This window comes from Aptenodytes patagonicus, chromosome 4, assembly GCF_965638725.1.
Source record: "Aptenodytes patagonicus chromosome 4, bAptPat1.pri.cur, whole genome shotgun sequence".
Lineage (NCBI taxonomy): Eukaryota > Metazoa > Chordata > Aves > Sphenisciformes > Spheniscidae > Aptenodytes > Aptenodytes patagonicus.
This window is the reverse complement of record NC_134952.1, coordinates 45,096,368-45,384,725: the sequence shown is the minus strand read 5'-3', so window position 1 is coordinate 45,384,725 and position 288,358 is coordinate 45,096,368. Positions and strand designations below refer to the sequence as shown.

General features: G+C 38.3%; 1 protein-coding gene across 2 annotated transcripts; it reads left to right on the top strand.

Moving 5' to 3' along the window:
* The first annotated feature begins 48,874 nt into the window (after window positions 1–48,874).
* Window positions 48,875–192,599, top strand: TLL1 (tolloid like 1). Of its 2 annotated transcripts, XM_076336561.1 has the most exons (21): window positions 48,875–49,148; window positions 110,274–110,384; window positions 114,456–114,536; window positions 116,822–116,974; window positions 119,038–119,155; window positions 131,093–131,271; window positions 133,069–133,174; window positions 136,084–136,208; window positions 143,357–143,472; window positions 153,409–153,511; window positions 154,909–155,025; window positions 156,065–156,210; window positions 162,211–162,406; window positions 163,840–163,965; window positions 166,946–167,106; window positions 170,072–170,252; window positions 176,869–176,994; window positions 178,404–178,531; window positions 183,024–183,237; window positions 188,585–188,835; window positions 190,585–192,599. In XM_076336561.1, exons 1-21 carry the CDS (start codon window positions 48,992–48,994, stop codon window positions 190,717–190,719), a joined length of 3,030 nt encoding a protein of 1,009 aa, XP_076192676.1. In that variant the 5' UTR covers window positions 48,875–48,991; the 3' UTR covers window positions 190,720–192,599. The 2 variants fall into 2 exon arrangements, with proteins under 2 accessions (XP_076192676.1, XP_076192678.1); XM_076336563.1 differs by lacking the exons at window positions 48,875–49,148; window positions 110,274–110,384; window positions 114,456–114,536; window positions 119,038–119,155 and having other exon boundaries at window positions 116,858–116,974.
* The last annotated feature ends 95,759 nt before the right edge of the window (window positions 192,600–288,358 follow it).

The window sequence follows — 288,358 nt, the reverse complement described above, 5'->3', positions numbered from 1 at the left end:
CAGTAAAGGATGCAGCTGTCTCATGTTATCCACATAATCTTCTATCTCCAGGAGCAAAAGATCTTTAATGAATGGTGCCAAACTTGTTCTCCTTGTCTTGCCTGTGTTGAACAACACTCATAATATGGAATCTGTCCAGTATTTCTCTTTCTAAATATCATAAGTCAGTCTTCCTCAGACTTCCTGTGGTCTTCCTCTGGGGGGAAGCTGTCCATTCGCCAACCTCATCTTCACTGGGGAAGCTACACACAGGTTAGGTCCACCAGTATCCCTTATTGTTCTTACATTGTAATTAAAAATTCAAACTACTGATAATGCATATTCTGTTCTTCTTAATTGCTTCAAGATCTTCTATTTCTACAATACCAATACCAGCTAAACCTGAACTTCGGATGAATCACTAACAGGACTACAGTTGGGCCACATTTTTTTGATAGAGTGATTAAGGGGTGTAATTCAAGATCAGGGTTTTCATGGAGCTGAGGGTACTCTTCACAATATTGGTCCAACTATCTTACATGCTGGTAGCTCTGGATTCCTGCTGTTGTCAAGACAGAACATTTGCAATAATAGATATGGTATTCTGATAACTAACAGGTTATTAATCAGAGATAGAGGACTGTCTTAAGCCACAGAAGAGAAATACACAATGTGGTTTTTTGTTCTTGTTAGTAAATACTAGTCTGGATTCTGTCTATACTCTTGGTCAGTGCTTGGCTCAATGCTTGGCTCAAAATGGAGGGAGGATGATGTCAAATGCAAATGCAGTTCCCTACAGCAAGTGGTTCTCCCTGAGCTTTGAAAACTTATCCCTTTCTTTTCTAAAAATTTAAATCGAAAATAAAAAAGTCTCTTGACTGGGTTTGGGTTTATCTAATTCAGTGATGACATAGCATATATTATTAATACAGTTTTTAAGTTTATGCATATAATTTATTGGTGCCCAGTCTCCTCTCTCTTGACCATGCACACACACACAGTCTAGATATATTGAGGGTACAAAAATAAAAATGTTGTTTATCACAGGTGGTGATCTCCGTTTGGCCAGCATATTAAAGCTTCTTGCCTGGATAGGTAGGTAGCAAATTTGAGTGAGTAAATAGCACATTTATTTATCATCTTTGGTACTTGAAGAACCCCAGATAACACATATAGCATTAGTATCATTTTTCGTGAAGACCCCCAGGGTTAGGAAAGGCTATTGCAACTCTGAACACTCATGACAGAACATTTAAATGACTAGCAGAAAGTAAAAGTCTATGTGCTTTCAATTCTTTTTACAAGTCTGCTTGTTTTGAGAAAAGGGTTGGCCAGAAAACAAGAATTCTATTTGCAAAACTATTTGAGGTTTAAAATATACATCAATTTTGCAATGGAACATTCACATGACCTTTAAGAATTTCTTACAAGTACTGATTCATTCTGGCATAACTAATCACTTGGGTAGAAAACTTTTCTTGGAGTATGGGGGATTCCATACCCAAAGTCTATTTCCTCTAGTATATGTTTTTCTTTTCTATCTTTCTTAATAGTGGTATTTTCATATATATGTATAAAATGGACAAAATGGTACAGCTCTTACGGAAAAGCTCTTACAGAACAGAAAAATTTGAGCTAGGCAGTAGATAGAGTCTGAAGCCTGAGTGACCCACAACCCCTTCAAGCAGTCAGGCTATTAACTATTTTGGATAAGGCGCTCTGATTTTGACCAGCAAGTCCATTCTGGACTGAAAATATCTGGCCAATAGTGCTGACATTGAAACTTGCTTGTTGATTCGGTAAATTGTCAATGCCTACAGAATTTTAAAGCTCTTGATCAACCTGGCAGTGATTGTCTTCTGAAATCATAGTTCACCTAGATTTAAGAAATTGTTAGGTTTTTAAGGATTTTTAAAAAAAGTCAGTCCATTTTCCTTCTAGTTTAACATGCCTTGAAAAATATAGAGGACATAGTTCTTGTCCAAGCACAAGACTTGTAATTACTGCAATCCAAGACCAGAAATTGATTAAACTATGCTTATAAAGTCAGTATGAAAGTACACCATCCAACACTTATAATATCTTTTCCTTCCTTGCTACGCTCAATAAAGATTTCTTTCTCATTGTTGACTGGTATAAGTTTATTGCTGAGAGTGTGAGGAAAGAACTACTTAGAAATTATAAACTGCATTCACTTTATAGTTTATAAATCCTTTTAAACACACTGTAAGCATTCAGAATCTAAAATGCTTATGTCTTCTGAAAAATCATCTCCTAAAAAAAAATAAATATTGGTCCTTAATTCTGGGTGTGGAATAGTTTGCAGTTCTGGCTCTGACCTGAACTCCATTACACCTAGCGATACTCAAGTACTGACATATGAATACACCCTCACATCAGCATCCTATTTCTATTTGGCCCAGTTAACTCTTAGAAAAACAAATATTCCTAAACCAGCAAAATTTTCCTTGATTCTGGCATGAAATAACTGAGCCACAGCATCTGATGGTGTGAAAGCACTCTGCTTTCTCTGCCTTGCCCATGTCAAGCGTCAGTCTTCCACATGTTTTCGTGACAGTCTTGTAGGAGTCAGCAGAGTGCTGTATAGACTTTGGCCCGAACAGCTGGATGACTGACTGAATCTGCTCACTGACTTCAAATCACATGTTATCAGTGAAACCTTTGCTGCTGTGTTTCCTTTCATTGTGTCCTTAAGCTGACCATTTCCTGCTCATGTCCTTTAAGCAGAGAATATACAGAAGATCAGGGTCAGCCCCGACGCTGCAAATGCTTCACTTATGGTTTGGGAAGATAAAGCTGTTGTTTTAATAAGGTTTGAACAAACATAAAAGTTGCCTACACTTCTTTTTTTCTAATACAGTTGCAAAGAACTGATCATAAAAATTTCCTTCATCATCAATTTTTAGCCAATATTGAACTGATTTTTTTAAATGTGGTGTGTGGTTCCAGCTGTGATAAATGCAAGCTATTGCAGTCTGGTGGAGGAACCAGAATGTTTTTTAATGACCCTACACTGTAATCGAAGCCAAGCAAATATAATGATTCACCCAGGGAAGATAAATTATTGCCTGGAAAAATGCCAAAGCATTTTAATTTGTAACTCCAACATGCCTCTCTTGGAACCCATTGTAAAGTGTCTGGTATATGAGGTATTTTCCAAATTGTTATATAACTTCATAATTCACAGTGGGTTTTTTCCCCTTCCTCATCCAGCACACACATACATATGCTTAATTTAGACAAAAAAATTGCTTAAATAGCCACCTGAAAAGCCCTTTGCTATAACCCCATGGGAAAAAAATTACCTTAGTTGTGATTGTCAATAGCATTCAAGATTTGAAGTTGAAGCTGCAGCAGGTGTCAGGGGGCCACTTGTCACGACAGCTTGGAAATGTGACAAATTGTCAGAACTAGTTGGATGTCCTAGGCTGTTATTAGCCATCTGTTCACAGCTCTGGGCGGGTCAGCTGCCTGGACTTGACCAAAGCCACCCCTTAATTAGAGAATTTACAATTCCAGCCAATTTAGAGCTGATTTTGGTTATTGTTTATAAAAGGAAGATGCGTCACACAGTGCGGGGCAGACTTGTTTCTGGGATTTTGTGGAAATTGTGGTATACATTTTAGGATTCGACTGCCAGAGTCTCCCCTGCGCGCCAAATGGGCGTGAGTCTGTGCACTGCCTGACTACCTTCACTTTCTGCAACTGCTTTTCTAACATGTCAGGACTTTCAGCTGTGTAGGAGAAGCTACTGTTTGCCTGTTTACATTCAGTGTATGTTGTCCTTACAGTAACCAGACATGGGATTACTCTTGCAAAGCCCCTCCTCAGCTCCTGGTTCTTGCAAGTACTCATCTTTGTTCCCATCACAGTTCCCAGAGAAGTCACTCAGTCCTCAGAAATTTGCAAGGTCAGTGACTAAGAAAGGATAGGATACTATTGTGTCCCATTCCTCTAGCAGAATAGTGAAGTTTCATCATGTTCCTAACATTTCCAAGGCCAAACAAGTACTTGAAAATAGGATAGAAAGAACTGTATTTTGATAGCTCTAGCAGGCTTTCCCTTTTTTCTCTGAAACACATTTGAAAATGCTCTGTAGCTAATTGGAGTTACTCTGCATGCCAAGGGAAGTTGTGATGAGGTAAGGATAAGGTTAAACAAAAATAAACTGTTTGATTGTATTGTATACTTTGTTAGCTATCTAAAATATTTTCTGATATTCATTAGTATAGAAGGATATTAATAATTCCACTTATTTTTTTAAGTTTCATAGTGTACTAGTAAGTCTTTTAAGAAATTAATGGCACACTTAAAAATGCTGAAAAACCTTGTAAATAATATTTTATTGTACTAGAACAGAAAAAAGTAAAATTCAATTAATTTGAACAGAAACATGTACTGTGCCTTGGAATGTGATTCAAGATCGCTCTCACACCTCTTTCTCATAACTGACCAGCACTACAGTTGAAAATAGCTATCGTGAACTCAAATGACTCTTTACTATCACCTCCTCCTTCTGTGATTATAGTTCAGAGTTCTGTTATGGTATACTAATGCAATACGAATTGACATGTTCACTGTAATTTTGGTTGGAAGATCAGGCAAGAGAAAGCTTTTCTATTCAGGAATGTTGTATAGGGCACATTTCTAGAATGAGCCTGGATCACTCATTCTACTCCTGCTTGTACTATAATGCACGTCTGGAGATCAGAGTCATAAAAGTTTTAAAAATCAATAAAATAACAGTTTATATATTTTATATATGATGTGTATCAAAATATAACATGGGCAATTCTGACTTCAGAGAGTATAGCTCCATTGAGAGTTTCTGCTAAGATCATGATACAAATCTTGAGCGCATTGCACAGTTTAAAAAATGTTTAGATAGGATTCAAGACCCTTAGCTAAAGGTAACCAGGTTTTACTTTTACAGTGAATGGATTAGACCTATATTCAGTGTACATGTATGGCTCTGCGCACGTTCTACCTACCTCTCAGTGCAATTCTTGGTTTTGTGAAACTATATGCAAGATTTAGTGATCTTGTCTTTAGGGGTTGAAATGCACAGATTTGTTTGAAGTGGCATTTTTTTCCTCACTGAAGTTGCTCTTGTTTCCCACCTCTTTCTGTGCAACTCATTTTCAGCTTCTTTAGCATTCACAGAAAACAGGTGTTGGGAAATTTCCATTTGCCTGCACTATTAATGCTGTGGTAGCAGAGCGTGACCACTATGCTATCACATATCAAGCCAACCAGGTTTTCCTTGGAAGGTAAGGTGAACGGTGGTTTGAGGAGCAAACGCTGCCCCAACAGCTGACCACCTGCTCTCAGCTCAGTACCCGAACCTATTGCTTTATGCTGGGATGGAGAGTGGAGGGCCAGAAGCCCAAGGGGAGGAGAGATGGGTCTGCACTTTGGTCAGTGGTGAATGAGGATAAATTTGGCAGCCAGTGGAGGAAGGAGGAAAAAGGCCAAGCTGGATTGCCCTTGCAACTGCACTATATTGTAGACATACCATGCAAGTCTGAGCTAAGCTGTCATATAACAGTGGCTGTCATGATGGCGGTTCTTGTCAGAGTGATGGTATCACACAGAACTGTATGCAATGGCTAAATAATGATATGTTAAGTTGGTGTCCTAAAGTACAGGTTTCATGATGACATGTTCAGCTCTGGGTTGAGTGTGTAGGTGCTCTTAATTTATGCTTTCCCTGTGGCTTTTCCTGTTTTCCATTCCTATAAGGAAATTCATTTCAGAAACCTTTATATCCACATTAGCAAATCTCTTTTTGTGGAAAAGGAAAAGATGAAAAAGGTAGTTTAGAAAAGTGCAAATTGAACTATATTTTGCTACTGAAGTTTTTCTTTATTTTCATATTCTCCCTTATTGTTGTGTTACTTACATTTATTGTGTGTTGCGCCATATGGTACTAGAAAGGAGTACGTTCAATGAAACTTTCTTTAGGAAAAATTAGTTGCAAACGAAGGTTAGTGATAGGACGAGTTTTAAATTGAAAGCGGGTAGGTTTAGATTAGATATTAGGAAGAAATTCTTTACTGTGAGGGTGGTGAGACACTGGAGCAGATTGCCCAGAGAAGTTGTGGATGCCCCATCCCTGGAAGTGTTCAAGACCAGGTTAGATAGGGCTTTGAGCAATCTGACCTAGCGGAAGGTATCCCTGCCCATGGCAGGGAGGGTGGAACTAGATGATCTTTAAGGTCCCTTCCAACCCAAACCATTCTGTGATTCTATGGTAAGGTTCTCCACAAAATTCTGTAGTTTTGTACTAATATATTCTACAGCTTTTTACTAATATATGAGGTGAATGACAGCTTCCATCTCTAATCTTTTTTCCTATATAGGTACTCTCAGCCTGTTCTAAACAGTAATGGAGAAAATCAGAGATGTATATAAAGTACATATTATTCAGATACCTATGCAACAATATTTGAATATCTTGGACCTTCCTGGGGAAACCAAGGAGGGAAGAAGTTTATAATAAATATGTATCAGATAAGAAATAGTAAATGAATTCTCACTTGTTTGACACTTGCTGAGAAGCTGAGATTGAATGAGTCTACATAACCTGACTCGAAAATGTTTACAAAATTTTCTTAAATTTTAGAAAAGCTTATTTCAATGGAAACCAGAGAAAAAGGAGTACGTCACGTATAACAAGTAACTGTCTTCTTGCTTCAGTGGGTATAATGGTATATGTATGTGTTAATTCAAAGGAATCCACAGAACTGCGCTCTCTTAAAATCAGTATGACTGATCAGAACTGTAATTGGATGTTTTTGTTCTTGATTTCTAAATTAATAATACAAAGTCATTTTTTCTGCTCTTCTATTAGTGCCATTCATATACTAATGAACCTATTATACTGCAAAGTATCCCAAGGGGTTGGAAAACAGTCCAGGGTAAAGAGAAAATTAATAAATACAGATGGAGGTGGGAAACGTAAGTTCATCTTATGTGTGTTTATGTATGTTAAACTCAGCGTCTTTTATTTAAAAATGAAAGTTAAAGAACTCTTTTTTGTTATGTAGTAAGTAGACGTTTATCTGGTTTTAAAGATCTGTTTAGTAAAATATTTTGACTTAATTGGAGCAAGGAGTGTCCAAAGTCGTCTTTTGTCTGTTGAAAGATAAGTAATTTGTAATACACTCTCCCCTCAAAGGGAGGAGATGTGTATTTCCTAGTAATAGTGGAATGTCTGGACCACAGAATGAGTCTTACAAGCCCTATTTTGAAGAAACCTCTGCCAGTACCGGATTGTCACAGTACTGTTTCCTTTTTCTTCTGTTTTTCATGCATTATTTGGAAGGGAGGATCACACAGCATAGGGAACAGTGGTGTACCATAACCACCACTGAAATAACTACCATCTGAGAAACTGTGAGCACAAGGAAATGGAAGGTATTCAGGTTGGAATTACTGAGGATTTACCCTCCAAAGGCCGCATAAATGTTCATGTTGGTTTTCATTTTAGTCATAGTGGGTTTCCAGTTTCTGCTGTGATCCAGTATCGCAATTAGATGGATACTCGTTGGATGCTACTGGTCACTGGTCATGCTTGAATGTTATCCAAACATAGCCAGTTAAGTACCTGTTACTACTTGTTCTTTTCATGTGCCAAAACCATAGCTTGATCTGCTTGGAGTCCATAAATGTAAATATCAAATTTTAAGGCTTTTACTCAGAAGTTCAGTGTTTTTAGAGTGTAAAACATATTTTCTTTTGAATCTTGGTCATCCAGTTTCAAATCTAAGTGTGCGGCACTTCTCTGGGGAAGAGCTAAGTTTCATTATTAAAAGCAATAAAGACTTCCTCTCTCAATCAAATTCAGCATGCTAGAAATCAATGAAAAACAAAAAATAAAACAGCATCAAACTATGCCACCAGCGTTAAGCGCTAATGGGCCTAATTTCTAAGTTACGACTTTTATTGTAACTTGGCTATGTCTGTAAGGTTGGGCTGAACAAATACTAAACATGGCATGAATATGAAATCTCTGCTGGGAACTTATTTGGTTTTTTATTATTTTTAACTGTTAAATTTACAGTAGTGAAAAAGTAAAGAGTAGAAGTTCTTATTTCATAATTGCGTTCTCTCTTTCAAATAAGATCCATATTGAAGGTTTCGAAGTTTATTAGCATCTGCCAATAATTTGGATTCTAAATATGGATTGACCATAGTGTAATAAAATAAATCAATGAAAAAAGAAAGTATTATAAACGTCTCCATGTGGTGACTATGCTTACAAGGATATTTACATACGAATAAGTCTATCTGTATGCAAAATCATAGCTTGAGCTGCCCAAATTATTCACAAGTGCATTTTATGAATTGAACGTCATTACCCAAAATGATACTGATCCAAAGACATCTTATACCGTATTTTGCTCTTATAACTTTGTACTTTGAATTCTTATATTTAGCAATCATTGCATATAGCAATTAAGTGCTTCAGCATTGGTAGCACCTCAGATCAGTATATATATTTCAGAGCGATGTGTGTTGTGCTACTTTTACATGATGGGGAAGGAGTTTCAGTCCTGGTTGTCTTTCTTTTCATGAATTTGAGCTGGAGCATTCTCCATATTCAAACACAGGGTCTTTTATTCTCCTTTTGTAGTTTAATTACATACTTCAGTCTTCTCCCCAAATATCTAATTTCATTGAAATTGCTAGTAATTCTATCTTGACATATGCAGATATATTGGGGAAAATACACTGAATGTCTGGACTTGTTAGTGAATTGGAAAACTGATGTCAAATTTACCTTTTGAAAAGTGTGAATTGTGAGTTTAAAGTGTAAAAAGGATGATTTAAATTGCCTGGTTAATTCAAGTCCCTTGAACCAGTTCCAGTCATCTTGTAATTTTTAAAATCTTTGCTAAGATTAAAAGGTTTTCATTAAGAAATGCACTAGGCAAATTTTGCTGAAACTGTCAGTAATAGTAGCTACTTTTCCTTTATGAATTATCTGTAAAGTAAGACACATTTGGGAGCTTTCAACAGAGAAGAAAGCATATTACTTGCTATAGTGGCAAGTTTTCCATTTCACTGTGTAGTGCCACCTAAGGGTCATCCTGTTCCCTCCCAGAAACATGTTTGCACAACAGTTGTTTAAATGCAAAATAATAGGACAGGGACTTCTGTATTCCTACTTTGTGTCAGTGCGGTGTAGCAGATGAAATAAGAGAGTACTGGGTAACTAGCTGACTCTCTGTGGAGACAAAAAGTAGTTTCCAGACCAGTTATGGATGAACTACCAGTTATGGCCATGAACTACTGAGCAAAGGATGTGTTTGAGCTGTTCATTTCAGCTAAGATTTAAGATTTCTATCACATTGTTTCAGCTAACTGTCCACTGCCTAATATTTGTGGTCAGTGACCAGATGACTGAAGAAGGGAAATCAGAGGTTTGAGAAAGCCCTAATGAACATTCCTAGGCGTGAGCCTTTGTACAAGTACTCATGAGACTTCTTGTTTTCCGCGAGCAATTTGGCTAAAAAAATACTCACATGTTTTCTGAAAATACAGAAGGTCATAAATACCACTGAGGTGAATTCATGGTTTTTAGCGTAATACATAACTCTGAGTACTTACTTTGCAGTATTCACCCATGTCTGAAGAGTAACAAGGGAGCTCTTGGAACGCAAATGTTCTTTACCAGCAGGAAAACTAGCAACAAAATATAACTGTTGTAGAACGGTTCATGCCTCTAGTTCTGAATCTGCCACGTATGCAAAAACACAGAAAACAGTAAAACCGTTGAAGTAAAATTTTACTGTGCCTGGGAAAGGCTGAAGTAAGACAACATTAAAAGTAAATCACATTTAAACCGTGCAAAAAACACTGTATAAACTGCTAAAAGCTACTGAGGGACTGGATGTGTTACAGCTGCAGCTGTTGATTTGTGATACTAGGCCATGCAAATGTTCTTCTAGGGACAAATACACTACAGAACTAAAATATAACTAATCTTTAAAAAGTGTGATATAGTACAGCTATCATTTGTGTAAGGTAGAAGCCTCGACTCTGCAAGGAAAATCATTAGAGAGGGATTCTTCACCTGACATTGCTGATGTATGTGATCTTAGAAAATTATCTTCAGAACTGTTAATTGTAATAGAATTGTTGCTGTTGACGAGTTCCTACGTATATTTTAAATGATTCATCACAGTGCTGCAAGCAGAGCTGGCAAATAGGGACTCTGGGGACTTCCTGGACCTCATTGACTGAACACTGAACACCCACTTTTTCTTCAATCTGCCAGATGCTTTGTACAGGCTGCTGAGCTGCTTCTAGAAATTAAATTAAATGGGAATTTTAGAAACCCTTTAGTTTTCATAATCAACTTACATTTCATAAGAGGCTGTTAATAGATTTATGTATCTTCATTTAAGCACTTCTGCCTATAAATGAGTCTTCTTTTTTCTCCTTTTCAAAAAGAAATAAAAACATAGCAATTATTCAAAAGAAATGGCTTGGTTTACAGAGGTGCAGAATGCCTGTAGCTCTTGTATCCTTAATAAATGAAAAGTTCATAAGATTTTAAACCCCTTTTATGAGAGCAGGGCAGGTTAAAATTTGTAGAAAATATTTGACGGGATGTACAACATTCGAAATTCCATAGCATTATGGGAGAGTAAGGATGTTATGCACAGAAATTATTATTCTTAGAAAAAGTCAGTTGTTGAATTTTTCAGAAGCTGACATAATATGGCATTCTTTTGGCTTCAGTAATAAACTGGCCATGGATGAATTTTCTTAATCTCTCCTTAAAACTTACACTGAGTTGGAAAAAGTGAAAATTAAAAGCATCAGGGTGACATGGAGAAAATTATTTACACCTTGTATTCAGATAAGAGCAAAATAACCATTTCCCTTTGACGTTCTTACCATTTTTTGTTACTCTACTTATGGCCTGGAAATTCTTATTTGAACACCCTTTTAACACTAATTACTATGTTCTTCAACACATGCACTATTGGTATAAAAAGTTCATTTTTTTAGAAACATTTTATTAAGATTCATAGCCTTTGAACTTTGTATTGTTATCTGCCAAAACAAAGTGACAATCAAATAATTCTTCCCCCCCTTTTTTTTTTCTGTCCTTCCACTTTTTTTCAACTTCCTTGCTTTTCATTATTACTGTTACTCTGAAATGACTTTATCACCCTGGAACATAAACAAGAGATTAGGTATCTCATCTGGATTAGCTTCACAGCCTCTCCTTTTCACCCCCAAAAGCTCAATGACCTGCTAAAATATGGTATCAGCTGAGTTTTCTTTGGCCAGCTTGGTTCACTTGACTTGACACTAGCAAGATCAAACTACAGCAGACTGTCAGCATAAGGGATATCCTTTGAAAAACAGAAGTTTTTCTTCTTTAGAGTCAGACTTTTTTCCTAACTTTTTTCTCCTTTGTATTTTGGATTCCCTTTCCCATCTTCACAGAAGGAAAAAAAGCCTTTGTATATCTACAGTTGCCCCCACACTGTTGCTCTATAATACAGCAATTATATATTGAACACTTCAGCAGAAGTTACAAATCTGTTTCAAAGATAAAAGCAAGTAACAGTTTTTTCTGTATTTTAAAATTCAGATCTCAAAATTAAGAAAATTTTGCTTTTCAGTCTGCAGCATGTTTAAGTAACTAAAAGATAACTCCTGAAAATTATGCTAGTTTCAAATTCTGATAGTAACATCGCTTTTTTCTTAACTTTATTATAGAAATTAGTAACTAATTAATTTTGAAATATTACCCTCCTAATAAAACTAGATAAAAATGTGTGCATGGAAAAGCTTTTCTCAGTGGAAGACAAGACTGCTCTTGACTGGGGGAAAGCCTGTAGTTACATGACATGTGTCTGTCTTTACAGGTACATTCAGAAAAAAATGTTTGCATGGTTAATGATTACATTTGCTGTGATAATGAGAAGCACAGCAAAGTTCTATCCATCCATCGAGGATATCATCTTTCCCCCTTATAAACATGTGTCTAAATACACTGTTTGGTCCTGAGGGCATAATGAATTCTGAACAGGGTATGGATTTCTAGCTGATTCATTCGTTCTGCTGGTGCAACTGCACTGATATCAAAGAATTTTAGGGAAGAGCTTAGCTTATGGAACCTGACTGTGATGAAGGTTTGCAAACCCCTTCCACAAATCTTGAGAGGAATTCTATTATGACCCAGTAATTTTTTTTTTTTTTTAATTAATCTGGAAATGGAACTGTGTTGTTACGGGCCATACGGCTTGGGACTGTATGGTGGTAAGATATGAGACTTGTTGAAATGGAGATAGCACTACAGTTGACAAATTCAGGGTTAGAAGAATCAAAATTAGAAATGGAAGTTGAATGGCTTTTGCTGCTTTAGGCAATTCACATAGATTTCATGCAGCTGCATAGATTGAGTAGAAATCCAATGGAATTACTAAAAATGGAATATTTTGGTTTGAGCTTTCCTGGATGAACACAGAAGACCATTTCTATTTAGTGCTATTTTCATTATTATTCTGCAAGATATACTAGCTTTTTCTGTATGCTTTGCAACTCTACAGGAGAATGAGTTGGATACAAAAGGAAGACCTATAAATAAACATGTAGCCTGACAAGCTCAGCAAGGTGTCAAAGAATATGTTGACCCACTAATAAGTGAGGGGTATGAATTTTATAGCTGTGATGTCTACGAAATCTCTTCAGTGAACTGCGTATGACACTATCATGTAACGGTTATAAAATATTCAAGTTCTAGCCTTTGGAAATGTTATCGTTTACTGAAAATTAGCTTAAAAATAGCAGCTATTTTAGATTAGTAGATAGCAAGATAGCTGGAAACAATATTGCTATAAAAGAAATTTTAATCATAGAAACATAATACAAAGAGCTGTAATATATAAATATAGGAAAATACGTCTATACTAGCTGAATTTCTATGACGTCCTGTGTCTATGCAATTCCAAAGGCAATGTTATATGATCCCATTTTTTGCTTTTAGGAGACTCTTTTTTTGTTTATAATGACATTTCCAGCAGATATTGTCAGCTCTTAAGTATGAGGCTTGGTGATTGTGCGTATAAGCATTATATATTATGGCATATAAAATTTCAGTGAGTCGCAACCAGTGAACAAGCTCCTACTTCTGAATGCTTTCTGCAACACTGTTGTAAACAGTGTCACTTCGTGACAAGTCTATATGCAGGTGAGGAAGAAAAAAAACTGGGCAAAAGCTAATAGTTACTGAGCCTGCCAACAAACCAATTACCAAAGGCTCCTGCCTCAAGCCACAGCATCAACAGGCAGACATCAGTGGCTGTCTTGCAAATGCCTTGGGCTCAGCCCCTTGTTCTAGCTCCTGATCCTTCATCCGTAGCCCCACCCTTAGGGTGCATTGTTTCTATCCAGCCTCTGCTGCGGACCACCTAGGCCGGCTTTGCTTCAGGCCCATGTACGCTTTCTCAGCAACTCCTGGTGCTGTGCTGATTTTCCCCCTTGCCTGCCTTCGGGTTGTGCTCTTGACTTGCTCTCCTGGGGCACATGGGCTTCCTCCCTTAACCTCTGACAGTACCTTTGTTTTGCCTTGTCACTCCAGTTTTTCACCTTAGTTATCTGTGAGTATAGTACCTAACTCTTCAGTTACCTGGAATCCAGTCCATGCTTAGCTGCTAAGTCTACCTGCCTATGTGCCACTGTAAAAAGCTCTGTCCTCAGTAAATGCCAAAACCAGTCCTGAACTCACTCCTCCGTGGCTCACTCTCACAATAGAAGAAGCTTTTACACAGGAAATTAATGCATGATGGGAGCCACACAGACCAACTTTGCATTTATTTTTCTTAAATAAAACAAAAAAATAAAATTGCTCTGTTCTTTTTTTCATCAAAGTTGGTGCACAGCCTGACCACAGAAAGGAGCTGGAACCAGACGTTCCACTTTACTCAGCGTAAAGGGTCCCCACATTGCCCAGGCAGATGGAATATGTGTTTCTCTGCACAATATGTGTCTTTGTCAGCAGGAATTTCCATAATTTTGAAAGCAATTTAAAATGCATTTTCATATTAAATTTGTTGCCAAAACTTGTATTAGAGTTGTTTGTTTTCCTTCATGCAGACTTTCCAGACACATCCTTCTCTTTTTGAGATAACTAATACTGGGTGTGAACTGCTAATGTATAATGATAAGTTGCATTTTGCTAGTTATATCATTATAGCTAACCCAATAAATACTGAAGTGGCTTGATTTGATTACAGTATGATGCATACACAGAAAACAACACTTTAAGGGAATAACAAATTTTGAAGGGATTCTGACTATTCAGTGTATCCTCTGAAGAGGCAGCTTACTGAACCAACGGCTGTTAACATAACATACCTCTCAGTTTTAATTTATTTTTTATTTTTAATCTCTATAAAGTTATTGCAAAGTGCAGAGAAGCACGCACACATGTGTGTGCAACATTCATAGGTTTGCACACTGAGTGACTGGTAATAGGGATAGAAAATCTCCCTCTCGTAGGCTACTGCTTCTTAATCTGATCCTGGAAATGAAGCTATTGCTTTAAGGCTGTTAAACTGTCTTTCTTCAAGAGGAGAAGAAAAACCCTGCTATGAGTCATCAGCTACGGTGTGATAGTCACATGTACCTTTCAGCTGGACAAGAGCTGAAAACGCGAATACATTAATTTTTAACATGTTCAGCTTGGAAACTTCATAAGTAAGCCAAAAAGAGTCACACATTCATTCCTTTGCCCATACTACAGAATGAAGCTCTGACATAAGATGGTCGGCAGTTGCGTCCTAGACCAACCCAATTAAAGTAAGATTTTTGAGTCTTTATGAAGACAATTGTAGAGTAGTTCACAAAATTTTTCACTAAATTGCTTTTGGCTAGTAAAAGCTAAAGCTTACACCGTAAACTATCACAAAAACATAGGTAAATTTCACTTACATTTTTTATAAACTCTTAAAGTTGGCCTAAGATCTGAGAGTTTCAAGAAATTTTTGATTACAGAAAATGCAGACAGGTGATCAAACACTCATCATGTTTTTCAAAGTGACAATGCAGCCCATAAGCTGCATAAGTTTTGAGATGGCAACATCTGTGGAAGAGTGATCCTCCTTTACAGAAATAAAAAGAATAAAATGTTATTCACTTCTGGGGAGAAATGCGAGAGAAATTGACAGAGGCATACACTTGCTTAGGGGAGCTGATCTATGAGGAGTTCTCTAATACCCGGACCAGGGGCTATTCATGAGAATATCTGGGCAAAATACGATTTTTGTTGTGGATACATGATATTCTGTTCTCTATTAAAACTCGATTGGAGCTGAGATTTCACCCTCACTTGACAGTAAAAGTTACTAGGATGAGAAAAAAAAAAAAGACAGACTATACCTTAAACCCCCCAGGCATTCTCAGATACTCAGAGAATAAGCACAGTGTTTCACATGAAAACAAAATAAGGCAGAGAAAGGAAATCAAGTATTTGCTTCATCTTTGATTTCTGTGGAGCTGAGTCTTTAAAATAAGCTTCCTCACTGCCATTCTTAGAAGAGGAGGAGGAGGAGGAGGAAAGGTATTAACCATGTCACATGGTTACCAATGTCCTTCTGATTGAAAAATACAGCCAGGGCACCACGTGGTTTGTTGGCTAGGCTGTCTGCTGGTGGTGCCTACAGGTGAACAACTTACATCCTTCTCCCTTTTTCAGCCAAGTCTGTTATGGTTACAGAAGACAATGCTGGAGACACAATTTCTAAAAACATAATTTGATCACAAAGGCAGACAGTTTCATTTGTTCCATTCAGCCACTGCTAGCTTGATATTTATTCCCTATTAAATGAATGGAACTAAACCAGACACACAAAAGGAGTAGCTTCCTGGATGACAGTTATCCCAGGCTCTGATGAAGCTTCTTATTTTCCAAAAATACCTCACAGATGAGCAGATTCTGAGGCTCTTAGATTAATAATATGTATCTAATAAAGGCTGATTTTATTGAATTCATGGCACTTTGGTAGTGTAAGTTGGTAAAGGGAAGGGAGAGAATCCCATTTGAAGCAAAAGTACTTTTAATAAACACTGTAAAGTCTGGAAATATTGTACTTATTGAACTTGAAATAATCAAAATGACGTAGGGATGTTTGATACGTTACTGATTTAATGCAGTTTTCTCTTATTTTCAAGTTCTCAAATTGAACATGCAAGTAGCGATAGACCTATAGAATCTGTGGATTAGAAAGAGAAATGTTTCTGATACAGAGTGCCTTTTAAAATGACTATAAGCCTTTTACTCATACAGTCATACATACACAATTTGTACATCAATTTAACACTAGTTTTAATTATATTCTGGATGCTTTTGCACACAGGGCACTAGTATCCTCCAGTTCTGTGGACTTGTATAATGACTTTTTAAAACTATAAAATAAAAATAAGCCTTATTTTAATTTGTTGCTGTTCTTTACCATGCCCGTATGTAAAAGAGAAGATGTATTTCCTGTTATAATAGTTTTAATTCCTTATAGCCATGTTGATGCTCCAAAGCCTCTATTGCAGGTAGAGTCGGCCAGTCACTGGGTGCTGGAGAGCCTTCCATCTAACCCATTTTTCCCTTGAGCGTAGCGTGGTGTCAGCCATGCAACTGTTTAAAACTAGTTGCTTGAGCTGAATGCACTTCCTTTTTCTTCCTTGTAATTCTTGAACATGTTTCCGAGAAAAACTTTTCAGAAAAACAGTTCAGTAACTTTTCAGTTACCAGTGAAACAATTTTACTTACACTGTACTACCAGATCTAATCCTGAAGTAGTTAATTTGCTTATTCTGCCTTTAAGAAGCCGGTGGGGATAACAATGGGTTGTAAAAAGCCAATTTCCTGCCCTTCGTGCTGTCGACTGTCTGACTCTGGTCTCTAATGTTAGGCTGTACCACCGCAGGCCCTAGTGCACCCCCTCGCTAGGCAAGGCTCTATGTTACAGAGCTGTAAGAATGTTTATAGTTGTATTTATTGAATAGGTTTTCTGGTAAAATCTTTGCTGCACTTAGAAAACAAGGAAAGGGTAGGCAAGTTTCATTTACCTACAATGAGTATACATTATCTGCGGATGTTTTCCTGTGCTGGGTGCATTTCTGATCATAAGGAAAAAGCCAGTGAGGATCAATATGTGGTTGTGAGAGAGCTGAAGAGTCATTCTTGCCTTCAGTTCTGCACCGCTTTCTAATGTGACCTTTTCCTCTGTATTACAGAATCTGTATAATTAGAGACAATTTCTTAATGTTTAAGACAAGTGGGAAAATAATATTCAGAGGAAGAAACAAGTATGTCTTAATGCTCTCCTCTGCTGGAAGTAGGAAAAGACAGCATTGGGATTTGGAAATGTCAAACAAGATCTGTGCATACAGGGCTAAAAATGAAGAAATATTACAAAATATTGGTTCGGCATTTTAAAGAACTGCCTGGCTGTTCTCAGACTGAACATGTATGCATGCTTTGAAAGTAAGGGTTTGCTACTTGTGAAATATTTTCTTTTTTGCTCAATATCACTCCACCTAATAGGTCTACAAGATATACCTCCATGCATTGCCGTTTTGAAATTACACAAGGGGAAATAATCTTGCCAATATGTTTTCCATCCCTCAGCGTTAGCGCCCCAGCTGAAAGCATGGCCAGTCTCATTGTGGTCAGCCTTGTGGCCAGCTTTCTTTCTCTTTCTTCCCCCGTTTCCTTTCTATTGTGGAAGAACACAATAGAAGCTTCACAAAGAGGAAAGTACTTGTAGTATTTAGGGTGGACCAAACACTAATTCAAGACCAAAGAGGACGTTCATACAAATAGCAAGATATAAAAATTACGCTCTTAACTAAAAATATCTATGCTTGCCCTAGATGTACCATGTAGCAATAATGCTGATTCTTTTGCCCAAGTTAATTATTCATTATAAATAATCACAGATATTCTAAAAAATATTTGAAAAAGTAATGGTGTGGCAGGTTGGTGTTTATGATACCATCTCATGCTCTACCTTTCTCTCCCTTTTTTCACTTTAATCACAGGTTGCACCCAGACACCAAACAGCAGAAAAGATTCACCCAGAAGCAATAATGGAAGACATGGGCTGAAAGCCTCATTTTCTCAGCAGCTTTGCTAACCATTTTTCAATGGTTTCAATCTGATCATGGTGTTTGGGTTATGTGGAAACACTACAGTTGTCTAGAGGTAGATGACTGCAACAGCTGGCTAAGATATTTTGCTAAACTACTTACTATTTTCAAGGTATTTAATTTAAAATTATTTTGGGCGTCTCTGTGCTGCACTGCAGAAAACACCAGGGACAAAACCATATTAATCAACTCTAGAATTATTTTTCTGATTCCAAAGCATGCATGAGCATTGAACACTGATAAAGGGGTCTTCCACAAACCTCTTCTGAGACAAGCATTGGATTTTGGTACTAAGATGACTTGCTGAGACTTTTTTGCCTTATGTAAGTGTGTGTGTTAGCCTCTAATGAAGTGTGAAATCTCACTGACTGTATAAGAAAGTCATGAGGAATCCATCACATGTAATGAAGACAGGGCTCCTGGCTGCAAGAATATATCAGTACAGCAGCAATATAGGAAGAAGACGCAGATATGATTTGGTACAGAGTCAGGGTAGCTGCAGGGGACTCAGAGATATTTAGGTCATGAGAAGAACAAGAATATTGCTGTAGGTAAACAGGACCTTAATCTCTTCCCAGCTAATGACAGAGTTACTTTGATGCACAAGCAATGCTTATATGGGGAAATTATACATTACAATCCTTCTTACCTGCTCGTGTACACTCCTACAAGTTTTGTTCGTTCATTTGTAAACAGCTGAATGGTCCCATTGTAGTCGCCACTATGGGAAAGAACATGTGTGAGTTAATTAGAACAAGCTTTGTAAGCCTCAGCTCCTATTGCTGTTGCTGCTGTGATACCAACAGCAAAAATACTGTTTTTAGAAGTATTAGTGAGTCAATATTTCAAGTGAATTTGATGAGATCCTCTTTTTTTTTATAATTTATTTTGTCTTTCTCTTTCTTTTTTTCTGTAAAGAAAGTGTATGTCTTTGTGGTTCCCTGTGAGTTCTAACAAGGATCCTAGGAAAAACTAAGACTGTGTTAAATAAATATCCATTTAGAGAAACCATAGGGAGCCCAGCAACACATATCATCCAGCACCCCAACGGACATCAGATCGCTACTACCATCAGTTAGTGATTCTCACTCCCCAATACCTCAAAACATTTTCATTGATTTTTTTTCCTTTTGTTTAAAAATCACCCTAAACTTCATTTTGTTGCCTTTAAAAACCTCTAAAAATTAAAAAGCAATTTTAATAGGACCTTAAATACAATACAATAATATTGAATATAATACAATACACACAACAATATCCAAAACCGTGTCAATTTTTAAGACTGTTGCATTCAAATAAAAGCTGAAACATTCAGGAACCAAAATATTAACCGGTTTAAGATCACTTAGTTGAAAAGGAAAAGGACTCCATTTCAGGGTAACAGCTGCTTTTGTTCTGATGTCTACATATTTTTCATAGTTTGGGGGAAAGATTTTATTGGTTTTTACTGTAAGAATTTTGTAGGTGGGCAGTTGAGAATTTAATAGAGCAAAAGGAGCTGTTGGATTGGTGCAGTGTCAGAACTGAGCTGTACTCATCTGCTAATCCACAATGAGCTCATTTTATAGCACAGGCCAAAGCAATGCCAAAGCTATAGCATAATCTAAGATCAAATGTGGAAAGAAAACATTAAATAGATAGAAAATGAACACTGAAATAATATAAAATAAATGCTGAAAATTAACTGTCTTTTAATTAAAGACAGAGAATAAAATGTGCCTGGATTTGACAAAATGTACAGCTGGAAGAGCACTAAAATGAAAACAGTTTCTTTAGCATCTGAGGTTTAATATATGGCATAGGTTATTCTGTAAATTAGTTTGTAAAAGTCAAAGTTAAACTTGTAGATTAAATTTAAAAAGCATTTGTTTGGTGGATCTAGATATACTGAGAGGGGTCGAGAAACCTTTTCCTCAATGTGAGTGCATTATCAGGCAAACCTATATTGCCCCATGCTGTGATAGGAAACCAGATAAGGTCTTTGCCATCTGTTCTGAAGGTCCTGAGTTTAATTCTCCATGGGAGTTAGTACATGGTGCTGGTAGGAGGGGAGGAATTCATTTGGGAAACTGTTTATCTCTCCTTTGGAGAAAAAAACATTTTTTACATAATATATTTTAACCAGAAGAGATTCCAACTAATTTCTCTGCTTTCCTGAGGTTTCCCAGTGAATTGTAAACTAATGATTCTTGTAAGAAATAAATGACTATAGGAGACAATGATATTTATCGGAAGTGCACTTTTATTTTGGGGGGGCTTAAAAGCAATGTATAAATATCCTGTTTATATTCTATTCATGTTCACAAATTTTACATATGCACTACTTTCTAGAACTTAATGATGTCAGGATGATTAGGCTCCATTCAGACAAAAATAATAATATTCTGATGTCTGAAAGAGAAAGAGCAAATTGGTGATATACAGCAACTGGGATATTCTTTAAAATCTGTGTCAGTCATTTAGGGCTACCACCTGCTGAGTTCTTCGAGTGGGTCATGTGAGGGTTCAGTTAAAGCTATGCCAAAGACCCTGTTTTCTTATTATATTTCTACCTTTATCATTGTGTGCACAGACATATCTTTATGAAATACATGTATGTGACAAAGGTTTTGCACACAGGTGCAAGGGCTTGGCACCGGCTGGATGTTTTAGAGGCTTTTTTATAACAACATTCTTCTTTCTCAGCCAAAGGTGACATAGCCAGAAAGCCTCATTAATATAAAGTGAAGCTGAATTTGTAAGAACTGGTTCTCCCTGAAGTCTCAGAGTTTCATGACTTTTGCCTACGGGATTGATTATGGGGGGAAGTGATAATGGTATACGAGGTGGTAAGTGATTCTATCTTGTGTATTGGTCTTCTCTGACGAGACACCTTCAGAAAAGAGGCGGGAAAGCAATGTGGATAAGTTCTTGGAGGAATGGGAGATGCAGTTGCCAAGCCCTCCAAGTCCAGAGCTACACAACTGTTTCATTCAAGCTGGGAATACTGATCTCAAAGGAGCTCTGCACTGTTAAATGGGCTCTCTGGAGAGATGGAAGGAGACAGTGAGGGTAGAGGGCCCATAACAGGAATTATGAGTCCGTTGCTCTTGCTGACAGGGGTGGATGTGAGACATGGACATAGGTCCCAGGGGGTGCAATATGAAGCAATTGGAGTGTTTCCCCAGCTTCTGGAGAATAGTAAACCACAGGGAATGATAGACAATGAATAGGTTTTGGGCTGTTTTAAAGTTCTCTTTTCTTGTAGATACTTCTAATTGGGTAATGCTTTGATCCAAGGAGGCCGCCAGGTGCCAGCGGCATAGCTCCTACAGGGACCAGGAACTAACCTTAAGCCACCGCCACTGGGATAGTTGTCACTGGTAGCAGCGGTCTGCAGGTACAGCTTCACTTTTGGGTGGATTGACTGTGCAATTGCACCCCGAGAGAAGTGACAACTCCAGTTATGAGGTAGGTTGTAGAGAAAGTGAAGTTATTTGGCATTGTTTCCCAACGGCACTGTAAAGCTTTCTTTCAGGAGTCAGTGACGAAACTTCCCAGAAGAAAGAGAGACCTAAAATGGGAGATCTAAAATCTCGCATTGTATATATATAGGTATTAATCTGGTTTCCTTATACTACATTTTCAATTAAGAAAATCTGTCTATTTTCTAGGGTTCACGTGTGCAAAGTGGCTGAAAATTCATTACTTTAACAAGATATTAAAGAGGTCTTGGAATGACTTTTTAAGGTGTGTTTTCAATTAAGTAACTTTTTAATATTATTTCTGTTGGTTTTGATCTTAAACAAAGAATAATAGTTTGGTGATTTTAATAGTATTCAGCTTTACAAATTTATGCAAAGTTTTTGTTTACATTGAAAAAAAAAGTCCAGATCCTTACTGTTAAAAGGCATAAATTGAAATAAAAGACAAATGACCTTGTAGTCCAACAGCAAGATCTGTTCTTGTAATCAGGAATGACTTTGGATAGAAAGAGCTTCCAGAAGCCAAGAAAACTTAAATGTTTTTGTTCCCATCTGGGTTTAAAGTCATGGGATTTATGATTCTAACTTATTTAAGGGCTTATAAAACTTTTGCCCTTGTGTATTGAAAAATGTGATCAAGGGCCAAACACATTCAAAGTTTAGATATGTCCCTAAGTCTCTTTGATTTCAAGGCAAATTGAAGGCCTAGAGGCTTTTAAAAATTCATTTAAACACCTAGTTCAGCTCAACAGCTGAAACCCAAGTCTGAAACTTGTGACAGAGTTGTATATAGAGAATTAATGCAAACATTATGGACCTAGACCTTTGGATAGTTTCACGTCGATAACATTAACTACTTGCCAATGCTGAATATAGTTTGTTTTGAGATGACACAGATATTAGTGCTACTGGGACTTTTTTTTTCTGAAAATGTGCCTTTTACTGTATTTCAGGAAAATTAATTGATTCATTTAAGTTAGCAGGATAAATTACATGAAGGACTTAAATATTAATTTTCAATAATTAGGTTTTCAGACTGTATCATATCTGTTATGTGCTCTGCAAGTACAGAACTTTATACATTAAATAAATAGTAATAATTTAATTTGCAATATATTTCAGTATAGTATTACTGTAACATGAGGTTGAAAAGCTGTGATGTAATTTGTGTAACTCAAGAAAAAAACCCAATGACTTAAATTAGATTGCCAAGCACCTCTACTTACATTGCTTTAATTTGTAGTTAAGGCAGGCAAAGGATGAGGTAGCAGAGGGAAGCTCTGGTGGTGTGAGTAATGTACCTGTGTGTGCAGCATGTTTGCAGCTACACTCATAGATGGATTTATTTATACTTTCTTTCATGGCTGATGAGTGTGGAAGCAGAACATGCTGTAACTAAACAATACTACAGCTGCCTGAAGATGAGATGGGCGCACTGACTGCACGGTTTGGATGTGGAAGGACTTGAAAATTTTCATATTAAAATTTTCTTATAAATTACTTTAAATAAGAAAGCAGGTAGTGATGGCAAGAATCTTTGGTGATTAGTTTTGGGACTGGGTTTTCTGAAATAGCCACTGTCAGTTATTATTCATAAATCCAAACAAACTCATAAACTGGATCCAATATGGCAAATATTTTCAGTTATAATGAACATTTCTGAAACATCCAAATTGTTTTGTGTGCACACATAAGAAGGCTAGCTGGAGATGCTCAAGAAAGAGGTGGTCTTCCATGTAAGTCTGGGTGCTAGCACGCTTAACTGGGGTGTGTGAGGAGGGTCCACATCCCCCCCTCAGCCTGGTAAGAAGAAAGTTTTCCCATCTTCCAGGCAAGTGCCTTAAACTTGGGGCTGTCAGGCATTTCGAAATGGAGATCTCCTGGGAAGAGGCTCATCAGGCCGAGGGAAGGAATGATTCTATATCTGTGTTATAGTATGAATAATACCTTATAAAAATGAAACATCTTATCTGTTTCAGTTCTGTGTCTCTGGACTGACGTCAGACCATTTGTCCTTCTGTTCCCCAACTCATCTTGCATGACCTTTTGAATATTGGCAAAAGAATATTGGTACTGCTCCAGTTTTCTGACGTTGACTCGTTATTAAAAAGTTGCAGTCAGAAAATAAAAACAATCAGTTGAAATCCTCTCAGAAACTCTTCTGGGAGTCCTGTGTGGAATTTAAAAATATTTAACTCTAGTTAGCATATGTTTTTTTGACATACTCTGTAGTTACTGGTCCACTCTGAAGAAGTTCATTCTCCCTATATGATGGAGTATCTCATCCTTCTTCCCAGATAGAAAACAGCAGTGCACTGAATAAGCCTTTTCATCCATCTGTACTATTAAACATTCTATTTTTGCTTTAGTCACTGCCAAATATGCATACTTTCTTGATCTTCTCAGTTTTCTTTATCAATTTTTTCTAGGTTATCAATTTTAATTTATGTAGACCTTCTGTTTATTTCTCTTTCTCCTGTTGTAAATGTAGTACTTTCCTAAATCACAGTGGAGCAGCTTTGCACAGAGGTACGGGAACTGTCTGATAACTCGATGGTTGCAATATCCTCCTGGAAGAGTGGGGCCCTTTTCCAAATCAGACTGACCGAGCATGTGAGCCGCAAGCAGCCTTCGGCTAGCAGATATAGCCACAGCAGTTTTCCGGATGCACTGGTTAGCCGTCTCCCTGACTAACCTCTGCGTAAGTCCCAGCAGGTACAGCAGAAGGACAAACAGAAGGGCTTTGGCTAGCAAATGACTGTGATGTTTGGACTGGAAACCTACCTAGAATCTGAACCTTCCTTCCTGCTGACGGTCACTTGCAAGATGTTGCCCGACACCAACACTTGCCTGTTTCATTTTGCAGAGTTGGGCCTTTGCTTTCCCGAATTCTCCCCCTCAGCCTGCTCTCCCCCTCAATCCACGTGCCCTTTCATGTGATGGCACCAATATATTTATAGTTAACTTCCTTTGTGCTATTCTGTTTTATACAATGGGTCAATGAGGAGTTTTGAATTTACTGGAAATAGCGCACACATTTCAGCATGCCATTTGCAGGGAAGGATGGTCAGCACATTTAGGTCTTCACCCATGCTCAAACCAACGGGAGGAAACAATCTGCGATCCATGCTTTCCGTGTGAGCTCTGGCTACTATTGATTACTGTGCAGATAAAATACGTCCTGGTGTCAGCCTTTTTATCCAAACCACTTTATTGTTCTCTGGTTTATGGCAACAAAATAAAAACAAGGCGGGAAATACCCAAAATAATAGTGGTATGAGTGCATATCATACTAGACCAAAAAAAAGTCTTTGTTGCACATGCAGAACTAACAGTGATTTTGATGGTTTTCTAGAAATAGGCATCAATAGTATAGGATAAAGCTAGCAATAGTGTTTCATTTGGTGGGATCAGGAAGTGCTTTGAAAGTGGAAATATTTAGCATGGAAGAGAGGAGACATTGAATGAATGTATTTTTATTGTACAGCTGGCTTTATAAAATGGCTTTGTAGCTTATTGGTTTGTGCCATGTGGCCCATTTCTGGCACTTTCTCTAGATGCTCCAGGGAGCCGTGTTCTCAAGTATCCTCATGTATTAATGACAGTTTGTATTGTTTTAGGGGGGAGCAGATCGAGGAGAGGACCACAACCAGGGCTCATGACAGCCTGTGTTATATAGTGTCGTGGTTTAACCTCAGTCGGCAACTGAGCACCACGCAGCCGCTCGCTCACTCCCCCCCACCCAGTGGGATGGGGGAGAGAATTGGAAGAGCACAAGTGAGAAAAACTCGTGGGTTGAGATAAAAACAGTTTAATAATTGAAATAAAATAATAATAATAATAATATGATAATAATAATAATACACAAAGCAAGTGATGCACAGTGCAATTGCTCACCACCTGCTGACCGATGCCCAGCCAGTCCCCGAGCAGCGGCCCCCCCGGCCAGCTTTCCCCAGTTTATGTACTGAGCATGACGTCACATGGTATGGAATGTCCCTTGGGCCGGTTTGGGTCAGCTGTCCTGGCTGTGCCCCCTCCCAGCTTCTTGGGCACCTCCAGCCTTCTCAGTCGGTAGAGCATGGGAAACTAAAAAGTCCTTGACTAGTGTAAGCACTGCTCAGCAACAACTAAAACATGGGTGCGTTATCAACTTTGTTCTCATCCTAAATCCAAAACACAGCACTGTACCAGCTACTAGGAAGAAAATTAACTCTATCCCTGCCGAAACCAGGACATATAGAAAGAAAGAGTCCAGAAAAAGGTATTTGTTGGATATGAAATAAACGTCATCAGAAGAAACCTGATACAGTAAGGTTTTACATATTCACAGTTAGAGACCTAAATGGACAAGAGCACAAAGCACACTATCTTACCCTTTCAATCACAGAGCTGTATTAGGGAAGTTGTCTGAACATATATTTCTGCCAGGAAAAAAATGAGCTCAAATCTACTATGTATCATTGAGTTGTTGTATTTTCAGGTTTTATGTTAGGATTTGGTTGCAAGTTTGTAATTTTATTATTCTCTTTTTATTACTTGAGACAGTGAAGGCGGTGAGGTGTTTGCACTGAAAACTTCTGATGTTTTGTTGCTAGGATACCACTTTTTTTTTTAAAGTCTTCTATCAAGGAAAATGGAATATAATACTGTTTATTTTTGATTATATCATGGATTTTGCATCAGAATACTTACAGTCATGAAAACTGGTGAAGATTTCTTTAAATTCTGCTTTTTTATTGACTTGCTGAAGCTCTCTGAGCAGTTCAAACTCAGTACCTGAACATAAAACAATAGCTATATTTTAGCCAAAAGTCAATTGTTTGTTGCTATTTATATTTGGCAGACTACATTTTGATAAATGAATAATAATTTGATCTATTCCCTTTGTACTTTCTAGGACCTTCTATAACTCAAATATGCCCTGTATAAATCCCAGACATGCGTTTCAAAATTCATACAACCATTTTCTAAGTATTGAATGACTTCAGGGGGAGGGGAGGAGCTCAAAATTTGTGCGCATTTAGCAAATATTTATAATATTACAATAATTATATTTGTAAAGAAAATTGTTTCATTAATTTAAATGCATAAGATGAGTTGAAGTGGTGAATTCAATGTTTTTATAATTGTCAAAATATATATATAAGCAAGCATGACCATAATATGAAATCTGTTATGTTTCAAGATAGGTCAAGAGAGTAGAATCATAGAATCACAGAACGGTGTGGTTTGGAAGGGACCTCTAAAGGTCGTCTAGTCCAACCCCCCCTGCAATGAGCAGGGACATCTTCAACTAGATCAGGTTGCTCAAAGCCCCGTCCAATCTGACTTTGAACACTTCCAGGGATGGGGCATCCACAACTTCCCTGGGCAACCTGTTCCAGTGTCTCACCACCCTCATTGTAAAAAATTTCTTCCTCATATCCAATCTAATCTATCCTCTTTCAGTTTAAAACTGTCACCCCTTGTCTTGTCTCTACAGACCCTGGTAAAAAGTCTGACCCTATCTTTCTTATAAGCTCCCTTTGTATATTGAAAGGCTGCAATAAGGTCTCCCCGGAGCCTTCTCTTCTCCAGGCTAAACAACTCCAGCTCTCTCAGCCTTTCTTCACAGGAGAGGTGCTCCAGCCCTCTGATCATTTTCATGGCCCTCCTCTGGACCTGCTGCTAATAAGGAAACTCTACTTTTTTCCAAAATAACCCCCATATTTTGTTCCGATTCATTCATCATTAAAATATCTTCTGTGCTTTATGCATAACTATATTTTTGAACTGTTACAGTATTGTATTTCATTTGAGTTTGTGTGAGTGCTTTCTAATTAGAATTACAGTTCAATTACTTGAAATTCTCCCAAGAGCAGCCTCTGCACCAGAAAGAGGATCAGGAAAACATCTGTTCTTTAGAGATTTTAGTCCTATCTTGTAACATCAGAAAAATCTTTTAGCAAAACCAGCGGTGATGAAGCTGATCATTCTTCTTGCTCTAGGCCAAATCTTTGCATGAAAAGAGATATTGCTCCCAATCTGCTAAACCACATTAATGAATTCACCTCACAGGCTGAATGTTTTTGAAAAGTCTATATAAAGGGTTCCATTTAGCACTGGCTGAATGATTTACTAAATGCATGTTCATGAATTTTGGTTGTCTTCTCACTTAGAAAAGCCCAGAGTGCTTTGCTATGTATCATGTTTTTTAGTGAAAATATATAAAAATATGTTACTATTTTGGAAACAGTCCACTGGAGTAATGAAGAGATGTAAAAATGCTATGATAAGCATACTTATCCCACCAGCATAATTTATTTTATGTAAGCAGTCAAATCTTGCATCTTTAACAGCTTGTTTTAGCAACTTAATTAAGGTTGGATTTTCTAGTATTTGGATAGCTGTCCAAGTACAGTCACATAAGTCATGACACCACTTTGTTCACTCTGTGGTCTGAAAAGCATTTAGACCATGTTAGCAGGGGACCATGTCTAAGCTTGTAAATCCTGCTTGGATGTGCTTCACAGAGAGGTTGAGAGGGTCAGCTTCTGAATCTCTGAACAACTTTGGGACAATAAATTCTTGTGCAATGCTAGGTCAGAGCGTGAGTGGGGCTGTCCGCATCTGACTGTGCGCGCCTAGGAGAGTACAGCAAGTAACATTGGGGGTGCAGTCAGCAGAGTACCCTGATGCTGTACCACCATTGCCCCAAGATGATGTGTATCAGCTGTGTTGCTGGATGCAATTTCTTGTTATAACAGGGAAACATAGAAGATTTTTGGCGTAACTGTATTTGTTTGATTCTCACAATATATCTGTACTGCTCTGAACACTCAGTGCATCTGAAGTCCAGTGTCGCATGGCATCCATAAGCCCAGTGATATTCTTTCACACTGAGAGTTTTCTGACTGCTTTACAGACATTTTTGGTTCTTAAGTATGGAAAAGGAGCCAAAACACAGTTGAGAATATGACCTGCTACCTTTTGTATTACACGTAATCCAAGACACAGTCACGCTTTCTGATGTGAAAGCTTGTATGGCACTCTCTAAGAAAAGGTGTCCTGGCAAAACTCATGAAACAGCACCCTAGTATGCCCCAAGGTTCAACTGATTATGGCACCTTTTTTCACCATCTGTGCCACATTGCTTTGTGTGTTGCTGTGCTAGTCACCACCTGTGCTTCACCCTAGATATAACCATGTAGAAGCTGATGAAAGTTGTCCTACTTTGCTTCACAAGAATGTGATGAGCTTTGGCTAGATAATGTTTGCAACGTATTCTGTGGCTCTGGATAAAAAAAGATCCTCTATAAATTCAAAACAGTAACATACATTTCTTCACTGAAACCTTCAGTTACAAGTGCCTCAAGTTACAGTAGCTGCTTGCATTTATATGATTTCTATGTGGACATTTAAACAAGGCATTATTTTCAGTATTGCTGGGCATTATTCTTAATGTAATAAAGCACCACAACTGTGTACGATCTTCACACTGACAGCCTCAGAGACATTTAAAGTAGGACCAGCTGTTGAACCCCTGTGACGTGTCTGTTAGGTGCAACGCAGAGCTCACCACCTAAGGAAAAGAGGGATCTTGAGTTCTCTCTGGGTCCTTCCAGCTCAGAGGCTCTCAAAGGACTGAAGGATGTGACTTAGAAATAGTTCTTGGAAGCGGAGTTCCAAGCACATATGATGGAAAAACCTCCAGGAGTGAGGAACAAAAGTTTTTACATCCTTTATGCTCTGTTGACTCTTGTTCCCAACATTAATGAGTTCAACTAGAGTTGAGGAACTTGTTCAATATTGCAGTCCCCAGAAGTTTACATTTCAACAAACATAAAATATGAACAAAGGAGACAAACAAAAAGAACAGAGAAAGGAAGGATATGGCTTCAAACAAATGAAGCCAATATAAGTCAGAATACAGCTGAAGAAAGAAAGGAAAAGTAAATCCTTTAAATAAGCAATATTAGCCACAAAGCCCCAAATGAATATGGGAAAAAAAGAACAAACAGGAATTATTCATAGAAGCTCACACCCTCCTCTGGAGGCTGCAAACTCTTGAATATGCTGAGGCTCTGCAGCCCCTGCTTTTCTTAACTGTAACCCCAACACTAACCGTAACACTTGTCATGCCCTGTGTGCACTAATAGCCATTAACGGCCCTGAGTAGCCTCACCTGGGACCTGCACCCACACACCCTCTGCCCACGGGTCCTGGGGCTCCATTTAAGCTCAGACCTGAGCCTTCAATCCTTTCCTGAGCTACTCTGGGTCCATCTGTCTGTCCATCCCTACCTCCCTTGCTGGACCTTGGACTTGCATTACAGGTAGTCTGTTGCTAGCCCTATCTCTTGGGTGGACCCTTCTGATTCATGCTGTAGCCTTATTGCTGGTCTTGTTTCCTGCTGCTCTCCCCTGGAGTGCCTGGATGGACCGTTTCCTGTACCATGTTCTGCCCATGGTGTTCATGTGTTGTGGGACTGTACCCTAGCCAGTGCGGGCATGGCCTTTGCTGGGGTGGCTCCTGGCTCATCTCCACCTTGCAGAGCAGCCCTGCCTATGCTGCTCCCTGATAGCACTAAGAGGCCTGGCACGCTGAGACAGAAAACATGAGGTATGATAGTCTCAAATCTGTTTCTCAAAAGCTTCAAAACAAAGTGCTTTTAGGGTCTAGAATTTCAGGGAGGAGAGTGTTTTTCTCAAAACAATATCTCTTTTACTGTGGGATGGCTGTCAGGACTTGTGGAAGATCCAGCTCTTGGGAAGAGTCAAAGAATTATGAACACCCATTGCACGGTTCAGGCTTTCAGCTTGAAAACAAATTGTACTCATACCAGAGACTTGCACTGGGGGAGGGGGGAATGGCATCCATTTTATGAGAGATTTAGAAGCTTAACATATCTAAATTAGAATTCTTGCAAAAAGCTAAATTTCTTTCAGAATGAAATTACCATTCTGTGTCCAACTTGACAGAACACTCAGCAGAGAAATGGCAAGGCTGGGAGCAGGGACTGTAGGATCTCTCTGTTTGTCAGGTAGGCTGTTGGCCTGGGGAGTATGGATAGATTCATCGGCATCCTTCTGGAGTGAGCAATTATGTGAGCTGTGGGAATCACAAGACAGGATTTGAAAATAGTTTAATCTGGCAGAATTTCATTAAAATTGAAACATCTCTGGGAAACATTTAAACGTTAATGGATAGGCAAATTGAGAATAGAAAAATGTTCAATAAAAATAGCATTGTTGTTGTTTTCCCCTCTAGTTGGCTCTACTGGTAATTCTCCTTGCATACCATATAGTAGTAGTTGGTATGGTTCCATGTGGCTGTTTTCTTGGCTTGGGGTTTTTGGTTATTTTTAAATGTCTTTACTCAGAACTGCTGATGGTTATATTCAGAAAACAATATTAAAATAGCTTGCAGTTTTAATCACTCAAGAGTTAAGAAATAAAATTAAGACTGTTGAGGCCATTATAGTTCAATCCCCGTGTACGTTATGAGATAGTCTTTAATTACATGATCTCATTCTTTGTTTTCCCACAGGACCCTGCCTCATTCAGTGCGCAGGATGAACAGTGCTTGGAATGAATCAGCACAACACAGTGAAAGAGTCTGTTGTTTGCAAGACTCATCTCAGTTGTTGAGGAAGTTGGGATATGTGTTTTGAATGAGTTGGGATGTCAAGAAAAGAAAGGATGGTTTTGTAGCTGAGGAAACTGTATGTTGCCCTGGAGAATGAGTTTCTGTCACTGTCTTTGCCAAAAAGATCCTGTGAGGTACTGTTTTGGGGAAGAAAAAAAAAACCAACCAACTTTTCTCAGATATCCATTAGCTGTGAACACCTAATTTTCCTAGAAATCTGAGAGCATGGGTCCACATTCTGGACTACCAATGTCAAACAAAATGTTGAATTCAGTGAGCACCGTTCATTCTTGCACTTTGGGGAAAATGTAGCGTGCAATCATAATTAAGAGCTGTTTTGCAAGGGAGTTGTATAAAGGTGTCTTGTGCTTTCAATGCTTCATATTCTGCACTCATTATAGCTATTTGATGTATTAATAACAGTTATCTGTATACAGTGTATACACATATCTAACATTTAGTTAACTGTTAAATAGAAAACTAGAAAAAGTGACTAATAGTAAGTTAGTCTTTTGTATATATGGATGTGAAATACTAGTGCAAACTACCTAACATCTTAATTACAGGTTTCCTAATTTATGATGACAGTTTGTGTTTATCTTTGACACTCAGCTGTATATCCTACTACAGTAGCTGCAAACTGTCTGTGAAGGACTTGTTTTCTTTTGCAATCTTTTGAAATAATCTAGTTTATTTTCAGTTGTAAGGGATTCTTTTAAAATCGGGGCCCAAACGAAACTGGTGTATCAGCTTTCACATATTCAACTTGCATCGAGTCTGTTCTCCATGTAACTTGCTGTGGTTGTCCTTTCCGTTCCCATTTTAACACTCATTTTTAGGCATCAATTTAGCCAATGCTACAGTGATGTGGCCACAGTTAATTTTTCCTTATTCTAGAACAAAGTAGAAGTAATCCAGTTGGCCTCTGTTCTTGCGTAACTAGGTCTTACTTCAGAAGGGCCTAATCAATGAAAAGTAAGATCTACACTGTACTTGGAAGTTGGACTGCAAGTGTCAGTCTGCTCAGATGAATTATTGCTAAAATGTGAGTATTTTTTCTCTAAATCATAGTATCATAAGACCAAAAAAGAAATTTTTTTCTTATCTCTGACATCTTCAAACTCTGTCACCTTCAGTAATACGAACAGGGTCCCTATGCCATAGCTCACAAGGGGATTCTCAGTTTTCCAAGATATTACTGGTTTCTAGTCCTCGTGCTTTGAAGTAACTGAACTAAAAATCACTGTGCTGTTTTACAGTGGAGAAAACAACCTGAGAGTCCCAAAATCTTACTCTTATTTTCTACGTGGTTGATCACTTAGCAAATACTCCTATACTCTTCACCTATTACGTGATGAAGTGTAATGGCAATACATTAGTAGTCTAAAAATATTTCTCTGCATGTGAGCACTTATCCAATCTGCCATTATTCTGCATTTTAGCAGTTTGTTTAAAGGATTTGAACATTAAAATCTTTTTTTTTCAGTGAGACTTTGGATTTTGGATTTGGTGTTTCTAATGGCAAATAATAAAGGGAGAGGTAACAAAAAGGGAGATCACTCTGATAGTTCTGTTGGATTCTAATGTATTTTTTTAGTCATAAAAGGTTATCTTGCTTTTTAAGTAGTTATTCATCATAGAAGCTAGTTAAAATCATAAACTCATAGTGGATATTTTTACTTGAGTTTTTATTCACAGCAATCAACCCTAGTCCAGGATAATAAAAACTGAGCTTTATGAGAATATTCTAGGGTTGATGAGGGTCCGGATGTGGCTGTGATTGTGAGCATGGAAGCGTGTGTACCCAGCACAGATGGGAAGGGGAATATTGCTGCCACTGCAGCACAAGTACCCTGAGCCACAGAGGAGCAAATCCAGTTGAGTAAGTGAGGCTTCCAGCCAGGGGTGCTCACGCAAAAGCACAGCCGTGCTGTGTGCCACGTTGTAAGATGCAGCTTAAATCAGACTCCTCCAAAGCAAGGATATTGGGTCTAGAGAATAGAGAATGACTTTGAGAAGACCAGTTAAGTCATAGAGCTTATTCTGTTGGGCTTATGCCTTATAGTACAAGCAACTTCTAACCTTCCAATAATCTACTGAATCTTACGTTAGAATCAAATTACAGTCTGAAAAAAAAGCATAATTTAGGGCTTGTCTACCTCATCTCCAGCTTCTCTTATTTAGTAAGAGTTATAACTACAGGTCATTTCAAATGGCCAGAGCTGTCTGTTTCCTTAAATCTTTCTTTGGATAGACTCTGAGAAGTGCTACTTTGAATTTTTTTTTTTTTTCCTATTTCCTGTATCAGCTATAGCAATCTGACGTAATTCAGGTGGAGGACAGTATTTCTAAGTCTGTCATGACAACAGAACTGTGTTCAAATAAATGAATGCAAAAATAATACTTAACCTTTTTGGCCCCATGTTACCCAGAGATGTACAAGAGCAGAGACTGTGACAGATGAGGTGACATCAGCTTTTCCTTAACACTAATATTAGTAGCAAGCCGGGGGATATAGAAAGTACTGTGCAATTCATTGCCTTCTTTTTGAATGATCAAATCTCTTTGTATGAGAAGGGCTATAAATACTCTCTTTGTTTATTCTGCAGCCCAAGGGCAAATCTATGACAGAGACAAGATTCTGCAGCCGCAGAGTTATAGAAAACTCAGCATTCTACTGTGCCATTAATAGGAGCTTCTAAGTACTTTTGAGATGACCTAAAAGTAAATCAGTGCAGCCTTTCTGTTTTATAGGCAAATTTGTACGAGACATGCTGGGAGGGGGCGAGGGAAGAGAAAAATGTTTATGTAAACAAATCTTCAGAAGCAACATTTTCTAAAGAGTATGAGTTGTGCAAATATACAGGTAGAACTTGCACTTAAGTAAATGGCCAATGTGAAATCCATATCTAAATTAAAATGCAGTAACTTGAAAATGCTGGTTGTGAGCCAGCCAACACTGCGAAGTCCCTGTAGTCAACGTGTTTGTTACTTGTAGAGAAGGATAATTCTAGTCTAAATAGATTCTGAGGCTACTACTGCAAAAAAAAAAATCTCTCATCTGTTCCATTTCACTTACAAATAGACCAACTAAAACTGCCCACAATCAATGGCTGTAAGTAGCACTTGACTTTATCAATAGGTAATGTATAGCGCCAATGACAAACCTTGGTTCAAACCTATAATGCAAATGAAAGATTGAGCTACTGGACCTCTCTGGGACGTGGGCTCCAGTACACTCTTAGACCAAGCAGGCACATCATATGTTCTCTTTTGAATACCCTTTGAAAATTAGATGGGATTTCTTCCTTCATTATTCATCCTGGGTGGCTGTGTCAGAATCTCTCTCCCAATTTTAATGTCGTTCTTGAGCTGTTTGTAGCCATTTTTTCTTTGTGCTGACGCTATTTTTGTTACGTAGTTAATTTGTTTCCCACTACTTTATAGAAAGCTAATATATCCCTTCATGTGATTTTGAAGTACTCTCTTAATAGCCTCCTGGAAGAGAGGCTCTCCATTCCTTTGATCAGAGGAATGATCAGGATTATATGCACCATTTCAAATAATGTTCATATATACTTGAGCTTGTAATAATGTCATCAATGTTGCTCTTTTTTTACTGGAAATACCTTGCCTCAGATGCTTGGATTGTATTTCTCTTTCATGGGTATAGGAGGTTGATAATCATTTTGTTTGACTCTTTAATCTATATCTCTCTTTGATCAGTCTTTATGCCTCAGATCCCAGAAAGAATTCTTGTTGTTACTCTTTATTTATGACCTTGCACTCTGTACAATTGATTTTCATCCAATTGCTATTACTTTGGCTCCCAAGGTCGTTCACTTCTAGTATGATAGTACAGTTCCCTTCTGCATGGATAGTTCATCTCAAGAACATATCAACAGATCTCAGTGGCATACTTTTATTTTGTATAGTAAGTTTATGAATTAAAGTATTAAATAATATTTGCCCTACAGTGGCTCTTTGAAGACTCCACCCAGAAACTTATAAGAACTTCTGGTTCGGTATTCCTCTACAGTCTGTGTAAAGAAGGTAGATTCACAGTTTACTTAGCATCACTGAATTGTTGCTTCTTGCAACATTTGAGAAATATTTGCAAATGTTACATGAACCTTGTGTTTACATAAATAAGGATGATATTTATACAGAAAATAACTGGCATGGAATAAAAAGGTTTTAAAACTGAAAACAGGTGCATAGGAAAACAATGCGGGCTTTTTCTGTACATTTACTTTAGTTACACCTATGCGATATATTATTAAATCTTAGTCTGAAATGGGTAGTAAAACACAAACTGACAGCAGAAAAATTCTTTCATTTGGAAAATGACAAGTCTGTGTTTTTTCTTTCTTTGAGAAGAAAAAAATATAGTTCTCTACAACAATATAAAGCAATGCTGACACCTACAGAGAATGTATGTAAATATCAACTTAGAATTTGCATTTTCTGTGAGAATTTCCAGAATTATTTGGTAAAAGAACAAATGTTTTAAAGCAAGCTCTTATAACGGTTAAGAAAAATAAATCTTTACCTTCTGCTTAGGTCAATCTTTGGTAAATCAGATAAAACTTTGAACATAAACCATATGCTTTAAAAATTATATAATTTACTTTCAGTAATGTACACTTCCAATTGCATAAAAATATTTTTTTTACAAATTGCTTCATGAAGCTGTGGAGGACTCAATAGCCATGATGTACATTGCTGCACACAACCAGATTTACTGCCTCTGATGGTCTGTTTCTCCTTCCCTCCCTCACTGTGACACAACAGAATTATATTAGTATTACTGGGGTTTGCAGCTTCTGTGCTCAGCCGAACAGGCCTATAAAAACTTCTGTGTAATAGATTGTCCATATGTGGACCAAAGTTAAAGAAAAATTGGCCTAACATATTGAGGAGAGATTACATAGAAGAGTTATAGCTCTTTTATTGAGTATTTGTTCACCAATGTACTATTATAGGTTATGCAAGCTGTGATATTCACCACACTGGTGCAGAAAGGTGGACTCCTTTCCTTCAATGAATATGATAGATAGGGGTTTTAAATACATAGAAAAAGTATAACTAACAATGAATTCTCCGCACTAGTCATTTTCTCAGAGGCAATTTATAGGCTTGACAGTATCTTGCTTAAAGTGGTGACAGCAAAGTGACCAAGGGATAAGAGGCACTAAGCCATTTAAAAGAAGCTTTGGAAAAATGGGAGATGGCAATTGCAGGCTTGTCCAACAGTCATGTTATCCATGCTCCCATTATGCAAACATCTGGGAGAATTTCAGACATCTGGGAGAATTTCAACTCCCAAAGAAAGTTGTTTGAGAAAGTACAAAGTAGGTTTCCAGATCTGAACTGCTGAAGATCTTTGAAATTTTTAGTTTTGGTTCTAAGTATGGCTTGGACGCAACTCGCCTTGTAAGCAAATGAAACTGGGAAGATTGAATGACTAGAAAGCTTGCCTTGGAGTTTAGGGGGGGTTTAGCCATAGAGAGCTACAATCAGAAGGCAATACATTAAAGGCAAGTCATAATTATTTTGATGTAAAAGGCTGAATAAATAGCCCTTGTTCTAGGCCTCTACTGCTTCTTTGGAAATGAATATATCACAAGATGTTAATAAGCGTCTTTGAAAACCAGGTACATTTCATATCCTGGAATCTTTTCATCTGACAGATAACAGTGCTTCACCGGTCAGATTGTCCAGAACTTTCCATTGAAAAAGTGAACTATTTGGACTAGTTAATGTGTATTCTCATTTCTATTGGACAACCATAATATTAAACTTCTGGCATGTTTATTTTTAGCATTAGGTAGAGTTATTTGCATGTTTTATTAATAAATTGTAGGAATGAAAACAGCAGACTCGCCCCTTTCATACTATAACTGTGTCCCTAAAAGTGTGTGTATGCTATGCCTAAGTGCATAAAACAGTTTGATATATAATATTATGTGTACATACAAACACAGATTCTGATGCATGTATATGAATACCAAGTTAAGAAATACCCTTTCCTCTTCAATAATTGCATGTTTACGTTTTCAGCTTTTAATTCGTGTATGTGTTTAGGACAGAATCATTGTTTTAAACTCCATTGTTCTGGTGGATCTGAGCATGATGACCACAGCAAAAAGCTTAGCTTGCAACTTCGAATGCTGCGAGATAAACTGCTCGCCAACGTTTTCCTAACACCGTCAGGCAAACAAATATTGTTTCCATACTGATCATGGTTATTTGCAAAGGCTTAGGCCTTACATGTACATAGCTACGTAGAAAAGCTCACCGAAGTGTAGCCGGCAATTTTCTTTCTTTCTTTTTTTGGTAGCATGTAGAAGATGGATGCTGCCTCTTACCTCTCCCTCCCTTGCCATGAGAGTTTACACACAGAGCAGCGTTTTGTGAAGTTGCAATACAATCGGTGCGTTGTCTCAATGCAACTAAAGGCGAGGCTTTATTATGTTTTTATAGTAACGTTTCGGTGGGTTAATGGGGGAAACGGAAACCCCCAGAGGTATGTTTTGCCTGCGACCTGGAAACAGTCCGTGCCTTGCGAGAGCCTGCCGGCGCTGGCAGCTCCGGGGCGCCCAGACCCCGCGGCAGTCCCGGCCGGGGGGAAGCGGCGGCGGCTGCCCGGCCGCCCTTGGCTCTCACTAGGGGTCGCAGGATGCCAAAAAATCACAACCTGCTCGCGAGGGCGGGGTGCCCGACCTCTCTGCGAGCTACCTGCGATGCCGTCGCTTGCAGGCTGAGGGTGATCCTCGGGAAAACACGCAAACGCCACCATGGTGGGGCCGCGTACTGCCCTCGCTCCCGGGGGCCCTGGTTGCTTGCTAAAAACGAGGTTTGTTCAGGACAGGAGGCTTAAGTCTGGGAAGAAGATGGCATCTAATTGTTATTAAATACTTGTGTCAGGTTAATCCGTAAGAAAGGCCTAATGCTGGTACACGTGAGATTATTTTTATTGCAGAGCTTAATCTGGATATTAACTGGAGACTTGGCCAGGCAGAGTGTTTTCTATATTATGCTCATTAAATGCTCACTGTTGAGAATGAATAATAAACTTTAAGTACCAGACTCTTCTTCCGTGGTGAAGTCCTTGAGCCGCTACTGGTGTTTCAGCACTTCTCTGGCAAACTACCTGATGAACTTAATTATGTCTACACTATCTGAAGGACTACGTTAAAAATGTAGTCTACACCAACAATATGCCTTGTGAAAGTTCTGATACTAAAATATAATCACAGGTTGAGTTTCAGAAGAGAGCTTTCTCATCTAGTTTGCCACTGCTTTTTAAACCAAACCTCAGGCATGTTCCTATGTCTTTATTTTCCCAAACAAACAAATATTCTGTTACTGTGGTGACAGTGCGGGTGGAAGTTAGAGAAAGAAATGTAACAAACGATAACAACAAAAGATCCAAATTTACTGATGGAGACAATTGGCAAACTGATCTGCTGTTCATTAAAGTAAATGGAATTTGGACAGGAGTAGGGAACTCGTTACAAATATATCAAGCAGCCTTATTTTGAGTCAACTGAAATATGCAAATATAAAAAATCTTATTCAATAAATAGTTTGACATTTGACACCAATTGAAATTACTTCTTATAAATATAAAAATAAAAATGAACAGACCGTATCGATCTCTAAAGAGAGTTGAGTGAAAAAGTAATGGCTTTCAGCATATTTACATACGCATACAGAGAGAAGAAATCAGGCTTCGGAAGGAGAAGCAGTAGTAGAAGAGCTTTTCACAAATTGAAGACTATTCGAATCATTTAGAAGTCATGAGCTATCACTTTAGTACAGTTAACTCTTAAACCATGAAGAATTGTGACTGTTTTCACTGTTAGCATTTAGTGCAAAATGTGAAGGTTTATGTTACAGATTTTTCTAGTACAAGGATTTTGATAGTATGTCTCATATTTATCTGCAATGTCTGTCCTGCAAACTGCTACTGGTGATTCATGGCACTTGCTGAAAAAGAGGATCCACACAGATACAAGTTGGCTTATGGTAGGCTGAGTAAGGATTTTTTTTAGTTGTTGGGAATTAAGTGCAGTTTTTATATGGTAAGTGCAATTTTTTAACAAATAAAATGCACATGCACACACATACTTAAAAAAAAAAAATCTTACCTGTTGTGGCAGTTCTACACAATAATAAACACAAGTACAAATATACAACTTGATTCTTATGCTCTATACTTGGAGATTCTGAGTTGTTCATATGTGCAACGTTTTAAGCCTGTACTCATAAAGTAAAGGCTTCAGTGACTAATCTGAAAAGGGCACTCCTGCCAGCACATGGGAAACAAAAACCTAGATGCCTGGAGCATGTTTAGTACATCTGCCTCTTGAGATCTGCAGCACATGCAGAAAGTCAATCTATACTGCTTTTGCAGTGAGACTGGACTCTGTATTATACGCAACACAGAACTGTGCATGTATCTGGGACCTCTTTCACCCTTTTCTTGGAAGAACAAAAATTTTATGTAAATTCTGGTTTAATTTTGGAAGCGTTTTGATCTCAGACTTCAGTTTGAGTCCTTTATATTGTGAGTGTGTGTGTGTACACGTATATGTGCACACAATTGCCAATAACGATCTCTAGTCAGTCATCTGTGACATCTCTAGTATTGCAAATTGTATAGCTTTGAGGGGAGGGGGCAAAAAATGAATTGCAAGGGCTTAGTGCTCTAACTGTGCTGAAGGAAAACTCTACTGAAATGGCTGCAAGTTGAGCTCAAATTGTAATGCATATGTATATTCTGTTGATATGTGTAATTACTGTAAAATATGCATTATTTACAGCAAATATTGATTGGTCTTTGCACAAAACTATCACCTTGTTGAGTGAAAGAGCATCCATCTTTAAAATACAATATAATCCCTGAATCCTCCAGACAGGTTGTTAATTATTGCTGCATGGTGCCTCAGTGTCTTCTTTTAAAAGAAGCAGCTTATGCTGCATGGGAAAATGTTCTACTATAGCAAAGAAGAATTGATAATAACCACAGTACAAATAATTTTGGAGAGCTGGATAATGTGAATGCAATTAAATTAGTTTTGCCATAGGCACTCATGGTCTTATGCCACTGAAGATTAGAAAAAGGTGCTAGCTAAGCCACCTTAGGTATCTGAAGGTTTTTTTGGGTAGCTGCACTGTAAAATTCAGTGGGTATGATACTACCTGTATTAATGAAATATGTTAGACAATGTTGAAAGGGGTAAAAGTTCTCTCCTGTGTAGAGAACTTATGTAAATATTACAGCAAATAAAACAAGGCTAATAACTACAGGACAACATTGCTGTCATTGATAGTGCGTGTATTTAGTTTCTTGCTGCTTTCTGCAAGACAATTGCCATTCTTCCTCCTGGGAGTTGGTGATATGCCTTATTTATTTGCCGTGATCTGGAGTTAGAAGAATACATTGTGTCTATGTAGAAAACCCAATTACAGCAGGGTTCCTCTAGTTGCTTTGATTCCTCACCTCCAGTCTGTGTTACATGTTTTCTGCGGTAAGTGCCAGAGAGTTTATCATAAGTGATAAATTACAATGTAAACTAAAACAGGGGGTTTCATCTGAGCAATGTATGGCTCAAAACAGTGAATCCTGTTCTGCAAGGTGCTGAGCTGCTTCATCTTCTAGGAATGAATGGAAGATCAAAATGCTCATCAGTCACTCAAGATCAGGCTCATTAGAGGCTTTCTTTTGTCAAAAATCAGACGCTGACTCCCAGCTATGTGGGTATGATGAATACTGGAGGGTAAGATTAACCCTGTACACCTAGTCAGTCTAATAACAAATGTCACTTTTCAGTCTAACAGCAACATTTGTTCATAGATGAAGGGTGAACAGGTCTAGGAGTAGCAGTAGCATTGTTATAGTTTATTATACTTACATTATCATATAATTGCCAAAGAAACTATGTTTACCAGCTACCAATGTCTAGAATGATGACTGATAAGTGATCCTGTTCAGCTCCTATGCAAGTCAAACGCAAGTTTGCTTTTGACTTTGACTAGGAGCAGCCTCTTACAAAGTTGAGACTCAAATCCTGAATGCTTTACCAGCTTGTAAAAATAAACTACAAACTTCAAAACAAACAGCTTTTACCTGTTTTTTGCATGCTAGACAATAAAGTAAATCAAACAAAATCAAGTTGGCAAACATTTAGATGTCAGTTTTTTCATCTGGCAGTCTCTGTCTATCTTCTGAAGAACTGCAAGCTAAGCTCTGCTAAGCCCAGAGCTCATAGACTTTGTTTTTTAATTAAGCGGAGGGCAGTATGCCTCCTCATACTTGGAATGCAGCTGTTTTCAGACAAGTGAATATTTAATATGACCTCCTATACTAACCTCCTATACCTTCTAACTTTGAACATTGCTTTAACAATTAATCTCTTCTGGCCCTGTGTTTAAATAGCTGTCCACAGCTACTGCAAATTGATTTATTGCTTGATGAGGATCAGGGATGCTGAGCAAACACAGAACAGTTTCTAATTTAAGTAGTGCACCACTGGTTTTGTTGTTGTTGCTTGATTACTTGTTTTAACATCAGTGTGTGTTCTCGAGGTAGTTTTATGCTCTTCTGCACTTTTTAGAGCATTAAAAATGGAGACAGCGTAACACACATGATGTTATAAACAGAGTATGGTTGGGTATCTAATATTAAAATTCCCTGACACTGTCTGCTGATAGATATTGTTTAAGTTGCTTATATACTTTTGCTTAATTGTAAGGATTTGGTACAACATTTTCCATGCTAGATATCTGCTGCAAGCTGATTTTTAGTTTTAACTTCTTGTTCTTTAACCTTTCTTTTAGAATATTAGCTTAAATTATCCAGGTATTTGAAAAATGAAACTTGCAAATATATGGGTTTGCTCCTAATTAAAAATCGTAGCAATATTTTTGGAAGGGCTTCAGTATGCTTAGCCTGTAGGAAATGTAGTTAAATCTTGAGCGGAACAGAAAGGAGGAGAGTGTTAGCCCTTATGTCAAGGGATGTATCCTTTTTTTCCTTTAACATTACTATGGACTTAAGCATCACCACAGTCAGCCTTGAATACGTGCAGTTTTAGCAGCTCTCTTACCTGAGTGTCTCACCTGCAATGACATTTTACATGATCATTTTGAGCTGTGCCTTGCTTGGATCTGGAACTTCATTGAGAAGAAGTGATGATTTCACGTGCTCAATGCACCTCAGTTGTACCTATGGGATGAGGAGGGGGTGGCTGTCTGACTTGAATAGACGGGGAAGAAGAACTGATCTTGCAGCATGGTAAAGCTGGCACAAAGCTCCTGAGAAATTGAATGTGGGATGTGATTAGAAGAAATCAGCAATGGGAATGGTGGATGTATTTTGGGACAATGAAATTGTTTGCATAAGGAAACTGGGCCTGAGGGGTAACAGAGTGAAAGGAAAGAGGTAGATGGAGGGTTGCAGACAAGCAAAACCGCCTGAACAGCAAGGTAAGGGCTGGAGCTGGGATAACTCTGTAACTGTGAAATAAGGTCAAGGAGCAAGACCAAGTTTGTGGTGCATGCCTGGAGTAAAGAACAGACAAGGAAGGTGAATGTTGACATAACTGAAAGTTAAATCAGGTGAGAAGGCATAAGAAAAGGATCAGCTAGATAATGGGAGTGAAAACAAAACAACAGCACAAAAACCCTGCACAGCTGAAAGTGAATATGAGAGTGAGGAGTCCCAGAATAAGATTAAAGAAAAGTGCAGCTAGGACAGCTGGAACTGGGATGAGAATCAAACCCTAACATTAACTAGATAAGAAAAACAAAATGGGGATGAACAGCCAAGACTGAAGAGAGAATGAAGACAGGTTAGAAATAACAAGCCAAGATAAGGCAAACATGGACATGGGAAGCAAGCAGATGTTGTGGTTTTTGACTGAGTGTGCTATTAAAAAAACACCCTCTCCCAGAGCTTGGAAGGGATCCCAAGATTCGCTGTCCCTCTTCTGCCAGTAATAACTGTGATATCCAGTGGTGAAGAGAGACACATCTTTTCAAATGCTGGGCCAAACACGGGACTACCTACTCATGCTAACAGGTACTGCGTGGAGAAGCAGAAGATTCAAAGCAGTGGATGAATTATGTGGGTGTCATTAATAACGGGGCTGTTGCTGGCAGGAGTCTGGTCACATTTATTCTAGAAACTGAAGGAAGTATTGAAGAAAAGGAATTATGGGAATAGAAATGTTGTCTAAAGTCTTCAGAGAGCTGAACGGCTTGAAACTTGAGTCAGCCCTTGCCTCTGCCACAGAGTTCCTTGGTAAAGCTGGTTCAAGGCTTTTAAATTACACTTCTTGCTAATTATTTGCTTCTCACTTTCAGATGCCTGAAAACTCCAGGGTTTGATTAGAAGTAGTTCTGGATACTTGGTGAGTAAAATTACTGCAGCTGAAACCAGTGGGAACCAGGCCTTGTGGAAATAAGGTTTTCTAGAGTGCCAAGTCCTGACAGGTCTACAAGATAGCAAACCAGGCAATCTATAACTGTTTCCCATGCATAATATTCATATCCCGTCACAGTATCCCCTCATCTGAGGGGTATATTATGAAACTAAACTAATTAATATTTTTGAAGCACATGAATACTGTAGCAACAAGCTCCATAAAAAGCCCATGAGGAAATTAACAAGTCTGTATGCAGAGTAGGATCTGAATAAGTGTGTAATGAATAAAGCATGGGGCATGCTTTCAAAAATAAAACAGAAAACATAACATTGAAAGGCTTCTTGTTAATTAAGCACAGAGATCTGTAGAAAAAAATTATATGTGAACATGCAATAAACAACTTTCATAATACATGAGTAGATGTGGGAGAGAATGGAGAAAGAAGGTTTCACAGGTGAGCTCACTGCTGTTAAGATCATGAGGGCTTGATTTTTAACTTCAAAAGTTTAATTTTAGTTTATATAGTTTACTCAGTATATATTTATGATTGTGTATATGCCTGCTTGTCTGTTACTGTAGACAGTCTGTTTGCCATAACGCACTTTCAGCTTCAGTATTTCCTTATGGAATAACAATTTGGGGAATTGGGAACTACTTAAACATAGTTTCAGCTGTTTCAGAAGTGCTCTAGGGTACCTCAGAGACAAGAAATGGCGTTATCGGGAGATAAAAGTAGGAAGGTAACCAGCTCCTGCTGAACCTCACTGTGATCCTGAAAGATCCCACGAGTCCCAGTCCCAAGGAGCTGACCAGCCGTGGTCTTCAGCCTTCAAAGCCTTAGGCATGTGTTGAGCTTCAAGTTTGTGAATAAGCCCATTGTGTCCACCCACCTAAAACTCCACACGAGATGGAGGCCTAAGCAGGAGACAGATAGCCAAAGAATGAGGAGGAGGTGTGAACAACGATGTTTCAGATGTAGTTTTTTAGTTCTGTGATTGTGTCTGTCTTTCTTACATACTTGTCCTTTTTTTAAAGTTCTTTTTTTGTGTGGGAAGAGCAGAAAAGCCTCCAGCTTCCTGGATTAAAAAAAATATAAAAATACCACCGCCACTTTTAACATAACTGCATTTACCATTATCTGTGTCCCTGTAATATACCCCCAAACCAGGAAATTTAAAGGAAAAGGGAAAATGCTTGGAGTTTTTGTTGTTGCTGTTGTGTTCCTTTGGTTGGTTTCATTCCAGCTTAAGCATTCTGTCTTCCTGGCTATGTGTTCGTTTCTTTGGAAACGGCTCTAGGATGGCTTTTTGATTGACTGTGTTGTCAGATGGATTATCAGAGTTGTGAGCTTTTTTGGAATGGTAGACATGAATGTGTGATAAGAAAAAAATATTTTGTACTTAAAATGTTTCAAAATTTTGCATCATGAAAGAAGCTAGATTGAATATTTAGCAGGTTACTTAGGGGAAAAGGTTTTTTTTTTTTTAAAAAAAAAGTCAACTGGTTTGGTTCCTAGCAAAAAATTTCTCTTAATATGAGGAAAGGTTTTTACTAATGTGACTGGTGGGAATATCAATACCTAAGCAACGTAGAATAGTTTCTGCAGAGCTGCAACGCTTATTTTAAACAGTAATTCTGATGTGTAGCTGCTCTGGATTACAAGCAGAAAACAGCTTTCACCCTGACCTATACACACATTTATTTGTTACAGCACTTATGTGCCCAGATTTCTGCATGATTCCCATTTAGCGTTTCTGCGTTTGTTTCCTGCCTTAGTCAGGCCTCTGCAAGGCCAGCTGTCTTCAAGGCTGCGAGCGGTTGGTGCTGCTCTGCTAGTGCTGGTGATGCTGAGGTCGGGGGCAGATTGCCGGCTGGAGGCTGAGGGTGACGTCAGTGCCTACCTTGCTGGGAGAGTTAATCTCCCGCTGGAGAGAGACTCTAATAATCTCCTCACTGGGGAGACTGGCATGTTAAGGATCGCACGTTGTACGTTCCTCTTCTGGGGCTGTAAAGCAATCAGTAAGGTCAGTGTTTCTAAAGCTCCGTTGACAAACGTGTGCTTGTTAGAGGTAATTTATTTGGGGGGTTGAGGTGCACAGGCGCTGGAAAGAAAATTAACTTTTTAAAGGTGTGCAGGTATGAAACAAGACCGAGCAGAATAACAAAACCAGGTTAGGGAGGTCCAATATGTGAAACGAGCAGGTAATTAGTGACGCTGTAAGATAAACTATCTCCTTTGTGGACATAAGAAATAACAGAAACTAGATTTCTGATTGGATCAAACTGGTTTCTTTAGCAAAACACAGCCCACCAAACCCTGACACTGTGCAAGTGAAGGTAGTCATCAGCCTTGACACCGTTCTGATGGGGTGACAGGGAAGGGTCTCTGATCGCTTCCTTGGAACTCAGTCAGTTCCAAGTGTCTGGGGTGGCTGGTCACAGAAACTACATTGAGGAAGAGGGGAAAGGAAAAGGCCACAAGTTTCTCAGGCTTTTCTGTGATCTGGTGTGTGGTGCTTTTTGCGGGCCTTGTGACACACAGCAAACTGAACCGCTGGAACAGAGAACAGTTATTCCTTACTGAAGGCTGCAGCCTTTCAGTGGCAGCTACTCATTCCTTGGCTTTCAACTTCGGAGCGACAAGATTGAGTTGGGAGTAATGTGGATGCAACCTGGATGCCAAAAACGTAGGGAAGCACAACACATGGATGCTTCAAAGACACTGACATTACTCGGTGCTAGACTCATCAACATGCTCTGTTATTAAGGTGTTATTAGAGCTCTGTCTTAACTGACCTTTCCAGTTTTAACGGTATGAACTGCTGAGAGTACCTATCTATAGCAACGTTAACCCTTCGTTCGCAGAAGGGCCGGGGCAGACGGAGCGACTTCGGGCGGGCGGTACGGTTTTTGTCTCGCCTTTCCCCCCGGTTTTGGGAGCAGCTCAGCCTCGGTAGCGGCGGTAGCAAACTGTGCCTACCCGGAGTTTGCGTAACTGCCTTTCACCGCGCCCCCGCCGGCGCTGCCCCAGCCCCCCCCGCCCCCCCGCCGCCGCGGCGGCACCTGGGGCGGCGCGGGCGGCCCGCGCCCGCGGAGGGAAGGGGCGCGCAGGGCGGCTGCCCGGCAGGCGCTGCGCCCCGAGGCAGCGGTGAGGGGCGCGCCGCGCCGCCGGCTCTGCCTGCCCTCCTGGCACAGCCGGGGGAAGGGACTATCTCCGGATTTCCACCCCTGCGACAGGAGGAAGGCGGCCGGGAAGTGCTGCGGGAAGAGCGAGCCTGTGCGGGCTCGGACGTGAGAGGAAGACGCAGCCGCTTCTTCGCGGCAGCCCTTTCAAAAGTTCGTGTTAAATGTGACACCCCGGCGAAACGGGAGCAGGAGAAACTCCCCGCTACCCACCCCTCGTCCGTCCCCGTCCCCGTCCCCCCCCCCCCCCCCCTTTCCATGGAAACTCGTAAAAGGAGGAGGAGTAGAGTTTGCTACGGAAAAGTCTCACCTTGGTCTGAAACAGTTTCGGGCGTTTCTGCAGGATTGGAGCTGCCCCTCCCGGGGGAGGGGAGGAGGCAGGGAGGGAGGGAGGGAGATATTTAGCTACCTATATTTTTTTTTTTCCGCTTGATCTTATTTTATTCCAGCAGCACGTATCTCCACCCCTCCTCCCCCCTCCCTCTCCAGGTTGATCGGCTGAAATGAGGCTTTGCGCGCTGATCCCTTCTCGGGCTTTAAAACAAAACCCGGCCCGGCGCAGCCGGCAGCGGCTCGGGGCGCCTCGGCGCTGAAGCGCGGCGGGGCGAAGCAGGATACCGCGGAGCGGGGCGGCGGCTCCCGCGGAAACTTCGCTTGGAAAATAAACCTCCACCACTTTCCTGGAGATCCACGTGAGAACAGGAAAGCCCGACTGCAAGATCTCAGCGCTGCTGCTGCCTGCTGCAATTTTACTTTTTGTTTGCCTTGATTATTTTTGTTTGGTTGGGTTTTTTTGTTCTTACTTTCATTTTGGAACCGGTTCCCAGCTGCTTGGCTGAACTTCTGGAGACCAATGGACCTTTTATATTGCCTTCCTCTGTTTTAAAGAAACTACGGACGCTTAAACTTTTCTCTTTCCCCCTCCCCCTCGCTCCTTAACCCCCACCCGTCAGCTCATGGGGCTAACACTGCAAAGCAGCCGCAGCAGAGGGAGAAATACACAGCCACTGATTTATTTTCCCGTCTCCTAAATTGCAGTTAATTCTCAGCGTCCTCCTCATCACCTATTCTCTCGAGCTTTTTTGGCTGCCGGGTGTCGGTCTGTGCATTGTTTTATCTGATCTCGATTCTTTTGTTGTTGTTGTTGTTTAAATGCCATGCACTGCTTATCTAGAGAGAAAGCTATATGGAGATAGAGGCATATAGTGAATGCGCGTGTGTTTCCATAAGATTATCAAGGGAGCAGATCAGAAGCAGCCCGGATCCTGACCCTGACTGTATGAATAAGTAAGCAGGATGCTGACGACTGTGTGTTAGTTGCCTGTAAGGTTTTCGTAAGTTAAAGGGGGACGGAGGAGGGGGGGGGGGGGGGACACACACAGACCAGAGACAGAGCTTAGAGTAAGTGTCTGTGCGGAGGGGGGGAAGCTCTGACACTTTGCTCCCTCCAGCGTAGCTGCTGCCTCCCATCACTAGGGCTCCGCAGTTTGCTGTAGTGCACCCCCCCACCCCCCGCTCCCTTTTCTTTCCTTCCTTCTTTCTTTCTCTTTCCCCCTCTCCCCGTGGTAGTTTGCCGATGTGCAGCCTGGATACATCTTCTGGCAGCAGCAGCGGGACCGGGGTCGGCGGCGCGGCGGGCGCGCAGCGGGGCGCGGAGCGGGACGCGGGCAGCGGCCGCCGCCGCCTCCTCCTCCGCGGGAAGTTTGGCTGGGGTTTGACAGAGGCGAGGGGACGCCCTGACAGACAGGATCTCCCGGCCTGAGTCCACCCCTTGCGCCCACCCACACACCCAGCGACTTCTCCCCGGCGAGGTGGCGGGCTGGGGGCAGGAGGGACAGCGGCGCTCATGCTCCTCACTCTGTGTTGCACCCGTCTGACTGGGGCTACCTAGGGAGCACCGTCTTTCGGAAGAGCCTCCAGGTGGAGAAGAAAAAAAACAAACCCAACAACCCCCCCCCCCCCAAAAAAAAAAAAAACAAACCAACAACCCCCAAACCTGTGGTTCCTCCATCCCTTACCCTCCTTTCCCAAGCCGGCGTGGACAGCTGAACCGGCCGCCTAATTCATCTGCACCCTGCCCACCACCTCTCCGCCCGAGGGAGGATGAAAATGCTTTGCTGGAGGATGGCACTGTGGCTGGCCGGGTGGACTGTCTGTGGGAAGCCTTCCTCCTGCTCTGGCCTCGATTATGACTACACTTACGATTTCACTGAAGAGGATAAAGCTGAGGCGATAGATTATAAGGATCCTTGCAAAGCCGGTAAGTGACTTCCAAGTCTAATACGGCTCCCCACCCCCTCCCCAGATGGTGACTTTGTCTCGGCTTTATTTACGGCGCTGTGGGTGAGGGGGGAGTCCCGTGCTCACCTGCTCCCTCCCGGGGCAGCAGCGACAAGCGGAGCCGGAGCCCTGCGCCCGGCTCCCTCACCTGGGGAAGGTACCCGGGACCTGCTTTTCTGGGACTTCCCACCTCCCTAGCGCCTCCGGCTTAGGTGGGAGAGGGGCGCGGCGGGCAGGGCTGGACCGGCCGCCTCCGCTCCGCGTCCCCGGCACGGGGGGAGCCGGAGGGCTCCGCGGCCGGCACGACGCCGCCGGTGAAGCGGAAGTTGCAGAGGGCATTTCGGCCGGGCTCAAAGGTTTCGAGGCGGGACCGTGCCCCGCAGCACAAGCCGGGAGCGCGGAGCGGCCGGGCTGGGCCCCGCAGGCGGCGCCGGAGGGTGGCGGCTCCTCCCGGGGCCCTGCCCGCCCCCGCGGCGGGAGCGGGTGCCGCCTCTCGCGGGCTCCCTCTCGCCTTCCTCCATCTCAACCTGTCGCCCCCGGTCAGGCACCCCCGCTCCTGGGGCGGGCCCGGGGCGGGCCCTCGGCGCCGGCCGCCCTGTGAAGATATATCTGACGAGTGCAGAGCCCGAGCGGGAGAGGAGGGTGGAGGGGAGCGCGTGGTGGGGCGAGGCGCGGGAGGCTAGCTGGCTGCTAGCTGGCTGCTAGCTGGCTGCTGGCTCCTCAGCCGTGCGAGTCCACGCCTGCCTGTCTTGTAACCCAAGCAGCGTGTGGTGCGGTGTGGTCTTGCACGGCGTGTACCGTGGGGCCGCTGCGGTGCCCCCTGCTCGCTCTGTGCCCGACCGACCTCTTTCTTAACTCTGTAGGAAGAGTTGAGTTATAGCCTCTTCTCACCTTGCAGAGCAAATGAGTACTTTTCTAGAACGTTTATCTTCCTGATTTAGGACTTCAGCCTCCTTAACACCAGGTACAGCTCTTCATCCATTAATCAGCAGCCTTCTCACTGACCTCGGGAACCGGGTTCACTGGTATTTCTGTAGGCAAGTGTATCTCCGTGATGCTTTTTTCCGCAAAATGTCTTACGAACAACAGTGGTGGCCCATTCCCAACAGCTCTATTGTTAAATAAGTGCTCAAATTTTCCAGCAGCCTCCTTTGCTTTAATTAGTTATTTTATATTCTGAAAACTAGTTCAGCCAAAGGTTGTGTTCACTATGTCTGTGTAGTTTTGTTTAATTTATTGAGGAGAATGTGGTGAACATATATGCCAAATATGCAGACATTGTGTTTTTCTAATCACAAAAATATTTTGTTCCTAAGTGTGAATTGTTGGGTCTTACTTGCTTACAACTGAGGAATGCTCAAGTTCAAAAAAAGCAGAAGCAACTGCAAACAAAATATTATTTTTTCCCAATTAGCACTCTCAAATAAATATATGCAAGTGAGTGGTCATAGTTAACTTGAGTTCTTTTCTTCTGGTTCGTTATTGTTTAGGAAGATTCATAATACACATAATAAGAAATACATGTATTTACTCTCAGTTTGCTGTGAGATTTTTTTTTTAGTACTTCTTGTTTCATAGTGGGAGTAATTAAAAATTATAATTCACGACAGTGTTTTAAGGTTATGCACGAGAGAGAGACAACAGTAAGAGACAGTGCAATCTGATCAGCGTTGACAATTCTCTGCCATCATTTTGTTTTGTTTTGTTTAGAGAAAGAAACATTTGCTTGGGAAGTTTGGCCCATTTAAATATTTTATGGCAGTTTTTGCTGCTGCTTCTTCACAAGGTGCTTAGATACTTCTGTGACGAGAGACAAGTAGATGCACGAAGAGTTAGTTGTGTGTAGTACCCATTAGTCTTAAAGGCAATCACTCTGAGGTTTTCTATTTAGTAAATAGCCCAGTCATAATTTTTTTTTTTTAGTGTATAGTAATTCTTCAGAAACGAAAACGTATGTCATCGCTGCACACCAGGTTTGAACTACGTGCCAATTGTTTTTAACAAAAATTAGAAAGTTCTATATGTATCAATGAAACTGATCCTCCAACAGTATTTCCAAAATACTTTTCCTGCTAAACCTTCCTTAAAGACTACATTAGACTTAGCCTGTGAAGTACTGATACCTGATCAAAGGTGATGGGGATAGTGGGTGCTCAGCCTCTTCTAGCAGCATAACCCAAATGTGTGTTTTTGCTAGGTCAGTCTTACCATCTGGTTTTGGTCTCCCATGAGTAATTTGACTGATACCCGCCATTAGGATGGCTTCTTCCACAGTGAGGCCCTAAAGAAGGACAAAGCCAGGCTTCACACTCAGGGGTGTGAGTTGTTCACACTCAAATTTGTGTGGTCACTCTATGCGTGAGATACAAGATAAAACAAGATAATCCTTGCTGAGATTGTGTTCAGTGTATGCAAACTTTACATCTTAGATATAATTAACACCTGCTTTTACTGCATCTCAAGGGCTTACAACTGAGACTGTAAAAGTGCTCTTTTTTTTAACTGTTCAGGCTGGTAACAGTGAGGTCCCAGATATTGCGAATTTCTGTAACTTGACCAAATGGGGGAATACCCAAAGTTAGTTTAGGGTTTTACCTAATGACATGCTTCAAAAACTCCAGTGAGTTCCATGCAGATTTTACAGACTTGCTGGAATAATTTGACCAACCATAATTTCTAAGCAAATAAAATGCTTTGAAACCAGCCACAACTAAGATCCCCCAAAGATGCTGATGCAGGACGGATTCACCTGTATTTTAAGTTATTTGTATTCTGCTTTTCTCCAGTGAGTAGTGCTTGCTGCTTAGTTTTTATTCTGTAGACCACATGAGAAAACATTTGTGATCTTGTGACAGAAAGCGCAGTACATGAGGCCTCAGATCTATAGTTAGATATAGTTATAATTCTGTATAGATAACTCTTTATAGATGTAGTCCTAATTCAGATAAATCAATCTTCTTTTGGTAGGTCCCTTTTTCCCTTTTGTGGAAGAGCTGGAGAAATTTACGAGAAACAGAATGAAACAGCCTCTGAGACATTATTTATAGGTATTCTGTGGGATTATTTATGGGTATTCTTTGTGTAATTTAACATTTTCATAAGGAAGGGATCGTTTTAGTGAGTGTGCTTAGAATCACACTGTTCCTTGAACTTGAAACTCCCGGAAGTATTGTAGTGCAGGATGCTATAGAGGCTGAAAAGTACATTTTCTTACAAAGTTTCCAGCTTTGTGAAAAATCTACAGATAACAGGAGTCTGAACAGATGCACAGTAGGGTTAGGAGCTGTTTCTGGAATTGATGTTTCCAATTGCATCTAAAACAGCAGCTGTTTTATGCAACAGCCCCAAAGTTCAGTCTCAGCAGTGAAGCCAGCACCTTGGGAGCCCTGGAGCAAGGGCTCCAGGGAAGAGAAGAGCCTTGGGAAATGTGATGGTGTTGAGGAGACGAGTGGTGGTAAGGAAGCTATTGACGTTGCGCAGATGAACTTGATGAGCTGTGTGGTTTCCTGTGTCTTTGTCTGCAGACCTTTAACCTATGTATGAATTTTGGGTCATGCTGCTACCTCTTATAACAAGTATCCTGGCATGCTATAACAGCGGGATGTGATGTAACACAGTTTCTGTGCTTCTCATGTCGCAGATATTTCCTTGTGTCTCTCTGCAGGATATTGGCCTCAGTGTTTACCATTGTGAAGTTCAAGTGTAAGGCATTCTCAGTTCATCTTCAAGATCTAATTTGCCAGAAGATGTGAAACTGGGAATGCCATACTCATCGCAATGTCAGGCTTTAAAGAATCTAAGAACATAGATCAGCATTTCTATAAATCAGGTATTACTCCAAAAAATAAAATGCCTAGTTAGATTTAAATGGACACTGTCAAGCTTTTCAGATGGCAGCATGCATCTACATTTATCTGTGGATTCCCAAAGGTCTGGGTTTTTTTTTTTTTCCATTCTTGCTACAGCTTATAATGTATTAAGGATATCTGTTGAGAAACACGCAGAGTGAGATGGGTAGGAAAAGAATTTCCCATTCTGTAATACTTGTTCATAGTCTGCACTTAGTTGATATTAAAGGTTTTTTGAAGGCTTTTGTTTTGTTTCCTAAACAAAACAAAACCAAAAAGAGAGAGACAGACTCTGGTGTGACCTTCCAATTCAAATACTGTGAACCATGGAAGATTAGGCAACAAGTCTTGGTTTTGTTGCATATCCACATCACGGAGGACTGTTCCAGCCTCCAGACAGCTGGCTGTCCTCAGATAAGTCTCTTCTAGCATTTCTTCTGTGAGGTATTTCACTTCCTAAAAAAATGTTAAAGGTTTGGGGAATAGGTTCGAAGTTGAATTCCTTGATCTATTGTTTTTCCCTGTTGTGGGCCTTGGTCTTCTTTGCACCAGAAATTCTGTCTTGCACTGGGGAAACTTTTCCCAAGGAAAACTTCATTGAAACTTTTACATTCTCACAGTAGTTAGTTTGGATGACTTTTTTTTTTTTAACACAAAACACTTAATTGGGATTTTTTTTTCTTTCAAATTATGCATGAGTTGCTTGCCTTGGAACAGAAGATTTTCATTTTTTTCCCCAGTAAAGCTAGATACAAATGTTAAAAGGATAATAATAAAGATGAACAATTAGATTTACAGCTTCATAACTTGGAGGTTGGTTAGCTTGCTGTTGTTTGACTAAGAACAAATTCTGTATGTAGGTGTGCCTGCTTGAGAATAAGAGAAAAGTAAGAAAGACCCTCCTCATTGTGTCCGTTTCTCACTCCCGTGAGAATCTAAGGAACTCATTTGGTTTCTTTGCGCCTTTATGAATAACAATAAAAAAAGTTTGGATTGTCCGTATCAGGGATATTAGTATTTCCCACCTCACTCAGGTGTGAAACCTAGTTACGTATTTTATTTGTAAAGTATCTGTTGCATGATTTAGATAATTGAGATCTTTCATCTTTATATTTCAGTCACGCAGTAAATTCTGAAAGATATATTGTGCAGTTTGTACTAATATTGATTGTACTAAGGTTGTACTGCTAATATCACTTGCCAGATTGACAGAACTGCGACTATTCATGTAGTAAACGCATAGTGTAGGCAGCTGAAACAGAAACAAGCTTTTCTGAATAGCTGGTCCCAAATGGCCTCCATCCTGCTGTGGATAAATCATAGAATCATAGAATCATTGAGGTTGGAAAAGACCTCTAAGATCATCGAGTCCAACCGTCAACCCAACACCACCATGTCCACTAAACCATGTCCCTAAGTGCCTCATCTACTCATCTTTTAAATACCTCCAGGGATGGGGACTCCACCACTTCCCTGGGCAGCCTGTTCCAATGTTTCACCACTCTTTCAGTAAAGACATTTTTCCTCACATCCAATCTAAACCTCCCCTGGTGCAACTTGAGGCCATTTCCTCTCGTCCTATCGCTAGCTACTTGGGAGAAGAGACCGACACCCACCTCGCTACAACCTCCTGTCAGGGAGTTGTGAGAGCGATGAGGTCTCCCCTCAGCCTCTTTTTCTCCAGGCTAAACAACCCCAGTTCCCTCAGCTGCTCCTCATAAGACTTGTTCTCCAGACCCCTCACCAGCCTCGTTGCCCTTCTCTGGACACGCTCCAGCACCTCAATGTCCTTCTTGTAGTGAGGGGCCCAAAACTGAACACAGTATTCGAGGTGCAGCCTCACCAGGGCTGAGTACAGGGGCACGATAGGGTAAAACTTAGGGATAACCTTATAGGGTAAATCAGACTACTGAAAAATTTAGTTTTTAAGTCATATTTCTTTTGCAGAATTCTCCACCATTACTTTATCTGTGATGCCCTTTAATGTGGTATCTCAACAACTTTGAAAGAAATTTGTGCAAACGTAAAGTTCTTTTTCTCCTCAGCTTCATTGAAAAGATTAATTCAATAGTGAAACTCTGGGATGAATGAATATATTTGACATTTTAACTTTGAATATCCTTCCATACCAAAGGATCAGTTTCGTGTCCAGACCACTTTCCATAGGGATCTGTTTCTGAATAGATTTCTGGTGTGTCGAATGAGTGACCTGCAAGGAGCAGTATTACATCACTGCAAAACAAACCTAATTGACAAATCTAATTGAGCTTGGAATCAGGTCCCCCAGGCAAGCTCGGAAACATTCACCACACCTGGATGTCTGCCTTATGTCATTCTTATTGCCCCTCTGGAAAACAGGGTTGATAGGCTTATGACATAATTCCATTCACTTCTTTTTGGAGAGAAATGGTCACGTCTGTGGTGCATGGTATTGACAGAAGGGCTGTAAAATGGGAGAGTCAACTTCTGGTTTTCACAGGCGCAGGGGACCTTGTGGAGGAAAACAGACTTTTTTTTTTTCCTTTTCCTTTCTGGATGCATTACAGTACTCTAAATTTTATAACAGTGAATAAACTAAACAAGGGGAGAAAACTCTATTCTTTGTCTAGACAATGTGTGTTTATCCTTAAACTGAAATAGGTTTTTATGGTCTAGCTTTAGACTCATGAAAAATGTTATGGTTATACAACATTCCCTTTTTTTTTTTTTTAAAAAAAAAAGTATCTGAAGGAAAGATGATTCTAAAAGTATTCCAGAACAAAACTAAGCTTTGGGCTTTCAAAGCTTTCAGTAAGATGGACAGTCTTTCGTAGTGTTTTTTAGACTTTTCTCAGCCTCCTTAGGGTCCACCTAATCTACTTTGTTCCAGTCATTATTGAATGCAGTTCATTCCTCCCATTCTTGACCACAAACAACCTCTGTCCACCTCCCTACTCCATCCCTTCAGAGAGCTATAGCAACTGAAAGTGTGACTAGAGAAGTCTTTGGGTATTTTTAGTTCTCTCTTCTCAGGATATTTTTCTTGGCTAAGAAAGAGCTAATGGCTAATCCGATAATGTGTTTTAATGCATGTTCGTTCTTTGTGTCTGCTGCTCATCCTCTACTTCTTTCCCTGTCACCTGTTTCATTGTTCCTATGACAAGTTTCCTTGCTTCTGGATTCCCCTTCCCCACTGAATGCATTTTCTACTTGCTTTTCAGCTTTTCCCTGTGCTGCCTGGGCAGTCACCTAGTCCTCTGTTTTTTCCCTTGACATCTTCTTCTCTTGCTCGCAATTAGCAGTTATTTCCTCCAAATATAACTTCTAGCTCGTCATCAGACTTTCTGTAAGATTGTCCCCTACTACTTTGATAGTTCTGTAGCAAAGAAACTGGGCATCTATGCCCACAGCTGGAAATGAGGAGGAGGAGAAGGACGGGTGGGCTGTGCATGACCAGCATGTTCTCGGAGGCCTTGCACTGGAGTGCTTAGTAGGCTGCCGGTGGTTTGTTAAACGCTGCATGTCAAACTCTGAAATATCCAGCTATAAATATTTATACAGAACACATACGTGAACCTTCTGTCTCTGTTGGGCTCACGTACCAAAATATCAAGATCTGATGTGAAGACTGTCCTTGCTGAACAATAGAAATAAGAGTACTAGAAGTACTTGAAGTGTAAAACTCATATAAATAGTAATGCACCATAACAGGTTGAGCTGGGGAGTGTGAAGGTGGAGGCTGTGCCATGGACATATGTGGAGTGTCGGTGTGCAACCCATGTGAGTGGTTGCTCTTGCAGACTGCTTCGGAGGCAGTTCCTACTCGTACGGATACTCTTAGATGACTTTTATTGGGATTTTTGCCTGAGTAATGGTCTGCAAGTGCAAATTTTGAGTGACTATAAATCTGTGAGCATCAAGTGTTTGAGAATATTTGAGCACAATCAGGTAGCTCTTACAGAGCAATAATGCTCCAAAATGTAGGTTTGTGGGTTTTCCCTTCAACATTTAAAACCAGAGATTGTCAAGACCAAAATGCCAAAAAATCAATTTTGTTCTAAAATAACTCCTTATTTTTTTCTTGAGGTGTGTGAAGTATGATGCCTGATAGGATATGCAGTGTGTGTTTAGCCAGCTTCTTTGCTATATATACTTTATTGAGATAAAGTCTATCAATAATTGACTAGGAATTGATTTTGAATTTTTTTTATTTATTTTGATGGTTATAAATTATATCACAGAACAATATGCCTGGCCTGAGGTATCCTCTTAGTAATTTAAAACATATGAACATTCTTAGCAACAATTTCTGTTACATGAAACACTTAAAATTATAATTTTGCTTAACTTATGTGGGAGTTTTAATTCTGAAATAGCCATAAATCATGGCTAAAGTTGGTGCTACTCAGCAAAATAAGTTCAGCTGTGCCAGGACTGTCACTGTCAGTATAATGGCACATCTTATCAGGATTCAAACTTTCAGAGATTTCTAGGTTGGTATTCTCATATGTCATTGACAAAATAACATATTTTTAATATTACATTAAAGAATAGTAAGTATTGGAACTCTGATCAGGGAATAATCAACAAAATCAGGACACAAAAATGCAAAGGAAAAATGTTTATTTTAAAACTTATTTTCAGTGCATTTAAATCTGAATTTAGAAATTATCTTTCTTGCTGTCCTGATGAATTTCATCTCTTCTCTTACAAAAAATTGAATGACAGAGATACATTGCTGCATTTGAAAGGTGCCAGTACCTCTCCAGCCACATTGTGCTCCTTGGATATTGAAAACTGTATGATGGAGTTTAAATATCAGCTCTTGGAAGAAGTGAGGGGGCATGGACATCAGCTGAGAAGGATGTATCTAAAGAGCTGTGCAGATGGGTTACATTATTCTTATGCTGGTGGCAGCAGTTAAACACGTTCCTAGTAATAACTCTAATTGTTAAACAAAAATGAATCCATTTTATTGGTGTCTGACATTTTAATAGGTGCTAGTTAGGTACATTCTTGCTGTCGTGGGTATTGTATCACTAAAGACCTTCAACATTTTTCCACTTCCCCAATAAAGTAGAAAGAATTTTGAATAGGGCATGGTGATTCTAGAAAGAGTGGCCAAGAGGCAGAGCTTCTCTGTGTTTCCAGATGATGTACTCAGATAAGTAAAGAAAATAATTTCAGATGGTTCTTACATAATACCAAGATTTATTTAAACAGTTTACTTGCACAGCCAATTATATTTGCTTTCATGAAGAGTAGTTTTAGAACAACTCTGCGGGTGTGAGAACATGACGATGAACTGCCCAATTTCTCCATCTGGTAAAATGTCCTTATGTTTATAACAAATTTGCATACATCTTCATTTTTACTTGTTCTCGCTTTTTTCCCCTTACTCAACATTACTCTTACAATTGTGCTCTTACTTCAGTTTTATTTGCAGGTGGGTTAAGCTCCACTACTTGACAACTGCTTCCATACTTGTAATTGTCTATTTCATCCCTTGTAAAGGTGCATATACATACAGGCAAATTGATAAATTAGGTATTTTGTGTTCAGGCAATCTGCTTAGCCCTTTTCTGACGAAGAGCGTAGTGTGTTTCTGTGCAAAACTGCCAGCATCATGACGAAGGCATGTTACCCATCTTTTTGTGATCTTTATTTAGTAGCAGGATCTCTCATCGGTCCATCAGCCCATCCTTTTGTCATCATATAAACTGCTCAGTCTTTCTGTAACTATGCAGCTGTTCAAGACGATTGATCAGGACTAAGTTCTGGAATCCTTATTCTGTTGTTACTGATATGCCGTAATGGCATTATGTTCTAAAAACTAATATAGATTAATCTTTCTTGCCTGGAAAAGAAATTATTAAAAAAAACCCCACAAATTCACAGCAAACCCTCAGACAAAAAAATAATAATCAAGCCTATAAATAGCTAAGGAACCAGATTCATGTGGATAAGTGTTTTATTCCACAGAGGTTAGATTATTGGAAAACCTGTTTAATGAAAACAGGGTAAAAAGATGTTCAAATTAGAAAAGAGAAAATGAAAGAGAAGGGGTGTGATAGACATGTACAATTTAAGAAATTATACAAGAAGATAAAAAAGAAGATTTTTGTTTCTACTCCCATTAGTCTGTTAAATTCTGCAGTGGCAAATTCAGAACTGAGACAAGGAGATACGTGGGGTTTTTATACAACTTTTTCTAGATTGAAATCTGCTGAAGGATTCCACTGAGGCAGTATTCGGATATATGATATGACATTTACATAGATAGCAGGGGTATCTGGAGCTCTGATAATTAATAATGATAACATTTTCAAGTGGATATTATACCTCAGGCTTCAGAGTTCAAGCCAGTCTTCAGTAGCTGGAAACCAGGATGAACCCTAACGTGTGGCAAGATTATCCTCGTCTACCTACTGCAGATTCTTGTTTCTTTCTCTGAAGCAGCTGGTGGTGACTGCTGTCAGAGACAGGACCTTGGATATGATCCAGTGGTGCAGTTCCTTTGTTCCTCAGCCCTCCCTAAATGCTATTTCACAAACTCATGTCTTGTAGCATGCCCGAAAGATAAATGCAATTTGGCTATTTTGGGAAGTGAATAAATTTCAAAGCTCAATATGACTATAAATGTATTGACCAACTGTATTTGATGAAAATGAATGTATGCGAGCACACAAGAAGAAAACTGCATTTACCTAACATATATAGATTCTCATTATGGGTCCAGTGGAGCACTTGTATGCATGCTTATCTTTAAACACATGTATGCACATGCTCACCTGATTAGCTATTGAAGTATCATTGAAACATAGATGCCTGTAGAAGTATCTATATAGACCTTTAAAGTTGCATGTACAGATTGTATGGGTGCCTTTTTTCTTTCTTTTTTTTTTTTCCTTTCTTTCCCCTATACTGGGGAACACCACGTTAATCTGTGTGTTAAACCTGATCTAGAGACTATTGAACTCAGTGGGAATGTTTCCACTTACTTTAGAGATAATATTTATAGGTGAATAAGTAATAAAGTGCAGAGCTGACTAATTTACTCCTGTGTACTTGGGCTATGGCTTGCTTGTATTCATGTGATCACATGCTTTGCAGGCGCATTAATGAAGGCAGTTGGATTTTTGCCCCAGTTTCTGTAGTTGTCATCACTAACACAAGAGTATCATGAAATCTTACATTCAGTGACCTTGTGATTGCAGGTTCTTTCTTGATGGACTGGGGTGTGAAAAAAATCCAGCAGCTTGCAAGAGCATCTGATATTCCGCCCCCCCTCCCCCCCCCCGAAGCCTCAGGATAAGACTGGGTTTAGATTACTGCAGTAATTTCTCAGCCCTTAGAGATAGGTTTCTTCTTGTCATAGCTGAATACTTTATTAATTGTTCAATCTGATGAATGGCTAAAGATGCTGGCGAACGTGATGGTTGCAGTTGCATATACAGTTCCTTATCTGTGTAATTTCAAGAAATGTAAAGTCAAAGATAATAAGCCATTTTTACAAAATGCAGCAGGCATGTGAAACTGGTGTCAATGTAGTTTGTAATAATATCAGCAAAATCATGTACCATTAGCTAAAGTGTGACAACCACTGAAAGTCTCTTCAGTAATTGACAATATCCCAAAATTAAAACATTTCCTATCCCAGAGGCTGCTAGAAGATAGAGATCTTGGAAAACTAGGAGGAACAGGTGTACCAATATCCCCATTTATTTAATAAGTTGAAGAATTAGTTAAATAGTAAAATAAAAACAGAGCAGAAAGTGTATTTTTTTTTCCAAAGCTATGTATAGTTTTGATGGATTGCAAAAACTCTAGATTGCAGTATATCCTTATGACATAGCCTAATTCAGTGCAAATCTTGCATTTAACCACATAGTTTGTTACTTTTGTGTTTCACAAACTTCTGTTTTCTTTCTGATGTTGTTTCTTCAATGTGTTGGACTTTAATCATGGCCTGAGTGAGAGCTGCAGGTGGTAAGTCTAGATTTGATTGAGGATTCTTGTTTGAAGAAAGTCCTTTACTTGATTTTAGTTATGGAGTTTTCTGGAGTTATTTGGCAGGGGAAGGAAGGAGAAAAATCTTTGCCCATCATGAAAAGATTATCTTTTTACAGTTTGTAGATCCTTTGATCCCTGAATTGAAGGAGCGGTGGAGAGTAGAGAGTGTAGGGGAGGGCATTCCTTTTTTTTCAGTCCTCTGTCTGCATTCTTGAGGATGAAACCCTTTCATATATGAAGTACAGGTGAAAATACAGAAACCAAGTTCAGGTCTTTTGGATGTTTTCATTCATAATACGTTTACATTGGAAGAAGCTGAATTAAATATGAATTGTAGCACTGATGGATCACAGTCAGTGTGTCTACAGAAGTGAAAATTGGGTAAAGAGAATTTATAACATAGGCTCCCTTTTGCGTTATGGAAGAGAGCCAAATACAGAGATGCCTCTTTGATCAGTAACTGCGTTTATGGAGATACGCAGATCTTGAGGGGGCTAAAACTAAAATTTTATAGAGAAATGCAAGCTATTCTGTGGTGATTTAAGTCAACAATGTGTAGAGCCAGCTAAAGTCATGACAATTTTTTCAACTTGGACAAAATTATTTGTCTTGGCTACTTTTTGCTATTTTAAAAAAGTGTCTGTTAGATTTATTTGGAGCATGGTACAGCATTCCATCACATATAAAATGTATTTTTGCTGATTCATTGATCTAGTCATTCTAGGCCCAAGGTTGTGTAGGAAGTCAAAGGTTTCCTGAATTATTTAGAAAGACTTTATAAATGTAAACCTTTTGTTTGTCTTTCCTAATTATGAACAAGCTCAGACTAAAGAACGGCCCTAAGGAAAAAATCAACAAAAAATTAACATAAATAGTAATGCTCAGTTCTAACTACATAATTTTATAGAAGAAGAAAAATTATTTGACCCTTGGTTTCTGCTCACATACTCTGGCTCGGCTTCATTGACCTAAAAAGTCCTAGGTCTTATCAGTGGAGAAATTCTCCTCTCCTCTCCTTCCAACAAGCAGATGATGTGTCATGGAAATCAGCAAAGATCTAGATAAGATTTTGAATCCACTTGCATGTGCTAAAGAAACAAGTTAACATCCCCATTCTTATGTGTTAATCAATTCTGATTCCTTTTAGTTCTTTATGGCTGTTCTGGTATCAAGATAAACCCTTTCTACAGCTGGCTGCCCACTGGAAAGGAGCACGCACGAGACTCGCTCCTGCACTGACAGAGCTGCAGGGACTTCTTGCCGCCCAGGGCACTGCCTAACACACTGCACCTTTCCTTCCTCCCCGCTTCATAATCAGTTTTGGATTTAGTTTTCCTTCCTGTTTGTTGCCTGAAGAGTCACAGGTATCTGTGTTTAAGGTTGGATAGGTGCTTAGAGAAGTCATAGGGAATAATAAACTGACATCACAAAGTGCTGCGTGGGTTATCTGCCAGGGGAAGCCAGTTAACCAGGTAAAAACTGAGATGCAAACGAGAGGTGAATTATCCTGTGCTGAGCCCTCTGCAGCTGTAGATAGGTGACTTCCAGCAGATACTTCTGTGAGTGCATTTTGACCGCAGATCAAACCGCTCTCTGTATTTAGCTACTGCTAAGGTAGTAAATTTTAATTAAAACAATGATACACATATCAAAATTCCTAGTGGTATTTTGTTCCAACGTGTCATTCAGTTAAATATGGATGAATTGTTCTCGCGCAGATCTTTCGGTTTTGCTTTCGCACACTGTTGTGGATTGTTCAGTGGCTCTTCCACCTTGTAAAATGCCATGGCTTATAAAGACTGCATGTCTGAAAGTTTGTTAGACTTTTTCTTTCTGTAAGGTTGGTCTAAGAAAAGATAAGTTACTTGCCTTGCAGACTTTCAGTTTCATCTCTTTGGACCATCTCAGTCGGTAGAGCATGGAAAAACTAAAAAGTCCTTGGCTAGTGTAAGCATTACCCAGCAACAACTAAAACATCGGTGCCTTATCAACTTTGTTCTCATCCTAAATCCAAAACACTGTACCAGCTACTAGAAAGGAAATTAACTCTATCCCTGCCGAAACCAGGGCACATAGCTACAGTAGCACTGCCTCGTATCCTGCCATGGGATGCAGCAGATCCTGTAGGTGGGATGTGGAAGAGCCTGCATTAATGATGTGTTATGGGCCCTGGATTGTGTTAGGTGGGTCATGGCGTGGATTGCACAGTAGGGAACTATGCCCAGGGCAGGGACCCACAGCAGCCAATGAAGGTTTGTTTTTTTTTTTTTCTTTTATCATAAATAGTGTCTTCATTTTATATCTGATTTGTGTTTCCTGGCACGCTTATGCAGGACTACTAAACGCATTATGTTTATGTGCTGCAACTTATAAGGCTTAATTCTTCACCCAGACTGCAGTCCCTCTCAGGATCTCATTACTTCTAACGAGATGAATGGCATGGTGACATTCACCTTAATGAAGTCAGAATTTGAACCTGAAGAAAAATTATATTTAGGGCCACTTTACTGAGACTTACTGGAGGTATGTTTTTTCAACAGTCCATTACAACGAAGGCAAGAGGTAACCAGGTAATTGGAGTGTAATTAGCTTTTTGGTGTTTTGTGAAGTTTAAAAATATATATATGTAGACATTGCAATGGAGGATTCTTTCTGAAGTGGCATTACGCTAGACTAATTTCCAAGCGTAAATAGCTGTTTTTAAGAAACAATTAGTTGCTGTTTGTACACCATACAGAAGCAGATAATCCATGCAGTTTAACTGGGCCCTTTGAATTGGATGCAAAGGAAAACTCATTTAGAATGCTTTTGTTGTTCCCCCTACAGTGGGAAATTATATATTGAGAAGATGTTGTAGCAAGGGAGAGCATAGAGGAACTGTTCTGCGCTGCGAGCCAAAGGACATTATTAGGAACACTCCTATTATCTGGAAGCCTGACTTCCTGTCTCAGTTTCCTCGTGGGTCTCAATGAATGGCAGAAGAAATGGAACACTTTCCTGCTTGGCCAAAAACTCTGCTAAATGACTCCTTTGGCTGCATGCCGCACCGTGCTCAGGAATAAATCCTGCAGCTCCCCCCTGAGCCTGGAGGGTACTTGCTGCAGTTCCTAGGGGCCAGCGGAGCGAATTTGAGAAAGCCTGTAGTAGCAAGGCAGACCCAACCTTTCCATTAATACTGCAATGCTTTAGGTGTCCTTTTGTACATTTTGAGAATTTTTTTTGTGATAGAGAGCGGTAGACGTGTTGACATTTGTTAATGTAAACTTCCATGAGAATTAAGGGATGTTAAAGAACTGAAGTATGTTAGGGTTTTCATATTAGGTAAATGATTCTACTACAATGAAAATAGTATAGTGTACCTTACAAAAAGTGCCAAAGACGTTTAAAATAAAAATACTTATGCATTCAGTTCAATAACTAATTTTCTGTTTTTTTCCAAAAGTTTTACCACATGAATTAGTATACGTACTGAAGTACTAAATATAGTTTTATTGTAAAGTATAAAAATAGTGGAACAAAGCTTTTTGTATGCCTCTTAATAAGATGTCTGCAACTTACGTTTCATTCTTTAAGTGTTGTTTCCGTATATGATGCATCTGTCCTCTTCTATGTACAGAAGAGGATTTTTTAAAATAATTTGTCTTTTTTCTTGTCTTTTGTTCTCTAACATACATATTAAACCCCAAAACATTCAGAATCCTATCTTAGCTCTGATGTAAATTAAAGCTGCAGCACCAAACTTTTGGTTCAGTTGTTACTGTCAACTTCTGTACTTTCTATTTTAACTTCATTTGGCGTGTAAGAAACTCACAGCTGACTCAAAGGAAACTTGGTGAAATGTACACCATTTCCCAATAGCCTTTCTCTATAATAGAAGAGATACTGGGACAGCGTTTAATAACTTTTGGCTTGTTTTGTCATATGCATCCAGGAGGAAAAATGTTCTTGACTCACTGGAGACGGGAAATGCTCACCATAGTTAGCACTCTGTATGTGTCATCCTTCAAAGGACTCATTCTCAAGCAGCTGGCCAGCTGGAAATTTTGGGGATACATGGAAAAGCGTACAGAAAAGACTTCAGAGCTTGTGGTTTTTGGTTTTGTTTTGTTTTTTTTTTTCCCCTGCTAGTTTGTCTCATAGTTTTTACTGTGTATCCCTCGTTCAGACTTTCCAGAATTTTAATGTAAACTTAATTGATGTGATTTTCATGGAGTACCATCATGTGAAACATGATGTGAAACAGCATTTCTCCCACTGAAAGAGTTGTCAGCTTTTTAGCCTGCGTGGATGCAATCGTGCTGTGCAGGCCTGATGTCGAGGTCACCGTTGCTTTCAGGGAAGCAGGACTGCTGGGTTATGCCCATCTTGTCAACTGGTCCTTTGGTCTGTCTTCAGTCTCCTTTGTAAAGGCAGCTAAGTGCTTTCTGACAGGAGCTCCCCTTGGCTGACAAGCGGTGCCCCCCATGTTGATACCTGTGCGTTTTGAGACTTGGCACTGGGGCGGGCAGAGTGGATGGCATTTTCTGAGAGTTGGCTACAGGAGGAAGGGGGAAGCTGCCATTTTTTAAGTTGGGAGATCTCACTTATTCCCATTGCTTCCCCCGCACCCAGCAATGCCAGTTTGCCCTTTCTGTTGCCCCTAAGGGTCAGTTCTCTCCCAGCCATCCTTTTTCATGTTTCCTTCTGATTCAGAGGAAGAGGGAGAAGAGACTCCTGTGCCTCCCTGCTGTCCCGAGGGGACACTGGTGAGATGCCAATGACTGTTCCTCATCCTTTGTGCACATGGCACAAAATGCAAGATTTTTAGCTAACATATTGGAGAAATGTTGATGTGTACTGTTAATGTGCCTGTATTGTCAGTGTCTGCAGTTAAGAATTTCTGGTTATTTTAAAAATGTGTCATACAGTTCCACATAATAAATGAAAAAAAATGCACCTCCTTTATAAGTCTTTTTTTGAGCTCCAAGGAGAGGGAACACTAAATGGTGCAGAGGGCAGTGTGAATATATGTTTGCATATAACACACCTGTATGTATATGGTTTTAAAAGTGTGTGTGAGAATGAGGTACGTGGTAACTGAATTTTAAGGATGCTTGTATCATTGGACAGTAAATTTGATCAGTAAACATAACATTCGAATATTCAAGTTCAGTTCAATTTTCATATATCTTATAATTAATTACAGCAAAATAATATTAAAAGCTAGTATATGATTTAGTTAAAACTACTGCTCAGAGAAGAATAATAAAATTACGCTTTTGGTAATAGACATGGAAAAGTATTTATGCCAAATATAAAACAACTGATTAGATAGCACACAAAATGTTGCCCTGAAGTATATACAGTACAAGTACACAAAGTCAAAGTACCTATGTTATTCATGCTTTGCTTCTTGTGAAGGCAAAACTAGTCATTACAGGAAGAGTCAAAATCAGCTTCATTATAAGGCCTGGCAATTTCTGTTGTCTTCAATCGAAATCTGCCCCTGGTTTTACCCAAAGGGCTAGGTTTGGTTAACAAGTGTAACATATTGTCAGTGGTTCTAATAATTTATTGTGTAGTCAATTTCTATCTTAAATGGTAACTGATAGAGAAATGTAAGCTTGATAAAATGGTAACTGATAGAGAAATGTAAGCTTGATAATGTTTTCTTGTAACAAGGACTATTTTGCTTCCATGCTGTAGGGGTGTCGTGTCGTCCTCCCCACCCCGTAGTTTTATGTAAGAGAGGCTATTCCCACCACTTGTGATCTAAATGGTTTCCTGCAGTTAAATGTAGAAGTTCTTTCTGGAAGAAAAATACAAGCTGACAAATTCTGCTATTGCATGAACAAGCAGGGCAAAATTGTCTCAACTATTTACATTATTTTCATCCTGACTTTCGAAGCAAGGATTTGGGTCCATTATTGGATGTTTAGCTTTCAGCCAGGTAAGCAATCTCTGGCCTATTGTGTTTTACGAATATTGCACACCATCATATTTTTTAGCTGTTTAATATCTGTATTCAATATGTCATATTTATCTTATGATATTATATCACATCTATAGTTTACTTTAGAAGGTTTTGCTTTCCTGAGTTTGTGTTTTTTTTCAGAGAAGTTGCTAATTCTCTGTGAAATAAAGCCTGCATGGAGTATTTTCATGTCGGTTTTCTTACATTCGTGTAGGAGGAAGTAGGTCTTTAGTAGACACACAGTACTGCAAGTTTGTGAGAGGGAGTAGTGCATCTGTATGTAGAGTGGCCTATGAATTTATTTGGTTTGGGTTTTTTTTTTTTTAATACAACTAGTAATAAAGTGTGATATTTATTGGTGCACCCAGTGATGTGTCTGTGAGGAAAGCTCATCAGTGCATCACAGGCTGGTAGAAGTGTAATTGAGATAAAAATATTCCTAAGGAGGACTGCCTGAGGGAGATTGTTGAAGTTTGCCTTGACTGGAGCTGTCAAGTTTCTGTTCAACAGCAAAGTTAACAGAATAGTAAGAAACTGGGTAATTCTAAAATTATTATTCCGGTTGTTGCTTATATAAATGACATTGCATTTTAATTCTTATGTATATGGGTAGCTGTGGCAGTTTGAATTTTTTTAGATCATCAGCTTAGACTTGACACTTATTGTACTAAAATATCTGCAAGTTTTGGTTATAAAATGTCTGCTTCATTTATGCTATTGAAATGAACATACGTGGTTACAAAGTGAGACTTCACTCTCAGTGAGCTCCATAAGGTCAATTAAAACTGGGGGTGCTGGGACATACAGCTGTAGTATATGTTGAGACAGAAACAGTTTGATAGATAAACCGTAACCTGAAGAAGTGTGTGAACTTGAATTTTAATTGTGAAGATTTTATAGAATTTGGTAATATACATGAAAAATGGGAAATTGCTGTCACTATTTGTTCTAGATAAAATCTTGCAGAAGCGTTTGCCAGCCACTTCACTGGTTTACAAAACAGGCTAATATTAAAATAAGAGTAGTAAAATCTGCCTGGGGGACACTTTCATGTTTGAAGATGACTTGCTTTAAAAGCTTACTGTTCTATATAGTACACATATTTTTCCTGGGAAAAAAGCATGTCTTTATTTCGATCCAGTTACTGTACTTGTTTGTGGTATAGGAGCTCATTTTATAACAAAACAAGCCATACCGAAGTGAACTGCAAGTACATAGTGAAAATGTTGATAAACGTAACAAGGACATTACATAAATTGCTTGGTCTCCTGAATATATTGCTTCATGCCTATTTCTCATAGAGAGAAAATAACCTCTCTGTATTCAGTAGCCATACCAGTTAACATTTCTTCTGTTGCTTAAGGGCTGAGTTTTGCCCTCAGTTAAGTCAGTGGGAATTGACTAAACATCCACTGGCAAATCTGTCTTGGAACTCTGTTACATTAATAGTTTGGATGAGATCAAGCTGACTGCAAGGGAAAAATGAGCTGTCAGCTGTATCTCATCCAAACATAAAACATGTTCATCTAGTAATAAAAAAAAAAGGTTAGTATTGAGCTAATGCATTGATGGACTATTTTGTGGGAGAATGAAAGCAAATTCTCCAGTGAAGTGCAATATACAGCTGCCTTCAAAACCACATTTTTATTTATCAGTAGGAATGTGTCTGTGCCAAATTATCTGCCCAAAATTGTAATCACCAGTTCAGATTTTGCAGGTGCTTGATGTGTATTCATTTTTAGTTTGATTTTTCCAAAGCACACTGCTTATGTTATGCACACATTACAAAGGACAGCCTCTCTAACTATATATGCAGTATTGCCCTCACTATATACATTTTTTGCTTCCGCTTTAAAGCGGCAGACAACTACATTATCAAGGTCACTTTCAGCAAACCCTTGTGTGCGCTCAAGTGTTGACTATTCACTCTGGGCTGCCCAAAAATCATCCTAACCAGTTGGGCCTTCTGTTTATGGCTAAAAACCATTTCCAGTTGCTTTGTGGTGCAATGTAAAACAATGAAACAGCTGGTTGTTTCTGTGTCGTATCTGTCATCTAGGGTCTTACTCTCAGATCTGGCTGCACGGTTCTTAGCTTTCATCGGCAGCAAGCAAAATGCCTGTGCTGCCTGTTGCCAGTGCCCAGTGCAAATACTCGCTCTCTGGGGACTCCCGGTTCCCTGATAAACAGTGGTTAAGATGGACTAAGAAGAAAGCACCGTAAAGCTGGGCCTCGTGGGGGACTCCGAACGCTTGGCACCGTGGGAAGACAATTCCTGTTGTTCAGCCTCTCAGTGCTTGGGCAGGGAGAGCGTGGTGAGGACTGAGCAACATGTTGGGACCAGCTGTAGGAGGGCGAGGAGCTGGATGGAAGGGGGGGGGGGGGGAAGAAACGATGCCTTTGCTGTGCAGTTGTTGGGTAATTCCTAGAGAAGCTAAAATTCATTATAGCCCAATTAAATGGTCCCCTACAGAGCTGGTCATTCTTTTTGTGTGTCAGGGACAAGTTTTGGTACAAATGCCATATTCTAAAACATACAGGTCCCTTCTGATGGTTTGATCACTTTTCCAGATAGTTTTAGGTTCAAAAGGGAGTGTTACAGTTCTTCACTTCCAAAGATGCATATCTTGTCTTCCACACTGGTCCTCCTTGTTCCCACTCAGGACAATATATAGGTTTGTTTTTTGGGGTTTTTTTGGGGGTTTTTTTGGTTTGTTTTTTTAAATGAAAAAACCCCTTTGTGTACAGAGCCTTTTTAGATCTGCCTGTTAAAATACTCAGCAGAGGTCTTTAATGAATCCCAGGATTTCTGTCCCCTCCTCTCTTAGGGGGAAATTGCCAGAACTCAATCTCTTATTTTTGCATTTGGTGAATGGAAATTTGGAGAGAGCAGTTTTTTTGGATCAGGCACGCTCATTCCTGAACAGTCCCTGAAAGCTTTTATTGCCCTCTCAGCCCATCACAGACACCTTTCCCAGGAGTGCACCTCATGGAGCCAGACTGTTGTGCACCAGTAGTCTGGAACAGGACATCACCTTTCAGTTCGCCCAAGATGCAGGCTTGTTAATAGAAACCCCAGCAATAAAAACTTGAACCCTGACTTCTGAATAATCAGCTAAAGTTGCTTTAGTGTGGGTCTGACCTTTGCCTCCCATCAGCACAACAAACACTCCATAAAACAATAACAGATAAGTAACTTTCATCTTACAAGCCACACTTATCTCCGTGAAACAAAACTGCTGTGTAGCATCTCCCCTTTATATCCAGTATATTTTTTTTTCAAATGGACTTCCCTTCCAGAGCTTGTAACTTACAAGGTTGTCTCTGGTTTTGTTGGCTATATTTAGAAAGTTCCTATTATGTTTTTCTTTTATTTTTCTTGTTTATACTGTCTGGAAGAATAAAATTAAAATTTTCATCTCAGGTTGAAGCATAATTTGGTGTGATTGCTCAGCTTCTGATCTCACTACCAAGAATGTCTTGTTTTAGGAGTTGATGAAAATATTTGGCTCTGTTTCACCTCAGTCACTCTTGGCAGTTCCTCATCTGCTCTTCTGGGGTTTCCATCTGCTCTTTTATTCTGCAGTTTCTTCTTTAGGCCCCAATTCAGCACCATCAATTGCAAGTAAGTGAAAAACTCACTGATTTTCTGAGGGTACGGGGTTGGATGCAGGTGCGATTCTGCATCTCGGTCAGAATCTTCCAGTAGTTTATCTCACTGCTGAAATGGAGAATATGGCAATTCCCTGTGGCTTTGAGCGTTCCTTTGTTCTTCCTCCCTCACAGGTGTCCAATGATTTAACCTAGAGCTGTATACATTACTTAAAAAAAGCAACAATCAAACCAACAGATCTATAAAATTAAATATGTCACAAGGGCTAAGGAAAATATTTTTTTCTCTGGTGAACTTGTAAAATTAAAGTCCTTTTAGTTATAGAACAAAGCTTATGAAGTGCTTATGAACACATGTGAAATTAGATTTATTAAAAAAACACTTGTTAATTTTTCTTTAGAAATTTCATACTTGTGTTATTTAAGCACTTTTAATAAAAAAAAAAAATTCACAACTCATAATAGGGGTTATTGATGCTGAATAATCATTTGGTCTCAGCTGATTAAGCTGCTAACCAGCACACTGCATTATATAGGAAAAAAAAAAATCACACCTATACATGACTGTCTGCTTACTTACGTATTTCACTTTCAAATATGCTTTTCATTTCACATCTTTTTTTTTTTTTTTTTTTTACCTCTTATCCATGGATTTTTTTACAGAAAGCACAATCAAAGTTTCCTTTATCTAGCTAGTGAAAATGTAATTGTTGTTGTGTAGTGCTTGTGTTTTGAAAGGCATCATGTCATAGTGAAAACCACATATTCATTACTTGTAGGAGACAGCTTGTCTGACTAAATGTAAAGCTTAACTGGAAGGTTTAGAAGGTAAAGTAACAGAAGAAGGAAGAACTTGGTAGTGAATAGATGCATAATGAATTGATTCATTCACTGCTTTTCTGATATTTTTTTTTTCACCTGCTCTTGTAATGTACATTTTGACGTACTGAGAATTTACTTAATTGTAGAAAAAAAACAAATAATAGTCCCGTGTCTGCCTAGCACTGACATTTATGACAGCCTCCCATTGAGTTAGTGGTTTTTTTGCCATATAGAATGCTGACAACTTACCATGTAAAAGCTTTTTAATAACTTTAATAGTGAAAAAGATTATTGAACAAAAAAGTGATTTAATATACTGAAAAATAAAAAACTTTAGGTTATCTGTTTAATGAAGCATGCCATCCATACAAGCTCTTGTTTTCCTTTCAAACAACCTTTTCTTATATTTTACTAGTACTTTTTGCTCTCTCCTATCTATTGTGTAAACTGGAGAGATTTACAGCAGAATCGTATGTGGAAGATTTTTGGTTTTTAATTTTACCTCCTTTTCATTTTCAAAAATAACCATGAACACATAAGTGTTTTCTTTTGATCACTAAAATCATTAGAATGCAATACTCCACTGCCTCTACTGGAGAGAGAGCCTAGGGAGCCTAAAAAAAAAAATCTTTTAAGCTTAAAAAAATAAATAAATTACTAACATGTATTAGCAAATCAGCTATTCAGGCTGTTTCCAGGCATAGTGATGTGATCATGGCAGACGAAATCCAGAGAGTAGTGTTGCACTGATTCATCTTTCATTCCTTACCCCCCAAATCTGCCTAAGTCAGCTTTTAATGTTTTCCCACCGACTCAGAGTTGAAGGCACCTGGCTATTGCTCTCCCAGGTAACTGTGCCCAGTGTGCCTGGGGCAGCTGCTGGAAGAAAATTCTCATCCTGTAATTCCTGGCAGACTGAGCAGGAGTGCAGGTGGGGGCACTGCATCAGCACCCAACAGAGTTTGCAGACCTGCCGGCTACTGCCGTGAGCCTCTTAGCCAGTGCAATCTCTTCTCTCTCTCTCTCTTTCTTTTTCTCTCTGTACCTTGCTGCCTAAATATACCTTCTTCCTGCCATCCATTTTAGAGTTTAAGAAGGTATCTGGTATATGGAAGCTGTCTGGGATGCTGCCTCTACCATATTTTCCAAAAACAGAAAGGGAAAATCGATTCTTCCTTTATCAGAGGGGAAACTTGTTCCCAGATTTAAGCCCTAAGGGTTTAAATTAAACCTGGCAACACTTGAACCCTTTGTCACAAGAATCAATTGCATACCCTTACTGCGTCGTCTTCTGTATTCAGAAGCGACCCAGTTTCCACTCAGTTGGTCATGCCATAAACAGAATATTGCAGACAGGTGCTTACCATCGCTGCCACCAGTAAGTCCTGAAGGACCACTGCCTGCCAATGTCACGATCAGTAAAGGCTGGTGGATGGTCTGTTACCTGCATTGCCATGAGGAACCGCTAGCAGGTAGGGAAGGCAACAGGAGGGGAGTTTTCCCATGCTGGTGGCAGGGAAGGAGTGAAACGAAAAGATTTGTTTCCTCTCCTGTTTTTGGAAAAAGTGTGGGAATGACAGTTTTTTGGAGTTCCTGAGGACAAGAACTATTTCTGAGTGAGGAAGATGTTTTTGAGGAAGGCACTCATGTAAAAACTGACTGGCTTGTATTACAGCTTAATGTGGTAAAACTATACAAATAGCCTGATGAAGCAGAAGCTCTGGTCAGAGGTCCATTTACTACTTCACTTTTACTCTTTGCTTGAAAGCTTAGAGAAATTTTGCTATTGGCTTCTATACAGCCAGAATTTGTCCTTTGACTCTTTTGTTTTACTTATAACTAATGAATCATTGTCCCAAATACTTTTGTTCTGACTCAGTATAAAAATTTATGGTTGTCAGCATCAATGTTTGTAATATACTGGGTGTCACTGGATTGCAGTGTAAATCATTACAGGCATATGTAATACTGCCTAAAAGACATCGTTAGGCAGGTGGCAAAGTGTATCAGTGGAGGGTTTTTTTTTTGTGATTTTAACTAACTTTGTGGTTGGACAGCAGCTATTTATAACTTCACAGTTATGTCTGCCTTGAGTCCAAGAAATTCAGTATAGCGGGTAAAAGAATAATATTGAGAAGAAGGTGCTTGCTTGGATAAGACTTGAAGGCTCAAAGGGAGAAAAATAGCCTTCCATGGCTCTGGTTTCGCTGTCAAATACTTTGTGTATAATCTTATCCTAGTTGTTTATTCTACCTTATTCTCGCCAATACAGGGATAAAAACAGGACCTCTTTAAAATGGTTTTGTTTTTAAAGTACCTGAGGGCTTCAAATGAAATGTATCTTGCACTCCATCTGAAAAAATGATCTCCTGCAAACTTTGCCCAGGCAAATTCTGTATTTGTATGGATGGATGTCCGGCCTGGGAGATCATCTGGGGTGACTCAGTGCGTATGCTGATATGTTACTATTGACAAAAATGGAAATTCTGGCGCACACAAAATACTTCTTGCAGGGAGCTGCTTTGGGAGATCTGGCTCTATAAGCACAAAGATTATTTACAGTTCTCATGGCAGTATTTCAGCACTGGTTCTAGGTGGGAAACCAAGCTTCTATGAAAGATGTCACTGTTGCTGTATACTTTATTCCAAAAATCTTCACTTCCACTGCTGTCTGAAAATACAGCATATACCCTGATGCTCACCCAGATACTCAGGTCCCTGATATAGAGCATAACTGTGTTAAAAGTTACGTTGGTCTTGGGGGGGGGCAGGTGTATTGGCTGAAAAACATAAAGGAAAAGACCAACAAGTTTCTCAGTAAGAAAATGATATGTTTCTGTAAAATTGATGTTAATAGCTTTTCAGTTGGTTTCCCGAAGTAAATGGAGCTCACATATAAATGCTGTGGTTTTCTGCTTTTACATGTTTGTCTCTTTAGAAAGACGCGTTATGCAAGTTACAGAACAGAGCTTGGATTTCTTTGTTTCTTTTCTTTTTTTTTTTCTCCTTTTAGTCCTTCCATAAGTGTGATATTTATCCAATATTCTTGAAATTACTTCCTGAGTGACTCAAAGCTCCCTTGTCCTCCTCCTAGTTTCTCAGCACCCCTTTCTCCCAGTCTGCCTCAGCTCTGAACTCTGGTTGAGAACCAGATTTACGCAACAAAAAAACCCCTTCTAACTACACACAGACACAAAATATTGTCACAAAAGAAAACAACATGCCACATGTGTGAAAGCAAGAAAATCTGTTACTGCCTAGCCCCTTGGCCTGTTTAGGGCATGATGTGGTAGAGTGCCTTGCCCATGTATGGCAAGAGATCAGGTCAAATAAATAAATAATAGTCCAAACTCTTGTGTTCTTTACTCTGGCAGTAAATTAAAGTAAATGAGAGTTTGCTTATGTAAAAAGCTAAATGAGTATGTCAGAGCAATAATAAGATGATGGAAAATACTTTATCCAAATAGACTAGTACTGAAGAGCTATTGAAGGTCGACGCCAAACCCTGGATCAAACTGAACGCCCACGACCACGGCTGACACCAGAGGCGGGTGTGGAGTCCAGAGAGAGCCAAAAGTGAACCGGGATTTTTCCCTCTAGCAAAAGGACTGTATTTTGCATATGTGCTTTATAAATGAAATCACACAGGAGGTAATGAAACTTCTACTAGCTTTTCATCTTTTTGCAAAAGTTTGTTGATTGTCTCAGTTGTAAGGGATAGTTTGCAGATAGCAAGGAGATTTCCCAGCCACACCAGGAAGGTGTTGGTAGCGTGGTATCTCTGAGCACTCTCAGTGACAGAGCCTCCAGGGTTGGGTTGATGTAGAATAAGGTAGCAAAATAGGAAAACTTGGGGAAAATTATGTCAAATCCTTTGGGAATCTCTTTGGCTGTGTCTGTATGCCTAAAAATGACCCTGAATACTGGGGCCAGCTGTTGTGGAGTGACCAGTGTCTGTGCTAGTAAATTTTGTCTCTCTCCAACAATTGTGGCTGTATCTGAGCTGCCTACCCTTGACCATGGGCTAAGGGTTGTTTCAACTGCCTCATCCTTCCTGGGAGCTGCTCAGGCACAGTGCTGGTTGGGATGGACCAATTTCACACCAGGAAACTTTCCAGCAGTTTGCTAGTATACCCCCATCACTTTGGGACTCTTCCATGCATTAATTTACAGATCTGTATGTAATTTGAGGATATTTATAGATGTATTGCGTCTATGTAACCTGTAATGTAGGTAGATGTTGTCCATTTGTCCCAGATAGCTTCTTTTTCTAGTTGGCTACATCTTCCCTTCTTCTGATGCAAGTCAGTTTTAGAAACAAAGACAATTGAGGCAGCCGCGACAGACAGAAAGCACTTTACATATTTCATGGATTAATGCTTTAGAAGAAAAATGTGAGGGTTTTGCCTAGTCTTTTTAAATATTCGGTTTTCATGTAGAGCCAAGTAAAGTACTGGTGTATACTGGTGTCTTACCTCTGAAAATCTCTGTTGGAAAGTGAAAGGGAAGAGGCATATAAGGCAGGAATGTACTTTGTTAATAATTGGTGTGATCTGGTATAGCAAAAAGAATTGGGATTTGTGCCCATGTCTAACTTGTGCAGGTGCTCAACTGTTATTTTATGCGTCTCCTTACACTTAAATCAGTGTCCTGTTTCCTGGATGAAGAAGGGAAGTTCCCCTCTGCTGTTAGGGAAACTAGATGGTTGTTATTGATTACCAGGCAAGGAAGGTTAGGTGGAAGGAGAAAAATCAAAGGCAGGAGAGAAAAATCTGAGAGAGAATAGACACAGGGATGGGAGGTATAAAATAGGAAAAAAGGAGAGAAAAATATCACTTTGACGTTTATTGATTTGAATGTGAAAATAAAAGTAAGGGAATAGAATAGTAAGGGAGAAACCAGTAGATTAACGAAGCCATCTCTATATTTACACAAATATAAAAATCTGAAGAAGCTATAAAAGGGATTGGAAAGGAGGGTATAGAGCAGCCTGGAAGCAAAACACTGTGAGATTCAAAAGGCTAAGAAACTAGAGACCTCCCAAGAGATAAATTACATGGGAAGGTGGTGTATAAAGTTCTTTACAAGCCATATGGGTTGTCCAGTGGCCGGTGAGGATAGTGTTAACTCTCCCAGGCAGAGAGGGGAAGCCACAGCTGCATGCCCTCGGCACAAGGATTGTCAGGCACCTGTCAGTGAAGGAAGTGAGGTGGGGCCCAGCCTCACTGAATTGTGGTTTTCTCCCAAGGCATTATAACAAGAGCGTGTGTGCTGTCATCCACGTTGGCTTTTATTATATGGAAAAAGGCAAGTGTTACTGGAGAAAGGCTCTTTATGCAGGTTGCTTGTACATGAAATTTGCTTTCACATAAATATTTTTTGTTCGTTTTGCTTAGGCATAGACTGTGGCAAATGAAATCCCTTTTGCTAAGTGTAAGTTTTTCGCTGAGTAATGCCTTTATTTTTTTCTGTGTGTGTGTGTTCATGCGGTGCCTGCATAGATTTTGGAAAAAGTAGTAGTCTATCCAGCCATGGCTTGCCTAAGTTATAATGTTTTAGTTCAGTGTGGTGGCAAAATGGGTATCCATTTCTTCTCATGCTGCACACAGAATGGTTAAAAATCTCTTCTTTCTTGTCATGCAAATATAACTGTCCTAACAACTGTTAGTATAGGGTAAGCTGGTTGGGGGGGGAGTAATCAAACAAAGCCTTGTGTACCTAAACTGCAGTTCATTTTGGGTGCATGGTCCATCAAGCATTCTTCTCTCGGTATCCTTGAAGCCTACACCTTTTCAAGAGGCTGTGGGAACACAAAGGCCTTGTGTACACAAGAAAAGTGTAGTGATTAAATTAAGTAGGTTTAGAGATCAGTTTCGTTAAATGAGGCATTGCCTTCTTTAGACATTCTTGCTTCAGTTTAACAGTACCTTATGCTAACGTTTCAAAGTTAAATCAACATAAACCATTCTTAAAGCAAAAAACTCCAGCAAACTTGGTGTGTAAACAGCATTAATTAGTCAAATCAGTTGCTAAAACAACCCTCTTAGATACAATTGAAGGTTCTTATATGAAGTTTCTTCTCCTTAATGCTTTATTGTAGACACAGCAGAAAATTATAGATTAAGATAGGGTTGTTAGTTTTACCTTGATAGTACAACTAAGAATAGATTTGGTGTGGAAAAAAAAAAGGTTGCTAGCCCATCTCCCCCTCACCTGTCAGTGGTGCCAAATGCTGAATCAATCTGTGTGCGTTTATGTTCTGAGGGGCTCTGTGTAGGACGTTGGGAAGACAAAGTATCTTAAAAGTTAATAGGAATGTTGATAGTAAACTGGTTACCACTTAATAGCTTCAGCTGAGAGATGAAGAAATGTGTAATCAAATTTTATTTTCGCTTGTTTGGTTTGGAAATTTATTACTTTGCACTCATGTAAAACACTAGGTCAGTGTAGTGAAATCACAGTGTCATCATACATAGAATATTTTCTGATAAGGAGGATTTTTCTGAAGTAGCATTTGTGGAGAAATACATTCATTTTTGTCTACCCAGTTGAATTGAAAAGTAGCTCTTACCAAATATGTATGCATTCTTTATATTTAATTTACTACAAGCATTTAGTTTTATGACTTTTTTCAATTTTAGAATGTATGAACAATAAAATGCATATTGAACATCCATTGGTGTGATTTGTGAGATACAGTTCTTAGGTATATTCTCAAACATTTTAAAGCTCACCCATCTACTATTTAGCACAAATAGAGTTTTTTCGAGGAAGAGCCAAGAGAAAGACTGACTGAATGCTACCATTGAGGTGACCTGATTTGGCAGAGTAGGGAACAGGCTAACACAGGTAGTAGTTCTACTGAAATTTAAATTAGTTTGGTTTTAGATGGCATTAAAGTCTGCTTTATAAAGAGGGCTTCTCAAAATGGAGATATTTTGAAAGCATGCTTACTAAACACTGATCTGAGCTTCTGTCTAGGTGTCTGATTTCTATCAGCGGTGTTTCCGTGTTCAGAATAAGAGGAAACCCGAATAAGGTAGAGTGTATGAAATGTTAATGAGGCTGAACCGATTATACAAATTCAGAGAAAGATTGCAAAAAGCAGCTGAAGTATTTTTTTAATTATGAATGCATCTCACATTATAAAAACTGTAAGCACGTGCTTTAAGTTAAATCTGTTATTCCGTAGGTATGAGAAACAAGTCTAACTCTTTAAATTACATGGGTGCTCTCAGTAAGCCACTTAATTTTTACCGTGAAGACTCTTCTTTGTCAAAATATTTGATCCAGTTTAGCTGACAAAACAGAAGTCTTTTTGCTGTGAATAAGGGCCTGGTGAGATAAGATGTTTCAAAAATTCCTGTTGCTAACCACTTTAAATGAAGTTAATTTTTGTATGTTTGCTAAAACAGAAAGGTAATAGCTTGCGCTTGTGACTTGAACTATTCTCCCACTTGCTCTGCAGCTGTAGTCAAATCATCTGAGTAGCTAAGGTGGGCCTGGTGAGTGCTGTTGAAGTGGTAGGCATGGTCCAGTTCCTCTGACTTTCTAAGCATGTTATCAATAAAGATAAGCAGATTTTTGTCTTGTGGGCACTTAGCATAAGTCAATAAATAGAGCTTCTGTTGACATCCTTGGCTAGTTCCATTGGATGTTCTTGTAACTAAGTATTTGCAGCATCAGAATTTATCTCAGTACATTAGTTGGATGTGCAGTGTTTCGTTCAAATAGAGATTACATGTCCCTCTCTCTCAGAAGCATTATGCTTCTGAGATCAAGCTTGAACCTCTGATCAACAGCTTGTGGAATAAACTTCTGCGGTTAGTGGAACTGTAAAATAAATATTTACATGACCAAATTTTTAATTTGTGCTTTGTAGGTGTATCTAGAGATCACTCTTTCTGCATATTTAGAGGATGAAAATACAGTGAATTTATTTTAATGCGTGCAAATTTCACCCTTGTAATCCTGTTTTGTTTTGTTTGTTTGTTTTTTAACCTGAGACTAAGCAGTGATTTGCAATGTCAGGTGTTATGTGCTGTAAATAACTCCCCAGGTAGATGTATTTACACAGCAACTGATTTATAAAATACAGGTTGCAATACTCAGAACAAAGTAGGCAAAATTGCTATTCTTAAATGGATTGGAAGGTAACTACTAAATTAAAATATGAAGCTACAAATGGTCCTAAAATTGTATGTACTTATCTTTCACATTTCACTGAGGATCTGTCTCAAGGATTTGGCCCTTTCTGTGTCTCTTCCTGTATGCAACTCTGATTAGGTATTCACTGAGGGATAAACTTGAAAGGATTACTGGTGAACGGGCTAGTGGATGAATTTTTTCTCTTGGATCCACATGATGGATTTTGGCACTGATAATCTGCACATGTGATTTCTAAGAATATTTTTCAGATTTACAAATTGCCAGTCAGCTGTGATACTGGTGTTTTTGCACGTCTAAGAGGAGAAATTGTTAATAATTTACAGTCAAGAAAAGAAATGTATTTTACCTTTTGGTGAATTTGGATGAATGTATTCTGTAAATTATGTCTTGTTTTACTTCACATAAAATAGTCTCTTAAATACCAGCTGGCAGGGAAGTTGCCAGTTGCCTTTTGCAGAACAGATGATTTTTCACAGCAGTTACTTGATCCATTCCATAGCTTTCATTTTTCAAGGAACAGATTACAGCAAACACTCCTAAAAGTAAGGATTTACCTCTTGACCCTTATCGACACTGAGTCTGAAATGATGGAGACTCACGGAGCTCGTTGCTCGCTATGGAAGAGTTTCTGATTTCCAGTCCCTTTTGTTTATCGCTCATGATACTGTTTGGGTTAGAGCCCATCTTTTCCCCTCTGCTCCTTTCTGTCACCCTTTAAACTGCATGATTAAGTCCCAAAGACATGGCGAGCTTTCCTTGTGCTTGAAACTGCCATTTCTCTCCGATGTATGTCTTACTTTTTCCCCAGCTCTTTTCTCTCCCGCAGCTGCCGTCTCCATCACCGCGTTGTGCCTTAATTGCTGGGCAGCCCGAGTGCCACCGCAGTTGTCTCTGAGGGAGCGCCTCCGCCCCTCGCTATGCATGCCTTCCTCCCATTGACGCTAATGGGACTTAATCACTCCTATCAAAGGGGAAATAAGCCACCGAGAGCCTGGGCCATCACTTCGCGAGGGTACCTGATTGGCATGGGATTTTGTAGCTTGCCCCTGAATGCCTGCCTTTCTGCGCAGAAAGGGAACTTGGTGTCAGTTTTGCTAATATTGGGGTGGTGGGGGTGTGTGTGATCCTTTTTATGCTGAGCTTCATGACCATGTCTTGTGCTTTCTCAATTTCGACTAGCTACAATCTAGATGCATCTCATTTTGTGAATTCCTTGGGGTGGTGGTTTCTGGTTTGTTTGCTTTTGTTTGATTTGGTGGGGTTTTTTGTTGGTTTTTTTTTTTTGTTGGTTTTTTGGCTGTTGGTTTTTTAATTTATTTTAATTCTCTCATTCCTGGAGCAGTAAGGATGCTTTGTTGCTTTAAGGTGCTAGAGATTATACCTAGCTTTCCTGATTTTGGTGTTACTGGTTCTTTAAACATTAGTCCTTTTGTCAATTATGCATTAGTCTATTTGCCTTTCATCTTGACTGTTTCTTTTCAGGGATTTACAATATTGTTGAGTTAAGGATTCTCACAGTAGATGGTAATGGAGAAATACTGTTAAGTAAGTTTGTTTAAGAGTGCTGATTAAGTAAATGTTTCTAAGTCTACTGCCTTAAGGCTTCATTTTCCTTCTTGTAGTAGGAAAGGTAGTTTTAATGAAAGGTAGTTTTAATGAACTTAGTTTTTATTTGTCAAGCACTAGGTTTTTCCTACTTGATATGCTTAAGGAAAAAATGTAGTGATACCCTCATTGTTCTTAATAAAATGGATTAATAAATTGTGAGAGGATTAAGCGTTTTAGTTTCTGACCTTTACACTGAACTTCAGAATACCCTTCTGGAGCCAAAAAAATGATATGCCAGTGTTTCATGCTCTGCTTTGAAGTACTGCAATTCTGGAGCTAGTTTCCAGGTAAACTAAATGGTTCTCACCGACAAGAGTGTGTCATTTGAAAATCTGTCTTTCATTAATGGGCAGGTGAATGATTCTTCCTTGTATTTAGGCAAATCAGTAATTTAGTGGGTATGTTAAGTTATTCTCTGAACTGAAGTCATTGAAGTTTTGCCAATTAAGTCTTTGTGTGATATCATAATTTACATGAGATCTTGCTTTTCATCCAGGGACCTTAAAACATTTTCTAAATGTTAATTAGGATGTGCAGTGTTTCTCTGTAACATATAGCCCATTTTTCAGAAATATAAACTAGCACTCAGAGATGTCAAATGATGCTTTTAAGACTAATAAGAAATACTCTTGAATCTTAAGCCCTGCTTAAACTTTGAGATAATGCTGCCGTTCAGACCTCTTTTCATAAACTTTAACCACCAAAGAATTTTCATCATCTTCCAGCTTCATAGTGAGTCCCAACACTGTGCTTTTAGGACAAATGGATGATTGTGATCGTGTGTGTTCTTGTTGGTTCAAAGTATCTAAATAGTTCAAGGGCTGTGCTGTGGTCCAATGAAGTGATGGGTTTTATAGCATGAGATGAAGGGTGTACGTCGTCTGCCCTGCGCCATGTCAGGAGAGGGCAGGTGAGCCTCTCAGGAGCTGAGCTGGTGGGATCTGAACGCTTGCAGTTTTGTTGGGAAATGCTCCCTGGAGTGAACTACATTTAAGACCATGCTTAAATTTTGTCTTGGAAACAGCAAGCTGGAACAACTTGAAATAGAGTGAGGGAATGAACTAACAATTAGGGAGTACGGATAATCACATGCCCTGTGCTCAAATTTGTTTGCTCAGGTCCCCTTTTTATTTAGCAGTGTAAGACCAGGAAGTCCATGAGTGTGCTATTTTTTAAATATCTCTGAACTTACTGGGGTAACCGATAAAACTTTTGACAGGGCTTTAGGACAAACTTGTCTAACGTACAGAGCTTTATGTATGGCTTAATTAATTAAATTACTTTTATTCTGTTTTCTGTAATTACTTTTAAACAAAGTTTAGTATAGTTTTTATTTTAAGCCCACATCTTGATTCTCAATTTGAGTTAGTTCTGAAATTAACTGTGCTTTTTCTATACCGAGTATTTTTTTTCAAGTTTGTAGTTGTTTGGTCTTTTACTCCTTAGGCAATTAGTCTAAGAATCTACAGGGAAGATTCTGTCCCATGTCCAGTGTGGAACTTTGTTGCCAAAATTACTAATTACCCCCAAAAGTTATTTCAGGGGACTGTGCAATGTTTGACAAAGATTAAGACATAATTTTGGCAAGCACCTTTAGGTATTCAGGTTGCTGAGTAGTAACAGTAATTATTAAGACACGTATTTATTATGCAAAAAAAAAAAGAAGAAAAAAAAAAGAGAAAAGCACATGAAGCTATTGATTTGTCTCCTCAGTTTCAGTTCACTGTTAGGTTAACCTTTCAAGTCCTAGAAGCATTGTCTAAATAGAGGAAACAGAGGTAACTTGTATCTTAAAATGTGCAGAATTCTTTAACAGGAACCTAATGCAGTGCTATTTTTTTAATCTCAAAAACATTATTTTTGGGTATTTTTTCTTTTCTTTTTTAAATCACCTGCTCATATGTGTATGTATAATCTTGTATTTTCTGAATTGCACGCATGCCACACTTGCCTGGTGCATGGGAGATCAGTTACATTGCCACTACCTCTTGTGCCTTCACTGAAGAATGTAATTATGCTGCAACAAAGGAGGCACAAAGTTGAGTATCCATTTTCTGTATTGAATCTGAAAAATACTGGGAAGGAAGTGTGCTAAAGCATTAGAAACACTTAAGATAGATAGCATTTATCTCCCTTAAGGTTAGCCTTCTAAAAGACAGGTGTTTAGTTTAACCCGGTCATCTCTCATCCTGCTATAATGAGTTGAAAGAGAGAGGTGGCATTATCAGTCAGTCACTAGATCTGCCTATTTTAGATACCTGTGTTAGACAGGGGTGCACGGCTTTGGCCTAAGATGCCTGTTTTTCTGTTACTTCTTGCTGGAAGGGCAAGTGAGTATATATGCCTAGGATCAGATGAGATGCACTTTGGATACTGTTGAGTTCAGAGGAAATATCTAGACTTCTCAAATAAGTAATCAGGTATTGTATTTCATTAAAACTGTGTGCAAATGCCTGTTTACCATGTGAATTCACATAGCTGATGTTTGATTTAACACTACGCAGACAGATGTAATTTTTCTGAGTCTTCCTCATAAAGGACAGCCTGTTGGAAGGACAGTTCCTGTGCACTGGATGTTTCTTCACCATTGCAAGCTTGGTCATCCTTTTTTCTGGTTTTCACTTTTCTCTGGTTTTGCATGTTTGGTAGGTCTCAATATTTTTCACATCAAAGAATGGGTTACAAGAAGTAAAAATGGCATTGAGGCACCCTTTCCAAAGATTTCCTGGTCTGTAAAATGTCAATTTTGAGAGTCAAGTCCTTCATTGATGGCTGAGATAAACTATTGCATAACTGGACAGGTACTTTGAATGTCCACTTACTGGGATCCACACAAACAAAGAGGAGATCTTCAAATAGAGCTACTGAGGCATACCTGAAGGTGTTTCCTTTTCTTTCTCTACTCCCCTTTCAGTAACTCAGCAGAGCTCTAGCATTAGACCTAGGGATTTTTAAAAGATGTTCTTAACTCAGTGGAGGGAAGGCCTGGCTCATGTGCTCTGCAGTAACACTTACTTGTGAAAAATAAATACATTCCTTTTTAGAAACAGGTAATGCTGTTAAAGCATTACAAATTTATTCCTCAGTAATTCTCCTTTGTATTACTTATTTATTCTGGGACCTGGCACTAACTTTATCCTCTTAGCAAAAGTAAACATGCTATGGCAAGAGCTAAACTCTTCTTCTTCCTTCCAAAGAAAGGATGGCTGAAAAACAAGAGCTCCTTTTCATAAAAATAGTCAACGTCTTATGCCAAAGAAGAGAAAACCCAAGACTTTCCAAAAAAGTAATGCTACCTCCTCATCCTGAAAAGCAGATGGGAAGGAAAGAGCTCTTTGAAACAGTTGATAGCCTTCTGTAGTCTGTAAGGTGTTTGGTGATGTGGTTGGTGAGGTGGGATTGTGGGGTAGCCCTCTTTTTATTCAGTGCAGTGGAAGTGATGGATTATATAAATCAGTATGGTAGTTCCAAAAACTAAACCATAGAAAGCAAGTAACAGGTAAAACTGTATATTATTCTTTTTTGGTTGGTGAGTGCTCAGGTTTTGTATGTATAGACAATAATGAGAAGTTTTCAAAAAAGGCTTCCTCAATGTATGTATGAAAACCTTAGATAACTTTCACATTATTTTTTTCCTATGAAATAGTAATGTCCGCTGGTCATGACAGGTTCTAGACTGGATTTCAGCTACTGATTTCAGAACAAAATTGGGCTTTGCTGCTGAAGAGGTGTCCCTTGCACTGTCAAGTGCCCTAGTTTGTGTTATGTCATTTGTCCATTTTGCCCTCCCTTATTGTAGACTTAAAGAATGAGGATCACAATCCTCAAATGCAAATTCCTGCAAATGCAATGTCTATAATTTTATAATTGGAGTGGATTACTACACCTGTATGTAGGCTGTATATTGTGTTTGGTATTTTAAGATTCTTTTGACTTTTAGGGGAGGGTGGGATAGAGAAACGCTATTACATTGCAAATCTTTGAAACTTGGAGGAGAAAAGGCCCTAGAGCTAGAAAAACACCTTTTCTTAATCCCATCCAATTTTATTCAGATTTAGTTGAGTTTAAACAGTTCAGACACACCATTTCCCTTCGCTTGCTTATTTTTCTCAGGAAAAGGGTGTCAACCTGCCAAATCAATGCCTGAATGTGGCTGTTCCAGGGAGGGGGTCCCAGGCTGCCACCGGAGCATTAGACTGCATTATGCTGGAAGCTGACAGAGCAAATAAAGCAATGTGAGTTGAAGGGAAGCAAGTTAGTGAAGTCCTACCTCCTATCCTCAACCACATCCCCGCAGCCTCTCAGAATACCTCTTGGGAGAAAAAGTTCTCACAATTCCTGGGAAACTTGGAGAGGCAGACAGCCTGGCCAAGCTTACTCCATAAAACCATAGTCTCAGCAACCCTTCTCTCTCCTCTGGGGGCACAAATATGTGGCACGGATCCCACCTCCAGGGTGGGAGAAAAGAGAGGGACAAATTGGGCCAGGGGTCTCCTGACTGCTGCTGGAGTTAGCACTTAGCTCCAGGGGCCATTTCCCTCTCCGGGATAAAAGCTTTCCTCTATTGCCAATTAATGTCCTCCATCTCATCTGACAAAAGTCTGTGCTATAATTTCAGGCTACAAACCCTGATGATGGATGCATGGTCCTTGTTGCTGTCCATATTAGAAACTGGATTTTCTTTTCACTTTTTAAAGCAAAAGCTAGGAAATTACTTTAAAATGGCTTTTACCTGTTTTGTAATAATAGGTAGTGGAAGCATATTATGCCACAATCCTCAATGATGTAGCAAATTATTTTGTCTTTAAAAACAGTCCTATAACAGAAAAGATTTAAAGTGGCTGTATATCTGTCATTTCTGAATTTAGGTTCTTTTGCTGCTTGTTCACATGTAACTAATGTAGAAAAAACTTTTTTTTTTCCTAATCATAGTACATCATAATTCAAGGCCCAAAATAAGAAGCACGGTGCAGTACTTTATTTTGTGGGAAAACTTACCTTTCTTTTAAGGTATTAAGTTGTGTGAAATATCATGGGAGAGACTGAAGAGCTTCAGCTCCTCCAAAGGTTTTTTTCAAATGTACACTGCAAATGAAGTTTAGGTAAAAGGAAAACTAAACATTATCATGAACATTGCTGTGTTTGCAAAACGACCTTAATGTTATATCTGTTTCTTGAATTCATTAGTTAAGGTCTGTTGGCAGACCTTATACAGAAAACCATATGAGTTTTACTAGTGGGATAGTCTTACATTTTATAGCGATGAAATGTCTAACAATGGCTAGATACTTATCAGATTTACAGAAAATTGTCTTAATGAGTTATGCTATGTCTTTCTGTTCAGAAGTAGCTTTTAAATTCAATTTTATCTAAATGAAAGGTCATCTTAGCATACAGTTCAGATTAGTTTTTCTTCCAAACAAAATACCATGAAATTTTAGTACTGCCAGGTATTCCTGTCCATGTTATTGTGAGGAAAGACGCGATGTGACTATTTGGCTGTTAGCTTATCTGATATCATCTTTTCTATTAAAGAGCAGAATGCACATTGCCAACCTTTTGTTATCTAGTTTCCCAACTGCAGTACAGTATCAGGTTCTGCCAAACTGGCTTACGTTTTGCAAGCGCTCACCATTGACTTTAGTTATCTTTTCCTGGTAGTCTGCATCCTGCCACTTAGCTGTAAATGTCACACACTCTTCTTCATTCATGCTTCCTACTAAGAGTTATTTTTACTGAAATTGTATACAGAAATATGCAAGTGTGCAGAAGAAATAATTACATTTTTTCTAGACATAAGTATTGTTGAAAAGACTTTCATAGGGGAAAAAATAAAAACACCATTCTTGATGATTGTACCCTGTCTGGTGAGTGGAAAAATGGGAAAAGATGCGTAAGAAATGTCAGGATCTAGAAGATTTAAAAAATTATTCTAATACCTTAAAGCGTATTTCAGTGTGGACTAGGTTTTTTCCAGTTGTATTTGCGTAACATGTACCTAAATTTAGCTTTCATATTTTACCTGCAGGCGTTGATTTTTCAGATGTAATCTGACCCTTTCTGCTTTAATTAAAAAGAGAGGAATAATAGAAATGGAACAGAAGTCGGTGTACGAAATACCAAAAATTGTTACCGTTTAACTGGTTGCAGGATATGTTACTTTTAAGTATCTGATAGGGTGGTCTGCAGACAGATTAAAACCATAGTGTGAAATGCACCATTAAACCATCCCCTTGCTATTTCTGCATAATATTTCATTATACATGTCCAAGAGAGTTTTGCTTTTTAAGACATTTTACTGCAAGTAAATATTTGCAGAAGATATTATGTAAAATTAGGAAAAAAAATGTTATTTTTTTTTCCAAACCAACTGAAAGACAATTTTTAAACTGCTTCTGTAGCAGGGAAGAAATTCCATGTGCTCAGAATAATTAAAAAAAAAAAAAAAATTCTCAGGAAAGCAAACTGCCTTTACATTATTCTGAAGAATGTCAAAGCCTTACTATACAATAGCATAGTGTACTTACATTTGATAACAGTATACTGTTGACTGTTAAAGAAGCAAGGAGTGTTAGATGCAAGTGTTGGAAAAGATGTGTATGTAGCTGTACACTGTATGGGTACACTAGTGTACTCCAGCTAATACTGGTAGGAAATTAATCATTTGTCTTGGGTAGCTACTTCTCACTAAGTATTTGTTATGTTTTAAAGCTTGGTCAACATTTTTTCTTGTGTCTCTTTTTATGGTGACACTATTTCAGTTAAGGGTTTTGTTTTCTTTCCTTTTCTTTTTTCTCCAAACCCAAGGTACCTTGTCTTCCAAACAAATCACATGGAAGACGCAGTCAGGAGCTTTCTCTTTTTTCTGCTGACTGCTGACATGGGATTTTTGCTTTGTTGTAGTATTTCTCTGCTGAAGATGAGGGTGCTTCTGGGAGTTTCATTTTTGGTAAATACCTTCTTCAGTAGTGCGTTATTAATACCATTTGTACAGTGCTCCATGTTAAATTTCACCTCATTGATTATCATAATACAGAATTACTTCAGAAGTTTAGTTCTGCCCCAGTGGAAAATACCAAAGATGCCATTCCTGAAAGCTGCTTTTGCTTCACTGACAGATGACTTTGCCAGATCAAATAGGTTGACAGGAAAAACACAAGTAAGCAGATCAAAACTGTTCATTTATCTGTCCATCACATATAGCCAAGAGATTTTTGCTTTTCAGATAACTTTACCACAAGTCAAATCTTGTTGTGTGTGTCTTTTGTGATTACCCTAAACTCAAGGATCATGAGATTACTGTGAATCTTTACTGTCATTTCCTGTGCCATTCAGAAAAATAATGCATATTTCTGTCAAGGCATCTGAACCAGCTGAAACCAGGTGTTAAGAATTTGCCCTGTCTTTTCAATTCAGGATTTATACAGGTTTTTTGGGGTACTTTGAAGGTCCAGAGCAGAAAGTGGTGGGATGTATGTTGATCTTAACAGGCAAAAGTAATTCCAGCTGGTACCAAACCTGGTCAGAAGTGGAATGGCTGCATCTTGTGATGACAGCTTTTGTTGTCAGCTGTAGTGTGCTCGCTGACTAGCTGATTGCCACAAATACCTTAACAAGTTTTTGGGTGAAGCTAAGTTTTTCTGCAAAATGTCAGGCATCAAGGACAGCCAACAGAAGCCAGATCCACGAAACGTAGGCTGTCTCCTTGATGTGTTTATTCTGACCTCTCACTAAGCAGTGAGAATGAAAGTGTTCTGTTGTTTTGTGTGTGCCGATTAAATCATCCTATGAAACCGTCTTGTGTGACTGCTGGGATTTATTTTCTACATTTGTTAAACATCATAGAAAGTTTTATGACAAGAATTTTGGTTAAATGCTATGGACAGTAAAGAGCAGATTTTCTGAAAGCACTCGAAGGTGTATATTTGGGCTTAATATTAAAAACCCCATACTCTTGATTTGGTCAAATTTATCCTCTGAAAGAGATGAGAGAGGTTCCACATTGTCTTCAGAGATGAAGATTATCAGAGCAGCCTGTTATTCCAATTGCCCATGCTAGGTACATGTTTTATCTCCAGCTTTCTTGAAATTGAGATGATTTGCTCTTCCAGAACATAATAATGTTACTATTTTCTTTGATCAAGTAACTACTTAACTTTTGCTGGCTGCTACTTCTGATAAACTCATATAAGAGTCACTTTCTTTCCTCATGGTCTCTTTTCCAGATACTGTCTCCTTTGTACTGCCTCCAAGGAGAGGCTTTGCTCTTCCGTGGGTTCTGTAGAGCAATGACAGTTGTTTCTCTTCCCGTTATATCTAGGGACTGAGTTCCAAATGCAGTGTTTTGGACTGGAGTTAAGTAGGCCGTAAAAGGGGTATTTTCAGTTGGTAATTCCCTTTTGTAACTGTCGCATCAAGCACTTATCCTTCCTTCTAACTGCCTGCTGAAATTCTGTCCATTTCCTTGCTTTCTATTGTCTTAAGATGGCACAGGGTCTGCTTGCAACTCATTTTTTTTCTAGAGTGCAGAATACAGTCTTATTCTTGGTGAACTTTAGGAATCATGTAGTTAACATCTAAATTAATAAAAACAGTAATAATCCAGGATAGCTCAGTAGCTGTACCTTTTTGCTGGGAAAAAAAAAAAATAGTGACTTGGCAGAGAGCTTCCTTTCAAAAAAGATTCTAAAGACAAAAGATAATGAGGAGTATCTAGCTTATGATCATTGGTGTTTTGTAAATGCCTTCCTAGCTCCATTATGCATTATTCCCCATAATAGCATGTTATGTCCAGTTTGAATTTCGCTGTTATGAATTTCTCTTTGCTTTGTCTTTTGTCAGCTGGACTAAGAAAAGTCACGCAGTGAATAAACTTTTTCTCATGACTATTTTATTGATGATCAAATCATTTAACATTGTTTCTGTTAAGTTATATATACTGACTTCCTCAGGTCTTTCATTGTACTCCTGAAAAATCACTTGAACGAATCCTTTCTGAACCTGTTCCAGTCTGTCAGCATTCTGTTGAGAGAGCGTATCTCAAAGCTGAACTAACTGTTCTGCCAATGGCCTGTTAAGTCTGTTTACCAGGTAAAATACTTACTGCGCTTATGCACCATCTGTTAAAATAGCTTACACTTTTTGGGCCATAATATTGCACTGAAAATCCTGTTTACCTCGTTATTACCATGTCTAGTTGGTAAGTGGGTCATTAGCAATTTCTATTGTTTCTATCCAGCTGCATCTCCGATGTACCCTGGGCTTTTCCCCAGCTGTCTCCCACGTTGTTTTCCATGGCTTGCCAGCTTGATAAGACACCAGGCAGGCTCTGTTTGATAGATGTGCCTAATGCTTCTCTGATGAGGTGGACAGAGGTATGCACAGTCTGACAAGGTGACCAAGAACTGCGTCTCAGTTGCCAGTCAAGTCAAAAGGTGTGTGCTGCTTCTTGGCTGCTGTCAGACCAAACCACTGGTTTTGACGTTGCATCTCATGCAGACCCAAAGTCCTTTTGGGGAGTCTGTTTTCTAGGATACTGTCTGCCTTCCCATAATGTGACCTACATTCTTCACAGGTACGTGCATGTGCGTGCACATATTCTAAACACATGAGCTTTCTAACATCTACCTGAGTTAGATGTTAACTGTTGTTTTAGACTGTTGTGGGTTCAGGTTAGCAAGAAGTCCAGGTCGCTCTGCATTTATGACCTGTCTTTCTCCTTGCATACATTTACAGTAGCCCCATGCCATTTGCTGGTTTTTCATAAATGTTTCTATATATTCTTCTAGTTGAAGAAGAGTTGTATAGCTTTAAGGTAAGATGCAATTCTTGCAAGAAAAAAGATGTAGCTAAATGATAATTCTTTGCACTTAATTATATCTTCTTTTGTCAAAAGGCCATTTTAATCAATTTAATGACTGATTTTGTCTAATGCTAGCAATACGGAGATAATTGCTTCAATTGTGTATGGAAGAAACATGTAGTGTCTGACATGAAAGTGTGACATAGCTACCAAATTAAAGACAAAGTTAGTTTATCAATCTTATATTAACCTAGAGATTTAAAAGTCTTAAAGTAATTGTTTTTATCTCTCAGTGTAAAGTTTGTCTGATAAGTTAACTCCTGCTGTCATGCCTTTCTTTAAGAATCCACTTATCTTCATTACTTTGCTAGTAATTTTAAGCTATAGCTATTTGTATCTTGCTGTGCAGTAGGACTTCAATCATTTTGATTTAGCATTATTATTTGGTAGCATGAAGTATGTTGTCAGTTAAGTGCTCTTACAGAATTTTATTGCATGGTAGGAATTCCAGTAATACTGTCAGAAAATTGTACTCTCTGACTTGATACGTTTTAAACTCATATAGCAGGAATGGCCTCTACATTTGCATTTGTGGTATTGGTTTGTGAAAATTGAGTGGTAGTGTTAACACGTTTTTCAAAAAACAGAAGTCTAAAGCCAAGTAAGCAAGGTCAGCTTCAAATTGGAAGTACCACAGAAAAAGTTTTCAGTAGGAATAGTGAAGGGAATGTGCAGTTTTTAAAATGGTTCTTGAAAAATTATGGGAAGTTGCATATGATAAAGTCGATGGTGTCAGCAGGGTTCTGAATTCAGTAGCTCAACCAGTTACATATTTCTATGTTAAGAAAACTTCAGAGTGAAATCTTGTTATTGTATTACCAAGTGCTGTGTTGTAAAACGATGAACTTCTGGGTATTCCATGAAAATTTTGATTGGATATATGATCGGACTTTTAATTTGTATACTATTGGACAGAGAAACAGGAAACTAACGTGGAAAAAAATAACAGGTATATTAGTTCCTAAGTTATGTTATCATGTTTTATAATTTCTGCTTTCACCCACTCAGTATTTATGTTTTGGGAGTTAAATAAAAGGAAAACCCAATAAATAAATTAACCAAAAACAGTGACTTTAATTTTAGTTCTATTTTTGAAACATGGAGAATAGGAAAAATCCATTTACCAAATGGAAAACTATGCAATCATTTGGAAGAAAGGTTATTTTCATACTTGCATGCTGGAACTGATAATATTTGATTCCATACTTGAAGAAAACATATTTGTTGATCTAGTGACAATAGTTTAGCATATTAGTGTTTTCATGTTCACACATGAAACTTTGTTGAGACTAGGGGCTAGGGATGCTTTTTGTAGGGCAACGCTGCCTGAGAAATTCCCCTGGGGTAGCTCTCTGATCGGTGGTGTGTGAGATGCTGTGCAATACAGTGTAGCTCTGTGCTGGGTCCTGGGAGACAGAGTATGGGCTGGTTATCACCATTAGTTAACCAGTAGTTAGCACTACTCTTTCTTCACTACAGCCTGTGGAATGAGAGCAATGGCAGCTGCATTTTGCTTTTCAGGATTTTTGTTAGTACTGAAAACATCCCTGCGGAGTTAGCCGAGTACATTATTTCCCTGAGATGTTTGTCTCGTTTTATCAAGATAGTTTGTTTTAGTGCAAATCCAATAAATAACCTTTGAGGCGTCACAAATTGCCACAAATAGATTGGATCAGTCCAGTCATTCAGACGTAGGTCTGGGAATAGAAATATTTGGTTTAGTGACTCAGAAGCTTTTTGGTGTTTTCTTCCAAATGGATGGAGTTGTTGCAGGTGGTATAATACTGATGCTAATTTTCCAGATTTTTGTTTTAATCTCTTAAAATCCATGCTCCATAGATCTTTAATCTACTATACTTTCTCAAGATTTATAGGAACCTTGCAATGCTTTCCATCCAGTTTTGGACTCTAAGGTTCTAGCTCATTTTCTCTAAGGCCCAGAAATGTGATGTACCCCTTTGCCAAAGCCAAACAAGCAATCAGAAAAAAAAATCCAACCCCCAAATCCCTCCTGCTAACTTCAGCTCTGATGCCTTAAAAAGCTCCAGAATCCTTTCCTGTCCTGCCAGATGTTCCTCCTATGTTTTATGAAAACAAATGAAGTCATTTTAGCACATGAAGATGTCTTCTGTTCTCAAACTTTGGGTTAGGTCATTTACTGCTCTCTGAAGTGTCCCTTGTGCATTCATGAATTTCTAAGACATTCATCAAAATTAAAAGAGTTTTTAGGATGCCACAAAGACAGTTTTCTCGTGTATTCACAGTCTAGAGCTAGGTTTCTTCCTTTTGTCTGCCATGGAAAAAAAAAAAAATCTTAAGTCCTGTAGTACAGGATTTTCTTTTTGTTTTTCTTTCATATTATGTCTTGTAGATTACATGACAGTTTTCTGTCTATCTCTATTCTGCCTTCTACCTCTTTAGATACTTGTTAATTCTAAGATTAATATGTCAGTTCTGCAGTTGAAAAGGAGTATGAAATTTATAAAAGTTTCTGCTGATCTGTTTCTACTGATTGTATTAAAAAGCTGAATATCTTCAAAATATTGGGTTTTTTTCCTCTTCAGGGATAGAAAGAAATGTACTTTCAGAATTAGACAAGTGCAAAATTAACTTACAAACCATAAATGTCAGTGGTTTCCACATCCATGAAGGTGCTTCTAAGTGACACTTTTACAGATTAATTTTTATATGGCATTTGAATGAATTTTCCACTTAGATGTATTTATACCAGTAATAGTAATGTTATAATAAAATTATTTTCTTTTTGGGAGTCATGTTCTTGGGGAATAACTTATAACTGAAAGGCACTGACTTTCACAATAGTGTAATATTACAGCTTTCTAATACCTGAAGCAGTATTCATGCTACCAATCCACAATCTGAAATATTGTCTTATAATCTTTCCTAGAAGAGCTTCAAACAGATATATTTCTATAAAATGAGTCTGTGGATATTTTAGTTGTGAACAGAAAATTTAAAGTTTAGGTGACTGGTATTCCTTTCCAAACCTTGGGAGTGGCCCAGGGTCATTCACTTGAAAACTTATCTGTCCCAGAATACGCTGTATTATTTGAGCACTCTCATGTCCAAAGACTAATAGGTTGGCTGGCTTAAACAGCACTGCTTCAGAGCACTGGGTAAGCAAATCCTTCCATTTTGTCCTTTACTAGTAATTCTATTTTCAATCACTCTTGTGATAACTCAGGGAAACACAGTATATGTACTGCCACAATTTTTACGTCAGAAATGTGGATGTTTAGGATTATGACTTACAGACTAGGATTCGTATGATAAATGGGTAGAAGACAGTGTATGTTTTGTATACTTGGGTTTTTTTTTTTCCTCCCACATGTAGAGCAGAAGTCTCTCAAATATTTACAGGAGTATGCCTTTTGGTAATACAGGATTTTTCGTTTCACATTTGGACATCGTGCTGGAGACAATGTTTTATAGACACAGTTTAATACATATGATCTACTCAAGGGGTAAATGATACAGCAACATGTTTTCTGAGCGCTCAAGTTTTACTTGGTCAAGTGCTTTTCCTGTGGTTTTCTACATATTCAGGTCTATTTATGAATAGTTTGCTTTGAAAGCATAAAAGAATAAAGAAAGAATAAAGATCATCTAGGAGTTAAGGAGCCTATTAAAATTTTCTGTTTCCTAAAATCTTAATAATCAAGGAATTTTGAAATATTAGACCCTAAATGTCATAGGCTAAATAGCATTCCTCTGAAAAGGGTAATATTTAATTTGGCATATTTGTTCTGAATGTTAGCTATATTAAATATTTCTATTTTCTCTGAGCTTGAAGGAAGCTTTGTATTTGCAGTATCTTGTGTAATTCCTATTTCCAGAGATATATTAAGAGGTTATTTGGGGCCACCACTGTGTTGCTGTCAAAAGACACACCCCTCATAGCCAGCAGACCATGCTAGCCTAGGGTGAGCTGGCTAGAAACATCATGTTTGGCTCACATCCTTTGTTCCAGCTGCTGAATTGTATTAAAAGACATCTAAAAATACTCTGAGACTAATTTAGGCAGTAACATCTTTATTAATTAAAAACTGAAGACATTAAAACCCATTAAATACTTAGTATTTATGTTCTCTGTCTTCATGCAAACAACAGCTGTAATTAAGACTGTTGCAGTCGCAATGGGAGAAGTGATGTCTACGAGTGGGATGGCAAATGGACCATGGTATGCTGTTCCTGCTAACATATGGGCCACTATTATAAAGTAGTTTAAGAAATCTGGTGGTAAGCTGTACATAAGGAATTGCAGTGGCTTAATGAAGGCAAGAAAAGAAGAATAATAGACGTGGAGAAAAAGTCAGGATCTGTTATTTGGATTGGCCCTTTAGTGTTTCTGTTTGACATAAAAACTAAAATGCCTTCTAAAATGAGGACCAGCATGAGACTGACTTTCTGGAAATGGGAAGCTTAACCAAGGTATAACTATTTGCTTTCTTTTAAGATTTATGAAATTCTTGAACTTTTACATAGCTACCATTTTACACCACAAGATTGTCTGTAATAAAATCCATGGGACTCATAGGTGTTTTTCGTTATTGGATTGCTTTTTTCTTAATTTGCTTTTGGTACATTAGTCTGATAATCAGTTGCGAACAAGTAGCAAACTCTAAGTCCTTATGAACAATACCACTGTAAATATGCACAATTTAATCTAATCAATTTTGTGGCAGCTTGGGGGTGGCAATAGAGGTTGCAGCCTCACAAGTTTGGGGATAAAGTCAGTCTTGCAAAGAAACTGTAGGGGCAGGAGAAAGTTGAAGCTGTGTATTTTTTTTATTGCCCTCTCCCCTACCTCCCCCGCTTAAGTTCTGTTGATGATACTTGAATTACCAACAGTGCCAAAACCTAGGAAGTGAGTAAGTTTGGACTGCGTGCAACATGTATAATTCTCTTCAGAACAGGGCGGAGATTCTGCTGGCTTGCAGCAGAGTACTCACAAAAGGCTAATATTCTTTACTTGTTTAAAAACAAGGATTTAAAAAAGCTTTCAGTAGCTATGCAGCACTGGTTTTCTATAGCAGAATAGTGTTTTTCAACAGGGAACAAATGCAAAACCGAGATAAGGTTTCATTATATCTATCAAGAGGCAAAATATTAGAATGATTGTATAAATTGTCTCAAGTACAGAGACTGGCTAAAATTGCTCAGAATATTAAGTTATGTAAGATTCAGATGTATGGAGCATTAAATTCTAATAACTTGATATTAGGCATTAGATAACATCAATGATTTTCCGCTGTACATTTACTGTTGCCTCACTAACACTGAGGATATTTTTTCGGTTTCTGTCTTACTTGCTGTGTCCAAAAAATAATCAGCAGCTGTGCAAAGTTTCCATGGGAAAAAAAAACCCCAACCTCTTAAATTACAAATGCTGAAAAAAGACCCCATCCAGTATTCAGTAACAAGCAAGCAAAGTAGTTGTGACGAATGGGACTCATCGTTTCTATTTTAAACCATGACGTGAATCGGATGATAGAGAGTAAAACAATCATGCTTCAACTTTTTAGTTGTATTGACTAGAATTTGTACTCTGGTAACAAAAAAAAATGTGGTAGAAGACATCTATTGAATATGTGGACAGGAATATAGAATTACGTTGGTCCAACACCCAGAACTTGCTCTATTAAGCACAGGCTCGCTGCCAAAAAAGGCAGCATTAAGAGCTGTTTAGTCCCTTTCCTTGTCTCTTCCGCAGAGCCAGGTCGCAGAATGATGTGCTAAAAACCAAGATGGAGTGACATAAGTGAGGTTCATGACAAAAATGACTGAAACAGGAAGCTGCAGCTGATAATAGAAGTCACTTCTGAAGCCTAAATAAGGGTGTATTTATATACAGTTTAATAATTCTCCATGTTTAAATTTAAGATGGTGCAAATGGAGCAACATTTATTTCATGTGGTATGATGAGAACCTTGATCCTGAATGCCAGATAATCCCTCAGATATGCACTTTCCTTTCTGTGCCATTTGGCTTTCTGTATAAATCTTTGGTTGCATTTAATTCAGGGATTTTCTGTTTTAGAGGTACTACTTTAGCCTACTTGGGATTTTATGTCTGTGAGAAAATGAAATACATTTTATTCATTTCCCAAAGATGAAGAAAAGGTACAGAAGGAGAGGATTTCCACATGGATTGGTGCTGCTACACTATAACATTAATGTGACGTGTTTATTATATTCTAATGCCAAGTTTTAAAGAAAGCGTGACTGTATAAATGTGTGGCCTCTTATTGTCACAGCACAACAGAATTACTAAGGGAGTTATCTCAGTAATGAGTTCCTTATCCACTTCGACTGCATAGTAACCACCTGTAGCACTAGAGGAAAGACATTATGGTGTGAAATTTCTTGAAGACTGGTATTTCCAAAGTGAGATATCTTAGCTAAACATAATTACCAATCTTTTTTTGTAAATTAACCTCCTTCTGGGTTGCCCTCCAAAATCCCCAGACAGCTGCTGCTGCTTCCCCCTCAAGGCTGCTGCGCGGTGCTTGTGCTCTGCTGGCTCCGTCCATCCTCCTGCTGAGCTCAGCCTTTCCAGTCCTTGCACCAGGATGCTTCCAGGGGCACTGTTCATATCTGACTTGCCTGAGTGTCTTCAGAAGCAGCAAACCCCCAAGAAAACATGCTTGCAAAGGCTCAAGACCTGGGAACCATTCATCTAAAATACTCCTTCTCCTGTAACGTATATAAATCTATTTCTTCAGCTTATCAGAAACAATAATTTTTGACCCCGTAACTTACTCTGTCACTGAAAGGCTAGGACGTTAACTTGAAGTTATGACCAAAACTGGTTTGCCCCACACCCTCAGTAGTCTATTTAGGTGAATTTTGAGTGTTTTACCATTTTTGTTCTTCATCCTTGAAAAGGATTTTATTCTCTGAAATCCTTACTATTCAATAATATCTCTATTCCACTGAATGTGTTGGAACTTAATTTTTTTTTTTTAAGGTCTGGAAAGTGGAAAAGCATATAAAGAATTTTACCTCTGTCCTCTGAAATACAAACATTTAGGCAAAGTCTGAAATTATCTTGGTCTTTCCAGCTCTTCTATCTCACTAAAAATTCTCTCTCTCTCTCTCAAAAAAAAATCATTGTAGATGGCTAAAATTAAATACTCTGTAGCTGTTTGCCTTCTGCATGGTAATGGTCTTCCTAGTAGCCACATTCTTTCACCTCCTTTTCTCTACTTTGTAGCTCGCTCTCGTTGTGCTGCATTTGATTCGATTTCCTTGCTTCATTCAACCTCTGTTGCTTGAACCTGCGTGCCTTTTCTTAACGATGGGAGAGGAAGCATGGACCGGATTTGTAGTCCTGATCATCTTTGCTCAAGAATGTGTATCTCAACTTCCACTTCATGTTGGTTTTTTCCCCTGGTACCCTTTCTGTATGACAATCGTGGTGAAAATTTCCATGCTTGTTGACTGGTCAAGGTGCAGATGCCTAACTCCAAACTCCTTGAAAGTTTTTAGTTTGCAGCTACCTAGCCTGTAAAGTGCCTCTGTCTTCACTGGGTCGCAAGATTTTTTGCTTAAGTGAGCTTTACTAGTAACTTTGAAACCCCACTCTCTCTTCCCAAGTTACACTAATATGTGTAGGGCTGAAGACCACAAGAGCTGCAAAACTCTAGGAAACAAAATGAACTTTATTTCCAGTGTCTGATGGTTTGTTTGACAATTATGCTGCAGTTTCCTATGTTCAGACAGTGCTGTTACCTTCCTTCTCTTCTGAGGCTTCAAGACTGAAGCATCAAAGTCATCAAACTAGAAATTGATTTGTGTTTTGAACAGAGTGTGCTACACAATAACACTTCCCACTGTCCCCAGATGCATTCATGTGTGTGAATCTATACATGTAAGCTTCTAGCTCCTCTTTTCCCTTCTGGTTAAAAGGAAAATATTATTTCAAAACTGCCAAGTAAAACAAGAAAATGGTTTTTCCTTTAACCATGCTGAACTGACTGAATTCAGTTTCTGGGACAAAGAAACTAGTACTGTGCTCAAGCGATGCACAGTTGTTTCATGATGATGAAAGTATTATTTTAATTTAAAAATACCTAAGTCTGCTCTGAGCAAAAAATTGTTGTTAATCATGTGGAAAAAGTTATGAAAGGTATGATAGTTCACTTATAAAATGTAATTAATTTATTTTGTGAACCTAGAGAAGCTATTTTGACCTGAAGTTTAGACGGTATGAGGAAAACAAGCTCTAAACCATCAGCTGTGTTATACCAAATTCTATAAAAAGTAGATACAGTTGTTTAATATGGGTGTAATGGCAAAGAATAAAATAGTTTGTTTAATCCTTTGGCTTGTGCCATGCATTATCAGTTAGCTTGGTAATTCACTTGATTTGGTGGTGCTATTTTGTTTTCTTGGTGTTCAAATGAAAATGTCTAAGGCTTGCATCTTTGGGGAGGCCTTGTAGCAGCTGCTGTGTCTGTCTCAGCCCTAACAGCTGTCTCATGTAGGTGGCATGCTCAGACTGACAACTTTCTTTCCAACAAGGGGTTTTCTCCATTCTTCTATATGCAGCTTATTTTTAAAGTTATCCATTTTCCCATTCTTTAAGGAATAGAATTAATTCAATTCTGTTCTTAATTTCTATTCTTAATTTTAAAATGTTGAGTTTTGTTCTTTCTTGTTTTATACATTTACGTATTTTCTATATTTTTAAAAACATTTCACTTTAAGAGTGATAATTTTGCCTCATGGAGCCTGTTCTTTCTACTGTAAGAAAACTTAGCCATATAATTAACTTTGTAGATCTTGACCCCAAGGCTATTCACAGGATAACGGAGTTTCAAAGTAAAATGAAGATGAATATTATAGCATCGTAGTGGTCGTGCAGGGCTATCTGGGGTAATTATGACTGTTGTGATATCATAGATGCAAATTTGCTCCCCTGGTGTATTTTTCTAGCCTCCTTAATAAAGCTAGCTACAGCAGAAGTCGTCAGTATTTGCAGGTGACTGGGGACAGCAAAAAAAACCCCATGACCCGTCAGCCCTCTTTTCCTGTGCCGGAAACCACAGTCTGTTATCACTAAATGAAAGGTCAGCAAATACTTAGGCAGTGGCTTCTTCTAGGGGTGACGTGCACCCTTCCCAGGAAGAGGGAGAAATATTTCCCTCACTGCCTCTATTATCCTGGTGGCAGAAGGAGTGACAGACCCAGGAAATGATGATACTCTTGCATGTGGTTTCATATAAAGCAGGTCAGCATTTGTTGTGGTAAGAAAAATTAGCTGTGTTTGCCCTATATTTTTGGCAATCATTGATCTTTCTGAGAGCCACTCGTTTCTTGGTGTGGCTTTCCTTTCAAAGCGGTTGATAACTGCTGTTAAGAAAGGCTCGTGTTTCAATTTTTTTTTTTTTACTTTTGACTCTTTCTGCAGTCTAAAAACTAGAAATACTAGAAAATAATAATTAAAAAGTTAATAGCAGGATGGGTAAATGGATCTCTTTCAGACTGTTTCTCTGTAGGTTTGTTTTGCCAATATCTGGCCTGAGGCAGTGATCAGTGATGAAGAAAGTTCTCAGAGTAGCTGCTTGCTTTGCCAACATAGTGTGCAGACACCTTTACTGTTTGCTCAGCAGTGTCCTCTGCATTCAGTTCAGCGGTTAGCCCATTACATGAGGAATAGATTTTACCAATTACAAAGTGTGTGTGGTGTTGATGATGATCTTGCATATAAAAAAAGAAAATAGTTACTGAAAGTCGGGAAGCTTGCCACGTTGAACAGTTTAACCAAGAACCAAAGCTTTCACAGAGGAACTGTTGCGTTGTTAAAAAGCCTGTCTTCAAAATACCATTCAGTAAGTTTAGGAGTGAAGCTTGTCCTTTTACCGAAGATTGCAACTTCTGTCAAAGTAGTCTTTGCTTTCTTGAAGATCTTTTTTTTGTTTTGTACTAATTTTAAACGAATATGAAAACTGTCCCTCAAAAAAGGAAATGGAAAAAAATGGAATTGAAAAAGTCACTACTTTCAAATTAAGAACAAAGTAAAAGCTGTAGTTAGCTCAGAGGAAATGGACATCTGTAAATCAAGATTTATGCTGTGTCATGGAGAAACATCTCTGGCAAATTAGTATCGCCTTTCACAAAGATCAAGTTCTACAAATGCCTCTTTTGGTAAATGAAGATTTTACCCTGATAAAGGGTGTCACAAATACTCCATTTTCCTTGAGAGTATTGCTTTGTAATGGAGATGTTTTCTGCTTTGAAAAACTTGGAACATGCCCCAGTGCTGCATGCCACTTAACCCATAGCCCATCTGTGCTATGATCTGACTGCCGTGCGCCTGGGAGGGGTGTCTGCAACCAGCTGGCACTATAGGATGGGAGATACCTCTCCAGCAATTATTTCTCTTCTCCTGCCTTTGGCTCTACAGCTGTTTTTTTGTGTCCACAGTCAGGTCATACCTGGTTGTTTTTCTGTCCTAGTTGGGTCAGTTTGGTAATAACTTCCTGCAGAGTTTGGAGAACGGTGTGAAGGAGCTGCAGTGAAATGCTACATACCACAGATGGGACTCCACAAGTGTAACTTGGCCCCAACAGGGATGTTGCCTTGCCAGCACCCTACCTGTAAGTGTGAACACATGGTGGAAGGAAGGAAGGAAGGAAGATAAAAGCATTGTGCGTGGGAAACATAGGGGAAGTTTCTAAGAGTGGGTGACATGAGACAGTGGTCAGTTGCAGGTAACGATGTCAACAGGGGAACTGTGTCATCGAAGAATTGAGTAAATGGCATTAAAATTTGTGCCTCTAAGGCTACATCACCGTACGCAAGCTAGCTGATTTCAGGATAACTTTATGCTTATGCGAGCTGTTGTCACGAGATGTCACATTCAGAAGAATGGAGGAATGTATTTCTAACTGGTATACAGTCTAGAAATGTTTAAAGTATTCTGCCATCATTATTTTCTTTTCTGATAGAAGTGGAAATGATACATTTCTTAGGGAAAATGGTGGTTTTCTGGTTTCCTGAGTTTGAAGCAGGATCCTTGAAAAATAGAAATGGTATGAGTGTTGATGAACTTGCTATTTTACATAATTTACTTTTACAGTAAGTAGGAACATGGAAGGAGCCAGTCAGAGGTGCTATATTCCTTTTCAGGTGTGTCTATGTGAGCTTTTTCAAGTAAATCAAGAGGCTTCACTAACACTTGCTCATAGTCATGCGCAGATTTGAAAATGCTGCACGGTGAAATCAATTAAGTAGCTAATTTCTTGGTTTGGTGTGTCTGTGAAAATAGGCTGCCTTGGTCTTCTATTTAATGTTGTTAAAGGTTTATTTAACTTTTTTTTTGCTGTCATATTTTTGTTCAATAAAAAGTTGAACTGATTTGGATAGCTATCAAACACGATTAAATTAACTTCAATTTCAATTCATAAATTTCTTTTGAAAGTTCTGTGAGCTCTGTATGGTAACACGGAAATTTATTACACAGTTATGGCTGAAGGTAGCACTCGTGACAAACAATAGAGTTCACGGTATGGCATGCAGTCTTATGCTTGTGCTTGCACATAAGATCTTTTGCTGTTTATTTGCCCTGTCTTGTTCTCATTTTAATGACTTCTAAGAAAAGTGTATTGCACCTGAAAATCTTGGAAGGACTGAACTGATTTGAAGACAGTGGGAATACAAAATCAGGTTAACTATAGTAGCGTATGTTGTCTTCCTTGTAATGAGGTGAAATTGTTTTTACTCATTTAGCTCTAAATTTTCCTTTTTCTATTCAGTTAGCAGCAGTTATGTAAGCCATGAATGGATTGTATGGAACAAAATGACTCACCGAGATAGATTATAATGCACGTAGCTGTGTTGTTACAGGGAAGTACTCAATGACTCAGCCATAGAAGAGGCTGCTAATTGGAACCGCTGCACATGTGGGTTTAGATGAATATCTACCCTGAACCTGGGCCAACACACTTTTTGGCACCTCTTGCTGCATGAATTACTGGTCAGACTTTGAAAAGTGCTTGGTGTCCCACCTCCCATTGAAGGACATTAAAGGAGCTCTTCAGATTTCAATTTTGCCTTGCAGTTAACTCTAATATTATTGTTGTCCATTCTTGGCAGCTTCTGTGAAGGGGATGAAGCATAAACTTCCTGTGCTTTCCACTCCCAGTAGCATACCAAAATTGGAGACTTTGCTTTTAAAATGTCTTCTAATATTGCCTTAATCCTTTCATTGGTATCTTCTCAGTACAGTACTAATCCCCCTGTCACAATTCTGCATCTGCTCACAGAACAAGAGAATACCTGTGTGGCTGATCACAGTTTATATCTCAGTTTGAGAAAGTCAAAGAAAGAATTTCTCTAATCTTATTTTCACAAGCTTTCCAAATGTGGGAAAGTTGTACCCGAGTTGAACACTTTTCTAGCCTGCACGGTCATCAGAACAAATCACGTTATGAAAATGGTTTCTGGATCGTAGTGGTCTCTGGCGGTGTCGGTCCCTTAGAGCTGTCCTTGGTAGCTGGGTGCTCCTGACTTATCCCAAGGTAGAGCTGGTTTTCTTCTGCTGCGCTGCTGTGCTGTAGGGGCAAACGCTAGCAATCTTTACTTAGTTGCATTTTATACTTTGTTACTAATATCAGTATGAATACACTATCGGGAATGTATTTTATTAAAAAAAAATGGCTGTTTATGATTTGAGTTTTAAGAATAAATAATTGTAGGACAAATGATGAAGGAAGTTTGATGAGGAGAATTTTGTTATTGCAATTATAAGGAATATACTCCTGTATATATTTTGCAGACTTACATGCTAATTGATAATTCAAATCCCAGAATGAGCCATCCTACCTCATATTGCAGCCCTATGGATTTAACCACATGATTTCTTTCTTGTTCCATGGACTTCCGACCACCTTCTAGAAAGTCATGAAAGCCTTTTTTGTCCTAACTGTATATGGTAATTGACTCACACCATGTGTGTACATCCATATACTTAAAATAGTTTTAATATCTTTTTTTTCTTAATTATTTATTTCCTATTCTTAGTAACATATTTTGTTCCTTTAGAATACTGGATATTTGATGCGGTGATGGTCGTCTTGGAACAGAGTAGATTAGCAGAGAGAGCTTTGCAGATGAATCTTAATTATTTATGAAAAAATAATAGTTCCTGTTACAAGTAGTAGAATGTAGCTGTAGTTCCTGTGCTTGATCTGTATTTTATAGATCACCTTATTTTTCCTTTCCAGTCACATTACTTGTGTGGTAATATTAAGGTGTGTTTCTCTGGATGGCAGATACCTTTTACAACCTACTTATGCTCCTGTTTGTTTTCGTGCTTGTAAGCTGATTGTTTACATGTAAAAAACTTAGCTGCTTTACATGGCAGTGTTTTGTCTTTTAATAAAATAAGACTTTTTTTGAAGGTGATGTTTGGCTGAGGGCTTTGAATTTTCTGAAAGCAAAACTGCATCTGCTGCTGAAGAGTATTTTCTGTTTTAACAGCTCCACATAAATCCTTCTCCACTGTTGCAGAAAAACATACTTCTACTGCATAATCAGTTTGTGTCCATCTTTCTGAAATTGCATGTATTGTCTCTGAATTTGTGTAAATGCATAAATGACCATATAAAACATAAAAAACCCCACAATAAAAACAGTTACATGAAATTTGGTATAACAGGTATATATCTGTTTATCAAGTATTGGACAAAAAGATCCATTTTCTTTTTTATTAAGAACCTATATATAATAAAAAAATATTTGAAATACTTTCCCCCTGTAATTAATGCTGTCTCAGATTTTCAACAGATTTTTCCTAAGTTTATTGTCAATCTTGCATTTTCAAATGAAATGAAAAAGCTGCCTGTAAACATCAAATTTTCCTGATCACTGGATAGATAGATAGGATAAGAGATAATATGAAGCAACCTGAAATAAGTAGAGGTTCATTAAAGTTCTGTTTGGATCATTTTTTGGATCATTAGGCTTGCCAATGTGACGCCCATCTACAAGAAGGGCCAGAAGGAGGATCCGGGGAACTACAGGCCTGTCAGCCTCACCTCGGTGCTGGGGAAGATTATGGAGCGGTTCATCTTGAGGGCGCTCACAAGGCATGAGTGGGACAACCAGGGGATCAGGCCCAGCCAGCACGGGTTCATGAGAGGCAGGTCCTGCTTGACCAACCTGATCTCCTTCTATGACCAGGTGACCCGCCTAGTGGATGAGGGAAAAGCTGTGGATGTGGTCTGCCTGGACTTCAGCAAGGCCTTTGACACCGTCTCCCACAGCATTCTCCTCGAGAAGCTGGCGGCTCACGGCTTAGACAGGTGGACTCTGCGCTGGGTCAAAAACTGGCTGGACGGCCGGGCCCAGAGAGTTGTGGTGAATGGAGTTACATCCAGTTGGCGGCCGGTCACGAGTGGTGTTCCCCAGGGCTCAGTTTTGGGGCCAGTCTTGTTCAATATCTTTATCAATGATCTGAATGAGGGGATCGAGTGCTCCCTCAGGAAGTTTGCAGACAACACCAAGTTGGGCAGGAGTGTTGATCTGCTCGAGGGTAGGAAGGCTCTGCAGAGGGACCTGGACAGGCTGGATCGATGGGCTCAGGCCAACTGTATGAGATTCAACAAGGCCAAGTGCCGGGTCCTGCACTTGGGCCACAACAACCCCATGCAGCGCTACAGGCTTGGGGAAGAGTGGCTGGAAAGCTGCCTGTCGGAAAAGGACCTGGGGGTGCTGGTTGACAGCCGGCTGAACATGAGCCGGCAGTGTGCCCAGGCAGCCAAGAAGGCCAATGGCATCCTGGCCTGTATCAGAAATAGTGTGGCCAGGAGGAGTAGGGAAGTGATCGTGCCCCTGGACTCGGCCCTGGTGAGGCCGCACCTCGAATACTGTGTTCAGTTTTGGGCCCCTCACTACAAGAAGGACGTTGAGGTGCTGGAGCGTGTCCAGAGAAGGGCAACGAGGCTGGTGAGGGGTCTGAAGAACAAGTCTTATGAGGAGCGGCTGAGGGAACTGGGGTTGTTTAGCCTGGAGAAGAGGAGGCTGAGGGGAGACCTCATTGCTCTCTACAGCTACCTGAAAGGAGGTTGTAGCGAGGTGGGTGTCGGTCTCTTCTCCCAAGTAACTAGCGATAGGATGAGAGGAAATGGCCTCAAGTTGCGGCAGGGGAGGTTTAGATTGGGCATGAGGAAAAATGTCTTTACTGAAAGAGTGGTGAAACATTGGAACAGGCTGCCCAGGGAAGTGGTGGAGTCCCCATCCCTGGAGGTATTTAAAAGATGAGTAGATGAGGCACTTAGGGACATGGTTTAGTGGACATGGTGGTGTTGGGTTGACGGTTGGACTCGATGATCTTAGAGGTCTTTTCCAACCTCAGTGATTCTATGATTCTATGATTTTGAAAGTTATTCCATCCTTTTGTTTGGTTTTTGGTTTTGTTTTTTTTTTTTTTTCATGCTAAGTGAATTGGTTATCATATTCTTGTTAATTTTCTGGATGAAAATTATGAATTAAATATCTGTGAAAAATGATAGAGGTGCAGAGCTGAACAGGTCAATTCTGTCAGAAGTTCCTTAGAGCGAGCTAATAAAGCTCTTAATCCTAACATGCTCTTAGCAAAGTCTTTAACATAATGCCTTGCATACCCAAACAATCCTCCTCTTGCTTTCTATAAGGTTAAGATTGGTGTGTGACATGATGAAGTATACAGAATGATTTCTTCAGATAGTTTCAGGCCATAAAAATTTTAAGGTAGGAGATAAAAATACGGTCTTCTCTAGTTACAAAATAGTTTGACACTTACACAGGCATTCAAAAAAATTAAAGGATACTTTTAACAGTTGTGGGAGATACCTGTTTTTATTTTTTTTGATAATTCAGGTGGGGTTGTGCTTCAGGCTTTGAAGGGCAGAATTTATATTCAGTGCAGACCTTTCATTGGAAAAAAGGTGTATTTTTTAAAAAGCAGTTAATCAGCTCCCTTTTTGTTTCAGTTGCCAATTGTTTGGACTATATTGAAGTTAAATAGCATCCAGTTAACTGTTGTTTCTTTTGCTAGGTATATATCTTCCCAGTTGCACTGAAATTAATTCAGAAAATCACAGGTTTATTTCAGTAAAAGTAAAGTGATAATTATTAAATTGTTGCTAAAGTCAAATGAGTTAATTCTATCAAGGTTTCTGCCTTTCATCGTGTTTCTTTTACACGTTTGTCTTTTTCTACAAAACAAAATTGCCTTGCATCAAAAAAACCAGTGGCCTGAAGAAAGCTCCAAACTTTCCGTTATACTTTTAAACAATTATCTATATTTCTTTCTTCAGTGTTAACTCATATGTAGTTAATACATTAGAGAACCTAGCTTCTATTGGTCACACAGATTGCTTGTTTACAACTACATTAAACTTGCATCAGCACTTATTGTTATATTACCATGGTTATATTATTGTTAAACTTAACCTTGTGCTTAGCTGCTAATCAAAACCTAGCTAGCAGTCCAGATGTTTAACAAAAATATCATAGCTTTGTTTTCCTTTCTAACCCAACAGACAGAGTTACTGTACCTTGCCTGAATGCTGAGGTATATTTTATATATGTGCTCACAAATTCAATGCGTTTGTCAGACAAATTCACAGGGTTTAGTCTTTTCTATTTGTATTTTCGGGGCAAAGTGAATGTTACCACAGTGAAGTGATAACGATGCATCATCAAGAGTAGGGAGGATTTTTTCCACCAATGTTTTTCTACTTTATTATTTTTCTGAAGTTCGATTTGCCTTGGGTTTTCATATTTATATGAATATTCATATTTATATGAATATTCAATATTACACATTGCAACCAAAGTGATTTCTGCTAATACATTTCTGTCAGTGACTTATTTTTTGCATCAGCTATTGTTAATTCAGAACCTTCCTTTTGTTAACTCTCAGTATTACCAGGAAAGAAAAATGGGCTTGCTATTAAGCTTTAGCACTTCCTCGAGTCTGGTGTGGACAACCTGTGTGACCTCTGCTGGGGCACATCATGTCTTTGTAGACTGAAATGTTAATGGTTTCTTCCTCTTACCATTTTCTGTTCTGTTTATTAAAGTTTGCAATCTTACATTGTGCTTATACAGTGGCCCCTGTTATGAATGACATTCAAGAGAAATCTCTAGAAGGTGTTTATAATAGTGATAAAAAATAATATTTAACTCAAGTCAGATGGAGACTACTGACTTTCTCCGCTCACTGTTAAAAACCCTGACAATTTGAGATCTTTTTCCTAGAAGCTTAAGGGGTGTGTGTGTGGGGGAATCTAGAGCTGCCACTAGCCCTGTCTCTTGACCTGGTGGTAAAAACTATCACTGGTGAGAACAGGCTAGCCAGAGGAAAGATGTCCCCGATGTGAACATAAGGAAATAGTGACCCTTGGAAGGGGAGTGTTCAGAAATGTGTTAGAAGTGACTGAACAGTTTCAGAAATGATCTCAAATTCTTGTGGTTTCTAAGAAACATTATCTTTTTGTGTAAAAAAAATTATATACATGAAAATATCCATATTTAGGGAAGACATAAGATATTGGTTATGGTTTTAATTGAAAAGTTTCATTTTCATTTTGGAACTCTGTGTGGGCTATCTATTTTTTTTTAAGGTATTTTACAAGGCAGACCGAAGCCATTTTCAATGTGATTTCTCCTAGGTGCCTTGTGTTCAAGAAGAATGGGCATAGGAGGAAGTAATGTAATATCTGGGAGTTCTTTAGAAATACATATCTTTTTGCTTAAGTAAAGACTTTCTTGATACAGATTTGATTAAATACTAATGAATGTAAGCATCAGTAAATAAGAAAATGGTAACTTTTGCAGCAACATGAAACTACTGAGAATATTATCTGATGAATGGTCTCTACAAAGTGATATAAAGAACAGACAAAGAAAAAGAATACTGGTTAACAGTAATGTGTAGGATCAGTTTGAATGGAAGTAGACCAGAGAGAATGATATGGTAACAGCTGAACTTTGGACAAGGTTTTAGTTGTATGGAAGCGCAGAAAGCAGTTTGCTGTGGAACTGTATAATGAACAACCAGGCAGAGTTAGTGATGTCTTCCTGGATGGGGGAAAGGAGGGAAACAGTTGAAGATGACACCAAGATTGAACCCAGGGGTTTTGTGACTCTGAGGGGACAAATAATAGAGCTATTGACAGAGGCAGTGAAGAGAGGGAAAAGGAAGAATTTGGATAACGATAATAAACAACCACTTCAGCTCATGTTAATTGGTATATGCTCTGTTGACTTCATTCACAGCAGTTGAGGATTTGGTGTTGAGTTCGGCTTTAATGATAAGTCTGAGGTGGCAGGGAGATCTCAGGATAAAATCTCAGCAAAAATAGGCAGAGATGAAAGACTGAGGTTATAGATCCCGAATTCTTGCAAGTGGGCCTATATCTTGGTTCACTGAGTTGTGATGGTAGCTTAGGGAAGATGAGTTAGCTATGCAAAAGTCAAACAGAAAAAAACTGAGAGAGCCTGAAAGAGAACAGGAAAAGAGAGAAGAAGAAACCCACCAAAAAGGCCAAAGAAGGGTTAAAAAGAAGAAAGAGAGAGTGGAGCTTTGAAAAGCAACATATTTGAAAGAATCCTAATAGTGAGATTAACTATAAAAGGAAAGCATACAAATAAACCAGGAGGAAAATGAAAAATAAAGGTTTGTTTTTTTTCACTCAGCTTAACAGAAAACAGCTAAACATATTAATTCTCTGAGACAAACATAATGCAATATAGAAAGTGATTGGAACATAATAAAAATTACTTCAAATAATTCTCATTTTCAGGAAGATGTTAGGAAATATAAAGGTTGTATTTTCTCAGTACTATACATTTTTGACTTCATAGTTCAAATGTTAACATACTTCAGTGTCTTTTATGCTTTGTTGTATTTACTTACAGAAAACAACACATGCTGAAAATTTTTTAATGGATTGAAATTACATTTAAATGATTGCATTTAGGCAATGTGTAAAGAAATTGAAGACTGTAAGAGTTCAGGAGAATACTGAAACAAATTATTTGTCTTTTTCTAGGTAGTTTTCTTTCTTTGTATAAAATATACATCAGCAAGCAAATATATGCGATATAAATATGTATTTGTCATATATTTTCCCAAGGGTTGTAACATGGCATTATAGTCTTCAGGTTGGTTTTAATGTCTAAATAAATTCTTTAATTAAATTGAGCTCTTTTTTATTTAAAGCTGTCTTTTGGGGAGATATTGCCTTAGATGATGAAGACTTAAAAATCTTTCAAATTGACAGGACGATTGACCTTACACAGCACTCCAACGAAAGACTTGGCCATAACACAGGTATGATATTTCAAACTTGTTTTAACTTATTTTTCCTGTTATTTACTTCTGCATAGAAGGCAATGTCTGTTTTAAATGTAGAAAGTCAGTATAATGTTTTGGGTAATATTAGTTTACACTTTAAAAAGTTATTAAGCAATGAGTATAGATTTGTTTTAGGGAAGGAAAGAGAAAAACTAAAATTTTAATTTTATTCTGGCATTTCTGATTAAAAATATCTTGTTGAACTGAAGAGCAGAAGCTGGTAGGAACTGTAAGTCCACTCTGCAGGTGGTCATGTGGGAAAGGAAATTGTACAAAGCTTTGCTTTCGTCACTAAAAGTTCCCAATAGCAGAGCCCAAATGCCCTATGGAGAACATATGTGGAATCCTGGAGGCGAGACTGGGAGTCTTGGATTACAACTCCTCTTTTTGCTCTTTTTTCAGTTCCACTCAGATCTAGAAGCAACGCAAGAACATGTCATCCTTGCTAGAATTTGCATTGTCTAAAAAGAAGCTATTTATCTGACATTTTAATATATGTTTATTTGCTATTGTTAACATTCAGTGTATTAGTGCCAGAAGCCGCAATCTGATTAACACAAGCAGTTGGATATTCAAACAGATAGATAAAGAGATATTACTTGCATGTAAATATATATATGTGTGTGAGAGAGAGAGAAAACATAGTCCATGTCTAAATGGATGTCTGTCTAATGTCTAAGAAAATTTATGCTTTCAGGCTCCGATTTGTAAATTCATAACTGAGAATTTGTAAACTTTCAGGTTATGGTACCAAAAAACCCAAGTTACGTAGGAAAAGTGTGGAAAAAATGCTATTAGGAAATGTATAAATGCATAATTGAAATTTATTTTCTATTAAGCATATTCTATATGTTCCTGACCTGAGCTACTATTAACTTGATGATTCCTGATATGTGGAAATAAGGATCACTTTGAGGAATTTTTCAGACCAAAGAAGCAATTTTAAACTTAACCTTTCAATATCGATATATTTAAAATATTTTTACTCTTCCTAGTTAGATGTTGTGATTAGACTATTTTTATATCAACTTGAAAATTTATTTTATCTCCTTTTAAAGCCACTTGTTTTTTCAAGGCAGGAACACCTTTGATCCTTTCTAGATCAAGACTGGATTTTAAAATGTTAATAGAGTCAGCAGTTTCCCTGCCCCCCTTTCCCCCAAACAAATAGTTTTAATTGGCTTTGAAGGTATTTCAGGCGCTAGTTTTGCTGACAAAATGTAGAGAGCAAGGTCAGTCATTTCCCCTTAAAGTGGATGCAGTCAAGTGATTTCTTTGGCCTCCTGACTTTCCTTTTTCTTCTTGCTTTTCTATTCTTTTTTAATGGCACAGTTATTTTTTTGTCAATTGCCACAGAAAGAATATAAGTTTCTAAGCTATTTTTAAATAATATTTAATATTCTATTATTTAATTTTCTTTCCTTACCTGTCTTGAGATTTGTGCATTATCTTTTCATGTGGACAGTATCCTATTCAGGATATTGAGTCATCCTACTGAGGATTACTAACACATTGGGATCGCATTTTTCTACCTTTATTGCACAAGAGGAATCAATGCAACTGCAATGGTCAGTGGGACTGGACTTTGGAGAACAAACTCTGCTAAGTTAATGATTTTGTAATGGCTCTCAGTGAACCCTCAGCATTCTTGATTTTTCTAAAAACAGAGTTGGAGAACTCAATTTTACGCTTTACATATGTAATTATTCTTCTAAACTTACAGCATTTTGATGCATAAACTAGGAGTTTAGCCTGTTTTTGCAAACTGCACAGCCTAGTGTGCTTTTTTCCCTCTAATTTCCAAAAGAGTAAATTGCTGACAACTAACTAGTTGATACTAGGTAGCAACTGGAAAAGGAACGTAAAATGTCTAAAATAGAAAACAAATTAATATTTTTACCATACTTACAGACACAATGACAATTAACTACAAGCTTGATTTCTGAGCACTTTCTGTTGTTGACCTTCACAAACTAAAGGTGACATCACGTAGAAGGGTTGGATACTTGGCTGTAAACCATCAAGGTGGAGTTGCGGAGTCGCATTTTTCATTGCAGCTACTAATTAAAAATCCTGAGGCTCACAGGCTCTGACTCACATTATGTGAACTACTCCTTTTGGTGAGGATTATCTGCCTACATTTGCAGGGTCAGATACTTAATCTGTGAGCTTCTCAGGGTGTGGCTCTGTCATTTTATTTGTCACTTTGTCCAAGCAATACGCATAATCATTGTAAACAGAAACAACAGTAAAACTGATAAAATTGTTATGCGTATATTATTATGAGTCTAAACTGCCAAAAGTATCCTCCTTCTTTCTCCCGCCTGAAGTATGAGAAGATGCAGCAAATACGATTTTTTTTTTTTTTTAAAACTTTTTTTAGACTGTGGCTTGGCAAGGCTGTATATTATTCATATAAGACAGATTAGTTATGTGTGATACTTTTTCTTCTTCAGTTTTTCACTAAATGGAATACACAGGCTGTGTTAACACAGAAATCAGTTTAATACATTTTTTTCTAGAAATAATTATGGTATAATAGTTTCTTCAAGTAAATAATGGATTCTTTGGGGTTTTTTCTGTTATGTCTATGACAGCTGATGCTTTTAAGGATTTTTTTAATATTTGTTTGGAATCTTTAGCTATATGCCTTTTTTTAGAAGATGAATGTTAACATGAGAGACAATTACATTAATGATGATCAATACAAGGAATGGAACTGTTATATTCTCTGTAGTGTATATTAAAGTTACCATGTAACTTGTTGGAAAGGAATGTGTTGAACTATTACATCATCTATCTAAAATGTTTTAAAAAATTTGGAAAATTTTTCTCAAGGGAGCCAGCAACTATGTGACAGTGTAATCCAAATAATTAGGCACATTGTTATTCACTGAGCAGCCACACAAACTCACTTGCCTTATATGGAATTTTCTCATCTGTAATATGATTTTAAGTTGCTGTTTAATAAATATATTTTCCACATATATATGGAAAGTTTCTATGGGAAGTTGGGAAAGGTCTTTTCAGTCGTGATTGGAGGTTCCAATGGTCCTTTTATTTCTATCTTTTTATTTTTGCTGTTGTAAAAGTAGTTTGAAAACTCTCTTGTCCTATAACAGATACTGAATTTTAAAATACAACCTACTATAAACTTCTGAAAATCGCAAAACTCTCTGAACAATTCTGAGTGATTTATTGACTAGTGCAGTATTATCAGTGTTCTTTCTTCTGGTTTACTGGTGTTTGCAAAGGCACTTGCAGCCACAAAAGGATTGTATGTGAAGGGAGTATGTGGCAGATGCATCAAATGTACGCAGTAAACCTAGAAATGTGTTGCATTTCTGTAAATGGCATGGTAAATGTTAAAATCAGCTACTTAATAGCTTAGTTTTTCTTGCTCATTGATTGCTGAAATGATGCAGACATATATATGCCTGTGAGGTCTCACTGCAATATACACCGGCATGTGATGTTTCAAAGCCTTAGAGTGCATTGACATCTATTTGCATGCTGACAAAGAAAACCAAATCTTTCATGGTAAAATCAGCCATATTAAGTTTGTATCAGTTCTGGTATTTTTTTTCTGATGAAACTTTGGGTGTTTGCTTTCCCTCTTTCCCCTCCCTTGAAATGAGAAGATTATGGCATGCATTCAGGAAATTTCTGAGAGAGTAAGGCTTTTAGCTGTCAATCAATATGGCTCTGAGGATGTCAAGGTCATCAGGAAGAAAAAAAAGCTCCAAATAATAATTAGATGATGTAATTGTCATGACTTGTCTGAATAACAAAGACATGTTGGCTTACATTCTGGAATGCATATTAGAATTTTTTTCAGCTAAAAATGTGGGGTTTTTTCATTGTCAAGAATACTTGAAGAATTTGTATGCGAGTCATTGAAGAATGTTGAACTTCCTTAAAAACAGCATTGCAGCTTTTACGGGGTATTTTCTAATCTCTCCAGGCTATATAGTTGCTGTAGGTGTAAGATTCCATGTTTTTAACTTTTGTAAAATTCCTTTTTTTTCTTTTCTTTCCTTTTTAAAGGTGGCTTTGGAGAGCATGGGATGTCAAAAAAACGAGGTGCCCTCTATCAGCTTATAGACAGGATAAGAAGATTTGGCTCTGGTATTTTCACTGTTTAAATTAGCAGGTTGCCTGATATAATGTGTCATGAACATTACTGATGATAGTGCTTTAACATTTTAAAGCCTTTCTGTTTTACTATTGGCATAAACAAACTATAAAATAAATAGTACAAGAATAGTAATGAAGAGATTTGCTCTTTGCTGCATTTTCTTAGAGGTCTATTTCCAGTATCAAATCTGGAAGCTAAAATATGTAGCTTTAAATCTTATATTAAAGGTTCCTTAGCTTTTTCGTATGTCTGTGTTCACAGTTATCAGTTCAACTGATATCAATACAATCTCTTTTCAGTACAGGTAGGCTATGCGGCATAGCTGCTAATTATACGGGGTTTTTTTCTGGATCCAGTTGGGGCATTCTGGTCATTCATATTGTGATTGAAGCATTTATGGTGCGTTACACTGAACAAACACATTTTTATACTAATCATACCCTTGTCAGTATGAACGTAGTTGAATTCAGCGGGCTATATAAGTGGAATCCCCATTAATACTGGTTGAGTTTACTCACTGTATTTGATGCAAGGAGCTGTGACTAATGTCATGAAACCTTAATCTCAAAAAGGAAAATATGTGAAACTCCATTGTAGTCACACCACATTATGTCTAAACGCATCACTGCATATCTTGTAAGATTAACTAGAGCACAGTAACTGCCTTTGCAGATGTGCTCTGGTGTATAATCATCATTCTTTATAAAAGAATTACAATTTTAGTATTGCATAAATGCTTGTCATCTTTTGCATGCAATTTGGCATAAATTTCTTCTTCTAGTTCAAAGTAAAGTTGATAAAAATAATTTTAAATGGTAAAACATCTATATTAACATGTGAAGTGGTTCAGTAATGACTCCATATTAAGTGTAACAATAGTTTTTCTCTGAAGTTTCTACCTGTGTTGTAGGCTGTTGTGTATTTCTCATTTACACGCTTATTTAATGCAAGGGTAAGTTGTCTGCTTTACCTGAGTGGTTTTTTTACACCCTTACATTTTCTATATCATTCCTGATATAATTTAAGTTATGTGTTAATTGTTACAAAGTCAGATTTTCTCCTTGTGCACCAAGAACTTTCTCCCTACCTTGTACTGTAGCTTCTTCCCTTTCTTCCTTCTGCTGCTCTCCCAGCCCTGGGGCTATGCCAAGATACTATACCAGGATCCTGCCCTGGAATCCTCCCTGATCCTGACATACCCATTAACGCTTAGGTGGAACTGGTATCACAGGGGATACTCACAGAGGGAAGGTGTACCCTTCAATGAGGAATAAGAATTCAACCCCACTGAGTAGGATTTGTTGACCGTCTTTCAAGTGATCCATTTTAATCAGCTGCCCTAATGTTCATACTAACTTATAAATTGCTTAGGAAGACAACAGCTAACCCCATTATGGTGTGCAAATCCTTGTCTAACTACCCTTATCCTCTTCTGTTGTCACAGTAAGTTTCAGCTGATTTGGGAAAGATTTAACTGTAATGGGACAAATGGTGGTAATATCTCTGAAAATAGCAGGCATTTTTTGGTCTTGTAAAGAAATTCCAGCCATGAGTCATACTTATCCATAGGGTTCCAAAAGCTCATTTATGAAAAATGTATATTTGCATCTTGAAGTGTAGTAGGGTTACTATCAAAATGAAAGTCACATTTTAATCTGAAAATATATCTACTGGTAGTAGTTACAGGTGATGGAGATCGGAGGGAGAAATGACCCTCTCTGACTTTTTCCATGTGTATACAACTTTGCAAATTTATCTATTTTTTCCTTGTACTTCCTGATAATAAAAGCCAATCTAATACTTTGACTTCTTTCTATCCAGTGCTTTAAGGATGGTCATGCACTTGCTTTTTTCAGATCTTGCAATAAAAATGACAGGGACAATGAATGCTTTGATTACTTTGGGTCTGTCCAAAGTCTTTCCTTCTTTGCTGGAAAAATCCAAATTTATTTAAAGAAAAAATAAATACACAGGGAAAGTGATTTTTTTTTTTGTTATTATTATTACCATTAAATGAGAAAATTTAGATAAATTATGCAATGTGCCTTCATGTTGATAAATATATGTGCAAATTGTTACTGTAGATATGTTTGAAAAATGAAGATTTAGACTCTTCAAGCATTTCTCAGAGAACTAAGTAATGATAGACTATTGCATAACAGCAATGTCCTACTTTTAAAGGGCATAAAGAAATAATCTGACTTTGACCTGCTGGAAAATAATTGTTCTCTTTTTTGTGTGTGTGATCTCATTCGTGTTTTAATTATCATTACAGGCTTTGAGCAAAATAATACATCTAAAGGAAGAACTACTGTAAAATTCTCAGGGAAAAATGAGAAAAACCGATTTCCCAGAGCTGCTACATCACGAACAGAAAGAATATGGCCAGGAGGTGTCATTCCATATGTAATAGGTGGAAATTTCACTGGTAAGCTTTGTGCTTTGGATGGGGAGAAGGAATATAAATGTTTTTAATTGCCTTTTTTTTTTTTAAAGTCAAATCGTACTATGGAAGTCAATAGAAGGGTTTCTGTTGGATCAGGCCTGAAGTACATCTGTTCTGAAAATATTAGTCATACCTCAAAAAATTGTTCCCAAAGGCAAGCTACATAATAAAAATGCATAACTATGTTTTAGAAAGGGAAAGTTCTTTTTCTTTTCCTAATATTTCTTGTTGCATGTTTGTTTTCAAGAGCCTAAGTAACTGAATGTCATGAAATCTGTTTTTTTAAAAAATGCAGGCTATTTAGCATGTGAATATAACTAATTTACCTGGTGTGACATGTATTCCGCTAAATTGATTTCACTCAACAAACTGACTCAAATGTGTTTTGTAATTCCTCAGTTTGGTTTCCAGATGGGTACACACAGACATTATATATGACAAGAAGAAAGGCTGACTTCAAAATATATAGAATTCTTAGCAGAAAACTGTAGAAAAAGTTTTAAACCTTTGTTATCCCTGAAAAATGTAGATGGATCAATATCAATGTGCATGTAAGAGGTAATTTAAAACAAAAAGGAAGGGAGAAAAGCAAAGATGGATGGGAAACGATATGTAATAACATCTTATTTATTGTGCACAGTAATACAGGGAATCAAAAGAAACATGCAAATGGTCACACGTTGTATGCATAGGTATATGGAGAAACCAGAGTCATTCCTTTCAAACTGACAGCTACAGTCAAACTTTTAGTTTGGGTATTTATATAGTACTATACCAAGCGTGACCTTTGCTTTAGGATTACCATCTTCTGAAATAATGGCAGTAAACTAAATGAAAGCATATCATGTTAAACATTTTACCTTTTTCATAATGAAAGATAAATTTTAAAGCTTGGCAAATATTGCTTAAGGATAAAAGAAAAGGGCAAGATGGGATGAAATAACCTTTAATTTTTAGGATCCTGCCATGATTTGAACTTGCTGGTTTTTATGTACTTTGAGGTTTTGTTGTCTTTAAGTTTAAAAAATTGTTTTGTTTGTTTGTTTGTTTTTTTAATTATCCTATGCTGTAATGTGCATCTTTGCAAAAGTCTGCAAGGTGGATGTGTTTGTGCTAGCAAATTCAAGTAGTACTGTTCTTTGTGGATTTCCAGCTCAGCAGCAATACAGCTGTATTCTCAGATGCTGCCTCTAAGTTAATAAGCCTTGCCTTTTGTCAGGCAATGAAATTACATTGCTATAGTACCTGAAGTACTGTATACTAGCTGGCTTTATGTTCTGTCATGAGAGATGGCCTGGCTGCTTCTGCATCTAGAGTATAGCTTTGATTGTTTCTGAATGAGTTTCTCATTTTTGAAACAAATATCTAGGTATGCTTAGTATTGTACCAAATTAAGAATTTCCCCCTTTTGGTGGATCATTTGATTTCTGAAAGGTTTTGATGTAAAGAAGTGGAGGCTGGTCCCTGTTCAAGACAGCATTATTAAAATCAAATGCCTTGACTGGTATGCCTGCTTACATGGCTTAGTTTAAATTGATCTCCAGATTTGAAGGCTGTAGGGTTTTGTTTAATTTTTTTTTTCTTTTTTTTCCCCTTCGCACTAGATAGTTAGGATCCAGGGTTCCCCAGTGTTGTTTTGTGTTTTTTTTTTCCTTTCTATTTTTTCCCCAATGTGGTCCACTTGATAATTTCATCTGGGAAATTGCTTAGCAAATATTATGCTAATGCAGGCACATGAGCAACACTAGATTTCTTCTGCTGTCTTCCTCTGGTGTAACATAGCTGTGCTTTTTATTGCAGGTTTTATGTTTGCTAGAGTGTGTCAGGCACTATTGGTCCCCTTGCAGGCAGATATGTTGTGACGAGCTGATGGTTTGAGTATCCCTTTAATTGGAGTCTGGCAGTCTATGTGACTGCCGGGACACAGGACTTCATGTTCCAGTGACTCCTTCCAGGCCTATATTCCTAGTATTAAAATCTGATTTTAAGGAACAAGACGCAGTTAGAGAAGTCTCTTATTTCATCCCATACAATTATTCTTCCAGGCACCCAGCGCGCCATGTTCAAACAGGCTATGCGGCACTGGGAAAAGTACACGTGTGTCACATTTATTGAACGAAGCGATGAAGAAAGTTATATTGTATTTACATACAGACCATGTGGGTAAGTGTGTATGTATGGTAACAGATACTTGTGCTTTCAATGTTTGGCTATGTTTGTCATCTTTGCAGTTATAAGTGAATATATACTTCACAGGAAAATGAACAGTTACTGTATTTAAATGATACATGTGTTCTGCTTGGCTTTAGGTTCATTGAAAGCAGTATGTATAGTAGCTTTTTGAAGCTATGCCTCTTTTGTCTATTTCTAGATAAAATGATCTTGCTGTATATACACAGATATGAGACTTTTATATTTGGCTTTCTGTCACGCTTTTAATATTAATATGTATTGTTCTAAAGGTATTTCAGGCTTATCCTTTGTTTATTCTTAGCTTTCTCCTTGTCACATGTTTACTGCTGAATTATGTATGGATATCTATCCCATATTCCTTTTCCAGCTTAATTGTTGTTAATTGTAATTTTAACTCTTCTATTGTTAGACTGTCCTTGCCCAGATTTGTTTAACCACCAAATTCATGACCATTTTGCAAATTCCTTCTTCCAGGTCACTGGTGTGTAAAAGTAAACAAAACAGGTTTTATCACTCATTAGTGCAGCTTTCCATTAATCACCGTGTTCCTTCTTCAGATATTTCTGCTCACAGATGCCTCAGTCAGCTAAGTTTGTTATTTATTCCACTCAGAATTCTTAATTTTATATAGTGGTCAGTGAACTTCCTGAGTGCACCATCTTCATTTTCCAAGAGCAGCACTCACTACCTGTGGAAATACTGTACTTCTGATAGTCAGCTTCTGTTCGGGTTGTAGGCTCCACAGCGAACAGCTCTGTCTTGCTAACTTCCTGATTATCGAACACTTTGCATGCCTACTTTTGAATTTTTATGGGATAAGGTTGTGAAAAGAAGTTTTGGGACCTCCTTGTGTTGTGGGAATGATCCTGAATGTACTTAATTATAGTACATAATTTAATTATAGCCCATAAAATTACATATAGACTTCTCTGTTTAAATCACCCCTGACCTTCTTAAGGCATAGGACAATGTAATAAAATGCACTCCTAGGTTATTTTAAGAAAGGCATCAGCTTAGACTTGGAAAGTCTCTGAGCCACAGATCCTTGCAATCGGAGAGCTTATTCTACGGGGAGCGCCTGTGAACTTGCCTGTCATGTTCTTGTGCTCCTGTAGGTCTGCTGTAGACCCCTGTTAGAAACAGTGCCAAATGAAATGGACTTTTGTTCTGACCCAGCATGGCTATTATTTTAGTTAATGATGCAAGCCATAAGGTAGGATTCAGGGATACTGACATACAGCTGGAAGATAAATGGGAAGCAGAGAATAATCGTGATGGTTCCCTGCACTCACAGAGGTAGAAAGCAATGTGAATTTAAAGCAATGTGAAAAGTGTAAGTAGTCTCGGGTGCTTTAGAAAGAGAAAAGAAGTATGGGGATAACTACAGAGATCTTGGTTTTGTGAAAAGTAAATTCTATGACCTCAAAGTGCCCAAAGCCAAACGACAGAAAATCTCTCCAGCCAAAGCACTGTTCCTTAGGCTGGTTGATGCTTCATGAGATCAAGTCACTTCAGGGTGAAGGCTGGGTTATAACCAATTCGAACCAGACGGTTGGAATATACTCAATATCTACCTTCAAAATCACCATTATCCTTTACAGTTAGTGTTGTTTTATTGGTGGGTACTTTACAAATTACAAATAATTTACAAAGGCTGTAAAAAGTTTAAAATAAAAACAAGGAAGAGTGTGGCTATGAACAGTCCACCACTGATAAAATAAACAGGCTAAACAGAAGGGGCAGATGAATGACTTTTTTTGGGGGTCCTGAATCCATAAGTAATTTCAAGAAGAGCCAGATAAGAACGTATCTTCTCTGGGTGAATAGGAACCACTATGCATTAACTGCTGGCATACAGTGCTGATGCATGATTTTCCATGGAAATTGCCCAGACAAAAGTGACACCAAACCATCTGCAAACACTTTCTGCTACACAGCCAGTCGCATTGAAATTAATCTCAGTTCTTTCCCATAGCACCCTGCTGTGTTGGTTTGTTAGCACATTGTGTCATTATTGTTTGCAGTACCATGGCAGCTAACATTCACAGATGAGGGAGGCTTTATTGTACTTAGCACTGCTCAAATTAAAAACTAAATGATAAACCCTGCCCCAAAGAGCACACAGTCAAAACATAACACATTTAATGAAACAGCGGATACAGTCATATATGTGGAAATTCAGGTGACAATATCTACAAACCTCTCAGATGACAGCATTAGCACGCTAGCAAGTGAAGTGTTATTGAGCCTTTGTAAACATTAAGGATATTCTGAAGGAGTGTAATGCATTACTACTTGCAGCAGTTCATGGGAAGCTCATCCCAGAAGGGCAGCGATGAAAAAAGCATATTTGAAATATAGCAGCTGGTTACCAGAGATACATGACCTTCCTAAAGTTGAGAGTTTATATATCAGCAATGAACAAGAGATAAGTTTTGATTATCATAGACCCATAGGACTGCAAGGGATCTCAGAAAGATGTCTAATGTATTCTTAAGACAGAGCGAGCTATACCTATGTCATTGCTGATATATGCTTGTCTAACTTGTTTCTAAAAACCTGAAAAAATAAATACTTCACAGCCTGCTAGGAAATAAATTGCTTCAGTGTTCTTAATATAGGAAATGTAGGAAGTCAGGGGTAGTGTTTTTGGTCATAGCTAAAACAGATATTTCTTGCTACAATTAAAGTATGTGAACTTTTTTTCCTGCTCACTATGGCCATAGAAAATAAATTATTCCTCTTCCTTTTTTAAAGGAATCTATTAGATACTTTGAGACTGTTATGTCCACCCTCAGTTCTCTTTTCTTTCGGCTAGAAAAAGCCTAATTCATATAATCTTTCCTGGTAAGTCGTGTTTTCTAGGCCTTTGATCACATTGTTATTCTCTTTGAAATTCTTTTCAACTAGTCCACATCTTTCTTGAAAATGAGGATCCAAAAGTAGGACGTGTTTGTCCTGATGAACCATTACTTCTGCTGAGCCAGTGCTAGAGCTAATTCATACATCTTGTAGTCTCTCCTTCCACGTAGGTACCTAAGTGTGATGCCTCCCTGTTTCTCAAGAGCTGCCAAGTTTGACTCGTGGTCGATCGGGGATGTGACTCTGAATAAGTGCCAGAGTTCTTTCCACAGTGCTGATACCCCATCACTGGTTCCAGTGTGTGCCATGTTTTGCACATCTCAGGACACCAAACAATGCCATATTTCCCTTTGCAGATCTCTTCTCTAATCTGTTAAAGTTGCTATGAATTCCAGACTTGTCTTCATGGTATTTAGCAGTCTTTTGTCAGACTGCAAGTTTAAGGCACATCATCTCTATCTTCACTTTATATAATATTCCAACCAGCTTTATACCCTCCTTTGTATCAGGGTCTCTAGTTTGCTTATGGGCAGCTTGTGTGGAAAAATGTCAAAAGCTTTACAGCTGTATCCCTCCTTCCCATCAGAATAATTTCTGTTGCAGTCTTAAACTATAATTATTTGTCATCATGTCTTGTTTATTTAACTTGATTTTGAGAACAGTTAATTATTGAAATATTGTTTCTTAGTACAGCTGAAGCACTAACTTAGTAGTTTGGAATTTTGTAATTACTGATAGTCATTTGTACCCATTAGCTGCAAATGTGAGAATAAGATTGTGGTATTAAGATAATAGTGTTTATGATTCTTCTACCAAAGCAGTGTACATTGGCATTAATATCTGTTACAGCAAATATTTATGCCACTACTTGATTAGGGCAAGTAAAACTTTAATCTGTAAACAGGTTCAAACCACTCTTTGTTCACTACTGCTTCTCTATCCTTATGTTTCTTCCTATCAGATAGGAAGTGCCTGAAGACACAGTCAGTATACTTCTCTGTATGCAAAGCCAAAAATGCAGTCAGCAAACTGAATGGCCTCTAGTCACATGCTCTTAATAAATATTACTGAGTTACAAGATCGAGCTTCTTTTTATATAGTGAGACAAAAAGAGAACAATTAGTCATATTGTTCTGGCATCTCAGCATGCCTTTGATCTGACTTTGTGGCAATTTTTGTTCTCCACCAGAAGACTTAAGTACTTTTTATGACAAACTGTAGATGACTTATTACAATCACTGCTGTATCTTCTTGTATGGGTATTTGACAAAGCTGTCTGAGGTACAGATCTCTTTCATGTGCTTCTCCAAACATTGTAGACTGAACAGCTTCTGAATGTTTTAATGTTTTTTGAACTTGCTAGTATATTAAATAGACATTACAGGCAAGTTCTTAAAGTTGGTGAAACAGGTAAATTCATTGCTCGAGGCACACTTTTTCAGTATTCTTTAGCTTTAAGAAACGTTACCTGTTATAAAAGGTGCTCAGTCACTTTTGTGGAGGGAGAAGAAATTCAGAGTTGTATTAAATAATCTGTGGCATTAGGGCTGACTCATGCTCTCAGGTGGTAATTAACTCTAGCAGCTGGCACTCTTCCTGCCCACAGCGGTTGACACAGCTTCTCTGCTGTTTGTGACGTGGCCTGCAGGATGGGTGTGACCAAGGTGCAGGTCATCAGCTGCCATAGTCTGAAACACAGTGCATTAACATAAACTGAATGAGGGGTGGTTTCTGTCAGTACACTGGGATAGGCAACTGTTAACTGAGGAATGGACTCAGCTGGCTGTTCTTTGTAGTATTGGAATGGTCATCTCCATTGAGCAGGTGAAGAAGCAGTAGCCAGTTCTGCCATTGCAACAGGTCCTTTTAGGACAGTGAATCAGAACATTTGGAAACTACAACTATCTTGATCCCTGACAATAAGCAAATTCATCAAGCCAGGTCATAGCCAATATCTCCTTTGTACAGAATGAGTTATATTTGTGATTGAAAGAGGTAATTTTTTTTTACCAAGAAAAAAAACCTCTGCTTCTTGAATGAGATTTTGTTCATTAATTTTGTGAACTTGTTTCTCTTGCTTTGTGACGATATGCAGTCCTAGTATGCTTATGAAGTTCTGCAGTTTTTAATCCACAACTTCATGCAGTCAGTGCCACGGCAAGCTGATGTTGCAGTCTATGAGGATTTTCATATTATCATGTTCTGAAGAGTGCAGCTTTTTAAAAAAGTGCAACATTGAACCACCCTGTTTCTCTCTTCCTTCATATTAATTTAAGAGCATTTTTGACAGTAGCTGTATTACTTAAAAGAATGAGAGTATTGTTCCAGTCATTTAACTTTCTCTCTGTCATTTGTTTCTCTTTGCTCGCCATCATTGATCAGCTAGACTGATTAAATGGAATTAGGGATTCATAAATAGTTACTGTCTCTAACTGCTGTCTGGTGCAATAAAGATTAAAGAGATGAGGAGCTTTAAAGGCTGCCAGTTGACTCAATTTAAGGGACATTACAAGTGCTCATACAGCATAGGGACGTCTTGGCCTTGTGCCAAACACACCTGGGGTCAAACCCATGATATTGCAAATTAATTTCTTTCATAGATTTATTTATTTATTTTAGTTTTCCTTACCCTTTGACTCAGTGCAATTGTTGAAGTGATCAGAACCTTGCAGCTTAATTGGATGAATCTGGTGTGCTTGACATGACACTCAACCTAGCAAATCCTAATGACCCTCTATGAGTGTGCACTGCTGCTGTTATTTTAAGACCTGGTGTTAATTCTAATTTTCTTTGGTGTGTAAAGAAACACTCAGTAAATTTGTTTATAATTTCTGGGAGGTACTTGAAATGTGTCAAGTAACCAGTGTAAGGGAATTACCATACTCATCTGGCTGCGTGTTTTCAGGAGCAGGCCAGCATTAAAAAAATAATTCTCAGTGTGTTGGGTTTTAGGTGTTCAGTGTTAGATAACCTAGAGGAATAGGTTGTCTAATTCCTATAGGAATCTATGTAAAAGATTGCAGTTAATTTTTTTTCTTCGGAAAAGAAAACATCTTTCAAATATATCAGATAAGGTACCCAAAGTCACTACACACATTTGATAATACCCAACTTATCTTGTTTTTTATGACTATAAAATAAAATGTCAAATGATTTGTGTAAACACCTAAAAATCTAGCTGATTTATGAAATAATGGTAAAAGCTTTCAGAGGTGATCTTAAGCACCTGTGTTTTTGAGAAATAATCAACTTTTTGGTATTGTTAATTGTATTTGGTAAATTGGTTAATTAGGTATTTATTTACCATATTTTCTTATAAAACCAAATTGTCTTAATAACTTAATGTGTTATATTAGCCATTTTGGTGTTCTGCTATTATTGCACAGCTGTTGCCTGACCGTTTCCAAGTTACAGTGTGCAACCTTAAAATGTTAAACACTCTTTTGGTCCAAATGAAGTAAAAAGGACAGGAAGAGATAGACTGTAGTTAAATTGTTGCTTTATTCTTTTGCCCTTATTGTGAATAGTGTCAATAAAAGCAGAGCTGGAGAAATCATAGACAGTACTATTTGGAGTAATTATTTATTATTTTTTCACTTTCTCCTTTTTCTCCATTTGTCTCCAAAGTATCACCATGCAAAAATTATATTGAAAATCTATGGAAATTTTTAAGCCACCAAATATGTCTTTGTTAGTTGAAGCACGTAATGTACATGAAGTCAATAACATAAGCATGTTAAAACTATTGAAATAGTATTAAGTATTCTACACCCTGCAGTCTTTTAATAACCTATTGATTTGCTTTAAGCTATAAATATTGATTAATGTTCTTTAGTTCTGCTTTGCAATTTTTCTCTACAGAGTTTCCATGCAGTGGAAGACTCAGCAGAAGCGTTTAAACTCTGTTAAACTAAAGGATTTGTTCTGCTTTTTCATAATGCGTGGTTGTCCTAACTTTATTCTCATCAATCTCTTGCACTGCTGTCATGTGTTGATTTCAGATCATAAGTGTTTTGAATTACAAATTAAATTCCAGGATTTAAACAAATGTGTTTAAAAGTGTTGAGTCTCCAAGGTGTATTTTGTAGGATTATAGATGAATGGAAAACTAGATAGGTTAAAATTAGTTGTGTGGTTGGGCTTGGAGGGGTGTGGTTAATGGCTTGGACTCAGACTGTGACTGAAAGTACAGTATTGCAGGGGCCTATCCTGGGACCCATCCTTTTTAACATCTTTATCAATGACCCATGAAGAGGTCATGGTACGTGCTCTCATCAAGTTTGCAGATGACACCAAGCTGGGGGGGAACCAGATGATAGGCTCAATGGTAAAGCTGCCACCCAGAGGGACCCAGGCAGGCTGGAGAAACAGGAACCTTATGAAGTTCAAGGGCAAATGCAAAGCCCTGCACCTGCAAAGGAGAAGAGCAAGATAGGCTGGGCACTGCCAGATTGGGGAGCAGCTCTGTGGAGAAAGCCATTGGGCAGTGAGCTGGGCAGAAGCTGGCCATGGGCCCTGGCAGAAAAGGCAGCCAACAGCGTCTGGGGCTGTGTGAACAGAAGCACAGCTGGTGGCTCAAGGGAAGCGATCATCCCTCTCTGCTCGCCACTTATTAGATCACAGATAGACCTCACATCCAGCTGTGGGCCCCCAGTACAAGAAAGATATTAATAACCTGGAAGGACTTAAGCACAAGGCTGCCAAGATGCTCGGGAGCTGGAGCACTTGCCCTATGAGGAGATGCTGAGGGTCCAGGGTTTGCTCAGTTGGAGAAGAGGTGGCTTCAGGGGGACCCAGCAGCAGCCCCCAGTTCCTACGGGGAGGCTCTTCATGGTGGTGCTTGGTGGGAGAACGCAAGGCAACAGGCATAAAATGAAGAAAGAGAGAATCAGTTTGGATATAAGGAATACATTTTTCACAGTGTGGACAGCCAAGCATTGGAGCAGGTTTTTCAGAGTGGCTTGGGCTGTCTCCATCCTTGGAGGTTTTCAAGATCCAACTGGATAAAGACCTAAGCAACCCTGGTCTGACTTCATATCTGACCTGCTTTGAGCAGCAAGTTGAACTGAAGACCTCCAGAGGTCCCTTCCAACCTGAATTATGCATGAATCAGTGGAATTTTATCCATATTTAGAAGTCTGTAATATGAATTTTCACAGATTGCGTGCATTTTATGCTTTTCTATTTTTAAAACAACCATCAGACATTGTCAGTGCATTTTATCTCTTTGCATAAGTTAAGGTCAGTATAGCATAATTACCATCAAGATGTACATGACCTTAACATAGGTAGGAAGCCCTAACTCATTAAGTTCACCTAATATGGAAATGGTGACATACTTTCACAGAAAGTGGATTGCTTAATCTGATTGATTTTTATGTTTTCTACCACGGCTTCCTGTACACTGCCAAGGCAAATGCCACATCTTAATCCTTACTTCAAAGTGTTCAAAGATAAGGAACAATGTTTTCTAAAAGACTTGAAGTCTGGGACCTAGGAACTGTTTGACAAAATTTATTCAGTGTACGTAACACAACTGCCTATGACAGTGAATTGGGAATTCTAAACTGGGGACAGAAGGTCTTTAATGGCTTTTTAAATGAGTGAACTTTTCTGAGAATGAAGAGTTACTGCAAATTCTACTACCTTTGGCTCAGAGTACAAAGTGTATACTCCAGCATTCCCTCTCTAATTGGATGGGACACTAAGTAAGAGGTTTAAAAAAAAACCCAACAAAAAACAACAAAACCAACAAAAATCCCAAAACCTTCTTAAGGATCCAAACACTTCTCCCCAGGGTGAGCACAAGTGAATAAGAGTGTATGAACTATGGTAATTTCCTTATTGCACAATAGAAACATATTCAAATAGTTGAGTGACTAGTGAAAGATAAAAACCTGGGTAAAAATTATATTGAAAGTATCTGTAGTGCTTTAATTATGTTTACATATTCACCAGTAGCTGTAATAGCTATTCTGCAAACGTGCAGTCTGAAAAACATGTTAAGCAAAAAACATGTTAAGCAAAAAACATGTCAGCGTGTCAGGTGCAAAGGTGAAATCCACTGTGGAATGATGAGATAAAATGGTATAACTGCTCTAAATTTTTATCTTAATCTTATTTCTGCTATCTGGTGCTCCTTTCTATCACCTATGCTGTATTTTTAGGGCACATCTTAAGGTACTTTTTCCATGACTATTATTTATATCAGTGTTTATAATATTTCTATATCATAAATATTGTAAATAGTAGTTCTGTGTTAATACAGTTTATATAGAGTGAGGGAAATACACAGAGCAATACACAGGTGTTCTTTATTTTCTTGTACTGTAGTGTGGAACAGTAGCACATAAACCTGCAACATTGACAATGGCACAGAATTATAGCAGGGAGTCTAAATTGCCATTGGTTTTATTTACCTGCCTTGAAGAGAGCTATCAAGGGAAGACACCTTAAGCAGTTAATTAAACATGATATTGCACAACTCTAGCTGAAACACTGAGCCTAATTTGTGCTTTGACCTAAAAAGGTGATTCACACCTGTCCTTGGGACTATCTGAAGCAGGAAGAAAAGAGTCAACTTATTTTGAGGGTAGGAATACTTGAGAAGCAGTTGAGATAGCAAGGAGTGATTGTAATGTGAACAATAATTTTTTTTCCCAACAGTATTTTCAAGATAGCTTCAAAATTCTTGATACAACCCTCCTAGGCTGTTGTAGTAATATTGTCCTCTATAAAGTAACTTGTGTGGCCTTTATAATTTTAAGATATTACTATCATTTTTTGGTATATCTATCCTTGATTTTAACTATTAGTGCAAAACCAGTACATGCTTACTAAGAACAGGTATTGTGAGCTAAAATGCCATGGCTGTACTTCTCTAATATTCTCTAATATTCATATTTTCTGTACTTCTCTAATTCATATTTTAAAATTCTAGTTGTGTTAGACACTAACAAAAATCAATGAAGAAGACCAACCAAGACTGACTGACCAGCCAACTAACCAAAGTGAAAAATCTCTTTGCCACCACAAAACCTGAAAAGGAGAAACAAGCAAATCTTGTCTGTAGAATTTAATCTGCTATCAGTATTGCTCCCATAGCTGCTCTTCCTTTATTGCTCACAGAGGCATATGAAGGATAGGATCATTCTCCATATTAGCATTGACCTCCTCAAGGACCAAATATATTCTGCCCTGTAAATGTTGCATCAGAAAACATGTGGGTTGTTTTGTTTTGTTTTGTTTTGTTTTGTTTTTGTTAAGAAAAGGGGGGGGGAGGAGGTAGAGGGTGGAGGTGATCTCCTGTACAATTCCATTGGCTTTTATTAGGGAATATAATACTGGCTTAAAATATTTAAGACCTTCAGAGGTGACAGAGAATCAGCTTATGAAACCTGAAATTGTCTTCCATTTTGGTAGGATTTGCTTTACTCTTCTCTCTCTCCATTTGCTAGTATAGTCAGCAGACTTTTTTTTTTTCCTCTAACCAAAAAGCAGACATCTCAGATAAATGCTGACAGTATGAATGCTGAAAAGTGCATCTCTGTTCCGTAAGTTTACATTGGAATCATGGAAGTGCAATGGAACAGGAATGAAACATGAGAACAGTTGTGAAGCAGGGTTTTTTTGGGTTGTTTGTGTTGAGTTTTTTCTTGTGAAAATATGATGTTCTGGGAATAAGATTCCTATTACAAGAAAACAGGAGTGGGAGAAAAAAAAACAGTTTGCACATATCCAGAGCATTCAACCTCTTAATATACTGCTGTTGCAAGTGACATTGTATATCACCCATAGCCAGAGAAACAAAAAATGGGGAGAGATTTAACAATGGCATCACAGGATTCTGTATCTCATTCAGGATATCGTCCTTCTGTATTTTCAACTGCATGCTAAGTGAATCTTTAAAAGGACTACTATTTCACTTGCATAATTTCTGTACTCTTTATAGACGTGTCGTGGTTTAACCTCAGTCGGCAACTGAGTACCACACAGCTGCTCGCTCACTCCCCCCCTCCCTGGTGGGATGGGGGAGAGAATTGGAAGAGTAGAAGTGAGAAAACTCATGGGTTGAGATAAAAACAGTTTAATAATTGAAATAAAATAATAATAATAATAATATACAAAGCAAGTGATGGACAATGTAATTGCTCATCACCTGCTGACCGATGCCCAGCCAGTCCCCGAGCAGCGGCCCCCCCGGCCAGCTTTCCCCCAGTTTAGGTACTGAGCATGACGTCACATGGTATGGAATGTCCCTTTGGCCAGTTTGGGTCAGCTGTCCTGGCTGTGCCCCCTCCCAGCTTCTTGGGCACCTCCAGCCTTCTCAGTCGGTAGAGCATGGGAAGCTGAAAAGTCCTTGACTAGCATAAACATTACCTAGCAACAACTAAAACATCAGTATGTTATCAACATTATTCTCATCCTAAATCCAAAACACAGCACTGTACCAGCTACTAGGAAGGAAATTAACTCTATCCCTGCTGAAACCAGGACAAGATGGAACTAATAAAGTAGGGTGACTTTTCAGATCGAAATAAAGCAAACTTATCAGAACTGAGTGACCAAGAGTCTGGTGAGTGCTGTCAAGACACACAGCAAAAGTATGACACAGAAGAAACCTTGACTTTACTTATTCTTTCCGCTTCCCTCTGCATGCCTCTTGAGTGTGCACGGGCAAGAAAGCAGTGATATGCATAGGTGAGATGGTACTTCCAGTCAACTTTATTTTTATTGATTCTTTGGGTGAAAAGAAGTTCCTATGTTATTCTGAGACACAAGGCCACAGGTGACAGTTCTGTTGATCACAGCTAGCATCTTTTAAGACCTTGAATAAAAAAAAAAATCATGCATGTGTCCTTTATTAGGTGTTCTGAATAATAAGTTGTTCTTGCACTAGATCTAGAGTTTGTGAGACTGCCGAAATTGCATAGTACATTGTTCTGTTGATTTTGTTAATATTTTCTCATATGTTAACTGAATTTCCTATATGGTTTGTAGAGATATGCATGAAAACTTTCATCTGTGTTTGTGTTTTAATTACAGGTGCTGTTCTTATGTGGGTCGAAGGGGAAATGGTCCTCAGGCTATATCTATTGGCAAGAACTGTGATAAATTTGGTATTGTTGTCCATGAGTTGGGTCATGTGATAGGTTTTTGGCACGAACATACACGACCAGACCGTGATGATCATGTCACCATCATTAGAGAAAACATCCAGCCTGGTGAGATATTCTGATAAGTATTTTTTGGGGGGGGGGGGGGAAGGTCTGTTTATTTTTGGTGTTTCTTTCATCTGTTCAACTCTCTTAAGACTGAATGCTGAATAGCAGAAATGAACTGAATAGCAGAAATAAGCATTTATGCTTGCTATTCCTCTTAGCTAGACTCATCTCAAGCTGATTCACAAATGAAATACTGCAGCTAAAATATAATCTTTTCTAAAGATCTGGCCAAGTAGCAAGCCATTAAATAGTATTGGCTAGAAGGAGAGAAATAGTAATCACGCTCAAAAACTTTGAAGGAAGCCATTGCTCTTAAAGCCCTTTAAAAGTCATGTTTCTGTGCTTGAGAAAGGGCTTTTCTTTCCTAGTCTTTACTGAATGATAAGTAGAAACATGTCAATGGCTTTTTAGCTGCCCAAGAGGTTTAGACCTGGAAGGGAAGCTGAGGACTTTGAATCTGTGACAAAGATGGACACTGTTACTACAGTTTCCAAATTACTGGTTCCCTACAGAGCTTGCAGCTTTAGCCAGTGGCCTTGGTGGTGTTGAGACTAAAGCATCCGAGGAACCTAAGAACTTTAAACTGTGACTGTCATCGCTTTGTCAGTCTAGCTGTTGGGGAACTAGGAGGAGGGATGGGAGGGAACTAGGCGTGTTTCATTTGCGATGTTCATAAATGTGCATGGTCTTTGTGAAACACTGATTTTGACTTACGGAAATTCTCTGCTCAAGAAGGGGTGAAGTCAGAAATCGTCCAATGATAGCTTGGAGTATTTTTTCTGTTCCTATAGAAAATGTTTTAAAACAAAATAGATTTGAGATGCAATAAATTTTTACCACCTCAACTAGGACGTGGAAGACGACTGGCAGCTGATACACACTCCCACAAGTCTCTGAAGTCCTGAAAGGGCACGTGCATCCAAGCCTTCCTTCTGTTCTTTCTGTGTCATTGACTTGTGTAGATGCCACAAGTGCTCTTCCCCTACGCTTTTTCTGCGATGGGGAAAATCAGCTGGGGAAAATCCTCAGCCTCCTGCTCTCTCCTTTCAGTTGTCTCTCTAGTTTCTGGCTGAAACCACTTCTTGTGGTGTGGCATGAGCTTGAGGATTACTAAATGGGATCAGGAAGTCATGACCACCAAGACATTTGGGTTTTGTTATATTATGCAAATTATGTTAATTAATAATGTTAATGCCACTGCAGTTTTTTTGCAAGACACCAGTGGGGTTATGAAATGGAGTTAAGGGGTGCTTTGCTTCTCTTAATACACTCATTAGGACAAAGGACTTCTGGTCTGGAATTATGAACTAAGTATAATTCTTTTGTTCCTCTTCTGGTTTAGTTAAGTTGCAACAGCTGGCTCTTGAAAATGTGTCTTTGGAATGTTTGTATTACATGGGGGCTCAGAGAGTAGCCTTTGCTGAAGCAAAGTCTCTTTAGTATCCAGTTTAATGAGGAGGGTTCTTCTGGGGTCTTTGCTGTCAAAATTACTTCTTTCTGGAATTAAGAATGAAGCCAGCAAATTTTATGGATTCTACATGAAGCACAACATAATGTGTGGGGCCTTTATGTGGGTTAGGTGAATGAGAACAGTCTTTCTAAATGCCAAATATAGGAATTTGATGTGTGTTTCAGAAGACACGTCTGCTCTCTTGGTTAATAAAAGCACACAGTTAGTCCCAAATGGCTAAGATTTATGTGATTAGGTGAGGATCTTTGTTGTTTTTCTTTTCCTGTTTGTTTTTTATCTTCACAGAAATAGATATTAAAGAAACTCTAATTATCAATCATTCATAGGTCAAGAATACAACTTCTTGAAGATGGAGCCTGGAGAGGTGAACTCCCTTGGGGAACCATACGACTTTGACAGCATTATGCACTATGCCAGGAACACCTTCTCAAGGTTGGAGTCTCAGGTTATACCTTTTGACTTTTAATTCTATTCCTCTCTGTGAATACTAAGAACTGTTCAAGTATTCTGAAATCACTTAAAATTTCCCTTGCGATATAGTATTCTTACAGCAGTCAAAATACAGTTTATTTATTTTAAGCTAGAATAATGTAATTATATTTTTAAACACTTTTTTTTCTGTTCAGTTTCGGAGCAGCCTTTTGATCTTCCTTCAGTTCTTTAGATTTTAAGACAAGATAATCTGGAAGAATAATTTCATAATACTAATTTTCTTTTTGTCTCCACAAAAATTTGAATTTAGAAAAACCAAATCAGTGAAATGGTTAGGAATTTTATGTGTAACCTGATCTGTTCTCTTGAAGAGAAGTCTCCTTTGATGCATAACGTCTTGAGTAACTATGGATTATGCGAGTAGAACACATTATGGTACTAGGACATCTACCATGCAAGCCACAGCCTTTGCTAAGGACTGCAGTCAACCATTCATAACAGAGGCTTCAGCCTCTTCTCTGTTGTTTGTAAAGATTGTTACTGTCATCAAAACCATATAATAAAGACTTCCGCTGGTTTTGCTCTGGCCTGTTGCAGGCTGATCCATTCCCAACTCCATAGTAACTCACGTGGGGCTTGCTCTGAAACTCTGCATGGTTGTGGGGAGCTGTACAACGAACTGTTCCCCTAGGCTAGCCCTGCTCTGGAGAACAAGCGAAGCAGGAGTCTTTCACCTGGTCTCCTATTATATTTCATACCAAGTCAGAGTCTAGCTAATTACTCTCTAAAAATATCAGAGTAATGTAAATTAAAAAAAAAAAAAATACAAAAAACCCCAACCAAAAATGCTTGTTTGAAAAGTGATGTGGCAAAACACTAGACAGTCTAAGACTCTGAAATAAATTGAAGACCACCAGAAACCTCACCAGCCTTTGCATGTTTCTTAAGCTTGTTCTCTCCAATATAAATGATATTATTTAAAAAAAAAAACAAACAAAAGAAGCAAAAAAAACCAACAACAACAAACCAACAAAACACCCCCCCACCCCCACCCCCTCCCAACCCTACCAAATAATGTATTCTGCATACACATAATTCACCCTTGGAAGAGCATGGGAATGAGCCACGAGGTAGATATTAGTCACATCGCTTAATCCAGATACATTACCTTAAGGAAGAGATTATAAGAACCTATATAAAATAGAGTAATTTAACAAGCTGGAACCCCCCTGAGTCCTAGGGCAATGACAACATCAAGATAATTTGATATGTGGGCGCTGATCTCACCACTTTCCAAGCTGGCAAAAACTGATAGTGCCATGAGTAGGCATGCCCTGCCTCAAGGTACAAGAGGTTGTTACTTCATACTGTTTAAAAAAGCCCCAGCAAACCCTTGAGGTCATGTATTGATTTGCACTGATTTATCTTGAAAGCATGAGTTGTGCCCAGTGTGGAATATTGCCAGCTGTTTGTTGTTAGACTTTACTCACCTGGATAAGTAGCAGAAATCACAAAGTTCTAGTTGCACACGGTAATGATGTTCATGGTGTATTAAAACTGTTAGTTTGTTCACTTATTGAAGTGCTGAAACATTTGAGAGAGGATTGTTTTCACATTTTTCAAAATATGAATGACATCAATTTCAGGTTGTACTAAAAATAAGTGGAAAATAAAATTATAATTTATAGATACAAACACTTTTTTGAAATAATAATGTGCCTTATTTCTAGAAACTGAATAATGTCATAAATAGTTTATTTCACTGTTTAGATTAGGGGAACATCCTGAGATGATTCTTTTTTTGCAAAATTTCTAGTGATGCCACAAGAAATCTGACTGGGTAAAGAGAGCAGTATGTACCTGCAATACTCAAACTGGTTCATTTATTATAATTTAAAAACCAATCTGTATTTATAAACAATATTCCTAACTACAAAGATCCTTACTGTTCATTCATTTTTGGACCTACATTATGCCTGAAAATATCCGTTTTACTTTTCAATAAAAGCCCTTCAAGTATACAAGAGAGTATACAAAAATTGAAGAACAAGAGAATACAGAAACATATTCATCTGTTAACTTCCATTTTATGGGTTTTCAGGGATTTTCAAATTTTGTATCATGATAATAGAACTTAGTTTTGTACCTTACTCTTTTAAAATTTATTTGAGACTACCAAAATATTTTGGATCATATTTGAAATTTGGGAAATTTTGAATAAAACTGCACTTCTAGAACAAGTGTGCTTCTCTATTATGCCTAGTCATTTAGGGTAAATGTTATTGAAATCACATATGGTAAGTTGATATATTTTATTGTAAAGCAAGCAGAGGCTGGCAAGTAAGCATTTATGTTTCAAAAGCAGCAGCGGCTAGAGTAGGGTTAGATCTGTTATAACACCTGACAAGAATGATTGGCAAGCGTGCCTGACTTTACCTGCTCTTACACATGTAAGTTAGACTTTAAGACTTCCCTTAAAAACTTTGTTAGAAATAGGAAATTTGTGATTAAGAATTTTGTGGTAGGGCCTAATTTATGTATTTTTATATAATTTTATAATTAATTTTTTTCAATATAGCAAGAGCTTAACAGCAGTGCCTTTCTCCTGTGTAGTCTTAATAGTAGTAAGAGATTTTCCTCCTGTTGTCTGACAGGAATATAAAAACTGATATGTTAACTGATGTACTGAAAGAAGATTCTTTTTTGATAACTTTGCATAAAGTTTGCCAACCTGAGGAATTTTTATGACATGTTTTCTGTATTTAAAGTTCTGCATTTTACCCTCTTATTTATGCCAAATGTAAATTCTAGATTTACAAAATAGCATTATACATTCATAAAACTCACAGTTTTATGACAGAAACCTGATAGGGTTTTTTGGGGTCTATTTTTATTTTTATTTTTTTTAGGGGCATGTTTCTGGATACCATTCTCCCTTCCCGTGATGATAATGGTATACGACCTGCCATTGGCCAGCGTACTCGTCTAAGTAAAGGAGATATTGCACAGGCAAGAAAGCTGTATAGATGTCCAGGTATTGCACCACAAACAAACAAAAAACACATACTAGCAACTGTTTGACTTGTTGTTCAAGAGGAATGATAAAGTTTTTGAGTCAGCTGCTCAGTAGTCTGTTTCCATGTTGGCACCTGACGTAGGCAGTTCAAGAATTGAATCATAAAAAAAACTTATAGGTAAGGTCTCTGGAATGCAAAGCACTTAAGGACAGATAAGCTGTATGAAACAACAGGTAGTTTCATGACATTTCAGTCTTTGTCTTCCTTTGACTAGAAAAAAAAGATGATGTTTAATATCACTTCTGGTTTGCGTATTGACTGGAGTCCATTATTGTTTGAATTCAAGTAGAGTGCAGAAGGAGCAAATTAAATTATTGCAGTCAGCTCTGAACACATTACATTTTTTGAAAACTTGACAAATAACAAGTCAGGACAACTAAGTTGTAAATTCTTTTGTGGATGAACTGGTTAGATCTTATTACAAACTTTATACAGTTGTAACAGTTACATTTAGTATTTGAATATCTTCTGCCTAATTCTAGCATCCTATAATTTCAATGCATATTAATGTTTTATCTCAAAATAGTGTTGGGGTAGAGTTGCTGTCTGTCTCAGAGACATGAGTAGCAAGTCTGGAGTAACCCAGAGTCAACTCTGCGGTTGCTCTCTTGTGCTAGTTCTTCTCTAAGTGCTGGCAGAGTGGTGGAAATCTCAAAGCAAAAGATTTTACTTTCCTTGCTCTAGTTACACCTGAGACCAGTTTTAACCTTTGGTGTAAACTGAAGCAGTTCAGAAGTCCCATCTCTCAGTCAGAATTTGCCAGCAAGGTCCTTGTGGGAGGCTAGACATGCCAGCTCTGTGCCACATAGGTTTTACAGCCCTCCTGCTCCTCATGGGAAATAATGAAGTCTCAGTAACTGTTTTAAGTCAGATATATGGCTACTTTTTACCACCTGATCAATATAGAACGACTAAAAAGAGGGATCAGGACTGAAGTGATGGAGCTGTTTCAGATTTGTATCAGCAGCAGTGAGATCTGCTGAAGACCTGGGGCATCTGATGTGCATTTGATGTACACTGTGCAGCTGAAATATGCTTTTCCTTTGTGCTGTAAGTACTCTGAATCATAATCTCATATATCCTGGGAAACACGCACAGTGTTTCTGGACCTACCAGAGGAGAAATCACTTTAACATATTTTCTTTAACAACTGTTCCTTTTGGAATAATTCTTGCTCTTTCCTTTTGGTACAGAAAGTACTTGAATAGTCCCATTCTTCTTGGCAACATTATTTCTAGTAAGAGTATACAGAGAGCAACGATTTCATAAACACAGAGAATACGTATCTATTTTGATAAAAGACAAATTTTGGAGACAAAAATAGTCTATAGAATCAAAAAATCTGTGAAAGTAGCTAGTATCTTATGATCACATTGGCTTAAGAAAGAAAAAAAATAAATTACAGCCTACGCTGTTTAGTGTGTATATAATACTCTAGGATGCACTTTCAGTCAACTGGAAAAGACGCAATGTGCTTTTTGAGCTAATGTTCAAATAGTTGTTCAGAGAAAATGTCCTTTTCATATAATTCATGAAAATGTGTAATGATGACTTATTTCTTTCAATGTCTTGAAAGTCTTGTTGAAAATTAGTTTCACAGTATATTAAAACCACGGTTGTTCAGCAGCAGTGTGCACTGTAAAAGTAAGTTATTTTTTGCAGCATTGATGAACACGCTTCAAAGGGATAATAAAAATGAATGGTGGTTGCAGGATCATGCTCCTTTTCTGATGCTTCACTTTGGCAGACTTTGGGATAAAAGACATTGGTTTTCTAGCCTTACTTAGATGAGCCAGTCCATAAAAGAAAGTGGGTTTTGAGAGAGAGAAAAAGGCAGAAGGTTTTGCTACAAATTTTAAATAGCGTACTATTTAACATGCTATTTTTTTCAGTCAATATTTTTAATAGAAGCTGCATAACTGAATAACACAACACAAACTTAAACATCCAATAAAGAAAGCAACTTTCTGAAAGTTGCATGGTACTTGTGATTTAATAAATTTTCCAGCAAATAGTGAGACTGAAAATTCAGACGTTAAGCTTTTGGTTTTATGAAAAGAATCATGTGATCATCATAGTATATAGCAATAAAATCCCTGACACTGTGTTGTTTTTGGAGGTGTGCTGTATTTTCTATTTCAGACAAAAGATGTTAATCATGATGTCTGCTTATGATAAAACAGCAGTGAATATTTCAAACATTAATAACATCTGCATTGTTTCATGTATTCATTTGTGTTGCCTTAAATATAGTACAATGAAAATACAGAAAACAGTAACTTAAATAAATCAGTGTTTTCCAGAGATGCACACTTCTTCAATAAAGGATTTTTTGGTACTGTGCATGTTTCGTTTGGAGTTCTAGATATTCCTGCAAGCAGTCTCTGGTCCAAGAAGCCTGCTGCATTTTCTGGGGCCCCTGAACATGAAGTTGAGCTCAGGGCTGCTGGATAATACAGCTGATCCTCACAGCAGTGAAGCAGCTGAGCCTCCCGGGTTGTTTTAGCTAGTCAGGATATTCAGGGTCGTTATTCAGGAAAGGACTTAGTGACCGAGAAACAGTTTTGAGCTTGGTGAAGCCAAGGCATGAGATTTGATAACCTGTCTTTCATCCGCTGAGTAAGTGCCAGGACTCAACAGCCTTAGCAACAGCAATTTTGACTTGTTTTTAATTTTTCTTAGGATTTTTGTCAAAGGAAAACATAGTCGCTGATAGGAATCTGTAACATTTTAATACTGAGTTACATTGTTACATGATAAGAATAATAAGGAGAAAGCAAGCAAATAAATTGAGGGTCCTTCCACTGCAATCTTATTTTGAACTTTGAGTGTCTTGGCATTTGAGGACAGATCTTGAACTTCAAGGCTGAATGTATTGCAATAGTTTACAGACTGTCTAATAGAGTAAAAGAACATGTTTTCTTCTGGTGTAGCTACTAAAATTTCAATACAGGTCTACCTTTATAGTTCTATATAGAAATTGTAGTTGATTTAAAATGTGTATGTAGTTTTATAGCAGCAAGAGAATAAGAAAGGGAAATAATGGAGAAGGAATGATACTGTTAGGCAGAAAGAGCGGACAAGAAATAAGTGGGTAGAGTGGGACTGAATAAGAGATGGGAAAGGAGGCTCAAACTGGCAGGAGAAGGCTGTTCAGAGGAAGAGAAGGTGGATGGAAGAAGTTCAGCAAATTTCCAAATTGCCAGGGTCTGTGATAGTATGCGTGGAAGAGAGCAGATGAAGGATACCTAGCCTGGCTTTTTGTGCTGTTCACGCTGTTCCTGAGGCTTAACTTGCTCCCATCTCAATTAGATTAGAAAAGAGTGTTCACCTTCAAAAGTCAGCCTTTATTCACTACATAAGGAAGATTAGTTTTTAGATTAAGACTGTTTCCCTATAACTATAAAGGGGAATCAAGTCAACAGTAAGACACTGAGTTGTAGTAAACTGATTTAAGCTTTTGGTTTAACAAGTACATTATCAGCACCAGATATTTTTAGGGCTCTGTGGCAGCTATATATGCCATGTACGTATAGATACACAGACTTGAGTCTAAATAAAAAGTATTAAAGATCTTAATTCTCTTTGGAGAAGCGTAATCTTAAATTAGCTGTATATGACAGTACGTATTTGCTAGTGCTATGGACAAAGGAATGAGAGTTGGTTCCCTAAGTGTCTTGGAGGATCTGGGCTTCGTCATTTGCAGATTTCACTGTAATCCTTAATGGAACTTGACTGTGTGCGTAAGCCAGCCCAGAGAGGTGTTATACACTGGCTGTGTAATTAAACACTGCTGCAGAGCTCACTGGTAGAAATTGCTTTGTATAAGCATATAATCTACCCGCTGCCTGCACCCGTTGCTAATCTTTACAAGGAAAAGCAAAAATAGTTTTCCTTTCCTTACTACAGAAAAGCTTATCGGAAAGTTAACCTTCTCAAGCTGTAAAACAGACAGGAGATTTTTTTTTTCTGTTGGAGTGTGTGTGTAAGGAGAGCTAAAGTGGCATTTCTGCAAGTGGTCTAGCCTAGTAAAATTGATAGAAGGCATGACATTTGAGAGGGGGGAAAAAAGCATCAGAGAAAACATTGGCAAAGTTAATCATTAACAATGGAATAAAAATGTACAAATGCTTTAAAAAGCAGAGGTGTATAAGATTGAAGTTGTAATTAATTTCTTCTTACATGAAATATACTAAGATTAGTTCTTAGGAAATTTAAATAAGTGGCCCTTACCTCATTGTACTTCTACATTTCTTTCCCAAAGTGGGCTCCATTACTAATGGACCGTCACACGGTAAAATGTTTATAATATACCATTTTATAAGCCTAATCGCGAATACTGTAGTTGCCACAGTTCAATTACACAGAAAACCCTTACATTCTCTAGTCATAGAATTTTAACTGTTTCAATTACCATTGACCCATTGCAGAGGAATGTGCTTTTAAACAAGAAATGCCCAAATATCACCCTGTCTACAGTGGCTCTGGAAGCCAGCCTGGAACTCAGATCCCATAGATAATTAATTCAACTATTGATTGGTATAAGCTGTTCTTGTGTTAGTTCCCTTGAGTAACCAGGAATTTTAAGTTAAATGGTAAATATGGTGAAAAATGTAAAGCCCAAATATATTTTATAAATTCTAACTGTGTTAATTCTTAGTAGAAGTTATCCAATTACAATTTTTCTTATGCTTCCCTTAAATTCAGAAACATCGATGAAAATTTTGATTTGATAGAGAGCTCCCAGGCATTTAACATGTATATAAGTTAAATTGTTGGATTAACCAGCTTTATTCTATAATTCCTAGAAAAAGAAAATGTTCCACAGCAGCTTTTGCAACTTAAAAAACATAGTTTTAAGGCTATATACAACTTCTGCATATGAAGCATGGAGTGTTGTTAATATTCTGGAGAAAATAATCCTGCGCTCTGTATAAGAGAGAAAAATTCTGAAATGTTTTAAAAAATATAAAGCTATTATGCTTAATTCATTGATGTGTTAGTTTACTTTTACAACGGGGTAATTTGGGGATTTTAATAGAGTAAGGAGTTAGATATGCCAGGGTCTTCCTCTTTTTCTCTTACTAATTGCAGGGCTGCATTTGAACTGACATCTTGTATGTCCCACATACTTCATAGTATTCTGTTTGTTTACATACTTCACATTATGTGGGTATGTGCATTGCATGACTTCATAATCAATATTTGTGAGTCAAAGTTACAGTTAATTGAAAAAATGCAATGTAAGCAGAAAAGATTGGACAAGCGGCATTCTCCATCACACGTGTACGTCGTCTGCTCAAGGCTTGCTTAGTAACTGTAGTGTTGGTGAAATAGTTATAGCTAGAGCAAACACAAGGCGTACTAAAGCTTGAAATATAGTTGTATGCCTTGTGAGAGTATGCTGATGCAATGTAGTCTCAATGAAGCCATACGTAGAGGGAAGAACAAGAGAGGGCTCTAAAAGTGGTGAGCAGAATGCTTGGATCCTCACAGATCTACCGAGTCGTGCATGTGTGTGCTACGCAGGGTATCTCCTCTTTGGGCTCTGCTTTCCTCTACTCCTGTACAAGTCTACAATTTTACTCTTGGCCTTCTCTTAGGCGCTTTACGTATGCGCTGTAAGCTATGACACAGTTCACTAGCACTGGCAGAACCCAGTACAGTACTCTGCAACTTATTTAAGTTTGCGTTCATCGCTGCGTTAAAAATAAATTGTGGTTAATTATGGACATAGCATTTTCACTGAAAAGGCTTTGTACAGAAATAATTATTTAGCGCTGAATGCCTTTTGTGTATGTGTCATTTGCTGTGGCTGCCTGCTATTTTTTAAAGATAACACCACATTTTTTAAATGAGGGGAGGAAAATAATTTTTTTTTCCTGTTTCATTCCTAAAGGACACGGTGACGTTAGCCATTAAATTTTTTGGGGGGCTGCACCAATCTTTCTTTTCTCTCATCACAAGAACGATTTCAGTGTCAGAGAGCATATTTAATGCCTTGAATGTAGCTTATGCCTGATATTATAATGTAGTTGTCAGATTACATCTTAGACGCATTTTAACAAGACAGCCTTTACAGCTGTGTTGTCTGTCTTTGTCATAAACAATCTCTTCCTTTGTCCCCTTTTATTTAAAGATTTTCCAGATCATTTATAATTCATTGAGATTTTGATGATACAATAGTTCACCTGCTGGCAGTGGTAGCGCTGTAATTTAAAAGCACTGCAGATCTGATTACACAGTCAGTCATGGGATAATATTCTCAAATTCACATCTCTCATATCACACCTGCAAAATCGGTGGGTGAACAACTTGATTAAGGTCAAAAAAGATGACTGACTGAGTTGTGACACCCTACCAGAATCAGTTTTAGTGCTGGAGAATGGCAGGATCTTCCAATGCTATATTTTAGTGTGAAGAGGAATTATTAACCAGTCTGCCAGCAGCTAGTAGCATGATTGACAGGTGAGATATGGGTGCTAAAAGCTTCAATAATAAAGAATATAAAAGCCTTTGGTATTTTAGGACTTTACATTTACTTTGCTTTATTACTTGTATCTCTACAAATCACTGTTGCAAGAGATTTTGTTGAACATAGGATTTAGTTTTCTATACCAATATAAAGGAGTGACTTTAGGTCAGATCAGTCTGTCGTGTGGGCAAAGTACTAAATTAAATGAAACCACTGATGAAATTCCAGTGTGGTGCCAATCATGCCGTGCCAGCTTTTGTTTCAGTTTTGTTTTAGTTCTTAAAGTATGTGTCTAAGGGTGTGGCTAACTTTTTTTCGCCAAAGTAAAGTTATATGTATAATTTTGCAGTTGATTGACAGCAATGACATTTTTAAGACTGTAATTTTGGTTATGTCAGCAGACAGCACACAAGTGAAATAGTTCATGGAATAAAAACATCCTGTGTAAAATGAAATGAATGTCAGTCTGGCTTAAAATCTTTGTTTTGAATAAATCATAAAATAACTAGTCTGTTTTCCATTCTGCATCTGCAGTAAGTTAAATGTATTCTGAGTAGATATTGGAAAGATACATTTTTCTCTGTTAGGCGCATTCAATTTATATTTTTTACTGTATTTTGTTTCTTTCAGCCTGTGGAGAAACACTGCAGGAATCTACAGGCAACTTTTCTTCTCCAGGATTTCCAAATGGTTATCCTTCCTACACACATTGCATATGGAGAATCTCTGTGACCCCAGGGGAGAAGGTATTTTAACATTCCCTCAGCTAAACACAGATACTATTTTCAAAATAAAATGTTGCGTTTCTTTAGCTTTTCATTTACGTTTAAAGCTTGCATAATAATTGAAAACAATGGTATACCATAAAAAAATGGGACCATGAACTATGTGCTATTGACTTGACTTTGGTCTGTGGCAATAGAACCACATCATCTATTCGGTGGCTGTCCATGTGAAATGAAGGCATGATTTCAATCTGCTACATGTTTGCATCATGAAATCCCTTCAAAACTGGCTTCCAATTCAGTTGGTGGTTCGGTGTAAAGGTGGAAGGGGTAGTGTAGGCTCCTGAATGGTCTCTTCTCCAGCACGGGCTTGGGCGAGCTGTGTGGGGCTGATAGCTGGGCTCTGCCTAAGGAAGCTCTTAGTATGTTGAATGAGATGTTTCTGAAGTAAAACAGAATAACGTGGGGTAAAGAAAGTGTCATTGTAGATGTTCCCTGGTATCAGTTCTAGTGCATATAGTTTTACTTTCTGGGCATAAATTTTCGGGGGAAAAGTGGCGGGGGGGGGGGGGGGGGGGGGAATATTGGCTTGGTGAGAGCAGTTCAGGGAGAGAAGTGTGCCATCCTAGTGAAAGCAAAACCTGTTCTTCTTGTGTACACTTTCAAAACATGCTAGCTGAATCTTGTTTTATATTACTGGCTCAAATACTAGCCTGCCTCAAAATAAATAAGGATAGAGGGAGTGATGGGAAGTTTCACCTGAGACAAAATATGCAGGAAAAAAAAAGATGTAAGTTTTTTTACAGGAAGTGGTGGCTGATGTTAAGCAAATACAGCCTAAAGACTGAAATATAGAACCTATCACTGGCCTCAGTACTGGAGAGTCCAAAGAGGAAAACCCAGCATTTGCCCCCAGCTATTTCAGTCAGTTTTGTCAGTGGTCTCCCACTCCATATTGGACATAGTTTTCTCCTGTTTGGATTACTTTATTCCGTGTTTCTTTCAGCTCAGGGTCGTGGTAGATGCCAAGAATATATGTTCTTGATGTGCTAATAGATCCTGAGGAGCTGTAAGAGCATTTGCCACTGTGGGGGATGAAAGCAAAGTCATTTGGAAAGCGTTCGCCCTCCTCTGGGCAAAAGCCAGAGACAGGAGGAAAAATAAACACACTCTGTGCTGGGAGGGTGTGGTTGGCTCTGCAGGTTGTCAGGGAAAAACAAATGAAAACAGATGAGTAAGAGAAGGTTTGTGCAAAAGATGCAAATTAATCTAGATAGGTAATTTTATGTCCCCACTGTTTGTGTTGCTTCTTAGACACTGCTGTGAAAACAACAGAAATGGCTTAGATTTCTATTCCTCAGTTTAAAAAATTAAAAAATTGTAGTGTTCATCTACAATTATTATTAGCTTTTGAAAACTATTAATATATGAGCTAGGAAATGGTCATGCTTAAGTATTCCTAGCATACTGCAACTTTGTGTAAGCCTATCTGTGGATGTTAGTGTAGTTGTAATATATTTGTAATACCATTATGTCTTGAGATTGGAACCACCACTGGAGCTGTATCATACTGTACAAAAGCTTAATGGGGGAAAGCCCCTGTCTTGAAGTCAACAATGTAAGAAGACTGGCTCCCTTCCTATCTTAGCCCTCACCCCAAACGGGGAAAAAGACTAAACAATTTTCTAATTGAAATTTGACATGACAAGTTGTGTCTGTAGGGCACTGTTCTGACCTCCAGCTCTCACAGTCTCTGTATAGTTCAGCAAGAACAAAGTAAATTATACTTGTGCTAATGTCAAAAGCCTGTTTTGTCAGTGCTATTCCTACAGGATATTGTCTATCTTGAGATAAAGGACCCTATTTGCAGCAAGTACTTGATGTGAATAGCAGATAGCAGAAATTAGGTCTAAATCTTAACTAATGCATATATCACGGTACCTTGGACACACATTATGCTTGATCCCAAATTTTCTCAGTAAATGATGATAACATATTCACGTTATGAAGGGAAAATAATTTTTTTTTTTTTTTCCTCTGTTTGCTGCTTTGACCCTGATAGATCTCAGGAATATTGTGTGGAGGTTAGGGTACATATAAGTACATCACATCATGTTCTGAAATGTCAGTGAGCACTTTAGTCACCTAAAAATAAACTGAAAAAGCATCAGTCCAGATTGTCTAGCTCTTGTCTCTTATTTATTGAGATTTAACATTGTGCTGTTTGAGCATAATTTAGAGGACTTCTATTCTATCCATACTGCTTTCTGCAAGTACAGGCACTTCTGATCTTTGATGGCAAGAAATTCAATGAAGGATGGAACTGCGGTGGTATGCACTAGCTGCAGCATTCCTTTTATTGATAGGCATCATAAATTGCCAGCCCAACCTGAAATGTGTGCGTCCCTATTACTAAAACAAGGCAGTTCATTCACCTTTTACTTTCTCTCAAGATTTAAGACTATATGGTAAACAGCTGTACACAGTATATCTATACACAGAAAAATCTCTGGGGGAGGATTGTGTTAGTAATACTGTATGCCCTCTGCCAGAGCAAATCCCGCCTTCTGGTGTGTAGAAATTTTGTTGGCATAGGGAGTTGCAACTGTGGTTTTTTTTAATCCACCTTTTTGAATAGGTTACATTACTTCCCAATTTTCCTTAATCTCTTACATGAATGATAAAATAAGACAGATAAATCCTAGGTTGATATGGGAAAAAAATGCCACCTGCAGAAAATTTAGTTAGTACTACCTGGTGTTTGCTATATATTTTGTGCTTTCTTATCCCAGGCAGTAGGAGGTATGATATATTCTCTCTGAAGCTGCAGTAGCACAATTGAATCTGCTGTGTAATCAATAATTCCTTAATTAATAATTCCTGACAAATACCCATTGATTGTTTTTCCTGTGAAGACTTTCAGCTATCCTGTCCCCTTGAACAAGCTCTGCCTTGTCTGTAGCTCTATTTAATACTTTGCAGAACTGCAAATCAGAATCTTAAATATATTTATACTTGTTTGGTTCCCAACCAGCAATCATGCTGTGACAGCTTGGGGGTTCTGCCTATGTACAGCTAATGAATTCTGGTCAATGTTAAGGAATTGCTGTATCATCAAATACCTTGGCATGTCAGAGTGAGAAAAGGCTGTGAAGGTTATTTCATGTAGTTTCAAAAGTGGGGGCCATTGAGAAGGCTCATTAAATTTTAATGGTTTCCGTTTAGATAGCAGCACTTTGAGACAATGACGTGATCACACCTGAGTAAAACCATCCTTTTCCCAACTTTATCCTGGCAACTAAGGTTTGGAAAAAGGCAAATTTCCAAACAGAAAACAGAGAAATCTGATGTTTCAGCTGTGTCATGGAAAATGGAAAACTTGTGACTACACTGGTGAGAGACCTCCAGGCTCTACACAGCTGAGCTAATGGAGGAGGTATGGGATGTGACTTCCATAACTTGCTTCCAACAGAGCCAGCTGTGTTAGCTTAAGCAGCTGTGGAAGGTAGCCTGACCTTAATCCAGGTGTCTGCATCTCATCTGGGTAGAGAAAAAGGCTCCCCCTTGTGAATCACTCTGCCTGCACAGCTGGGGTGAGGTGGGCATGGGTGGAAAAGGACAAGGAGGCTGCTGAGGGCAGTAGGGTTTTCAAGTAGTACGGCTAGATACAGAGATACCTACCTACGGTCTGAGAAACTCAGAAAAAAAAGAAGGTAAGAGTTTAGAAGGAATCTGAACTGCAAAGCGGATGAGCTAAGAACAACAAAAATTTTGTAGTTGGTGAGGCCTCTTCATTTGAAGGACAAGTTGAAGAAGAAGCAGTCTGCAAAGGACAGACAGAATTGCTGTATGAATGAGAAAATATACAGGACCTCTCTGCCATCCTCAGAGGTACATTCAAATAGCACTTGGAAATGTAATAAAAAGCTGAAGCAGAGGAAAGCATATGAATGATTGTACTTTTAGCCAGATCTGCATATTTCTCCTGGAGAATAACATGGTAAGTAGCTGGGCTTGGAATTCTGATAATATTTGTGCATTTATTTCTTCAGCACATGTCCCTGAAGGAGTGCCTGAGTAGTAAAGGCAAAATACCCCGTGGGTTAGACATCTAGGAAAGGGTGCACGTAAGCTGGAAGAAGTTTGAGAGATGTAGCAGTCTGGGTAAGGGTGCATGTAAGCTACAAGAAGTTTGAGAGGTGTAGCAGTATGCAAAAGCAAAGAGGTGAGTTGTGAGGTTCCCTTTCTGGGAAGGAATGGCACAGGAAGCCTGCATCCAGGAAATAAGACAGGGAAATCAAAATAAGAGGTGCTGCAGTTAGACTAAAAGAAGCATGAGAACATGTGGATGGTCACAACTACAGTAACCTGGTGAATGCCAGCTGAGAGGATCAACTAATGCTTTAATGCATACGATTTTTAGATAAACAGTGCAATAGTCTGGAAACTGAGTAGTACAGCATTGAAGGATTTCTGTCAATTTTCTCAGTAACACTGGAAAGAAAAGATTCTTCCTATTTTACAAAATTAAAAAAAAAATCCAAAAACCATTCTCCACCAAGGCCCTGGTGAAAAACTGACAAGGGAAAAATGAGACCTGTCTGAAGAGAGACGTAGCTCTATAGTTGGATTGAAGATAGAGGTTGTTAGGTAGAAACCCAGATTGTAGTGCTTGCTCTGCTGAGAGTGCATCCAAAGTGTGTGCTGAATCATTCCAGTTGTCCCTCTGCTGTTGAAATTTGTTCTACTTAACCTGACTAGCCACATCTGAAATGGGAAAGGAGTCTTAAAAGTTTAGCTCACAGAACTTGCAGAGATATAGGAGACCTAGAATCAAATCTTGGTTGTCTCAAAGTTGGAAGTTCAAATCCTTGGAGTTCAACAGTGGACTGTCTGGATAATTTGCTTATTGGCTTTCACAAAAAAACCCCCACCCCTCCCAAAAGACACCAGCAACACTCCCTCCTTTTCCCCCCACTCTATTCCCTACCTGCGCTAGCTTTGAAAGCACTGATTTGATGTATTTTCTATATAAAAACTCTTCATTGTTCTAATTCACTGGATGTTTAAATGGGTTTCATTACCTTTTTAAATGCCATGCTTATGAACACATCCCTTATCTCTATAATACAAAATATTAATTGAAATTGTTTTTTTCATTAGGACTTAATTTGCTTTGTTTTTGAAAGTTCAGGGAAAGGGTATCCATACTGAAAAATAGTTCAAGATATTAGAATATCTATTACTGCAAACCTTCAGTATAAGGAACATGTTTTCCTTAAATATATTCATTTCTACTGTAATTTTTATTGCAACAAAGAGAAGGGATTGCACAGCAATTGTGTCTGATTTCAGATTAGTCCATTTTCATCTCTGAGCTCAGGAAGGAAGCCTGCAGTATAATTTGATGACTATTCATTGTTATAGGTCTTTACAATTCAGAGTGCCAATGGCAGCCTCGACGTGAGTTAATATTACCTAAATACATTTCCAAAGTATCAAACTAACACTGAAGCTGACATTCTTTGCATGTAGATCTGAGACTAAATTATTGCCTCCCTTTGTGTCCCTAAAATGACAGAAGGAAGGGGCCAAAAGAGAGAGGGCAGGCTATATTTGTTGCATCTGCTACACTAAAAATGTACCAAAGCTGCTTGCAGGATGTTCCCATGAAGAACACAGTGCTAGAGGCAGACTGCTGTTTAAGCAACCCTTTTGCAGGTTTTGTGGATGTGGTAGCAGCTTGTGGATATAAATGTTTGGCCATACTCAACCATCAGAACAGGTATTCGTTTATTCAGTGCTGTCCTGATGGTCCTTGGCATGCTTCATGTCCCATACCTTCATCCCACAAGGCTGCCAGCATAACGTGCCTCACTGTACAGGACTTCTGGCTGTTGGGTTTTATGTGTAGCCTTACAGATGTTTTCCGTTTCCCATGGCATCATGGTATTAAAGGCAAAAGCTGAACAGAATCACCTGTGAGCTTGGTCTTCCACCCAAACAGTCAGTAGTGTCAGCACTAGGGGATAGGGGAAGATACAGCTTTTAAGATTAAGTCAGAAAGTTTCCTATTCTCCACTGAAAACAAAAGAGATTTTTGAGAGTGTGATTGCTCGTATGGATGTACTTAGTTATTCTTTGTGGAAAGTAAGTGAAAGCAAAACACCTGCTAGCCTAATGTTAAGACACATAGTGTTTTGCTATGAAAGATTGTCTCCATTTTGCATTGTTTGGAGAAGAGTCTTACTGTGAGACTCTACCACCTACACACCCAAATCACCGAGGTTTATTTTATCTTTAAATTAGCTTCCTCCAATAGCTAGTAGTTTTTATCTTCTTAAAATTAAACAGTCTGAAAAAGTTTTACCTTTCTGGTTTAATATTGTACTATGTTGTTGTTGGAGAGACACATGGTGCCTTCAGAGGAGATGGAAGTAAACCATCCTATCTGACTATCTGGGCCCATTGTTCCAGTTATGGTGTTTTATTTCCTCCTTGCAGCTGGACTAAGGGTAAATCCTTCTCCTTTCAACTGACACTCACAGCTGCTTCATAGGCTGCCATGGAAATATATTTTTGCAGTGTGAGGTAGTTGCTACTGTGCAGCAATCCATGTTTGCTTTATAATAGCAGGTTTCGATTGTGAGTTCCTAGGATCAAAGCTAAAAATAAAACCACTTCTATGCTTATATGTGAATAAAGAAGATTTTTAGTTAGGTTGAAATATTTATTAATCTACACTGAGGAACTGATTTGGAAGAAGACGAATTCGTTTTCCAAATACAGCTAAATCCAATGAAAGGGTATTGGAAACGATTTTATAATACTAAATATGAATTATTTTTAATCTTCTTGTTCTGACTTACCCCTGAAATTGCAGGACATGATGCTAAGGCTGTCCCAGTCAGTCAGGGTCCAAACTGTAGCTATTGTGTCATCCTGTGATCCAGGATGAATCCTATTCCTGTGTTAAAAGTGTAAGTTTATGGCAGTTTGGGATTAGTATTTCTAAACCAAAGTGGGATAATGTAATGGCCTAGGGTAGTCCTGGTATTAAGTATTGAAAATATGCCTATTTACAGATGTGCTCAGTAAAATTGGGAGTTCAAAAGTTCCAGAAATGCACAGAAATCAGATTTCTGGATAAAAAGCTTTATTATATTTTCATTAAGAGTCATTAAGGGGCTGTGTACCATTTGTTTTAGTGCTATTGCTTTCAGCATTACTGTCCACCATTGTCAGTATTTAACTTGTCTGAAAGTAAATTATCTTGTCAAAACATAGAATCATAGAATCATTAAGGTTGGAAAAGACCTCTAAGATCATCGAGTCCAACCGTCAACCCAACACCACCATGCCCACTAAACCATGTCCCTAAGCGCCTCATCTACACGGCTTTTCAATACTTCCAGGGATGGGGACTCAACCACTTCCCTGGGCAGCTGTTCCAGTGTTTAACCACTCTTTTAGTAAAGAAATTTTTCCTTATATCCAATCTAAACCTCCCCTGGCGCAACTTGAGGCCATTTCCTCTTGTCCTATTGCTTGTTACTTGGGAGAAGAGACCGACACCCACCTCGCTACAACCTCCTTTCAGGTAGTTGTAGAGAGCGATGAGGTCTCCCCTCAGCCTCCTCTTCTCCAGGCTAAACAGTCCCAGCTCCCTCAGCCGCTCCTCATAAGACTTGTTCTCCAGACCCTTCACTACCTTCGTTGCCCTTCTCTGGACACGCTCCAGCACCTCGATATCCTTCTTGTAGTGAGGGGCCCAAAACTGAACACAATATTCGAGGTGCGGCCTCACCAGGGCCGAGTACAGGGGCACGATCACTTCCCTACTCCTGCTGGCCACACTATTTCTGATACAGGCCAGGATGCCGTTGGCCTTCTTGGCCGCCTGGGCACAATGCCGGCTCATGTTCAGCTGGCTGTCAACCAGCACCCCCAGGTCCTTTTCCGCCAGGCAGCTTTCCAGCCACTCTTCCCCAAGCCTGTAGCGCTGCATGGGGTTGTTGTGGCCGAAGTGCAGGACCCGGCACTTGGCCTTGTTGAATCTCATACAGTTGGCCTGGGCCCATCGATCCAGCCTGTCCAGGTCCCTCTGCAGAGCCTTCCTACCCTCGAGCAGATCAACACTCTTGCCCAACTTGGTGTTGTCTGCAAACTTCCTGAGGGAGCACTCGATCCCCTTATCCAGATCATCGATAAAGATATTGAACAAGACCGGTCCCAAAACTGAGCCCCGGGGAACACCGCTCGTGACCGGCCGCCAACTGGATGTAACTCCATTCACCACAACTCTCTGGGCCCGGCCGTCCAGCCAGTTTTTGACCCAGCGCAGAGTCCACCTGTCTAAGCCGTGAGCCGCCAGCTTCTCTAGGAGAATGCTGTGGGAGACGGTGTCAAAGGCCTTGCTGAAGTCCAGGTAGACCACATCCACAGCCTTTCCCTCATCCACTAGGCGGGTCACCTGGTCATAGAAGGAGATCAGGTTGGTCAAGCAGGACCTGCCTCTCATGAATCTGTGCTGGCTGGGCCTGGTCCCCTGGTTGTCCCACTCATGCCTTGTGAGCGCCCTCAAGGTGAACCGCTCCATAATCTTCCCCGGCACCGAGGTGAGGCTGACAGGCCTGTAGTTCCCTGGATCCTCCTTCTGGCCCTTCTTGTAGATGGGCATTCACATTGGCAAGCCTCCAGTCGTCCGGGACCTCCCCCATTAACCAGGACTGCTGATAAATGAAGGAGAGTGGCTTGGCGAGCTCCTCCGCCAGCTCCCTCAGCACTCTCGGGTGGATCCCATCCAGCCCCATAGACTTGTGAGCGTCCAGGTGGCATAGCAGGTCGTTGACTGCTTCCTCTTGGATTATGGGGGGTTTATCCTGCTCGCCGTCCCCGTCTTCCAGCTCGGGGGGCCGAGTACCCTGAGGATAACTGGTCTGCCTGTTAAAGACTGAGGCAAAGAAGGCATTGAGTACCTCAGCCTTTTCCTCATCCTCGGTGACAATGTTCCCCCCCTGCATCCAATAAAGGATGGAGATTCTCCTTGGCTCTCTTCTTGTCATTAATATATTTGTAAAAACATTTTTTGTTGTCTTTAACGACAGCGGCCAGATTGTGCTCTAGCTGGGCTTTTGCCTTTCTCATTTCCTCTCTGCATGACCTAACAAGATCCCTGTACTCTTCTTGAGTCACCTGCCCCTTCTTCCACAAGTGGTAAACTCTCCTTTTTTTTCCTGAGTCCCAGCAAAAGCTCCCCGTTCAGCCAGGCCGGTCGTCTTCCCCGCCCGTTCTTCTTATGGTGTATAGGGACAGCCTGCTCCTGCGCCTTTAAGACTCCTTCTTGAAGATCGTCCACCCTTCCTGGACCCCTTTGCCCTTCAGGACCATCTCCCAAGGGACTCTCTCAACCAGCGTCCTGAACAGGCCAAAGTCCGCCCTCCGGAAGTCCATGGTTGCGGTTTTGCTGGCCCCCCTCCTTACTTCACCGAGAATGGAGAATTCTAAACAGTAGTAGAAGAAAACACAAACCAAAATAAAATAACAATTTTTTTTTACAACTGTCAGGGCTGATTATAGTCAGAATGGAATGGAAGAGGAATTGGCAGGAGAATTATCAAATAACATACTTAAAATTATATTAGCACATTATTTTACCTTATTAGCATTCTCAAATTTTTATTTCTCAGTGAAAAGCTCCCTATAAGAAATTAAATGTGAGTAGTCTGTCTTGAATCTGCTCAAATAAATATATAATATTAAATAAAAAACTTTTAATGTTCCCAAACAACTTTTACTTACTATAAGAAATAATTGAGGAGAGGTTAATTAAGTGTCTAAGTAGTTGGAATCCTGTTACAGGTGACCACTCTGGCTTCAGTTCTGCAGAATGTTGTTGTGATCATTTTCTACTATTAACCACACATGATTTAATTAGGTGTTCTCCTCTGATTGCAGATTGTTTTAAACTTCACCACCATGGACCTTTACAAGAGCAGTCTCTGTTGGTACGACTATATTGAAGTGAGAGATGGCTACTGGAGAAAATCACCTCTGCTTGGTATGCAACCGTTGAATGCTGCACTGTCGATAGTTACCATACTCATTGAGTTCAATGGACTTGCTTGCTCTTGAACCCACAACAAACCTCTTGGGTTTTAGATATATTCTTGACACCTAAACTTGGGGATGGGAAAAAACTCTAAATGGCCTCAAATAAGTCATTTATTTGACTTCAAGCCTCAAGCCTTCCTTTCATTGCAGTTAGCTGTTATTCAGCTACATGTGTGGAAAAGAGGAAAACTACAAAATGTGCAACATTTTGCTTTGCTTATGGGTATTGAAATATGAAGTTGCTATAGTTTTGTTCACAGAAATGGGGAAATAGTATACAGACAAATCTATAGAGCATGTGATGCACACGTACTGTGGTTGAGAGCACCCACTGTAGAGTTGTACTTATGAGCTCTGTTCCTGTACTTTTTAAATTATGAATAGAAGATTACTTCTATTTCTTCTTTGCATGTCCTTCCCTGCTTTTGCAGAGAAGAGACATGCAAGGCAATAATGAATTGTCTTTGAGTTGCAACTAATATGCAGGAAGCTGCAGCCATCCTTTTCTTAATTCAGAGGGTTGGTGGGGAGATTTCACACCCCATAATGCCACTACCCAATCCAGAGGCTCTGTTTGACATCCCATGATCTTTTCTGATTGAAACTGGGGATTTCAGATCATAGGAAACATGAATGCCTCCAACTTCTTGGGTAGTTTTGTTGTTGTTTTTAGAATGAAGACTAAAACTATTTGTTAGCGTCGTAACAGCCACAATTTAAAAGCAGCAAAAAAGAAAGAAAAATAAGCTGATACAGAGGACAGCTTTTTAACAGTAGTGCCTATTTTCTTGGCCTTAAAAAGAAAAGAAAGAAGAAATAATTAAGATCAGACAGTAATTACCCTTTTCTCCTGTTCCTTTCTCTATCACTTAAACAGAAATTTCACCTACCTAGGCTGAATTCAGGAGGATAATACAGTCTAGGGTCATTTGGATGTTAGTTTTTAAATAGCTTTGGTCCTTAAACACAATGAGCAGTATTACTGTGACCTAGATTATGTTCCTCTCTTAAGATTAGTACTCAATTTCCCCTTTCAAAATGCCTGGGTTTGTATGTATAGAAACAATCTATAACAATAATTTTTCCACTTAATTCCCCTAAGGTTTTATACTTAGACTTGTGAGCCTGACTGCAATGAAAAGAAGTACTGAAAGCTTTATAATAAAATCTTTGTGTATTAGGTCCTGATCTGCAGAAACACATGTGCTTAACCATAAGCGTGTGAATAGTTCCACTGAGTTGGTTATGCTACTCCTGTTTATAATGTTAAACACTTGTATAAATGTTTGCAGCGTTTGGCTTCAGAGGCGGCAGAAAATGCAGTTACTGGTTGCATGTTTTTAGGCAGGTTTTGTGGTGACAAACTGCCAGAAGTCCTCGCATCCTCCGACAGCAGGATGTGGATCGAGTTCCGCAGCAGCAGCAACTGGGTTGGGAAGGGTTTTGCAGCAATTTATGAAGGTAAACCTCTTATAACATTAAAAATTACTTGATTATGGAGGAAAAATATTAACCAGATACCTTTGGATATTTAAAAAAATAAAAAAAGTCAGAAATAACCTAATATGAAATTGGTACTTTATTACTAAAAGAGACCGTAGGTGTTAACTTACTACACAGGACATTTTGAAACTCTTCCTGTGATCAGATTTCAGATGACCTCTTTTCCAGGGACACCACTGATAATGTTCATAAGTGTTTTTTACTAGTCGTTTAACTAGCTAAATGTGTGTGTTCTTGCGCTTAGTGTGTGGAAAGATTTCTTTTAGTACTTTCTGTTTATTCTTCAGAAAAATCTGACTTAAGTTTTCCATATGCTCTGGGATTACTTAATAGAGACACTCCTACACACTAAGTATAGTAGCAAGTCAACATTCACCTGTTTAAAATAGAGCCTGTTTTCTTAAATATTGAATCTATGGTAGTAAACTGTGTAATTTAGTTGATATTCACAGATCTTTGCATGATTATCAGTATGGACCCTGAAAAGTGCATTTACTTTTCATGAAAATGTTTTTTATTTAAATTAGCTGTTTCTTCAAATTTAGTGTAAGCTTAAAGTGATAAACTGTAGGTTAAAATGCATAGATCATTATAAAATGAGATCTGTCTCATTTGTCTCTTTCTAAAGGTTAGTAAATATTAATGAAGAATGTTAAATGTATTTCAAAGGTGAACAAAAAGTAAAATTTAATTATTTTGACCTTTTAAATATATTCTGTAAAATGTATAGATTCAGACTATCCATGATTCCAAAGTCGTCTTGAACATTGTAGACGTGTTTAGAGCTATTAGAAATGCTGCATTATATTCACTAACTGAAATACGTATAGTGGTTTGAATGGATTGTGTTTTCAATAATTTGTCCTTGGTAGACTTTTTAAGTCTTCTGCAGAATAATCTTGTCATTAGTTTTAAAAAGGGGAGCATAAAATATCAGTTTGGGCATGGGAAACAGAAAATGTCATTACAGACAATAAGAATTTTATGCTTTTATCAGCTATCTGTGGAGGTGAAATCCACAAAAATGAAGGCCAGATCCAGTCTCCCAATTATCCTGATGACTACAGACCGATGAAGGAATGTGTGTGGAAAATAACGGTGTCAGAAAACTACAATGTAGGATTAACCTTTCAAGCATTTGAGGTAAAGCCTTTTAACTGATCTCAGAAAAGCATCCAGTGGATAAGTGACAGTGACATTTAAAGGAATCCTCAGTAAACCTGTGAATGAATTTAAGAATTCTCTATGAAAACTAAGCTCCAGAATCCAATTCTACTCTCCATGAAGCCTTCCATTCTGCAGAAATTTTCAAGAAGATTAAAGGTTTTTCATGTTTTCTATGCTATTTGAATTAGAATGTTTAAAGTACTAACAATAGTCGCAGTTTAGCAAATACATAATCCAGTTCAGCAAGGCTGCTTTAATATTCTGTTAAATAATTGGGATTTTTTTTATCTTTGCTAAATCTTACTGTTAAAAAGGAATGTCTATCTGGAAAGAAACCACTATGTTTTTTGGCTTCTGTTTTGAGAAGAAAGAAAAAAAAAAAAGCCTACTTAAATTCAGTTTACAAATCTATATTTAGTGAGGGAAGAAAAAAGCCATGGTGAGTCATACTTGCGTGTCTTTAGTGTACATCTCTCTGTGTATAACATTGCTAAACAGTGGTAAACTATTGTATAACAAAGACAAATAATATTTCATATTTTTTATGCATACATGATACACTGGCTTGAAGTTTGTAGATAAATTTAGTAACATACTTTGAGTTCACTTGTTTTATTTGAATATGCTTCAGCAGTAACGACATGAAGAACGCTCTTTTTTAAAATCTAAACTTTTTGGCTTTATGGTGCACATAGATATAAACACAGGTATAGTAAATATAATTTCCAACCTGTAATTTTAGTCTTACAGACAGACTTCAAGGGTATGGCACGTTATAGCTATGACTAATGAAAGGTCTGAGCATGAGATAACAAGGGTTTGGGATTTTATCAGCAATTATGAATGTAAACAATGGAAATTTTAATAATTTCACAGATTCTACTTCATTTTCGTGTCCTGAATTAATGTTAGGTCTAGTGCAGACAAGATCAGCTCTCCCTGCCCAAAGAGTTTTCCAAATGCCATTCAGACTCTGCATGGCCTGGCTCAAGATTACTTAACATAGTATGTCAGTCTCTCTTTTTAATCACTGTTGAAAATGAACAATGTTTTCAGTAACTTTCTATAATTTACTGACTAGATATGGAGCTTTTCTAGTCTGCTATTGGTGCTCAGTATTTTTTAGTGTGATCCCAAGAGAAATGGCACTATGCCTCTGCATAAGAGACTTGCCACAGTATTCGATCTCCATGCAGATGCTCAGTGTTGGTCTACAGGCACAGTATATTATCGCTTGAACTGACCCCAGTTCAATATCACCTCTGGGAGAATCAAACTTCCATCTCTTCTTATCTTTCAGGACCTTCTTCTAATCACCAAATTATGGACTACTTGCAGGTATGAAGATGGCATGTTCATGCCTCACCATACAAAGAGTAATTAGAAGCAAAGGACCAGCAAATGAGAGCACAATTTAGTAGGCTAGTGGTTAAGGCTGTAAGAAGAAATGTCCAGTTTTCCCCCCAGACTACTTAGTATTATGGCACTCTCTAGACGTGAAACATACGGACTGACACTTCATAAGAAGAAAGAGGAAATTGAGCAGAAGTATAGCTGAGTGGTAGTCTCAAGTTAGTGCCTCTGCTAGATGTGTTTTGAAAGAGGAAAAAAAAAATTCCCACAGTAGGGACTTGAAAGGTACATACTTTTCCAGGGAGAGTCTGAGCTGTGATTCCAGAGTGGCAAGATGCCCTTGAGCACCAAATGAGGTGCCCCAGAAAGGCACAAGACTTCTGTTATATCTGTCTTCGCAGAGTTTCTTACTGGCTTGTCCACAGGGCTCCCTGCTGAGAGTGAGAGTTGCTTTGGAAACTGCTCTGAAGTGCCTTGCCTAGACATTCTCCATTGGGTCTGATTTCCATTTCAGGTCCAAGCGCCTGAACGTAGGTGTTCTGTTTTTTGGTACTAAGTCCCTCTCTGGACTAAATCCTTGGTGCACTGCCCAGTAAAACAAAAAGTTGTTTAAAAATCACAGTTCTTCGTGCCAGCTGAGATAAAAAAAAGTAAATGTCAGGCCAAAGAGTTATTGCAGCGTGTTTGTGAGAAAATTACTTCTCTGTCCTTTGAAAGGTACAGTTAAGTAAGAGGAATTCTCATTATCCATATGTAATGCTAGAAAAAATAACTGTATAAATAACCTTCACTCTGAAATGAAAGCACTAGGGAAGCTGAGAATTTCAAACATCAGTGAGTCGTCTTGTTTTGCCTGCTGTGGGCAGCGCATTTTCCACTGAGTGTGGGATTACCCTTTCTTATCTGGCTGCCTGATGGGCAGCCAGACTTTCTAGTATCTAGATGACAGCAGAGATGTTGGGACTAGTAACTCCACCTTTTTGCTTCATTGTTACAGTCACCTTTATAATATTGTTCTTTGAAAATTAGTGGTTCTTGTTTGGGTTTTTGTTTTTGTTTTTTTTTTTAAAGAACTTTTGCTGGCACACAGTCTCACCAGCTAAGGCAATCCAGAGGGTTTGTAGAGCTGAGCCATATTAATCTTCCTCATTTGAGTGGCCTTGTTAATCTTTGTGCAGATAGTGTTCATTTAAATTATTTTTACATAAGTCAGGGAATAAAATTTATCTGATCTTCTGATTCCACTAAGCATATATCCCACCTTTTACGACTAAAGTCTATGAACTGAGTCAGATATGTTTACCTGTACTGGAATTTGACTCTATCAACAAATAAATTAACAGTGACAAAAAGTAATTAGAAGATTTCTCCTGAAATATGATTGCTCCCAGATTTGCTCTTCAAAGCCTCTTCTCTTCTCTTTTTCTTTTTTTTTTAATATATATATTTTTTCTGTTGGGGGAGTGCTACAAAACAAAGGTAGTCTGGAATTTTTAACCAAATTTGTTTTAGTCTAAAGCCATTGTTTTTTTCAAAACTGAAACTATGTACAAGGGATTTTCTTTTCTTTTGAGAATGGATGTTGAGAATATCTGTGACTTTCCATTTCACCAGGAGATTTCTTAGTGTTTTCCTGTGCTTATGTGCCTGTCTTAGGAATTTTTCTGGTATTTTCTTAACTTAGTTCTCTAATGCCACTCAAATTCTGTGTTTCCTTCAAGGCCTTCAGGAGCCGATGGTATCTTTCATTCTCCTATAAGCAATGCATTTTTCTGTAAAACCTGTTTGTTTATGCTTTTTGCATTTGCTAACATTTCTTCTCATCCACGTGTAATATCACTCTTGTGAAATTTTAATGCTCCAGTAAATAAGGTTTACAGGATCAGTCCAGTTACAACTAAACTCACTGGGAGTCCTTTCATTAACTTGAGGAGATTTTCTGCCCTTGTAGTAGGAAGAATAAGAGACTACTGCAAACGTAATAGATCTTTGTATGGCAGTGTTCCCAGATGACAGTACCACGACATCTTAAAACCTTAGGTACAGATAAGCAAAGCACATTTTATACTAGTTCTTTTTCATTGGTTACCCTAGTTCTTTTTCATTGGTTACCCAAGTGCCTTAACACCAGTTATCATTTCTCAAAAACACAATACTTACCTGTTAGTTTATATGTAGGTGTAACAATTTAATCCCTTAATATAATAATATTGATAATAATAATGGCATCACTTGCAGTAGTAGTACACTAAAAATAAATGAATGTGGTAGAATGGCCACCTTTTGAACTGTTTTATTGAAAATCAATAGCACTTTGTAAGTTGGTTGATTTTTCTATAGTCTTAGGAAGTTTAGCAACTTACTGCTATACAAAATGTTTTTTTAGCTGTTGTCTTCTGCTAAAAATAGAGTGATTCTCAGAAAAGAAACTAACAGTTCACCTCAATGGGAGTTTGGTACGTGTAACTCAGAGCTGCACTAGGCCTATGAAAAATCATAATTTCCATATTGCCCCATAGAACATGGAAATATGGAAAAAACAGGTGTTAGTTAAAAGTCTTGAGTAGTGAAATGACCACAGACATGTGGGGAAAATACACAGTTCCTTCACTGATATTAGTGGGCTTTGGACCAGGTCACTTCTTTCTGCATCAGAGTGCAACATGATTTTTACTGAGATAACAAGGCAGACTTTGTTTCAAATTGGAATATGATGTCATGTGTTTAAACTTTATTATTTAGATTAACGAAAATTTGGAATCAGTATTACAGTGTCAAAAACTTATCAGTGCTCAGGTAGACACGTGCCTGACCACATTAGTTGCAAACATACAATTGCCATTGAAGTCAGCAATAGGTGGCTGCATCCCAGATCTTCATGACTTCTCTCACTCATTTCCCAAACTCTGGCCCAAAGCAATTCCTGAGCAAACAGCTAAGAAATTACAGTAAATGGCAATATGGATTGTGCCAGAGAAATGAGTGGAGAAAATTACGTATGTAGATGCTTGAAGAATTGGAAAGTTGGAAAGAAGACAGACAAATTTTGTGTGAAAGTGCTATATTTTGATGCCATTAAAATGAAATAAAATCAAATAGCCCCTTCCCCCAATTTTCCTTCTTACATAAAAGAAGCAGAAATCCTAATGTGCTAAATGAAAGCTCCTTAGTCTGTGGTGGTTACTGAGCTTAGTGTTGGTCATAATCCACAATTAGAGCAGAGTACCAGCAGCCACTTGTACTGACTGTGCAGCTTATGTGCAAGACAAACTCTGTCTGGAGATAAGATGTGGATTTTTCTGGGTTTGGTCTGGTTTTGACTTCTTTGTCATTTTAACAGAATTTGCGTGTGCTGAATTAAATTTGAGGCTTCTCCAACCCCTTCCCCCTGACTGCGGTGCCACCCCCCCATCCCTAAACCTGCCTCACGATTCAGCCACTTAGTTGAACAATAGTTTTCTTAGAGGAATTATTTTTGAATGCTTGGATTTCGTTAATTCTTTTATAACTAAGATGCTATATTACTTGAGTAACGTAAAGTAATCCTGCAGTAAAATGACCCAGATCAAGAGGGTTTTTCATGCTGTTGGGAAGGATACTGTCTCAATAAAGACAGGCATCATAAATTATCCAGGCTCCGGATAGGATCACATTTGGGCTGCTACTGCTTTCTTCTTTGGTGCAATTCACACTCTGACTGACTCTGCAAATACTATTATGTAAAGAGTACAAGGCTCGCTACCCAAGTAGAAATGTACACATGTCCGCTCACGTATTATTCTGTGTTTGGATGTCATCTGGCAGGATGTTTAAATGAGAGAGACATTTTCAGTTTTTCTGGTTTCAGTAGGTTTCTCCATCAGTATGGCAAAGATTCACTCATTGACCCAGAAAGTCAAAAGAAGACACCTAAAATCAGGAATCGTGCAACAGAAATCAGACACATCAGCTGCAGAAAAATAATGATTTTTTTTTTTTTTTTGGTCATCTGTTCTATTGGCTACTTAAGAGCTGATAATTTTAGAATTGTGTTTGGATCTAATTCTACAGATGCCCCAAACTCTTAATGCACTGTAAATTTTTACAGTTACCCTGCAACATCAGTGGGTGGTGACAAATGCAAAACTTTTCACTGTGTTGAGGATAAAGGAAGAAAATAAAATATTGATCATCACCTGAAATAGCACAGGTTAATAATGTCTAAAAATCTTATTCATATTCATCAAAATTGAGCTTATTAATATTTCAAAACCAATTAATGTTTCTGACCTGTTTAGTTGTTGAACCATTAATCTTGTATACTTGAGTGTACATGAGAAAGAGGACTTTACTTGAGCTCAGAGTAGGAATTTGACAATATTAGGAAGCTCAGAGGTGAGCGTGTCTTTTTTAGTTACTTTTTTCCAGTTAGACTGCTGTCCTGTGTAACATCTCAACAATTTTTTTCTTGTAGAAAACAAGTATAGTTAAAAACAGTCCAGTGATGCTTGTTCATCCTCCTGATGTTTGAACCCTAAACAGAGAACCCTAACCTCAACTTTGAAAAATTTCTATTCTATTTATTATCTGGTTGATATTTATGGTCAAATTCAAATAGGTCACTTTAAAAATAATTTTTTACAGATTGAAAGACATGATAACTGTGCGTATGACTACTTGGAAATTCGAGATGGAACGAATGAGAACAGTCCTTTAATTGGTCACTTTTGTGGCTATGACAAGCCAGAAGACATTAGATCTACCTCTAATAACCTGTGGATGAAGTTTGTTTCTGATGGAACCGTTAACAAAGCAGGGTTTGCAGCTAACTTTTTTAAAGGTAAATGTTAAAACATATTTTGGGATCTGTGACCTGCTTATCACTTGTTTTTGTACTAGAAAATTATGACAGGATATTAAAAATCTTTCTCAACCTATTTTTCTAATATCAGTTCTGTACTGTCTCCAGCATATTTTTTACCTGGGCATACAATTTTATCAAACCAAAACAGTAGGGGTATTTGAATCTCCTTGTAAAATATGTCCAAAGAATGAAGGAACATACTCAGTGCAACTTCATACTCTCTTCAGGTACAAATAATAAGCTAGTTTTGAAACACCTTTGAAATGTATCTAGTCTTGTAAAAAATGTTTTTTTGGCATTGTGTTATCAAATACAAAGTTAAATAGTATAATCACAAATGGGTCTTTTCTGTTAAGGTTGTTTTTCTTTTGTCTAAATGTGGTTTTTCTAATCTGTTTGCTGCATTAGGCTGCTTTATCAATTTATTACTTTCTGTGAGCAAGAAAAAAAAAACAACAACAAAACAGCTGAGAAATCATAGTGACCAATGGCCTCACAGTCTTCCTCCAGTTTGGGGGGGGGGGGGTATGTGTCATACAACTGCAGCTATACCTGCAGCATTTGGTGCATGGGGAGTGTGTAATTCCTACTCTGTGCTGCCCATGGCACAGTGCAAGCCACTAGCAGTGGTGTGGCCACGGTGACACCCGAAATACAGGTCATGCCACCAGGAGAACCTTTTTGCTCTTTTGAAAAGCCACAAACTGTGACTTTTCTCACCCTAACTGTTAGTTTTCACTGTAGACAATTATAACCTTGAAGGCTGTAGACATGAGAGTGGGAGCTCTGTTTTATTCCTAAGAATTTACTTGTCCTGGTGTAAGGAAACAATATTTCAACATCTGAGGAATATTTTAACAATGAATCTCATGGGTATACTCCAGAGCTAGTAGAGATAATACATTATTCTTTTCCCTCCCCCATCCCTCGTGCATCTTGTTCCCTTTAATATCAGTAGAATGAAAACCTGGGATTTGAGGATTCTGTTAATCTGTTTTTGAGTATGAATTCAGGATAATGCACAAATTGATTCTGTGGGAGATAAAGTGCCCTTCCAGTGACCCTGCTGTGGATTTTCAATCTTTCTTTCAATACTTTATACAACCTTTAGATTACGGCTGCCTGAATTATTGTATGCTGCCCAAAAAGTGCTTATAAATTAGGTCTGCAGCTGTCAGTAGGTATTGTTGTAAAAAAACCCACCCAAATCCCACAAAGGACAAATTTTTATTTTCCCCATTGCAGGTCTCCTTAGCATTTGAAAATCCTCTAGTCAGCAACCACAGTGTGTTATGTAGTGCATCTTATAACGGCATGCATACAGCTTTCTGGGTTAATATTGATCTAGCAATTACAGCTGAGGAAGGTAGTTATTTAATGTGTTTTTGCATTCTTCCCTGTCTTGGCAGAGGAAGATGAATGTGCCAAACCTGACAATGGTGGCTGTGAGCAGCGCTGTGTAAATACTCTGGGCAGTTACCAGTGCGCCTGTGATCCTGGCTATGAACTTGGTCCTGACAAAAAGAGTTGCGAAGGTACAGTGCGTTGCTGTGTTATGGGCTCTTAAAGCTCACAGAGTGCCATCGCTTGAATGAAATGCTACACCTTTCATATGCCCTGTCCTAGCAGTGTGAGATCTGTGGAACCCAACCTGGAAAACCAGTGCTTCCTTTTAAGTAGTGGTGCCAGAGTGATGTTTGTCCACAGAAGTCATCTTCATCCGATGTCTGTCACTAATTTAGCTTTGCGGGTTTTGCTTTTAGTTGATTGGGAACAATGCAAAGCAGGACTTCGTACCTTCCCAAACCACTTACTACATTATTCATACTCATCAAAGCAAAGTCTCCCACCATGCATAAGGAGACAAGTATCAGCAGAGCAATGTGCCACTGTCTTAGAATCGGCATATTTAACAATCCCTCTGACCACCTCTGACTGGGGTGTGACTGGGAAGCTGGCAGGTTTGAAGAGCAAAATCCTTTATTCTAGCTCAAAGCTCAGAGAAATTCTCCCCACTCCCAGTCAGATTGTGGACTTTTCTTGCTGGAAACAAATTCTACTTTTCAGGGTGAGCAAAGCACGTTCAAATAATCATTTGGAGAAATAAAAACCTGATAAGTGGAAGTTTTGTAAACATGGGGTTGGATTGAGATAAGTTTTGCATTCTATACATATTTCATATCAAAGGAAAGAAGCAAAAGCTCTTGATCATTATGAATCAATCATTGTTTGCTTTTTTATTCATAAACACCAATAAATTCAGAGATAGCACAACTTATTCTCACCTCAGTTCATCTGTTTGAGTAGTGAATGGATTTTGAAAGTTGGAATGCTCAGTTATGGTTTTCTTCTGATGCGATTCACTGGTCTATCTTTTTTCCAATTTCCTGGCTTTAATTCATGATTTGTCACAATTTGGGGTAGTTTTGCTTAGTTTCTTTGCACTTTTTTTTCCTTTTGCTTTTAGTTCTGTGGGGATGGTTTTGGTTTTTTTATGGGGGGGGTGGTGGTGGTGGTGGTGTTTATGTGAGGTGGTGATAGTCCTAGACTACAGGCATGTTAGATTGTGGCTTTCATCAAGCTCGTTGGTTTTTTAGTTGTTGCCTCCCCCAATAGTGAGCGCATTGGAAAAAACAATTTATTTAGACGTCTGCATATTAGGCAGTATGCAGAAAGTAAGGTTAATCTAAGGGGGGGCATGAAGACAGAGGTTTGATCTCTAAGCCTTTGATCATCAGCCCAAATTTATGTAAAGAATTTGGTTCAGTCTGCCTGCTGACCTGACTCAGAATATTAGGGAAGATTACCAGTCTTTCAGAAAACTCTTCCCTCTGCCTCCAAAAAATAAAGAAGGAATACCTCCCCAGCACCCAAACAGAAAAGCAACTCTGGCAAAAGAAGTCACTCAAAGTAGTGCAGTGCAGTGTGGAGCAAAAGCCCTGAGCTATCCCTAGAAGTGTATATGCATTTGTTCCACATGTCGTAGCACTCACTGTATGTAGATACTACTTGGGACTGCTGAATTAAAATCACTGTATAGTCACAGTGAGCATTACATCCTAGTTATAGTCTGGGAATTTGAGGGGTGACCTAGCTGTATTAATTCACACATGATGCCAGAGTAGAAGCCTCTAACTCAGAAACTCTGCCCAATGTTTCGCTGCAGTGTTGACATGCACAGAAAATTGCTTCGTGCTCATCTAATCCGAATCTTCCCCACTGGCAGCATTTTAGAAAGCTTTAAGATTTTTTTTTTCAGTATTTCCACATTTCCCACCATTGCTTCAAGGAACAATGGAGTGACGTTGAAAAGCAGATATTGAAAACTAGCAGTAGTTGTCCTGACCCAGAGTGGATCATTTGGGGGTACAGCTTGTGTCATCTGAGTTCAGTCTCTGAAACTGTGCCTGGTCTTTTTTTACACACTGAGGTGTGACCCATGGTCTTAGTCCCCCCACCCCAGTCAGATTACCTTTACATGTATACCAAGAAGTCTTCTGCATGGAAAGCCAGGTGCCAGGAGGAAGACTGGTATTTGTCTGGGTTGGCCAAATGAGCCCTGACACAGAAACTGGAGAGTTCTCCCAGGTGTGTTAGATGAAGTAGATGTAATGTGTGAGACCATCACCCAGACAGCAACAGCCGGTTTTTAAAGCATTCAGCGTTAGCACAGAGCAATTGGAAGAAGGTGGAGCTTCCCCCCACCAGCTCTTTAGAAAGAGATTTGTGGATGATTTCCAGTGCTGTCACAGTGCTGTAATGGTATCAATGCAGCACAGTGTGATCGAGAACCCCTGCAAATCCCATTACTTTCCTTTTAAAAAAAAAAAGAAATAAAAATTTCCACAGATGGAAAAGATTAATGTGTTTATTCTTTACTATCTGAACTGCATTCACAAACACAGTACGCTATTGTTCTGTTGTATGGAGGTGACTATTCAGCATATATTTGGAAATAATAGGTATTTTCTCTATTACTTGAACATCCATACTTCAGCAAATTTAATTGTGACTGAAGAGTACGTGATTGCTATCCCAAAGAAGTAACCCTATCTAGTAGGTTATGGGAGGCCTATACAGCTATATGAGCTGAGACAGGTAGGGCTGATTCTGGATCAATAATCAAGAAACTGGGAAAATGTGAAGCGCATCTTAAGTAGTCCGTCTGTCAGAAGAGGGGTGGTCAAGGTCCTGGGGAGGGCGGTGAGGTCAGAGGACTTGCATGGGAAAGGCTGTGAGAGAATAACCAGAGTCTCTGGAGGGAAGGGAAAAGAATGAATATGATAACGCCTTGTGTAGTCCTGAAACTTATCTCTGTCCGCAAACCTGCAAGCTGTTCAAGACAGGGGCTGTCTCTTTGTTTGCACCGAGCATGATAAAACAAGATTCTGATTAGTCTGCCTGGGCATTACAGCAGTATAAGTAATGAGGGGACTGAATCTTCTCAGTGTGCTTCTGTTTATAGTAAAACACGGTTTCAGTCAAGAAACGATGCTCTCCCTTTTAATTTTACAGCTGCTTGCGGAGGACTGCTGACAAAGCTAAATGGGACTATAACCACACCAGGGTGGCCCAAAGAGTATCCTCCAAACAAAAACTGTGTGTGGCAGGTGGTTGCCCCGACGCAATACCGAATTTCAATGAAGTTTGAGTTTTTTGAGTTAGAAGGGAATGAAGTAAGTAACCATGAACAAAGAGCTGCACAATCTGTTACATGCTAAACAGTTTCACAAGCGTTCAGAAATAGATATTGTCTTATAAAACCCTTGCTGACTGTTCATGCGATGACAACAACCATAGATATTCTTGTTTTTATTTTGGGACTGTTTCTGGATTCTTTCAAAACAAACATGGAGAGACTAGCCCTCTCTTACATATCATCTAAATGTATATCTATTACAAGAAATTTAAATGAAATGTTCTCTGCTGAGTCTCAGCTGACTTCTTTTTATCAACAAAGTAAAACAGAGCAAATGGCTGAGGCATATTGGAAAGAATTCAAGAGAAGAAAATCTGGAGAAACCGAATCATCTTTACAGACTATAACTACAAAGAATACACATAAGCTGTGGTTAGTGACGGAGCGAGGGAGCATTTAAATCACTTACAAGTATGTCATGGGGGGAATATTTTAAAAGGAGCAGTACCAGAAATAAGGCACAATAGAACAACAGTAGTGTTTGAGCTGGGCAGCCCCTGGAGACATGGGGGACTCGTCCCCAGCTGGGGGAGAGGGGCAGGGCAGAGCCCTCTATGTGGTAAGGGCTGCTCCCTATAGCTTTAAACAAAGTGGTGGGGTTGCAGTGGTTTTTTGGGTGCGAATCAGTAAAATATGGGTTTCAACATCAACTTTTCAGCCTCTGTTCTGCTTCCTAGGCACTGCTCTGTCATACCATTGAGTTCCCTTGCCACCCTCTAGCCATAATGTGCTGTAGCCATCGAGTTTATCTGGATGTTCTTCACGTGGCGTTAAGAACCCAAATCCCAGGACATTATTTCTGACTAAACAAATTTGTAGCAACATGTTTGATGTGAGGATGGGCCATGTTTTGGGCATGAGATCTGAAATGGAAAAAGCTGGAGTTTAATTTGTAAATAAGAAACAACCAACAGCCATAGCTTCTCCAAAATATCTCAAAATTATTTGCAGAGGCAGCAATGTGAGATCTTTATTACTCTTTTTAAAATAATTTGTCGTGGGTTCTAAAGTCCATGAAATTCCATCTTCTAATGATTTATATGTTGCAGTCATGTCCTGTTATTATTACAAGAACTGCAAAAGGTGTAACAAAAACTTACAAATCCCAAAGAATTAAAATTTAATTACCATTTGAACACATCATAGAACATTTTTCCTGCACTTTCTTGGTACTTAAGCCAGATTTGCAAGGAAGACACCTGGGGTGTAATGAAGTTAAATCAGTTTTCTAAGGTCATACAGGACACATAACTTAAGCAAATATGAAAAAAATATACGTAATGTTTTTCAACATTTAGAACTTTGGTTTGATCCTCTCCTGTGCTACTAAATCTCAGCTTTATACTATTAAATAGTAGTACTAAGAACGGTACCTGTGAAAATCAGAAGAAACATATGATATGTGGAACATTCTAATATATTGTCTGAGTACAGACATAAAATGTATACATTTAGCAAATGCTCTATTTTATTTTTTGTTACAGGAGCTCCATTTAGGTTTAATAGGCCTTTATAAGTTTAATATGTCTTTTCCAATATAACAATTTTAATATTTTACATTTACATTTTATAATTTCAATTTTACATTTAACTTGTAAAATTTTTTAAATATAGTGTAGTATGAAGGAAGTTAGACTTATCTGAAATGACATTTCATTTATAATCTAAAGATACTAAACCATTAAAACTCACTATTGATGTATTGCTGAAATTGCTGGGATTTATTAATGTTGTGAGCTATATTTGAAAATCACATGCATTAATATGAATTTATCTTACAATTAATGTAAATCAGCATGTAGCAGTAACTCAAGTTTTATGAATCTTTTTCTGTTCTTTATATTGTATAAAAGTAGTTTCAGCTGAATTAGTCACTTCCCAGCTCTGCAACATATGAAAAATTGTTCCAGTAACAATGAAATTTAATCTACATCCAGAATGTATTATATTAAAAACAATTGGAAATGTTGACAATCATTTAATATTTCATAGGGAGAGAAAGCAACAAAGGCCAAAACATCCTTTTCTATAGTTCCCTTCCGGCTCCCCTGACATTTCTTTTTTGACTAGAAATTGTGATTTATCAAATACAACTTGGATTTAATGGACAATCTTAAGCTCTGTATGAATCCTCCTGGCCACTGTTTTCTCTTAAGCTATTAATTGCAGACAACCGGGACATTTTTGATTAAATGATTGATAGTTGAGCCTAAGAAGCTTAGAAGTTTTTGGGTGGAAGGCTTTAGGTTGACCAAGGGATTATGCATTGAAAATATTATCATGAGTAGTAGGCCTTGCATAAGGCTTTTTTATTACGTTATTTTACTTTATTTTTAACCTTTTAATGAAAATGACATGCATCAGCCTTCCAAATTATAGCTACGCTACTGTTAAAGATGTATGATTTTAATAGTGCAGATTTATATATTTGTAAATAAATTGTCGTAAATACATTATGGTAAAAACTTACCTTGTAAGTTTCTAAGTGAAAATTAATATTTTTTAAAAAAATCTATGAGATGCAAGTAATAGAAGGTTTGTAGGTTTTGGGTATGTGGTTTATAGCACAAAGTTAGGTATAAATTTTAGGGTGAATATTTCTAGATTTTAGTCTAATGTCACTGGAATTCTTACTTTTTAGATTAAATGGAAGCATTACTGAGCATCTTAAAATTTAGATACTAAACACAGATTAGTATCTATCAAAATATAGTTTTGAATGTAATGCATAGTATAGCTATGCCTTAGTGACCTTAAAATTTTCTTACACGAAATCAGTGAACATTTATAAGCATTTACAAATGTTTTCAGAGTCAAGGAAAAATGAAAAAAGATATTATTAATCTATTTTTAAGCAGCATATACCAATCAAAGTTATTGCATTTGTAAACAACTTCATGCTTTTCTTTTTGTTAGCAAAAAACCTATTTTTCTTTTCTCAGGTTTGCAAATATGATTATGTGGAGATTCGTAGTGGCCTTTCTTCCGATTCTAAACTACACGGTAAATTCTGTGGTACAGAAGTGCCTGAAGTTATCACCTCTCAGTACAACAACATGCGAATTGAGTTCCGATCTGACAACACTGTGTCAAAAAAAGGCTTCAAGGCACACTTCTTCTCAGGTATAGACAATTACTCTTGTGTACCTGTGAGTGCCTCTGAGCATACACTGACTAGGTGGAGTGAATACTATATTTTGGTATGAAAGTGAGTGGCTGTTTTCCTGGTAGCTTTGAATTTGTTTTATATAAGCATAAACTGCTCTCCTGTCTTAAAATACTGTTCTGAATTCTAATGTCTGTAGACAATATATGGAACGCATATATATCTATTTAAATAACAGCAGAGGCAAATAAACTTTCTGAGATAAGGAGGAAAAAAGCAAATTTACTAAGTGTTCCTAAAATTCAATTAGATTTCTTTTATCCCCAAGTTTTGTTGCTATTTTTTCAAATCCCAGTTGTAATGTGATATGAATGACATACTGTGTACACTTGTATGTTTTCTTCACCCAGGTCTCTTAATATATTGCATTAGTTATGAAATTACCACTTTGTGCTACAACATTTGTTTAACATTATGGGCACTTTCTTGCCAAACTTTGCACTTCTTAATGTTTTGCAGAAGAACAGAGCTTAATACCTTGCTCTTGCAAAAATGTATGTCTTTTTAGTTATGAGTGTAATTTCACTGAGGCAGATCAGAGCGATGGAAGTTTATATCATCTGAGGGTATGTACTGTTGAATAAAGTTAGACATGAATGAAGCTGAAGATACGAGGAAATATTTGCACAACAGTGGTCTCTGCAATTACCCATTGAGACTAGGCTATAATAATCTGGCTGTGGCAGAATACCGCCTGGTGTTAGTAGTGGAATTTTGCTTAGTGTTTTTCTTGTGTGTTTACACACACACATATGCATAGGTATGTTATCTTGTGTAAAACAACACAACAGTCCCGTCCGCCCACCTCCCCAATCTGGAAGTCATCCAGAAGCATTTGGCATTTGAATTCTGCCCCAAGTTTTTTGATAGCAGTTAAAAATCTGAAGCTGAAGAATTCTGATTATGTTTAGCGTGTAGCAAAATGTATTACCAGGCACTGTTGTTAGCGTTTGTTTTCTAAAATATTTTATTAAAGCTGACATGAAAATGGTATTTCATTGGTTAGCTTTAATAACTGATAACTTACCTATGACCAAGTAATAAGAAACAGTATACTCTATAAGTGATGTGGTTTGGAAAGTGAGGAAAATAACTGTCAAGACAAACAGTTTAGACTTTCAATGTTTTCTCGTTATGACTACTTTGATGTTTTTCTTAAGCAATTATGAAAGATGAAAAAAAGTGTTTCATCTCATATAAAGAAATTGACAAACATTTTACCTCCTCTAAACCGAATTATTTTTTCTAGTAATCACATTTCTCTGGTCATAGTCTTTCAGATCCATCTTTACATATAGTAGCACTTTTTACTTTTAAATTTGTATTTTACATTAGCAAGAAGCTTTCAAGGTTTACTCATTATTGTAGTAAATACATATATGCACACAGGAGAGCTTCATCCTAGAAACACTTATACAACTAGTCATTTCACGTTGGCCTAATAGCGCCAGCAGGAATTGTCACATATTTTGACTTTTTACAAGAATAAGTATTGACATGTGAATGTCAATAAAAATGGCCTGCAAATTAAATTTTTTATGTAGTTTCAGGATCTATACAGCTATGCCAGATAAGATTGGCAATGATAGCTTTGTAATTTGTGTAAGATCTGTAGTTCAGAAGTTGTGTTTTGTGGACATGCTGGACATTTATACGTTTATAGTCAGTTAAATTTTGGTTTTCTTTAAAGTGATAGTTCATTTTCACAGATTTATTTATTTTAGTGATTGTTTAAATGATCTGTTCATATTATGAGTGGGTTCTAGGAAGAAATCAGGCCAACGTTATATGTTAGGGAAAGACTAGACTATAATTCATGGAGTTCAAAGCATCAGGTTGTAATCCGTCAGAACCATTATTGCCCTTGTCTTTTTCAGTTCTGAATGAAATGTTCTTCTCTTCCTGTCCCGTGCCGTGTGTGTGTGTGTGTGTCCCAGTGAAAACAGTTTTTTCCTGGTAATTTAAAAAATAAGTTTTAAATGATGCCATTGATCACTAGAATAAATTAATTAGCCAGGGACAAGTTAGAAATGTGTGATGTGTCCTGGATATAGTATATATCTAATCCCCTTCAAAGAAAGATAGTTTGATATAAATAGCCTTTGAGTCTGTAAGTATATAAATTAACTGAATGATTCACAATGCATTTCTGCTATAATCTCTTCTCTCATTTCACATGAGTTCAGATACTTTGTATTTTATTTTTATTCTTTCTCAGTTCTCTTCCAGTTATTATCATTTCTAGCAGATTCTATTCTTCTATGTTATCTGCTTTCCCCTTTTGACAATATTTCCTGATCAAAACAGAAACTCTGTAATGCCTGAGACAAATCAAACTTCTGAATTTAAAGTATCTAAAAAGAGGTGGTCACCTCTGAATAACTCATCAGACAAAACTCTCATGGCTGTCAGAAAACGCTATAACTTTCTTACCCCTGAATTCCTTAATATGGACATAATATGCTATTGCTCTGTCAATGAAGAACGAACTTAAGACTTCAAGTATTTTGCCTTTGGGAGTTGCTAGCTGATCACTGTTCAGCTGATGAAGTGGGGTTTTTTGCTTATTTGTATACTTGTCTTCAGAATACACTACTTTTAGAATGATATCTGTGGAAAAATACTTAGTGCTAGTGTCTAAGATACTTGCTGGAAGGCATTTATCAGTTTTATTAATTAAATCACAATAGAAATATTTGTAAGCATTTAGTTATAAAGACATACATCATGAAAAAGATCAGTAATGAGTAAAACACTGCGTCTTGCAGTTTATTCACCAGTAAAGGACATATGCAATGCTTAGCAAGAGGGACAGGTGGATAAGTCAGATTAGTTTGAAGATTAGGAACTGTAATGTGTGCCACAAAGCACAGCCAAAGAACTTTTTTGCAACTCTTATAGTGGTGAATTCTGCAGCCACGGCTACAGTTGAGAAGGCATGGCCCAGCTCCAGCTCAGACGACAGAAAGCAGTTTTTGGGTGGTTGGAACCCGCTGTGATAAACTGTGAAAGCAAACAGTGACATAGGGCAGCAGATGACCTGCATTAGGAAGGTATTTATGTTGATATAAGACAACATGTAATTACATTTCTGGCTGTAAAATGGTGTTAACAGCCAGACAGGTGCTACTGGAAAGTGAGAAAAACTTTTTTTTCAACATTCTGTAAAATTTACATTTGATGGGGCAGTTCTGAAGAAAGCTCAGTTGGGAGCTGTTGCAGGGAGCTGTTGCAGGGATCTAGCTAATCTCCAGAGACACTCTTGGATATTTATAATTGAGTTTCTTGGACAAAGAGAAGAAACTAGGGAGTTATGATATATTACTTTTTAAAACTTTTATTAAAACTTTTTGGAATTGGATATTAGGCATCTAAACTACAAGCTTCCAGGTTTTTATTCTTTCTCCCTCTCTCTTTCTTCTGCCTCTCTCTCCTCTGCTCTTGTCAGAAGACCTATTGCAGTCTGCTGGGCCTGTAAGACTAGAGGAGTGTAAAATAACTCCATGAATTTACTCTAAGGAGGGAAAAGATAACAATTTTTTTTTTTTCTGTGATGTTTCCAAGATGATAGCCTAATCATTTCTTTAAATCAGTGTAGTGGTATGATTAATACCCAGTGATAATGTCACTAAACTGCTTCCATTTATCATAAGTTTTAGAGTTACTTCAGTGTTTTAAATGAATGATCGTGCAAAGAATCATATTTAAAACATACACGGTGTTTGATGTAAGACAGAAATGAGATTTGTTGGGACTTTTTTCTTGGGTGATGATTCATTGAGCAGTTAAAAAGAGAAAGCTAGAATGTTTCTAGCCTTGAGCAAATCTGTTTTGGAGCGCAAACTCATGTCTGGTGCCATCCTGGTACCTTTTTTTCCACAGACAAGAAAGCTGCCTGCAAAGAGAAAATTTTTGTTTTTGAATCTTGCAAGGAATTGATACAGGTCCCTTCAGGCCGAGTACGTATTATTCACAGACTGGTGGCCTCTGAGGGTCTCAGAGGTACGACCATTTGTCCTCTGAATGATTCGATCTAACATTTTGTTGAGAATGGATCTTTCCCTGTTCTGAGTGCTGATATGAGAAAAGAAAGAAAGTATCCATTCAAAATGGGGAGACTCATTTCCATCTGTCAGCATAACAAATGGCTTTGTTTTTACATGGCAAAACATTTGTTCCTATAACTAATACAGACTAATTGTTTTTTCATGAATTTTGGAACTGGGCAATCAATTTGACAGAAAGTCTGTTCTGAATTATGAAGTGTGAGGAAGGCTCGTTCAACAGTTGCATCCTTGATTAACCACGTACAAGTAATTATTGTGTTCAAATGTGTTCCAAAGCTTCTCCTTTCTACCTTCTGTCCATTGTTTTATCTCTGAGGAGGTCCAACATGGGACTGTTTGCTTACGTACTTGTCTCTTCAGAGATTATTTTACAGAATATAAGCTTATTTAATATTAAAATACTTTTCAGTATTTTCACACAGTTTGGTGGAAGATGAAAATGGACAGGGCTTTTATTTAGAATTTGTGTACCTACTCTGTGCTTGAAAGCCTAACTTGAATGCATTTTGAGCTTGCCTTCCATTTATTTTGTTATTTTAATAGAAAACCACGAACTAATGCTTAGGAGGGGAAATATTGAAGAGTTTTGTTCATATTATATCTAATTTCTCACTTGCTTGTTACTATTCTTCACTTGCAACATGGAATTAATTTATGATATGCTTGCTTTTGCAAAGATGAAAGATTAAAACTTTCATTTGAAATTAAATAGATTTACTACCTCAGTTTGGGACTTGCATTGCAAGGTGCATAAACAGTGAATTGTGGAGCTTTTATGCTTCTTTCATCATCAAAATGACAACTAGTATAAGCCTTTGGATGTATGATTCTGGGAGCTACCTATGTTTTCGACTGCTACTTAACCTTCAAATCTGTTCACATCTGCAGAAAGCTTCCAAAAACTTTCACTGCAAACAGATTTGAGATTTACAGGACAAAATGCAGTGGATGTTTGGGTTTGACTTGCAGAATTTATCTATAAATGTACATTATCATAATGTATTATAAGTAGAAGCTGTTTTTTATGGAAAGAACTGCAAGTCAACAGGTCAAGTGTTGCATACATTTTGGCAGATAAAGCTGATGTGTATGCGATTATAACGCAAACCTCCTTTGTTGTGTTACTGAATATGAGCGCCAGTAAATACAGGGAAAAAAATACATAAGTAAGACAACAGAAAGAGATTTAAAATATCCATAGTTGCTTGTAATCTATAGAAATTCTTACTGTGCCTACTGAAGTCTGAAACACTGCATATTACCTTGTTTGGAGGTAATGCTCGCTGCTGCTTTCCAAGGTACATGAGGCTGAAGGGGATGCATGCTCTGCATTCCTTCCCTGCAACAACTGGACCGCTGAGATGACCACAGTTTCTTTGCTCTTTTTCCTCCTCCCTTTTGCATGTTGAAATGACGTGGTTCGTAAGATACAGTTTTTTAATATATGTGTGATTGTATATATATATTTATATAGGTATATATTTTTATATCTCAGGATTTATATATGTGTGTTTATACATATATATAGGTATATACATGTGCATACATATATACACGTATGTGTATATATATGTATATGTCAGGAGCAGTCTGCCTCTTTTAAATGGACCAGCCTCACCTAAAATGATAACAGCTGAATGACATAGAAGGGTGGCAGCTGAGGCCTCTTGCTAGAATGACAGCCTGTTAATCTAATTTGGCTTTTTTCCATGCAATGAATTTGTAGCTGTTTAATGCAGGTCATATTTCCTCCCCTACTCTCTGCTTTACTTCTAACACACTAAAAGCTCTTTTAAAGGATTATATGTTAATAAACAGAACTGCATGTTATATTGTAGATCTTGAAATAATTAATGCCAGTTTCTTTTGTATGTTTTTCAATGAAATGTTTTCCTTTTGCGATGTTCTGTAATGTCCAGAGTCATTAAAAGTAAAGCACACTGTCACTCTGCTGGGAAAAAAAATCAACTTATTAAAAAAGTTTATGTTAAATCCTTCTTGTCTTACATGCTTAATGTGCAGATCTTGAAACCTTGTTTGGCCTACATGTTCCTTTCAACATACCACCATTAAATTGTGGAATTTGCATAAAGTTGGAATACTTTATGTGTTGTCCATAAATTACACTCAGTTGTTTACTGAAATAAAGCTTTGAATGAGATATTTATGAAATTTTACCAGCTAGGCCACTTGAAAGAGTAAATGCTGGTAACTGTCTTATCTCCTTTGATTTAGCTTGTTTGTTTTACTAGTGTTCCTCTTCCCTAGGAACTACCCCTCACTTCCTAGAAAGACGAGACAGACTATTTGTGCCATGGTGTAAGGTTGCAGGCTGAGCAATGAGTGGCTAGAACTAAGGTACCACAAAACTGCCATACTGAAAAGAGTGACTGTGCCTTAGTTTATCCTTTTCTGGACTCAAACACTGTGCTAAACCTTTTTCTTTTTGGTAATGAGGCCTACTGCTAGCTGTGATGCTCACTCAACCTTGTTGTGTATTTCTTAGACAAGGACGAGTGTTCGAAGGACAATGGTGGCTGCCAGCACGAGTGCATCAACACAGTAGGAAGCTACGTTTGCCAGTGCCGAAATGGATTTGTGCTACACGAAAACAAACATGACTGCAAGGAGGGTAAGTAATAAGGTATTTGAATGGTTGATTGTACAACTGTCTTACAGAAAGATCTCTGCAGCTCTCCTTACAAGGAAAAGAAAGGAAAAAGAAAGATCTTGGTAATGGGGGCTCCCTCACCCCCCCCCCCCTTTCCCATCCCCTCCATCCCCAGCAATTGTGTGTGGCTGAGTTTGAGGTCCACAGGAATGCAGTTTGGAAAGCTTGGGATCATTGGCGGAGAGTGCTACTTTTAATAGTGCTGTGAAGCGTAGAACATTTAAAGCTGTGATAGGGTATTTATCTAATGCTGTATTAAACACAGGGATAGAGTTTCTGGAGACAAGCTTGGTAAAGTTGTCATTTGCTCCTATCAGTAGCAGTTAGTTTCCTTGCAGTCAGGTTGAAACTGTATCTGCCCTTTCTGGGTTTATTTCAGGGGACATATTCAGACAATATAAATTCCAGTCAAGTCCCTATGCAACTTTCTTCCTATTTGCTGTCTCAAGGTGCAGCTACCTCCAGGGAAACAGTAGGCTTTGGGGCTTAAGTAGAATTTAGATTATCTGCAAATGAACCTCAAATGTGCAATATCGTGTGAGTTACAGTAACTTCTCAAGGCTGTATTCTAGCATGGATTTAATTTGTGAGTAAAGGTGTGCCCTTTGTGAATCATTTGCATTATCACTGGTGTTGGAATGATACTTGCCTGCTCTAAAAGGTTCTTGTTGAATAATTCTCTGATGTTTATAAAGCAATTTGAGATTGTTAAAAAACTAAATACAAAACTGAAACTGGTTTCTTTCTTGCCTTCTTTAAGTTTTAGTTCTTTGTATTTATCCACAGAGATGCACTTCTGGTGATTCAGTTACGATGTGAATGACTAAGCTGTTCTTGGTACATACTCACAGTTTAGTCTTAGTTGTTCTCTAGTTGTATATATGTCCCTAGAAACTGTGGTTTAGAAATCAAAATGATTGCTCTGTAGCTGCAGTATGAAAATTAGCAAGAAGAGAGAAAAATAAATTGTTCAAGAAATATCATTTGAAGTTGGAGTAACAAGATTTCTCATATGGATTTTCATACTTATGTAGAATACATACATATGAAAAATGGGGGAATAGGAAAATATTTGATTAAATTTTAATACTTATGTATATTCCTTTATAATATTTTTTTCAAAAAAAAAGACATCCATTGTAAACAACAGTGCATGTTTCACAACAATCAATAAACAAGCGTGCTGGGTTAATTGCCATAAAGTGTTTGCCAAAGGGGAAGAACATGATCGTGCACACTGAAGAGTGTGCTTAACTGTCTTCCTAAAGATCCTTTCCATTCAGCGGGTCCCCTGACAAAAAAAGAGTACTTTTCTGGCTACCTCTGAATGCAGACCCCTAGACTAACTGATGCTATCACTGTTGGCACAGCTGAGTGTGAACAGAAGATCCACAGTCCCAACGGCATCATCACTAGTCCCAACTGGCCCGACAAGTATCCCAGCAGAAAGGAGTGCACGTGGGAAATCAGTGCCACCCCCGGGCAGAGGGTCAAACTGGTGAGTTTCTGCTTACCCTTCCTTTTTCTCTTTTCTTCCGCCAAACCTGCTTCTCAAATGACTACTCAACAATACGAAACTGTTACTAAACTTTACTATCAGTTTGCAGCCTAGAGGTAAACTGTTTTAAAAATCTGCTGACTCCTGTCCGTTCCTGGCCAACTGGGGCTACTCAATATCATAGAGCTGTGAATTCAAGCTTGTGGTGATTGTAAATACTCTGGACAGCAAAGGGCAGGAGGAATACTTTTCCCCTGTCAGACTTTACTATATCATTGTTGCAATTCATAAAATTTGCACAAAGTTTTGACAAATATGGCAGAGGCCATTTACGCAAACTCCAATATATAGAATAAGCAAAATTAGAAGTTATGAAAAGTCCTCTCCACACACCTTTTGCATTTCTGTTCTCTACTTTTCGAGGAGGAGGAGAAGATACAAAAAACAAGAATCTGGACTTCTCATTTAAAAGTGGCTCCAAATTTTAACATAAGTAGAAGAGCAGCCTAAGTAAGTTGTGACCTTTGTGTCCAGCTGGCTGAGGACAGTGCTGGTGGCTGAAGACAAGCTAGCAGAGCTTAGGGAGCTTTGCAGATCTACTGAGGTTATCTGGCCTCTGTACGAAGCCGAAGGCACAGACCTGCCCAGGGGGCTTTTCTGCTTTGAGATCAGCCCCAGTGTTCCTTCAGCCAGAGTACTCAGGGGACAGCCACAACAGAAGCTGGCCTTACATATTTTAAAATCTGATAAATTGATTTAACCAAGTGTTTTGGAGCAAATAAACTGAAGAGGAGAGATGTCTGCTTCAGAGAGGTAGAAGCAATAGCCAATATTGATGCAGGGATGAAAGGGATATTGTCATCTCATAACTCCTGACCTTAGCCAAAACCATAACCCCCTGTTATTGGTACTGACGTGGGATCACGTGTTGATCCCTGTTCACCAGAAGTAAAATGGTTAAACTGTTCTGGGGGATGTGGGGGTTGCGGAAAATGAGTGGTGTGCATGCTCTGTCCATTCAAAGGGTGAAAAACAGGTTTTTGATTCAGGCAGCCTTCCTGCTGACGCTTCTGAGCAAGCTTTCTTCATCCTGGCTGAATAAACCAAAGCCAGCTAGGCATGGGCATGTTACTGTAAAAGCTTTTTCAGTACTTTTAACCTCAGCAGGCAAAATTCCAGCATTCAGATTTCTTCAGTGAAATATCACATGGTCTGTTTTAAAAGAAAAGGTTCTTAAATTGGCTTTTGCCAATGAAATTGGAAAAATTAGACAGAATTTTACTAGATAGAATTTTCAAAAATACCTCCATGATTTAGAGCCTGAAATCCACTTTTCTGTGCAAGCCAATAAGGTCAATCCACTAAATTCTGTGTGTGTAATATCTGTCTAGTATAGCAAGATGCCATATCAATGGTGATAATAATTTTAATACCATACTTCACTATGGATAAATATTTTTTCTTGGACTTTCACACCATATTTAAGTTTACTCCTCACAGTTTACTTAGTCAAATTGAACAAGGAGAGAATTGATTTCTTCATGGTAACAAACCACATGAATTGTGAGGCTGTGCTTCATTTTCCGAGAGGGGTGTGTGTACAGAAACTAATCTTTTGTTGTGATTGCTCTCACTCTGATAATCATTGAAAAGTTTCTTCCTGAAAAGGCTAAAGTTAAGCGTTTGGTGTAATTAAGAAGCCTATGAAAAAAAGGATATGCACTTCAGAATTTTTAAATGAAATGTGTAGATAAAGATGGCTTTGAAAATGTACGTAGCAGAGAGAGATTTTCATAAGCTAATCAGCTGGATGTTTATAAGAGACAGACTTAAGTGTCCCATTCAGGCAGCTATCCATAAGTGCCACCAACGTATCTACTCAGTTGAGTGCTATAGATAGAAAGGGCTGAATGTTCAGCAGCTGTATGTAACATTTCTGAATACCGTTCCCACTAATGAGACAATCAAAATGGGGATTGTAGTCGTGGTGGGGTAGGCATTCAAAAGTATTTGTCCCAGGAAGACGGAGTGTGATTTAATTATACTACCAACTTTATTAAATCATCTGTGAACACTGTTGGCCCTAAATAATAGAGAGAAAGTTAGCAGCAACTATTCAGTCATGTTCAACTTTCATTAAAGTTTGTGTCAGTTCTCCTCTTTTCAAGCCTGCTCTTAGTCTACTGCTGGGAACTGACCGCTTTTTTAAAAAATTGAGATCGTCTCGGTGTTTTGAAATATTAGGCATTTTGAGCTTTTAAAAGACTCAATATTAAGATTTGCTTTTCCTTTAAAAAACAAATTCCTTTGATTCTCTCTGTAACTGCTAGAATCAAGTGTTCAACTCACAACAGATTTAGGACTTTTTTCTGTTCTTCTTTGTGGGACCCAGTATAACATGTACTGTCCCCCTGCAGGCTTAGGAATCCCAGTGTTAAGTCAAATATTAAAAATAATAGGTATGTCTTACAGTTCGTGGTGAGAAGTGCTTCCTAGAGAGTGATCTTTTCGTACTGATGAGAAGTGAACAAGACTGATATAATTTTCCTCTAAAAGAAAATGAAGTTCTGCAGGCTGCTCCTGGATCACATCTATTGCTCCTGTTGATTCCAAGTTGGCTTGACTCAATTCTGTATTTAACTAACTGCCTTACAGTTAGTGTCTCAGTTTTCTGGGTTTTTTTTAATCCATCAGATTTTATTTGGGTATAAATGACAACACGTACTTGGCATCATAAAAGTAGGATGGCTGACTACAATTTAAGAGCAGCAAGAGGGACTGCTGTACAGCTGTTTTCACTGCCTCTGCAGTTTCATTCCCTTATTAAACCCCCCAAACTTTACTGTGAAATAAACCTACATCCACTGCATCATGCAACTCTTCACTTTTCACAAAACAAAAGTGTTATTCTGAATATTCCGGTTCTTTGGGCAAAAGACTTTGTGTTAGCTCTTTATATTTCCTTTAGGTCAACTGTTAATATAAATTACCATCACATTTCACACTGTCTGGATTCCATAAGGCATTTGGTAGGTCAGATTTGCTTTGGTGTACTAGATAGAATGCATAATTATGATATTTGGTCAGTATTTGATAGTTCAGTTTTATTCCTTTTATGTATTGCTTCTTAATACGTTAGTTGTTTTTTTTCATAAATAGTCAGCTATGTGACTACTCATGGGAGCATTTATACTTAGTGCTTTTATACTGTTTTGTTGAGCAAAACGGATTTTTAATTTCATCTTAAATTGTAGGTTATTTCTGAAAATTCACAAAGATGTGTATGTATATTGCCTTCTCGGTGTTTACATGAGAGGAAATCACTGGATTTTAATCTTTAGGTTTCTGGTTGAAATTTAGTGCTGGTCAAAAAGTCTTATCTGAAATCTCTTGGATGTCCCCTTGAAATCAATTTGTTGATACCAGTCCAGTCTTGGAAGACAACCTTCCATATTTGAAAAGCAGGTATTAGTTGTATGTGTGTTAGCAGTTTCTGTAGGGTATGGCATACACCTTTGGGAAATGCCTTTGGTTGGACGCTCTGAGATTGAGAAATTTAAATTCCAAAAGTTTTTAAAAGTAAGTTGGCCAGGCTCTGCTCTGAAGGACTTGCAATTTACAATTTTTAATAGACCCAAATTTGTCCTTACAAGCTGTCATGAGCACTAAGAGAGACTGAGAATCCCTAGGAGCCCCTAGGAGCTCAGAAACTAAGATAAATGTTTTGAAGTGTAGAAGAAACATCACAGATTTGCGATCGCTGTGTTCAAACTATGGCAGCAATTCAAATCTTCTTGGGAGAGCTGAGGACAGCAAAAGAGTCTGCTGAAGTTTTTTTAATAAACAGTCAACAACATTTTGCTTTTTTCACAATGATTTTGCTAGCAAATATGTGATCTTAGCATGAAAGGTGCAGCCTGAAATATTGTTGTAATAGTAAAAAAATAGAACTCTAGATAATAGGTTAAAAAATATAACTTTCATGCATAACCATTCATGTGGAAATGTCATTCTTGAAGGCTTTAGTTGCAGTGTGAGGTAAATAAAAAAAAAAAGGGAGGAGGGGGCACTATGTTTTGCAGATGTTTTGATCAGTCCTCAACTATTTGAGGAACCAATATATTTCCTGCTTTGTACTGTTTTGAATGTTTGTTGAAATTTGGAATTATCCTACAAATGGTACAAATTCAACAGAAAAGTCGCAGTAATCTAGATTTAATATTCTGTTATGGATATTCATTTGTATAAAGATTCTAATCCCTTTTTCTATGAAGGATGAGGCCCTCTTAAAATTTACTGTCTTAATTATTATTCCACTTTCTCAAAATCAGTATGTTATTCAAAGGTACAGGCTTGTAGGGGCAGTAATTCTAAAATCTGTCATCTTAACTACATCGACTTTGTATTCTGAAACATACTATCAGTACATATGTACCATATAAGTACAGTAAATACAGTACTACATTGAGTCATTTTGATTTTTTTCCCCCAGACCTTCAATGAATTTGAGATAGAACAACATCAAGAATGTGCTTACGACCACTTGGAAGTTTTTGATGGTGAAAGTGAAAAATCACCAATTCTGGGACGCCTATGCGGCAATAAGATACCAGATCCTCTTATTGCTACTGGCAACAAAATGTTTCTCCGCTTTATTTCTGATGCATCAGTTCAAAGAAAAGGCTTCCAAGCAACACACTCTACAGGTCAGAAAATCAGGATGTGCTTTACTAATAACTTCCCCTTTGTTCTTTAGTGGAAGATATTCAAGCATTTCTTTTATAGGAATGAGATGAGTTAACAGATAAGACGATGTTACGACTAAATCTAATGAACCCTGAAGAACAGTAGGAAAACTCTGAGATTGCAGAAAGTATTCTCTAATATTTTAGACATTCCTTTCTCCTTCTCTGTCTCTTTCTCTTTGTGCCTCTCTCTCTCTCAATTTTACAGGTAAATGATTAAAAGATTTTGAAACAAAATCTGATAAAAAGAAGATATTGGCATAGACAGTCTAAGAGATATTTCTTAAGATTCACGCCATTAGTTTGTAAAAGATTCAATAGCTTTTCATTGTACTGGTAGTGGCAATACTTCACTGGGGCGTGCGATGCACCTCCATTACTTTCCTGTTCTAACTTAAACAAAAGTCTGGGTTTTGTGTAAACAGCTATTACTTTCCTGCAGAGCTAAAAAGGAAAGGCAAGCCAAAGAAAAATAAGAAAAAACAATACTGAACACTTTCTTAAGACTGTAAGAATATAAACTCCTTCACATTTACCATTTAATTTTCTTCTTTGGCAGAAATCACTGAAATTAAGTGTTTTGCAATTGCATTAATAGAGTTCTTGGGACATTTTCATAGCGTGCGCATTTTTTCCCTGAAGTTGCCTGGCTTACAGTGGCCCCTAGTGCTGAATCTCTGAACTTCGGGTGCTTGCTGCAAGATGAGGAGGTTTGGGGGTTTTTTTTTTCCTTCTTCTTCAGACGTGATGTCTATCTTTACTTTCATTCTTATTCGTCCGGTATTTGGCAATAAATATTAATGCAGAAAATGTTTATAAATATCTGTGCCAGTACCTAGCACTGCTACTGACAGGTAGCAGTTATTAACAGGAGATAGTAATCAAGGTGATTAGTCACTGCTAATACCATTTGCTATTACCCAGAGTATTCATTAAGTTGATGTGTAGTGCTCAGCTAACAAATCCTCATATAGTAATGTTAGCATTTCCTCTTTTTTTCCTTCTGCTTTGTTAAGAATAATTCTAAAACTTTATTAATTTAATTTCCCTTTCAGAGAAAGACAGTAGGCAACAGTATATGAACTATTCGACCTTCGTGATCTGGGTCTGGAAAGTGAAAAGTTTACCTACCTGTAATTCAATTTGTTTTTCTTGTGGGAAATCCTCTTCTACAAGCATGCTATTGTTTGCCTTCCCTACCACAGTAACCCCTTTCCTTAGATGGAAAATTAGATAGAAATGGTAATAATTACTCATTTTTAAATTACCTCGGGGTAAATAGTTAAAGGTCAGAACTCTTGTTAGAAACAGGTGTTGTAAAACTACTGTCTCACTTATTCTTCTTGCTTTCAATTTGCAGAATTGGAGCAGTCATTACATTGAAAGAAGTTCAAATTTATATTCCCTAACTTCTAAAGATTGCTAGTTATGTTAAGACTTGCTGGACTTTCCCTCATCTAGATACATATATATATATATATATCTGCTGAGTTCTATGTGCCTTAACCGTAAAAACATTCTTAGCATGCATAATAGTGCTTTTCTGAGAAAATCTGAAAAATAGAATCTGCCCAGTTTTTTTAAGAATGTTGTAAAAATTAGAAAATTTGCCTCCTTAAGAGAGGACATTTATTTCTGTCAACTGCTGTTGCACAGACTGCTCACTAAGTTGAACAGCACATCACCAGCATGTGCTTAGAGGTACCGTTTGAGTGAGAGACAACTTGGATCTTGCAGCTTTTCCTGCAGTCTTGAGCCAAACACAGATGCTCCATGGGAATTTTACCTCTGTGCTTTGGACACACAAGTGAATGAATAAATATCTAACAAGTGTATAGACAGTGTATTGTGTTTTCTTATTTTATTTTTTTCTAGCAAATAATAATTGACGGTATGCAATGGAAGTAGGCAGGTTGTGCTCAATTCTGCATAGCTGGGCAGACAGATGGAGAACTGAGGAAGCTGCTCCCTTCACTTCTGACCTCTGGGCAGAACTCACTCAGTAGAAGGACCTGTGTAATATAACAGCAGAGAAAGAGTAACTGGATCCTATGCCTAAAGGTGTCTGTGCTGCTTTATTCCTGGCAGCTTCATGATTTAATGGCCTCTTATCCTAGTAGATCCTGATGATGATGTTGATTTCCCTTCTGTGACACTTTTTGGCTTGAAATACTATCCAAATACCAAATTTCCATTGAATATGTCAAAAAACAGGATAAAACTGTAGCAGCAGGGGCAATAAAGTTTCAGAAAAATAGATTGCATAGAAAGGCTTCCCTAGGTGGAGCAAAACTTATAAAATGCTGTTTTTAAAGAGCAACACAGTTTTAGGAAGAGATACTGTTATATTTTCCCTCTCAGAAAAGGCACAACCCATTCAGAAGGAATTTACAAAAATGCTCCTGACAGAACATTAAGCATCATTGCTCAAGGAGTGAATTGGTTACCCTAACACAGGCATCTGGTTCCCTTCTGGATGGCCTCATTTATGGTGCCTGGCCTCCAGCCACTGCTGCAGGAGATTGCAGGTCTGCTGTAGGTCCTGTTCCTATCTGTCAACCCTGGGAGGATGTCTCTGACAAATTTGGGCATCTCAGATGTCACTCAGTTTAGGATCCTGGGTCGCTTCCAAAGTGACTATAATAATACATTATGGCAATGCTGAATCAAATTTATAATCTTGTTTCACTAGTTCAGATAGTGTGGGTTTAAGCTTTTCCCAACTGTCCAGCTTGTTAAACAGTCAAGAGACTACTGCTTGATTTGCTCTTAGGTTTGTAAGAAGCCTAAAAGCCCCTAGAAAGGTCAGGAAACAAGAAAGGGTTTTTTGTTCCTTAGCTGATCTAGAAAAAAGTCTTTCGCCTAAAGCTGTCAGATCAACAGCATTTTACAAGTCAGACATATTTCTTTACAGTCAGATGTGTACATCGTACCTACAGCAGAACAGACCCAGCATAATGGAAAGCATGATGGTCGGTGCAGCTAGGTTAGTTCTGGTATCTAGGCTAAGCAAGCACTGCTGCATGGCAGTGCTCTGTTCTGTGCAGACCCATCACAGCTTGTCCCACACGTCCTAATGCAGCGCTGCATTGTGCAGGCTGGATGTAGACTTTTGAAACTACAACTTAGTCCATAAGAAATTGAAAATTTGACTTGTAATTTCTAAAATCAATACTTTATCCTAAAATATAAGGCTACAATCCATGGGAGAAAGGCAGAGGAGAGGGAATTGACATTTTCTGCTGTTGCTAGTATGGCTACAACTTTCTTTTAAGCTCCTGTACACTGTAGCAAGCAGAGGAAAATAATGCAGACAGTTCATTAAACATTTTCTCCTTAGCAGCTGTTCTGTGTCTGAAGCAGGGAGATGTTCTTACTGTTGGCAACAGGCCAGTCAAAAAAAAAAAAAAGGAATTAAATGAAATCAAGAATAGGAAAAAAAAAAGGGGAAAAAAATCAGTAAATTAGAATACCAATGAGAAAAAACTATTTGAACTATCTCATTTGACAAATTTTCTTTATCATGTGCTCTTATCTGTTTTTTAAAAGCAAAAAAATTTTGAAATTTCAGATTGAACAACAGATCTGTTGTACTCTACTTACTTAATTTATATTTCCTGTTTTGATTCCTTCGTTTTCTTATTAAGAAAAAACACCATGTTCTTAAAAAATAAGGATTTACTCATTACTGTCATTAATTCCCAGCTGAAATGTGACTCCTCACAATATAACATTGCAATTGGTCATGTTTAGTTAGGGTGGAGTCCATGACACTGAAGTCAAATTCAAATTATCAATTCGCCAAAGCTTAGAAACGTTTGAATCTTGCGATTTCTTTCAGGTTATTATAAAATGATCGATTTATAATAGCTACATTTGATCAAAATGCAGATAGAATTATCTGTTCATTTATTTATAAAAATTGAATCTAAACTTGTGAATCTCAGATTTTGGTTCAAACTCATTTGCACTTGGTGTTTTTATGGGTGCTATTGTTGGATGGATTGTTCTTAATGAGAAACCAGAACAAAATTATGCTGTTTTCATTGAAATCTTTGTAGCTGTGAAGAAAAAAGCCTCCACCCATCTCTTGGAAACATAAAACAATGCATTTTTGCATTGTAATAGAATTTTTAATTGGCAAATGCATAACACCTATACGTTTAAGTTACTGTAGAATCATAGAATCATTAAGATTGGAAAAGACCTCTAACATCATCAAGTCCAACATCCAACACCACCATGCCCACTGAACCATGTCCCTAAGCGCCTCATCTACACGTCTTTTAAATACCTCCAGGGATGGTGACTCAACCACTTCCCTGGGCAGCCTGTTCCAATGTTTAACCACTCTTTCAGTAAAGAAATAGAAGCTGAATTCACTGGCTATTTAGGATAGAATACTAGTTTTAATTATAGTTGCTGAAAATATTTAGAAAGGATAAGGTACTAGCTGCTGGTTTGTTGTTTTTTGGGGTTGCTTTTTGTTCAGTGCCTTTTCAGCAATTTCTGTTCTCCTTGAGCAAACTGGCTAAAGAACAGCTTATTGGACTATACAGTAAAGTTCATTCATATTTAAATTATGAACTATTTGAGCAGTTATAAACAAGCACTAAAGCAACACATACATTTTACTACTGTGTACAAATAGATATTTATACTGAAAATACTGCTTTGGCATAGGGCAAGGATCTCCAGCTCAGGACTTGCTTTGAGAACAGGCTTTCAGCTACAAGACTTTCTCTGGCAGTAGCAGCTTTCTCCTGGCCACGATCTTTTGCAGAGAAAGACCTGTTCATGTCCGTGAACTACACAGCAAACAACCTAGCGGGTTTGTCACTATGAAACACAAGACTTTTGCACTTGATCGCTGACTACATGTGTGCTACAGCTGATCCTCCTCTGCCGCTTGCAAATGGTGTCATTACCCATGTGGAAAGGCTGTCACCGCACTTAGAGCACTTGCTTTGCTGGCCACAGGCACCTCTCAAATGCCTACCTGAAGAATGTCCTACCTCTTGAACCACATTCCTTACAACTTTGGTGTTCCCTGCCTTTTGGTCTTTCACTTGAAAATTATGAAATATGCTTAAATTTTTGTAGTTATAAAACAGAATTTATATGGGGAAAACTGAGAATGATGGATTTGTATTCATACTGGGTAGTACTTCACTCTATACCTTGTTTGATTGACCTGCTTGTGGCGTAAAACTGCACTCAGCCTGAATAAGGCTGGGCATCTATGAAAAGAAAATGCTGATTTGCACTAAATAAGCTTCTTCATCCTTATTTTTTTTCCTCTGTTTAGAATGTGGTGGTCGGCTGAAAGCTGAAACCAAGCCCAAAGATCTGTACTCGCATGCTCAGTTTGGCGATAACAACTATCCGGTTCAGGCGGACTGCGACTGGCTCCTGGTGGCAGAGCGCGGCTATCGAGTCGAGTTAATGTTTCAGACTTTTGAGGTTGAAGAAGAGGCAGACTGTGGTTATGATTACGTGGAGCTCTTTGATGGTCATGATAAGACAGCTGTGAGACTCGGTCGATTTTGTGGATCTGGGGTAAGTAACCAGGTATTAAAGTTTTTCTTTTTATTTCCACAACAAAAAGAAAAAGAAAGACAAGGCAGAGGAAGGAAAGGGACAAGAAGGGATGAGGTTCAGTTACTACACCTTATAATGAAGATACTAGATTATCTGCCTCAGATTATTTTTTTTAATATAAATTTGCAGACTTTTAATAGAAACATTCCCTTGAAATACTTTCAACAATAAATATTCTTATCTAGTTTTTGACCAAAGTATTGTAATCTTATGTTGAGCTTTAGGTAGCTGACAGTGAAGTGTTTAACAGCACCCCAAAAAAAGTTAACAGCGTTTTCCCTTACAGAGAGAGAAATGCACCAGTGTTGAAAATTATCACATTAAATTTCTTTTAATTTGAATGAAGAAGCCATGTTTTGCAGGGGGAGGGGAGCTTGGGAAGCATTTATAATATGCTTATCTACTACTTAGGTCTGATTTTAGGGAAGGAAAGTGCTCCTAAACTGTGTGATTAATATGGACCTTAAGAAAGCCCTGTCATCCCAAATGCATCTATGACACGTTCTAACTGTGAGACATGGAGGAAATTGGCCAGGCGACATCCTGAAAAGGATGTATCCTATTTCTCCTTTTAGACTTGCATTGTTCTGTTGGCTGCCTGCCTGGAGAAAGCTGGTGCAATGATCCCACAAGTCCTCATCAATTTATATGTGTGCAAATGCAAGCACACTTTCATACATACACTCTTTGCCTAGATAAAAGGTTTGAAAGGCTCTACATGAGATAGTAGGAGCTCTTAATTAACCGTGTGACACTTTTTGGATTCAGACATAGTGCTGGATCAAACATCTCGGTCATTCAGACAAGTTACCTGTAAGCTAGCTTAAATCCTTTTAGGGCATTTTTTGAACACTTAAAGATGCAGGAAAGGTGCTACTGCTGAACTGTAGGCAATATATTCTAAGGGAGGTGTTATATAAAATAACACAATATATTCTAAGGCATGGTGGTGTTGGGTTGACGGTTGGACTCGATGATCTTAGAGGTCTCTTCCAACCTTAATGATTCTATGATTCTATGAGGTGCTACAACTGAACCTAGCATCTATTTACACAAAACAATACTTTTCTTTGCAAGTTCCCCTATTTTACAAGTAAGAGGGCAGCAGACTGGAGAATGGCTCAACCTTGGGCTGAATTTTTTTTGGGGGGTGGGGTTGGGGGACGGTGGTTGTTGTTTTGTTTTGGTTCTGGTGAGATATGGATGAATGGCTTCAGAGGCCGTTCCAAAGCAAGCACATAGGAAAGATGGAATTAAATAGAAAAGCTATTGAAAGCAAAATAATCCAAGCTGAAGTAGGAAAGGGACACTGATAGTACACATTATCACCTTCTCAACGTCAGAAGAACGACTTGGTAGTTCAGCTGGTACTTCTGATCAATGTGCTTCAGTAATAAAACAGGCCATCATGAGGGCTAGAAGAACAAGATGGGAAATAGGTACCAGAGTCACTTGTTTATCTAAATTTAGAATATTGTGTATGGTCCTACCCAGTCACTTATATGACTCCAGAAGAACCATAGAAGACATCTGGGAAGGACAAAAGAATGAGGAGCTTTGTTTTCTTTGTCTCATAAGAAAAGATTGTAGAGATACTCAATACAAATTGAATACAAAAGAGAAATATCCATAAGAAAAAAAATGTGAATGAAGGGTATAAATACACAGAGTGGACAGATGATTTGTTTGTTTATTCATTTATTTTAGCCACCAGAAGAAATTTATTCAGCAGGGGAAGCTCTTTTACTTCACTTTCACACTGATGATACAATCAACAAGAAAGGATTTCATATACGATACAGAAGTATAAAATATCCAGATAGTGTGCACACCAAAAAATAACACAATAACCTCTATGCCAGAAAAGGAGAGTGAGAAAGAAAGAACGCACAATGGAAAGGAAGGAAGGCGTGTCTTTTTTTTTAAACTGAAGTTATTAGCACAAATGTTTTATATGAGTTCAGTTGAAATGACAACTTACAAGATCAGAGACAGAAATAAAATTAAAAAAGAAAAAAAATCACCTATCCCAGTGGAATAGACAAGATGATGATGTGCGGGCTCCATACTTGACTGTCTCTGCAAAGCTTGTGAAAGGACTTTGCATGTAGGGAAAATATAAAAGCTTTTGTTCATGTTTTGACATTTGTCATAAATGCGTGCAGATTCAATCAGTTGCATTCAGGGGAAGTGACCCTGCAGACCGTTCTTCCTTCTGACAATTGTATGGTGTCCAGGAGGAAAAAAAAGCTCTTTCAGGTCACACACTCAAAATACTGTCCTTATATCTAGTTGCTTTGACTTTGTATCCTGCATATGGTGTGTACAAGGACTTGAAAGAAGATATGAAATGGGAAGGTCTTCCTGCGTTGTTCTGTATTTTTTACAAATTCATCTGTCATATCAGGTTATCAGAGTTTTGAAACTGGAAAATCCTGCTTCTGAAACATAACTGATCTTTAGAGTATTTTGTTTTACTAATGACTGAGAAGTCTGAACTGTTACATCGGTCATCACTAGTTGACCAATCACTAGTTGACCAAATTTGAACAGTGTAAGCATCTGAAAATGTTTGGTTTACTGGTTAAGTAAGCTATCCCTGATGATGTGCTCTTATTTTGCACTGAACATAGAAAGAGACTGAGATGAAAACCTGTCCCAAATCAAAATCTGTATCCATGAGAAACAGAAATAGTCAAGGATCATCTGAAACTCCTCCTACTGAATTTGTTTTTAGCAGTACATTTGGAACCACTACTAAGCTTTATTTCTTCGGACCTCTTTGTGAATGAGCTAATTGTCTGGTTTAGCTAATCATAAATGAAGCTGCAGTAGTATCCAAGAGGGAGGTTTCCCAAAGAGGTTTTTTTCTGGGAGTAAAAGTATCTGTGATGGTGAAAAAAGCAAACCAAACCAACAGACCCAGGATTTGTTTCTTATCAAGAGTGAATTCCTATGGTGCTATTCCATGAACATTAAAAACAAAAAGAAACCAAGAAGTTTTAGACTTTTGAGCCAACAGCTTGCAGATCATGAATGTCTCACTACACCTGGCTGCATCTGGAGAAGGAAGGCTTTACTGCTCCAAGGGAGAGCAGGTTGCAACAGCAGCGCTTGTCTTGTGGAACAACTACTACTATTGCCTTAGAATCCTCGCACACGGTCAGACAGATATTCCTGTAGACACACCTCTAATTTGATAAATAATTCGACGACTTGGACATCTTAGCGTATGCTAACAAAAGGATCTTCAAGTGAAACCCCCATCTGCAGAGCGAGATCATCTGCTGTAAATACAGTGACATGCTTTTGATGTAGAGATATGTTACGTTTAGAACTGAGATATTCTATGTGCTTTAGGCCATACATGGGTTTAGTCATAATGTATATGCATTATGTAAGTATTGTATGAATGAGTGCTCCAGGGGAGTGAGAGGTATTGTATGGGTGAAAATTGAATTGTTTCTTTATGTGCCAAGTTCTATCAGGACCCTGTTTGACTGTAGCAACTTTTCTTTAAAGGCTTCATAGACAGATAACAAGGACTTCTAGTTGGCAAGAATCACGTTTAAACGAAGTATTATGTTTCACTTACAAGAAATATTATTTTGATATCCTTTGATGTAAGTTGCTACTCAGATTAGCTTAGTTTCTGTTACCTTACTATGAACATACATTGGCACTAATAAATCTGATCTTTTTTTATAAAAATAAAACCCAAATGTCTCTATAGGTGTCTTTGGTTGTTTTACCACCACTGTTGCTGCTCATATATTACCGTTTTCCTTTCCAGTCAACTTATGTACGTGAAGTTCAAAAACTGAATAATTTATGTATTTTTATAATGCTGCTACACTGTCCTTTTGTTTGGTTCATTTTTCAGGGTGTTTGCACAAGAAGTTAACTGCAAATATTTTCTCCAAGGTCTTTTAATACAAAATTCAGGCATAAATATTACTATAGTTAAAAAAAAAAAGTATTCTTAACCTTGATCCATAATTTATCAGCAGGGTAGAATGCCAGTGCTCGCATTTCTGAGAGGAAAAGCAAGCAGCAGCAGTGTCCCCCTGGCACGGGTAGTCAAAAGGAGTTGGGAAAGTCTGAGGCTGGGAGTAAGAGCAAGTTTCCATGTTATCTTTTTTCCACTTTTCTGTTCCAGTCTCCTCTTAATATTCTCTCCCTTCCATTTGCTAAACAAAATATTTTAAGTCTTCCTTTTCTCTAAATTTGGCTTTTTTATTCCCCTCAGGGTTACTTTAACAACCACAGAGTTGAGTCAAAATTATTATTTTTTGGAAGGGTTTTTTTTGTTGTTGTTGTTGATTCATACAGGCCCCTTTGTGTATAAATCCTACTGTCCTATGTTAAATAGTGCAACTGGAGTAGTTGGGGAAGAAAGTTAGACTGGGCAAGCTGGGGGCAAGAACACCGTGTAGTGTATTTCCAAGACCCTGTGGAAGGTGATTCTTTGAGGTCATATCAAAGTATCGTTTCTGAGCACAGTATGTCTGGGATTATTTCACATGGCATATGGAGAAGTCAGAAGAGAGTTGCCATAACTTTGAATACAAAGTTTAATTTTATTTCTCTAGTTGCTTATTCCTTTGTAGATCCCATATGCTTAAGAGTGGTGAAAATGAGGAAGGTGTTTTTAATGATTATCTTGTTGATAAATGAACCATATGAATCATATCTTCGCATTGGCCATGATCCTAGTCAATGCCTCATGGTCCTATCATGCTATTAAAAATGTAGTTATTTCCAAGTCCTAGGAGGTTTTTCCTGATGTAATGAAAATCATATATTCAGTGATCTCCTCATTTAATGGAAGTATGCCTTATAAATAGCTTAACAATAAGAAAACAATGAAAAAAATAATTTATGCTGATGAAACTGTGAAAAGCAATGTGGGTTATCAAAAAAAAAAAATCTTTGAAATGGACAAATTTGTTCACAGCATTGATTAAAGATCTTGTCTGTTGAGTAGTCAAAAAAACAAGACACAAAATCCAGTGGGCTGGAGATCCACCTTTGAGACCTAGTCACAATGCATTTACTGGCAACACTCCCAGCAGGGTGAAGATGATACTTACTTATTCTGCTTTTTATTTGACACAAACTTTCTTGACTGTGGGTAAGCTGCTGGATTCAAATGAATTTTCCTGTAACATGACGTAAAGTTTTCTTCACAGCTACGTAAAGGGCTTCTGATGTGTGCTGAGTATTATTCTTTAATGTTGCTAAATTCAACATAAAGTGTTAAGTTGATGGAATATGCTGGATCTGTGTGGCTGACTGGCTTTTGAAGAATTTAAGTCTGTAGCAGACCAAATTCTGTGATCAATACCACGCTCAGATAAGAGGGAAGATATGTTTATGAAAGGCTTTCCTTCCCTACTTAAAAAAAAAAAAAAAATCATTGGTGAAAGTCAATTAAAATAGCTACCTTACATAAGAGCTGTGAAGGTCTAGCTGAAGTGAATAAAGCAAGGTAGGTGTACACACAGCAGATATTCTGTTCTTTGCTGGCCCTTTGTTATAATCTGCAACATATTTGGGTAATCTTGCCTTGCTCTGAGACCCGTGAAACAGCAAGTTGACCTAAACATGGGTGAGAGCCAGATCAGAGCCTTAACATAGTATTGCAGCATTACTTTTTCATTTAAAGCAGATTGCTTTTGAACCACTGTAAAGAATTAGATTAATTGGGTGAAAGCTTTATCCACCTGGGGAATCAGTTTTGCAATTTTGCTGTGTTGCCAGGGGTGCAAGTGGCACACCTAGTTTTTTATAACGGAGGAAATTGTTGTTGACCTCACAGGTTGTGTGTTGCGCTAACTCTAGCTGTGTGGTGCACCACCACAGAGCGTGGACCCTGCTCAAGGCACACTGGAACTTTCTTTTATAATTAAATGGTTCTGTTCTGCCAAAATTTACAGATCTCAGAGTTTAGGGACCTGGTATGGGCATGTAATTTCAGGAAAGTATTCAGTCTTAAAATAGACCTGACCAGTAACCAGAGGGGAATTTTCCTTTGACTTCAGGTCTTAAATTGGGTTCAAATGAGTAATAGGAGGGGATGGGTTTTATCACAGTAACTATGTGATCATACAGATTGGCACAACCTTATCTAAGGACTTGCTGTTATTTTGACTTTATAATTGATTATTATAATTTAATTATTAATTGATCAGTCAAGAAAGAGGAGCAAGAACAAACAAAATGCCTGGAAAAGGAAAATATAAAGATACCACAGATACAATTACATTATATTTAAAAAAAAAAGTAGTCTCCAAAGTCAACACTGTTGCTGATATATTAATTTTTCAATGCATCCTTCATATTCATTAAAAATGCTTTATGCTATATTGCTTTCACTTACCTGAAGGAAGAGTTACATGGTTAATTACATTGATTAGTGAATTTTTCAAGCAGAGAACTGAAAACAACCTAAGGAATGACTTGCTTTTGGTTCCTAATGATGCATATCTTGAGTAACTACCTGTTTGTGAGAGGGAGTAACACTGGGCTATAGCTCTTACAGGTTGGTTTTTTTCCCCCTCTAGCACTCTCAAGTTTTGCTGCTCTAAGCTGAATACTTGGGGCAATATTTTATGTTATTCCTTGTGATCTAATTCAATTAATCAAAATAATAGGCAGCTGCTTAATACTGTTGTTTCATGGAATCAGGGTGAATGAAGTCTGATTAAAACAAAAAGAACAAAGGAAAATGCATTTTGCAAGTTATTCCTTGTTAGCAAATGTTCTCATTTCTCCTGGTTTCTCATTCGATGTTCACAAAGGAAGCAAGCTGTAGCAGTTGCAAAAAAATATTTAGGGTATAGTGGTATTGGGTGAACAGTGAAAGGAAACATTAGCAAGGCTTGGGTCTCTCTGTTTTGATCCCAGCTCTGCAATTGTTTTCTCTCATGTTTTTTACTTGTAACCTATCAAATCCCATCCTAATCCAAGTTTAAGTGATATGACATATATATAAAAGTAAGATTTTTTTTTTTTTTTTTTTTCCTCCTTCTTCAATGACCTTCAGATGTAGTAATCCTTCCAGTGTTGTTGGGACTCCTGGAAAGGATCATTGACTCAATGCATATATGTTAGACAGTGTTTACCATGTGATAGCAACTTCTGAAATACAAGTAATGCTAATAATCATTAGGAATGTAAAGTCTTTTAGAGCATGCTCAATGATCTTTCTCTCCCTCCATGGTAATGCTAGAATTGGTGCTTTCTAGGCACATCTCAGGTAAGTGGCCAAAATGAAGAGAAGTTGTGATGGAAAAAGGAAAAGGACATTTTGGCTCTCACACAGCATGTGGTTCCTACAGACGAGTGAAATTGTTTAGAGCACGTTACAAGAATATGTTTAGGAGTAAAAGAATGAATTTGAACAATACAATGTTTAAGCTGAGTGTCAGGAGACCTTGTCAGTGTTAAAAATGGAATAGTTTCCCTGGGATGATAGTCCCATCTCTCAAATATCAGGAGCTATATTGTACAGAACATTGCCTAATGGAGCAGGAGCAATACCCAAAGGTGTCTTTCAGTTACAAAACTCTGCGCTCAAATCTGTGCAAAACATTTGCTATCTGATCAATGAATTTAATAGTAATAACAATACACTTTTGTAATTAAAAGAACTGAAGCTAGTGAAGACAAAAGCACTTCTATTACAATAGATAGAAAAAAATAATGACCTACATCTACAACCTGGATATTTCTAGTCAAAATTCTAAAGTAGAATCTTAATATATAGCTGGTGCTGACAGTTGTTGAGATGCCTTTACTAAGCTGATGTTCTGAGGAGCTGCATAGTCAAAAGCTGATTTCTCTGAGACATCTTGGGATATTAGTATGCTTGGGGTTTTATATTGTTGCAATGTCTTTGGATGATCATGATACAAAGAATTTTCATCAGTAAAATCCTTAGCCTTGCCTATGCTATATAGGAAGACCATATGGACAGGTGACAATATTACCCACTGATGTAATTAGTTACTTAAAAGTTCTCATTGTTATGATGTCAGCAAAAGCAGTGAAGACACTGAATAAAGCATCTTTGGAATATTTCTAGATAATCACACTAGTAAGTCAATTTTTGAGCTTTCAATGTGAATCTTCCTTGAGATTGCTGCATCACTGACACTATTTTTTTAAAATGTGCATTTAGAAAAGACAAATAAATCCTGAATTTTCTTGGTCAGTTTGACTTGTAGGAGCATAAAAACATTTTAGTGTTAATCCGAGTTTACAACTGTTTAAAGAATGGGCTGTTCAGTTATATTGTTGAAAGGAATTTTTTTATGCTATAAAGGAGGATCTTAATTGGGAAATTTAGTGAGTGCTAAATCAACTTAGTATATGGTAACCTACCATAATGCCTATTAATGATGAGGGAAGGAGGGAGGCAGGCAGGGAGGGGCAACTGTCAATGTTGTTTACAGAAAATCTGGCTCATAAATTCTATATTGCAAAGGGTATTATGTTTATGTATAGGCACAATAAAAGTTTTGCTGAGAATGTCTCACAATACTTTTATCCTCCACTGAATTTGCCTGTGAAAAATGTAGTTCAACTCAATGCAATCCTTGAGTTTTGAATAATACAAATTAAATACCATAAGGTATCAAATACTTTTATCTAGTCACAATTCAAAATGTTCATTAAGAATATGCTGTTCTCCAACTGAACACAAAATTTTCCACAGCAGTTTTATCTTGAGATACTTAAAAATTATTGATGCCTTTCTCTTTTAACAATTTTATTTATATTTTTACTGTGTCATTAAATTAACATTTTGCTAATTTTGCTGTCTATAGACTCTTGCACTTAGATATTGCAAACTTTTCTAAACAACCAATATTTCACATTTGAGGACGGTTTGGGTGCTAACTTTAACTTAGTAAAACAGATGGCAAAGACTTCAAGGCATACATGATATCAGCCGTTAAACAAAATGGTTTCAAGCTGCAAGCCTTTATTGAGATCTAATGCTGTTGGGAAGTGAAGGAAACTTTCTGTACTTGTTTTTAGGGTTATCTTTAATTAAAAGGATTATCTTTAATTAAAATGAAGAATGTATATGAGAATTATAAATAGAACTGAAGGAATGTTAGATTCTAGGCAGCAGGGAATAATGTTAAATGTCAGGTCTGTAAGGCAGTTTTCAGGTAAGAGAGTTTTTGGTATGCAATAATACCTGGAGGAACATTTCTGGAATCCTAGTGAAAATATTTATTCTGATGAGAAGAGCATTATGAATAAAAACCAGACTGACTTTGATTTTGTTTTATTTTAGGAGAAGCATTATTTGTGCTTTAAATCATTTTGGAAAGGCAAACTCAGTAGCCTTTCACTACTAGTTCTGCCAAACCAATACCAAGAAAGACTTGCAATCACATCGTTATTGACAGAAGTAAACACATTATTAGCAAAATGAATGGCATGGTAAGTGCAGAATGCTAAATATATATTTGCAAATATAGTTGGACTATACATCAGGGAAGATACAAGGACTTCCTACTTCTTGTTTGTAGATTTTGCACAAAAAGGCAATTCAGAGATTGAATGGTCAATCAATAACTTTTCCATAGGCTGATTTTACTCTGGAATTCATCCATACTACAGCTGTTCAGAATTCACAAAAACCCAAATACATAGTATGTATCAATTAGTGTTAGAGGCGTCTATTTCCTCAAGTCAACAGGAGAACAGAGGAGAATACTCCTTTGAAATACTACAGAGTATTTATTAGGGCTGTTTATCTATAAAAATCCCGGGCTATACTTGTCCAGACCATGAGTGTGTGCCCCTAGAAAGACTCCAGGTAAAAATAATGTAGTAAGAATACCAGAGTAAGAACACAGGTCTGTGCTCTGCCTGGTGGATGCTGTGGTCCGCACTGTGCCTGTGATGGCTACAGGCTGTAGGCATGGGGACAAAAGGAAGATGGGCCAAATGTACTGTGTCAAGCAGCTGCAACACCCTCTGAGAGCCTGAACCTCCTAGGGCCAGACAGGCATGCAAAGGGCCTTGGATGTATACCGTACATTAAGCCATCCATGCACTTCCTCCTCCCTGCCTTGTATTGGAAGATCCTTGGACTTAGGGTCTTCCTTCCTGAACAGACTGTTAAGCAGGCAATGTGATTAGTTCCCCCCTTGAAAAGATAGTTGGCAATCTGTGTATGCTGTTTTTTACCCAAGGAACTTGGATTGGTTGGTGTATTTGGTGGGCATCACTGAAAACAATAAAGAAAATATTTAGAAATATATGTTGGATTAAATTTGTTTACTTTGTTCTGAGGACTACTGAACCAAAGTCAACTGGTAACAAAGAGTTTTGTCATAGGTAAGATTATATATGTGAAATTGCCTCTTTTCCTTTTCTTGAGCACAGCGTATATTCCATCAACTATGGGAAGCCACATGTTCACTGCTTTTATCTAAAATCTGAAAACACATGACCTTGCAAGAGCAAGTTGGAGAAAAACAAGTTTTGAATCTCTAACCTTCCACTGCTAAAAATGATATGGAATTGTTGCAATGTGCCTTCATAAGGAACTCCTGAGTCTGAAAATGTCTAAATAGGATTTCAAACTATGGAGTAGAACTGCTGAGGGAGAACAGAAAGATTGAAAAGTTGTGATTAAATATGGTGGTGTTATTGCTTCTGCAGACAAGAGGAAACCTTTATTTTTTATTTTTACTTTTGGTCATGATCTTCACGGCTATAAGATTGCAGAAAATATCCCAAACGTGTCCTTTAAAATCCCTTCTTCTGGGTGAAGCTGTTGAATGAAGAACAGCTGTTTGCATCCTAAGTGAGAAGGATTGTTTCAAGTGAAAAAATAGTCTCTGGAAATAGTGTTCAAATGAAAAATGTATGCTATTGCCAACATCCTCGGTGCTTGATGTCTCTCCAAAAAGGAGGGCTATAGTTGCCTGTTATGGCACTTCATTAAATACTTTTTTCTGATACAAGTCACCTGAGGAGTAATTCAGAATTTGTTGTTCAGTTTCCTACTTCATTTATTCAAATATGGAAGAAATACAGTGGAAATCAGACATGAGTTCATAGCAAAATTCATGGTAAAATAACATCAGGACTGCATAATGAAACGGATCCCTGGCATGAATATTAGAGTTCTGAAAGAGAGCTACAGTTACCCCAGTCTACATTCACATCTTGCTTGCTTTGTATTTTGTCATATTTCTTCACTGAATTAAATCCTCACCCAGAAAATCATTTATCACGACACTCTTTTAAGTCGGTTTCATCTTTTCCACTGGAAATTTGTTTTGAGTGAAATGATCTCTTCTAGGCAGTTATAATTAACTGCCCTTAAGTAGGCACGAGGAACGGAGAGACTGTTTATACTCAGTGCTGCTAAATTTTAGTGGGTAGCATGGCATGTTTTTTGATATTGTTTCTTTTGATTATTCCCTTATGGACTCTGAAATAAATTGTGAGTGCTTTGAAGAGGGTATATTGGATTGACTGAATATGAGTGAGTTTTGTTCTGGTTAGCTGACTTCTCTTATTTCATTAACATGTAGAAATTTCCATTCTATTCCTACGCGTCTGAAATACATTTCAGTGCAAGGGTACCTCGCCAACTAATATTTCATTCTCTAGCATGGCCCTGTCCTTGCAGACACAGCAGTACAGGTTGCAAACGGGCAATCCCATGAGCTTGTTTGTAGAACAAAGGCTCAGACAGATAATTTGAAGATGCTAGAATGCCATTGTATGATCTGTCTCAATGTACTTTCAATGCTTTCTTCCTCATTTTCATCATGCTCTGCCTTGAGGGTCAAGATTAACTGAGGAGATTGTTGTTTTTCTTGGAGATGGGGGAGGACAATTTTTATTAGACCTTTCAGTTCGAGCTCAAACTTGTTTAGCTTTAGATCATAACACAAACCCTGTCTGCTTAGCTTGCTTTTTCTAATAGTTGATACTAGCAAGGAGGAGAAAATTTCTCATGGGGAAACATGTTTTATTTTAAATGCTAAAATCGATTAAGTGATATTAATTGCTATTTTAAATCCACTTAAATGTAATAGATATACAAAAAGAAATAGTCTTTTAAACTCATTCAACAAGTACAAGATATTATAAACATGCCAATCTGTCCCCTGTGGAATTTAATGGGTAATTTAACCTGGCTAAAGTTATATTAATATAATTAGATGTACACTTTCAATATTCACTTGTGCCTAGCTTGGAATTTTTTTTTTTTTAAAGAAAGAAATTTTTCTGGGGCAACTTTGGACTTTGTCAGTTGTTTACTTCAGTTTAATTCTGAGAACTCTTTCATGTTTCTGCCAATGTAGACTGTATTTTGAACATGGAGACTGTCCACTTTCTCTACTGAGCTCTGTCTTCATGCTCTTTGGTCAGGAGAAGTTCTTACCTCCAGACTAGTGATAGAAAATGGGTATATATTGAACGTTACCCATTTAAATAGAGCACGCTTGGGCCAAAGGGGGTCTCCACTGAGACAAAACTTCTTCTGGGCAAACTGATGAATCAGACAATGTATCTTGATGTACAGAGTCTTCAATCGCCAGAGAATGACTAGAAAGAAGCAAAAATGAAATAAAGAACAGGATTAAAAAAGAGAATCTTTCACAGGGTTTCTGTAAGAAAAAGAGAATCAGACCAAACCTAGAAACAGAAAATTAATTACAGGAGTGAGAGAAATCTAGCAATTCCAGAAGGAAACAGAAGATAAAGGACCTATTGTTGCTTAATATGGCACTTCTGAGTTGTAAAGGACTGAAGTTGAGAAAAGGATGTTTTATGGCAGAGTACATCTTCAAATGCTGTGTACCTCTATGGCTCTGTAGAAGAGCCTGACTGTTGCCACAGTCTGGAAGGAATAGCTCCAGTGCCAGAGGATTGATGAAGTCAGGGCATGAGGAATAATTATGAAATTCTGCACCAAGGGAGCATTCCAGGGAAACTGGAGATGGAAATGGTGGTTGTGGCTAGGCACTCCACAAAAGCTCCAATGATATTTATAGAGGGAAAAACATTTCATTGAGGTTTCTTTAAATGACAGGAATGCTGTTCTTTTCCCCATTTTTCTGATGAGATGATCATTGTATATCACCTTTCTGTAACTGCTTTTGGCTCAGATGGGTGCACGAATGGCAAAGCCTGCCAGATTTAAAACAAACTTTATCATCACAATTTTGTTCTGTACAGAATGGGTTTAGTTCTTTCTACCTTATTTTATTAAGTCTACAGACTACTGCACTCTTCTCATGGTCTGTGCCAGGACCATGTGTCATTCATTTGGGAGCACGTGATCAACATGGGTAAGCTCTAGTCTGATTTATAGAGCTGATGATTGCTATTAATGAGCATGGGATTTCTACTGTATATCATAGCAGGGCCTAATGGCCATATCCACAGTCAATCTCCGTTTTTCCAAGGTCTGTTTTTCATCCTACAACCCTATCCAAAATACCTGTAATGTGAGAAAAACTAAAAAAAAAAAAAGCCACTAATTAAAACTGGACAAGAATTGTTCCCACAAATAAAGTCAATGTTATTTTAAATAACTTGTTACTGTGTGCTGCAAATACGTAAATAACAAAGATACAACATTTTGTGGTGAAATATTATTAGCTTTTACTTCTTTATGTGATGGAATTAACCCAAAGATCATGTGGAATTTTGAATTTTCTTGCCATTTCTTCAGAAGACAAATCTTGTCTAAAAATAGATATGCATACAAATGGGGTAATGCAATCATTGGGAAATCTAAGGCAGTAAGAAATGCAACGATACCTTCCATTGGATTTCCATATTTGTCATATCCACCATAAAAGAAATCAACAGTAGCTTTCCTTTGGAATTTACTTTGAGAAATACCTAACAAGAAAATGCTTTATGCGCTTTCTTACCACTTCACATTGTCTTTAAAGCTGCTATCAGAAGGAAAAATAATTATGTTTGTATGTATGCAGAGAAATCTAAATGAATAAACAAGTATCCCAGTGGGTTTTGGGGGGTTTGGGTCTTTTTATTTTATTTCCTAACAAGCAAAGTTTCAGGAATATTGCCTTTGATTTTCTATGTTTAAACCTATCAGTTCACTTTTTCTTTTCCCCAAAATACAGTTTTTCCATTGGTATCATCAGAAGCAAAAATTAAATACTTCTCTCTGGCAGTCAGTTTATCTTTTCTCCAATTTTACTTAAATTCAGTTTTGAAGGAAGACATATTTTTATCTGAAGAGCAGTCTTTTCTAATCTGAATTCGGAGCATATTATGATTTAGTAATTTACTTTTCTCCTGTCTTAAATATTTATTTAATCTGAAGATTTATTACTATTATTCCTTTTATTCTTAACCTTGCACTTCACTTGGACTGCAAAAGGCCCGTCTGTTTTTCTCATTTCCTCTAAATTCAAAGATAGTCCATATTTCTTAGAACTCTAGTTCCTTATTTATCTGCCTGTCAATCATAGTGTCTCTTGGGACCACTAGGAAATCAGGTCTTTTTAGTTCTCTGTACAGCTGAAGTAATGAAGTTCTGCTCTGGGGTTGTGCAGGTCAGAATTTGACCCTTGCAGTTTATCACCCAACATCCTTCCGGAATTAAAGGACTTTAGCACCATTTATCTACTTATTTTTAACACCCAGATCAAAGCCAATATAAGACATCTCTGAAATTTAGTATAACCTTTGAGTCCTAAAGGAAAAAGATGGCAAGTCATTTGCAGGAAGCACTTATAAATAGATTAGTAGACTTGAAGTAAAATATATTCTTAATTGAGACAATAATCTTCTTTCTTTTGTTTAAAGGAACTGTTCTCCTCCTCTATCCCATTCCCTTAAAATTCCTTAAATAATTGTTTATTATTAATTTAGTGCTATCGGCTACATGCAGACAGTGTGCTGCAGTGGTCTTGAGGCGTTGGGGATGTGGAAGAATAAGACTGAGGGGGGTAGGGCTGTTTAAAGTCCTCCATCATCAATGGGGAAGTGAGAAGTTGTCATTACACAGTTGCAATGGGTTGGATTTCTTTCTTGTTCAAATGTCGCCTTTGTTTACTGGCTATCCTGCTATAACTATTTTTCTGAGAGAAGCTGAGCAGTGCCTGTATTATGCTGGATGCAAGAAGTGAATGGGGTTGATGCAGCCTTGAGCTCCCCTTTCTGCTGCACTGGGGTGGGGCCATACAAAGCTGACAATGAAGAGAGAATCCATGTGGTTTGGCTACTGAGCATTGCTTCAGTTTCTTGCTGCCTTTCTGCATCTGGCACACGTACAAATCATATACTCCTACACTATAGCCATCCTTGAGTCTCAGCAATGTGTCAGGGAAGGGAGTAGAAGGTACAAACCCCTACCCTTTCTCCAAATCAACACCTACAGCGATGCATTTGGAAGTAAGGAGAAAGTCATGTCCCAGTGACGAAGGATTTGAATGGCCATACGGTGAGGGCCCAAAGGGTTGTTTCTCATAAGTGAAAACTGTTTGAGGGAGATTGTATCCATCTTCCACCTGGGTTAGTAGCTGTGCAGCTTAATCCACATAGGGAATTAGCAACTTCAGTCAAAAGCCTTTACCGAAAGAAAATAAAAGCCAACAACATTGCTTTTGTGGTCCAGGCCACTGACCCAGGCATTATGCTCCAAGGTAAGTAATTTTAATGTCTAGAGGGATTTATGATTGTATCTTACCTATATTTGCTGGGATAATGAATCTGTACTAATGAATTGCAATTTACTATCATGTAAAGTAGTAGGTGGAGTGAGTTGTCTGCTGCTTTCCGGGTATTGGTAGTCCAGTGTGAAAATACACTCTTTTCTCTTCAGGATTACGTTGTGGAATTGGTGCCCAGTAGAGACTTTTTGTCCCCACATTCCTGCTTGAGAGTAACGACTCCGTTTGCCTCTGGTGAGGAAGATGGTGGGACCTCAAATGGATTAACCTTCATTTTAATGTAATTTCCACCTTGTCCTTTGGGCTCTAATGACTGCAGGAAGGGGGTCCTCAACTCTGCTGGCCTGTGGGGCTGCTTCTGCTCTGATATATTTGGATGAATATGAAAGGAAGAGAGAGGCTATCATGAATAACATCCCCACAGGAAGAGGCAAATCAATTACAAGACTCAAGGACACCAGTTACTGAGTTAAACATCTGTTTACACCTACACACAAAGCAGCAACCTTGGCTCATGTTCATACAGGGTCAGGGTGGGAAGACAGTTGATTTTCTCCCAGAGCGTGAGATGAACAAACAGACACAGCTAGTGTTCTGGCTAGATGTTCTGTTTGGAGGTGGGGAGAGAGAGGGGAAAAGTCTTGCCAGGAAAAAGTAGTGTTATAAAGCAAGGATTAAGCTGTTCAAGAGTGTTCATCATTCTGAAAGAATCAAGAACTTCAGCGCAGATAAACCTTCCTGCACTGTTGCTGTGTCCTTAGGCAAATTGCTCTTGCCACCCTAGTGAAGGCTCTCCAACTCTTTGTAGTATCTTCCCTCCTTTGATGCCTCAAAGCATCCTACACTACCACTCATTAAAGGGAAATCCTTTTCAGAAACTGCTTTTGTTTTTTGCCTTACTACTAGGCAAGGTGAAAATGAGGAAGAGAGATCTTTTACTGACCAGATTGGTAAACAGGATGATTAAGATCTAATTAAGATTATTTTCCTCTGGATGGGGTTGATGACTGCAATTGCAGACCTTCTATAAAGAGCAAATATTAATACACCAATAGTTGTTGCTCTTGTTTCAGCTTCAGATTGCTCTCAGAGTATAAATACTGCCTCTGTTTGCCTTTACAAAGCAGCCAAGTAACTTCTGTAATGACAGACTATGCATATCTTCTCCCTACCAGTGCACTCTGCTAACAAGAATTGCTCCTTTGACAGGCCACCCCTGAAAGCGAATACAAGTGTTCATATCACCTTCACATTCTGCAAGACAGTGACAGGCAATTTCATTGCATGCTTCTTGACCAGGTGATCCAAAAGACAGCCAGCAACACGGATGGCATCTGGACAGTGCCATCTAATGAGTCCTAATTCCAGTATAATGCTTCAAAAGAGGTGGCCAGCCTACTGTACCTGTGTCCTTAAGTTCCTGTATCCTTCCCCAGATTAATTCAGGGACCTGCAAATAAGGTAGGTCATCCTGAAATCCCAAAATTTCTGCTTTAGCTTTTTTATTCTCATCTTCTCTCCTGCTTCATGAAACCATCTTTTAAGAGGCAACGTTTCTGGAAGTGGCTGTGTTTCCTTCTGTTATGCGATAGCAGTGCTGTTTATCAGCCCTTCCATGAGAGCCCCTCTTCCTGGGGCTGCACTGTACATGTAGTGCCTTGGCAATCAGACAATGTTTATTGTGTTTTCCCCACGCTGATTCAAATCAGTGAGCAGATGCTTAGTAAAAAGGCGGCTCATATTTTGTAGCTTTTTGAAGCAAGGCACAAGAGACGTCTTTTGTACATAAATGCCATATGTGCCTTGAAAACCTGTTCTTAAAACAGTAATTTACAATTTGTCATATGTGGACTATACCAAAGGAATTAGTGAAGACAACTAAGTAAAATGAGTTCATATGTGCTGATCAGCAGACTCCATATAGGAAATTGCCAGGATCCAATCTCCATAGAAATTGTTTTTAGGAAGCATATCTAAGGAAAATGTTCAGGTTACCCACATATGGCAAAGAAATTGAGAACCACTGTGCAGAAGACTTTCAGCTAGGTCATCTTCACAGAATATGGCCATAAACACAGCATGGCTACAATCCAGATTGGTCAACAGCCACCAAAAGAGCAAAGCCACTATGAAGCCACAACCTAATATGCTCCTTACTCGTGTTCAGAAGGCCACAAGTCTTGGCGCTTTTTTATAGCTAGAGGTGGCCATAAGTCAGGACCCAGACACCATCATAACCACTAATGATTTGCATTTCTCTTGCCTATGAGGTAGAAAGCAAACTGACTGGGAGAGAGAAAGCTTGAGGAGGACAGTGGGCCTTCTTGGTTTGTTGCTCTGATCTTTGCATTTGATTTTCTTCTGGAAAAGAGGCTATTTTTCTGTTAGGCCTGAAGTATTGCAGTTAGATACCTGAGCAGTGACTGAACCTTATGACTGACACTCTTACTGTGACTCCAGGCATATTTTCTTGCCCATTGTTAATGCTATTGTAAAGTCAACCAGCAAAAAAAGACATCCTTGCAAACTGGGGGCTGCAATAACTCTGAGTTGTTGTTACTGCTAATCTGGACTTTCCATGCATGGATTAATAGCTCAGCCAGCAAATAGCATGTCATTGAGCCTTCTGCTCTTATTTCCCTCCTGCTCTTATAATTTCACCTGAGCCTGTATATATACATATATATATATATATATATAAAAATAGCCTCAAGGAAGAGACTGTTAATGCAGAAATACAGCAATACCTACTCAGCTACACACTTTTTAAAAGTGTGTATCTCAAAACTCATTTGTTTGCTTTTTCCTTAGCACACTTATTTTTGAGAGGTTATCTGTTAGCTTTCCATCCATACTATTTCCATGAAGAAGATAAAGAAATGTCAACAAAAATATAAGTATTCTACAAACAAGTAACCATAACTTTTTATTTCTAGGAGGGTTTCTATTTTTCACTTTCTAACAATTTTTGTTCAATTATCTCTTCTCTCCAAAAAAGGGGAAGGATGCTCAAAAACTTTCCAAGTAACTGAGTACTAAACTGAGCTTTTTCTTGCAGGCTCCTGGATCTAGTGTAGTGAAGTGTTGGCCAGATCACTGCAGAAGCTCTACACAAGAGTTACACCATATGGCACATACAACTTTTTTTAACCAGTGTGGACTCACCTTATCTGTCTATTCTGAGCTTTAATTTGGAATGATTTTTTCACAACTCCATTCTGTGTTTAAAGAAAAGTTGTACTGGGGTGCAAAACTTGTGGAATTCAGCAAGGAATTCATAATTAGCGGATTATGCGTCAGCATCTCAATACTGTAGGCTGTATAAGCCAGATAGATGAAGAAAGACCCACTATTGACTTACAGTCAGATTCCAAGAAATAATATTTACATCTTCCAAACACTTACTTTTAGACATTCTTTTGCTAGTAGACATTTATTGTTTTATAAAATGGATTTGGTTAAACAGGTCACCAATCTTGCATAAATTGTTTTGTGGTGTTGTGGGTTTTGTGTGTTAAGTTTAAACTAGACAATGAAGCAACTTTACTATTAGTTCCCATTAGATTTGTGGGTCACTCCCAGAGATCATCCATGATGTTAGAGGAAAACCCTTCTGTAAATGATTAATTCTAGAATAGATAAATGCACTGTATTAATATGGAAACTTTAGGTGGGATTTAGGCCCCTCCATGATAGTAATACTGGTGTCCTTTTTGTTCTCAATGGAAGCAATATGAATTTTGCCATTGAATCAGTGCAAAAAATTTAGCTCAAGGTGCTGAATAAACATAACTGAGAACACATTTGCAGGCAGTCCTCAGATAACTGCAGTCTCCTAATATTTACCTCGTGTATCTTCTAAACAGGGTAGTAGATTGAAGCGCATGTTTATAAATCTTGGCCTGAAGTATGTCATTTTCTTTTTACAAATGCCTCTTTGGCTAGTGAAGAAGGAATAACCTAAGTATTTTTAACAAAAGGACTTGGAAATTTCTGTCCCTCCATCTGTTAACCACTTAACTCATAATCCTGTGTGTAATGCTATTACAAATACATAAATAATCACTTTAGCCTTAAGCTGCATGCACTGCTTAAATAACTTAGGAATGTATTACTTCCCTAGCAGTGACTACAGCTTACAAAACACACACAGAGCTGCAGTTTCCTATTTCTATTCATTACATATGCTGACAGCTTTCAGATAATAAGTATTTTGTTGTCATCTCTGAAGTAGCCAGCATTAAAATGAATATAGTGACTTCCCACTTCAACGTGTGAGGCTGTATTGGACGAGCTCCAAATGGCCTGGATGCCTGCTATTCATGTCTAATTGTTTTCTGTGGGGAAGGCAGTTTATTGAGGGCATTTCAGGAAAGGGGAGCCAGTAGCCAGGCCAGTGGCTCCATGAGTTTTACACTAGACAGCGTGTAGATGAGCTAACAGTGTTGGTTGGATTAAGAATTGCTAAATACTGTGATCAGCTGCTGCAGGCATGGAAGGGATAGGAGGGATGTTGAGGAAAAGATAAAAACAGTATCTCTAATTAAAAAAAAAAAAGGCTTCTCATACATTTTGCTAAGGTTTTTTTGACTTTTAAAATCTGACATTAGTGGATTAGAAATAAAGCAGTGGGCACCTCTACTGAAATAAATTGATATACATCAACTATTTCAGTCGTGACTTCAATCTTGCTTTATCTTCGTGTCTCTTAGTTATTAGAAAGTAAAGAATGTCATTTATTTGAAGCTTATTTTTAGTATTTCACTTGAGACTACATTTGGACAGAATTTAAAAGTGAGATGACAGTGCTTATGAGTTAGATGTTGCTTTATTAGTCATTTAAATCTACCTTAAACATGCCTGATACTTGAGAAGAATTTAAAATGCATATAAAATGCAGTGCTATCTGCAGTTAATTAACTGGGATGGTTATTTCTGATTAGTACATACCCAGCATTTCAGAAGAAGACGACCTTACCAGCTATCACATAATTTTTTTCTACAGATTGTATGAAGAAAACAAGCCTCACTCTTTTTTTACCCCCGAATTGGTTTTCCAGCTTTGAGCAAACGAGCTACTGAACTGAAAGAACCAGATAGCAGAAGGAACTATTGGGACAAAAGCTAGTTTAACACTTCAACAAATTCTGCTTTAAGATGATTAGTCAGTGACTTCCTCCAGCTGAGTGGCTCTGCTTCCCTCAAAGCAGTAGCAATGCATTGTCGCACACATAGATATTTTTTAATACATGATAGCAAACTTGGAATTTTATAAGATTTGCTCTAAGTTCACTTTTTAAATGTCTTTTGTATGGAAAATACATGCATTAAAAGGTCTATCTTTTGTTCCTTTTTTTTTTATAGCTTGTTTACTTTGAAGCATTGTAATAGCTATTGCTGTCCATCATTGGTAGTATTTTTTTTGTCAGAGCTGTATGGTCTGACAGGACCTCAGTGCTTTAGCCAGAAGGCTTCAGTCTTGCTCTTCTCTTATAAGGAATGACCACAAGTTTGACTAAGGCTTGGCAAGTTCTATTATCATAAGGACGGTCCTTGGGTGGTTGTTCTGCCAAGGTGCTGGTGTTCGTATGCCTGGCAGAAGGCAGTGCTCTTTTGGTTGGTAGAGTTACATGATTTCTTTCTTCTGTGATCAGAAGGGTGTACGCTGACCTCAATCTGCACAAGAGACTCCGCCTGCACCACAGCCCTCCTCGAGCATTGTGCGTGACCTGTTCCCTGATCTGCATGTTCACATTTCTCCCTTATCATTGGCCATGCACCATCCTGTGCTTAATAAATTTATCTCAATTACTTACTTTTGACAGTACTGTGTATCTTGTAACATTCTCCTGACCTTGTTAGCACTTTCATCTTTTGTAAACAGTTCATCCATCGGTCACAGCTCTATGAAGTCCCTTTTGGTCGACACTTAAGGCAAAGCTTTTATTTGAGCAGTGTATGGTCTGAGCTACGGTCCGGTGAAACTGATACCAGTGATACAGAAGTGTACCCCAAAATGAGTGTTGTAGTAATTTAAGATGGAGTAATTTTAATTTAAACTGTGGTCAAAAAATAATGGTATACACGAAGTAATTGGAATACTTTCTTTTTCTTAAAAGTAGAATGAAACTGATTTCTTTATGGTTCTTTATTTAATATAAAGGGAGCATCTCTGTTATGCATATTGCCATGACAAATAATATATGGCAGGATTAAAAAGGGGTGCCATCAGTTCATTTTTAAAAAATATTAATAGCCATTTGACAGGTTTGTATAGAGCAACAGCTCACATCACAGTAAACTGGTTTTTTTTTGAATGTACATTTTACACCATAAGTGTTCATCCAAGCATATGCATGCCCTTAATATGTAAAGCATATACAAGTCTATTAAAAAAGATTCCTCCATATACTTCCAAATCTCAGCTGAAAAGACAGGAGTGATAATATATGTTCATCAGAAAATTCTGTAATTGGGCAAATAGTAAAGAAGCTCCTGCATTGATAACTTATTAATTTTATTGGTGGTTGGCTGTATAGTTGACTAAATATCTGAGACATGATCTGAACTTGATTTTTGAGATAGAAAGGTAATTAAAATTTTTAACACAGTTTTCAGAAGTGTCCAGAAAATTGTAAATATTTATAGATGCTCTCTGTATGTATATAACATACATATGTATAAGTGTATCTATCAGAGGAATGCTATTAAGATTGTAGCAGGAAAGTGCAATGGGAAGTTAGAAACCATCAGACTTGACATTTGATTCAATAACATTGAACTGCCACTTTCCCCCCTCCACTTGCATATGCTTTTTGTTAAAGGCTGTAATTATCATGATTACAGACCCCTTCCTATTCAGTGCAAAGAACAGAAAGTGCTCACACCATGTGTGTGACTATTTTGTTTCCCCTGTGGAGCCCAACACTTACTTACTGTTCAGTTGTTCTCTGAAAAGATTTAACAGATTTCTTAATGATCTGGGTTTTTTTTTTTCCATTTCATCATTTTTGTATTTGAAAGGGCTTTTGTAAGGATGACTTTCTTTTGGGCACATCTGCCTTAGTGCATTCTACTTTGACAGGAAACAAAATTTAGCTGTAGAAGGGAAGAGAGAAACTGTGTGGGGAGGTTGTGTGTCACACACTCTTGTCTCGAAGAATTGTGCTTCTGTTAGTGATTAAAGGTAACCAGCAGTCCTTCGGCAGGTCTAAACAGGCAGGGGCAGCAATTACACTCTCTTTCTGTTCTTCCTGGCCAGATGAGCAGGGGTAGGTGGTTGTGATGAGAAGCAGGAAAAACTGAAAGAGGTATTTTACTTTTCAAAGAGGAGAAGCAGCCATCAGGTCAGTTCATAGTTTTAGCAGCCCGCACTGGATGCAGTTGAGACCCTCCATTTCAGCCCTTTGCTACACCCGTGACTTGTGGTGCCACGTAGGACTCGGGGCTGAATTGCTGGCTGTGTTTAAGACAACTGCTCCCTTTTTCTTTGGCTTTAGTGGAGCAAAGCATTGATCCCATGTTTCCAGCTCAGAACAAATTCGTAGTTTTGAGATATGTGTATTTTTCCCATGGCCAGGGTTACTTTAGATTATTTTACAATAAAATCCAGGAAACAGAGAGTATTTAATGAAACAAAAAGACACCTTTTACAAGTGTTACTTCTCTGAATACTGAACTGAACAATATATTAGAAAGCTGATGCAAATTTGGATTCTTTCTGGGTTTGTTTGGGAAGTAACGGTTTGCTCACATTTTTCATGTCTATAGTGACCTTCCTGATTTGAGTTAAAAACAAATGGAGCAGAGCAAATTACTAAGGCACCCAAGCATGTTCTCAGCTTTGCCACACTGAAACATTTGTTTATTCTGCAGGGCTTCGGGAAGGCAGCCCAAAGGCTTTGCGAGATTAAGAACAACCATAAAAGACGGGACAGGTGGGAATGCCTGATCTTTCCCTGTAGTAGCTCTTAATATGCCACTGCTGCATCTTTGGGGCATTTTTGTAAAATACATGCATGCCAAACAAAATAAAAGTGATGCAGGCTGTATGTCAATGAGATGGCAACGCAATTACTTGTTGTAGATGATGCTCGACAGTACTGCATCCATCTGCTCTGATTAAGTGAAATGAGATGTACTCCAGTTTCTTATGGTTAGATGACAACAGAACACATAACCACGCGTGTCAGAGTTATTGGTTACCAAAAGCATTATTCAGATTATTCCATCCTCTTTATTCTTCCCCACCTTCATTCTTTTCAGGCTTCCTGTACACACGTTATAACTCCTGAGTGCTGCAACCATGAACACATCATTTAAAATAGCCCTGAGATAAATGCCCATGTGCTTTTAGCAGTCATTTAAAGATATGACTTTTTTTTAAAAAAAAAAGCATCTTTAAAAAACCTCCATTCTTGGATATCACTTCAAATGCAACAACTGAACCACAAAGAGAGAAAAATAATTTAAGAAAGCTTCCAAAATGGTTTGCTATCTAAGGGAAATCAACATAAATCTAAAATGATAAAATTATTAATGTGGTTTTAGTACCTCTGTCCTCTGTTGAATAAGGTTGCTCAACTGTATGTCATATAATATTTATTACTTGTAACTACTGTTAGGTTTCTGATTACAGAAACTTTAGTTGCTGGAGCAGAAAGTTTAGATTTATAGCACTGCCGTCAGTGTAAAGTCACAAATGAATGTAGTCTGAAAACAGAAGTGTGCACGGTTTGTTATTGATGTGGTACAGGTACACCTTCAATGCATTTTTTAGATAAACTTCCACTGAAGTTTTAAACCAACCTTTAAACCATGTTCTTAAATTTTTCATGATTGCACGTTGACATATTTCACGGCATTGGTTGGTGCTTTGTACATATAGTGCAATGTCAAGGAGTAGTCAAGTGTGAACAGCTATGCAAAATTGTTCATGAAAAATTGTGTTATTCTTCATTTCTTTCCCGATCTCCCCATGTTTTTTCAGTGTTGTGCTGTTTGTGAAAAAGTAGCAGATTTTTTTTTATGTGACAGAAAGGGACTGCCTTAAATTAGCAAAAGTCTTCCACTGGCCTGTGAAGTGCCATAGAGATGGGAGTGAAAGCACAAAGTCTGAACAGTCGCCTCACCTCACTTCACTCTGCAAACAGCTAATGGGGATGCTTCTTTGCTGGACTTGGTAAGTGTGAACGCTTCTGTAGCAGGTGAATCTATTTTATTCCTACAGCTTTTGTACTGGAAGAAAGATCAAATTTTTCAAACTTTCAAGAGTGCCCGAGTGTAAGTTATCTGGAATATATTCCCAAATTAAACATCTCCCATGGGGCTTTCTGGTTAAAAACCCTCTAAAAATTAAAATCTAAAATGATGGAGTGAAAACAAGCGTTCTGGCTAGGTATGGCAAAGAGAGCTAATTTAACCTGCTTCTGAGCAATGTAAATTGACTTCCATACTACCAGATTGCTGTTGTTAACTACCCTTTACTAGTTCCTCCATTGTAGCCCCAGAAATCACTAAATATCTGTATGTAATAACTTTGAATTTTATAAGACTATACCTCTAAAGTCATGCTGGTGCAGATGTGCTGAAGTAATTTCTTAGAACCGGAAGCATTAGAGAATCAGTGACAAGAAAGCTAAATAGTTTGGTTTTATTAGTTATGGTACAGCAATACTCTGAATGCAGACCTACCTACCTACCGCTTTTAGGTCCGAGCTGTTTACACAAAGTTCAGTTTTATCACTTACACGTACCAGCTGGGTTTACTACAAACTCCTGTATCTATATTCCCTGTTCCATTGGGTAGTATAAAATTTAAATCTACTGTGCCTGTGACTTTTATATGCTGAGAGGCTGGAAAGGAAGGTGTATATGGTATGCTGCATATTCTATGTACTCATGTGCTGCAAATCAAAGGGCTCAGCTGAACTCCCTGTACTGAAAAACCTTTAAAAGACTTTATTAGAGATCATAGTTGTGAGACTACACAGACAACCATTTTTAAATGACAGCTTGGTTGAATTTAGAGACAATTCCTTCTTCTAAGTTAATGGTCTGTAAAACAGCCATTAAAAAATGAAACTGTTTCAGAAACAGATGGAAGAACCAGACATCTGAAGCATCTGAAGATGCGTAACCCTTGTGTAAGGATAGAAAAACCAAAACAATCTGTCTGAGACTTGGTACAGTATTTTAAGTAAGTCCCAACTGGTAACTGTAGGCCAAGAACAAACATGGAACATGAACCACAAAACACAGTTGCCCCTCCACGTCCAAGAAATATTTTTCCCTATGAAAACAGCTCCAGCTCCAGGTCAGCCAGAGAAAGTACACTGCCGCCTCATATGCAAACCACCTTTTACATTGCCCTTGAATAACGCACATAAAGCCTGGTGCAGATTGCCCAGTGTTATGTATGAGAACCACGGGCAAAATTGGACTTCTTTGAAAAATATTTTATGTCTTAGACAAGCAAAAATCACACTGGCAACTCACCCAGGGCTGGCACTATTATCCACTCCTCAGCTTCTTGACTGAGAGCAGAGTTCAAGTAGGAGTTCATTGCAGGTGGAACTGCTGTTGCAGTAAATACCATACAAAGAGCTACAGTCTTCTCTTAAGAACCAATTTCCACAAAAGCCTTTCCTTCTTGACTGGCTCAGAAATGTGGCAAAAACTTCTTGATCAAGTGAGCTTAAATCCCTTCATTCATGCCAGCTATTTTTCTATTGCAAGTGCAGAGACCCAAGGTGTGGCTTCTGGGCACAGGAAGCCTTGGGGAGCACATTTTCCACAAGCCTTTGAAGACGTGGCTAAACAAATATGTGTTATAAGAAAAGACTGGATGGGAGGAGGGAGGTCAGTGGGTATCTAAGAAGATGAAGACTGTTCAATGATGGAAGATAACTTTAAAGAGTATGTGAGGATGAGAGGTGTACAAGAAGTAAAGAAAATAGAAATGTCTCTTAAGTGTAGTTAAAGGAAAAAGCAGCTCTTCAGATCTTCAGGGATTTGAGGATAATGTTTCATTTGAATTAGAAGGTGAGCAGTCCATGGAGATAGTGACAATATCAGTATGATGGAGGAGGAGTCTGAATATAGTTACTTGCCCCCGAGTCCAACATGAGTTGATGACAGGACTTGAGGAGGCTGTAGCTGCGGCAGGAGATGAGGAAGATGCAGAGAATCGATTTGTGCCAGGCAGAGAAATCTCGCACAGTTGGCTGAAAAATCAGACTGTATGTAATGAGATTGTAGAAGTGGAATGAAGAGGTGGTGGCTACATTGGAGGACCGCATTAGAGGCTGGAAAAGGATGATGAGAAGAGCAGCTTTTTCTGTTTTTAAGGCAGTCAAGTATGTAGCCTTAACAATTAACAAACACCATACTTGATGGGAGAGTCTACCTTTTAAAAATCGTAAGAATTTTGGGCACAGCAGGACTTGAAAGTGAAAGCTTTAAACAATCAATTATAAAAGCAAAAAAAGTGAAAGCTTCAGACACAGTAAAAATTGAGGGGCCCATGCAAGGTTTCTTGCTTCCTGCTGAGCGCAGCTTTAATGAGTCACGAGCGGGGAAAGGCAGCCGTGGTGGTGAATTCAGGGAGAGGACACTCGGGGCTTAATTTAAAATTTCTTCTGAGGGGGAAGGTTCTGGCTGGGGCGAGAGGTTCCTGTGCAGCTGGCAACCATGTGTGGGCAGGATCTGCTGTCCCGTCTGCAGGAGTGAACATGTGTTGCAAGCTTCTTGTAACTGCCCTGTGATTTACTACTTCTTGCTCCATTGAAAACATATGATCTGGTTTTGGTTTGGCTTGCAACACAGGCTTTTAATAACTTGAGTGGCAAACTTGTCAGCATGTAATATGATCCTTTCAGTCAAAATATCTGCTGGATTGTATTTAGCTGAGATTTTTAAGGCTGCTCTTGTTAATACGCGCTTGTATCTGCAATAGCCCTTTTGTACTCTGAGATGATGGATTGAAGTATCTGATTCCTCTTTGCTTCTGTTATTGATATACTTCTCTGATCTCCCATTATTAATTTCCTCTCTAAACTAAGCATTTCTAGTCTTTTTCAGCTAGAAAGCTCCCGATGTCGCTGAATAATTTTTTCTTTGTCCCTTGGGCTCTTCTGTTTTTGCTGCATTTCCCTGGCATCGGTTGATCTCTGCAAGTAGATCTCTGAATCCTCGCTTGTGACTCGCTCAGGAGAAGGACGCCTGTCTCCTTTGCTCCTTAGAAAGTCCCTGCACTTTACATACAGGTCTTAGGGGCTGCTTTGCTTTAAGTTATAAGGTGGTTAAAAAGACAGTGGCAAATGCAAGGTAAATCAAACTCTCCTGTCTTGCTTACCAGGTTTGAAGGATTTTACCCCAGAAATGAATAATATAACAGAATTCAAAACCACGTACCCTTCACCAGGATTCCTGGCCATCATTCAGCCCTCTTGGAGTTACTGTACAGTAGCTCTGACAGAACAACCGTGAGTCTGGAAAGCCTGGAAATTTCCATAGCACACATGCACAGAGAGTGAGTACCACACTTCTGGAAAATGTTGGGTTTACTGTGCACACATTGCACAGTGTATTCACTCATGCAACATATCCTGAAAGCTTTGGATTTACTGCACATATGCAATGCAGCAGGTATTCATATTTTCCATCTGGGAATTCCTTGAAAGAAATAGAGCAGCTTTAACTTTTTTTTTTTCTAATTGGTAGGCTGTCTCCTCCTTTCTTGGGCTGTAATGATCCAAAAGGATCCTTAGCAATCAGAACTAACAGTTGAAGACAACCAGGGAGACTGCAAGCAAATGCAAATCTCTCCAGCATGCGTAAGGCACTTTGGGTAGGACCATCTTCCTTGACAAAGTGGTCACAGTGTGAAGGGACTAAGACACTGTAAAATCACAAGTGAGAAAAGGCAGCTATAGTATTTATTTCTGGGTAACAAGACAAGATCTATTTTACATTTTCACCCATGGTTTATCTGAAGTAAAACTGAAGTGCCTCGTCTCTGCTACCAAGATAGAAAACACTTTTTTTTTTTTTGTCAGAAAATTCAATGGAAATTTTACTTTGCGCAGGTAATATTTTAGTAGTGTTGAAACTGGCCAGATGTTTAATAGCTTAAGGGTTCAGCTTTTTTTTTTTTTTAGATATTTAGTCAATAGGAACTGAACAAATGTTATCAAAACATTTAATCCTCTGCTACGCTAGGATTACCATGTGTCAACAACACATCAGCTCCATTCTTCCCCCTTCCATGCCATCTTCACAGCAATTAATAAGAAAGTGGTGTTATTCTCTGCTTTCCTTATTCTAACAGAATGGCTAAATACATCTGAGCAAATGTTTCCTATTCAGGCTCAGAACCCAGCAGCACAGTTATAGCTTTTGCAGTGCTTGGTGGCAGATCCTTCTGAAATCTCTGCCTGGCCTGGAACTGAGATACATTTAACTTTCCCCCAGCCCTTTTAAGCAGTATTAAGTGGGTCATGACCAATAAAAAGTGTGAATTTTGAACATTTTAAGGTCCTATTTTTGGTATAAAACAATTGGAATTAGCACAATTTATTTAATTTTGCTTCCCATATTTCTTTCTTTTTTTTTTTTTTTTTTTTTTTCCCCCTCATGGTGTTAGATTTGCCATTTATTTTAGTGTGGTTTTTTTCCCTGCACTAATGTCAGATTACATTATCATTCTCTCATTTTTCTTACGTTCTTCAGATGGCTTGTATTTGTTCCTCCTTTTCTTTCTTAGATATCTTATTTTCTCTTTCTCTTTGCTGAGCCATTCACCGGATAGCCTTCTCTCTTTTTCATTCCCAGGCACAATATTCCTGGGATATCCCTCCTTCATCTACACAGATTTCCATTTAACTTCCTCCATTTCCTTTGCATAACAGGTCTAAGAAGCACCTGAAAGCAGTGACCCAACTGGTAATATAAAAATGCCTTCCAGGACAGCGTGGTGGGTCTCTCTTTCTTTAAGAGTACATCAGAACCAAACAAAAGTTGCATTTCTTCCTTTACTGTTTATTCCTCTCCCACATCATAAATGTTTATCTTGTTTTGCCTGACCAAGACTTAAGAAATTGATGTCAGTCTGATAAAATATAACATCGAAGATCATTTAGTAAGTTTAGTTTGCAGAAACTTGCTGGCAATTACTTTTGCCTCAGTATTTAAAGAAATGAAAACAGGCTACCGACGACGCTCCTGGGCCCTGCCATGCAATTTTTTTGCACTAGATGTCACTATTATACTTCTTAAACTATGGTGGCCATCTTTTACTGCAATACGACCTCCTGCTCTAAGTCTCTTAAAAGTCTGTTGTGTATGAGAAGGTGCAACCAGGAGAGCATTTTAGTAGCACACTGCTTCCTGAAAGTATTCTTTTGTTTTGGTTTGTGTCTAAGCCATTGGTCCTGTATGGAGGATGGAAAATACTTCTCTTCAGAGCCAAAGACATCCTAATACTGTGGATGTGAAAGCTCTTCAAACAATTTCAGTGCAAGTGCTTTTTAGTCTCCAAAAGAAGATTTGTAGCCGTGAATGATACTGAGAAATAGTACAGCAATTACCACGTTGGCTACTGAAAAGTAGAAGCTCAGCTTCATCTCTCTGCTTTTTAAATGCACAGAGATAAGCCAAAAGAAATGCAAAGCCTTTATGTTGATGGAAACCACTAATATACAAGCAGATGAACATTCATACGTGGCTTCCTCTTTGACTAACTTTTTACCTGAAGGTGTAAAAATGTGGTAGATGTCAATCCTGGATGAACGTTGCTTCCACTATCTGAGAAATAATATTAGATTTATATGATATGCAGTAATTGATAAGATTGATTTGTCTTAAGGTTGAAGATTTGTTCCGAGAAAGAGAAAATTTCAAGGACATAAACAGATCTGCCTTTGGCTGGTGTGCACTCTCTGGGTTCTCCTCAACTGGAGGTGCATGCCAGCGTTATGACTGATACAAACACATTTGCTGAGGCTTACCTAGTCTAGCTTTCCTCCTTTTCCACACACACTTGATACCATGGCAAACTGTTCATCCCTTAGAAGTTCAAATCGATTTATTTGCCTCTGAAATAATCCTCTGTTTTCATCTGCTTTCTGGTTGTTTCTCCTCCAGTCAGTGGTGTATCTCTTCGATTTTTACCTGTTGCTCTTTCCAGGCATTCTTTATTTATCTGCTCATGTGGCCTCCATCACCCACCACTTCTGAGTATTTAAAACCAATACAAACAGCCTCCTCTCTTTCTTTCTTTCCAGCCTGTTAGATAAGTAGTTCAAATGGTATATCAGTTTTGGGGGTGTGTGCTGAACCATCTCTGTACTTCTCAAAAGGTAGACATCAATGAATTTTGCCATGCCGAGGGAGACAGCAGGACTAGCTAGATGCTGCTATGGAAAGGGGTTGTAGGCTGAATTTCGGAGCTACAAGGGCAGCTACATCAGACAGCCTTTGCTGTCTCAAAATTTCTAGAACTGGCAGTGCATATAGCAAAGCCATAGCTACTCTGTCGCCTCTCAGGGTACACTTCCAGAAAACAGCCTACCTTGCCTGTGCTTAGAGACAGCTGAGTATCTCTGTGTGTGTATTAGGTATGTGTGAGAGAGAAAGGATTTAATGAAAGTAAGATGTCAATTTTTTCAACAAGGTCTGAAATAGATAGTATTTCAGGTTATCCTGCCTTTTCTGTTTATACTCTACACTGACAGAAAATCAGGGAGAACAAGTAGTTCATATCCCGCTTGGAGCAAAGTTAGCCCCAAACTGCTTTTTAGATCTCTTACATGCTTGAGATTCTGTATACAAAAATTGTCATTGTCTCTGTATATGCGCCTTACATGAGGATCTCTGATCATCTTTTCTGTCTGATTCAAATTTACCTGAAGCCTTTGCATCTGCTGTTTCATTAGCATTCATTCATGAACTGTATTATTAACCATTGCTAGGCTTTTCCTTTGAAATTCCTTTTTCCTTCACAATTCAGAAGTTCGCATGCAGAGAAAAGTGATCTTCAGTACCAACATTAAGTAGATATCTGAACTTAATGCTTAAAAAGAGGACATAATCCCACTAAATTATTTCATATTCACTTAACTGTTGCATTTGAAAGAAAATAAAGCAGTTTGCAGTACTTATAGAGCAGTTTGTACGTAGAAGAAATTAATAATGCAAGAAACATTTATTTGTTTGTCTAAATGTTCAGGGACACTTGTCTTGCTTTCAGCTAAATAAAAGCAGAGACATTTTTGGCTTTGATCTTTCCTTATGGCAAAAGACACCGAGGAAAATATAAAGACATTGTCTGTTCCACCTGTTGGATAACTGAATTTGTAATATCCTTTAACATAATCACCAGGCAAAGTAGGCTCTTCTTCAGCTAAAAACCCCCACTTATTATAAAGAGTGTATTGATCAAAATTATAGAAGGGATTATGCTTAATTATGCTTGACTTTCTTTAAATTGGAATGACTTTTACTGTTAAGGTTTCACAATATGGTCTTTTAAGAACATTTTCCATCTTTATGTGCAATGTACAGCAGAGCAACTACATTCCTAGAGAGAAAAAGACACTTCTCCCACAGGTATTATGCCATCGTAGCAATTACCCTGAACAATAACGGGCTGCAGAGAATTAAACTCTGCTTCCTCCTTATGCGGATTCTGAGCTGCACGTCTAAACCATTTAAAAAAGGCAAATCCTTCCAGGCAGACAGTCTATTACTCAGCCAGCTGAGTGCACAGGCCAGAGCTAGAGGGCAAACTTTCACTTGACTAGGTCACTTATTTCCTCTTTACCATATGCAGCCTTCACAAAAGGAGGAGAATTTTTAAAATTACTCACAAATTTCCTAGCTCAGTTGGCATGTAAAGGATTTTGATTCAAGCTACTCCAGCAGTATTAAAATCCATAATTAACTGCAGTAAATTTGTAGCTCCAATATTCTGTAAGAGAGGAAACCTTTTTGCTTGGTGGCTTTGCCTCTGTGTTCAGACATTTGATTTTCTCACTTAATTTTTTTTTTTAATAGGCTGCTAAATCTATACCAGTCTTCCAAATGGTGTGAGGTTATGCAGATTTGAATGCGTGTTTTCACCCCAAATATCATACAAAGTATATGTCCTTCTTAATTAAGTCATGTCTTGCCCATCTCTGCTGAGGGAAACAAGTTGGCTATCACTGGAAGTTGTGCATGCTGCTGTAGGCTGCATATGTCCCTGTGTATGTTTATTCTTTCCTTGTGCGCAGATACCAGATGGCTCATGCAACAAGCAATTGAAGGAGTTCAGTAATCTTGGTCATATTTAAAACAGACCGAAGACGACGGCAAAAAAACCCAGAATATGCTGCTGAATATTGCTGAGGAAGGGAAGTGAATGTTTTGCACGTTATAGTAAAATTATTTCCAGATTGTGGTACAAAGCACTCTGCCTCACAAAATGTAAAATATAAAACATAAGTTGCCAAAACCCTAACTGAAATTCCTTTATAGGAGGAGATAGTAGTATCTTCCTGTCAGCGTACAGTATACTTTTAAAGTAGTACAGGATTGCTTTTACATAATGTTTAAAATAACTCTTAGGGAACTGTTGGGAAAAATGATGTCTGCTATGAAGAGATGCTGGCTAAACTAAACACATACAAACATAAATATATCTATAATACATATATTTTTGCCTTCAAGTAAATTTGAACTTCCATGAGAAGTATGAGAACTTCTTAATTCTCAGCTTAGATGTCTTCTTACTGGGATCTTAGATTGGATGTTTTCAGATATGAGTACAGCAGTCATTAAAATTTATTAAAGGCTATGTCTGCATTGTATCAGAGGTGTGTAAACGTTATAGAAAAGATGTTCTTCATAACATGATAAAATAGTAGTGTCCCTACATGGAGAGATAACAGGAACGTAGGGGTTTTTTGTGGAGTTATGATTAACTGCAGTCATCTTGCAATGTTTCTCTAAAGGTTAATGCACATATACCATTTGAATTTCTTTTGTAAATAGAAAGTAGCCACTGAGGAACCCAGTGAAACTTAGGCATGCAGTTAAACCTATGCACGTAGGTAAGTACCTTGCCAAGTAGTCATTGTTAAGGTGTGCAGACCCTGGCATGGTGTTTGGCTAGCTGAGCAGACCACAAGAAACTGCTGGACACAACATGAGAAACTGATGAACATAAATAACAGAACTAGAGCCTCACAAAGTTACATATAGCACCTCGAGGAAGGACAGGATTTCACAGCTAGTTAAGTGGAAGTGATGTGAGAGACTGACACACTTCACACACAATTTTAGAGGAGCATTGGGGACATTTTGGAGAGTGCAATCTTGCAAGGCCAACAGCACCTAGGTATAAGCTTGTCAGTAATACTGCCTAAGGCTGAGTTGACCTAGAGAGGGATTAAGGTTGATGGGGGAAGAACAAGCACGGAGAAATGGAGAGAAGGGGGGATAAAAGAGGCCAGTCACTTGCAAGCAAGCTGGCGGTCAGTACACTTGTCAGGCAGAGCCCCACGCCTGATCACTGCAGGCTTTTCTTCTTACTATTAAGTCCTATTAAATATTTTCTCACTCTTTATACTGTGTGTGTGCATGCATATGTAAGAAGCATGTAAGAGGTCCAAGTGCCAGCAAATGGAAAAGGGTCCACAGGTGCCTTTAGACTTGGCATGTGTGTGTCTTTCCCCAGTGAATGTCAGTCCTCTGTGTGTGTGTGTATTTATGTGTAATTTGCTAGTGAACTTCAACCTGGACTGGCTGGTGAGTAGGAGATGACCTGCACCTGGAAAGACCCAAGCTCTGAGCTAATGACCAGGTAAGAGGCCCAGGGTTTAGGCATAGATATTAGAGGAAATTAAAGCCTGTGCTATCTGTGGAAAAAGTAGCAGGCTTGCGAATCTAGAGACTGAGGAGGAGTGTGTCTGTTCTCATTAGTGAACTCCAAACCTGATCAGCTGGAGAGGAGGAACAAGCCTTGGCTATCTGTGCTTACATTTGTGTGAGTAAGATTGGGGTTTATGTGGATGCTGGAAAAGGCACTGCTCTGCCTGCATTAGTCTGTGTGAGAGGCAATGTTCGTATCAAGTGTGTGTGTGTCTGCATCTTGCTGCTGGCCAGACCTGCAGATGGGAAGAACAGCAGCTGCATCCATCGGGCTGGGGTGGGAGAAACCTTCTGGGTCTGAGAGTACACAGGGTTTAGCTCTGTCGGGTGGAGAAGGAGGGATGCCCCACGTCCTGAAGTGCACTTGATTCAGCCACTCCTTAGCAGTCATGAAGTTTAACTTCAGTTTCATGTTAAATACATCCTTACCAGGATTAGCTACAAGAGACAAGAATCAAGAACCACTTGTCACATTGCTGAGGACTGAATAGACGTGCCTGGAAAGATAGAGGTTACTTTCTGAATGCATAATATTTGTGGGGTAGCTTTATGAGACACTACCAACTCTGCAAAAGACTGATTTTTTTTTTCCTGGACAATTCCGGTCTATTCAGGAGGGAAGACCTGTTTGCCTAAACTATCAGTCTACCAGAAAGCATTTAGAAATGGGAGAAGTACAGCAACCGATGTTGCTGTTTCTTATTATTTGAGCAGCTTCTTTGGCACTTAATGGTTTATGTTTTGTTGGCTTGTTCCTTGTTATCTGGGTAACAGATATTTATTGCCTCTAGCAGGATCCATCTGCATAGAGAAGGAAACAGTAACAAATGGCAGGAAAGAAGTCTACAGCTTTTAGTCAGGTTTGGCTGGTGATCCAAAATTACCTTCAAAGAAAAGGAAAATGGGACCCAGAAACGTGTCCGTGCCCCGATTTGTCTTTAGTGATCCCTTTTTACTTTTTTTCATTATGTTTCACATTTTTCATGCAGGAATTTATTACAAACTGATGCCCGTGGCAGAAGACTGAGAAGAAATGGATGTTAAGTTACAGAACACATGCACAGTGTATGAAACATTGAAATGACAAGGTAGCACATTTCTGTCTTGTAGCTGAAGTAGATAGCTGTGGAGATAGTGGAGATCGCAGAGCAAACAGGGAATTAGTTCGTTTTTTTTTTTTTAACAGTTACCCCTTGTTTCCATTTCACATATGCCATCTGCTGCTCCAGGGTTTACATTCTGGGACAAAGATGGGACGTTACTTGACATAACTAATTGTGGTTACCTGAATGAAACCTGTTTTTTGTGAAAGAGGTGAGATGGTGTGAGAAAAGAGGTATGAATTCACTATTAATTAGCTGTATTGCAGTGATGCCAAGACGCACAACATATGTATTAATATGACAATGCATCACTGAAGAATCACTAAAGACAGTCTCTTTGCCCAATGTCATACAGTTTATATAGACATAGAAAACAAGATGAGGATGGAAGAAACATCCACGCTTCACAAATATATGTAAGAGCTGCAGGAATGGTGACCAGCTCCAGATTTATATAAGGAGGTTAAGATAGATTTAGACTGTATTGCTTCAGTCTTACCCCAGAGCATAATCTAAACCTGATATTATTTATTTTGGAAAAAAAAAAAACCTATGCAAGATGGACAAGTTTAGGATATACAACAAAGGCATGTCAACTTTTGGCCCGCTCCTCTCTTCTCCAACTGCTTAACAGCAACCATGGTACAGGAATAAACATCTTAGTAGGTATAAAATGGTTCTTGAAGCTGAAAATTTAGACCCATTCCACACTGAAGGTGTCAGTGGCTGATCACGAGCTTACAGATGATAGGAAATGCAGTATCATGTTTACATCTGTCAAAATTATAAAAGCCCAGCAAACCTAGACATTTTGTGTTATGGAAAGAGTAATGAAGTAAAAATATTTAATAGTTGTTCTCCCCCCCCCCCCCCTCCAGAACACTAAATTATTTCCTTTTATTTTCTTTTTCCCCTTCTTTATGTGTTAGTCTCTTCAAGTACCTTCACAACACACAACTGTCCCTTCTTAAATGTGCTTCTTGCCTTCAAAAACTGCTTTTAAATGACATTTTAACAAGCACATTGTGACACAAGTTCTGAGGATTTTTTCCTGATCTTGCCGCTCCTCCATCCAGCAGTTCTGCCTTTCTTAAGCGCAGACACAGTGCGACAGCTGCCAGCAGTGCCAGGAGAGATCCCATGACAAAAGGAGTGAACTCAGATGTGTCCTGGTAAGACTGGCCATTTCGATGTAGTTTTTCACATGGGACTCCCGCAGTCTCTTATCTGTAAGAGGGAGAGGGTGTTGTGTGAATTCCCCATATAGTGCACAAACTGGCTAACACCTAAAAACTACAATTCAGTGGTGACCTTTTCCCAAATAATCATTTATGTCCTACAGGTAAAACTGCAAAAGTCTTGAAGGCTCACAAGGCCTTGAAGGCTCAGGGATCAAAGCTGGTTCTGCCATGGCAGCAGAGAATGAGGTTGTGGCAAAGAGGGCTCAGAGAAACAGCTGTGTGCTAACTTAGAAAAATTGGTGCCTACTTTGAGTACATACCAACATCTAATCACGCAGGAATTCATGAGCTACATGAAAGCCTTGAAAGTGTAGCTATGAGACTTTGTGAGGCAAATGTGTAAATAAGATCCAACATATTCTAGTTTGATGAAGGCTACCTATACCTTAATGTTGTCTCACAGGATATACGGCTACATATAAGGCTCTTTTACTGTTCGCCTAAAGTTTTCCCTTCTGCTTTTATTACTACAGCTAATCCATATCTTCATTTCTATCAGCCTGCCACCAGAGTTCCCTAAGTGCGTTATTAATTCAGTGCTGAGCTGTGGGAAATAGAAAGATGTAATTGAAAATTCTGCTTCACCTGCTGCAGGAGGCCCAGGTCCTGTGCTTGGCTAATTGTCAAAGTGCTAATTGATAACGGCTATATTGTCTAAGCACAATCCAGTCCACGTGGGGGGGGCTCAAAAGTGGAACCATGTACATTTTGCCTATTAATCTGCATTCTCAGGAGAATATGCTGTTTGTTAAGTTTGTGCATGGAGTAGAGGAAGGAGGAGTCTCACAGAAGAGAGCCAGTATTTTCCTTAATAGGTAGCAGAAACAGGGAATTAAAAATTTGAAACCAGTAAAATCCTGGGCTGTATGCTTTAAACTGAAAAAAGATTCTGCTCTCTAAAAATGACTCACATTGAAGATGGGCATATTTTTTGATGAATTGGTAACATGCAGTACATGCTGCTATGAACACGTAATATTGTAGCAGGAACATTTAGCTGGGTTAAGAAATGTTCTTGTTTATTTGTGGAAATAGGAATAGCACACAGCAGGGAGATAGATTTTTCTCAAGTGGAAACTTTCTGTTTTGTGACATAAAATAGAGTCCCAAAGAAAATAATATTTTCCTTGTAGCAGAAGCATTCAGTGCAAACAAGAGGCTTCTCTTTCATCAGTGTCAACCATATCGTGGCAACAGCCTTCACTGCCCACTTGTTAGGTTTTCAAAAGGTACCCTTATGCCTTGACCAGCGATGCCTCTTCTACACTGGAGAATTGTGTCATAAATAGCCACAAAGCTGCTTTATTATCGTCCTTAAAATTCCCCTCTACTATGTTACTTGCAGAAAACCTTGAACAAAATATGTTATTGATATAGAAGGACCATTGCTGTCAATCCTGATGAGTAAGGTTTTCATTTCTATCTCATCCAGGAATCATTTCTACATCTAACTGGGAAACTGAAAGTTCAGTTTTTTGAAATGTCCATTCTTGTTCACTGTCAGTATCCACCTGTTGTCTCTTGTCTTATATGTAGGTTGTGGAGTCTGTGCCAGAAGCTGTTTTTCTAGTGTGTGTTTGCACAACATCTAGCACATTAGTGAGTTGGTTCTTGACAAAGGATTGTATTCATAAAGACAATATAAGTGGTAGATAAGAAAATAATAATGTTTGTTTATTCTGGCAGCTCTTGTTTTCTTTTTATTAACTGAGACACTTAGATAGTCTTTAAGTACTTTCCGCAGTGCCTTTCATAAAGCTCCCAAAGGCTTTATAAACCTGGAAAATATTTTGCCCCTATTTTACCACTAGAGAGAAAGAGGGAGAAAAAGTAATTTGTATATTCAGGAAAATAATAACAAAGGTGGGACTTAAACTCTGTTTTTCTAGCTTTTTGCATTAACCTTTCTACCACAGTGCTACTCTAATACACAGTACAAGCTCATACAGACTCTTATTTCACAGTTCACACAGCTAAATCTTAGTGATTTTAATGCCTACAGAATTATAAAAAAAATCTTTCAGTAAATGTGACTGAGGTAAAGGAGGTGCCTATTCTTGAAAAGAAAACACAAGCTATAAAGATGTTATCTAAACACAGAATAAAGAGCTAGGACAGGGTAGGACCTGAAGATGGAGAATGGCAAACAAAAAGGACCTGGCATGAAAGTAGCTATGGAAGAAACCTGTAAACACATGAAGCCTTCAACTTCTTCAGTCAAGTAATCTTCTCTATTGAGATGAAATTGAACTAAATATAGAGTTTGATATGTGGTCTTGCTTTAAACTTGAAGTTTTAGAGGAAAATCTAAACAGAAGAAATCCATTGTGCAACCTTTTGTATTTCTTTTTTACAGAAACTACCATGAGGATTTTAATAAAGCACCTGGACTTATCCAGAAAACTAGAGAAGGTAAATATTGGGGAGACTATACTGTCTTGCTGATTTTCCCAACATACTTGTGCTGTGTCAGTGGAAAGAAAGATGCCAGCTGAAGGATCCCCTATCTTACTAAGGGTTTGTGGTTTGCACCATAAATGACAAGCTGTTTGGAAGATCCATGCGAGTCCTGAATCAACTTATTCTTGAAGAAGGAAACGATTAAGTTTTTTTTCAAAAATATATTTTTGAAATATCCCTTCCTTGCCAGGAATGGCAGCTGAACATTCAGACTACATGATGCCAGTTACCTGTCTACCATGAGAAATTACGGAGCAAAAAATTAAACCAGCAAGAGAAAATGTGCCATATAGATGTGGCCCTACAATTTCCATTTCAGTGCTCTGATGGCAGTGGCGAGTCCTGAATGGAGTTAAGGGAGGAGCACTAAAAGTGATGGTAAAATGGGAGAAAAGATACTGGGGTTGGGCTAGCAAAAGAGAGGAAAATTGCTATTACAGAGTTACAGTGTTAAAGCTGATTCAGGTGAGGTCTGAGTGCAATGTCTTTAGTCAGCTGTGTCAGGAGGAGCACATGCGGTAACATAAAAGCTCTGAAGTGTCAGCCTTTGATGTTCAGGAGACAGACTCACCTTTCAAGTTGAAGTACAGAACAGAACATGGAAAACTAGCAGTCTGAGGGTGACGATGACAGGTATTAAGCAGCATGAACGTTGTTGAACAGTGAAAGATCACTTAAACATTTTGGCTTAAAAGAAATCTTGGAACCCAGAGCTGATATAGCATTCATAGTTTTACTTATATTTATCAGAAGGAAGACTGTCCTGAAAATTATCAACAATTGAAACAGGAATTAAACAATGTCTCGGTATTATAAAACTGGCTGCAAATTTTAATGGAATTTGCTATTTTATATAGGCTATGCATAGTAAGAAAGTTTGCCAAGAAATTGCTTTTTTATTCCTAAAGATTTTTTTCAGACACACATAAATGTGAAGTAATTCCATGGTAATTCCAGGCCATTGAAAGTTTAATTCTATAATACAGGCTCCAGATAGATTATTTGTGCTATTTTATCAGGGTCACCCTGGAATCTTGAATTGTTATATTAGCTTAGCTTTAAATGTAATTTCCCACTAGCTGCTAGGATCAGTTTGAAAGATTCAGTCTTGTTTCTGTGTCTTATTATTTTATGAGCAGTTGAATGTCAAGCATCTCCTGGTGTCACTAACAGGAGCTGCTCCCTTAACTTAGTGAGAAAAGTAATGACCCTGTAAATCAATTTATGGCTGAGTATGTACTGCTGTGTATTCATGCTGCTACCTGATTGATTCTGGTTGTGAAAGTCACTGTAGAAAATACTTCGCTGTCATTACGCATTGACAGGAACAATTGCCATAAACACAAATACCCGCAAAGCCCCCAGACAGTTTTCAGAAAGCTGTCCTCATCCTTTAAAGGTAAGGCTTCACATTTTTAATACTGGAGCAAAGGAAAGCACGTCTTTTAAAACACTTCAAAGCAACGTTGTCTCCAAACTAACATGAAAGCAAGCACAAAGGTAATTTAATATGTGTGAAGATATTTGATAGTTAAAAGGTACCAGCTAGAAGAGCACATCAGCATTTTTTGGGAACACTCACCAACAGCATTCATAGGGCATGGGATTTTCTTTCTTTTTTTCTTTCATTAATTCAGCGTTCCTGACATTAAGAACAGCAGACAAGACATTCAGCAGAGGGCAAAAGGACGGAAAGTCTGTGTAGTGTTTTCCTGAAGCAATAAAAACATACATCACAGAGAGGGCTGATAGAAGTCTGAATAGCATGGTAAAAGTCCCCTTGATGACTGGAAGCCCTGGCACAAACTACCTTGATTCACAGATCATCAAGGGCTTCAGAAGGGAGATGATAAAGAAGAGGAAAATGCTTGTGATATTCTTAGGGCTCTCACCTGTCTGTGGTACCAGAAGACTGTGGAAAAATAGGCCTTAATCTAGGAAAGAGGAAGGAAGCTTTTGTCAAGGTATGGTTGTGCCCTTTCACAATGAGGGACTGGAGGGAAGGGGTGAAGAAAAGTGTGTGCTGGATGGACCTTCCTTCTGGGTGATGCAGTAGGTCAGAGATTCCCAGAGACTGGCTCAGCGAAGAATCAGCAAGGGATGAAATGCCTTGAAGGAGAGGACAGGCCAGCACAAGCTGCCCTACCTTTAATGATATGGTGGTCCTGGAACAGACACAGAAATACTTCTTGTCCCTGTGTGCATCTGTAGGACGGGCCTGGGGAGCCAGCAGGACCTGGAATTGGTAGTTGTGGATCTCTATGGGCATGAGCTCTCTGCTCCAGAGGGCTGATAGCTCTGGTGACCTCAGTTCCTGGACACACCCTCCACTTCCCTGGTGCTGGAGGACACCTTTCACCAACAGAGTCTCTACAAGCCGTAGATTCTGTTGAGAGCCCTCACAGTGGAAAAGTCTGGTTTTGGGCCACATAGAAGGATTTTGGACTGTTGTTGGATATTTCTGGAGTGTGAGTAATAGGAGTTTTAAAAGAGAGTCTGTGGGGTATCCTGTAGGTAGTTCATAATAGGCTTGAATGGAAAAAATTAAAACACTAAGGGAGATGGTAAGAACATTTGCTGCTGTTTAGTTGCCAGTTGTAGAGGTGGAGAAATAAGAGGAATGAGAAACACTTCTTTTGGAAAATAAATTTGTAGACCTTTATTTGCTAAAACCTTGTGGGGTAATTCTCATGCCTGGTATTTTGAAATAAGTAGGTGTATTTTTTCTAAGAGAAAAGACAGTGAGTAAAAGAAGAGACTAGCACTAATCATCTAACTGTCTATTACCACTGAGTTACCACTGACTGGTAGAACAGAACCATCAAGGATCATGCATGGCACCGGTCTCAGCTACTGTAGGGCTGTGTCTACTTACTGGGATTCCTCCCACACCACCCAACACAGTGAGCATGCAAACAACAGTTTATTGTCCTCAGGAGAAGCAGCCATTAAGTGTACTCTGGACCTTCCAGGCTTTTGCTACATGGGGATTGAAAAGCAGGCCGTGTCCACCGCTGAAGCTGACTCAAACCTGCTGACACAAGAAGGTGAGCCTTCCTTCTCCTCACAACAGGATCTTCCTATACAGTTCTACTACTATGGTAAAAGCAAGAATTGTTCAGATTCCTTATATCAAGTGACAGGCGTCAATTTTTGTTCTAATAATCATTGGCCCCTGAAAAAAATTCAATATAGGAGAGTCTCAGAAACACAATGTAAATTGAGGAGTCCGTTTGGCTGTGTCATAATTATCTGTTTATAGAAGAATTATACTTTTTAATGGTATCTCTTATAAGCCCAGAAGATATTGTGATAGAACCATAGAGAATTAAAGGGACTCACTTTAAATGGAAGAAAAGCTGGTTAAACAATACAGCTCAGAAAATAATTGTGGTATAAGGTACTGAAATGTTAAGAATAAAGCATAAAGAATAAGAAACATAAGATTACTATATTTTTGTCCCAAAGAATACTGTTATGGATGCAGATTTACTCATTGGAGTTGGAAGATTGTTTTGAAAAGCCATAATCCCAGTAAGATTTCAGGTGACAAAGACATGGTGAAAAGTGCTGGAGAAAGTCCATACATTTGGATTTCTTCATACGGGGACCTCATTTAATGAACATTAAAAAGGCCAAATGCATATTAACGTATCTAGGAATTAAGACTGTACCATGCCCTTGCAACATGAATTACAGTATCTTGCAGGCTTTAAGGATTATGTGAAATGAATTTCTAGTGTACTGATGTAACCAAAATACTTACATAACAGCCCTAAAAAGAAAGGCAGGAGACATAAAGTAAGGAGATGACATTTTCTCTGATTATAGCAATATAAATCCCAGCTGTCTTCAGAATGATAGTTGAAAATTTTCCTTGTTTCATTAAAATGCTTTTCAAAGCACCCAGGAATGCTTTGAAATTTGAAAGACGCTTGCCTTTAGAAGCTAAAAATTCAGTGGAGGTGATCATGGCATGCACTACCTACCTGAAGAAGAGATCTCTGATGGTATTTGGCTCTTGATAGGAAATCACCTAGTTGAAAGCTGCAGTTAAAGAAATTCAGACTCAAAATAAGGTATGGATTATCAATGGTAACACTATTTTATTTATCAGCTTACTTAGGAAAGTACTGTTCCGTCAAATACTGTCTTGGATCAATAAGAGTAGAAGAGCACAACATAGGAGTGCTGTAGCTCAAAACAGTATTGAAGTGCATAGAGCTTATTTGATTATTGTGTTGTATGGCATGTGAAATGCAGGAGGTTTGATGAGATGGTTTTCATGCTTCTCTCTAGCTTTAAAATTTCTGACTTTGTAAAAGGTGGCCAGACTGACAGCCTGGGGCATGAACGTTTCCCTTTATCTGCACAGCAGGTATCACATGATAAGCACCAGTGAACACATCCTCCTTAATAAGCCTGAATCCTTCCTGTAGGGCCCAATTCTGTGGAAAAGAGCATGATTTCTTGAGAGGCGGCCATCCTGCAGGGGGACAAAAAGGTGGAGGGATACCTAACAAAAGCTACCTATCTATCTGTCTATCTGTGAAAGGGAATAATTTTGCTAGATTTAGACAGAGGACCAATTCATACAGCCACTAATAGTCAACAGATGGTAATTACTACTGGCTACTAAAAGCTAGGTCAGATTTGAACCCAATGACCCAGAACTAAAATACTCCATATGCCATCACTGTGCTGTCTGGTATGCTCACTAGTCATGACCCTCCCACTGAAATAAGGCCTTTCCCCCTCAAGCAGGAAGCTTTAATATTCTCAGTTAGATGAAACAACTGCCTTGACATTTCTGCTCTGCCGTTGGTTTTAGCTCTTGCTACATGCTGTTTATCACACTTTAGTTTTAACCTTGGGGTGAAAAGGGAAAACAAGACACTTTGTGAAAGAGAGGAAGTCATGGAAATAGTAAAGATTCTCTTAGAAGAGAAGCTCTCCGTAAGTCCCAGTCAGCCCATGAACTAGAAGTTAGGTTAAGCTTTTTTTTTCTTTTTTCTTCTCACAGTGCCCTTCAAGGTCTTTCCAAGGCCTCGGGTGTTAATCAATTGTTAGGTGATATCGTGGTACATTTAATTACAAATCTTTTGGTTAGTTTAGGCTGAAACTGTCTGGATTTCATCAGTCAGGTAGAATCTGATAAAATTCTAGCTGGAAGGTGTTCATTAACCACATAGTGACCAACAAATACAGCTTGCTATGTCTTGAAAAATAGGAGGATTGCTTACTATTAGGACATGCAGGATATACAGCAAATTTATATACCTAGTCATTTATATGCTCTTCATCACTGTGGCATCTTAATCTGCAGATTAAGAGTTTGGAGAAGTTACTGTGTAGTGAGGAATAAAATGTTGCTCATTCAGGTCATAATTAATAGGGAGGGAAGTTTTCTGTGTGTAGGAGGCAAACCATGCTCCTTCTGCTCTTCAGTTTCCCGACTAACAAAACAGTCTCTGCTGCCTAATGTCACACCACAAGGTCATTAGAAGTCCTGACCTAGGCTGAACAGTCACTATTGATTGCACTACAGTACCAAAGCCATAAATTTATTAATGCATGGATTTTTTTCAGTCTTCTTAGGAAACTGCTCTGAACGGTTATCGTATTTATGATATGCCATGTGATATGATCAAGAATTTCCCTGGTGGAAACCACATAAATTTTACTATGACTGCAGATACAGGATTTACTTGGAATCAGATTTGCTAAATGCTGACTTTCTCACAAATATGTATTGAACCTTTTATATAATTGTGTTTCCTCTAGCTGCTATTGTTAAGGAAATAACTGAAAATGCATTACGTGTCTTCAGGACATTGCTTCTTTCTACAGCTGCTGCAGGGTAAGCACTTTCATTTTCATTACTATGGCCTCTTTCTTTACTCTATAGCATAAACCTCAAAAACTTGAAAAAAAGCTTGTTAGCAAGTATTTTACAACAGCGATGCTGTATTTTTTTATTTTACTATATGTAAAGTGTTGCAGCCACGTGTTAATGCTTCCCTGTATCTGTGTGGCAGCTGAATAGATAATGTGAAACAACTTTTTTTTCTTTTTTTCTTATGAAGCTCATAAAATATCAACTAAAAGGCAAATATATGCATTTGGTAGTGAAACAACATAATGCTGCATCAGCAGGTCTTATTTCAAAAATTAAAACAGAGGAAACAATCCAAACAAAACTCTTTCAATACCCAATCAGTTTTAGATAATGCTAACACATGAGAAAGAGCAAGCAAACTGCAAAATCTGCAGCTTATGTATGAAGAAGTCAGCAACAGGATAACAAGCCACAGAAGTATCAAAAAGAAAAAGAAAAAAAAAGAAAACCAGGAAAAAACAGAAAAATATTTTCACAAGTGGACTGCAAGAACATGCATAAGTACTTAAAGTTTCCAGCAGAGTACCATAAAGATATATTGGCTGATACATAAAGCAGAAAACTCAGAGATACTTGTGACTGTCCTCCTCAGCTGTCAGACTAAAAGGATGAAATTCAGTCTTCTCTTGAGTATAACCACAAAACCTATGCTACTTGAACTTCTCTTTAGTTGCTTTTTCCACACAAGAAAACATTATTTACCCATACTGAATACCAACAAAATTACAATAGCTGGTTAAAGGATGTATAATTAAATATTTCTTGGCTGAACAGTTCATGTTTTTTCAGTCTGAATGGCTTTCAGTTAATAGCTATTACTATGGAGAAGGTCTATGCTGTCACACTGCTATGACATTTTGTCCACCTGCTCGGTGGTAAAATATCTAGGATAAAACCCTCACACCACTGACATCAATTAAATACACTTTTTTGGAGGATAGGACTAAGGTTTGCTTCTCTTTTCATTTGACAATTCCCTTTGTTTTCTAATGTTCAGTACTTAGGAATCTACAGCAGTCTGTACTTAGCATGAAAAGGTCTTGCTGGGGTTTCTTTTGTTGAAGAAAAGAAACTCCTGAATAAGACTGATTTGTATGTCTGATTATAATTCTTCACTGGGGCTTATCACAAGTAGTCTGAATGCACCATCCTAATAACAGCTCAGACAATATAATAATTGTGTATGATACTGTGTTTTTGTGTAAGGTTGGAGGCTGTTGAGATGAAGCACACTTTTTTAGCCGAGCTGTTTGCACCTTCCTTCTGTTAGAATACTTAAGTATGATTCCCATCAATCATTAATCAACTTCACTTTTCAGAGCAGTAAGTGCTCCTCCTGCTATCTGTGGCATCGCTTAGTATCTTGTTATAAAATGTCTTGGGGCTAATGTCTCAAGCAAGGCAATTGTCAACAGCCACTATGACCCAGAAAGACTTAAGAGCAGTAAAATAAAGGGTTTAATTCTTTGAAGGAAATTTAAACATGCAGTCACTCAGGAAAGAATAGAGTAATTAAAAAAATTTAAAAAACCCCAACACCCTACATATGTCACTTCAAATGACACACAATAGATTTTACAATACACAGGAGACTTTTCTGCCTCTTCTGCCTTTTTTCTTCCTTCCTTTCTTTTATTTTTTACAAACTAACATTTTGACTAACGTTAAATCAATTAATAAGAATGTCAAAGTAATTGTTCTCTATATGTGAGTATCCAAACACCAACTCAAGCACAAAAGACCTGGCTGTCAATCAGCACAACTAAAACACTAGTGGATATCATGTCTAATCTTCATGCGCTACAGCTGGGTCAAGTGCATGGGCACAAATTGATGGTTAGGCTAGTGCTAGATTTCCAGTCTTCAACTGATGTCTTAATTCCTCATGCAGACTGTGTCTGAAAGATAATTACTCTTTTGCATGTCAGCTCATTCCAAAGCTGCCCTGAATTCTGGGACTGGAGAAAACAGACAGAGAAAAGGGAGGGGGGTCTGGGGGGTGCCGCCACTGCTCTGAAAATGCAAAGGTGCTGAGTTGAAATTGGGCATCCACAATGGAAAAAATATGAATGGAGAATAATTAAAGATGGCATTTTGGGGTTACAACTGTGGAGTGTCTGTTCTAACCGAAATAAAATTAAATTAAAGCTGAAAGAAACAGCTGCACATTAAGCCCTATTTAATATTGATGCTAACTGAAGTATGGATTTGAGTGAGCTTCTTCCTCAAGGTCTTTGCCTTGTATCACTGCCTTATTGTATGATAAAAAGGATTTCCACTTAGAAAAGTATAGCAATCACTCATGTATACTTCTTCACTGTATTTTGAGAAGGAAAAAAATATTTTTCCCCTTATAAGCCTCTTTCAATGATGCCAAAATAGTCAGAGAGACTCTGCCAAAAATGAAAGTATAGTCCCCAACAGGGAAAAATCCCCAGTATTTAAGCGGGAGAATGAATCTCTATAGTTTACTTACACCTGATACTTTAAAAGTAAAGAATTGTGTTAAAAATGCTTTTAACCAAAGCTGTTTTCTCAGACATATTGATTACTCCACATTTATTAGCTTGTTTATAGATACACACTTCTCTTTCATTTAGTCAGTTGTTAGTACACTTAGATGGTGAAAAATCCTGTCCTGACAGCTTTTCTAATTGGAAACTGATATCCAGGTTGTTAACAAGAAGTATCTTCTCCAGTCGTTACTTGGGTACTGAGTGGTGTGTATTTAAACCAGATATCATTGCTTCTCATAGACCTGCAGATCCTCCTTAAAAGAAATTAAGCAGAAAACACCTTGTGCTGAACACAATAGAGAAGTTTCCTCATTACTGAAGCAATAGGAGAGGAAATACTGTTCCCACTCCATTTACTTCCAGGCTTCCTGGAACATCGCCTTGCCTGGTGCCACGGTCTGATCACTGCCTAATCATCCTGAACATTTTTTTTCTTTGTCTTTCAAATTTCACAAAGAAGTTCTGAGAGCTGCCTGCATACAAAGTGGTAACATTTGATCAATTAAGGCAAAAATACCAGATTCTTCATTTTTATTTAACTTCACTAAGGCTAAAGTCTTACCGGACTGCTAGAGTGAATAAGGAGTTTAAGATTTGATAGAGTTTTCTTTCAAGGATATAGGTGCTTTTAAATTAAACTAGAATATTAAGCAATGGAAAGGATAATATATATTTTACTAATGTATTAATTTCAATACAAAGGGAGGCTGTTTAAGCTTACGCAACTAAGTACACTTTTCTTGTGTACTAGAAAATCCAGGAACAGGGTTAAGAAATACAGACTCATGAGTCCCTTCTTTGACATCTAGAGAGCTGTTATTTTTCTTTTTTTTAATAATTCCTATGTCTAGTGAAAGCATTTTATAGCAATTTTTCCAACTGAAATATAGGCAATTTTTCTGTTGAAATTTAGTCTGCATAACAGTTTGACTTCTCATTGAAAAGACATATATTCATATGAGGCTACAATAAAAATTTCATATTTTCTATGGAAGGTTTTACTTAGATTTATTGATATTGTTGTTTGAGTTGGTATTTTCTATGGCTTTCCCATTCTCCCCATGTTAGTCATCTGGTAGGACGGTACTGGCTGCAGCACAGTTTTAGGTCTGACTTAGATTACTCTCTTACTAGATTAATTGCCTTTGTAATGATGATGAAGAAACACTTAATTGTATCTTCTGTAGCAGTTGTGCTTAGATTAGGGTTGTGTTTTTAAAGCTAGTCTCCTGATCACCCCCACGACCCATGCTTTGCTGTTACACAAGGGAGAGGTGGTGGACTGCACAAATTTGATGCCTTTCAGAGGAAAATGCACTTGAAGTGCTTGTGGGGCAAACCCAGCGCACTCTGAAAGCTAACGAGCGTTCAACCCATAACACCAGGCAGAGCCCAAATGTGCATAGCTGAAATGATCATTAGCACCATCTCTCTTGCTCTTCAGATCTAATCCTGATGAGCTACAGCTCCTATTAATGTGACGTGGTAATTGTTGGCATGTCAGCAGCTTATGCAATCTAGATAGAGTTGCCAAGTGAGAGACAGAAAGATGCCCTAGATCGGTGAAGTCCTGGGGATCCATCAGACATCAGAAGGTGGGTGAAAAAACCATCACAACATACATATCTATTCCCACACTAGCAAAAGGAACAATAACAAACAATTATTTCAAATATAGCCTAAACATTATTTGGTTAAAATAGTGGAAATCATCATGACAATACTTTAGGTTTGCACTAATGACAGGGTGTGGGCTGTGAAATTTTTCAGGAAAGTCAAGTAGATTTTGGACCAAAAAAGGTTAAGAAATACTGTCCTTGAAAGTGCTTCTGGACAGCTGTCGCATCTTTGCCTGTTCAACATGACTGTGAAATCACTACGATGATTATTAAGGATGACATTGGCTGAATTTACTGGGAGAGTGAGACAGTATCTGGATAGAAAATAATTCAGAGTGAGTGTTAACTGCCTGAGGCTCTACCCAAAGTACATTTCAATAAAGTTGGTACATTGGAAAAAAATAAAAATTGGAAGAGATCACAGCATTTTTATTAGCTCCTGTGATTAAGAAAATGAACATGCTATTGTGGTAGAAGTTCAGAGCATACACGTCACCGCATGCCTGGCTACAGCTAGACTAGCATGTGGGTACACTTTGCTATTCACAGCTGGTGAAAACAGTGCGAGTTTCCTATACAAATTAGCTTTGCAGCAAATATTTCTGTTCTGGTAACTTCAGCAGAAGAATATACCTACTTACAGAGAGAATAGCCTTTCTGTAAGGTCCACTGATAAAGTTTTCTGCAGAATCTTTCTGCCTCCTTCTTTCTCCCTGCACAATGCTGGCACACTAACAATTAATGATACTTTGTTTTAATTAAGTTAATGTAATTAATGGATGTTAAAGCATTCAGTGTCACTGCGTCATCAAATATGTTGTTTTAACAATTTGTTTAACAATGTTCCGGCTTTGAGGGAAACTGCCTTCTGATTTGTGTTTTTTCCAAGGTATCTAGCTTTAGATATATTTAAAGACCTACTGAAGCTAAGAAAGAGATGAGGTAACGCAAGGTATTATTTTTTCTGCTTTTGCCTTTTACTTCCTTTGAATTCCATTATTCCATTCTCTAGCACTGGTTTTGGATTTTTAAACATTCTTATCAAAATTTTATTAACCAAATAAATAACCCAATGAAACAGTGAGAATTCTCACATAGTCATGGGATTAAGATAGGGTAGTCTTCTGATAATAGAGGTTGGTAGGCTAGCACCTGTATGACACTATTTGCACTGTGGCAAATTCATTCCTTTTAGGTAATGGCTGGGATCCTGCTCCTTTCTGCCTGTCTGTTAAATTGACTGTCTGCACATATTGATATGTAGGGGACTGTTTATAAGCATTTCCTTAACCATTTGAGGGAAAATAATCTGGGTTAGTACAAAACACTTATTTAAATGGTGAAGACTAAGCCGGCTGATTTTGGCTGAGGAAATCCAGAAGTACTCAACTGTAGGGATGTAATCTTCAACAGCAGGCTGGTAGACAACAGCTAGGAGGAATGACAATAATTTACACACTGGACACTATGGTTTTTTATAGAAAGTAAAAATTTCAATTGTAGAATGAAATATTTAGCATAGGCTTTGTCTGGTTTGTGCATTCCCACTATTTCTTTTATTATTCGTAACATAACTGTTTTCTAATTAAAGTCTGAGGATGATTAGAATTAGGGGATCTTTGCTTTATTTTTTTTAGCCAAAGTTAATAACAATGTCCCAGTCGTCATGTTTCCTTTTCTGTCATCTTCCATTAAAAAACTACTTTTTAAATGTCTCTGCTTTGCTGTTTATAAAGCCAGTTAGAATCCTTCAGAGATCTGATGTTTTGCAAAGTTCTCCACCCACACACATCTTAGAAGAGGTGTTTTGGTTTAGGTACAATTTCCACTCATGGGATATATAGGAGAAACACATTATTGAATGGAATGGGAGTATATAGCTGTACTTTAATGAGTCAAACAAGGCTTTGCTATATAGGACATTTAGGACCCTTGGAAATCCATTATAAACCATTTCTACCTCCTCTGCCTCAAATTACCATTTTACAGATAAATGCACTTGAGATGGGCAATGAGGTCAAATAAGTGCTACAAGCTAAAAATCTCTCAGTTGTGATTCTGCCACTACTTGCAATTTGCTACGTGAAATTCAGTGAGTTATTCATCTGTGCTTGAAATTACTCATCCTTAGCACAGAGATGAGAAAACATACAACATTCAGCTAATGGAAATATTCTGATATTTAATTAATTGCGCAGTTCTTTCATGAGAAAAATTGCCTTTATATAAAACTCCAAGACCCTATCCCCACCTAGAATTATTCAGAGCCACTTACAGGCATACTTTCAAGGTAAGTCAAACTAAAATATGAGTAAAATGCTCCTATTCCAAAAAACTTTAAGTTCTTGACTATTTTTATGTATAGACAAGCTATACAAATATTAATGTCCCATGTTCTCTTATTTTAAAATGAGTTGCAATCAGCTATTTATATTCAGAAATATCTATACCATTAAAAAAAGGGCCTTGAACAGTAATATTGTCAAATTATACTAAGGGCATTCAATGAGCTTTCTGGAATTATACATGTGTAAGCTAAGCAGAATTCAGTCCTTTTTCAAAAACCTTACTAGACAGCAACTGAAGAGTCCTCTGGACATTTCTGTGTATGACATACTTGTATGCACTATGCTATGACTACTAAATATTTTAAGCAAAAACCTGTTCATCTGTCTTTACATATCTCTTTCAAAGTCCTTTCCTGAGAAAGAGGTGTCAGCAGGCTTACTAGAACACTATACTCATTAAATAATCCAAAACAAAGCCAGTAGTTACATAGGATTCAGATTTCCTTCCTCTCCTTGCATTTTAGAATAGCAATAAATTTGGGTGAGGAAACCAGTAGCTTATACCTCTCAAGTTCAGCTGCAGAATGAAGTGTTTTTAGTTCTGCCTGATAACTTGCCAAGTATTCAGGAAAAGAGAAGCCATGAGAAGCTCTTCAACCCAGGGTCTTCTGCAGTTTAGTAGCAGCAGTTTCTTCAGAAGCTGATAACATTCTGGGTAGTCACTGCAACCTGAATATCACAAATAGTGGTGATATTAGAGCACTGAACCCAAAATTTACCCGTTCACATTCAACTGCCAAGGTGGAACGCTGATATACTTTCTGTAGGTGCCCCTACGTCATTATGCAGAAATGACTAGACCATTATGACTTGGGATATTCAGAGAGTAGAAACTAAGAGCTAAACATTGATGAAGGAATAGTTAAGAACCTGAGTGCTCATGAATACTAGGTCTGGAGATATTAGGAAGTTCAGGATTAGTTTTTATGCAAACAGAGGGAATTACTACTCTGTCTTCTACAGGCCCGTGTCTTGTGTCAGGCTTCCTCTTCTGTTTCATTCTTCTTTAGTTTATCTACATTTTGGTAATCCTTAAAGCAGGTTTTGCACGGTAATTGGTGTTGATTAAAATGTTAAATCTTGATTGCTGTGTTTAGGGTACTACATATGTATGGCTTCATTTTCAGTGGTGCTGTGAAATTTCAGCTTTGCTCACTAAAAATTAGTTTAAATATGATTTTGAAAGAGCAAATTTGTAATTTAAGAGAGTGGCTTTAGGCGAAAATTCCTTGGGCACCTACTCCTTGAAGCATCTTCTAGAATCTTGTGTTCAGTATGAAGATATGTTGCAGTGCAGCATATTGAGGACTGGGCCTCTGGGGATGCGATTCCCAAACTACCATCCTATTGAGCACTGAGCCATCAGGGGCGTGCGGACAGGGAATGCTGAAGAGAAGGAATAGCTTTAGCTCAGTATACAGCTGCCATTCATGACTTCTTTGATAGCATGCTTTTACATTTATACATTTAAAAAATTGTTTTTATCTGCTATATCTACAAGTAACATGTATGAAAACAACTGACATTCCATCTAGTAGGGGGCAGTGATAAACAAATATATTAACTAGTCATGATACTCAATACTGTGATTCACTGAGCAGTGCAAGCAACTCACTTTACACATCTCATATTTCATATACCCTAATAATTCATTTAGAAACCCAAACCGTATTCATTCAGAACTTACATATGTTTCAGAAAGCTCTGCTAGAAAGTGCTTTAAACTTTTAGGAACACTGATCTCTGGTCATAATCTTAAACTTCAGTTCCATTTGTTTCTGGTTATTGTCCAGGAAGAACTGTACTATGCCTGAAGAAGATAACTTCTGAATTATTGTCAGTACACTCTCGTGAAATTGATTGTAATGTTTTGGGCTGTATGATATTAACTATGAGTGGTTGCATTTTGCTACATCTATCACTGACTTATGTTAATATAATTCATTTTTTTGCACAGCAGAGTATTTTGAGATACTGCCTTATGGTAAGTGTTACAATATATAAGGTATGCCCTGCCACTGTTGGTCTCTCGAAAGCTTTTTCTGTGATAAATTGAACATTATATCATATCTCAGTATAGCTAATCTCAGTTTCACAATCAGCAGTGTTTCAGTTTATCATTTGTCTATTTTTTACCATGGTGATTTAGGTCCTAGGGTATTCTCCCATTCTTTGTTAACACTTGTAAAGAATATACAGAGCATTAATTCAGCTGAAGTGTCTCCTATATGCTTATTTTGAGACATTATAATTTCAAACTGAGAAGTTCCCAGGGTATGTTGCATGTTTTCTGCTCCTGCCCCCTCCACCTTATATTCCTTTTAGAGAACAGCCATTTACCTGGAGTTTTAAATATATGTAAAAAGACTTTCAATGCTTTTTTGTTAGCTACAAGATAAAATTTAATTAAAATCTGGTAGTGTTCTAGGACAATGACCTGAAACAGTTTGGGAATGGGGAGTAATACATTCTTTTTTCTGGACTGATTTCAACCCTGAGCTTTGAAATGCAAATCTGATTTTATATTTTAAGAGGTAGAGGCAAATTTGGGTGGTTTACGGTTGTTCATTGCATTTAGGAATATTTTCATGATGAGCCAGCATAATGATTATATTTGGATATAGTAGCACAGCATGGATGAAACTGGGCTCTGGGGCAAGGAATGAAATGTACCCTGTTCAACAGTGCTTGATGCTGATTTTCTGCCATCTTCATAGTTTGGCAGCTGGCTTTGGCCTGCAAGCCCTCAGAGGGGAGTTGTACCGTGTATGGAAGTATCCATTTCTGTAGGTTTGTGCGAAGGCGAGGGAAAGGTATAAGGTGCATTTGAGAGTGCTTTTCCCTCTAAAAGCATTTCCTTAAAATTCAGGAGGTGGAAAAAGGAAATCATTAACTGGTATGATATTATGGCTAGAAGGACTGTTATCTGTTCATCTCTGGAAAGAATTTTGTGGTTGCAGCAACACTGGGTTGCCACAGAGCAAAGAACAAGCGTGGTGCAAAAGCACAAATGGTAGGAAAAAACATAAAATCCTTCTTAGAAGATATCTGCAGGTTCCTTTGTAACACAATGTATATACTCAGGCCAGTTTTATGTTGTTGTATTTTTGAGTCACTTATCATTTTCATCTGTCTGAACCTAGAATCAGCCCCTTGTTTATTGGTGCTGTCTGTTATTGCTTATGATTCCCAATCATCATCAAATTAAATATGAGCATTCTCTTCCTCAGACAGTTTATATTTCCTTTTTATGTCAAGACAAAGACTATCACTGGCCCATGATGTCTATACAAAGACTCTGGCAGAGACTATAAATGTCAGTAAACTACAGTGGGTGGGACAAGAAAGAATGTGCAACACGGAGCCTTTGTTGCTTTAGTTAATCTAAGGATGAACAGATAGTAATATATTGTAGCTTTCTTCCTTGCTACCATTGCTGTGTGGAACAGGTAGGACTCATTTTCTCCTACCTACATAAAAATACAGCTAGGTTCCATCTGAGCAACAACGTTAAATTGTCCAATTTCAGCATTTTCAAATTGAGGTGTCTGCTGTGTATTGTAAAGAGGACTGTTCCTTAGGTTATGTGAGGAGAAACCACTAGCTCTGACATTTTGTTCATTAGCATCTGCCTGTGGGTAGTGATCAGAAGTGACTAACATGCCAGAATGGATATTTCCTGCACCAATTTTTTTATTTTTAACATTTCGGGCATTTTGGAATATTTCTTCAAACGTCCTGAAAACTGGATTTTCTGTTGCACTAAAGTGAACTCAGTAGTGCAGATGCTGAGGGGGAAAATACATATACTTCATGCTTGCTCTGAAGCTGATGATAACAGATAATATTTCCAAAGGACTGTCTGTCAGCCTTGAATAAGCGGAACGAGTTATGCCCCAATCTCCTTACCTTCTGACTAACATTTCTGCAGTTAAGAACTTCCCCACACTAGAAATTGCTTTCTGGGAAAATTGGATCTAAAAGGTGTCTCATTCTGCATCAGGGAAAGGAAATAAAACAAAAGATCCTCCATTCTATCTTCTCCTTGTCTCTCTACCTCGGAAAACACAAACAAAGCTTAAAGAGAAGAAAGAGAGCAAGAGAAAGAGAATCACCACTCGTTTCTTATGTTTTCCTTGGATTACTTCTTTCCCTGCCCTCCAGTTAAGATGTATAGTAATTAAAAAATATAGGGGTGTAATGAAAATTAGTTAAGGAGTCCCTATCCTGAAATTCATCGTTACAGGGCTCAGACTAATTTCCATGTCACAGCGATGCTGCCTGCTCAGTTGATGTGGTGGTACAGTTATTCTCTTCTGCTTGGCTGTAGAGACCTTGCTGCAGAAAGCAGGCCACCCAAAGTACGCTTTAGGATGATGAAATCCTCTGCCTCTTTGTGCCAGTTCTGCATATGGAAAGATAACTACAGTGCCTGCTTCAGAAATACCTTTTCCCTCCTAACAAATTCCAGCTGTAGTTGTCATCATTTTGACAGAAAAGGTGAAATATTTATCAAATGGCAATTCACCGTTGGTGCTAATTAAAGGATGCTGAGAATATCATTGCAAATATTCACATTAATGGATTGTCTTATATTATATAGCAAATCTTTACGTTAAACAACCTAGAACAACTCTTTCCAAGGAAATATAGCTTTTTGAAATGCAGGCATAATAATGGTAGAGTACTTACCGTCATCCAGGAAGGCAATTATGTAGACTAAAGCAGCACGGCATATCAGTAGAGGACAAGCTTTTCTCTGATAATCTCGCTTGACCACTGCATCTGTAACTTGTCTTTAGTCCAGCTCTTCTGTGAGATTGATTAGAAGGGGCCAGTTCTCAGTTTTACATTGAAGATGAGCTTGATTTATTGGGCACTCTTCTGTCAGGAAAGAAACAAATGTCTTCTATCATCACAGGAAGGAGAAATGAAACTTAGAGCATTTTGCTGTTCCCTTATATTATAATATGTGAGCCATTATCATTTTGCCCAGCTATATTTTCTTTCTAAGCAATCTGCTTTTTAATTTTTTTCTGTTCTTTTCAGATAGTTTTGAAAACTGCTTTCATGCCTAGGATATGAAGAATCATAGGAACAGCTTTACAAAGGTATTTCACTCTGTTGTCCTCTTTTATCTTTACCTCAGGTAGGCGTTTAGTTACACTTAAACATTATTCATGTGCTTATCCATACTTTTAAAGCTAAGATATGCAGAGTATGTTAAAAGGATATTTGTTTCCCTGTGTAAAGCTTTAAAGGTTACAGCTAAAATGTGCTACACATTGCTATTTTTTAATTGAATGAAGAGAATTTTGCAAATGAAAAGCTGCAATTTTTTTTTTTCTAGAGTTATAAACAAAATTCTTGCTGCATTCTTAATTATGGAATTGTATTCAGGAGTTAGAAATGTAGATGGAACTATCTGTTTGAAAAATTGGACAAATAGTAATGAGTTTTAAGCATGAGTAATACTAATACTAGAAGCGGATTTTTTTGTTATTCATAGAAAACAGAAATACTACATGTTTGGCTAGCCAGTCATGTTATGTTAGTTACAGACAGCAAGTGTGCAGTTGGCTTCTCTTCTACATTCTTATTGATATGCAGGACAATGGTTACATGAGTTTTAACGGATGAAGGATTTTTTTTTTACATCTGCCATGATTTCTTGGGAGACATCTAGAGTCACAGAATATAAGATTAATCTTATCAACAGAAAATAATTGAATTCCCAATTAATATTTTTATAATGCTTATAATTTACCAACTTTGACTATCTGGCCAGCTCTGATTTTCTCTTTTCAATGTCAGTTCCTCCTGTTTATCCTTGGCCAGTGAACTCCTTTAGCCTGATTCTTTTTCAGCTCTATTATGGACTTGTAACCATGGTTTACAACTGAATGTACATCCTAACCACATTTACTGTTCAGTAAACAAAGAGTTTTGTGGGCAGAGCATTTTTAAATTGATTAGCTGGGGTGAAAGTATTCATTGATCACACAACTCTGTTCACAAAATGAAACTCAGCATAGCAGTTAAGTCATGACCAATGCAGATTCTATTAGGAAGGCCTATTGAAAATAATTGTTATTGTTATTGTGAGTCCCAGTTAATGAGTATAAATTATTTGTTTGCTGAAATAAGGGAAGTAGGATTTTCAGAACATTTAATCTCTCCATTGGAAAACTTGGTAAATCACATCACCAGAGAATAGCAGTTCCAACCCATGAGTGTTCTGGAAATAGTCTGTAACCATGATGGACTGTTTTTGTCTAGACATAGGGAGATTCTTAGTGAGAAATCATTACCATAATTATTCTGGATATTAGACACCAATTTTCTATTATTAAGACAGAACTTATATGTCTGTCTTAACATTTCATTTCTGTATCAGTTTTCAGATATAAATACATACAAGAGTCTTATGAAAGTAATGTATCTGTGACACAAAACTTCTCTGAAAACTGTTTCAAAGATCTATTATAGACTATATTATTCTGGCATTTTTGATGAGCATTTAATCACATTTCACCTCTCTAGAACAAAGACTTTTGTTTTCAGTCTGTAACAGTAAACCAACCAGTAAATAACGAAAAACAGAAAAGGAAGAAATGTTTTGATGAAGAAAGGGTTGTTGAAGGGTTAATTTGTTTTCACATAAAATTTGCTGTTCTGTGAAAAGGGATGTTTTCTGCACTTCTTTTACCAGATTCCTCCTAGCGCTCCAACCGTGCTCTGGTTTTCCTGATTTTCTCTAGGAGGCAAATCTGAGTGAGGTGATCAAAGATGCACAGTTACTTATTATTCACATGAGCTGTTAGGTTCCACACACTTAACATTGATACTATTTAAAAATCTTCTGTTCCCAGGTTTCTCTACCTTTCTGATGGACTTTTGGGTCCTAAGGCTGTCTCCATTGCTATTAGTGGATATATAGGACCAGGCCTCAGACTTTTAGCAAGCTGTATTCTAAAAATTAGTCCAGGTACATTTAAGGGTAATGACAATCCAGTGCTACAGTCATGAAATAAGCTGGCATAATAAAATAAATGAGTGAAGGTCCGTCACACCTTACTATAATGTTAAACAGATATTAACCATGATAATTTATGGTACAGCATAACTAATATTTGGCACAAATTGCCATCTAAAGCCATTACCAAATAGCATGGTAACCACCATTAACTAGCAGTATGCTCCAACCTTTCCTTGGTGATCAGATATAAATCTGCAATTTTACATCCACATCAATATTTGTTTCTATCTACATTCCCATTATTTGAAACACTGCTTTGCATATTTTTCTATTACTCGTCTTGCACATGGGTAGGTTAAAAAACCACCACCCATTCAGTTTCTTAAAGTACTCATCATTATGCTGACTGAAATATCATGAAGGCATTGAATTCTGACATTTGTGTAGTTAACTACATGAACAATGAAAATGTAGTTCCTAACATAGAAAATAAATGATGACCTTTTATTTCAGTATTTGTGCCAGACCGTTGCATCTTACTGTAAAACAGACAAACTGTAAAAGCTAGTGGATCATACAATTATAGTTGAAATACAGTAGGGGAAAAAAAGAACATATTTAAATGCCCTTTTTCAGATTAATAGCTCAGCAATGTACACTATGTAGGCAGTAATTGTGCTAAATGCAGCAAATTCTGAGTTCTGTGTAGTGTTAAAACAAATTATTCGGTAACAATGGAGGTGAAAACTCTTTCAGAAGTAGATTACACCATCAGCTAAATCCAGATAAAATAGTCTTAAATACCAGTACATCTTTATTTCAAATTGGACTTAAATTCTATATTATGTTATGCAGAAAATAAGGCTAGAGTTGTATTTAGTGTTTCATTCTAAAGTATCTGGCTTTGTAGTGAAGCTAGACAGGCATTTTGCAACAAAGTATTTTCTTTCTTTCTTTTTTTTAATTAGAAAAAAATGCCAAGCAGTCAAGAGACTTCATTCTGCCTGAGTTTTAGAAAGCTCACACAGAAGACAAGACCCTGGTGATCAAAATCTACCGAACATGAAAGCTATCGTGTTAGAAAGCAGTTGCACAATTATTTTCATTTGAGCCAGAATTTACTACAACCTGGGAAATCTTCTAGGAGCCAAGTGACTTCTTTCAGCTTCTGTTATAGTTGACAAATTAGAATAAAAAGATTCCCACTGATTCCTTGCAAACTGGATCACGTCCCTACTGTGTTCCTGTAAATAATACTAAGTTTTCAAATTAATCCTGTCAAGACTGGGAGGGGCGCTCCAATAATGTATCTGATTTATTATTTTGTGCTGCCATTATCCAGAGTATCGGGGGGGGAAGTAATAATTTGCTAAATGCATATTTATGCTGCTACAGGAAAGGGCAAGTAAATTGGCAGTGGTATGCTGACATGTAATGCAGAGAAGAAACAAGTTAACAAGATAAGGAAGTTTAAGTTACTAGGAATGGTGAGTAAATTACACAGTGTATATGCATTTAGAAGTCAAACCTAACAGAAATATCAGAAAAGATGGGAGCTATCTTTAAGAAATCCACTTCTAATAACTTCACTTTGCAGTCACATGGCCCTTATAAAATAATTACAATATTTGCATCAATTTTTAGCTGCTGGAACTAAGTTGCAGTCAACATTCTGAATTTGTTTTTCCATAACCTGGTACTTTATATTTTAGAACTTTTAATTTATACCAGAGAACACAGAATAGTGTAAACCGAAGGAAAAGGTTATATATCAATGTGGGTATGTTATGTACTTGATATGGAACAGACTTTCTGGTTTGCACGCTTATGTTTGATGTTTATTCAGTGAAATGTTTATTTTGCTGGAGCATGAGGTCTCTCTTTGACTCTTGAAAAATCTTTTAGAGCACAAGTTGACAAAATATATTCCTCTCTAGTTCTTTAGTAGTCATCATGGCCTATGCGATCAAATGGACGTACTTGAAAGTCAAGATATACAATGGAGTAAAGGTGAGCCTAATACTTAATACAATCTGTTTTTTTGAAGAGTATGTGTGAGTTATCAAGCTGTTGAAGCACAGAAAGTAGCAGCAACATTTTCATCATGAACAGCCAGTCTTTTATTTCCAATTTTACTCTATGAAGCAGGTTTCCATTATTGACACTAAAGATATTAAATCATCATATCACGGACCAGTTTAATTATACACTCAGAAAGAACTTGAGAAACTGTAATTCACATGTTCTCTCTGTATGGCAAGCTAATTTCTGTAGTTATGTGTTTTTCAGAAAGCCAACTTTTTTGGAGGGATGGTTCTCTAAATAGAGAAAATTAACAAATAAAACCACTAGTAAAACAGTTGAACTTTGATAGGAAACCTATTTAAGATTTAGTACTGTGCCTCTTAACATTGGTACTCTGGTACTCTGATGTTTAGATGCAACAGTGAATAGGCTTCTCAAAACTACCTGTGACAGAGGCCAAATCCTGATGTTAGTGATATTGACATAAGCCATGATAATCTTATGGCCAGAGAAATATGCATGTGTCAGAATTCTCCAGAATATTTTTGTAAAACTCACTGAACATGGGAATAAGCTGTATCTATTGACTATCTTATATTTTACTTGATACCCATTTCCTAAAAGATTCTTTCTTCTGCTTTAGGAAATTATCTTCAATGCACAGTATTTGATTACCTCATCTGGTTCTAGATAGCTAAAATAAAAATAACTTAGTAGAGCTGTGCTCATTATCGCTGGATAGCAGACTGACATTTAATGAACAGCACCAGTGCTCATTCTTTGCTCATTTTTGACAAGCTCTGATGCTTACATTTAACACCATTTCATTTCAGTGAAGCCCGGTAGCAATCATAGGGGCAAGGTAGGCTTCTAATGTGCATCTTTCTGGACTTCAAGTAGCTACTTCAAGATGTGGTTAATGTGCTGTAAAAACTGCAGAGATGTTATTTGTTAAGTTATTTCTGATCAGTCTTGAAAGAACTGCCATAAAAAGAAATATATGGGAGGAGGTCACTGTCATTGTATATACTGTGTATGACATTAAGTCTCTGATCAGCATATGAAACCATATAGATATCCATGCTTATGTATTTCATCACATAGAAGAAAGCAGATACTTCTGAAATTAGTTATCCTTTTGTAATCATTCTTTACTGAACGTATTTAATGAATATGGCCTACTAGATAAGGAAGTTCAATGACATAAGTCCAGACCAGGATCTCTGCAGAATACTGCCTAAGGACCTTGAAATACATGGGTGTGTTCACCACACAGGACAAGCAGACTAAGGATATATGTCCTTAAACATTAGTATTTATTAAATGTATGCAAGTACTGTTGTGCTTTTTGTGTGATTTATAGAATTACAGTTTTCAGCTAACTTCATCTTGTAGATAAGAGAAACCATAAATTGACAGTAAACAGAATGTCACTGTGGTAATATTATTTGTGTCAAAGATATCACATCTTCATTGGAAACCTTGCAGGAAGAGTCAGGAGAGTAAATAACATTGTGTATCAGTTTTAACCATTTCTAATTTTTTCTTTTCCCTTAAATCTGCATTGTAATTTACATTCACTTTCAACTCAGTAAACAGAGTTTCCTTTTCCTTTTGAATGGATATCACTAAAAGGCAATAAAGAATATGTAAATCTGCTGTGTTCTGTTGTCCAGGGTTCTTGGAGTGTAGAATAAAACCAATTGTTATTACTCTGATTGTTGTACTGGAAACATTTACAGTGTTTATTTTAGCTAAGGAAAGTTGACATGACTTATGGAAATTAGTTAAGAGGGACTACATTCTGTACAGCTCCTCCATAACATCTGTATTTGCTAGCTCCCCTTCTAGACCTCATCTAACATGTATGAAATTTAATCAAAGTTCTTTGGATTAAAAATTAGGCATGGATGAATCTGTTCCAAATATAAGATTCTAAAAGTTTTTCTCAACTGTGAATGAAACCAATTTCTTTTTTCCTTTTCTCAGCTTTTTCTCTGGGATTTTTTTTTCTTCATTCCTCATTACATTGTCTTAGCTTTAAATTATCTTGCCTTCATCACAAGCCTCTAAAATCACTGGGTAAAATGTGAAAAAGTCCATAAATGCTGGTCTATCCTCAATTTTTGTGACGCCACTACTGCATGGTTTAGAAACTGTTGTGGTAAAGCTTCTAACAGGGATGTAGTTCTGATGTTAAAAAGATGTTCATCTCAATGCAACTCATTAAGATGAGCTCTAATGAAGACCAACTTTGAACATAAATTTAGAAAGGGGACTTGGTTTTTAACTGGATCTCAGCAGGTTTGCTTCCACCTTTCAGTTATTTCTGACAGTTGTATAATCTCTGTGAAGCTGCTATCTAAGTTTAATATTCAAATCCTGTTTCAGTGCTTAAATTTCTGTCAGTAGACTCCTACCTGCCTTCTACCAGCTGTGCACTACACATGACTGGAACCATTTAGCTTTAGATGCTGTTGGGAATGTAGGACTACATCAAATAAGAGTTTTAGGAGCCTTGGTTTTCAGACCCCAGATAGGAATCCAGAAGCCTGGTGGTGTGTTTACCCAGATGCTTGAACTGGCATTTTTTCCTTCTGCCCTGAATTGCCCCAAATTGATTTTTGCTCAGGATTGGCAAGCTATTGGCAATACAGTATGTCTCTAAACTAACATGCACCATCAGCAGGCTACTCTGTGTGATCCCTATTGCAGATTCTCTTTGCAGTCCTCAGCACTAAAATAAATGGGTGTGTTACAATGCTCATTTCTCTTTCCCCTTCCTTTTCCTTCCCTTTCCCCTTCTCGCTCCTGGAGGGCTACAGTACCCAGGCAAACTAGTTTAACTGTCTACCATGAAACCATTTGCAAAAGAGCAGTGAATTCCTTCTTATCTCAAAATACAGATATGGAAATGGAGCTGTGAAGACACTAACTAGCAAACTTTGGTCACGCCACTGTTCTAGAAAACAGGCAGGACCATACTGCAGTAGCTTTGCACTCCAGAATAAGTTTTCTCACAAGGCAATTAAAGGAAGCAGCTTTATGCTGAACCAGGGACACAATGAACATTTTGCAGAAATATACCGTAACAGTAGAAAGTTGATTGACTCTATTTTTCAGTTTCTTCTTTTCCAGTTTTCCTTTGCTGTTTTCCATCTGAAGTATGTATGTAAGTACTGTGGAAACAGCAATGTCATTGGCATGGGTCTAAACATACTGATGTCCACTAGTACCGTAATAAGCCAACTTTTTAAATAATTTAATGATTTAATTTCTTTAATAATTTAGAATATATAATATGGTTTGGAAAATACAGAATTTTAGATGGTAGAATACAATGGAAAGATGACAAGGGTCATAATTTTCACCTTGCAAAGAAAAAAGTCATGATCATTCCATATTATAGAAATTTTGCTTGAAATTAAACATCAGTTGGAAATAAACACTTGCGTATTCTCCTGTTTCCACAGAAATAGTGGCAATAACTAATTTAGCCTGAATTCTGATTTTCATAGCTCCCATAATTATAACTTAAAGCAGCAACAACTTCCAATGTGGATGTTTGCTCTGGGAAGAAGGCATTTTATTTTTGTGATCCTGTGTCAAGATGCTTTGCTCTTGACAATCTCTCACTTGCATGTTTTTCCCAAGAGCTTGCTTCAGGGTTTCAAACGTACTTTAGCAGCCAGCTTTATGTTGGCCTGTTGCTTTGAGTTGGAGGCGGCCTTGGTATATTCTTAATGCTGTGTGGAAATATAAATGGTAAAAAAGAAAAAAGTTATTTCCCAAATCACCTGTACAAGCATTCTACAAAGAATCCATATTGGGTTTGTAATGAGACCGCATCATTTCTCAATATAAGAATTTTCCTTTCTTTCATAAATGATAAAATTGTGTCTGTTGATAAACACATACAAATGCCACTGAAATATAAAGAATCACTGACCAGAATGTCATGGCAGGTCTCAAAATAACCCTACCAGATATGCTGTGGCCCAGAATTTTTGAGACATTTCAACTACATTGTATGTGTATGTAAGCAGAGTGTCTCAGTTATATCTTATGCATGTTTTTGCATATAACCCCTTCATTTAAAAACTTTGAATGTTGTTTAGGTTTATTTCTGCATGTGGATATTGTCCACATTGTTTGTTTCTACCATCTTTTAATAATAAAAGGGTTAAGTTCTGATGAATCCTGAGTTGTCTAATAGGTCATGTACAAAAAAGATGGTTATGAGTTAATTTCCAGCTTACTAAATGGATAAGAATTTCCACAGAGAATAATACACTTTCACTACAACAAAATATATACAGTTTTAAAATTTGTGGGCTAGTCGTTCAATATAAAGAGACAAAGTAGGGCATAGTACCAAGTTCCACTGAAAAGTTAACTTTTGGAGGAATTAATTGTAGATTCATCAGACATGAAATAACAGACTTAGAAACAGGATGAGTTTTCTATTCCTGGAGGAACATCCAGATGTAAACTCATTATGTCTTGTTAAAGAAAAACTGCAGGACTTGTCATGTATATGATGAACTTTGGTTTCATAACTATTTCCAGGATTTGAGCAATTAACACTGTGAACTTTAGTCTTTGCTTCATTTGTATAAAATGCACTTGAAATAACAATTTATTTGCATTTAATTTGAAAGGTTACCATTCGATGTCCTGGTAAGTGGCACAGTCCCGTTTTCCATATTGTTGATCTCTTTCAAGTACATTAGCTTCAGATGTTCATCTGTCTGTAGATTGTATTCAGATTATTTACATTTCCATTTTTATGTGAGGTGGGGTAAGGATATATGCAGTGCAACTCCCTTAAGCTTTGGAATGCAGATTTTAGTTGGTTTTATACCATGCTATATGAATTAGAGAGAATGCTAAAATAAAAAATGTTTTTAAAGAATTATTAAGCTTGATAACACAATGGAACATTAAAAACAATATAAACCCATAGACTGCGTTTTAGTCAACATATTTAATGCAACAAATATTCTGCATACTTTAATCTGAAGTCACCTCCAGCTATTGATCTCATTCAGTCCTCCATTTAGAGTCCTGTAAGCTCTTTCTCTCTAAGCACAATTATTGAAACAGTTGTTCTTCACTTTACTGGCTACATCACTGTCAGGTTTTGTTGTCTTCATCTTAGCTACTACTGTTTCCTCTCTCACCTCCCAGCATCTCCTCTCTTCCGTTTGCCTTAAATGGTATTTCCAATATCTTGTTTCTATCGCACCTTATTCTATATTGTGTTGTTACATGTCGTGGTTTAATCTCAGTCAGCAATTAAGCACCACACAGCCGCTCGCTCACTCCCCCCCACCCGGTGGGATGGGGGAGAGAATTGGAAGAGCACAAGTTAGAAAGACTCGTGGGTTGAGATAAAAACAGTTTAATAATTGAAATAAAATGATAATAATAATATGATAATAATAATAATAATACACAAAACAAGTGATGCACAGCACAATTGCTCACCACCCGCTGACCGATGCCCAGCCAGTCCCCGAGCAGCGGCCCCCCCGGCCAGCTTTTCCCAGTTTATGTACTGAGCATGACGTCACATGGTATGGAATGTCCCTTTGGCCAGTTTGGCTGTGCCCCCTCCCAGCTTCTTGTGCACCTCCAGCCTCCTCAGTCAGTAGAGCATGGGAAGCTGAAAAGTCCTTGGCTAGTGTAAGCATTACCTAGCAACAACTAAAACACCGGTGTGTTATCAACTTTGTTCTCATCCTAAATCCAAAACACTGTACCAGCTACTAGAAAGGAAATTAACTCTATCCCTGCCGAAACCAGGACAATATCCACCCCTTATTCTATACCATTTGCATCATGCTCAAGTCTCACATTTTCCAGTACATTTTCATTAATCACCACCCCCTTTTATATATATATATACACACATACACAGATATCATTCCCTTCATCTGTGGGCCATCCCTCTAAAATGTTCGGTGAGTTCATTTAGTCCATGACTTCGGGCTCCATCTGTCATAATAATCTTTCAGGGCAGGAAAAATGGAGATGGTATGTGGTGTTGGATTGTTTCAGGTTGAAGTCAGTTCTGGTACCATCATCACTGTGCTTTGCTTGGTTTCACTGAAGTTATTCTTCATTAATCTGGGTGATTCTTATTATAATAACATTAGTATGGCATATAATATTATTAGTATTATTAGTATATCTGTGTATTATTAGTATAACTATTATAACTATAATTAGTACTTAACATCACATAATTCAGATCATTGGCTATTCTCACCCAAAATCAAATCCCCTTGAGGCACACATCGGACTTCCCCATCCTTCCGCATTATCCACCAAGTGCACCCAGGTCCTTGAGCAAAAGCAATCCCACGGATGGGTCTGCCTCTGCCTGAGGCAGGAATAACCCAGACTGTCTTCCCCAGCATATTTTTTATGTGCACTACAGGGACTTTATTCCCATCTACAGTACATAAAAATTCTGACTGGGCAGGGCCAGCTCGATTGGCAGATCCCCGAGTGTTGACTAACCAGGTGGCCTTTGCTAAATGCGTATCCCAATGTTTGAATGTCCCACCACCCATTGCTCTCAGTGTAGTCTTTAACAGTCCATTGTATCGTTCAATTTTCCCAGAAGCTGGTGCATGATAGGGGATGTGATACACCCACTCAATGCCGTGCTCTTTGGCCCAGGTGTCTATGAGGTTGTTTCGGAAATGAGTCCCATTGTCTGACTCAATTCTTTCTGGGGTGCCATGTCGCCATAGGACTTGCTTTTCAAGGCCCAGGATAGTGTTCCGGGCAGTGGCATGTTGCACGGGATATGTTTCCAGCCATCCGGTGGTTGCCTCCACCATTGTAAGCACGTGGCGCTTGCCTTGGCGGGTTTGTGGGAGTGTGATATAATCGATCTGCCAGGCCTCCCCATATTTATATTTCAACCATCGTCCTCCATACCAAAAAGGCTTTAACCGTTTGGCTTGCTTGATTGCAGCACATGTTTCGCATTCATGGATAACCTGGGCTATAGTGTCCATGGTCAAGTCCACCCCTCGATCACGAGCCCATCTGTATGTTGCATCTCTTCCTTGGTGACCTGAGGTGTCATGGGCCCACCGAGCTAGAAATAATTCACCCTTATGTTGCCAGTCCAGATCCACCTGAGCCACTTCAATCTTAGCAGCCTGATCCACCTGCTGGTTGTTTTGATGTTCTTCAGTGGCCCGACTCTTGGGTACGTGAGCATCTACGTGACGGACTTTTACAAGCAGGTTCTCCACCCGGGCAGCAATATCTTGCCACAATGCGGCAGCCCAGATGGGTTTGCCTCTGCGCTGCCAGTTGCTCTGCTTCCATTGCTGCAACCACCCCCACAGGGCATTTGCCACCATCCATGAGTCAGTATAGAGATAGAGCACTGGCCACTTTTCTCGATCAGCAATGTCTAAAGCCAGCTGGATGGCCTTTACTTCTGCAAATTGGCTTGATTCACCTTCTCCTTCAGCCGTTTCTACAACTTGTCGCATAGGACTCCATACAGCAGCTTTCCACCTCCGATGTTTTCCCACAAGACGACAGGACCCATCAGTGAACAGGGCATATTGCTTCTCATTTTCTGGTAGTTCATTATACATTGGGGCCTCTTCAGCACGCGTTACCTCCTCCTCTGGCAATATTCCAAAATCTTTGCCCTCTGGCCAATCCATGATCACTTCCAGAATTCCTGGGCGACTGGGGTTTCCTATTCGAGCCCGTTGTGTGATTAGTGCGACCCACTTACTCCATGTAGCATCAGTTGCATGATGTGTACAGGGGACCCTCCCTCTGAACATCCAGCCCAGCACCGGCAGTCGGGGTGCCAGGAGGAGCTGTGCTTCAGTGCCGATCACTTCTGAAGCAGCTCGAACCCCTTCATATGCTGCTAATATCTCTTTTTCAGTTGGAGTATAGCGGGCCTCGGATCCTCTGTATCCCCGACTCCAAAACCCTAGGGGTCGACCTCGAGTCTCCCCTGGTGCTTTCTGCCAGAGGCTCCAGGTAGGGCCATTCTCCCCGGCTGCGGTATAGAGCACATTTTTTACATCTTGCCCTGCCCGGACTGGCCCCAGGGCTACTGCATGAACTATCTCCCGTTTAATTTGTTCAAAAGCTTGTCGTTGCTCAGGGCCCCATTTGAAATCGTTCTTCTTCCGGGTCACTTGATAGAGAGGGTTTACAATCAGACTGTAATTTGGAATGTGCATTCTCCAAAAACCCACCACGCCTAAGAAAGCTTGTGTTTCTTTTTTGCTAGTTGGTGGAGACATGGCTGTTATTTTGTTGATCACATCTATTGGGATCTGACGACGTCCATCTTGCCATTTTATTCCTAAAAACTGGATCTCCTGTGCAGGTCCCTTGACCTTACTTTGTTTTATGGCAAAACCGGCCTTCAGCAGGATTTGGACTATTTCCTTCCCTTTTTCAAAAACTTCTTCTGCTGTGTTGCCCCACACGATGATATCATCAATGTATTGCAGGTGTTCTGGAGCTCCACCCTGTTCTAATGCAGTCTGGATCAGTCCATGGCAAATGGTAGGGCTGTGTTTCCAGCCCTGGGGCAGTCGGTTCCAGGTGTACTGAACGCCCCTCCAAGTGAAAGCAAACTGTGGCCTGCACTCTGCTGCCAAAGGGATTGAGAAAAATGCATTAGCAATATCAATTGTGGCATACCACTTGGCTGCCTTTGATTCCAATTCATATTGAAGTTCTAGCATGTCTGGCACAGCAGCACTCAGCGGTGGCGTGACTTCATTTAGGCCACGATAGTCTACTGTTAGTCTCCACTCTCCATTAGACTTCCGCACTGGCCATATGGGACTGTTAAAGGGTGAGTGGGTCTTGCTGATCACTCCTTGGCTCTCCAGTCGACGAATCAGCTCATGAATGGGAATCAGGGAGTCTCGGTTGGTGCGATATTGCCGCCGGTGCACTGTGGTGGTAGCGATTGGCACTTGTTGGTCTTCGACCTTCAGCAACCCCACAACAGAAGGGTCCTCCAAGAGACCAGGCAAGGTGGACAGCTGTTTAATCTCCTCCGTCTCCAAGGCAGCTATACCAAAAGCCCACCTGTACCCTTTTGGGTCCTTGAAATACCCTCTCCTGAGGTAGTCTATGCCAAGGATGCACGGAGCATCTGGGCCAGTCACAATGGGGTGCTTCTGCCACCCATTCCCAGTTAGACTCACTTCGGCTTCCAATACAGATAGCTGTTGGGATCCCCCCGTCACCCCAGAAATATAGATGGGTTCTGTTCCTATATATCTTGATGGCATTAGGGTACACTGTGCACCGGTGTCTACCAGAGCCTTATACTTCTGTGGGTCTGATGTGCCAGGCCACCGAATCCACACAGTCCAGTAAACCCGGTTGTCCCTTTCCTCCCCCTGGCTGGAGGCAGGGCCCCTCTAATCCTCATCACAGTACTCGTTTCTCATTTCTTGTACGTATGAGTCAGAAGTTTCTTTATTAAGATCAAGAGTAAGATCAGCCCTTCTACTCTCTCTGGGGAACTGCCCGCTGGAAACTGGAGCAGCAATTTTCCTGGAAGAACCTCTTTCTGTGATTGTTTTCCCTTGTAATTCACGTACCCGTGCCCCTAGGGCTGCAGTAGGTTTCCCATCCCACTTCCTCATGTCCTCTCCGTGGTCACGCAGGTAAAACCATAGGGTGCCCCGTGGTGTGTATCCTTTATATTCTCTCTCTTGAGCAAAAGAACGCTTACTTCTAATAGCCGAGATACTGGTCCGTACAGGTGAGGAGTAGGACCTATCCTCTCTGAGTTGCTGGATCTCCCGGGACAGTTTTTCGGACAGTTTCTCCACAGCCGAGACGATGGAGGAAGAAAGACTTTCCTCGTATTGCCGGAGTTGACTAGCCAATTCATCCACTGTTTGTTCCTCTCCATCTTTCCAGGTTATCACTGCCAATGAATTGGCGTATGACGATGGTGCGCTCCTTATAAACTTCCGCCACATGGGTCGTGTGCACTTGACTTCGTCTGGATCTTTGGATAGTTGTTCATTGTTCAGGTCATCATAAATCACCTCCAGCACAGCTAATTCTCTCAGAAACTGGATACCCTTCTCCATGGTGGCCCACTTGCTTGGGCGACATATGACATCTTCCTTAAAGGGATACCTTTCCTTCACGCTTGACAAGAGTCGCCTCCAAAGGCTGAGGATACGTGTCCCTTTTCCAATTGCTTTGTCAATGCCCCCTTCCCTAGAAAGGGATCCCAGCTGCTTGGCTTCCCTACCCTCTAATTCCAGGCTACTGGCCCCATTATCCCAGCATCGGAGCAGCCAGGTGACAATATGCTCACCTGGACGGCGGCTGAAATCTTTTCGTATATCTCGCAGCTCACTCAGGGATAGAGATCGGGTGGTCACTGTCTCGTTTATGAGTTCTTCCTCTTCCTCCTCCCCGATCAGCGGCCGGCTTTCCTCCTCCCGTTCTCGTGATGGTCCTTCTCTAGGGTCATCTGTCTCGAACCCTTCGTGCCCCACGTTGGGCGCCAAAAAGGACTGTCGTGGTTTAATCTCAGTCAGCAATTAAGCACCACACAGCCGCTCGCTCACTCCCCCCCACCCGGTGGGATGGGGGAGAGAATTGGAAGAGCACAAGTTAGAAAGACTCGTGGGTTGAGATAAAAACAGTTTAATAATTGAAATAAAATGATAATAATAATATGATAATAATAATAATAATACACAAAACAAGTGATGCACAGCACAATTGCTCACCACCCGCTGACCGATGCCCAGCCAGTCCCCGAGCAGCGGCCCCCCCGGCCAGCTTTTCCCAGTTTATGTACTGAGCATGACGTCACATGGTATGGAATGTCCCTTTGGCCAGTTTGGCTGTGCCCCCTCCCAGCTTCTTGTGCACCTCCAGCCTCCTCAGTCAGTAGAGCATGGGAAGCTGAAAAGTCCTTGGCTAGTGTAAGCATTACCTAGCAACAACTAAAACACCGGTGTGTTATCAACTTTGTTCTCATCCTAAATCCAAAACACTGTACCAGCTACTAGAAAGGAAATTAACTCTATCCCTGCCGAAACCAGGACATTACAAATCAGTGAAGCCCAAGGCTGTTAATCCTTTCTCTGTGGAAGAATACATTTATGTAGAAAGGCCAGTGTCAACTCTAAAATTCTGATTAGATTGCCTATAATTAACTACATTTTCTGTAGAATACCTAAGGCTCGTTGGACAGTTGGAGGTCCCTGCCAGGCTGTTGCATTATTTACAGAATAATTCTGTATTGGGACTGCATTAACAATTTTAGACTGGAAAATCTTTACATTAGGGCAGTTTTCATTTACGTCTTCAGTGGCACTGAACAGGTGGTCATTTCAGTAAATAATAAGGATACATAAGAAAACAGCAAACTTTTGTCGTAACGCAAGCTGAGTACAACTTCATACGAAGAGCAGCTGCTGCAACTGCTATTAGGAAAAGAAATAACAAGCCCTTCAGTGGCCAAAGATCAACCAGAAAAATCACTTCAAACCTTAGCACTGGAAGTCCAGGTAAGCACATTTCAAGAAGCAGAAAACTGTCCTTCCCAGCTTCCCTTGTGGGACTTTTTTTTTTTTCCAGGCAGGGTAAATTGCTTTTTTTCTCCTGTCTAGACAAGGATATTGTGTGACAGAACCTTGGGTTCAGACTGAACGGAAGGAAGGAAAAACACAGTTTCTCTAACATGTTGAATGAGTCACTGGGCATTTGAGAGAATTCATTTATATGGGTACTTATTTGGAATATTAAAATTTTTTCTTTTCTACTCGGTTTTCCAAATTCCTTAGATATGTGTCATTTTATTAATGGATGCTGTAATGTTATTGAAAACTACTAGTCTCTTTTTTCACAGTAACTAGTTTTATTGTTGAAAAATTATGTTTATTACATTTTAGCTTTTTAAAATATAACTCTCATGGCAGACATTAAAATCTTGTTATATTTTAGTGGAGCTTTCATTTTATTTTACTTTTATGTCCATTTAAAAAAAAAAAAAACAATCTAGTAAAGTCTTTTTGTAGAAGGATAGTTCCGACAAGTGGAAATTTTGGGCTTTAACTTTCTCTTATCTAGAGAAACAAATGGTTAAAGCCAATTCTAAAAAATTTCCTTAAATAAGCAGGATTCCTAATTGTAAGATCAACAGTAACCAGTTTATATTTTTGCCATTTGCTGGACACGGAAAAAACAGTGTTTTCTGGAGTACTGGAAGAGTAACATCAATATAATTTTAGTGAAATTTTTTCTTTCACAGAATGCACATACATCTTGTTCACTTAATGAGAGGTAGTAACACACTATGACCTTTTGCTCTGCTTACATATTGCCCTGCGTGATAGCCGCGCATCTCTCCTCCATTCTGTTGTTGACTCTATTACTCCTTTTCCCCAGTGCAGCAGCTTTTAATGTAAGAAACCTCCACATCTAGGATTATTTCTTTCAGACATCTTGGGTCTCAAAGCTCTGGCTGTAAATTTGCTCTGTTTTTGTGCAGTGATATAAACAAAGCAGCAAAATTACTTGATTCTTGGTAAGGGCAGGAGGGTACTCTGGCGCATACTAGGATGGCGTCATCAGTTGGTGTGTGTGATGCCCCTGCCCCCATGTAGCGGGACACAAGGGAGCAATGACTGTACAGCAACGGGGGACAGGATGGAGCGAAGGCCCCATAGCTCTCGCCTGTTCGGACATGGTCATCCTTGAGTATGTCCTCGCTTGATAAGTCTGCCTCTGCCACACCTCTCGCAAATCTTAGTGAAACTTATGCCCATGCCCCCATGTAACTGGACACAAGGGAGCAACGACTGTGCAGAAATGGGGGACAGGATGGAGTGAAGGCCCCATAGCTCTCGCCTGTTCGGACACGGTCATCCTTGATAAGTCCGCCTCTGCCACACCTCTCACAGTTCTGAGGCCTAGACTTATGTCAAGGGCCTAAAGACTCAGGCTCTGAAACACATTTGAACACACTGAGAGAGAAAACCTAAGGCAGGGAAGTGAAAGGAGGACCTCGCCTGCATAAAGTAACACCACCTTGTGATACTGAGCACTTAGTTTAGTGATTTAGCAGTTACGGCTCCTCATTGTTAAAATAAGAGGGAAGGGGAGAAGACAGCGCATTTGAGTAAAAGATAAGACCCAACCAAGGGCTTATCTACCAAGACCATGCAGCAACAAAAGCACAAAAGGATGCGGACTGGAGGAGGCTCTTTGGAGCTCCCTCTCAGCTGGACTGAGATCGCCGAACCGTCTGTGACCACCGGCTTGATCCTTATCGACAGGTCGTATTACCCTCCCTCTGTATGTAGTTGTGTCGTGTTATGTGTTACTATTTCGTGAACCTGTATGCTTGCTTAAGGATTCTGGCTCTCATAATAAACTGTCACCATATAGTACCCGCCTGACTGTGGAGTCTGAGTAATGGTCGTTTTCCCCCCCCTTCTTTTGGTACTATAAGGTGCATGACAGTGTGGCAAGTGGTTCTTTCAGTGATATCATTCTCTATATTTCCTGGCAAGCTCTTTAGCTCTACATTTTAACAAACCGTGACAGAACCTGGATTAGTTTAGGAATGAGGGGAGTCAGGGTGTTGTTGAAAGGCCTGGACTTCATGATTACTGAATAGTAATTTGTATGGCAAAAGTTGTTATTGTTCTAGTATTTTCAGTATTTTGCATTTATATTTTATTGTGCTAGATATTCTGCTACTATATTTATCAAGTGCTCAGATTTCAGCTCCTGAGAGAGATCTGCTAAGGGTTACAAAGCAATTAAAAATCTGAAAGTTGATCAGAATAGCTGGTAAAACCAACCATTCTGCTGTTTGCTGTGCTATACTGATATCAATCAGAATTTGGTATCGTTAGACTAGGAAACTGTTAGGTAAGAAAGTATTTGACTAATTTCTTGATACTGAAGTCTTCACATCTGCTATAGAATATTGCACTACCCATAGAACACATTCTTGGAACCATTAGCAGTAATAAACACTACCGTGTTGCTTATGTGGCAGCTCTGTCACAGATAACATGACTTGTAATTCACTTTCATTGTGTGGCTCAGCAGTGGATTACTACAATTTCCTATGTTCTTCTGCGGAGCTTGAATTACATTTTAAATTTCAAGCACAGGGCAAATAAATTTATGGGTTTGGAAAACCCACGTCTTTGACTCTTGATTCCTAATTTGTAAACATTTCAGATTCTGTGTAAAAATACTGCAAGGGACTATTAACTATGGCATATTAATTCATAGCTGTCAATGTTTTTCTGTGTAAATTCCTTAGCCTTGCTGCAGCAAGAGAAGGCAAATTTTTCTTAGCTGTAAAAACTGTACTCTACCAGTGACTCCATGTAGGATGCTTTTATGTGTAATGCATTGACAGAGAACAATCTGCGGCAAAACACAGCTATGCTCATTAGTGATAATGTTTATAAAACAATGTTCCAAATAACACAGTTGCTCAACACATCTAAGAGAAAGCTGCAGTCTACTAGCAACTCCACAACATTTAGCTTTCATGTCCTTTCATTCCTAGATCACGATTTTCTGCAGAAATTATGGGATCTGTTCTCAAGGTAAGCTCTTGACTCCATATTTAATAACCTCAGTCTGCGGTCTGGTATTTCAAGGCAATAGGCATCAGCAACTTTTATAGAAATAAAGTGTTGATGTAGATATCGAACCTGAGGGGCAGCTTCTTTGGTTCTTAGGTTATTCCTATAGTGTTTCCAACTTCATCTGAAGCAAGAATCTTTCTGTTTCAAAGAGGTTAGTACACTACTCTTAAGGCCTTGATGTCTATCCGTATTTTATATTACTAGGTAAAGATATATCAAAACAGCCAGGGGTCTATAAGCCCAGAACAGGAACTGGAGGTGGTTATAGAGGGATGGATGAGCACTAGTTCTCCCCCCAGAGCTTTGCCCCAACTGTCCTGCAGATGTTCTGTTATTTCTGGGCATTCATATCTGTAGTATGTTGGCTGAGCTCTGGCACTAGCATGAGGTCAGCCCCTTACAATAGTCATGGTCATGCTCTATTTTGCCTGGCTACTAACACATTCCTGATAAATCTAGATGTGAAAGAGAAAGGACAGAAAAAATGTGAACAGATTATGAATAAAGGTAGAGCATTTACTTAGTCTGAAAATTTTCCTTTTGCTTGGATTCAAAATCCTGCTCTAAAGAACGCTACTGTTATTCAGTTCCCCTGTACAAAGTTAAAAATGAGAACACCATATTTAATAAAAATTTTAAGCATGGTCAAAGAGTACCAGTAAGCCCTATAGTAATAGCCATAAGCTTATACCATAGTGCTGGAATGACCAAGATTGGAAAGATCATTAATAGATTGCTAAAATAAGTCTTCATTCAAAAGATAAATATTAATTTTAGCAATGTATTAATGATCTTTTGAATAAAGTTTTTTTTCCCCTGTGTTTATATGTAAGCTGGTTTTAAATTGAAAAGAAACAGGCATTGTTACAAAAAACAATTTAGAGGCTTAGACTCGTATATTCCATTTAATATTCAATTCTAAACTTTCAAAGATATTTGTACCTCAGAGATAGTTATCTTTTCCTATTTCACCCTTTGCTTCTATCAAAAGTAATAAAAATGTAAATAAGCGTACAGTGCTATCAACTTTTTCAGCTAGGTGCTTTGTAAGTCAAGATAATCAACACTAGATTGAATAACTAGTTGAAATCTTTGAATCTTTCTATCTCCACCGTAAGGAAAAAACAAAAATATCAAGGTAATTCATTTGTTTTTATAGTGCTCATGACTTTTTCCTCTGTAATATTAAATGAGAACGTAAACCAAAATGCATTCCTCCACTCAACATTTATTTGCTATATAAAGCTTCAGCAATAATGTGTTTTCCTCTTTCATTCTACTTGAGTTGATTGAAAAGTTTTACATATTTACCAAGCTCACACTTTGCCTGAGTTCATGAATTATGCAATTAACCGTGAATGCAATTTCCTGCATTTTACAGTAATAGCTTTAATTGTGTAATGCAATGCTATATAAAGAGAGCTCATTCATAAACTATAGAACACGTTAGAACAATTTCTTACATGGGTGAGTATTCTTGGGCAAACAGCTCAGATGAACATGCTAATTTGTCTAATAAGCTATTTCTGGGCAGTTTTTATGCAGGGGCAATATTCCTTAGCTACAATATTTTCAGGAGCACTTTCACCAGGTTAAGTATGTGCAGGAGACCAATCGTATTCTTGTATGTATACTGAAAAGATTCTAGTAACTTCATTTTTCCTTCCTTACAGTAGGTTTATAAATACACATGGACATGAAGAACATGTGGTAGAATACAGCACCAGTGGGTGTTTAGCCCTTGTAATTCTACTGTGGATCGTTTAATGTAGTTGTCCCCAGTGATGTCCAGATTATTATACTGGCACCACTTTATGCTGTGTGTTTTAACCTATGAACTTAAAGAGAAGGAAGTCCAAGAATTGTTTATTTTGTTACTGAACAATCCTAATGCAGTAATACAATTAGAAATCATTAGTATTTTGCTTCACATTACATTTAGTTTGAAAAAAATCTGTGATTCCTGAAAATTTAATAGCTCCGAGTACACTGTTTACACCAAGTAAACAGTAAGACTCCTGCAGAATTCAAGAGAGCAGAGAGCTGGGCCATTATGCAGCACTGTGGAAAATCTTACCTTTCATCTTTCTTTTTTTCATTTGCAGCCTTTAAAAGAAAATGTTCCTGTGTTGCTTTTGGCCAGCCAACTTTATTTACCTTTAGCTGGCTTCCATTTACTCAGAGTCAGTGCATAATTTGTATCTTAAACTTCAAGAGCTTACCTAATTTGCAAAGTTGCACTTGAGACTATCATCTACAACAGGCTTCTCTTTATATCAAAGTGCTCATACACGCAGCTTTGAGACTGTATTTTTACTGATCTAGCGGATCTTTTTATGTTTCCTATGATTAAGAATATTTGATTAGGAGCGGTTAAAAGAAATTTAGAGACATGCACACACTTGTGCTGAGCTTGGAATGGTCAGACAGCCATTTCAGGAGTGCTCCTGAGATTGCCTGTAATATTGGGAACCATCATCTCGAAGCAGTCGTCTTGTTTTTCATCACCTGGTGTCAGTACAGTTCAGCCTGTTATTCAGCTACCTGGCTGTCTGATTTGCTTTTGAGGCCTCTTGCCTCACTGAGGAACTAGGGATCAGACACCCTGGGCAGGGTTCAGTGGCCTAAGCAGAGACATTTGGTATGATTTAGGATGCTCAGGACAGCCAAAAAATCTGCAAGGGCAGGCAGGCAGAGGAACAGTGGACGCCTGCACCTTCACAGGTGCCTAGCAGAGCACACTGCAGTGCCTCATATGACCTTGCTTACTTATCTGGGGGTAGATGAATGCCACACATCATCTTTGTGAAACGCACAGCGAGAGAATTCATGGCAAGGAAAGTAAAAGAGCAGCTGAAGGGACAAATGGGAAAGAGAATGTAAGGTGGTGTGTAGCTAAAACTTAGCAACTGTGGACCTCCATTTGCAGGCTGCCCGCTGTATGGTTCATCCACACTGTAATCCCTGGCTTATTTAGAAAGCTGGTTCCAACTGACATTTCTCTTCCTCAGACTGCAAACCTCACTTTAATATTGCCCATTATGTTTTAGGTTATTTCTCCTTCGTAGCACTCAGGTTGAGTTGCAAGCACAAAATTTGAATCGGAAAGAAATCAGCTTTTGTTTATTTTTTATGTGAAGTAATTTCTGAAAATTCCAGGGTTTTTTTTAGTTTTAACCATATCCTGCTTTAATAATGAAGCAACAGTTCCCAAGGAATTTTCTAGTAATTCTTGATTTATTATTTAATGGCCTGAGGCAAGAGTGAGAGTAGAGAACATTCTTCTAAAGCAAGGAGGAACTGCAGTAACGGTAAATCTCTCTGGTATTATCGCTGTTATGAACCATTTTCAAAAGTTTATGATGCAGACGTGCAGGCTTGAAAGCACTCAGATTCGCATTAAAGTATTCAGATATTTTAGGATTAACAGCCTTTTGTAAAGCCCTAATCCTTTCCAGCCTACATTTCAAAACGGTTGCTGAACTGTTTCCTATTCTTTCTAACCTGAGGCAGCTAATGTTCTATATGCCTGTTGTCTTTCAACCTATTATGAGAAAATGGCAGCATCATAGTAACAAGATAGAAAGTCCTTCACTCACCTTCCTAACGTCTGTCTTTCTTGGCTTGGAAAGCCATACCAGTTCCAAGGAGATGAATGTCAGGCAAAAACCTCAATACTGGGAAGCTTATGCTGGTGTATCTCTTGGTGGATGCTATGGCTCCTGATCATCCATAATGAATTCATACTAGTGTGCTTTCTGGGGTGAACTAAGTAGATCATTAGCCAAGGGAAATCTGGGCATGGACTAAATGCTAAAGCATGTGCTCTCACCACTGCTTACAATATAAATAAGGCTTGTACTATATCTGGCTTTTCTGGCCCACGTAGTCCATGCAGATGACATTTCACAAAGTCTCATGGCTTTGCATATTCTTCCCTGACCCAAAGTTCTCAATCCACCGTAAGTGGTATCACACTATGGTATATTGATATATGATATGTTTCATTGGCATATGCCCTTATGGAGTTAAAATACTGCTTTGGTCAACACTTGCAAGGACATGTCCTAATGTGAATTATATATATTGGTAGGGTTAGAAGGGGAGGTGAAGTAGGAAGACAAGTTGGCTACAGAGTATGTGAGCTGATACGGTGGCCAGAAGTCAGGCGGGACAGTGCCTTGAGACAGGGGAAACTTTCCTGAGCATCCCACTCTTCCCTGTTCCTTTCTCTTCCTCGGCCAATTTTATCAAACCTCTAAAGCCCTATAAAGCCTAATAAAGGCATGCTGGTATGATCACAGATTATGTGTTAGGTAAATGTGATAGAGGTTTTCATGTATGTTGCTGTCCAGATGCAAAAGTGCTCCAACCATGGAGAAATTTGCCACAGGCAGTGCGTATGTCTACTCAAAGGCTTTGAGACTTGAACAGGATAGACATGAGTCAACTGGCGCTTTGGCCAGGAAAATAAAGTCCTCTTGCCAACTTTCTGCTAACAGATCTAAAAATGGATGGTAACCATTTTGGGAGGGCTTTGGAGGGTCATTTCAGGAACCTGCTTCTTTTCCTTGAGCATTAAGCATTTCTTAGGCAGCCAGAAGACTTTAGCAGAAGCCATTTTATTAATTAACCTTTTGCCTGAGGATGATCAGTGCATATTAAATACCTATCTTTTTTTCTGTAACCACTACCACAATAGACAGTGTTTTCTCCTTCCTCTGAAGTCTGCATGAAATTGCTTAAGAATTTTCTATATTACAGAAGCTGCATCAAATTTAGATTTGTCACAGACATTTTGGCTACAGGAAAAAAGGCTGTTGAAACAAAAGAAAAATTCTGTGCAGCCTATCTGGTCTTTAAACTGAATAAACTAACTTGTATAGGTCTAGTCTGAATAATTTCTGGGGAGAAATGTTCTGTTTAGTTTTGGAGAGTTTCCTTCTGTCTTTCAGAGAAGTGCATATCCACTCTCATTTCTGTGAAGTATTTCATGTGGTCCACTGGTGAAAAGGTAACTCATGATCCCAGCTCTACCTACAGTCCTTTATTTTCAAAGGTGCTAGCTTTACCACACGAAAATACTTTAGAGAAGATCACATTTCCCTTTTTATTTTTTTCTATGTTTTCTTTCAGTATCAGAACAATTGCTTGGTGAAAACAGCATGTCAGCTGCTAGACTAAAATTGTAATCAGAATATATTTAAGCTTCATTTCTTACAATAATAAGACAATGTTTAGCACATGTAAAAAACTGTGAATCTTAAGGTGAGACATAACGTGAAGATTTTACTGAAACCAGATCATGTTTTCTTAGAAGTGGTGTGGTAAGACTGGTTTGAATTGGTCTGATGATAAGGCCCTCAGCCTCAGAAGTTTAAAAAGCAGGTTTTTAAATATGTATTAACTCTTATGTTCTCAAACACAACCTATTTTTTACACTGGGCACATTTTTTCTTTTTTCTTTCTACTTCCTTTTTGTTAATTACAATTATATTAACTATGCCTGTGCAGCAGTTGTATCTCAATCCATGTTTACATCTCGTTTCAAGATGCATTTTATTTTTGCTCAACCTTAATGGTACTGCTAGGTCATTCTGAACCCAGCTTACTTTAGAATTCTTCTCTATTTTTGACCCATAGCAAATATAAACTATTTTGGATTAAAGTATCTTCTCGTCCCTAAGATCTCTGGGAAATCTTTTAGCAGCAGGAATGCATTTACTATAGTCAGTAACTAAGAATTTGTTCTGAGCTGAGGAATTCAGGAGAAGGCTATATTTGGCTGTAGTGTTGTGTCTTCATCCAATTGTTTGTATCCCTATGTCCAGCTGGTTCATTTTAGTTTGTGACTTTTATGCACGCCTGACCGACTACACATTGATTTCTAAAATGTTCAGATTTCCAGAATACAAAATCTAAAAATATCGCCCTGCAGTGTGAAGATAGTTCTTAGGCATGCCCTTTTTTCTTGCTTGTCTTTGCAAATTCTCTCCTCTATGCTTATCTAATGTGGTATTTAGAAATGTATCAGAAGTTATTAGAGAAAAAAACAACATAGTTGAAACTGAAATTAATTGCTAAAGACTGTAACACTTTTAACATAGCTCATATCAAGGTAAATAGTATTCATTCCTCATTGGATTGTGATGTGACACGACCTCCTAATACTAGCAGGTCTGAGCCTCATGAGTATTCAGTCAGTCTGGAGCTATGCTTAATTTAGATTTAGATGACAGATTACTGAGGAAAATAGGCTACTGCTGGAAGTGATTTCATGGGGAGGAACTTAAGCTAGGGTGTTTGGCTGGTTACCCGTCCCTCAGTGTTATAATCAGACTCTTGGTAGTCTAAAGTTTCCCAGTAATTATTAGACTCTCGACAAACTCCCAACAAAGTACTGCAGGGAACAAGCCTACATTTGATGATATACCTTACTACAACTGACTTTTATGATCACATATGACAGCTGAGATACTGTTCCCAGCACAGACACTGTTCTAGAAGTCATTAAAGTAATTTTTGTAACAGTTGATTAACAGGATGTTGGTGTTTAATATTCTCTGGGTAGGAAAGAATGTACTGGATTAGTTTTATGTGAGTTACAATTCTTGTAGCAGTCGTATTTTCTACAAGTTATAATATACTAAAGTTTTTTTCAGGAACATTGTAAAGCTTGTTTTTTAACAAGCCCCCACATCTTCTGTAATGCAATGTTGATACCAGCTATCAACAGTGGTGAACACTTGCTAAGGAGCAGTTACGATCAAGAGAGGGAGTCAAAGAAACAGTCAAACTTTTAACATAAGGAGAAAAATCAGTCAGCTCAGAACAAAGAGATCAGTTGGGGAAATGGTGGTGCTCTTAAACAGATTCTACTCTCAACTATGTTATAATTTGTGACACATCTCTATAAGCAGGCTTCACTGAGGCTGGGTGACAGCACAGAGCAAAGGGTATGCAAAGATCAATGAGAAGAATGAATGTGCCTGAGAACTGGATGTTCAAGAGTGGTGGGAGTTTTAAAACCTTGATAGCTGAGAAACTTTGTCCATTAGACGGAAACATTTGGCAGTTAGACTTGCATGCTGTGGGCAAAAAAATCAGTATGCTCAAATGAACCAATCAGATACTAAAACAGCTAATAGAAGCAGTGCTAGAAAGTTCTTCAGAAAAACCTTACCAGAGTCCTTCACTCTCAGAGTCAATAGGCAGAAGTGACCTGAAACAGAATTAGTAAGAAATCAACAGTTGTTAAAAGCAGGTCATTGAAAAGCAGAGCTACCCCTGTATTGTAGCCTGACCCACACTTCAATTTAGTGCATGGGATAGATCACAGCTCCAGAATGCTAGAGGCTCAACAAAATGTTATTGAAGGGCTTTACAACAGGTAATGATGATATGAACACCAGATATGAGAGAGCTTGGTAGTTTAAAAGCATGTAACTCATTCACATCGCATAAGACTCTGCACAGAAGATAGGGAAATACATATGAATGCCACAAAACTGCGAATCTGGTTGGCAAAGGGGCCCAGCAGAAGTATGAGGAATGCTTGCCTGTTAGGAAAAAAACCCCAGAAAACAAACAGGTTAGAATGTTTCTATCTGAATTTTCACAGTGATATTACTGGTTAATGGAGTTTTTGGTAGGAAGTAGTAAGGGTATGAAGAGAGTTGACAGCACGACAACAGGTTTGGGATTTGAATGACAGATGGAAATTTGAGTCCTTGCTCTTTTTTATGTATCATGGAAAGCAATCCCAGGAATGAGATGGAGAAGAGATTTGACCTTTAGATTGCAGTGTCCTAAAGAAGGCTATTCAACCCTGCTTTAATGGAATAAATGAATTTTGGTTTTGATTTTATTAAAATTATTTAATGGGATTTGTTCCAAAACAAAATGAAACCAAATTTCAAATTTCCACAAGTTGTCAGGAAATAGATTAATCATTTTGATTATTTTTATTACTGCAGTCATACACATGAGGAGTCAAAGCACCAGAACGTGCAGTCTGGGGCTGGAAGGAGTCTGTTGTGGTTGGCCTCTGTATAACTCACTTGTCTCTGCAGTGCCTTGGATGCAAACTGTGGCTGCTGAAACAGTTTGGTTTCCTTCTAAAGCTGTAATCATTGTACCCTGAGGATAGCCTGCTCTCAGAAAGAGGAATATTAATCATGATGTACAGAAAAGGGGTGTCCAAGCAGCTGCAGAGGTAAAAAGAAAAGTGTACTGTAGGAGGAAGACTGAATTACACAGCTAGGTTCATGTCCAGGATGGTATAAAACCCTAAAATACTAGAAACTGGTATAGAAACAAGTGCTAGAGACTCTGCGTAAGTGGTCTGTGAAACAGACTGGTGTTAGGTGCAACAGTTAACAGTGAGGAAAGCACTTCTGAATGAAAATCCAACCTAATGAACTGCTGGAAACTGTATAGTAGTAGGATGAAGGCAATAGTGCACAGTAGCACCATAATCACTACACGGGCCTTTTAATAAAAGGGTCAGCGAAGTGTTAGTAGAATAGCAGTACCGCCATACTAAAATGGTAACACTTTAGCCATGATTTCTCCATTAGACTAATTCTTAGAAATAGGCCATGCATCAAATGGTATCATTTCCTGAAGCTTATAATTTCAATATTTATGAGTCAATTTGAATCCCAAATAAAAAAAAAAAGTTTAGTTGTGCAGCTGTAGAAAACAACTTATCTGATGCATAACTAATTGCTTGGAAAGGTTCAGCTGATTTCCTTGCCTCTCCTTCCCCCTCCCCTTCATTCCATATGCATACAAGTTAGTAGAAAAGTTTCTAAAAAATGAGCAAGCCTCATAAAAACTGCTAAGTACCCACAAGCCAGTCTCATTTTTAAGAAACCTTGAGATACAGAAAAAAACAAAACCAGTGCGGAATAAGGGCTTTAAAGTTCTTTTCTCATTCCAGGAACCATGACTTTTGTTTAAGTTCTGCAGGAGGTCGTCCCAGGCCTTGTTCTTTGATGCATGCTTTTTTCTTTTTTAGTTCAGGAGGGACAATGTTTGTGGTTGGCTTCGTTTCATTTGTTTGCATTTTTGTTTTTGCTTTTGGTTTTACCTGTTGTGTAACTTTAGCTGGTCTTTCTACCTTTAAAATTTTGCACTGTTTCTTGTTGTGTTTTTTTCATCTCCCTAGGTACATGCCTTAACTTTTTAAAAACATCTTTACATCCCTCTGCAAAACATACGTTCTGTTGTTGCTTGGTAAATGGCAACAGTTCTGTTGGAGATGTTGCAGGGGAAAAAATGGCAGCTCTAAATCTCTCAAGGTTTTCTGATTTCAAAGAGTTTTGGATCGGGACCCACAGGAGAACAATGTAAAATTGGTAATACAGGTGAAAATACATGATAGCAAAAGAACACAGACACAGGAATAATGATTTTGATTTTGCATAGTTCTGTAGAAATATGGTTTAATATGAATGAATCTGAATCAGATTTTATTCTTGGATATATGGTTTTAATTTCTAAGGTGCTGTACTTCCAGCACACTGTAAATTTGTAACTAGGTTATTAAATAAGTTGATTGATAGATTAATTATTTGACCATCTGGTAAATATGGCCAAATTTTATTTCCCTTCTTTTATTGTCTTTTCTCCCTCCTCTCTTACATTAACTTACAGTACATTACATTAACTGTCTGTTTAGCCTACTTATTCTTAGCTAATAACATTACTGTTCAAGTAGAATTTTTAATTCAGGTGGTTTGAATATGAAGTTACAGATAGCAGGATATTCCTCTCCCAGGTATTCTTACTAGTGACATTTGAGAGAAAAAAGTCACTGCAGTGATCTTCCCTTGACCAGGTAAGTTTTGTTCCACCATGGAATGGGAGACAAGGAAAGGTTTTATGGGGATATTGGCACTGATTCAGTGCCAATTCTCTCCTCTTCCCCACTGAGAAAAATAATTTAAAGAGAACTGAACTGATAGATGACTATATTTAATATTTCTCTCTATAAAATGTGTATAGATAAGATTTCTAAGATACGTATTTTTTTAATTTTAAGGATTCAAATGCACTTATATCAGTTCCAAACATATCTGGGAGGGTAGGAGTAAAGAAATAACAGGGGGAAAGAAAACATTTATAGTACATCTCACTTTCTACCTCTTAGAGACTTTGAATTTTGGAGGGAAATGATGTTGCTGACCTTGAGGGAGAAGAAGCCAGAAAGGTTATGGTCCTGCCACTATGTACCCAGAGCTAACCTGTCAAAGTAGCAAACGGGTGCCACCAAAGTAGACACACTTGATAGCACTGCCGAAGAGTTATTAGGGGATGTTCAAAATTTTGTGTAGGGTAGATCTGGCTGTGGAAGAAAAATATGGTGGTTGCCTGAGAAATGCGCATCTCTGGACTTTGGTGCCTCTGGGACTCTCCTGTGTCGCTTCGCTGAGGCAGGTAGTTCCCACTTTCTGATGGACCAATTTCAGTTCATGCTTACAGGCTTGTGCCACCTGGAAGACTGTTACTAGTTTCATTTAGTACCTTAGCGCTTTGTGTTCAGGCCTGTTTTCTTTTACAAAAACAGACTTTCTAGCATGGAGTTTTTTGCATATTAAAGGAGTTGCCCTGCTACCTGTCCAACTGGCCTATCACACCACCTTGCAAGCTCTGTTGTTTGTTTGCTATGAAAGCAATTTTTTTAGAGCTTGATAAAGCCTATTCCTAAACTCCTGCTGCCTACGTGAGAAAGATTCAGCTCCTTGATTTTTGCCTTAACTTTTCAGTCAAAGCACACCTCCTTAAACACTAAAATAAGTCTTTTTGATTCGCTTATCTAAGGTTAAATTTTTCTATTCATTCCTTTGATCCTTGGCAACTTTTAAAGTAATACAATTATTTAAACTCTTAATAGCTATTTAACTCTGGAGGGAAATCTCCAGTATACAAGCATTTCTGACAGCATAATTATTTCCATGACATCAGACTCTGGTGCTGTAATACTTGAAGTTTTACCTAGTGTAAGTGAGCTGTGTAGCCTGGTGGTAAATTTGTGTTTAAGCATTAATAAGAAACACATGTGTTGTGAGGATGAAAAAAATCTATTTTTGAACTGTTATTTGGTGTTCCAACCTTGTCTTTAGCTAACATCTAAACCAAAACCAGTCACTTAACAGGTTTTAGATTTGATAGCCGCCTTTGAGATTTATTGCAGGAATTTTCTTGGAAAAAAATAGATTTGTACTGCCATGGATGCCTGGATTTCTGATGAATGTTGGTCAATACTATATGTTAATAATGTTGGCCAAAATAGCCAAACAATAAATTCCTTCTCTAATATACGATCAAGCACTTAGTTTTGTTGTTTTTCAGATTGTCTTCAGAAAGACTATATTTAAAGAAACGTGTATTTCAAAATCACATTCATTCCAATTTTGTGGAAAAGAATGGGGTTTCAGTTTCTTTTTTTTTTTTAATAATGGAATTATTTTCATGTATATTGATTTAAGAAAGGAGAAATCCTTTCTGAAATGTTCACCATTTCAATAATAACTCATGACTTTACATAATTGCTCATTAATGCCAAGAGATGGAAATTCCTAGAGTCTACAAGTAGAGATACGTGTTTTCTTTGGAAAGAACATAGTGATATGAAAATCCAGGCCTCTATTTTTAACAATACTGCTTTTCAGGTTGGATTCCTTCTGTTTTCTTATCTTTATGTATCATTCTGAGCTGTCAGGAATGTACTGGCACATAAATAGTCTAGGTTTTTCTATTGTTCTAAATTTTCTGTTACGTGAGATAATGGAATTCTTTGGATGCTGTATTTCAAACAATCGGATTAACAAGATCACACTCATTGTCATGCAGAACTGATATGGTTTAGATCAGTGGATTGTGATCTAAAGCTACGCCCTTAACTCTGAAAAGTCAGAAAAGTATTGTACTTTTTTTGCCATTAATATTAAATGGAAATACTAAATTTCAAACTTGCATTTCTGTTACCTTGGCAGTGAGTAGGCAAAGGTCTCTGGGACAGGCTTGGTGTGCTGCAGAGTCTACAAAGTGTTCCCAACTTCTTTTTTCCAATAACATCTTCTAACCTTTGTTTTGCCCTTATGCTCTTCCCAGATCTCTTGCATCAGCTTGTAAAAATCCTTTTTTTTTAAGATCTTTGCCTCTCTGTAACTCAGCGGGCTCATTATTTCTGTCTGCAGTTTTTTGAAATTGATTTCTGTGTTTAAGAGGCATTGGAAATCATATTTCACTGGACTTCCTCTTCTGGAAACAAGTGAATGTAAATGTTTTGAATATAGTTCTAGGAACAAATGTTGTTTTTTTAAATGACTTCATTCTTCTCTGAATATAAACCAGCCCTTTAATGTTAGCTCTTTTGCATTTCTTTTGAGTAAACCTGATTTAATTTATGCTAAACATAATGGAACACCTGTGTGTGCTGGATAAAAACTAGAGTATATAATATTAGATGGAGAAATGTCATATCCTAAGTATGGAAAACAAGCAGCAAAGCTCTGGAGTGTCTTTTAACCTTTTTGTTGTCATTTTAAAATTAAGAAAACTCTGAAAACAAAAATATGTATGACAGCTTTAGAAGGTCATGAATGACCAGTAAAAAAAAAAGTATAAAGAAAGATTTTCTTATGCTGTTTTGCCAAAGCATGAGATAAATTTTTAACCAGTTTCTCATGTGTACTGAAGTCCAATCCATGCAATGAGACTTAATGGATAGACTGAAATATTAAGAATTAAAGTAGTTGGTTTCTGATTATTTTGTCAATCTGAGAAGTCATAAATTGGAAGTGTTGTGAACTGTTGCACTGCCCATGTATCAAAAGAGATTATACCAGAACCATCTGGTAGTTTTTGATTTTTCAACCAAGAAAACAATATAAGTTTTTTTTAAGAGTACAGTGTTTGATATATTTCTATTTGGAAAATTCTTAGTTCAGCTGGAAGAGGAAGGGATGAGTGTAAGATCTACAGCTAAGGAACCAGCTACCTGTTGTTAATAGTGCAGTTGTTTGAAGAAAGGCCTCAATTTTAACTTCCTTCTGTGTTTTCTTTAAGCCTCCTTTTTTTTTCCCCTTTTTTTCTTTTTTTTCTTTTTTCTTTTTTTTCTTTCTTTTTTTCTTTTTTTTTTTTGGGGGGGGGGATGTTGTACACTGTATGTAATTATATTCTTATATTATCTATATGGGGGTACCAGAATATACTGTGGGATAACTATGTGAAAAAGAATGTTGATGGGATAAAATTTCACAGATAAAATATAAGATAAAGTATAAGAATGTATTTAAGGGGGGACACCTCATTAATAAGGAAAGAAGCCAGACTCTCCTAATGTAACTGTGAGTCAGCAATTTGATCTAGCCTGAGAAAAATCAAATATAACCCTAAGATATATCACATGTGAAGTATCTTCATTGAAGATTGGGGACTACTAACCCTATTAAATATAGAATTAATAATTTCCTTGTACTATTCATTTCTTAAGAAGAAAGAAAACATAAAAAAAATCAGCCTGGATTATAGGCTGAAATTCAAAGCAATAGAGAGCTGAGTTTGCAGAAGTCTAAGGGAGGTATCATTGCTTCTGTAACTACTGCAAATGGATATACACCGTAGAGGGAAAAGAACTACATAAGGAACAAAGACTGTATCAAAGCAAATAAGCATAATGTGCATGTGAACACATATAGGCTGAAAACTGCAGAAGGTTTCTAACCATCAGAGAGAGAGGTTATAGTTCCAAATAAGAGAAGTGAAGGCCAAAAAGGCTTGTTGTTAAGGAGGAGTTAGACAAATTTACACAAAGCAATATGTGATATGATTGCCTGTGACAGAAGTTTTCTGACCCCAATGCAAGGGAGGTGCCTTCTGGTTCTGTAGCAATAAGTGTATGTAATCCTCCAGGCTGCTGTGTACTTCTCAAAACGAGGGCCATTATAGTAACACTTATGCAACCCATACTACAGTTACAGAGACTTAACAGTGTCAGAAGAACAAATGCAAGATGTTTTAAAGTGAAAATGTTTCTTGTGGATTGTTCTCAGCAGTGTGGAAAGACATTAATATGAGGAAAAGATGAAGCTTTTCCATGTATGTATGTTGCAATTTAAACTATTTGATGTCTCCATTTTTTCCTATTAACACTGCTTTTAGGAGTCCTGTTCTTGGTGGAGCTGACTGATGAGGAGATTCATATCTGCTGTTATGGTCAGTATGCAAACCACTGTGTGGAGAAAAAAAAAAAAGAAAATAGAGTTTCACATAGAAAAACGCTGTAATTGCATCTTTCCTTACCCCCTCATCCAGAGCAAGATTTTATTGTCAACTTCAATGAGAAGCAGGTGGGTACCAAGCTCATTAGAAGCAGGGCTGCATACAGCTGCTTTAGAAAGGAAATAGAGAAAGGAAAACAGAAAAGTGTTAGAAACAACAAGCTGAAATATTTGTTGAGTGGGATCAATACATGAGGCTGCTGGATCCAGCAATGCTAAGGAGAAACACTGAGATTTCACTTCATAAATTTTAGTAGTTCATCATTTTTACTTCCAAGTAGTAGTAACAGGCTGATCTGTTGCACTTGGAAAGATGGACAGAAATGAGCTGGCTTGGCCCAGCTACAGCTATAGGTGGTTGCAATGATGAGAATAGGAATCTACTCAATGGTCTGGTCTCTCCCACCATCTGGCCCTCTGGCTCCCTAATGTGCTGACACTGCGGCATCTTTGTGAACCAGCTGGCAGACGTTGCTTTGGCTTCCACCTTCCTCCCAGGACCAGAATCTGTCAGTTTGCAACAATGACAGAAAAATACAGAGCTATTCTTTAAAGCCGTTAAGATGCATTAGGACAATTCAGTTCCTAACAATACCTCCTAGAGTTCTTGAAATGGGACATACTTGTACTGTTGTTCTAGTTTTGGCTTGGATAGAGTTGATTTTCTTCATAGTAGCTAGTATGAGGCTATGTTTTGGATTTGTGCTGGAAACAGTGTTGATAACACAGGGATGTTTTCGTTATTGCTGAGCAGTGCTTACTCAGGGTCAAGGCCTTTTTCTGCTTCTCACACCACCCCACCAGCGAGTAGGCTGGGGGTGCCCAAGAAGTTGGGAGGGGACACAGCTGGGACAGCTGACCCCAACTGACCAAAGGGATATTCCATACCATGTGACATCATGCTCAACATATAAAGCTGGGGGAAGAAGGAAGAGGTATGTTTGGAGTGATGGTGTTTGTTTTCCCAAGTAACCGTTACGCGTGATGGAGCCCTGCTTTCCTGGAAATGGCTGAACACCTGCCTGTCGATAGGAAGTAGTGAATGAGTTCCTTGTTTTGCTTTACTTATTAAACTGTCTTTATCTCAACCCATGAGTTTTTGCACTTCTACCCTTCCCATTTCTCTCCCCCATCCCACCGGGGGGGTGTGAGGAAGCTGCTGTGTGGTGCTTAGTTGCCAGCTGGCATTAAACCATGACAGGTTTTTTTGGCGCCCAATGTGGAGCTCAAAGGGTTTGAGATAACAACAGGTTTGACTGGAACGTGCTAGATCGAATTTATAGCTGTTGTTGCTGTTTAGCTGTTAATTGACAGGCTCCTGTGCTTGCCATGGGCCTTGCTTGCCTTATTGTGTATTAGAGTCTAGTGCTCGTTAGTGGCTGCTTTTTGCTTTTGCTGCTTGCTGTACTGCTGTACTGCTGATCATCTTACTCTGCTGTGCCTGGGAACATTTTGATAACAGCAATGGCGATGTGCCTGGGCTGGCAGATGGCCAGGGCATCGCTGCTGTTTCTGTGCTGCTGTCCTGGACAGGCTGGAACTCCAGTGTGAACTCAAGTCGAAGGGACTGTGACCTGTGGATGAGTCCATGCAGGAGCAGGACACCCAGAAGCATCTGTGGACATGAATAAGTCCACACCAGAGGAAGTACATCTCGAAGCATCTGTGGCTGTGGATAAGTTCATGCTGCAGCAGGTACACCTTGAAGCATCTGTGGCTGTGCATGAGGTCATGCTGGAGCACCTCAAAGTGTGTGGTCTTGGATAAGCCCATGACAGAGCAGGTACACTCCTGGAGGGATTGCAGCCGTGGGTAAGACCATGTTGGAACAGGTTTACTTCTGAAGGGACTGTGGCTGCGGGTAAGGCCACGCTGGAGCAGGTATATCTCTGAAGGCATTGTGGCCCATGGAGAAGGCCAGTCTGGAACAGGTGCACCTCAAAGCGACTGTGTCTGTAAGTTTATGTCACAGCAGGTGTACCCTTGAAGAGACCGTGGCACATAGATAAGGCTCCACTTGGAACAGGTACTCCCCTAAGTGACTGCAGTCTGTGGATAAGCCCAAGCCAGAGCAGGGGCAAGGGGAGGAGTTCATTGCAATGTTAAACCCGACGGTCTGGCCCAAAGTGACCGGGGTGGAGATTGTAATGGAAATACCTTTAAATTGTTGTAACTAGGGATTTGAGTTGCATGTTATAGGAATTACTATAGCAGGAACCCCTTGTTGCTAGCCAGGCTAGGAGCTAAGGGAGGAGTTCATTGTGATGTTAAACCCTATAACCTGGCCCAAAGGGACCAGGGGTGGAGATTGGAATGGATATACCTTTAAATTGTTGTAACCCATGAGTTGAATTGCGTGTTATAGGAATTACTATAGCAGGAACCACCTGAACCAATGGAGGACAAGCCTTACAAGAAGCAATGCAAGTGCAGCAGTGACCCAACCTGAGCTGGATTTGTGCTGGAAACAGTGTTGATAACACAGGGATGTTTTAGTTATTGCTGAGCAGTGCTTACACAGAGTCAAGGCTTTTTCTGCTTCTCACACCACCCCACCAGTAAGTAGACTGGGGGTTCACAAGAAGCTGGGAAGTTGGGAGGGGACACAGCTGGGACAGCTGACCCCAAATGACCAAAGGGATATCTCATACCATATGACGTTATGCTCAGCATATAAAGCTAGGGGAAGAAGAAGGAAAGGGGGGACGTTCAGAGTTATGGCGTTTGTCTTCCCAAGCAACCGTTACACGTGACGGAGCCCTGCTTTCCTGGAGATGGCTGAACACCTGCCTGCCGATGGGAAGTAGTGAATGAACTCCTTGTTTTGCTTTGCTTGCGTGCGCAGCTTTTGCTTTACCTATTAAACTGTCTTTATCTCAACCCATGAGTTTTCTCACTTTTACTCTTCCAATTCTCTTCCCTCATCCCACCAGTGGTGGGTGGTGGGGAGTGAGCGAGCGGCTGTGTGGTGCTTAGTTGCTGGCTGGGGTCAAACCATGTCAACTGTTCAGTATATGTTTTTGGCAGATATATTAAAACAATCCTGCAATGCAAAGCTGAGGTATAAAGAAAGGGTAAGTTTTCAAGTTAAAACAGAGAGTTGAGGATGAACCTGGGATTTGCAGGGGTTTTTTTGATTGGTTTGTTGGTTGTGGGCTTTTTTTTCATTTGGTTGGTTCGGGGTCTTTTTCATTTCTGCCAGTAACTCAATGTATGACTCATAGATAGACACTAAGGCCAACATCCACTTCAGGTACCAAAAGAAATTATCTTATTTTCAAGGTTTAGAGAATCTACAGCTCCAGTTAACTAAGATGAGCAGCATGCTTCCAATTCCCCAGTAATAAATAAGAAATGTCTCATGGGGATATTATAAAGCTTAATTAGTTAAGAGTCAAACTTCCTTCTGTGCTCCCCCTTGCTTTTTCAAAGTAATTTTACAATGTGTCAAGGGATTTATAGATGGGAAAAATATATTACCCATAAAAATATACTATCTCAACCAAGAATCCAGACGACCTAGTTCAGAGTAAATGCTTGCTCCATCCTGTCTATGAACAGGATGATTAGACAAGGATCATGTTGTCTCTTATATGGGACTAATGTTTGAGATGCAGACAGGCTTGCCTATAGCACACACAGCATTGTGCTCAAGCACTTCAAGCTCAGTGAGGACTCTGTCAATATTCAAATACAGTTGTCCTCATTTTACCATTGAGAAACCTATTAAGTGAATTGTCCATGGCAGACTAAAGGACAATTCTCTTCAGCTTCATCTTTGGTCCACACAGAAATCTTCCTAACCAAAAGTAGTTCTGAGTTTAGAGGGGTTTTTGGGCCAAGACCAGTGTTTAAGTTTCACAAAGTCTCTTCTGATGGTTCTTTGTTGTGGTCAGTTTAGCTAGAATGCCATCATGAACGATATGTCATTCATGCTTTATACTTCCAAGATATAGTGTATCATTACAAAGGTTATTCTTCTGTTTGATATTAACTAAGTACACAATATAAACAAAACATGGGTTGCCCTGCAGAGCTGCTGTTAAGCTAAATGGTAAATCAAATTATTCTGAAGTCTTGGAACATGTTAAAGTGGTTGCTCAAAAGCAATGATTGCTTGAAGAGGCTGGCATCATTCAGTGGATTTTAACTCATTAACATGCAGAAACAAGCACAATCTTAGAACTGAATAAAACTTGATAATGTCAAAATACCTATGTCTGTAATTCCTACGTATTAACAGCTTATGATTTCTGTTGACCTTAGCGAATAAACCCTCTACCCAGTCTTCATGTTTGTGGTAATAAGGAATCATATAGGCCCCACAATTTACATGCTTTAGTGTCTGATACTCAATACTTTGTGCTGTGTTACACTGGGGAAAGACCTTTCTGAACACCCCCCCCCTGCAGCCTGATGTTCTGTAGAATGAGTGAAAGGATAAATTCAATGTACCAATGTGCTACGTCGGTCTTGGAAACCGGTGCTGTCCTAATTGATGTGTGTTATGTGAGGAGGCTGCTAGGGAAAGAGTCCAAACAAGTAGCAGTTCTCCATAATTTAGGTAATCTGACAGGCATAGCAGGAATAGGAATGCATTTCGTGGGAGATCGATGTGATTTTCTGCACACCTGTTTAAATGGGCTGTGGCATATTTAACAGAGACCCATTCAACAACTAAATGGGCTTGATATGATTACATTAAAACAGATTAAAAGTATTTAAAGGAAGAGAACTTTCCCTGTGAATTTTGAATAGATAATCTATTTGTCATATTGCAATGATTAAATACAGTGACATAAAAAATATGAAATAATGCTAAATTTCATCCGCATCTGGAGAGATACAAAACGAGGCTCTGGAAGCACTGGAGAAAGCAAGTATTGTGGAGTATATAAAATAGAGGTAATAATCCACAACCACAGCAGGACACACAGAGTTATCATTTATTATTGACCAAACCCACCCCCAAACAGAGCATTTATTAATAACTCTTTTTTTATTTATGAAGGCTGTTCTCCTCGAGTCTACTATCCTTCACTTTTTTTTCAGAGTGCAGCTCTGACTTCTTGTAGAATATTCTTACCATAAAGCCTTTAAAAATTTTTATCCATGTTTTATAAAAATCAATGATTGTAATATCTTGAGTTCACTTTTTCTCTCTAGTTTCTTCAGTTATTCCAGAGATAAATGTTTCATGATAGCTTCTAGTTCTTGAGTTCTATTTTCTGTCTTTACATGATGATTGAGGCAGTTGTGATGCAGTTTCTGTAGAAGACACCTTTGGGGTTATCTATCTCTCTGTCTGTGTGTAGTTTATATATTTATGCTTTTCATTGTTGCTGTTGAGTCTCTTAAATGGGCTAATCTGTATCTAGTGGAAGTGTGTACATTATATAAGGAAATTCAGGCATTTTCAGGAGTATATATATATTTAAATCTGTTTCAGTCCACAATTCCCTTATAACTTTCTGCAGCTTGTTTACACACTGTACTTCCTAAACCCAAGAGATTCTCTAGATTTTTTAAAATATGAAACAGTTCTGAAGTCCTAGAAAACAAGGAGTTTTTTTGAAGATCTATGCTTAGAATTGTATGCAGTATGCCCAGTGAGGACGTTACCTGGAGCTCATTTATTTCTACTAAGACCAAAAAAGAAAAAAAAGGCGGGGGGTGGGGGGAGGAAGTAAATCCACAGTGCTCTCCCAAACTATTCATAAGAGAAAAATGCATGGCAACACATCTCACCAGAATCAAGTCTGTATCTCAGATCCTCCTATTGCTGGAGACTCCATGAGGAATGTACATGGCTTGAGGGGCTCATGCTGATAAATTATAGATGGACTTAGGACAGAGTAAAAGCAGCAGATACTACACTGAGAAACCGTTTTCGCTCACGATGTCGAGAGGCTGGCAGTGGGGTGTCGTCTCGTGCTTGCTTGGAGGGGACTATTTAGAATAGCCGTGCACTTTCGATAAATTTCCTGTCATGCACAACCCTGCTCACCTTTTCATCAGATGTAATTATCAGATAGAAGTATGAAAAGGTGAGCAGCCTTGTGCATGACAGGAAATTTATAGAAAGCGTGTGTCTACGTAAAGCGTGGAGGGTAGTTTTAGGGGAAATAGAACAAACATATGCAAACAAACCATTTTAGAAGTGAAAGGATAGGAAGGAGGTATAATTGGCCCTCAGCCTCCAGCATGCTCTGCATCCTGCATGGGACATGCTGAGAAATTTAACTGGAGGGAGCCAAAGGAGGGATATTCGTGCAGACGAAGTCCTTGCATTAAGACACGAGCCTCTGTAGGGTTCCTACACAGGGAAAGAGAGAAACGGGGAGAGAGAGAGAGAGAAAGCAAGCAATCCTCCTCCAAAGCACAGTTTGGAGCAGGAAGATAATATATTCCCTGCTGCTGTGTAACTTGGGGTATAAACTAATCACAGAATAGGTAATGTGTTTATTTTAACATGTTATTTTTGAAATGAGAATTGATCTAAGAGTTTTCAAGTGAGTTAAAACTAATGATTTTCCTCTTGGAAAATGTTTCCTTCCCTTCACCTATATATTTAATCATGCATGTATAACATGATGCGTACGATTTGATCACCTATATATTTACCATAATGTTTAGTCAATTTTAATACAGGTAGATACAATTACAGCTAGTAAACATTTGTCTGACAAAAGAATTTTATAAGAGTAAACATAATTATTAATGTATCCCTTCATTAAAGAGAAGATAAAAATTAAGTACAATAAAAACAGTCACAAAGTATGTAGAAAAGAGGGAATTTGTCATAAACCAGCACACATCTCTGGGGAAATGAATTCTAATGCTTCATTTCTTGATAGAGGATTTCCATCAAACTCTAAGTACTTGCAGTTAAATGGCAGCAGATCACCTTGCATGTTTTCACTATGGTTCGATATTTGCACCTCTCTGAAGCATCTGACCCTGCTCACTGCTTGGTCACTATGAACTGATTTATACTGATTTCAGTAGTAATTAACTTCACTGGAGAATGTATCAAACTTTTATAGTCTCAAGAAAGTGAAACAACTTCTATGTTTACTAAGAAACTTCCTATAATATCTTTTAAGTTACACCCTCATAAGTGTAAAGTTTGGTGCTACTAGAGGAAGTAAGACAGCAAGCCCACCTTTCAGACCTCCTAACAGATAAATTGTTTAATGAAAGATGGGTGTCCCTTTTAACTTCTCAAGTAAGATATATTCTGAAAGTCATTCCAGTTGTTCCAACAGCTTGCTGTTTTCATACAGCCAACAGAAGCTTTCAAATAATGCTTTACCTGAGATCACAAACTTGCTGAGCGGACACAATGTAAAAGAAGTGTAATAAAGATAGCAATTGCAAAGTTCTTTTCAAGCTTTCTAGAGAAAAAGAGGTGCATAAATTTTTTTAGGGTGTTATGTTATATATTAATACAGGGGAATTAATAAACGTTATATTCCTGACATTAGGAAGATTAGGAACGACTATAGAGGTAATGTAGAATACCATTCCTCAAGTCTCTTTTTTTTTTTTTTTCCACATGCTGTATCTGTAATTTGTATCAGCAAAGACTCTATTATTGGCTTGTAGCTTGTCAATGTTTCTCTCTCTCTCTCTCTCTGCTTTCTTGGTACACATCTTTCTCACAGATGGAAATTTACCCAAAATTTTTTAAGACTATCCGACATTACAGTCTTAGAAAGAAAATGTGCAACAAGCTACTGTCATCAAATTAAATGCTCTAGAAATTCTTCAGATGTACTGAGTTCTCCCTTTAGGTAGCAAAATTTATAACAGAGTCATATTCCATTTGTTCTGAAGTACCATTTTACAATAGTAGAATTGTGTGTCTGTTCTCCAGGTACGCATCCTCTGACTGGTAGGAAAATTGATGACCAAATCTTGACAAAAAGTCCACTGAAAAAGTTTGTTGCAAGTCACACAGCCTGCCAATCCCTCGCCACGGGGGTGCATGCAGACACCCCTCTGATCATAACAGTGAAATATTTTATATACCTTTTTATATATATCACCATAATTTCATGTGGCTTCTGCAATGCAGTAGCTGTGAGAGCTGGTAAGAAATCCTTAGTAGGGTGTCTGACCTCTTTCTAGGTCATCTTTTAGCGATCTTCAGAAGGGCCCAGCTCGCCTCTCAATGAAGTTTGGAGACTGAAGGGAAGTTCAGAGCATCTGAATATGGATCCTCACACTGTTCCACATGCAGTAAGTTACCACTCATGATGGCTGACAAATCACAGATATTTTACACTGTCTGCGATGAGCTTATGGGATTATTAGAACAGTGAGTTAAACATGATTTTCAAACTGATTTCAGTATGCTTTCCACTCTAAATGTAAAAGAAAATGGGCTTATGTTCTCTTAGGCATCTGGGAGAGATAATTGCATATGCTTAGTGTACCTGAAAAAGCCATACTGCCACAGCTATGAAAAGAAAAATAAGAAGACATCATGTGCCCATTTCCCTTGTACAATTACTGCCAAAACTTATTTTTCTGTTTTTAAGAGTCACATTTAGCTGTGTAGTATACTCTTCTGTTCAAAATTAATGCTGCTTCTTTATAAAGTGATTTTCAGACTGCAATCTGAAGTACTGCCTGGAAACCCCAATAAAAGTAACAGAAATATTTTGGCAATTACACACCATATTTTAATGTTGGGGGTTTTTAATTGTCATTTACCAAGTAACATCATGACAAGCTGTTAACAGAGTAAATTAAAGACATATGGTAGCCCTGTCATATTTAACATATATTTAACACGCTCATCTGTCATCACATTCTGCTATCATTTTATCCATTATATCATGTTTGTAAAGTCAGTACAAATTTTCTATAAATATATATCTTTTTCTCTATTAATGATATTTTTTCAAGCCTCTTAACCAGTCAGAATACATTGCCCTTATATTATGTTTTTATTTCCTAAGCGTTGCATACTCTGTTACCAATAAAGAAGTCAGCATGTAGTTATTGGAAGTTCATGGTGTATTTAATTTATGTTCCACCAAGACAACCAAAGCTTTAGAGGCAGAAATATTTGCTATACTTGTATGTTGTGACAAAAAGCAGTAACACTGAGTTTATTAACTGATTGCTAAAGTTAGCTATGTTAGCCTCATAAAATAAGCCTGTGAGGCAGCTGTGTTTCTTAATACATAGTCCTTTTCCACCAGTGGAAAAACAAGTCTAACAATGTTATTTAAATGAAAATTAAGGTAAATTTAATTCATATTTATGGACATAGTGACTGAAAAAATCAAATTAAGCAAATCAAATTTTCATTCTACTCAGACCTGCCTAAAAATGATTTCAGTAATAAATAAGAATTCAAGATTTTAAACTTATTTTCCAAAAATATTTTTCCATTTACTTCCCTTCTCGTCAAACTTTGCTTGAGTCCAGCCATTAAAACATTTTAGTGCAAAAGAACTGAATAACTCTCATGGAAACAAAAAAAACTATGTTAGTAATAACTTACAGTTGTAAAGGTCTAATGTGCTCTCATCTGATATGTCTTATTGCGTATTTGTTGCATTTATTTTTTCAGAATAAATAATGGTATTTCAGGTTTGGCACTTCAGAAACTCACTCATTTTGAGAACTGACAGTACTCCTAATAAGTTTTGTAGCTGTAGTTTATATTTTTCCAGAGAAATTCTGTCATCAC

Excerpts from the sequence above, each read along its gene's own strand:
- TLL1 (XM_076336561.1), top strand. The coding sequence starts at position 48,992 with ATGAAAATGCTTTGCTGGAGGATGGCACTGTGGCTGGCCGGGTGGACT. Across the intron at positions 114,537-116,821 it reads GATAAGAAGATTTGGCTCTG|GCTTTGAGCAAAATAATACA; the intron begins GTATTTTCACTG and ends TTATCATTACAG. Across the intron at positions 162,407-163,839 it reads TGCAGCTAACTTTTTTAAAG|AGGAAGATGAATGTGCCAAA; the intron begins GTAAATGTTAAA and ends CTGTCTTGGCAG.